At 44.6% G+C, this 288,358-nt stretch overlaps 2 protein-coding genes across 4 annotated transcripts; one reads left to right on the top strand and one right to left on the bottom strand.

The window, feature by feature from the left end:
• The first annotated feature begins 46,318 nt into the window (after window positions 1-46,318).
• Window positions 46,319-206,030, top strand: LOC137675731 (mitogen-activated protein kinase kinase kinase 1-like). Its single transcript, XM_068421921.1, has 24 exons — window positions 46,319-46,437; window positions 47,910-48,054; window positions 48,298-48,873; window positions 51,479-51,687; window positions 65,652-66,311; window positions 170,811-170,961; window positions 179,760-179,966; window positions 181,273-181,473; window positions 182,353-182,469; window positions 183,022-183,170; window positions 185,615-185,736; window positions 186,471-186,552; window positions 186,684-186,861; window positions 187,650-187,940; window positions 189,183-189,304; window positions 190,603-190,694; window positions 190,952-191,141; window positions 191,466-192,738; window positions 193,794-193,946; window positions 195,227-195,389; window positions 197,975-198,106; window positions 199,061-199,203; window positions 199,689-199,820; window positions 205,408-206,030. The coding sequence occupies exons 1-24, from the start codon at window positions 46,319-46,321 to the stop codon at window positions 205,555-205,557; spliced, it is 5,757 nt and encodes a 1,918-aa protein (XP_068278022.1). The 3' UTR covers window positions 205,558-206,030.
• Window positions 206,031-236,574: 30,544 nt separating this feature from the next.
• On the bottom strand, window positions 236,575-268,853 carry LOC137675700 (mesoderm induction early response protein 3-like). 3 transcript variants are annotated; one of them, XM_068421890.1, is made up of 13 exons: window positions 268,661-268,853; window positions 267,914-267,938; window positions 267,088-267,236; window positions 258,270-258,404; window positions 256,622-256,742; window positions 254,471-254,556; window positions 254,196-254,268; window positions 247,205-247,356; window positions 246,666-246,747; window positions 243,011-243,102; window positions 240,804-240,931; window positions 240,473-240,618; window positions 236,575-240,343 (listed from the first exon to the last, which is right to left on the bottom strand). In XM_068421890.1, the coding sequence occupies exons 1-13, from the start codon at window positions 268,667-268,669 to the stop codon at window positions 239,886-239,888; spliced, it is 1,656 nt and encodes a 551-aa protein (XP_068277991.1). In that variant the 5' UTR covers window positions 268,670-268,853; the 3' UTR covers window positions 236,575-239,885. The 3 variants fall into 3 exon arrangements, with proteins under 3 accessions (XP_068277991.1, XP_068277990.1, XP_068277992.1); XM_068421889.1 differs by having other exon boundaries at window positions 243,011-243,105; XM_068421891.1 differs by lacking the exon at window positions 268,661-268,853 and adding an exon at window positions 268,444-268,492 and having other exon boundaries at window positions 243,011-243,105.
• Between the last annotated feature and the right edge of the window lie 19,505 nt (window positions 268,854-288,358).

The following is a 288,358-nucleotide window of genomic DNA, read 5'->3' on the forward strand; positions in this document are numbered from 1 at the left end:
TAAGAATAGTGAAAAGATGAGTTGTGATGTTCTTTGATATCTAGACTCTCATATAGTAGTGTGTATACTACCCCAAATCTTTCAAAATCTGAGAGAGAAGCTTCTGGTGGACATGCATAGTGCTCTATAGAAGGATATATCTGACCATTGAGTTGAGACTGAAGATTCCCAAAAGCAAAGTTGAGTTTTAAAAATCTGGGGGGATTTTTGGAAATGTGGAAAAGAACAGGGACTCTACTAGTCAGGGAGAGAAGAGGTCTATCTACTGATTAATGATGCAGTGAATGGCAATCTATCTACTCTATTAAAATCTAATTGGTAAGATAAAATAATAAGGGATTAACCTGAACTATGAAGCTGTTTTAATATATGAAGATAAAAGTACCTTTTCTTAGTGTTTAAGGAGTTTAATTTTGTCTCGGGATAGGCAAATGCCTACTGCTCATGTGTATTGGGTTTGCGTGGCAAGGTTGGGGGTGGGGGGGCACTACAGGGGTGGTTTCTGAGAGAAGCTGCTAGAAGCTTCCCCTTATGTGCGACAGAGCCAGTGCCAGCAGGCTCCAAGACGGACCTGCCGCTGGCCAAGGTTGAGCCAATCAGCGATGGTGGTAGCACCTCTGTGATAACATATTTAAGAAGGGGGGGGGGAAACTGCACAACAGCAATTGCAGCCGGGAGAGAGGAGTGAGAATATGTGAGAGAAACAACTATGCAGACACCAAGGTCAGTGAAGAAGGAGGAGGAGGAGGTGCTGCAGGCCCCAGAGCAGAGATTCCCTTGCAGTCCATGGTGAAGACCATGGTGAGGCAGACTGTCCCCCTGCAGCCCATGGAGGTTAATGGTGGAGCAGATATCCACCTGCAGCCCATGGAGGACCCCACACCAGAGCAGGTGGATGCACCCTGAAGGAGGCTGTGACACCATGGGAAGCCCATGCTGGAGCAGGCTCCTGGCAGGACCTGTGGATCTGTGGAGAGAGCCCATGCAGGTTTGCTGGCAGGACTTGTGACCCTGTGGGGGACCCATGCTGGAACAGTCTATTCCTGAAGGACTGCACCCCATGGAAAGGACCCATGCTGGAGCAGTTCATGAAGAACTGCAGCCCATGGGAAGGACTCACGTTGGAGAAGTTCATGGAGAACTGTCTCCTGTGGGAGGGACCCCACGCTGGAGCAGGGGAAGAGTGTGAGGAGTCCTCCCCCTGAGGAGGAAGGAGCAGCAGAGATGACATGTGATGAAATGACCACAACCCACATTCCCTGTCCCCCTGTGCTGCTCGGGTGGAGGAGGTAGAGAAAATCAGGAGTGAAGTTAAGCCCGGGAAGAAGGGAGGGGTGGGGGGAAGGTGTTTTTTTTAAATATTTGTTTTTATTTCTCATTACCCTACTCTGATTTGATTGGTAATAAATTACATTAATTTTCCCCAAGTCAAGTCTGTTTTGCCCGTGACGGTAATTGGTGAATGATCTCTCCATGTCCTTATCTCGACCCATGAGCCTTTCATTATATTTTCTCTCCTCTGTCCAGATGAGGAGGGGGAGTGATAGAGCAGCTTTGATGGGCACCTGGCATCCAGCCAGGGTCAACCCACCACATCATGTCTAGATCATTTGGCTTTGGAGATTGTTTCATTTAGATGGTAGCTCGGGACACTGTGATTAAATGGCTTTGGAAACACCATTCTCATAGATTGTCACTAGCACACAAGCAATAAAGCAGTGTTGGACCTACTATGATTGCTGGAGGGAATAACTTATATTTAAGAGCTTAGGAAAAACATGATGTGGACTTTTCTAAAAAGGTGGGTATAATAAAGATTTGGCTGTTTGGACGTAAAAGATCCCATAACTATTTTTAAGACCTGTGGGCACCTTGCCATCATTACAGCAAAAAGCTATTTGATTTGCTATGGTGCCAGAAAACTTACAGTCTTGGCATAAAGGGATCACATGATGAACTAGGCACTAATGTTGCTGCTGAGTTTTCTTATTCTCTCTGACAGCTGTGAGGGCCTTGGCAGAGTGTGCCCGCTGGATTCAAGAGGAATAGCACTGCCACCACTGCTAGCCATCATGAATGAAACCATACAGACAGTATTACTAGAGGGGCAGGGTGGGATGAACAGAAATAAAAAGGAGGGAGAGAATGTGTCAGGCAGGATGCCATTGGTGATCGGGTGATAAAAAGTCTCCTGGAGGGCAGGGACTAGTCCCTGGCCAGAGGGGAGAGGGGGAGTCAGCTGTGACTGGGTGTGTCCCAGGGCGGGAGAGGCCGCAGCTGTTTGCAGCTCATTGGGGAGGGCGCTGACTCCCTCCCAGTGCACAAGGCGAGGAAGGTGCCAAGGAGCTGTAAACCAGGGGTGGCACCAACAGGTATTTCCCAGTTCAGTGAAAGAACAATGGTATCTACCCAGTGGAAGAAGACCAAAATGGATGTGGGAACCCAGAGAGAGCTCCCACGGAAGGAGGCGATGGTGCAGGTCGCAGGCTGCAGGGAATGCTACACCGTCTCTGTGGTGTCAGGGGGCTGTGTGCACTGTGAGCAAGTAAATGATCTGCTCGGCCGAGCGGCACAGCTGCAAAGCCAGGTTGAAAGGCTTCAAGCCGAAGTAGAAAGGCTTAGGAGCATTCGGGAGGCTGAAATGGAGATAGACTGGTGGAGCCAGGCTCTGCCCTCCCTGCAACAAAAATGGGAGCACCTGCCGGAGAGCTCCCAGAATCAAGGGACCCCTGTACTCTGCCCCTCTCAGGTGGAAAACAATAACCTAGAGGAGAGGAGTGAGTGGAGGCAAGTCTATGGCTGTGGCAAAAGGCGAGTGCCCTCCTTGCCTACCTTGCCTCCACAGGTGCCTCTGAGCAATAGATATGAAGCCCTAGTGGAATACAGCTGGTCCAATGGGGATGTGGTGGAGAGGCAACCTATATCAGAGGTCCCACCACAGTCAGAAAAACCTGACAGGTGTATAGCTACCTCCTCCACAAGGAAGAAGAGAAGAGTTTTAGTGGTTGGAGACTCCTTCCTAAAGGGATCTGAGGGCCCAATATGCAGAGCTGACCCCCATCACAGGGAGGTCTGCAGCCTGCCTGGAGCCTGAATCAGAGATATCACCAGGAAACTCCCCAACCTGGTGAAGGCCACAGACTACTACCCCCTGCTGATCTTCCAGACAGGTGGGGAAGAAGCTGCATCCTGTAGTCTGAGGGGGATGAAGAAAGACTACAAGGCCCTAGGACGGTTGGTGAAAGAGTCTGGGGCACAAGTTGTTTTCTCCTCCCTCCTTCCATTTTCAGGTGATGACATGGGATGGAATAGTAGGATTCTCTCTATTAATGCCTGGCTACGAGACTGGTGCTACAGGCAGGGCTTTGGGTTCTTTGATAATGGCTGGTTTTATAAGACAACAGGTGTGACAGTAATACATGGGAAAGGTTTATGTCGCAGGGGCAAAAGGGTTCTGGGACAGGAATTAGCAGGGCTCATTCGGAGAGCTTTAAACTAGATTCGAAGGGGGATGGGGTAGTAGCTGGGCTTGCACCACTGGGGCAACGCTCTAGTGTTGAGGTAGACCAGGAGGCCTCCCATCCCCCTGGGGTGAAATCGGTGTACTCAGCTCGCTCCCTGAAGTGCCTGTACACCAATGCACGCAGCATGGGGAATAAACAGGAGGAGTTAGAAATCCGTGTTCGGTTGGGGGCTATGATCTAGTGGCAATTACAGAGACTTGGTGGGACGCCTCACATGACTGGAATGTGGTCATGGATGGCTATGTCCTGTTCAGGAAAGACAGGCCGCTAAGAAGAGGTGGTGGAGTTGCTCTTTATGTGAGTGAGCAGCTAGAATGTATTGAGTTCTGTCCAGGGGCGGATCAGGAGCGAGTTGAGAGTTTGTGGGTGCGAATTAAGGGGCAGGCTGGCAGGGGTGATACTGTTGTGGGTGTCTATTACAGGCCACCAGATCAGGATGAGGAGGATGATGAGGCCTTCTACAGGCAGTTGAGAGCAGTCTCGCAATTACAGGGCCTGGTTGTCATGGGGGATTTCAACTACCCTGATATTTGCTGGGAGGCCTACTCAGCCAGCCATCCTCAGTCCAGGAGGTTCCTCCAGTGCATTGATGATAACTTTCTGATGCAAATGGTGGATGAGCCAACTAGGAGAGGAGCGCTGCTGGATCTTATCCTCACTAACAAGGAGGGTCTGGTTGAAGAGGTGAAGGTTGAGGGCAGCCTTGGTTGTAGTGACCATGAGATGGTAGAGTTCAGGATCTCATGTGGCAGGAACAGAATAGCTAGCAGAATCGCAACCCTGGACTTCAGGAGGGCCAACTTTGGCCTTTTCAAGCAATTGCTAGGGGAAATCCCATGGGACAGGGTACTAGAAGGTAAGGGGGCCCAAGATAGTTGGTTAGCATTCAAGGAATGCTTCTTCCGAGCTCAAGACCAGAGCATCCCAACAAGTAGGAAGTCAAGGAAGGGTACCAGGAGACCTGCATGGTTAAACAGGGAACTGCTGGGCAAACTCAAGTGGAAGAAGAGGGTGTACAGATCATGGAAGGAGGGGCTGGCCACTTGGGAGGAATATAAGTCTGTTGTCAGAGGATGTAGGGAGGCAACTAGGAAAGCTAAGGCCTCCTTGGAATTAAACCTTGCAAGAGAGGTCAAGGACAACAGAAAGGGCTTCTTCAAATACATTGCAGGTAAAGCCAACACTAGAGGCAATGTAGGCCCACTGATGAATGAGGTGGGGGCCCTGGAGACAGAGGATAAAAAGAAGGCGGAGTTACTGAATGCCTTCTTTGCCTCTGTCTATACTGTTGGAGGCTGTCCTGAGGAGCCCCGGACCCCTGAGGCCTCAGAAGAAGTCGGGATAGAGGAGGAATCTGTCTTGGTAGATGAGGGCTGGGTCAGGGACCAATTAAGCAACCTGGACGTCCATAAATCCATGGGCCCTGATGGGATGCACCCGCGGGTGCTGAGGGAGCTGGCGGAAGTCATTGCTAGGCCACTCTCCATCATCTTTGCTAAGTCGTGGGCAACGGGAGAGGTGCCTGAGGACTGGAGGAAAGCGAATGTCACTCCAGTCTTCAAAAAGGGCAAGAAGGAGGACCCGGGTAACTGTAGACCGGTCAGCCTCACCTCCATCCCCGGAAAGGTGATGGAACAACTTGTCCTTGGTGCTGTCTCTAGGCACATCAAGGATAGGGGGATCATTAGGGGCGCTCAGCATGGCTTCACCAAGGGGAAGTCATGCTCAACCAACTTGATAGCCTTTTATGAGGATGTTACCCGGTGGATAGATGATGGTAAAGCTGTGGATGTGGTCTATCTCGATTTCAGTAAAGTGTTTGACACGGTCTCCCACCGCATCCTTGCAGCTAAACTGGGGAAGTGTGGTCTGGATGATCGGGTAGTGAGGTGGATTGTGAACTGGCTGAAGGAAAGAAGCCAGAGAGTGGTGGTCAATGGGACAGAGTCCAGTTGGAGGCCTGTGTCTAGCGGAGTCCCTCAAGGGTCGGTACTGGGACCAGTTCTATTCAATATATTCATTAATGACTTGGATGAGGGATTAGAGTGCACTGTCAGCAAGTTCGCTGATGACACAAAACTGGGAGGAGTGGCTGACACAACGGAAGGCTGCGCAGCCATTCAGAGAGACCTGGACAGGCTGGAGAGTTGGGCGGGGAGAAATTTAATGAAATATAACAAGGGCAAGTGTAGAGTCCTGCATCTGGGCAAGAACAACCCCATGTACCAGTACAAGTTGGGGGCAGACCTGTTGGAGAGCAGCGTAGGGGAAAGGGACCTGAGGGTCCTAGTGGACAACAGGATGACCATGAGCCAGCAGTGTGCCCTTGTGGCCAAGAAGGCCAATGGCATCCTGGGCTGTATTAGAAGGGGTGTGGTCAGCAGGTCAAGAGAGGTTCTCCTCCCCCTCTACTCTGCCCTGGTGAGGCCGCACCTGGAATATTGTGTCCAGTTCTGGGCCCCTCAGTTCAAGAAGGACAGGGAACTGCTAGAGAGAGTCCAGCGCAGAGCCACAAAGATGATTAAGGGAGTGGAACATCTCCCTTATGAGGAGAGTCTGAGGGAGCTGGGTCTCTTTAGCTTGGAGGAGACTGAGGGGTGACCTCATTAATGTTTATAAATATGTAAAGGGCAAGTGTCATGAGGATGGAGCCAGGCTCTTCTCAGTGACATCCCTTGACAGGACAAGGGGCAATGGGTGCAAGCTGGAACACAGGAGGTTCCACTTAAATATGAGGAAAAACTTCTTTACGGTGAGGGTGACCGAACACTGGAACAGGCTGCCCAGAGAGGTTGTGGAGTCTGCTTCTCTGGAGACATTCAAAACCCGCCTGGACGCGTTCCTGTGTGATATGGTCTAGGCAATCCTGCTCCGGCAGGGGGATTGGACTAGATGATCTTTCAAGGTCCCTTCCAATCCCTAACATTCTGTGATTCTGTGATTACTGCACCCAGAAATGATTATTCAGATATGCACTGGTTCTGAAGAAAGCAAGGGTACTCTTTGGAGGGTGTTCTTGCCAGTTCCTTGCTCATCTGGTGATTATTTAGGGAGGCAGTTATCCAGAGGTAGCTGTCAAACTGTGTCCCTCTTGTCTGCTCCTTTTCTACAGGATCCTCATACAGCTTGTATGGTATGCGCTGAATATACCCATCACGTGAGACTGTTGGTTCACAGCCCACAGCTATGCTGAGACACACCAACAAGACTTGGCCTCGTTTTTGTGTTTGGTGATGTTTGGATGTTTATGTTGTTGTCATGTTAATGTCCTCTAGTAACTGCAGTTTATTGTTGGCACTGCATGATTCTGCTGCTGGCAGAAGAAGGATGACAGAGCAGCAGGGAGAGGAAAAGAATAACTGCAGGGTCCTCTGTGGTGGGAGTGAGAAAGTGGTCCTTCTTCCATCCTGACTCTTCACGGTCCCTTTCAGTAAGTTGCTATATTGTCCTTAGAGACAAAAATAAGAGTGAAACTCTTGCATCTGTTCCCTTGTAATTTGGAAATCTATAGCTTCCAGTGGAGAAAAACTTCCACAGTTTACTAACATCTGCGCTTATTCCCCATGCCTTTGTCTCACAGAACAGAAGGAATAATAAGCACCTATGCTGAAAGAGACATAACAACCAGTGGTAGAGCAGTAAAGGAAAACTAAGCTATTGGTAGTCTCCTGAGTCTGAAATGGTACAGTTGCTTTATCCTGGAGAGGGAACCGATAGTGGTGCTTACAATATACATAACTGCTGATCTGGGTGAGAGTTATGTTGTCAAATTAGTAGTCTGGAAGAATATAAGAAAAAGAGCTGAAGGCTGCAATAATTTTGGTAGCTCTTTCCAAGTGATGTACAAGAGGCTTAAGAGGTCTTGCTCACTTCATTACTGTACTTCTTTTGAGCAAGGGATTACCTAGAAACTCAATAATATTAAATCCCTCAGCCTTTTGTCAGGCCTAAGGTAGGTAAATATATTTGTTACCCTGTTACAGTTGGGAAAAATTGAGCCACAAAAGGCTAATGACTTATTCAAGGTCAGAAAAAATCCTCTGTAGCACAGCCAGGAAGAATATCCGAATTAGATGGCAAATTATTGATATTTTTAAAACTATCTGAGGTCACAAATTGAACTGATTTTAGTAGTTAATGCAAGACGTACAAATTAGTGACAAAAAAAGTCAAGGCAGCAGAAAGACTTATGCTGTAAAAGGACTGCAATCTAGCTTGCTGATTTCTCTGATCCTTGCCTATCTTTCATACTTAAATTGCAAACTCTTTGGGAACAGATCACCTTTTTACTTTGGACCATATGGTGGATAGACCAGTTCATGAACAGATGCTACAGGAAGAAAATTGATAACTGATGAATGTGACTAGACGGTACAGGGCTGTTAAAAGAAATATCAGTATTAGTTCTTAAAGAGAACTGTGATTATGTGCTTTAGCAGAAAAAGGAGTCTTTACATACAGCTCTTTTCTTATATAATGTGTCTGACACCTAGGACAAGACGTAATCTTGATTTGTGAATCCAAAATACATTTTTTTAACAGGAGTTCAGTTCTGTGTGAACCAAAATGTGAGGGAAGAAATCTTTAAACACATTTTCCATGGAAATCAATGCTGAAATTAATAGGTAAACCAGTAAGAAAAATACTTAAATAACAGTAAGACTAGACATTACCAGTGTCTGAACTAAACCCAGACACTTCCCTGTAACAGATTCTGGTTTTACCTGGCTTTGTCTCTCCTGAAAAGTGATATAGGATCCTGATTATCTGAGGTAGAATTCACAGAATCACAGAATCAACCAGGTTGGAAGAGACCTCTGGGATCATCAAGTCCAACTGTTGCCCTGACACCACCATGTCAACTAGACCATGGCACTAAGTGCCATGTCCAGTCTTTTCTTCAATGCCTCCAGAGATGGTGACTCCACCACCTCCCTGGGCAGCCCGTTCCAATGTCTAATGACCCTTTCTGAGAAGAAATGCTTCCTAATGTCCAACCTGAACCTCCCCTGGTGAAGCTTGAGGCCACGTTCTCTTGTCCTATCGCTAGTTGCCCGGGAGAAGAGGCCAACTCCCACTTCACTACAACCTCCCTTCAGGTAGTTGTAGACTGCAATAAGGTCACCTCGGAGCCTCCTCTTCTCCAGGCTAAACAACCCCAGCTCCCTCAGCCGTTCCTCGTAGGACAGACCCTCCAGACCCTTCACCAGCTTTGTTGCCCTCCTCTGGACTCGCTCCAACACCTCAACATCTTTCTTGAAGTGCAGGGCCCAGAAATGGACACAGTATTCAAGGTGCGGCCTCACCAGTGTCGAGTACAGAGGGACAATCACTTCCCTAGACCGGCTGGCTACACTATTCCTAATAGAGGCCAGGATGCCATTGGCCTTCTTGGCCACCTGGGCACACTGCTGGCTCATGTTTAGCCAGCTGTCCATCAGCACCCCCAGGTCTCTTTCTGCCAGGCTGCTTTCTAACCACTCTTCCCCCAGGCTTCTAAAAGACACACCTATTATGCTACGAAGTAAGAACTGAGCAGCAGCAAGATGGCAAAGCATTTCTACAGGCAAGAGATACCAGCAGATTCTCAGCAGGTCCTAGGAAACAAGAATGAAAAGGACCTCAGACTCTGTGTCCTCATTTAGTTGCTTGACTTCTCCATTACACAGAGGAGTAAACAGGAAAGGATCCTGGCTTAGGAGCAGGTTTGCTTTCCCTTTCTCACAATGGAAAGAATGAATGGAAGATCAAGGTGGGGATAAGTCTTTCTACACAGAAGAATAAGGCAGGGAGAATCTAGTTTGTATACAGTATTAAAGCATTTTTTGCATGTTTAGTCAAGACCAGAAGCTATGGACTGTGTGTGCTGGTTTTGGCTGGGACAGAGTTAATTTTCTTCATAGTAGCTAGTATGGGGCTATGTCACGGTTTAAAGCTGGGCCGGCTATTAAACCTGTGGCAGATGCTCTCTGTTATCCCCCCTCCCCCCACCAAAGGGAAAGGGAAAAGGGAGAGAGACTTCCGGGTTGGAAAGTTAAAAGTGTTTTAATAAACTATAATAATGAAAAAGAGTATAATAATAATAATAGAAATAATCAAATATATACAAATATATATACAAAACCAAGATCGAGCTCCCCTGAAGTCAGCCACGTCACCACCGGCACTGCAGGGCAGGCTCCGGGAAGGCCCAGGCTGGGCCTAGCGACGGTCGAGAGCTGGATTCAGGAATGCACGGATCGGGATCGGGGGCAGCAGGAAAACAGACGGAGTCCTCCTTGGACACCGGCCATAGCAGAAGGGGCGAGACCCTCGTGATCCCCCCGCTTTATACTGAGAATGACGTGTATGGGATGGAATACCTTCGTTGGTCAATTTTGGGTCACCTGTCCTGTCCGCTCCTCCCTGCAGCTGCGACCCCCCTTCGTCTCTTCACTCATAAGCAGTGAGGAATTGAGCAGTGACCTTGGTTTCTCTAAGAAGGCAAGAGCCTTTCTGCACAACATCCCTACCGGTGCCTCAGTGATAACTACAAACTTCGAGCGTTATCAGTCCTGGAAGCAGACACTGTCTGCAAAACATGCAGTTAGTTTCAGAAAGTGCAGTTACTTAGAGGAGACTTAGCTGAAAGTAAAAAATCACTGAAAGGAAAATTGGCCTGGTTTAGGCCAAACCAGGACATTCCACCCCTTATTCCATACCATTCATGTCATACCCAGATCACCACTACCTTTTCATTTTAAAATATATACAGATAACATTAGTTTATGATTCATCTCTATACAAAAAAAAAAGTTCATCAAGTTCATTTAGTTCAGGATTGTGGGTTTCCATCTGGCTAGGAGTCTCCCAGGGTAGGAGAGATGGTATGAGCTTTGTCACAGTTCGTGCCCACGGGTTGCAGGTTAAAGATGTCAGTCTTGAGGAGGTTACTGGATGCCACTTGCAGCTAGCTCCATTCCCATCACCACTGTCTTAACCTGAAAGACACTTATGAACACTGTTAGTATTATGCAGCAATTAACATCATGCACTTCAGAATTAAATATTCTCACCCAAGATCAGATCACCTTCAGGGACACATCAGACTCCACCATCCTGCAGCATCACCCACCAAGTACATCCAGGTCCTTGAGCAAAAGCAATCCCACAAATGGGTTTGCATTTGCCCATAGCAGGAAGAACCCAGACAGTTTTTCCCAACAGATTCCTTTCATGCACCACAGGGACTTTATCCCCTTCTACTGTATGTAAAAGATCTGACTGAGCAGGGCCAGCTCGGTTGATAGATCCCCTGGTGTTAACTAGCCAGGTAGCTTGTGCCAAATGCTTATCCCAGTTTTTAAAGGTTCCACCCCCCATTGCTTTTAGGGTAGTTTTTAACAGCCCATTATACCGTTCAACTTTCCCAGATGCTGGTGCATGATAGGGGATGTGATATACCCATTCGATGCCATGCTCTTTGGCCCAGTTATCTATGAGACTGTTTTTGAAATGAGTCCCATTCTCCGACTCAGTTCTCTCTGGTGTGCCGTGTCGCCACAAGATTTGCTTTTCAAGGCCCAGAATAGTGTTCCGGGCAGTGGCATGGGGCACAGAGTATTTTTCCAGCCATCCGGTGGTCGCCTCCACCATGGTAAGCACATAACGTTTACCCTGGAGGGTTTGAGGGAGTGTGATGTAGTCAATTTGCCAGGCCTCCCCATATTTATATTTCAACCACCGCCCCCCATACCACAAAGGTTTTAACCGTTTGGCTTGCTTAATTGTGGCGCATGTTTCACAGTCATGGATAACTTGTGCAATAGAGTCCATAGTTAAGTCCACCCCTCGGTCACAAGCCCATCTGTATGTTGCATCTCTCCCTTGATGACCTGAAGTGTCATGAGCCCACCGAGCTAAAAATAGTTCACCTTTATGTTCCCAGTCCAAATCTATTTGGAATACTTTAGCAGCCTGATCCACTTGTTGGTTGTTTTGATGTTCCTCAGTTGCCCGCCTTTTAGGTACGTGAGCATCTACGTGACGTGCCTTCACGACTAGTTTATCTAGCTGAGCAGCAATATCTTGCCACAATTCAGCAGCCCAAATAGGTTTACCTTTGTGCTGCCAGTTGCTTCGCTTCCACTGCTTTAACCACCCCCACAAGGCATTTGCTACCATCCATGAGTCAGTATAAAGATACAGCCTTGGCCACTTTTCTCGTTCAGCAATGTCTAAAGCCAGCTGGATGGCTTTTACCTCTGCGAATTGACTTGATTCACCTTGTCCTTCTGTGGCTTCTGTGACTCGTCGTATAGGACTCCATACAGCAGCTTTCCACTTCCGATGCTTTCCTACAAGACAGCAGGATCCATCGGTGAACAGGACATACTGCTTCTCATCCTCTGGTAGTTCATTATATGGTGGGGCTTCTTCAGCACGTGTCACCTCCTTTTCTGGTGGCATTCCGAAGTCTTTGCCTTCTGGCCAGTCCATGATCACTTCTAAGATTCCTGGGCGATTAGGGTTTCCTATTAGAGCCCTCTGTGTAATTAATGCAATCCATTTACTCCAGGTAGCATCAGTTGCATGATGAGTAGTAGGAACCTTACCCTTGAACATTCAGCCTAGTACTGGTAATCGGGGTGCCAGGAGAAGCTGTGCTTCAGTACCAATTACCTCTGAAGCAGCTCTAACTCCTTCATATGCTGCCAGTATCTCTTTTTCAGTTGGGGTGTAATTGGCCTCGGAGCCCTTGTATCCTCGACTCCAAAATCCTAGGGGTCGACCTCAAGTCTCCCCTGGTACTTTCTGCCAGAGGCTCCAGGTAGGACCATTGTCCCCAGCTGCGGTGTAGAGCACATTTTTAACATCTTGTCCCATACGGACTGGTCCAAGGGCTACTGCATGCACAATCTCTTGTTTAATCTGTTCAAAAGCCTGTCGTTGTTCAGGGCCCCACTGAAAGTCATTATTCTTTCTGGTCACTTGATAAAGAGGGCGTACAATCTGGCTTTAATCTGGAATATGCATTCTCCAGAAACCCACAATGCCTAAGAAGGCTTGTGTTTCCTTTTTGTTAGTTGGTGCGGACATAGCTGTTATTTTGTTGATCACCTCTATCGGGATCTGGCGACGCCCATCTTGCCATTTAATCCCTAAAAACTGGATCTCCCGGGCAGGTCCCTTGACCTTGCCTCTTTTTATGGCAAAACCAGCTTTCAGAAGAATTTGGATGATTTTCTCCCCTTTGTCAAAAACTTTTGCTGCTGTATCACCCCACACAATGATGTCATCAATGTATTGCAAATGTTCTGGAGCTCCACCCATTTCTAGTGCAGTCTGGATCAGTCCATGGCAAATAGTAGGACTGTGTTTCCACCCCTGGGGCAGTCGATTCCAGGTATACTGGATACCTCTCCAGGTAAAAGCAAACTGTGGCCTGCACTTTGGTGCCAAGGGAATAGAGAAAAATGCATTAGCAATGTCTATGGTGGCGTACCACTTGGCTGCCTTTGACTCCAGTTCGTATTGAATTTCTAGCATGTCTGGCACAGCAGCACTCAGAGGTGGCGTAACTTCATTTAGGCCACGATAGTCCACAGTTAATCTCCATTCTCCATTAGACTTTTGCACTGGCCATATAGGCCTATTAAAGGGTGAGCGAGTCTTGCTAATCACTCCTTGATTTTCTAATTGTCTAATCAGTTTATGAATGGGGATCAGGGAGTCTCGATTGGTACGATATTGTCGTCGGTGCACCGTGGCAGTAGCAACTGGCACCTGTTGTTCTTCAACCTTCAGCAACCCCACAACAGAAGGATCCTCTGAGAGGCCAGGCAAGGTAGACAGCTGTTTAATGTCCTCAGTCTCTACAGCTGCTACACCAAAGGCCCATCTATATCCTTTTGGGTCCTTAAAATACCTTCTCTTAAGGTAGTCTATGCCAAGGATGCATGGAGCATCTGGACCAATCACAATGGGGTGCTTTTTCCATTCATTTTTCAGTTAGGCTTACTTCGGCCTCCAATACAGATAACTCTTGAGATCCCCCTGTTACTCCTGAAATACTGATAGATTCTGTCCCTTTATGATTCGATGGCATGAGGGTGCACTGTGCACCAGTGTCTACCTTGGCTCGATACCTTTGTGGTTCTAATGTGCCAGGCCATCGAATCCACACAGTCCAATAAATTTGGTTGTCCCTCTCCTCCACCTGGCTGGAGGTAGGGCCCCCCTAATTAAAGAATGGATTCGTGCTGCTCACGGAGATTGGACCTTCATTTCCCCTTTTTACATTTGGGAAATAGGGATCTGAGGCCCATCTACCGTGACTGGAGTCCTGCTCACTGGTAACTGGAGTAGCCATCCTCCTAGGAAAATTCTCTCTGGTATTTCTTTTAGCTTGCAACTCACGTACTCGTGCCTGTAGGGTACTGGTAGGTTGTCCATGCCATCTGCTCATGTCCTCCCCATAATCACGCAGGGCAAACCACAGGATACCTCGTGACGTGTTCCGTTTCCTTTGAGCCAGTCCTGTAGGAGGGCGTTTCCTCCTAAAGGCTGCAACGCGCGCCTGTGTAGGTAGAGATTTAAGTTTATTCTCTATCCTGGACAGTTTGTCTGACAGTTGTTTAAATGAGTCCTTGTCTTCCTTAGTCACTTTTCCCACAGCCGAGACACGGGCCTGCAGTGGGGAAGAAATACTATCTTCATACTGTCGCATACAGTTAGCCATTTTGCCCACACTAGGTCGTGCCATAGCATCTTCTCCCCAGACTAATATTGACAATGTGTGGGTATATGTCGGTGGAGCACTCCTCACAACCTTCCGGAACATGGATCGGTTGCATTCCACTTCATCAGGATTTACAGGATCTACAATGTCCCGTGGGTGTCTATAAATGATCTCTTGCACAGCTAGTTCTCTAAGGTAGTTAATACCTTTTTCTATAGTGATCCAGTTGCTTAGGTGGCTCATAACATCATCTTTATAGGGATACCTGCTCTTTACAGCTGACAAGAGTCGCCTCCAGAGACTGATAGTGTTTGACCTTCTTGGAAACATCTTATCAATACCACCGTCTCTGGACAGGGATCCCAGCTGTCTGGCTTCTCTACCATCCAATTCTATGCTATCTGCCCCATTATCCCAGCATCGGAGCAACCAGGTAATAATTGGCTCACCGTCATAACGACTAAATTCTTTCCTTATACTTCGCAGTTCTTTCAGGGATAAGGAGTGGTAGGTTATCTCTACGTCCGAGTCCTCCTGTGATTGTTCTGCTTTAGAAGGACCTTTCTTGTGTGATGGGTCTGCTTTAAAAAGACAACCAAGGAAACCCCCATCTGTGTCAGGCCCTGACTCTGACTGAGAAGGGCCCTCACCTGGGTCCTGTGCTGGCTCTGCCTTAGAAGCCTCTGAGTCATCATTCTTCTCTTCACAAGCTGATTTCTTTCGGTGTTTTCTCCTGGTTACAGGGGCAGCATAATACCTACCGCTGTTGCTGCACTGACATCTAATCACATACCACACCAGAAACACATTCAGGACACACACAAATAAAAGCACGCCCTGTTCGAATTTTGCAGGGATCAGCTTGGCAAAAAAGGAGCAGATACTATCAAAATCAGTTAAAAGATGCCCGGTGTGCGCAGCTACCGATTCGCGATTAAAGCTGCCCATCATTGTATCATAGAGATAAGAGATCGGAATAATAACTGCCCAGTTTATCATGACATAAATCAGTATCAAAACCCATACCAAAACGACACATTTCGACCAGCACGCCCTGTTAAACCATATGTAAGCACTAACACACAGGGCATACGGCAAGTAAGGTATTATTACACTTAACTCCCAAACAAGCTTTATAAAGAAAAGAGGTAACACAAGGCTCACAAATAACATTATCATCTTAGCTATCTGTTTTAATTTCCAACCCCTCGTAAATCTCAAAGGAAGAAATCTGATACTCTCTTGGCTGAGCTCTCCGGGTCTCCTCCCACTGGAGCTGGGATTCGGCTTATCAGAGCAACCTGTCAGAGCTTCTCTCGAGCCCCACGTTGGGCGCCAATAAATCTGTCACGGTTTAAAGCTGGGCCGGCTATTAAACCTGTGGCAGATGCTCTCTGTTATCCCCCCTCCCCCCACCCCAAAGGGAAAGGGAAAAGGGAGAGAGGCTTCCGGGTTGGAAAGTTAAAACAGTTTTAATAAACTATAATAATGAAAAAAGAGTATAATAACAATAATAGAAATAATCAAATATATACAAATATATATATACAAAACCAAGATCGAGCTCCCCTGAAGTCAGCCACGTCACCACCGGCACTGCAGGGCAGGCTCCGGGAAGGCCCAGGCTGGGCCTAGCGACGGTCGAGAGCTGGATTCAGGGATGCACGGATCGGGATCGGGGGCAGCAGGAAAACAGACGGAGTCCTCCTTGGACACCGGCCATAGCAGAAAGAGAGCGAGACCCTTGTGATCCCCCCGCTTTATACTGAGAATGACGTGTATGGGATGGAATACCTTCGTTGGTCAATTTTGGGTCACCTGTCCTGTCCGCTCCCCCCTGCAGCTGCGACCCCCCTTCAGCTCTTCACTCATAAGCAGTGAGGAATTGAGCAGTGACCTTGGTTTCTCTAAGAATAAGTACAGCAAGAGCCTTTCTGCACAACATCCCTACCGGTGCCTCAGTGATAACTACAAACTTCGAGCGTTATCAGTCCTGGAAGCAGACACTGTCTGCAAAACATGCAGTTAGTTTCAGAAAGTGCAGTTACTTAGAGGAGACTTAGCTGAAAGTAAAAATCACTGAAAGGAAAATTGGCCTGGTTTAGGCCAAACCAGGACAGGTTATGTTTTAGATTTATGCTGAGGACAGTGTTGATAATGCAGAGATGTTTTAGTTACTGCTCAGCAGTGATGACACAGAGTCAAGGCCTTTTCTGCTTCTCACACCACCCCACCAGTAAGTAGGTTGGGGGTGCACAAGAAGTTGGGAGGGGACACAGCCGAGACAGCTGACCCCAACTGACCAAGGGAATATTCCATACCATATAACATCATGCTCAGCAATAAAAAGCTGAAAGCAGAAGAAGGAAGGGGGGGACGTTCAGAGTTATGGTGTTTTGTCTTCCCAAGTAACCATTAAATGTGATGGAGCCCTGCTTTCCTGGATGATGATATCTATGTTATATATTCAGAGGCATGACAGATTCCTAACTCTAGCATATTGAAAATTGTTGGTTGTTCGTGACATGATTCTTGCCCGGCAACATCATGGAGCAGATCCTCCTGGAAACTATACTAAGGCACACGGAAAATAAGGAGGTGATTGGTGACAGACAACATGGCTTCACTAAGGGCAAATCATGCCTGACAAATTTGGTGGCCTTCTACGATGGGGTTACAGCACTGGTGGATAAGAGAAGAGCAACTGACATCACCTACCCGGGCTTGTGTAAAGCATTTGACACTGTCCCACATGACATCCTTGTCTCTAAATTGGAGAGACACGGACTTGACGGATGGACCACTCGGTGGATAGAGAATTGGCTGGATTGTCACACTCAAAGAGTTGCAGTCAATGGCTCGATGTCCAAGTGGACACCAGTGACAAATGACGTTCCTCAGGGGTCAGCATTGGGACTGGTGCTGTTTAACATCTTTGTTGGCAACATGGACAGTGGGATTGAGTGTGCCCTCAGCAAGTTTGCCGACGACACCAAGCTGTGCGGTGTGGTTGACACGCTGGAGGGAAGGGATGCCATTCACAGGGACCTTGACAGGCTTGAGAGCTGGGCCCATGCAACCTGCATGAAGTTCAACAAGGCCAAGTGCAAGGTCCTGCACATGGGTCAGGGCAATCCCAAGCACAAATACAGGCTGGGCAGAGAATGGATTGAGAGCAGCCCTGAGGAGAAGGACTTTGGGGTGATGGTTGATGAGAAGCTCAACATGAGCCGGCAATGTGCACTTGCAGCCCAGAAAGCCAACCGTATCCTGGCCTGCATCAAAAGCAGCATGGCCAGCAGGTCGAGGAAGGTGATTCTGCCCCTCTACTCTGCTCTCATGAGACCCCACCTGGAATACTGCGTCCAGCTCTGTGGCCCCCAACATAAGAAGGACATGGAGCTGTTTGAATGAGTCCAGAGGAGGGCCATGAAGATGATCGGAGGGCTGGAGCACCTCTTCTATGAGGACAGGCTGAGAGAGTTGGGGCTGTTCAGCCTGGAGAAGAGAAGGCTCTGGGGAGACCTTCCAGCACCTGAAGGGGGCCTACAGGAACGCTGGAGAGGGACTTTTTACAAGGGCATGTAGTGATAGGGCAAGGAGTAACAGTTTTAAACTGAAAGAAGGTAGATTTAAATTAAATATTAGTAAGAAATTCTTTACTGCGAGGGTGGTGAGACACTGGAACAGGTTGCCCAGAGAAGCTGTGGATGCCCCCTCCCTGGCAGCATTTAAGGCCAGGTTGCCTGGGGATTTGAGCAACCTGGTGTAGTAGAAAGGTGTCCCTAGCCCATTGCAGGGTGGTTGGAACTAGATGATCTTTAAGGTTCCTTCCAACCTAAACCATTCTACAATTCTATGACACTGTTAGAGGTTTTGTGCAACAAGGAAGCTCCTTGTCTTGTAAAAACTTAGTGTGTTCCCAAACAGAACATTCTTTGTATATAACAGTTGATGTTCCAGATGTTGCACAATGCTAATTTAAAGCCAAAGGCTTCTATTTCATAACAAACCCTTGATGCCACTACTTATGACTTAGGGAAAACATGCTCACTGAAAACTGCTAAAATTCTCATGCTACCCTCCAGGGCTGTATTTTAAATTGGCCCATTGGAACTCAGCAGTTTTATAGACTGAGAACAAATACATGCAAGAGAACTCGGTATCTTTCTGAGTTTTCAGTAAGTTTTATGCTTCTTACAATTAGGCCAACTCATACTGATTAAGTACAAAAGGATTTTTAAGAGCAGATCACAAGAAAACACAAACATCAGTCAGCATGTTCAATTAATTATTTCAGAGTTTAGTACTTCTAGTAGAGTGTCTACTATAGAGTGTCTCTATTGTTCATAAATCAGTGTTGCATACAGGCATTGCATTACCTAGTGCTCTGGAGTGAGCCATGGCAGGTGTTTTCTCATTTGCTGCTGGGCTCCCCTGGTCAAGGCACAGTGGAGAAACATCCATTTGAAACAACAGGCTGAATATAAGGATCATAAGCAAAATATAATTTATTAGTTGGATTTCAGCCAATAATCAGGGTAAATAGTCCTTATAAGGCATGACCTGTATTCTTAATGACTAAATAGTGAGGTTTTTCCACTTTCCATTTTATCCAAAAAGTAACTCAACACCTTGATAGCACTGGCCTTACTCAAACAGTAAAGTCATGCCTTAACAGGGTGTTTCTGTTTAGCCTACACCCAGGGCTAAACAACAACCATTTGTTCTATCACTCAATGACTCCTCCCCAGCCAAGAAAGGGAATAGGGAAAAGTAGGGAAGACTCATGGGTTGAAATTTAAACAGATTTAATAAACTAAGAAAACCACTATCAATACTAATACAAAACCCACAAAGTTATACTCAGCCTAAATAGCAGTGGCGAGATCCTCCAGGGATAGCAACTACTGAGAATAAGTGAGAGAAAAAGAGAATACAGCAGAGCAAGAGAGCAAAGAGCCAGGACCATCCCTACCAAACTTTCCAATTTATAGTGAATGTGACACTTATGGTATAGAATACACCTGTGGGAAAGCCTGGGTCAGCTGCCCTGGCTTTCACTCCTCATAGCTTAAGCACCTGGCTAACTCAAAACTGCTAACGGCCTTGATCACCATGGAAACCTGGCCACGAACTAAAACAAAATGTAATCTATCCCAGGGAAACCAGGACAGGATTCCACCCCTTATTCCATATAATTACATCACACCCATGTCACTACTATTTTTCCCCTGTCGCTCGCTCTCTATATATAAATATATCTATAGATGTATATACACACACAGAGATATCATTCCCTTAGTCTATGGGCCATCTCTAAAAAGTTCATTGAATTCATTTAGTCCAAAACCGTGGGTTCCATCTGTCATCGTAGTCTCTCATGGCAGGAAAAAATGATGTGGGATTCACTCAGTCAGCAGATCGGAACCAGGCCTCAATACAGTGTGATGGACTGGTGAAGTTAGGCACAGCAGGATGATGTGCTGCATCTGGAGCTCACATCTGATGTATCTGGTGCAGCCCATGTTCATGGTCTGTGGTGATTCTTACTGTAATAAATAACTAGGGAAATGATGACAAGCAGTATCATGTAACAACATCATATAGTTCAAGTTATTGGCTATTCTCACCCAAAATCAAATCACCTTAAGGTACACATCTAGCCTCCCCATCCTCCTGCATCATCCACCAGGTGCACCCAGGTCCTTGAGCAAAAGCAATCCCATGAATGGGTTTGCTTTTGCTCGAAGCAGGAGTAATCCAAACTGATTTCCCCAAGATATTTCTTGCGTGCACCACAGGGACTTTATCCCCCTCTACAGTACGTAAAAGTTCTGATTGAGCACGGCCGGCTCGCCTGACAGATCCCCTGGTATTAACTAACCAGGTGGCTTTTGCTAAGTATTCATCCCAGTTTTTGAATGTCCCAGCACCCATCACTTCCAGGGTAGTCTTTAATAGTCCATTGCATCATTCAACTTTCCCAGCAGCTGGTACATGATAGGGGATGTGATATAATGAATCAATACCATGCTCTTTAGCCCAGGTGCCTATGAGGCTATTTCAGAAATGAGCCCCATTGTCTGACTCAATCCTCTCTGGAGTACCATGTCACCAGAAAATTTGCTTTTCAAGGCCCACAACAGTGTTATGGGCAGTGGCATGAGGCACGGGGTATGTTTCCAACCAGCTGGTACTTGCTTCCACCATTGTGAGGACATAGCACTTGCCTTGCCGGGTTCGTGGAAGTGAGATGCAATGCATTTGCCAGACCTCCCCATACTTATATTTCAGCCATCATCCACCATACCACAGGGGGTTTAGTCATTTGGCTTCTTAATTGCAGCACAAGTTTCACATTCATGGATGACCTGTGCAACAGAGTCTATGGTCAAATCCACCCCTCGGTCACAGGCACATCTATATGTGGCATCTCTGCCTTGATGGCCTGATGTATTATGGGCCCACCGAGCTAAAAATAATTCACCTTTATGCTGCCAGTCCAGATCTACTTAAGCCACTTTGATCTTAGCAGCTTGATCCACCTGCTGGTTGTTCTGATGTTCCTCAGTGGCTCTGCTCCTGGGTACATGAGCATCTACGTGACATACCTTCACAACCAGCTTCTCTAATCAGGCAGCAATATCCTGCCTTAATTCTGCTGCCCAGGTGGGCTTGCCTCTGTGCTGCCAGTTGTTTTTCTTCCAGTGCTTCAGCCATCCCCACAGGGCATTTGCCACCATCCATGAGTCAGAGTACAGATAAAGTACAGGCCATTTTTCTCACTCAGCAATATCTGGAGCCAGCTAGATGGCTTTTACTTCTGCAAACTGGCTCGACCCACCTTCTCCCTCAGCCCCTTCTGCCACTCATCATGTAGGACTCCACACAGCAGCTCTTCACTTTCACTACTTGCCTACAATGCGGCAAGATCCATCGGTGAACAAGGCATGATGCTTCTCACTGTCTGATAGTCTATTGTATGGTGGGACCTCTTCAGCGTGCATCACCTCCTCCTCTGGCCACATTCCAAAATCTTTGCCTTCCGGCCAGTCCATGATCACTTCCAAAACCCCTGGGCAATTAAGGTTCCCTATTCGAGCCCGCTGAGTATTAAATGCAACCCACTTACTCCACGTAGAATCAGTTGCATGATGTGTAGAGGGGGTCTGCCCTTTAAACATCCAGTTCAACACTGGCAATCGGGGCACCAGGAGGAGCTGTGCCTCAGTACCAATTACTTCTGAGGCAGCTCTAACTCCTTCATAGGCTGCCAGTATCTCTTTTTCAGTTGGAGTATAATGGTCCTCTGATCCTCTGTATCCCCGGCTCCAAGACCCTAGGGGTTGACCTCAAGTCTCCCCTGGTGCCTTTTGCCAGAGGCTCCAGGTAGGACCATTCTCCCCAGCTGCTCTGTAGAGCACATTTTTTACATCTTGGCCTGTCCAGACTGGCCTAAGGGCTACTGCATGGACTATCTCTTGTCTAATTTGTTCAAAAGCTTCTTGTTGCTCAAGGCCCCATTTAAAATTCGTATTACTCTGAGTCACTTCATAGAGAGGGCTCACAGTCTGACTGTAATGGGGAATATGCCTCCTCCAGAAGCCTACTACACCTAAGAAAGCTTGTGTCTCCTTTCTGTTAGTCAGTGGAGACATGGCTGTTTTGTTAATCACATCCATTGGGATCTGACAGTGGCCATCTTGCCACTTGATTCCTAAAAACTTAATCTTTTTGCAGGTCCCTTGACCTTACCACATTTGATGGCTGTCCTGGTTTCATTGGGATTTGGTTTCAGTTTGTGGCCAGCCATGGTGATCAAGGCCCTTAGCAGTTAAATGGAGGGCAGCTGACCCACAGGTGTATTCTATATCATTAACATCAAGTTTACTACAAAAGAGAGGGCTTGCTAGAAAAAGGTGGGGCTGTTTTTGCTCCCCCCTCCCCCCAAATCTTCCTCATTTCCAATGATTGTGATTCCTAGAACAACTTGCTGGTGCTCTCTAGATAAGTATAGTTTTGTCTCTTTTGTGTTGTCATTTATATCAATTTCTTCATTTCATTAAATCTGTTTAACTTCAACCTACAAGTCTCTTTTATTTTCCCAATTCCCTTCCTCATTTGGGGAAGGGACATTGGGTGATAGAAAAACTGTTTATTGTTTAGCCCTGGGTGCAGGCTAAATGAGGACAATGGCAAAACCAGCTTCTAGAAGGATTTGAATTACTTTTTCCCCCTTTCTCAAAAACTACTTCTGCTGTATCACCCCATACAATGATGTCATCAATGTATTGTAGGTGTTCTAGAGCTCCACTCTTCTCCAGTGCAGTCTGGATCAATCCATAGCATAGGACTATGTTTCCACTTCTGGGGCAGTTAATTCCAGGTGTACTAGATGCCCCCTCCAGGTGAAAGCAAACATTACTTCCACCCTGCTGCCAAAGGAATAGAGAAAAACACATTAGCAGTATCAGTTGTGGCATACCACATGGCTGCCTTGGACTTCCATTCATAATGAAGTTATATCATTTCTGGCACAGCTGCACTCAGCAGTGGCATGACTTGATTCAGACCACAGTAGTCCACAGTTAATCTCCACTTCCTCTTAGACTTTCACACTGGCCATATGGTGAGGGATTGGCCTGGGCTGCTGGTGGCCCTGACCTTGAAGGAATTTAGCAAGAAAACAGGATGTGAGAAAAACAAGATATGGAGTGACATTCCAGCTGCCAACTATGGACTCGTGGCCGGCGCGTGATGGCCAATCAGCGGTTGTGGTCGGGCGCGTGAACAGCGAGTGCAACCAATCATAAAGCTAACCAGCTAGAGGAGGGAAGATATAAAAAATGGAGTAAAATAAACACAGGTGCTCTTTTTGCTTTTGCTCTTGCTTTGCTGCCTGCTTGAAACTATCCTTCTGTCTCCTGTTTTTATTTGATTGCCGTGACAAATATAACAACAAATGGTGCCCCGTGTGAGGCACGACCGGGGTGTGTGAGGAACAACCGGAGCATTTAGAGGTGCTAATTGACCACGGACGACGAGCGGTGACGGCGGTGCCCAACGTAGCTGAGACAGGTGGGACTGAGCCTGAGGTCTGGACCACTGTAACAGTCACCTGGAGAGGTGAGCCGTTGGGGAGTAATTAACATAGGTGCTAAAATTTCAGCCAAGGAAAAATCCATAATAACGATACTGATAAGCATACTTGAAAGGAGGGGCATCAAATATGAGGAGAATGCCCTGAGAACATTGCTGGTATGGTGTAAAAAGAATAATTTGCCAGCTACAGCGCAGACTGCTTTTGAAGTTAGTACGTGGCAAAGCGCTGGAAAGTCTCTCTTTGAGGCTGCCTCAAGGGGGGACAAGATCGCTACTGCGTCGTTGACGATGTGGAGATTAGTTTTAGACTCACTGGAGCAAATGAAGGCGGACAGAGAAGCAAAGGTGGCGGCTGAGGCGGCTACAGCTCCTTTCACAGTGACTTCGCCCTCCGCGCCGCCAGAGCCCCCCCCCACCACCGTCCTCCGCGCCACCAGAGTTCCCCCCCACACCTCCCTCCGTGCCACCAGAGCCCCCCCACAGCCCAGAGAACAGCAGCGGAACATTGATCCTTCTACCGTCCTGTTACCCGAATCTGAGGCTGAGCCACCCTTAACAGACCTTTCTGAAGAGGTGGAAGCGGGACATAATTGCTGCAGAGCCCGAGGGTCGGGAAAGTCAGGCGGTAGCGTGGAGGAGTTATTCACGCTGCAGCCAGTCCAGGTTACTGTGTCTGGCCCGGACCCGGCCAGGTTCTGGAGAAAATTAAGAGAGCACGCACTTGCGGACGGTGATTTCGGGGCCGCGGCTGCTATGGGTGGCGGGGTATTGGCTTGCCCGGTATATCGAGGGGACGGAAGCGGCCCACCCGAATAGGAGCCATTCAGTTCGGGAGTGATTTGCCTTAGACAAACAAATACAAAACAGGGCTGCTAAAGCAGCGTTGTTACAGTTAGCGAAGGACAATGCAAACGAGGACTGCAGGAAAGTTATTGCAGGGATGGCAAATCGTAACCCCACCTTAACCGAACTAATGGATGCTTGCGGGAAAGTAGGAACCACCACATTTCAGATGGAGCATTTAGCAAAAACATTTGCGGCACCAGTTAAAGTAGTTCATCATTGTTATACATGCGGGCAAGAAGGTCACTTTAGGAAAAATTGCCCTAAGAAGTCGAAGCTGAGTGGGAGAGATAACTCTGTTTTGATGTGTCATCGCTGTGGGAAGCTAGGGCATTTTGTGAAGCAGTGCAGGTCTAAGTATAATGCTCAAGGTCAGCTGATAACAAGCAGCTGCAGAGTGCAGAGAAACTGGAGAAAGAATGCGGGGGGGAACCGCGTGCTGACACAAATGAATCTTCCCAAACAGTTCCAGGCCTATGCAGTCCACTCGCAGCCCGAACCGCAGGGAGTGCTTGACTGGATGTTACCACAGCAACTGCAATCACAATAGAGAATAGCAGAGTGCATAAGGTACCAATGAATGCCGTGGGACCCATTGGAAACGGGTTAAGTGCACTATTACTCGGATGTTCTAGTGTAACCTTGCAAGGTCTATTTGTTTTACCAGGAGTTATTGATGCAGACTATACATTTTGGTTATTGATCTGAAAGATTGTTTTTTTCACCATTCCTTTACATGAAACTGACAAATGCTAATTTGCTTTTTCAATACCTAGTAGGAACAACATGGCGCCTTGTCAACGATATCAGTGGACGGTATTACCGCAAGGCATGAAAAACAGTCCCACAATATGTCAATGGTATGTAGCAAAGGCGTTGACACCAGTACGGGAGCAATTTCCACAGGTATACTGTTATCATTACATGGACGATATTCTTGTGTCAGCTGCAGATAAAGCAGAACTTCAGCAAGTATGTCCAGTTCTGCGGCAATCATTGGCCACTTTCGGGCTGTGTATAGCACTGGATAAGGTTCAGCAGCAGGCCCCCTGGAAGTACTTGGGAGTTAAGGTCTTGGATCAGACAGTTGAGCCACAATCCATCCAATTCCGAGTAAACGTAAAAACCCTGAATGATGTGCAGAAATTATTGGGGATCATCAATTGGGTAAGGCCATACTTGGGCCTCCCGACTGCTCAATTGAAGCCGCTCTTTGACCTGTTGAAAGGAGACACTGATTTGATGTCTCCCTGATCATTGACAGTGGAAGCCACCTTGGCTTTAGAGGAAGTGGCCAATGGTATGCAACAGAAAAAGGTACATCGTGTGGATTTAGAGACGCCAGTAAGTTTATATGTAGCCATTGCCAACTATCATCCCATGGGATTACTGGGCCAGTGGAATGAGCGTTGGCAGGATCCGCTACACGTTCTAGAGTGGCTGTTTTTATCCGTTCAACCACGAAAAACAGTGAGCACTCAGATTGAGCTGGTATCGAAAATAATCACGAAAGGACGCACACGATGCGTTCAACTCACGGGCCGAGACCCCGGTCGACTGATAATTCCCATTGAAAGCGATTATGTAAGCTGGTGTATGGCAAACAGTTTACCATTTCAATTGGCCCTGGAAGGATTTGAAGGGCAGGTATCTTATCATCTTCCCAGTCACAAATTACTACAAGCTCATTCAGAGGTACAAGTGATTCAAAAGCCACTGGCAGCGGATAGCCCAGTACAAGGCCCCATGGTCTTTACTGACGGCTCTGGAAAATCGGGAAAAGCAGTAGTTACCTGGTATGACGGAAGGCAATGGCAGGAATTGGTGCATTTAGTACAGGGATCACCTCAATTGGTTGAACTTAGTGCTGCCATTGTTGCTTTTCAAACATTTTCGCATTGTGCTGTAAACATTGTTACGGACTCTGCTTATGTAGCAGACATTGCGCAGTGTGTTGATCGTGCGCTACTCAAAGAGGCAAACTCAGAACAATTATTTTCGTTGCTAAAAATGCTATGGACTGTAGTGAACTGACGTATGCATAGGTATTATATCTTGCATATTCGCAGACACACCGGTCTGCCAGGATTCATATGTGAAGGGAACGCGCGTGCCAACGCTCTCGCAGCCCCCGCTTGGACCACTCCAGTGCCAGACCTAGTTCGTCAAGCGTTTCTGTCTCACCAGTTTTTTCACCAAGGGGCTCGGGCGTTAGTCCATCAATTCAAGATCTCTTTTGCAGACGTGAAATCTATCACCGCCGCTTGTCCGGAGCGTCAACGCCTAGGACCCGGACTGGTGTTTCCACGCGGGGTTAACCCGCGCGGCTGCCAAGCCTTGGACCTGTGGCAAACGGACATAACACATATTCCCTCTTTTGGTCACCTACAATATGTTCACGTCTCTGGGGATACTTTTTCTAAGGTCGTGTGGGCATCGGCCCATGCCGGCGAGAAAGCAATCGACGCCATCTCACATCTTCGGCAAGCCTGGGCTGCCCTTGGGATTCCGAAACGTATTAAGACGGACAACGGGCCAGCGTATGTATCTGCACGCATGGCCCGATTTCTCGCCTCCTGGGGGGTGGAACATGTTACTGGCATTCCTCATTCCCCGACCGGCCAGGCCATTGTGGAACGAGTGCACCACACTCTGAAGCAACTTCTCGAAAAACAAAAAGGGGGAATGAGCTCTGAGACCCCACATGCTCGCCTATGGAAGGCTGTGTACACATTGAATCATTTAACTGTGCCAACTGGGAAAGAGCGTCCTGTAATTATCTCTCATTTTTTGTCTTTGCAGGGAGGCGATCCTCTTGTCAGGGCAAAGGTTTTAGCATGAGACCTGCAAACGGGAAAGTGGACAGGCCTGTGGGATTTAATTACCCCGGGGACGTGGGTATGCTTGTGTCTCCACAGATGCAGGGCCGCGGTGGTTTCCCACCAGCTGTGTTAAGCCTGCTTTGGATCCTGGAGCTGACAAGAGGACATCAACCGATAGTCCTTCCGCCGACACCTTGGGAGGGGAGTCACAACGTTTGGGTGACTCTGATGCGGAGCCTGAACCAGACGCAGTTTTGTGCCTCCTTAGCTCAGCCTGAACAACCCTTTCATACATGTCTAGTGGGGGTCCCCTTAAACGGATCTGAAAGCAAAAATTACCAAAGGGTTTATTCCTAATTTGTGGGGATAGGGCTTGGCCAGGGCTGCCCAGTAAGAAGGTGGGAGGTCCGTGTACCATAGGCAAATTAAGTCTACTAATGCCTACGCAAAAAGTCATAATAACCTTACTAACCTACATAAGGCCAGGCAAAAAAGAAAGAAGTGTCACTACCATAGGGATAGAATGTAACGATGCTGCCCAAGGGTTGACGCAACTGCGAAATTCAGCTTGCTAGATTGCAAAAAGAGCTAACCAAATTTCTAGAGTTTTAGAAGCTTTAGCCAACGATGTAGATAGTATTCGACATGCTACCTTGCAAAATAGAGCTGCTATAGACTTTTTATTATTAGCACATGATCATGGGTCATGGGTTCTTAGATGACTGGCTGGGTCACCTAGGATTTGGGGGATGGCTGACAGGATTGATAAACATGGGACTTAAGAGATTGTTTGTAGTTTGTATCATCATGCTCATGTTACCATGTTTGTTTTCTTGTTTGCAAAGGGCCCTGCAACGGATGATAAACACGGCCTTTTTGGTTGAAAAACAAAAAGGGGGAATTGAGGGATTGGACTGGGCTGCTGGTGGCCCTGACCTTGAAGGAATTTAGCAAGAAAACAGGATGTGAGAAAAACAAGATACGGAGTGATATTCCAGCTGCCAACTATGGACTCGTGGCCGGCACGTGATGGCCAATCAGCGGTTGTGGTCGGGCGCGTGAACAGCGAGCGCAACCAATCATAAAGCTAGCCAGCTAGAGGAGGGAAGATATAAAAAATGGAGTAAAATAAACATGGGCACTCTTTTTGCTTTTGCTCTTGCTTTGCTGCCTGCTTGAAACTATCCTTCTGTCTCCTGTTTTTATTTGACCGCCGTGACAAATGTAACGACAATATGGGACTGTTGAAGGGTTGAGCAAGTCTTGCTGATTACTCCCTGGCTCTCCAGTTGACAGATCAGCTTACGGATGGGAATCAGGGAATCTCTATTAGTACAATATTGTCACCAGTGTACCACTGTAGTAGCCATGTGCGAGCAGCGGAGGAACAACACGCAGACAACTCATTATAAGTGATAAAGCATGCGTCACTTCATTAGCCCAGACAGCATCTATTTATACAGTGGATTTTAATGATGCCTACTAGTCAACTATTGATTGGCTGAAGCTCTACAAGTTACTTTTGCATATCCCTCCTACTTGCGGTTAGCCAGCTGTGCTTCTTTCTCATTCTCACGGCTCTCACTCCCCCTTTAGTTAGTTGTTTACGATCCCTGTCAAGGTCTCAGTATCCTTGCCGTTCTGCTATCATCAACATGAATTGCAGTTTCGGCCAGGGCCTGAGGCCTAGTCTTGCTCGCCTCAGAATCTGCTCTGCTCGTACAGTTGTTCCAATGAGCCATGACCTTTGTCATGCAGCCAATCCCCAACAATTCCCCCTTTTTCTTTTTGTACGAGCAGGGCTTGATTCATTATGCGATCTAAACCCTTACGAAGGCAAGAGAATAAGCAAGAGAATAGCATGATTATTACAAGTATTACAATAATAACAAGTATAATACTTTGGAGCAAGCTTTTTAGCCATCCGGATAGCCCAAGCCAATTTGTCAGACTTTCGAGACCAAAAAATCCTTTATCCTCCCTAATACGGTCAGTATGATCCATCAGCCTTTTTCTTTGTTTATGGATGGATTGGGATTGATCTTCGAGGTCCATGCAACAGAGCCCTTCAAAGTCCTCACAGCCATGACCATGGGCCAAAAGTAAGAAGTCTATGGCCATACGATTTTGTAGTACAGCATGTTGTGTACGTGAGAGATCATTAGCCATTTCTCCCAATATTCTACTAGTCATATTTGCTTGTTTCACTACCCAACAAGAAAGTGCCTCCAGGTTTTTATGGGCCCGGGCTGCTGCGAGTCCTGGGATGAATAGGGAGGAAAAGAATACCTCCCCTTTGCTCCACAACTTTACCTCATCATCACAGGTATTGTCAAGTTGTTGTGTGAGGTCCCTTCTCCATCTGGTTGGCTGTCCTCTTTTTGGATGATGATGGGGTAAAGCTAGGCTTAATTGGCCAATTGTGCATGGACCCCCAGTAGGTCGGGAAGGAATACCATTCCAAGCTCTATCGCCACAAATGAGAAACAACCCGGGTGGTAGATGTCTTGGATATGTGGTACCTGGGTTGGGATCGGTTTTATCTCTTGTTACCTGGTTACACCATCTTGCCCAATCTGATTCCTTTCCTGTTGGGTAGACAGGGGTTTCTATGGTAGCATAGCATTGTAAATTATGTCCTTCATTGCAAGGTCTTTTAGAGGCATTTAGGAAAAAACAAAAGGAAGCATTTAGTGAATCTATAAGTTCAATTTCTTGAGGCTCTGGACCTATGGGAAGACGATCATCCCAGAAATCATATTGTCCGAGCCACCGACTCATGTTTTTTGCTTGTGCATGGTAATAGCTGGTTCTACTTCTGTTTGATCCTGGTCTCCAAAGTTTCTCATAATCTAGCAATGTCTTATTTAACATGTCCCAATCAGAGTCGTTTAACGGTACCCCAACCAGACAAGTAATAAAGGGGACGCTGGGGAATGCTAAGCTAGCGCAAAAAGTGGTGGTACTAAGCTCTCTACTTAGGGTTACCCAGACATTTTGCTTAGGATCAAAAGCAGTCCTTGGGATAAAACAGTTTGTTAACGTTATCATGTTCATTAATATGATCACACCAACGTAGCAACTAATCCATTTGTTCCGCCGTTGAAGAAGCGGTCTGATGGCGGCCTGGTGTGGAAGGCTGATCGTTGTTGACGGCAGGAGCAGCCTTGGTCCATCGCGATGGTACCCATTGTGGTCCTGTGGGAGTGATGACACACATATATCCTTTGCCAATGTATCTAACTTCCGCAGGCCCTTTCCATTCCCCTGTGCTTAAGTCTCTATAATAAACTTGCATTTGCATTGAGGTTTGTTTAGTATTGCCCGAATGTAACCTTACAGGTGGGGATTCTTCATCCCCAAATATACACAGAAAATTCATGACAAACAATGTCTTGGAAACTCTTTCTTGAACATCTTTGATCTCTTGAAATTTGTATAAATATCTTTTTAACGTTTGATTTGCCCTTTCAACAATGGCCTGTCCTGTTGGTGAATGGGGAATACCCGTGATATGCGTAACTCCCCACCTCTGACAGAACTTTCTCATTTTTTCACTAGTGTAAGCAGGTCCATTGTCTGTTTTTAATTTTTGAGGGACTCCCATTACTGCGAAACAGCTTGTTAGATGGCGTATTACATGGAGAGCTTTTTCCCCTGCCTGAGGTGTGGCCCATACAAATCTACTAAAGGTATCTATTGTTACATGTATATATTTAAGCCGTCCGAACTCGGGAACATGCGTAACATCCATTTGCCATAGTTCGCATGGTCCTAGGCCCCTAGGGTTGACTCCCATGCCAAGTCCCGGGCCGTGGTGACTACACTCTGGACATGCTCGCACTATTCCCTTTGCTTCATCCATAGTGATGTCGAACTGTTTGTGTAGCCCTTTAGCATTTTGGTGAAAAATGCTATGTGTTTCTCGTGCTTTGATGAAGTCGTTCAGAGGTACCGCAACGGTCACCAACTGATCTGCTCTGTGATTTCCTTCGCCCAGGCCCTCCGTCCACATGTGACTCCTAATGTGGATGACTGCATACGGATGTTTTCTTTGTATCAATGCCGATTGTAATTGGCGGAGGAGTTCATGTAGACGGGGGTTTTTAATGTCCTTGAGTCTGGCATCTTCAATCCTTTGTAAGATTCCCGCAACATAAAGTGAGTCCGTAACGATGTTGATCTTTTGATCGTGCCACTGAAGAATGGCCCAGACTACCGCGGCTAGCTCCAATGTCTGGAGGGAGTCTCCTGGTGCTGCTGGCAAAAGATGGTGCCGCCATACTCCGTTGTCTAGCCAGGTAGCAGCTGCTCTTCGAGACTTTTTTCCTGCATCAGTGAACACTGTGACTGCATCAGGTAAGGGGACCTCGCTTCTTTTGGATGGCATAATCCAATTGTTTTGACTAATCCAGTGTAGTACAGGTGATTTGATAGAGTCCACTACTATATCATTCGCTGTTGACAACAAACTAACTTGAAGCTCTTCTGATTGTTGGATACACCATTCCAGCATATCTCTTTTTATTGGTAATCTGATAATTCCTGGTTCAGCTCCAGTGATCTGTAATGTACGCATTCTCCCTTTCTTGACCAGTTCAGCTAAATTTTCCAACTTTTGTTGTATGGTCTTGTGTGGTTGTAACTTTGTATACAACCATTCCAACACCCGAATCTTCTCCCCCGTTTTCTTTTTGCACTGGGTCAGTGCACCGATAAGTTGAGAGGGACCATTGAGAATGGTTAGGTCAACAGGAATGTCCGGGTTGCGCCGGTCGACCCATCGCTGGGTGATTTGTGTTGATATGTGTTGGATCATTTGTTTTTGCTGGGGAGTGAGATGTACAGGGCTGGTTGGATCCACGCCCTGAAGCGGAGGACGCAATATGTCTAAGTGTTCATTGGGAATTCCAACAACTGGTCGCAGCCACTGTAAGTCGCCCATTAGTTTCTGAGCGTCATTGAGGGTGTGAATGTCAGTCTTTATTTCCAGTTTCTGGGGTCGAATTTGGGAGTCGGTGATTTGCCAGCCCAGATATTTCCAGGGGGCTGTCCTTTGGACTTTTTCTGGAGCGATGACTAGCCCCTCACGTTTCAGGGTTTGTGCTAAGAAAGTTTCTTGTCGTTCAGTGAACGGATCTTCTTGTGCTATTAAAATGTCGTCCATGTAATGATATATTATTGCTTCTGGCCAGGTTAGGCGAACTGGGTTAAGTGCATTGTCCACAAAAAGTTGACAGAGGGTAGGGCTGTTCTTCATACCCTGGGGAAGTACAGTCCACTCAAACCGTTGAGCAGGTGCTTCTCTATTAATTGATGGTAAAGTAAATGCAAATCTTTGAGTGTCCGCCGGGTGTAGTTGAATTGTAAAGAAGCAGTCTTTTAAATCTACTATCAGCAAATGCCATTGTTCGGGGAGCATCGCCGGATTTGGTAGTCCTGGTTGTAAAGCTCCCATCGCTTGCATTTGTGCGTTCACCGCCCGTAAGTCATGTAGGAGCCTGAATTTACCCGATTTCTTTTTGATCACAAAGACGGGTGTGTTCCATGGACTTGTAGATAATTTCAGATGACCCTGTTGTAACTGTTCTTGTACCAGTTGATGAGCAGCTTTCAGACTTTCCTTTTTCAACGGCCACTGCTCGATCCATATTGGAGAATCAGTCAGCCAACACAACGGGATCGGGAAAGTCCATGCCGCAGTGACCGTCGCTAAAAATGTGTTTCAGTGGCGAGAATAATTCCTAACTGATCTAATACGTCACGGCCAATTAGTCCAAAAACTCCTTGTGGCAGGGTCATCACAGTAATATGGGTTGACGCAGTTCGGCCATCCAGTACGACGGAAACACGGTTGGTGCTGCGCGAAACGGATGAGGAGCCCCCTACTCCTTCTACTCCTCTGGCCATGGGTGACAATGGCCAATGTCGGGGCCAACAGTCTTTTGCTACAATGGTGAGATCAGCTCCAGTATCTAGAAGTGCGTTCAATGTGATTTGTTCTCCCCCGTTGCACAGTGTTACCGATGTCACCGGTCGGCGGTTCATGGCCATTGTTAACATGGCTATGTCTCCTGTTGATCCAAAGCCGGCCGTTTCTCTTGCTCTTAGGGATAAAGGTTCCATGCCTCTCGTCAATTGAGGAATGGGTACTAGTTGTGCAATTTTGCTTCCGGCTGGAATGTGCATGGGAGGAAAGATTGTCTGTACCACTATAGATATTGTACCTGTAAAATCCGCATCGATAAGTCCGGGTAAAATGAAAAGTCCTTTTAGTCCGCTTGAGGATCGTCCGAGCAGTAATGCCCCACACGGCTTGCCATTGATCATTACAGGTCCGATCACAGTTGTCTCGATTCTTTGTGGTTGTTGGTCTATCAAGGTGCAGGCTACTGCTGTTGCCAAGTCCAACCCGAGGCTCCCTGTTGTGGCTGGACGCAGGAGTCGCGCAGGAATGGGTTGGAGTTGGGATTCGGTAGTTGATGTTGTGGTGCTGATGGCATGCCACTCAGTTGAGCGGGGGCTGCAATTGTTGTCGTAGCGCGGCGGCCCTTCGCGCTTGTCCGTCCGTTTCCCGCTTTACGGCAAGCTCGGGTATTGTGATTGTTCATGTTACAGTTCTCACACCAGACTTGTCGCCTAAGGTGTCCCTCTTGCCCGCATCGGAAGCACTTACTTCCGTGTTGTGTTGAAGGTCGGGGCCGCGTCTCAGGCTGCTTTAAAGGTGCAAGGGCTGCAAAAGCTTGTTGTTGTGCCTGAATGAGGTCCCTCCCTAGGTCTCGCACCGCTTCAACTAACATAGCTTGTGGACCCACTGGCACCCTACTCATACGTTCTAGCATCTGCTCTGTGGAAGCGTCACCCGGTAGAGTTAGTAGAATAGATTTGGTAGGGGAGTTAGTATTTTCCATAACACATTGTCTGAGCAACGCTGCTTTCATCCATTCAGGAGTGTCAGAAAGATCTATTGCTGAGGTCACTCTATCAACAAAGTTTGCAAACGACTCATCTCTGCCCTGTTTTAAAGCCATATATGAGGGAGAAGGGGGGGCAGTTTTGACTGCGGTGATAGCTAAGCGCGCAGTCCGCATAGCTTCCAGGCAAACGGCCGGGCCCAGTTGCATTTGCATGTCGATTGTTGCAAATGGGCCAGCCCCCATTAATTGTTCCATGGTAAGTCCATAAAGACTATCCTGCTCGTTTCGGGGTTGGTTGACCGAAACCTCACAAAATCGCTGCCAATGTGCCTGCCACAGAAGCTGTTGCAATTGAGTCATAATCATCCTAATAATACATTTAATGTCCTCTTGGCACAAGATCGTCCCGCCCCAAATATAATTCAACAATTGTTTTGTTGGTTCGCCATGAAGGCCTGTGTCATTCACAGTCGTTCTCAACTGTGATAGCAATTTCCAGTCAAGTGAATTATGCTGGCCTTCCAAGTAACCGTCTGGCCCGGCCTCAAACCGTACCGGGAAGGCAAGGTTGGAGGAAAGGTCATCCGCTATATCAAATTGTTCATTTTCTATAGCTTGTCTAATAATTTTTCTCCAATTGACGGGGGCCACCCCGGGACGATTACCGGGACCAGGGTTAATGAGGGGGGGTAAGCGGGATGCTGCACCGGCGTTGTGATCGGGAACCGGAGGCCAATCTTCATTATTTTCTTTTGGGTTACTCCCTTTGTTATCGTGGCTTCCCTCCAAATTCTCCTCCTCAGGTGGAGGAGGAGCAGAGGGTTCCGTATCACATACGCCGGTACATGGGGGGATGGGAGGCGGATCTGCGCCTTGTAATGTAGAGCGGACTGGAATTCGACCTCCCGTGGGAGGCACCGGGATGTGCTCTGTCCCGAAAGTTAGAAGCCCCGCCGCAGTTTCCGCACCCCCCAGCCGCTCGGTGGCTAACGCAGCAAAATTCTTTTCTAGCTTATACCGTTTAATATTGTTGATTATCTCCCTCCATGGTTTCATTAGCTTCTTTGCGTTCTTATCATCATCGATAACCATATCCCATAAAACATCTCCCAATTTTCGCCATTCCTCCACCTCGAAAAGGGAATCGGGTTTATGGAAACACCCTTTAACCCTGCCTAACGCGACTAACCCAGATAATTGTTTGATACAATCTACCCCCCGCTTCTCTAAAAAGCGTTGTAATAATTCTAGGGCTACCTCGAGATCCATGTTGCCGGCACTCTTTTCTGACTCCTTGGTTAAGGTACTTTACTCGTCGTGTAGCACAGTCCTTGTAGCGCAGTCCTTTGATGCAGCCTTTCCAGTAGCCCTCACAGACGGCGAACCCCTTTTGGACGGTTCAGGCTCCGCTGGTCGACACGCCGCAGGAATCAGCGTTCGGTCGATCTTCGCCCCCCGGTCGCTGCTACCGGTGCTTCTCTGTGTCCGCTGCTCCGTATCAGAAAGTCCCTTCAGGTCCCTGTTCGGGCGCCATTTGCGAGCAGCGGAGGAACAACACGCAGACAACTCATTATGAGTGATAAAGCATGCGTCACTTCATTAGCCCAGACAGCATCTATTTATACAGTGGATTTTAATGATGCCTACTAGTCAACTATTGATTGGCTGAAGCTCTACAAGTTACTTTTGCATATCCCTCCTACTTGCGGTTAGCCAGCTGTGCTTCTTTCTCATTCTCACGGCTCTCACTCCCCCTTTAGTTAGTTGTTTACGATCCCTGTCAAGGTCTCAGTATCCTTGCCGTTCTGCTATCATCAACATGAATTGCAGTTTCGGCCAGGGCCTGAGGCCTAGTCTTGCTCGCCTCAGAATCTGCTCTGCTCGTACAGTTGTTCCAATGAGCCATGACCTTTGTCATGCAGCCAATCCCCAACAGCCATGGGCACCTTTTGCTCCTTGATGCTCAGCAGCCCCACAATAGAAAGTTCCTCTGATAGACCAGGCAGGGTACACAGCTGTTTAATTTCTTCCATCTGCACAGCTGCTACACCAAACACCCACCAGTACCTCCTTGGGTCCTTGAAATAACTTCTCCAGAGGTAACTTATGCCAAGAATGCACGGGGCATCTTGGCCAGTCACAAAAGGTTGTTTTTGCCACTCAGTCCCAGTCAGACTCACTTCAGCTTAGAATCATACAGTGGTTTGGGTTGGAAGGGACCTTAAAGATCATCTAGTTCCAAGCCCCCTGCCATGGGCAGGGATACCTTTCCACTAGACCAGGTTGCTCAAAGCCCCATCCATCTTGGCCTTAAACACTACCAGGGAGGGGGCATCCACAACTTCTCTGGGCAACCTGTTCCACTGTCTCACCACACTCACAATAAAGAATTTCTTCCTAATATCTAATCTAAATCTACCCTCTTTCAGTTTAAAAAGATTAGCCCTCATCCTATCGCTACATGCCCTTGTAAAAAGTCCCTCTCCAGCTTTCCTGTAGGCCTCCTCCAGGTACTGGAAGGCTGCTATGAGGTCTCCTCAGAGCCTTCTCTTCTCCAGGCTGAACAGCCCCAACTCTCTCAGCCTCTCTTCATAGGAGAGATGCTCCAGCCCTCTGATCATCTTTGTGGCCCTCCTCTGGACTCGTTCCAACAGCTCCACGTCCTTCTTATGTTGGGGGCCACAGAGCTGGATGCAGTATTCCAGGTGTGGTCTCACGAGAGCAGAGTAGAGGGGCAGAATCACCTCCCTCGACCTGCTGGCCATGCTGCTTTTGATGCAGCCCAGGATACAGTTGACCTTCTGGGCTGCAAGCGCACATTGCCGGCTCATGTTGAGCTTCTCATCAACCATCACCCCCAAGTCCTTCGCCTCAGGGCTGCTCTCAATCCATTCTCCGCCCAGCCTGTATTTGTGCTTGGGATTTCCCCGACCCACATGCAGGACCTTGCACTTGGCCTTGTTCAACTTCATGCAGTTCGCACGGGCCCACCTCCCAAGCCTGTCAAGGTCCCTGTGGATGGCATCCCTTCCATCCAGTGTGTTGACTGCACCACGCAGCTTGGTGTTGTTGGCAAACTTGCTGAGGGCGCACTCAATCCCACTGTCCATGTCTCCGACAAAGATGTTGAAGAGCACCGGTCCCAATAGTGACCCCTGAGGAACGCCACTTGTCACTGGTGTCCACTTGGCCATCGAGATGTTGACTGTAACTCTGAGTGCGACCATCCAGCCAATTCCTTATCCACGGAGTGGTCCATCTGTCAAGTCCAGCTTCCACTACAGTCAGCTCTTGGGTTCCCCCTATCACTCCAGAAATACAAGTAGATTCTGTCCCTTTATAGTTTGATGGCATTAGTTTGCATTGTGCACCAGTGTCCACTAGAGCCTTATACCCCTGTGGTTCTGATGTGCCAGGCCATCGAATCCACACAGTCCAAAAAACACAGTTGTCCCTCTCCTCCACCTGGCTGGAAGCAAGGCCCCTCTAATTCCGAGAATAGTGTCTGTTATTGACATCTCTGTTTGAGAGGCCTGACAATATGAGCATAGTAGTGGAAACATCCCAAGGGCATCCAAAATTCTCAAAAGCTGTTACAATTAGCCTTGAGGGAAAAGGAAAGCACACTTCATCCACTCCCATTCCACAGAAATAAGAAATGTGCACAATTACAAAAGAAGTTATAATACAGTAAACAACCACCAAACAACATAAAGCAAGACCTATAACTCCATGCCCAGAAGCAATAAACTGCACAAAACCAGTAACAGACAGCAGCAAAGCTACAAATTTGATTAGCTGCTCCAAAAACAACTCTAAAAACAAACACCCAGGGACCATCCTACCCCCACCAACATAATGAATGCTCATAACAAATCCAGATAAATTTGTTAAGACATCAACCCTTTAAGGCTCTCAGATTAAAAGGCTATGTTTCTCTGGAGTGAGCTATTTAAATTGGGCACCAAATAAACTGTCTCCATTTAGCCCACACCCAGGGCTAAACAATAACCAGCTGTTCTATCACCCAATGTCCCCTCACCAGCTGAGAAGAGGAATTGGGCAAAAGAAGGAAACTCATGGGTTAAAATGGAAACAGATTTAATAAACTAAGTGTCTTCATTTAGCCCACACCGGGGGCTAAACAATAACAGTTTTTCTCTCACCCAATATCCCTTCCCCAACCAAGGAAGGAAATTAGGAAAAAGAGAAAAACTCATAGGTTAAAATTAAACAGATTTAATAAAGTAAAGAAATCAGTATCAGAGATAACACAAAAACATACAAAAAGTATATTTAGCTACAAAGTTGCAGCAGGTTGTTCCAAGAATACCAATCATTAGCAATGAGAAAAAGGGAGGCTAGAAAAAAAGGACAACAAAAACAGCCCCACCTCTCCCTAACAAGCCCTCCCTTTTATAGGGAGCTTGATGTTAAGGATATAGAATACACCTGTGGGCCAGCTGCCCTGCATTTAACTGCTAATGGCCCTGATCACCATGGCTGGCCACAAACTGAAACAAAATCCCAATGAAACCAGGACAGTAAGAAAACCAATATCAATACTAATACAAAACCCATAAAGTTATATTCAGCCTATATAGTGGTGGTGAGACCCTCCAGAGATAGCAACTATTGAGAAGACAGAAGAAAATAACAAGAAGAGAGCAAAGAGGCAGGACCATCCCTACCAAACTTTCCAATTTATAGTGAATGTGACACTTATGGTATAGAATACACCTGTGGGACAGCCTGGGTCAGCTGCCCTGGCTTTCACTCCTCATAGCTTAAGCACTTGGCTAACTCAAAACTGCTAATGGCCTTGATCACCATGGAAACCTGCATACCATGGCTGACCATGAACTAAAACAAAATGTAACAGAAAATTGATTCTATGATTCTATCCCAGCAAAACCAGGACACAGCACTTGTCCGCGCTTAATTATGTCTTACACTGGTGCCTTCCGCTGTCCCTGGATTTCATGTTTTGCCCTGTTCTTAGCTGCTTTCCAGAAACCATTTCGCCTCAACGCACATGCACGTTCCTCAGCACTCCATTGCCACTCTGACATTTTGCCTGGAATTTCACAAGTTTCCCTCTCCTTTAAGCCTTGTTGAAGCCTTGGCACTCTGGGAGAGGTGTCCCCTAGGACTCTGTCAGACTGAAAGGATGTGTATGCACTCTTATTTTCTAGATTTAGTTTTATTAGAGACCCAGTCGCTGGGTGGAATTCTCTGGTGTTTGATTTTACAGTTGTTTTTGGGATGGCTAATCAAATTTGTGGCTTTGCCGCTGTTTGTTACTGGTTTTGTGCGGTTTATCGCTTCTGGGCATGGACTTAGAGGTATCGCTCTGCTATGTTGCATGGCATTAGTTTATGGTATTATACATTCTTTTGGAACTGTGCCCATTTCTGATTTCTATGGAATGGGAGTGGGTGACATGTACTTTCTTTTTCCCTCGAGGCTGATTTCAATGGCTTTTGAGAATTTTGAATACCTGTGGGATGTTTCAACCACCATGCTCATATTGTCAGGCCTTTTGAACATCTTTCAGTTCTTGCTCTTGCTTAGAGGGAAACATTGGTATAGAGATGGATGCAGCACAGCTGCTGCAAACACTGTTCTATAAGCAGCTGGGTGAAGCTGCACAATCAGTTGCCCTTGTTCTCATGGGGGACTTGAACTTACCGGATATCTGCTGGAAATACAATACAGTGGAGAGGAAACAGTCTCAGATGTTCCTGGAGTGTGTGGGAGATAACTTCCTGACACAGCTAGTGAGTGAGCCACCTAGGGAAGGTGCCCCGCTGGACCTCTTGTTTGCGAACAGAGAGGGACTTGTGGGTGATGTGATGGTTGGAGGCCATCTTGGGCATAGTGATCATGAAATGGTAGAGTTTTCGCTTCTTGGAGAAGTAAGGAAGGGCTCATCAGAATTGCTACCTTTGACTTCCAGAGGGCAGACTTTGGCCTGTTTAGGAGCCTGGTTGACAGAGTCCCTTGGGAGGCAGTCCTGAAGGGCAAAGGAGTCCAGAAAGGCTGGACACTCTTCAATAATGAAATCTTAAAGGTGCAGGAGCAGGCCGTCCCCATGTGCCGAAAGACAAGCCATCGGGGAAGAAGACCAGCCTGACTGAACAGAGAGATTTGGCTGGAACTCAGGAAAAAAAGGAGAGTTTACAAGCTTTGGAAGAAGGGGCAGGTGACTCAGGAGGACTACAAAGATGTTGTGAGGCTATGCAGGGAGCAAATTTGAAGGGCCAAAGCCCAGCTAGAACTTAATCTGGCCACTGCTGTAAAAGGAAATAAAAAATGTTTCTATAAATACATTAGCCACAAGAGGAGGGCCAAGGAGAATCTCCATCCTTTACTGGATGCGAGAGGAAACGTGGTGACAAAGGATGAGGAAAAGGCTGAGGTGCTCAATGCCTTCTTTGCCTCAGTCTTTAGTAGCAAGACGAGTTGTTCTCTGGGTACCCAGCCTCGTGAGCTGGAAGACAGGGACGGGGAGCAGAATGAAGCCCCCATAATCCAAGGGGAAATGGTTAGAGACCTGCTATACCACTTAGACACACACAAGTCTATGGGGCTGGATGGGATACACCCAAGGGTACTGAGAGAGCTGGCGGAAGTGCTCACCAAGCCACTTACCATCATTTGTCAGCAGTCCTGGCTAACTGGGGAGGTCTCAGTCGACTGGAGGTTAGCAAATGTGATGCCCATCTACAAGAAGGGCTGGAAGGAGGATCCGGGGAACTACAGGCCTATCAGTCTGACCTCGGTGCCAGGGAAAGTTATGGAGCAGATCATCTTGAGTGCTATCATGGGGCATGTACAGGATAACCAGGCGATAAGGCCCAGTCAGCATGGGTTTATGAAAGGCAGATCCTACTTGACTAACCTGATCTCCTTCTATGACAAGGTGACCCGCTTACTGGATGAGGGAAAGGCTGTGGATGTTGTCTACCTAGACTTCAGTAAAGCCTTTGACACAGTCTCCCACAGCATTCTCCTGCAGAAACTGGCTGCTCATGGCTTGGATGGGTGTACTCTTCACTGGGTAAAAAAACTGGCTGGATGGCCGAGCCCAAAGAGTTGTTGTGAATGGAGTTAAATCCAGTTGGTGGCCGGTGATCAGTGGTGTCCCCCAGGGCTCAGTACTGGGACCAGTTCTCTTTAATATCTTTATCAATGATCTGGACGAGGGGATCGAGTGACCCTCAGTAAGTTCGCAGACGATATCAAATTGGGCGGGAGTGTTGATCTGCTTGAGGGTAGGAAGGCTCTGCAGAGGGATCCGGACAGGCTGGATCAATGGCCGGAGGCCGATTGTATGAGGTTCAACAAGGCCAAGTGTCGGATCCTGCACCTGGGGCACAACAACCCCATGTACCGCTATGGGCTTGGGGAAGAGTGGCTGGAAAGCTGCCTGGTGGAAAAGGACCTGGGGGTGTTGATCGATGGCCGGCTGAATATGAGCCAGCAGTGTGCCCAGGTGGCCAAGAAGGCCAACAGCATCCTGGCTTGTATCAGAAATAGTGTGGCCAGCAGGACTAGGGAATTGATCGTCCCTCTGCACTCAGCACTGGTGAGGCCGCACCTGGAATACTGTGTTCAGTTTTGGGCCCCTTACTACAAGACAGACATTGAGGTGCTGGAGCAAGTCCAAAGAAGGTCACTCATTCCCATTCCATAGAAATCAGAAATGGGCAATAATGTCTCCCCTGAGCCTCCTTTTCTCCTGGCTAAACTACCCCAGTTACCTCAGCCGCTCCTCATAAGACTTGTTCTCCAGACCCTTCAACAGCTTCGTTGCCCTTCTTTGGACTTGCTCCAGCACCTCAATGTCTGTCTTGTAGTAAGGGGCCCAAAACTGAACACAGTATTCCAGGTGCGGCCTCACCAGTGCTGAGTGCAGAGGGACGATCAATTCCCTAGTCCTGCTGGCCACACTATTTCTGATACAAGCCAGGATGCTGTTGGCCTTCTTGGCCACCTGGGCACACTGCTGGCTCATATTCAGCCGGCCATCGATCAACACCCCCAGGTCCTTTTCCACCAGGCAGCTTTCCAGCCACTCTTCCCCAAGCCCATAGCGGTACATGGGGTTGTTGTGCCCCAGGTGCAGGATCCGACACTTGGCCTTGTTGAACCTCATACAATCGGCCTCCGGCCATTGATCCAGCCTGTCCGGATCCCTCTGCAGAGCCTTCCTACCCTCAAGCAGATCAACACTCCCGCCCAATTTGATATCGTCTGCGAACTTACTGAGGGTCACTCGATCCCCTCGTCCAGATCATTGATAAAGATATTAAAGAGAACTGGTCCCAGTACTGAGCCCTGGGGGACACCACTGATCACCGGCCACCAACTGGATTTAACTCCATTCACAACAACTCTTTGGGCTCGGCCATCCAGCCAGTTTTTTTACCCAGTGAAGAGTACACCCATCCAAGCCATGAGCAGCCAGTTTCTGCAGGAGAATGCTGTGGGAGACTGTGTCAAAGGCTTTACTGAAGTCTAGGTAGACAACATCCACAGCCTTTCCCTCATCCAGTAAGCGGGTCACCTTGTCATAGAAGGAGATCAGGTTAGTCAAGTAGGATCTGCCTTTCATAAACCCATGCTGACTGGGCCTTATCGCCTGGTTATCCTGTACATGCCCCATGATAGCACTCAAGATGATCTGCTCCATAACTTTCCCTGGCACCGAGGTCAGACTGATAGGCCTGTAGTTCCCCGGATCCTCCTTCCAGCCCTTCTTGTAGATGGGCATCACATTTGCTAACCTCCAGTCGACTGAGACCTCCCCAGTTAGCCAGGACTGCTGACAAATGATGGTAAGTGGCTTGGTGAGCACTTCCGCCAGCTCTCTCAGTACCCTTGGGTGTATCCCATCCAGCCCCATAGACTTGTGTGTGTCTAAGTGGTATAGCAGGTCTCTAACCATTTCCCCTTGGATTATGGGGGCTTCATTCTGCTCCCCGTCCCTGTCTTCCAGCTCACGAGGCTGGGTACCCAGAGAACAACTCGTCTTGCTACTAAAGACTGAGGCAAAGAAGGCATTGAGCACCTCAGCCTTTTCCTCATCCTTTGTCACCACGTTTCCTCTCGCATCCAGTAAAGGATGGAGATTCTCCTTGGCCCTCCTCTTGTGGCTAATGTATTTATAGAAACATTTTTTATTTCCTTTTACAGCAGTGGCCAGATTAAGTTCTAGCTGGGCTTTGGCCCTTCAAATTTGCTCCCTGCATAGCCTCACAACATCTTTGTAGTCCTCCTGAGTCACCTGCCCCTTCTTCCAAAGCTTGTAAACTCTCCTTTTTTTCCTGAGTTCCAGCCAAATCTCTCTGTTCAGTCAGGCTGGTCTTCTTCCCCGATGGCTTGTCTTTCGGCACATGGGGACGGCCTGCTCCTGCACCTTTAAGATTTCATTATTGAAGAGTGTCCAGCCTTTCTGGACTCCTTTGCCCTTCAGGACTGCCTCCCAAGGGACTCTGTCAACCAGGCTCCTAAACAGGCCAAAGTCTGCCCTCTGGAAGTCAAAGGTAGCAATTCTGATGAGCCCTTCCTTACTTCTCCAAGAAGCGAAAACTCTACCATTTCATGATCACTATGCCCAAGATGGCCTCCAACCATCACATCACCCACAAGTCCCTCTCTGTTCGCAAACAAGAGGTCCAGCGGGGCACCTTCCCTAGGTGGCTCACTCACTAGCTGTGTCAGGAAGTTATCTCCCACACACTCCAGGAACATCTGAGACTGTTTCCTCTCCACTGTATTGTATTTCCAGCAGATATCCGGTAAGTTCAAGTCCCCCATGAGAACAAGGGCAACTGATTGTGCAGCTTCACCCAGCTGCTTATAGAACAGTGTTTGCAGCAGCTGTGCTGCATCCATCTCTATACCAATGTTTCCCTCTAAGCAAGAGCAAGAACTGAAAGATGTTCAAAAGGCCTGACAATATGAGCATGGTGGTTGAAACATCCCACAGGTATTCAAAATTCTCAAAAGCCATTGAAATCAGCCTCGAGGGAAAAAGAAAGTACATGTCACCCACTCCCATTCCATAGAAATCAGAAATGGGCACAGTTCCAAAAGAATGTATAATACCATAAACTAATGCCATGCAACATAGCAGAGCGATACCTCTAAGTCCATGCCCAGAAGCGATAAACCGCACAAAACCAGTAACAAACAGCGGCAAAGCCACAAATTTGATTAGCCACCCCAAAAACAACTGTAAAATCAAACACCAGAGAATTCCACCCAGCGACTGGGTCTCTAATAAAACTAAATCTAGAAAATAAGAGTGCATACACATCCTTTCAGTCTGACAGAGTCCTAGGGGACACCTCTCCCAGAGTGCCAAGGCTTCAACAAGGCTTAAAGGAGAGGGAAACTTGTGAAATTCCAGGCAAAATGTCAGAGTGGCAATGGAGTGCTGAGGAACGTGCATGTGCGTTGAGGCGAAATGGTTTCTGGAAAGCAGCTAAGAACAGGGCAAAACATGAAATCCAGGGACAGCGGAAGGCACCAGTGTAAGACATAATTAAGCGCGGACAAGTGCTGTGTCCTGGTTTTGCTGGGATAGAATCATAGAATCAATTTTCTGTTACATTTTGTTTTAGTTCATGGTCAGCCATGGTATGCAGGTTTCCATGGTGATCAAGGCCATTAGCAGTTTTGAGTTAGCCAAGTGCTTAAGCTATGAGGAGTGAAAGCCAGGGCAGCTGACCCAGGCTGTCCCACAGGTGTATTCTATACCATAAGTGTCACATTCACTATAAATTGGAAAGTTTGGTAGGGATGGTCCTGCCTCTTTGCTCTCTTCTTGTTATTTTCTTCTGTCTTCTCAATAGTTGCTATCTCTGGAGGGTCTCACCACCACTATATAGGCTGAATATAACTTTATGGGTTTTGTATTAGTATTGATATTGGTTTTCTTACTGTCCTGGTTTCATTGGGATTTTGTTTCAGTTTGTGGCCAGCCATGGTGATCAGGGCCATTAGCAGTTAAATGCAGGGCAGCTGGCCCACAGGTGTATTCTATATCCTTAACATCAAGCTCCCTATAAAAGGGAGGGCTTGTTAGGGAGAGGTGGGGCTGTTTTTGTTGTCCTTTTTTTCTAGCCTCCCTTTTTCTCATTGCTAATGATTGGTATTCTTGGAACAACCTGCTGCAACTTTGTAGCTAAATATACTTTTTGTATGTTTTTGTGTTATCTCTGATACTGATTTCTTTACTTTATTAAATCTGTTTAATTTTAACCTATGAGTTTTTCTCTTTTTCCTAATTTCCTTCCTTGGTTGGGGAAGGGATATTGGGTGAGAGAAAAACTGTTATTGTTTAGCCCCCGGTGTGGGCTAAATGAAGACACTTAGTTTATTAAATCTGTTTCCATTTTAACCCATGAGTTTCCTTCTTTTGCCCAATTCCTCTTCTCAGCTGGTGAGGGGACATTGGGTGATAGAACAGCTGGTTATTGTTTAGCCCTGGGTGTGGGCTAAATGGAGACAGTTTATTTGGTGCCCAATTTAAATAGCTCACTCCAGAGAAACATAGCCTTTTAATCTGAGAGCCTTAAAGGGTTGATGTCTTAACAAATTTATCTGGATTTGTTATGAGCATTCATTATGTTGGTGGGGGTAGGATGGTCCCTGGGTGTTTGTTTTTAGAGTTGTTTTTGGAGCAGCTAATCAAATTTGTAGCTTTGCTGCTGTCTGTTACTGGTTTTGTGCAGTTTATTGCTTCTGGGCATGGAGTTATAGGTCTTGCTTTATGTTGTTTGGTGGTTGTTTACTGTATTATAACTTCTTTTGTAATTGTGCACATTTCTTATTTCTGTGGAATGGGAGTGGATGAAGTGTGCTTTCCTTTTCCCTCAAGGCTAATTGTAACAGCTTTTGAGAATTTTGGATGCCCTTGGGATGTTTCCACTACTATGCTCATATTGTCAGGCCTCTCAAACAGAGATGTCAATAACAGACACTATTCTCGGAATTAGAGGGGCCTTGCTTCCAGCCAGGTGGAGGAGAGGGACAACTGTGTTTTTTGGACTGTGTGGATTCGATGGCCTGGCACATCAGAACCACAGGGGTATAAGGCTCTAGTGGACACTGGTGCACAATGCAAACTAATGCCATCAAACTATAAAGGGACAGAATCTACTTGTATTTCTGGAGTGATAGGGGGAACCCAAGAGCTGACTGTAGTGGAAGCTGGACTTGACAGATGGACCACTCCGTGGATAAGGAATTGGCTGGATGGTCGCACTCAGAGTTACAGTCAACATCTCGATGGCCAAGTGGACACCAGTGACAAGTGGCGTTCCTCAGGGGTCACTATTGGGACCGGTGCTCTTCAACATCTTTGTCGGAGACATGGACAGTGGGATTGAGTGCGCCCTCAGCAAGTTTGCCAACAACACCAAGCTGCGTGGTGCAGTCAACACACTGGATGGAAGGGATGCCATCCACAGGGACCTTGACAGGCTTGGGAGGTGGGCCCGTGCGAACTGCATGAAGTTGAACAAGGCCAAGTGCAAGGTCCTGCATGTGGGTCGGGGAAATCCCAAGCACAAATACAGGCTGGGCGGAGAATGGATTGAGAGCAGCCCTGAGGCGAAGGACTTGGGGGTGATGGTTGATGAGAAGCTCAACATGAGCCGGCAATGTGCGCTTGCAGCCCAGAAGGTCAACTGTATCCTGGGCTGCATCAAAAGCAGCATGGCCAGCAGGTCGAGGGAGGTGATTCTGCCCCTCTACTCTGCTCTCGTGAGACCACACCTGGAATACTGCATCCAGCTCTGTGGCCCCCAACATAAGAAGGACGTGGAGCTGTTGGAACGAGTCCAGAGGAGGGCCACAAAGATGATCAGAGGGCTGGAGCATCTCTCCTATGAAGAGAGGCTGAGAGAGTTGGGGCTGTTCAGCCTGGAGAAGAGAAGGCTCTGAGGAGACCTCATAGCAGCCTTCCAGTACCTGGAGGAGGCCTACAGGAAAGCTGGAGAGGGACTTTTTACAAGGGCATGTAGCGATAGGATGAGGGCTAATCTTTTTAAACTGAAAGAGGGTAGATTTAGATTAGATATTAGGAAGAAATTCTTTATTGTGAGTGTGGTGAGACAGTGGAACAGGTTGCCCAGAGAAGTTGTGGATGCCCCCTCCCTGGTAGTGTTTAAGGCCAAGATGGATGGGGCTTTGAGCAACCTGGTCTAGTGGAAAGGTATCCCTGCCCATGGCAGGGGGCTTGGAACTAGATGATCTTTAAGGTCCCTTCCAACCCAAACCACTGTATGATTCTAAGCTGAAGTGAGTCTGACTGGGACTGAGTGGCAAAAACAACCTTTTGTGACTGGCCAAGATGCCCCGTGCATTCTTGGCATAAGTTACCTCTGGAGAAGTTATTTCAAGGACCCAAGGAGGTACTGGTGGGTGTTTGGTGTAGCAGCTGTGCAGATGGAAGAAATTAAACAGCTGTGTACCCTGCCTGGTCTATCAGAGGAACTTTCTATTGTGGGGCTGCTGAGCATCAAGGAGCAAAAGGTGCCCATGGCTGTTGGGGATTGGCTGCATGACAAAGGTCATGGCTCATTGGAACAACTGTACGAGCAGAGCAGATTCTGAGGCGAGCAAGACTAGGCCTCAGGCCCTGGCCGAAACTGCAATTCATGTTGATGATAGCAGAACGGCAAGGATACTGAGACCTTGACAGGGATCGTAAACAACTAACTAAAGGGGGAGTGAGAGCCGTGAGAATGAGAAAGAAGCACAGCTGGCTAACCGCAAGTAGGAGGGATATGCAAAAGTAACTTGTAGAGCTTCAGCCAATCAATAGTTGACTAGTAGGCATCATTAAAATCCACTGTATAAATAGATGCTGTCTGGGCTAATGAAGTGACGCATGCTTTATCACTCATAATGAGTTGTCTGCGTGTTGTTCCTCCGCTGCTCGCAAATGGCGCCCGAACAGGGACCTGAAGGGACTTTCTGATACGGAGCAGCGGACACAGAGAAGCACCGGTAGCAGCGACCGGGGGGCGAAGATCGACCGAACGCTGATTCCTGCGGCGTGTCGACCAGCGGAGCCTGAACCGTCCAAAAGGGGTTCGCCGTCTGTGAGGGCTACTGGAAAGGCTGCATCAAAGGACTGCGCTACAAGGACTGTGCTACACGACGAGTAAAGTACCTTAACCAAGGAGTCAGAAAAGAGTGCCGGCAACATGGATCTCGAGGTAGCCCTAGAATTATTACAACGCTTTTTAGAGAAGCGGGGGGTAGATTGTATCAAACAATTATCTGGGTTAGTCGCGTTAGGCAGGGTTAAAGGGTGTTTCCATAAACCCGATTCCCTTTTCGAGGTGGAGGAATGGCGAAAATTGGGAGATGTTTTATGGGATATGGTTATCGATGATGATAAGAACGCAAAGAAGCTAATGAAACCATGGAGGGAGATAATCAACAATATTAAACGGTATAAGCTAGAAAAGAATTTTGCTGCGTTAGCCACCGAGCGGCTGGGGGGTGCGGAAACTGCGGCGGGGCTTCTAACTTTCGGGACAGAGCACATCCCGGTGCCTCCCACGGGAGGTCGAATTCCAGTCCGCTCTACATTACAAGGCGCAGATCCGCCTCCCATCCCCCCATGTACCGGCGTATGTGATACGGAACCCTCTGCTCCTCCTCCACCTGAGGAGGAGAATTTGGAGGGAAGCCACGATAACAAAGGGAGTAACCCAAAAGAAAATAATGAAGATTGGCCTCCGGTTCCCGATCACAACGCCGGTGCAGCATCCCGCTTACCCCCCCTCATTAACCCTGGTCCCGGTAATCGTCCCGGGGTGGCCCCCGTCAATTGGAGAAAAATTATTAGACAAGCTATAGAAAATGAACAATTTGATATAGCGGATGACCTTTCCTCCAACCTTGCCTTCCCGGTACGGTTTGAGGCCGGGCCAGACGGTTACTTGGAAGGCCAGCATAATTCACTTGACTGGAAATTGCTATCACAGTTGAGAACGACTGTGAATGACACAGGCCTTCATGGCGAACCAACAAAACAATTGTTGAATTATATTTGGGGCGGGACGATCTTGTGCCAAGAGGACATTAAATGTATTATTAGGATGATTATGACTCAATTGCAACAGCTTCTGTGGCAGGCACATTGGCAGCGATTTTGTGAGGTTTCGGTCAACCAACCCCGAAACGAGCAGGATAGTCTTTATGGACTTACCATGGAACAATTAATGGGGGCTGGCCCATTTGCAACAATCGACATGCAAATGCAACTGGGCCCGGCCGTTTGCCTGGAAGCTATGCGGACTGCGCGCTTAGCTATCACCGCAGTCAAAACTGCCCCCCCTTCTCCCTCATATATGGCTTTAAAACAGGGCAGAGATGAGTCGTTTGCAAACTTTGTTGATAGAGTGACCTCAGCAATAGATCTTTCTGACACTCCTGAATGGATGAAAGCAGCGTTGCTCAGACAATGTGTTATGGAAAATACTAACTCCCCTACCAAATCTATTCTACTAACTCTACCGGGTGACGCTTCCACAGAGCAGATGCTAGAACGTATGAGTAGGGTGCCAGTGGGTCCACAAGCTATGTTAGTTGAAGCGGTGCGAGACCTAGGGAGGGACCTCATTCAGGCACAACAACAAGCTTTTGCAGCCCTTGCACCTTTAAAGCAGCCTGAGACGCGGCCCCGACCTTCAACACAACACGGAAGTAAGTGCTTCCGATGCGGGCAAGAGGGACACCTTAGGCGACAAGTCTGGTGTGAGAACTGTAACATGAACAATCACAATACCCGAGCTTGCCGTAAAGCGGGAAACGGACGGACAAGCGCGAAGGGCCGCCGCGCTACGACAACAATTGCAGCCCCCGCTCAACTGAGTGGCATGCCATCAGCACCACAACATCAACTACCGAATCCCAACTCCAACCCATTCCTGCGCGACTCCTGCGTCCAGCCACAACAGGGAGCCTCGGGTTGGACTTGGCAACAGCAGTAGCCTGCACCTTGATAGACCAACAACCACAAAGAATCGAGACAACTGTGATCGGACCTGTAATGATCAATGGCAAGCCGTGTGGGGCATTACTGCTCGGACGATCCTCAAGCGGACTAAAAGGACTTTTCATTTTACCCGGACTTATCGATGCGGATTTTACAGGTACAATATCTATAGTGGTACAGACAATCTTTCCTCCCATGCACATTCCAGCCGGAAGCAAAATTGCACAACTAGTACCCATTCCTCAATTGACGAGAGGCATGGAACCTTTATCCCTAAGAGCAAGAGAAACGGCCGGCTTTGGATCAACAGGAGACATAGCCATGTTAACAATGGCCATGAACCGCCGACCGGTGACATCGGTAACACTGTGCAACGGGGGAGAACAAATCACATTGAACGCACTTCTAGATACTGGAGCTGATCTCACCATTGTAGCAAAAGACTGTTGGCCCCGACATTGGCCATTGTCACCCATGGCCAGAGGAGTAGAAGGAGTAGGGGGCTCCTCATCCGTTTCGCGCAGCACCAACCGTGTTTCCGTCGTACTGGATGGCCGAACTGCGTCAACCCATATTACTGTGATGACCCTGCCACAAGGAGTTTTTGGACTAATTGGCCGTGACGTATTAGATCAGTTAGGAATTATTCTCGCCACTGAAACACATTTTTAGCGACGGTCACTGCGGCATGGACTTTCCCGATCCCGTTGTGTTGGCTGACTGATTCTCCAATATGGATCGAGCAGTGGCCGTTGAAAAAGGAAAGTCTGAAAGCTGCTCATCAACTGGTACAAGAACAGTTACAACAGGGTCATCTGAAATTATCTACAAGTCCATGGAACACACCCGTCTTTGTGATCAAAAAGAAATCGGGTAAATTCAGGCTCCTACATGACTTACGGGCGGTGAACGCACAAATGCAAGCGATGGGAGCTTTACAACCAGGACTACCAAATCCGGCGATGCTCCCCGAACAATGGCATTTGCTGATAGTAGATTTAAAAGACTGCTTCTTTACAATTCAACTACACCCGGCGGACACTCAAAGATTTGCATTTACTTTACCATCAATTAATAGAGAAGCACCTGCTCAACGGTTTGAGTGGACTGTACTTCCCCAGGGTATGAAGAACAGCCCTACCCTCTGTCAACTTTTTGTGGACAATGCACTTAACCCAGTTCGCCTAACCTGGCCAGAAGCAATAATATATCATTACATGGACGACATTTTAATAGCACAAGAAGATCCGTTCACTGAACGACAAGAAACTTTCTTAGCACAAACCCTGAAACGTGAGGGGCTAGTCATCGCTCCAGAAAAAGTCCAAAGGACAGCCCCCTGGAAATATCTGGGCTGGCAAATCACCGACTCCCAAATTCGACCCCAGAAACTGGAAATAAAGACTGACATTCACACCCTCAATGACGCTCAGAAACTAATGGGCGACTTACAGTGGCTGCGACCAGTTGTTGGAATTCCCAATGAACACTTAGACATATTGCGTCCTCCGCTTCAGGGCGTGGATCCAACCAGCCCTGTACATCTCACTCCCCAGCAAAAACAAATGATCCAACACATATCAACACAAATCACCCAGCGATGGGTCGACCGGCGCAACCCGGACATTCCTGTTGACCTAACCATTCTCAATGGTCCCTCTCAACTTATCGGTGCACTGACCCAGTGCAAAAAGAAAACGGGGGAGAAGATTCGGGTGTTGGAATGGTTGTATACAAAGTTACAACCACACAAGACCATACAACAAAAGTTGGAAAATTTAGCTGAACTGGTCAAGAAAGGGAGAATGCGTACATTACAGATCACTGGAGCTGAACCAGGAATTATCAGATTACCAATAAAAAGAGATATGCTGGAATGGTGTATCCAACAATCAGAAGAGCTTCAAGTTAGTTTGTTGTCAACAGCGAATGATATAGTAGTGGACTCTATCAAATCACCTGTACTACACTGGATTAGTCAAAACAATTGGATTATGCCATCCAAAAGAAGCGAGGTCCCCTTACCTGATGCAGTCACAGTGTTCACTGATGCAGGAAAAAAGTCTCGAAGAGCAGCTGCTACCTGGCTAGACAACGGAGTATGGCGGCACCATCTTTTGCCAGCAGCACCAGGAGACTCCCTCCAGACATTGGAGCTAGCCGCGGTAGTCTGGGCCATTCTTCAGTGGCACGATCAAAAGATCAACATCGTTACGGACTCACTTTATGTTGCGGGAATCTTACAAAGGATTGAAGATGCCAGACTCAAGGACATTAAAAACCCCCGTCTACATGAACTCCTCCGCCAATTACAATCGGCATTGATACAAAGAAAACATCCGTATGCAGTCATCCACATTAGGAGTCACATGTGGACGGAGGGCCTGGGCGAAGGAAATCACAGAGCAGATCAGTTGGTGACCGTTGCGGTACCTCTGAACGACTTCATCAAAGCACGAGAAACACATAGCATTTTTCACCAAAATGCTAAAGGGCTACACAAACAGTTCGACATCACTATGGATGAAGCAAAGGGAATAGTGCGAGCATGTCCAGAGTGTAGTCACCACGGCCCGGGACTTGGCATGGGAGTCAACCCTAGGGGCCTAGGACCATGCGAACTATGGCAAATGGATGTTACGCATGTTCCCGAGTTCGGACGGCTTAAATATATACATGTAACAATAGATACCTTTAGTAGATTTGTATGGGCCACACCTCAGGCAGGGGAAAAAGCTCTCCATGTAATACGCCATCTAACAAGCTGTTTCGCAGTAATGGGAGTCCCTCAAAAATTAAAAACAGACAATGGACCTGCTTACACTAGTGAAAAAATGAGAAAGTTCTGTCAGAGGTGGGGAGTTACGCATATCACGGGTATTCCCCATTCACCAACAGGACAGGCCATTGTTGAAAGGGCAAATCAAACGTTAAAAAGATATTTATACAAATTTCAAGAGATCAAAGATGTTCAAGAAAGAGTTTCCAAGACATTGTTTGTCATGAATTTTCTGTGTATATTTGGGGATGAAGAATCCCCACCTGTAAGGTTACATTCGGGCAATACTAAACAAACCTCAATGCAAATGCAAGTTTATTATAGAGACTTAAGCACAGGGGAATGGAAAGGGCCTGCGGAAGTTAGATACATTGGCAAAGGATATATGTGTGTCATCACTCCCACAGGACCACAATGGGTACCATCGCGATGGACCAAGGCTGCTCCTGCCGTCAACAACGATCAGCCTTCCACACCAGGCCGCCATCAGACCGCTTCTTCAACGGCGGAACAAATGGATTAGTTGCTACGTTGGTGTGATCATATTAATGAACATGATAACGTTAACAAACTGTTTTATCCCAAGGACTGCTTTTGATCCTAAGCAAAATGTCTGGGTAACCCTAAGTAGAGAGCTTAGTACCACCACTTTTTGCGCTAGCTTAGCATTCCCCAGCGTCCCCTTTATTACTTGTCTGGTTGGGGTACCGTTAAACGACTCTGATTGGGACATGTTAAATAAGACATTGCTAGATTATGAGAAACTTTGGAGACCAGGATCAAACAGAAGTAGAACCAGCTATTACCATGCACAAGCAAAAAACATGAGTCGGTGGCTCGGACAATATGATTTCTGGGATGATCGTCTTCCCATAGGTCCAGAGCCTCAAGAAATTGAACTTATAGATTCACTAAATGCTTCCTTTTGTTTTTTCCTAAATGCCTCTAAAAGACCTTGCAATGAAGGACATAATTTACAATGCTATGCTACCATAGAAACCCCTGTCTACCCAACAGGAAAGGAATCAGATTGGGCAAGATGGTGTAACCAGGTAACAAGAGATAAAACCGATCCCAACCCAGGTACCACATATCCAAGACATCTACCACCCGGGTTGTTTCTCATTTGTGGCGATAGAGCTTGGAATGGTATTCCTTCCCGACCTACTGGGGGTCCATGCACAATTGGCCAATTAAGCCTAGCTTTACCCCATCATCATCCAAAAAGAGGACAGCCAACCAGATGGAGAAGGGACCTCACACAACAACTTGACAATACCTGTGATGATGAGGTAAAGTTGTGGAGCAAAGGGGAGGTATTCTTTTCCTCCCTATTCATCCCAGGACTCGCAGCAGCCCGGGCCCATAAAAACCTGGAGGCACTTTCTTGTTGGGTAGTGAAACAAGCAAATATGACTAGTAGAATATTGGGAGAAATGGCTAATGATCTCTCACGTACACAACATGCTGTACTACAAAATCGTATGGCCATAGACTTCTTACTTTTGGCCCATGGTCATGGCTGTGAGGACTTTGAAGGGCTCTGTTGCATGGACCTCGAAGATCAATCCCAATCCATCCATAAACAAAGAAAAAGGCTGATGGATCATACTGACCGTATTAGGGAGGATAAAGGATTTTTTGGTCTCGAAAGTCTGACAAATTGGCTTGGGCTATCCGGATGGCTAAAAAGCTTGCTCCAAAGTATTATACTTGTTATTATTGTAATACTTGTAATAATCATGCTATTCTCTTGCTTATTCTCTTGCCTTCGTAAGGGTTTAGATCGCATAATGAATCAAGCCCTGCTCGTACAAAAAGAAAAAGGGGGAATTGTTGGGGATTGGCTGCATGACAAAGGTCATGGCTCATTGGAACAACTGTACGAGCAGAGCAGATTCTGAGGCGAGCAAGACTAGGCCTCAGGCCCTGGCCGAAACTGCAATTCATGTTGATGATAGCAGAACGGCAAGGATACTGAGACCTTGACAGGGATCGTAAACAACTAACTAAAGGGGGAGTGAGAGCCGTGAGAATGAGAAAGAAGCACAGCTGGCTAACCGCAAGTAGGAGGGATATGCAAAAGTAACTTGTAGAGCTTCAGCCAATCAATAGTTGACTAGTAGGCATCATTAAAATCCACTGTATAAATAGATGCTGTCTGGGCTAATGAAGTGACGCATGCTTTATCACTTATAATGAGTTGTCTGCGTGTTGTTCCTCCGCTGCTCGCACATGGCTACTACAGTGGTACACTGGTGACAATATTGTACTAATAGAGATTCCCTGATTCCCATCCGTAAGCTGATCTGTCAACTGGAGAGCCAGGGAGTAATCAGCAAGACTTGCTCAACCCTTCAACAGTCCCATATTGTCGTTACATTTGTCACGGCGGTCAAATAAAAACAGGAGACAGAAGGATAGTTTCAAGCAGGCAGCAAAGCAAGAGCAAAAGCAAAAAGAGTGCCCATGTTTATTTTACTCCATTTTTTATATCTTCCCTCCTCTAGCTGGCTAGCTTTATGATTGGTTGCGCTCGCTGTTCACGCGCCCGACCACAACCGCTGATTGGCCATCACGTGCCGGCCACGAGTCCATAGTTGGCAGCTGGAATATCACTCCGTATCTTGTTTTTCTCACATCCTGTTTTCTTGCTAAATTCCTTCAAGGTCAGGGCCACCAGCAGCCCAGTCCAATCCCTCAATTCCCCCTTTTTGTTTTTCAACCAAAAAGGCCGTGTTTATCATCCGTTGCAGGGCCCTTTGCAAACAAGAAAACAAACATGGTAACATGAGCATGATGATACAAACTACAAACAATCTCTTAAGTCCCATGTTTATCAATCCTGTCAGCCATCCCCCAAATCCTAGGTGACCCAGCCAGTCATCTAAGAACCCATGACCCATGATCATGTGCTAATAATAAAAAGTCTATAGCAGCTCTATTTTGCAAGGTAGCATGTCGAATACTATCTACATCGTTGGCTAAAGCTTCTAAAACTCTAGAAATTTGGTTAGCTCTTTTTGCAATCTAGCAAGCTGAATTTCGCAGTTGCGTCAACCCTTGGGCAGCATCGTTACATTCTATCCCTATGGTAGTGACACTTCTTTCTTTTTTGCCTGGCCTTATGTAGGTTAGTAAGGTTATTATGACTTTTTGCGTAGGCATTAGTAGACTTAATTTGCCTATGGTACACGGACCTCCCACCTTCTTACTGGGCAGCCCTGGCCAAGCCCTATCCCCACAAATTAGGAATAAACCCTTTGGTAATTTTTGCTTTCAGATCCGTTTAAGGGGACCCCCACTAGACATGTATGAAAGGGTTGTTCAGGCTGAGCTAAGGAGGCACAAAACTGCGTCTGGTTCAGGCTCCGCATCAGAGTCACCCAAACGTTGTGACTCCCCTCCCAAGGTGTCGGCGGAAGGACTATCGGTTGATGTCCTCTTGTCAGCTCCAGGATCCAAAGCAGGCTTAACACAGCTGGTGGGAAACCACCGCGGCCCTGCATCTGTGGAGACACAAGCATACCCACGTCCCCGGGGTAATTAAATCCCACAGGCCTGTCCACTTTCCCGTTTGCAGGTCTCATGCTAAAACCTTTGCCCTGACAAGAGGATCGCCTCCCTGCAAAGACAAAAAATGAGAGATAATTACAGGACGCTCTTTCCCAGTTGGCACAGTTAAATGATTCAATGTGTACACAGCCTTCCATAGGCGAGCATGTGGGGTCTCAGAGCTCATTCCCCCTTTTTGTTTTTCGAGAAGTTGCTTCAGAGTGTGGTGCACTCGTTCCACAATGGCCTGGCCGGTCGGGGAATGAGGAATGCCAGTAACATGTTCCACCCCCCAGGAGGCGAGAAATCGGGCCATGCGTGCAGATACATACGCTGGCCCGTTGTCCGTCTTAATACGTTTCGGAATCCCAAGGGCAGCCCAGGCTTGCCGAAGATGTGAGATGGCGTCGATTGCTTTCTCGCCGGCATGGGCCGATGCCCACACGACCTTAGAAAAAGTATCCCCAGAGACGTGAACATATTGTAGGTGACCAAAAGAGGGAATATGTGTTATGTCCGTTTGCCACAGGTCCAAGGCTTGGCAGCCGCGCGGGTTAACCCCGCGTGGAAACACCAGTCCGGGTCCTAGGCGTTGACGCTCCGGACAAGCGGCGGTGATAGATTTCACGTCTGCAAAAGAGATCTTGAATTGATGGACTAACGCCCGAGCCCCTTGGTGAAAAAACTGGTGAGACAGAAACGCTTGACGAACTAGGTCTGGCACTGGAGTGGTCCAAGCGGGGGCTGCGAGAGCGTTGGCACGCGCGTTCCCTTCACATATGAATCCTGGCAGACCGGTGTGTCTGCGAATATGCAAGATATAATACCTATGCATACGTCAGTTCACTACAGTCCATAGCATTTTTAGCAACGAAAATAATTGTTCTGAGTTTGCCTCTTTGAGTAGCGCACGATCAACACACTGCGCAATGTCTGCTACATAAGCAGAGTCCGTAACAATGTTTACAGCACAATGCGAAAATGTTTGAAAAGCAACAATGGCAGCACTAAGTTCAACCAATTGAGGTGATCCCTGTACTAAATGCACCAATTCCTGCCATTGCCTTCCGTCATACCAGGTAACTACTGCTTTTCCCGATTTTCCAGAGCCGTCAGTAAAGACCATGGGGCCTTGTACTGGGCTATCCGCTGCCAGTGGCTTTGAATCACTTGTACCTCTGAATGAGCTTGTAGTAATTTGTGACTGGGAAGATGATAAGATACCTGCCCTTCAAATCCTTCCAGGGCCAATTGAAATGGTAAACTGTTTGCCATACACCAGCTTACATAATCGCTTTCAATGGGAATTATCAGTCGACCGGGGTCTCGGCCCGTGAGTTGAACGCATCGTGTGCGTCCTTTCGTGATTATTTTCGATACCAGCTCAATCTGAGTGCTCACTGTTTTTCGTGGTTGAACGGATAAAAACAGCCACTCTAGAACGTGTAGCGGATCCTGCCAACGCTCATTCCACTGGCCCAGTAATCCCATGGGATGATAGTTGGCAATGGCTACATATAAACTTACTGGCGTCTCTAAATCCACACGATGTACCTTTTTCTGTTGCATACCATTGGCCACTTCCTCTAAAGCCAAGGTGGCTTCCACTGTCAATGATCAGGGAGACATCAAATCAGTGTCTCCTTTCAACAGGTCAAAGAGCGGCTTCAATTGAGCAGTCGGGAGGCCCAAGTATGGCCTTACCCAATTGATGATCCCCAATAATTTCTGCACATCATTCAGGGTTTTTACGTTTACTCGGAATTGGATGGATTGTGGCTCAACTGTCTGATCCAAGACCTTAACTCCCAAGTACTTCCAGGGGGCCTGCTGCTGAACCTTATCCAGTGCTATACACAGCCCGAAAGTGGCCAATGATTGCCGCAGAACTGGACATACTTGCTGAAGTTCTGCTTTATCTGCAGCTGACACAAGAATATCGTCCATGTAATGATAACAGTATACCTGTGGAAATTGCTCCCGTACTGGTGTCAACGCCTTTGCTACATACCATTGACATATTGTGGGACTGTTTTTCATGCCTTGCGGTAATACCGTCCACTGATATCGTTGACAAGGCGCCATGTTGTTCCTACTAGGTATTGAAAAAGCAAATTAGCATTTGTCAGTTTCATGTAAAGGAATGGTGAAAAAAACAATCTTTCAGATCAATAACCAAAATGTATAGTCTGCATCAATAACTCCTGGTAAAACAAATAGACCTTGCAAGGTTACACTAGAACATCCGAGTAATAGTGCACTTAACCCGTTTCCAATGGGTCCCACGGCATTCATTGGTACCTTATGCACTCTGCTATTCTCTATTGTGATTGCAGTTGCTGTGGTAACATCCAGTCAAGCACTCCCTGCGGTTCGGGCTGCGAGTGGACTGCATAGGCCTGGAACTGTTTGGGAAGATTCATTTGTGTCAGCACGCGGTTCCCCCCCGCATTCTTTCTCCAGTTTCTCTGCACTCTGCAGCTGCTTGTTATCAGCTGACCTTGAGCATTATACTTAGACCTGCACTGCTTCACAAAATGCCCTAGCTTCCCACAGCGATGACACATCAAAACAGAGTTATCTCTCCCACTCAGCTTCGACTTCTTAGGGCAATTTTTCCTAAAGTGACCTTCTTGCCCGCATGTATAACAATGATGAACTACTTTAACTGGTGCCGCAAATGTTTTTGCTAAATGCTCCATCTGAAATGTGGTGGTTCCTACTTTCCCGCAAGCATCCATTAGTTCGGTTAAGGTGGGGTTACGATTTGCCATCCCTGCAATAACTTTCCTGCAGTCCTCGTTTGCATTGTCCTTCGCTAACTGTAACAACGCTGCTTTAGCAGCCCTGTTTTGTATTTGTTTGTCTAAGGCAAATCACTCCCGAACTGAATGGCTCCTATTCGGGTGGGCCGCTTCCGTCCCCTCGATATACCGGGCAAGCCAATACCCCGCCACCCATAGCAGCCGCGGCCCCGAAATCACCGTCCGCAAGTGCGTGCTCTCTTAATTTTCTCCAGAACCTGGCCGGGTCCGGGCCAGACACAGTAACCTGGACTGGCTGCAGCGTGAATAACTCCTCCACGCTACCGCCTGACTTTCCCGACCCTCGGGCTCTGCAGCAATTATGTCCCGCTTCCACCTCTTCAGAAAGGTCTGTTAAGGGTGGCTCAGCCTCAGATTCGGGTAACAGGACGGTAGAAGGATCAATGTTCCGCTGCTGTTCCCTGGGCGGTGGGGGCGGGGGGAAGCTCTGGCGGCGCGGAGGGCAAAGTCACTGTGAAAGGAGCTGTAGCCGCCTCAGCCACCACCTTTGCCTCTCTGTCCGCCTTCATTTGCTCCAGTGAGTCTATAACTAATCTCCACGTTGTCAACGACGCAGTGGCGATCTTGTCCCCCCTTGAGGCAGCCTCAAAGAGAGACGTTCCAGCGCTTTGCCACGTACTAACTTTGAAAGCAGTCTGCGCCATAGCTGGCAAATTATTATTGTTTTTACACCATATCAATAGTCTCCGGAGCAAATGCTCATCATATTTTACCCCTTTCTTTGAGAGGATATGTAGGAGAAGCCTTACTATCGCACTTTCTTCTTTAGAGATATTTTGGCCCATCTCCTTTCCCCCAGCTGCTCACCTCACTGGGTGTCCCGTTGCAACATACGTTCCTTATTCTGTGGGTCGTCCTCCACCCCACCCCAGTCTCAGTCCCGCTGAGCCATTCTCCAGCTGGTGTATCTCCTTCTGGGCTGTTCCCCGAACTTGCCGTCGATTTACCGTTAAATCAGTATCACGTTGGGGTCACCATCTGAGGAGAAGAAACACAACTCCACACAATCCAATGTGAATCAAAGTGAAGACGCTTTATTGAGCATAGGCTGTCCCTTTTATACATTTGTACTTTCCCTGGCTGCAAGCATGTGCATTGCTATTTGTTAACATTACTGTCCATGCTTCAAGCACACTCTTCTTTGATGTGTTGATTGGTTACTGCTCTGCCACTGGTCCTTTCTTGATTGGCTCCACCAGTTCCTGTTTCTTCTCCTCCATGTCCGGCTCCCCTCGGCTACTCCCTCAGTTCTTGTTTGCTCAACTGCTGTTTTTCCTCATTTCTTCTCTCCAAGGTCAGCTTATTGACACTAACTACATGACTCTTGTCATGCAGCTAGGCCCTCACTCCATACTCTCATACTTCTGGCTCATCACATGACCATTCTCCTCCAGAAACACCTCTACACACCATAATGCTGTCAAACTATAAAGGGACAGAATCAATTTGTATCTCTGGCGTGACAGGGGTCTCCCAAGAGCTGATTGTATTGGAAGCTGAAGTGAGTTTGACTGCGACTGAGTGGCAGATGCACCCTATTGTGACTGGCCCAGATGCCCCATGCATTCTTGGTATAGATTACCTTAGAAAAGGGTATTTCAAGGACCTGAGAGGGTACTGGTGGGCGTTTGGTGTAGCGGCTGTGGAGACTGAGGAAATTAAACAGTTGTCTACCCTTCCTGGTCCATCAGAGGACCCTTCTATTGTGGGGCTGCTGAGGGTCGAGGAGCAAAAGGTGCCCATCGCTACTACAACGGTCCACAGGCGACAATATTGTACTAATGGAGAGTCCCTGATCACCGTCCATGAGCTGATCTGTCAATTGGAGAGCCAGGGAGAGATCAGCAAAACATGCTCCCCCTTCAACAGTCCCATATGGCCAATGTGAAAGTTTAATGGGGAATGCAGACTAACTGTGGACTATTGTGGCCTAAATGAAGTCACACCACCGCTGAGTGCTGCTGTACCGGACACGTTAGAATTCCATATTGAACCGGAGTCAAAGGCAGCCAAGTGGTATGCCATGACTGATATTGCAAATACATTTTTATCCATTCCTTTGGGAGCATAGTGTAGGCAACAGTTTGCTTTTACCTGGAGGGGCATCCAGTACACCTGAATCAATTGCCACAGGGGTGGAAACATAGCCCCACAATTTGCCATGGACTGGTCCAGACTGCACTGGAGAAGGGTGCAGCTCTGGAACACCTGCAGTACATTGATGACATCATTGTATGGGGTAACACAGCAGAAGTTTTTTGAGAAAGGGAAAAAAGTAATTCAAATCCTTCTAGAAGCTGGTTTTGCCATCAAATGAGGTAAGATCAAGGGACCTGCAAAAGAGATCCAGTTTTTAGGAATCAAGTGGCAAGATGGCCGTCGTCAGATCCCAATGGACATGGTTAACAAAATAACAGCCATGTCTCCGCCAACTAACCAAAAGGAGACACAAGCTTTCCTAGGCATAGTAGGCTTCTGGAGGATGCACATTCCCCATTACAGTCAGATTGCGAGCCCTCTCTATGAAGTGGCTCGGAAGAATGTTTTTAAATGGGGCCCTGAGCAACAACAGGCTTTTGAGCAAATTAAACAAGAAATATTTCATGCAGTGGCCCTTGGATCAGACCGGACGGGAACAGAAGTAAAGAACGTCCTCTATACCGCAGCCGGGCGGAATGTCCCTACCTGGTGCCTCTGGTAAAAGGCACCAGGGGAGACTCGAGGTCGACCCCTGGGGTTTTGGAGTCGGGGATACAGAGGATCAGAGCACTTTTATACTCCAACTGAAAAAGAGATACTGGCAGCCTATGAAGGAGTTGGAGCTGCCTCAGAAGTAATTGGTACTGAGGCACAGCTCCTCCTGGCACCCTGTTTGCCAGTGTTGAACTGGATGTTTAAAGGGAAGACCTCCTCTGCACATCATGCAACTGATGCTTCGTGGAGTAAGTAGGTTGCATTTAATACTCAGCGGGCTCGAATAGGGAACCTTAATTGCCCAGGGGTTTTGGAAGTGATCATGGACTGGCCGGAAGGCAAAGATTTTGGAATGTGGCCAGAGGAGGAGGTGATGTGCACTGAAGAGGCCCCACCATATAATAAACTATCAGAAAATGAGAAGCATCATGCCTTGTTCACCGATGGATCTTGCCGTATTGTAGGCAAGCAGCGAAAGTGGAAAGCTGCTGTGTGGAGTCCTATTTGACGAGTGGCAGAAGCGGCTGAGGGAGGTGAGTCGAGTCAGTTTGCAGAAGTAAAAGCCATCCAGCTGTCTCTAGATATTGCTGAGTGAGAAAAATGGCCTGTACTTTACCTGTACACTGACTCGTGGATGGTAGCAAATGCCCTGTGGGGATGGCTGAAGCACTGGAAGAAAAACAATGGCAACACAGAGGCAAACGCATCTGGGCAGCTGACTTGTGGCAGGATATTGCTGCCCAAGTATAGAAGCTGGTTGTGAAGGTACATTATGTAGATGCCCACTTACCAAAGAACAGAGCCACTGAGGAACAACAAGCAGCAGGTGGATCAAGCTGCTAAGGTTCAAGTGTCTCAAGTAGACCTGGACTGGCAGCATAAAGGTGAATTATTTTTAGCTTGGTGGGCCCGTAATACATCAAGGCAGAGATACCACGTATAGATGGGCTCGTGACCGAGAGGTGGATTTGACCATGGACACTATCGCACAGGTCATCCACGAATGTGAAACTTGTGCTGCAATTAAACAAGCCAAATGACTAAACCCCCTGTGGTATGGAGGACAATGGCTCAAATATAAGTATGGGGAGGCCTGGGAGATTGATTCATCTCGCTTCCATGAACCCGCCAAGGCAAGCGCCATGTGCTCACAACGGTGGAAGCAAGTACTGGCTGGTTGGAAACATACCCCATGCCTCATGCCACCGCCTGTAACACTATTATGGGCCTTGAAAAGCAAATTTTGTGGTGACATGGCACTCTGGAAAGAATCGAGTCAGACAATGGGACTCATTTCTGAAACAGCCTCATAGACACCTGGGCTAAAGAGCATGGTATTGAATGGATATATCACATCCCCTACCATGCACCCACCGCCAGGAAAGTGGAACGATGTAATAGACTGTTGAAGATGACAATGAAAGCAATGGGTGATGGGGCATTCAAAAACCGGGATGAATACTTAGAAAAAGCTACCTGGTTAGTTAATACCAGGGGATCTGTCAATTGGGCTGGTCCTGCTCAATCCGAACTGTTGCACACTGTAGAGGGGGATAAAGTCCCTGTGGTGCACGCAAGAAATATGTTGGGGAAAAAAAACTCCTGCCTCGAGCAAAGGGAAACCCACTAGTGGAATTGCTTTTGCTCAAGGACCTGGGTGCACGGGGTGGATGATGCAGGAGGATGGGGAGGTTAGATGTGTACCCCAAGGAGATTTGATTCTGAGTGAAAATAGCCAATAACTTGAACTATATGATGCTAAGTGTCATTTATTACAGTAAGAATCACCTCAGACCCTGAACGTGGGCTGCACCAGATATGCCAGCTGCAAGTTCCAAATGCAATACATCATCCTGCTGTGCCCAACTTCACCAGTCCATCACACCATATTGAGGCCTGGTCCCGATCTGCTCACTGAGTGAATCCCACACCAATGTTTTTCCTGCCCTGAGAGACTATCATGAGAAATGGAACCCATGGTTTTGGACTAAATTAGTTCAATGGACTTCTTGGAGAGAGAGCCCATAGACTAAAGAGAATGATATCTGTATGTATATATGTTGAGAGATGAGGAAAATAGTAGTGACTTGACGTAAATGATATAGAATAAGGGGTGGTATCCTGTCCTGGCTTCATGGGATAAAATTTATAGAATCAAGTTTCTGTTACATTTTGTTTCAGTTTGTGGCCAGCCATGGTGATCAAGGCCATTAGCAGTTAAATCCAGGGCAGCTGACCCAGGCTGGCCCACAGGTGTATTCTATATTATTAACATCAGGTTCACTATAAAAGGGAGGGCTTGCTGGGGAGGGGTGGGTGTCTTTTTTTATTTTTTTTTGTTTGTTTTGTTTGTTTGTCTGTCTGTTCCTCCCCTTCTTCTCTTCCCCTCTCCTCCTTTCCCTTTTTCTTCTTCTCAGTGATTGCTATCCTTGGAGCAACTTGTCCTATGTCTCTGTGTTTTGTATTACTATTGATATTGTGGGGTTTTTTTGTTATTGTTGTTTTTTGTTGTGTGGGGGTGTGGTTGTTTTGTGGTTTTTTTTTGGTGTTTTTTTTTTTTTTTTTTAGTAAATCTGTTTAAATTTAACCTATGAGTCTTCCTTGTTTTTTCCATTTCCTTTCTTGGTTGGGGAAGGGACATTGGGTGAGAGAACAACTGCTTATTGTTTAGCCCTGGGTGTGGGCTAAACAAAGACATTCTGTTAGGAGGTACTTCTCATCCAGCTAGCGCTTCAGATCAAAGCAGGGATCCCAGCAAAGTGACAATACTAAAAATCATTGTCAAGATGCTTAACTGAAGTTACACTTGGGGATACATATCTAATTCTGAGGAATAAGCTTAAGATATTCAGCTAAAGAAAAGTGCTTTGAACTGTGTGACTTCTACTGTATCCAAAATCACACCAACCTGAAAACAACCTGCTATGCATAGTGACACTCAGGTTTTTCTTTCCTTATCTCAGATTAAATCAGCATTCAAAGAGGTAGACTTCTTTAACAGCAGCAAAACAGCACCTCTCTGACAACAACGTATGCCTTTCTGTTCTTGCAAAATTTTAAGTCCCTTCTCCACAGCTTGGAGGTTGAAAGCATAACCACCCAAGTGTGGTTGAGCAGAAATCTAGACCAAGAGTAAATTTTAATTGGACCTCCCCAAGGTTCTGGTCACCTGATGTCTCCTGCCTGCCTTCTCTCTCCCAGTCTCTTGGGAAACAGCTGTAGCAGTAGGTATATGTGGCAGGCTATAATCTAAACTAGATGTGCATACATACACACACATGGAAAGGGGTGTACTCTGACAAGACGTTAATGCTTCTAAGTAGTTACAGACATAGAAAAGTATCAGAGGACAGGTGATGTGGCACCTGCCAAGTGAGGGCAACTCAGAGAAGGATGTGCATTGAATTTCGTACTAATCCCAGAGACGAATGAGCAGGTAAGCTTGGGCACAGCAGCAATTTCCCCGCAGCTTGCTGCAGCACAGGAAGGCACCGCAGGCATTTTGCTCCTTCCTCGCCTCTTGGCTGGCTCCCGGGGAGGACGTCACCTGGGGAAGTTTTGGGAGTGCTAGGGAGAGGGAGCGCACATACAGGGTCTTGCAAGCTAGGGCGCGGCACCACTAGGAGCTGGCCCGAGTTTCGGGAAGGGCTTCCCCGCGCTACCCCACAGCGCGGACTCCTCATAGGGTGGTGGCTGGCCCGTTCCACGCCTCAAGGCCCCCGGAATACCCACCTCTCTCTTGCACATAGGAAGTGCCACGTAGGGGCTGGGACACCCTCCCTATCCAGCACCTTCGCCAGGTCCTAGGCATAGCTTGACCCGTCCGTCCGTGGGCAGCCAGACCCTGCCCCTGACGAGCGAGCGCGACGCCAACACCTGCGCGAGGGCGGGTGGGGTGGCCGCCTGTAGGTGTAGCGGCCCGCGGCAGCGCCCCACCCCGCGCCGTCTGCTGCTACCAATCCGCGCCCGCCTCCCACCCCCTCCCTACGCCGTTTCCGTAGTGGGTGGGAGTGTTAGCTTCCCCCGAGCTTTAAGAGCCCTATGTGACTCGTTGGAGAAAATGGCGGCGGTGGGGAATCGCAGTTCGTCGTCGGGATTATCTTCGGGTAGCAGTACGGAGACGGCCGCTGCTAGGAGTCTGAAGGGTGGTGCGGGCGCAGCGAGTGTCGTTGAGAGTGGTGGGGGGCTCCTGCGGGAGGCGGGCGGCAGCGGCTGCCAGGAGCAGCGCTCTGACTGGAGACGGAAGCAGCCGCGCAAAGTGCGGAGTGGGGAGCTGGACCGGTTGCCTGAGACGTCCCTCTTTGCCGCTGCCTTCTCGTCCTCCTCCTCTTTGCCGGAGCCTCCCGAGACGTTGCTGCTCCACTATCTGCCTGGGCCGCGCTCCAGCCCCGCCAGCCCAGCTGCCTCCCACAGCCGCTGCGCCGAGTTCATAGAACCGCTGCTGGCGGGGACCGACCCCACCGTGGAGCGGAGGATGGAGCCGTCCACCCTCGCGTGGTGAGGGGGGGGGGAGGCAGTGGAGGCGGCGGGGCTGTTCCCGCGGGGAGAGCGCGGGCGCCCCGTTCCCCCGCCTGGCCGGGAGCAGGTGCGGGGGTGGCGGGAGCCGCCCATGGAGTGTAGGGCTGGGGGTGGCGGTCAGCCCTCGCCTTCCCTTGGGGCGTGGAGCACCTGGTGCGTGCTTGAGGGAATGGCTGCCCCGCGGGCCGCCCGCAGCTGTCGGCGGGGTTGCGCGGGGCCCAGCAGCCGGCGCCGGAGGAGCGAGTCGGGGCGGCGCGTCCCTGTGCCGTGGGCGATTAGCTGTGCGGGAGGTGAGCCGTGTGTGGGGGTGCTTACGTGCTTAACTTCTGCTGGAGTCCCAAAAGGCTTTGAAGTTTGCGTTTGTGGTAGTGGCGGGGACTGGGGTCGGGTGTGTCAGCCTTTGGATCTCGGTTGCGAGTGAAGCTCGTTAACTCTTCTGTAGCTCTTTCGCCTCGGTGCCAGAGTAGGGCGCGAGGGTGCGGCGTGGTTCAAGCGGCAGCTGTGCTTCTGCTTTGGGTGCTTACCTGACCACTTTCTGCACTTTCCTAGCAGTTTGCTGCGCAAAATTGAGTGTTTTTTTTTTTTTCCTTAAAAAAAAAAAAAAGGACTTCTCTGAAGTCTAATTCTAACTTGCAGCATCGTGGTATTGTGGAACTGATTTCTTTAATTCTTAGTAAGGGTGAGGGGGAAGGCTTTCAGACATAAATGTCCCTTTTTTAGAAAGTAATTTTGTAGTGGTTCAGTCTAGGTGATACATTTGAGTGGTTTCATTTAGTGCCCTTGTGTTTGTAGTCCTTGTTTGCCTTCCATGTGTTTTATTTGATAAGTCCAGTTTCTTGAGGTTTTATAGAACTGCCCATACTATGCCTATTTGGTAGAAGTATTTAAGGTGAAAGTGAGCATGTCCATGGTGAAGCAGTTTAAGTACTTGAGAGCACACTTCAGCTTTAATATGCACTTGCTAGGTCTAACTGGTATATGTGTTGGAAGGCACTGCAGTTGTGATGATGTAATTTTGATGTGAAGTTGATAATTTCATATGGATTTCTTGTAAGGTTTTATATAATATGGACTGTGTAGTTTAAGGACTTAGTATTAACATTAAAAGACCTATTTTAGTGCTGCCTTACAGTTTGGCTAATTATTTAAACCTCATAAGAAATCTAGTTCCAGTTTGAACAGATGGCTTGTGTATTCTTTTTAGTTGTAGCAGTTAAACTTCAAGGATATTTTTTTTAAAGGTTGACTTATCTTGGGACTACTGTAATAAAAACTAGTTTCTAGGCCAATATCCTGTTTATATGAATTTTCAGCAATTCTGATGCATTTTGGTATATTTCTAGGACAATGTAAAAATACTTGATATGGTGTAGTTCTAACATATAAGAAATGCTTCTGTACTTAAGATTTCCCACTAACCCTTCTTTTTTGGGGGGGGGGGGGGGAAATCATGTATGAATTTTAGCAAGTGTCTTGGGCTTTTTTTGACTCTTAGCACCATCTTTGTCTCTTGAGTCAGGAGTTTTATGTACTGTATCTCATAATACAATTGTATCCAGTTTCACAGAATCACAGAATGTTAGGGATTGGAAGGGACCTTGAAAGATCATCTAGTCCAATCCTCCTGCCGGAGCAGGATTACCTAGACCATATCACACAGGAACGCGTCCAGGCGGGTTTTGAATGTCTCCAGAGAAGGAGACTCCACAACCTCTCTGGGCAGCCTGTTCCAGTGTTCAGTTACCCTCACCGTAAAGAAGTTTTTCCTCATATTTAAGTGGAACCTCCTGTGTTCCAACTTGCACCCATTGCCCCTTGTCCTGTCAAGGGATGTCACTGAGAAGAGCCTGGCTCCATCCTCATGACACTTGCCCTTTACATATTTATAAACATTAATGAGGTCACCCCTCAGTCTCCTCTTCTCTAAGCTAAAGAGACCCAGCTCCCTCAGCCTCTCCTCATAAGGGAGATGTTCCACCCCCTTAATCATCTTTGTGGCTCTGCGCTGGACTCTCTCTAGCAGTTCCCTGTCCTTCTTGAACTGAGGGGCCCAGAACTGGACACAATATTCCAGATGCGGCCTCACCAGGGCAGAGTAGAGGGGGAGAACCTCTCTTGACCTGCTAACCACACCCCTTCTAATACAGCCCAGGATGCCATTGGCCTTCTTGGCCACAAGGGCACACTGCTGGCTCATGGACATCCTGCTGTCCACTAGGACCCCCAGGTCCCTTTCCCCTACGCTGCTCTCCAACAGGTCTGTCCCCAACTTGTACTGGTACATGGGGTTGTTCTTGCCCAGATGCAGGACTCTACACTTGCCCTTGTTATATTTCATTAAATTTCTCCCCGCCCAACTCTCCAGCCTGTCCAGGTCTCTGAATGGCTGTGCAGCCTTCCGGTGTGTCAGCCACTCCTCCCAGTTTGGTTTCATGGCTTTCTAGGAAAATAATCAGTGTTGGAACACGTTTAAAACAACTCGGAGTCTCCTGGTGATAGTAAGTGGGAGTTAGGCTTGATATTAGAGGTTTGGGAAGGTCAATATATGTTGCATTGATGCTGAAAAATTGAGTCCATCCTTGCTAGTCAGTCCCATAGCAGCAATGATAGAGCAGCTGTGGATTTTTTTTCCTTTCACATGGACAGTTTTGCTTACTTTTAAGTGCCTGCATTTGGACAAGTCAGTGTTTTGAATGTGTATGAGTTAAAACCTTTCTCCCTAAATGTGCTCTCGCATTTGACTAGGGATGTTAACACATCATAGAAAATGCTAAATGTCAAGTGCTTTTTTCTTTGGTATTTTAGTGAGATAGTCTACTTTTCAACTGTATTCACAATAAATTTAAATACGTGGCAGCATTAATAGCGATTTTTTTCAGAATTATCCTATAAATGCTCATGTAGAGTATATCCATAATTCTGTATGTCTTGTTACCAGTAAATAGATGTTAGACGAAGTACTACTTTGTCAGGCCATATAAAGAATTTAAAACATCTGTCTGCCCTTATTGTAATATTAACTTGCTGTAGCTGAAGGAGGGAGATTAATTTGTATGTGAGTAGCAGCTAGTGTATTACACATTAAATTTGTATATGTATGCAGCTGTTGCCCAGACATTTAAGAGGCGAACTGAAGGGCATAAACAAAATAATATATAATGTGGAGGTTTTCTGTTCTGTTTTTAAATACAGTAGTTGTACCTTCCTGTAAGGATATACTTTTTGTTAAACGATACTGTGCTTGTTCCAAAGTCCTCCTATCAGTCTCTGGTATTACAGTCACTTTCTTTTTAAATAGATTTTCTGTTTATGCTGGAAGACCTGCATGAGCCTCAGAATGAAGCTGAGAAGGAAAACTGACTCTGCTGTTAAGTCCTAAATGTAAATATTACTTTTTTCTTTAATCTCTCAAGCATTCTGCTTGTCAGGGCAGTAGAACAAATTTTTTCACTAAAAGCTGTGAATGCTATAAGCTATCTTTTTATATCACTGTAAGAGGAGGAGGGAGTTGTTTTACTAGGAAATGCAGCTTCAAGATAAAGCACTTCAGACCTTTTATCCCATGTCTATACTGACAGTATATTCATTTGGTTTATAGAAAAAGATCCTAACAGTGAGTTCAGTGATAACTGTAGTATCATTTCTTGTAACTTGAGTTATAACTTCTGTTTTGGGGCAAATCCACGTAGGCAAAATGCACCTCCTTCTCTGCGACCTTAACAATGTTCTCTTAAATGGCTTGAATGTTTTAAGTGATGTTTATTTGTCTCTGAAATTGGTGTAGGTGACTTATTACATCCCCAAGTACAGGATTAGTTATACTGCCATAACCCTGTTTTTATAAAAATTAAGAGGGAAATGCTGCAATTGGTTTCCTCTGCATACAGTAACTGTGTACTGTGTGATTTGGGTGAAAACTAAGTGTTTGAATTTGAAAATGCATGTGCTAGCTATGGCAGACTTGTCAGTTCAGGTGCGAGACAACCTTTGTAGATATTTATGCTGTATTTTCTGCAATTGCTGTTTGCATTGAGACCAAAGACACACTGAAACTGAAGTTTTGATTATATCTACTATTAAAAGCTTATCAGTTTGAGCTCTGCTTATCAATTTGTAGCACCTTTGGTGACTTTCAGAGGAGGGCATGAATGTATTAACAGAGCACTGGACTGGGCAGTGGAGTGGGAACAGAGGGAGAGCAAGTACAGTGAAAGCACAGCGTGGCCAAGGTTTGTGCTTTTTTTTTTTTCTTTACTGAAATGATAATGTTCTCTGTTCATGTTGTCAGAATGTAGCTAAGGTAAACAATATAGCTTATTTACCTTGGCGAAGAATAGCTAAGGTAAAATATAATTGTATGTGTTTTAACTGAGTCCATAATGCTGGATATTTTTTTACTGTCTGTTTAAATAGGCCACCAAATTTTCTGCTTCCGGTTTAAGCTGAATACTACTGTGAGAGAAGTTTCACCTCCTACCTCTTCTGTGCTCTGTGGCTTGAGAGTGTTCTTGGAAGAGGGTCACCATCTACCATGTCTGATTTTTATTACTATTAGTTATTGCAAGTGGTAGGGTTCTGCTTAAATGGTTTGATTTGGTATGGCAGTTTATTTGTTTCTATGCGAAGTAAATGGATTGTAACTAATCTGGAGCTTTCTGTCTCATTGGATTTAGTGATACTAAAAGTTCAGTCTTCACTGTCGTTCAGTGGAATCTAGGTACTTCTCTGTGTGATACCTGTGTGTAGACATGTGCAATTGTGTCTTGCCCAAAGCTCAAACATGTAGAGTACAAGATACAGAAGGAAAAACTGATCTTCAAAAGTATGATGGATTTGAACTTCATGAGATCTTTTACTGTGCTAATGCATTTGTTATTGTTTGAAGTTGGAGTAAAGGTAATGGTGCAGCTGTGCAAAAGTTTATCCCAGGGCAGGAGAGGATGAGGTGGGAGTTGAAACAAGCAGCTGGGGGTGGGGTGACTGTGGGAATGCTTCTGTTGGCTTTTGCTGGCTTCCAGTATTGATGAAATGTGGCTTAATTTATATTTTATATAAGCTTATCTGTTGCAATGTAACTGTTCTTTAAACAAACTTGTAAAGATAGTTTTTAGCAGCAGGGGTGATAAGAGAATGGATCTGGTTTGAGTTCTGGAGTTTCTAATGCTAATCTCTGTTCTTAGTAGATTCTCTGTGAAGACCCAAGGGTTGTCTTATTTTACTTTTTATCTGCTCTCAACTCTAGAATTACAGTTCATTCTTTTGCTCGAGGCAAAGTGGACAGAAAGCCTTTAAGAGGGCTTCATTACTTGTCTCTAGGTGACTAGGACTTAACATGGTTAAGTGAAAAGTTGCTTTCTGTTGTTTCCCTCCCTTTTTATCCTTACCTGGAGGCTGAGCATGTTGCCTGTAGGACACTTGTGATTTCCTGTCTCACCACCCTGCAGAACTGGAGAATCCTGCTTGGTGCTGAATAGTCTTGATTATTTTTTCATATAAGTTTGTGGGTTTGGGTGTGTGTGTGGGTGTTTTGGGGTATTTTTGCTTGTTTTTTTGGAAGATCAGCTTTGTTGGATCTTGACTGAAAAATGTCCTGAAAAAAAAAAGGCAGCTCTATTTACTTAATACTTAAGAATCATTTGAAATTGGGAATTGTTTACCTTCTGTCTGGAAACTGATGAAACACTTTTCAAATTGTCTTAAAAGCTGACACAGCCATCACTCCCTCTTAATTTTGCTCAGAAATGTGCAATTTTTTGATAGTGCTCAGCATCTGATCGCTAAAGATTTGAAAGTGTTTGTAAAAAAGTGGTGTTTTTCTTCAAACTTAAAATTTGTCATTGAACATTCTGGTTTCTCTGCTATGAGATGAAACTGGAATTCAAGTCAGTCTACCCTTGTTTCACGCTGTCTCAGTGTATTTCTTTTGTATCCTTGAAGTGTAAACTATTCTCATAATTCATTGAAATCTTGCATATAATACTGCTTGTTCTTATCTCTCTTGTCCTAATATTCTGATTTGTAGTGGAATGGCTACTAATATACCTACTACACCAGGTGATTTCACTTCTTCCCTAGTATTTCTTATCAGTAGACTTCAGAGTATTTATTGCTGATACTCCATCTCCTTGTAACTTAACCAGGGTTACTGTGGAAGGTGGGCATAGAGTGCTGGAGAAATGGGTTCTGTCTGCTAGACCATGCTGACATCTGACCACATCTGACTTTTTTTTTTTTCCTGAGCTCTTTTCCATTCTCCTATTGAGCATCCTGTCATCTTGCTTTAGAGCAAACTGAAATGAGTCTTTGCTCAGTTGTCAGCAATGATGATCAGGTCCTTTTGTGAGCTAGTAGTTAACCCTCAAAGGTGTGCAACTAATATTCCTCGTTTTGACCCATAGATATGCATTTAATTTCACTAGTAATTTCTGTCAAATACCCTCTTAAGCTCTGAGGATTTTTGTTATGACCATCATGCTTGTATCTTCAGAATTGTTCCTTTCAGATGCTGAAAGGGCTTGGTGTTGAAAGAAAAAAAAAATCTAATTTGTGATAAAAATAATTTGAGAAACAGTTTTGTTTTTTAAACAAATGAGTGTTACCTCCCATTCTACTACCAATAAATGCCTGCAGAATTTTATTTTGGTAATCCTTTGTATTCTTTAAAAGGGAAGCGTCAAAGCTTAGTGGATAATAGGCTCTCCCCATTACCTTCAGGTAATATTTACCTGTTCTGTATCTAAAGAGGCATACAAAATTCAAATACCTGAAATGTGTGGTGAAACTTGCAGTGACCTCCAGTTTGCAGTTCATGTAGAATTTATTGACCTTGTCAGGTGAATGTACTCTAGCAGGCAAGTGTTTGTCTACTGTCATGGTTAAGACAATATACTAATTGCTTTGATTTATGACAGTACTCTAATTTCTGGTTTCTGAATACATGCTTTGAAAATTCATGTGTAGTCAGTGACAGTTTTCTCAGTTAATATTTTACATGTTTTTACCTTCTTTCATCTTTTTAGACCATGGAGTTGCCAGGTATGATACTAATATTAGTTGCATTTTTTTCTCTTGTTGCAAGTTAAACTTTACCACCACATATGGGAATATTTAAGATGCTGATTACATAAAATACACATGAAACTTTTGTTTTTTCAGTGAAGTAAATATCTCTATATATGTCTAGCCTATGACTAAAAGATGTGTTTGCTTAATGTAAGAAAATATTGCAGTTGTGATTAGCATGGAAGCTCACTGAAACACTGCTAAAATTCGAAAAGGATCTCCCATATTAAGGATCTATATTGCTTATTAATTTTCTTGGATTATTTATATAAATAAAACATAGGTGATGGTTCCTATAGCTGTGTGAAATGCATTGTCAGGAAATTCAAACTTGAAATGCATATGTGAGCAGCTGGTTCTTAAACAGTGGGGCTGAATGCAGTTTCGTTTAAAACTACATTAATATGCATAAGTTTATTGTTAAAAAGATATTTCAATGTCTGCATATAGTTCTGGAAAAATAGCTCTTCTGTACAGAACAGACATGAATTTGTTGTCTTCTACCTGTAAGTTCTCCTTTTATTTGTAATTAACAGTTCAATACAGTAGGTTTTCTGTGCTCTGAAGGCACATCAGATGCCCCAGTCAGTAGGAATCATAGAAACATAGAATGGCTTGGGTTGGAAGAGACTTTAAAGATTATCTAGTTCCAACCCCCCTGCCACAGGCAGGGACACCTTTCCACTAGACCAGGTTGCTCAAAGCCCCATCCAACCTGGCCTTAAACACTGCCAGGGAGGGGGTATCCGCAACTTCTCTGGGCAACCTGTTCCAGTGTCTCACCACCCTCACAGTAAAGAATTTCTTACTAATATCTAATGTAAATCTACCCTCTTTCAGTTTAAAACCATTCCCCCCTCATCCTATCACTATATGCCCTTTAAAAAGTCCCTCTCCCGCTTTCCTGTATTCCCCTTTCAGGTACTGGAAGGCTGCTGGAAGGTCTCCCCGGAGCCTTCTCTTCTTCAGGCTGAACAGTCCCAACTCTCTCAGCCTGTCCTTAGAGGAGAGGTGCTCCAGCCCTCTGATCATCTTCGTGGCCCTCCTCTGGACTCATTCCAACAGCTCCATGTCCTCCTTATGTTGAGGGCCCCGGAGTTGGATGCAGTACGCCAGGTGGGGTCTCACGAGAGCAGAGTAGAGGGGCAGAATCACCTCCCTCGACCTGCTGGCCGTGCTGCTTTTGATGCAGCCCAGGATACAGTTGGCCTTCTGGGCTGCAAGCGCACATTGCCGGCTCATGTTGAGCTTCTCGTCAACCAACACCCCCAAGTCCTTCTCCTCAGGGCTGCTCTCAATCCATTCTCTACCCAGCCTGTATTTGTGCTTGGGATTGCCCTGACCCACGTGCAGGACCTTGCATTTGGCCTTGTTGAAATTCATGTGGCCCAGCTCTCAAGCTTGTCAAGGTCCCTCTGGATGGCATCCCTTCCCTCCAGTGTGTCGACCACACCACACAGCTTGGTGCTGTTGGCAAACTTGCTAAGGGCGCACTCAATCCCACTGTCCATGTCACCGACAAAGATGTTGAAGAGCGCCGGTCCCAATACTGACCCCTGAGGAATGACACTCGTCACTGGTGTCCACTTGGCCATGGAGCCATTGACTGTAACTCTTTGAGTGCGACAATCCAGCCAATTCCTTGTCCACCGAGTGGTCCATCCATCAAGTCCATGTCTCTCCAATTTAGAGACAAGGATGTCGTGAGGGACAGTGTCAAATGCTTTGCACAAGTCCAGGTAGATGATATCAGTTGCTCTTCCCCTATCCACCAGCACTGTAACCCCATCGTAGAAGGCCAGCAAATTTGTCAGGCATGATTTGCCCTTAGTGAAGCCATGTTGGCTGTCACCAATCACCTCCTTGATTTCCATGTGCCTCAGTATAGTTTCCAGGAGGATCTGCTCCATGATCTTGACAGGCACCAAGGTGAGACTGACTGGCCTGTAGTTCCCTGGGCCTTCCTTTTTTCCCTTTTTGAAAATGGGGGTTATGTTTCCCCCTTTCCAGTCAGTGGGGACTTCATTAGACTGCCATGACTTTTCAAATATGATGGATAGCAGCTTAGCAACTTCATCTGCCAGTTCCCTCAGGACCTGTGGATGCACCTCATTAGGTCCCACGGACTTGTGTACCTTCAGGTTCCTTAGATGGTCTCAAACCTGATCTTCTCCTACAGTGGGTGGTTCTTCATCCTTCCAGTCCCTGCCTTTGCCTGCTGCGACTTGGGTGGTGAGGCTTGAGCACTTGCTGGTGAAAACTGAGGGGGGGAAAAAAAGTCATTGAGTATCTCAGCCTTCTCCATATCCCAGGTAACCAGGTCTCCTGTTTCCTTCTGGAGAGGGCCCACATTTTCCCCAGTCTTCCTTTTATTTCTGACATACCTATAGAAGCTTTTCTTGTCCTTGACATCCCTGGCCAGATTTAATTCTATCAGGGCTTTAGCTTTCCTAACCTGGTCCCTGGCTGTGTGGACAATTTCCCTGTATTCCTCCCAGGCTGCCTGCCCTTGCTTCCATCCTCTGTAGGTTTCCTTCTTGTGCCTGAGTTTATCCAGGAGCTCCTTGTTCATCCATGCAGGCCTCCTGGCATTTTTGCCTGCCTTCCTCTTTGTTGGGATGCATTGCTCCTGAGTGTCCTGGTTTCATTGGGATTTGGTTTCAGTTTGTGGCCAGCCATGGTGATCAAGGCCCTCAGCAGTTAAATCCAGGGCAGCTGACCCTGGCTGGCCCACAGGTGTATTCTATATCATTGACATCAAGCTCACTATAAAAGAGAGGGTCTGCTTGGAAGAGGTGGGGGGCTATTCCTGGTCTTCTTGCCTCTCCTCCCTTCTCCCTCTTCCTCATTATGATTCCTGGAGCAGCTTGCCAGTGATTTGTGGATGAGTATATTTCTGTCTGTTTTGTGTTGTCATTTATATTGATTTTCTTCATTTCATTAAATCTGTTTAACTTCAACCAACATGTTTCCCTCCTTTTCCCAGTTCCCTTCTGTCATAGTTTAAAGCTGGGCCAGCTACTATGCAGCAATTAACATCATACAGTTCAGAATTAAGTATTCTCACCCAGGATTGGATCACCTTTAGGGACACATCGGACTTCACCATCCTGCAGCATCACCCACCAAGTACATCCAGGTCCTTGAGCAAAAGCAATCCCACAAATGGGTTTACCTTTCCCCATAGCAGGAAGAACCCAGGCAGTTTTTCCCAATAGATTCCTTTCATGCACCACAGGGACTTTATCCCCTTCTACTGTATGTAAAAGGTCTGACTGAGCAGGGCCAGCTGGATTGATAGATCCCCTGGAGTTAACTAACCAGGTAGCTTGTGCCAAATGCTTATCCCAGTTTTTAAAGGTTCCACCCCCCATTGCTTTCAGGGTAGTTTTTAACAGCCCATTATACCGTTCAATTTTCCCAGAGGCTGGTGTATGATATGGGATGTGATATACCCATTCGATGCCATGCTCTTTGGCCCAGTTGTCTATGAGACTGTTTTTGAAATAAGTCCCATTGTCCGACTCAATTCTCTCTGGTGTGCCATGTCGCCACAAGATTTGCTTTTTGAGGCCCAGAATAGTGTTCTGGGCAGTGGCATGGGGCACAGAGTATGTTTCCAACCATCCAGTGGTCGCCTCCACCATGGTAAGCACATAACGTTTACCCTGGAGGGTTTGAGGGAGTGTGATGTAGTCAATTTGCCAGGCCTCCCCATATTTATATTTCAACCACCGCCCCCCATACCACAAAGGTTTTAACCGTTTGGCTTGCTTAATTGCGGCGCATGTTTCACAGTCGTGGATAACCTGTGCAATAGAGTCCACAGTTAAGTCCACCCCTCGGTCACGAGCCCATCTGTATGTTGCATCTCTCCCTTGATGACCTGAAGTGTCATGAGCCCACTGAGCTAAAAATAGTTCACCTTTATGTTCCCAGTCCAAATCTATTTGGAATACTTTAGCAGCCTGATCCACTTGTTGGTTGTTTTGATGTTCCTCAGTTGCCTGACTTTTAGGTACGTGAGCATCTACGTGACGTACCTTCACGAGTAGTTTCTCTAGCTGAGCAGCAATATCTTGCCCCAACTCCGCAGCCCAAACGGCTTTACCTTTGCGCTGCCAGTTGCTTCGCTTCCACTGCTTTAACCACCCCCACAAGGCATTTGCTACCATTCATGAGTCAGTATAAAGATACAGCCTTGGCCACTTTTCTCGTTCAGCAATGTCTAAAGCCAGCTGGATGGCTTTTACCTCTGCGAATTGACTTGATTCACCTTGTCCTTCTGTGGCTTCTGTGATTCGTCGTATAGGACTCCATACAGCAGCTTTCCACTTCCGATGCTTTCCTACAAGACGGCAGGATCCATCGGTGAACAGGACATACTGCTTCTCATCCTCTGGTAGTTCATTATATGGTGGGGCTTCTTCAGCACGTGTCACCTCCTTTTCTGGTGGCATTCCGAAGTCTTTGCCTTCTGGCCAGTCCATGATCACTTCTAAGATTCCTGGGCGATTAGGGTTTCCTATTCGAGCCCTCTGTGTAATTAATGCAATCCATTTACTCCATGTAGCATCAGCTGCATGATGGGTAGTAGGAACCTTACCCTTGAACATCCAGCCTAGTACTGGTAATCGGGGTGCCAGGAGAAGCTGTGCTTCAGTACCGATTACCTCTGAGGCAGCTCTAACTCCTTCATATGCTGCCAGTATCTCTTTTTCAGTTGGGGTGTAATTGGCCTCAGAGCCCTTGTATCCTCGACTCCAAAATCCTAGGGGTCGACCTCGAGTCTCCCCTGGTACTTTCTGCCAGAGGCTCCAGGTAGGACCATTGTCCCCGGCTGTGGTATAGAGCACATTAATATCATCTTGTCCTATACGGACTGGTCCAAGGGCTACTGCATGCACAATCTCTTGTTTAATCTGTTCAAAAGCCTGTCGTTGTTCATGGCCCCACTGAAAATCATTTTCTTTCTGGTCACTTGATAAAGAGGGCGTACAATCTGGCTGTAATCTGGAATATGCATTCTCCAGAAACCCACAATGCCTAAGAAGGCTTGTGTTTCCTTTTTGTTAGTTGGTGGGGACATAGCTGTTATCTTGTTGATCACCTCTATCGGGATCTGGTGATGCTCATCTTGCCATTTAATCCCTAAAAACTGTATCTCCCGGGCAGGTCCCTTGACCTTACCTCTTTTTATGGCAAAACCAGCTTTCAGAAGAATTTGGATTATTTTCTTCCCTTTGTCAAAAACTTCTGCTGCTGTATCACCCCATACAATGATGTCATCAATGTATTGCAAATGTTCTGGAGCTCCACCCTTTTCTAGTGCAGTCTGGATCAGTCCATGGCAAATAGTAGGACTGTGTTTCCACCCCTGGGGCAGTCGATTCCAGGTATACTGGATACCCCTCCAGGTAAAAGCAAACTGCGGCCTGCACTTTGGTGCCAAAGGAATAGAGAAAAATGCATTAGCAATGTCTATGGTGGCATACCACTTGGCTGCCTTTGACTCCAGTTCGTATTGAAGTTCTAGCATGTCTGGCACAGTAGCACTCAGCGGTGGCATAACTTCATTTGGGCCACGATAGTCCACAGTTAATCTCCATTCTCCATTAGACTTTCGCACTGGCCATATAGGCCTATTAAAGGGTGAGCGAGTCTTGCTAATCACTCCTTGATTTTCCAATTGTCTAATTAGTTTATGAATGGGGATCAGGGAGTCTCGATTGGTACGATATTGTCGTCGGTGCACCGTGGTAGTAGCAATTGGCACCTGTTGTTCTTCAACTTTCAGCAACCCCACAACAGAAGGATCCTCTGAGAGGCCAGGCAAGGTAGACAGCTGTTTAATGTCCTCAGTCTCCACAGCTGCTATACCAAAGGCCCATCTATATCCTTTTGGGTCCTTGAAATACCCTCTCTTAAGGTAGTCTATGCCAAGGATGCACGGAGCATCTGGGCCAGTCACAATGGGGTGCTTTTTCCATTCATTTTCAGTTAGGCTCACTTCAGCCTCCAATACAGATAACACTTGAGATCCCCCTGTCACTCCTGAAATACTGATAGATTCTGTCTGTCACGGTTTAAAGCTGGGCTGGCGATTAAACCTGCGGCAGATGCCCTCTGTTATCCCCCCCCCTCCCCCCAGAGGGAAAGGGAAAGGGAAAAGGGAGAGAGACTTCTGGGTTGGAAAATTAAAACAGTTTTAATAAACTATAATAATGAAAAAAAAGTATAATAATAATAATAGAAATAATCAAATATATACAAATATATATACAAAACCAAGATTGAGCTCCCCTGAAGTCAGCCACGTCACCACCGGCACTGCAGGGCAGGCTCCGGGAAGGCCCAGCCTGGGCCTAGCGATGGTCGAGAGCTGGATTCAGGAACGCACGGATCGGGATCGGGGGCAGCAGGAAAACAGACGGAGTCCTCCCTGGACACCGGCCATAGCAGAAAGAGAGCGAGACCCTCGTGATCCCCCCGCTTTATACCGAGAATGACGTGTATGGGATGGAATACCCTCGTTGGTCAATTTTGGGTCACCTGCCCTGTCCGCTCCCCTCTGCAGCTGCGACCCCCCTTCGGCTCTTCACTCGTAAGCAGTGAGGAATTCAGCAGTGACCTTGGTTTCTCTAAGAATAAGTACAGCAAGAGCCTTTCTGCACAACATCCCTACCGGTGCCTCAGTGATAACTACAAACTTTGAGCGTTATCAGTCCTGGAAGCAGACACTGTCTGCAAAAACATGCAGTTAGTTAGAGGAGACTTAGCTGAAAGTAAAAATCACTGAAAGGAAAATCGGCCTGGTTTAGGCCAAACCAGGACACTGTCCCTTTATGATTCGATGGCATGAGGGTGCACTGTGCGCCAGTGTCTACCAGGGCTCGATAGCTTTGTGGTTTTAATGTGCCAGGCCATCGAATCGACACAGTCCAATAAACTCGGTTGTCACTCTCCTCCACCTGGCTGGAGGCAGGGCCCCCCTAATTAAGAAATGGATTTGTGCTGCTCACAGGGATTGGACCTTCATTTCCCCTTTTCACATTTGGGAAATAGGGATCTGAGGCCCATCTACCGTGACTGGAGTCCTGCTCACTGGTAACTGGAGCAGCCATCCTCCTAAGAAAATTCTCTCTGCTATTTCTGTTAGCTTGCAACTCACGTGCTCGTGCCTGTAGGGTACTGATAGGTTGTCCATGCCATCTGCTCATGTCCTCCCCATAACCACTCAGGGCAAACCACAGGATACCTCGTGACGTGCTCTGTTTCCTTTGAGCCGGTCCTGTAGGAGGGTGTTTTCTCCTAACAGCTGCAACGCAGGCCTGTGTAGGTAGAGAGTCAAGTTTATTCTCTATCCTGGACAGTTTGTCTGACAGTTGTCTAAATGAGTCCTTGTCTTCCTTAGTCAGTTTTTCCACAGCCGAGATGCGTGCCTGCAGTGGGGAAGAAATGATATCTTCATGCTGTCGCATACAGTTAGCCATTTTAACCACACTAGGTCGTGCCATAGCATCTTCTCTCTATACTAATATTGACAATGTATGGGTATATGTCGGTGGAGCATTCTTCACAACCTTCCGGAACATGGATCGGTTGCATTCCACTTCATCAGGATTTACAGGATCTACAATGTCCCGTGGGTGTCTATAAATGATCTCTTGCACAGCTAGTTCTCTAAGGTAGTTAATACCTTTTTCTATAGTGGTCCATTTGCTTAGGTGGCTCAGAACATCATCTTTATAGGGATACCTGCTCTTTACAGCTGACAAGAGTCGCCTCCAGAGACTGATAGTGTTTGACTTTTTTGCAAGCATCTTATCAATATCACCGTCTCTGGACAGGGATCCCAACTGTCTGGCTTCTCTACCATCCAAGTCCGTGCTATCCGCCCCATTATCCCAGCATCGGAGCAACCAGGTAATAATTGGCTCACCGTCATAACGACTGAAGTGTTTCCTTATATTTCGCAGGTCCTTCAGAGATAAGGAGTGGCAGGTTATTGCTATGTCCGAGTCCTCCTTCTGTGATAGTTCTGCTTTAGGAGGACCTTTCTTGTGTGCTGGGTCTGCTTTAAAAAGATGATCAAGTAAACCCCCATCTGTGTCAGGTCCTGACTCTGCCTGAGAAGGGCCCTAACCTGGGTCATGTGATGGCTCTGCCTTAGAAGGCTCTGAGTCATCATCCCTCTTCACTAGCTGATTTCTTTTGGTGTTTCTTCCTGGTTACAGGGGCAGTTGGTACACATTGGGTAGATGCTGGGGTTTGAGTGGATTTAGTGGCTGTAGCGGCAGCATAACACCTACTGCTGTCCCTGAACCGACATTTAGTCTTATACCACATCAGAAACTTTAACACATTCAGGACAACTGAAAATGAAAACATGCCCCATCTGAATTTTGCAGAATCTAGTGGAATCATCTTGGCAAAAAAAGGGGAAGGTACTAATATAATCAGCTAAAGGGCGCCTGGAGTGCGTAGATGAAGTTGCTGCTACCAATTTGCTATTAAAGCTGCCCATCGTTGTGTCATAGAGATAAGAGAATGGAATAGTAACTGCCCAGTTTCCCACAACATAAACATGTAACAAACCCCATAGCAAAATGAAACGTTTCGAGCAGCGCCCACTGTTAGACCACATGTAAACATTCATAAGAAGCAATAATACGCTGCATGTGGCAGGTAAGGCAGCATTGCAATGCTCAGCTGTGAAAGAAACTCTATAAAAAGACGAGATAACACAGTGTTCAAAAATGACATTACCATCTTAGCTATCTGTTTTAATTTCCAACCCTTCGTAAATCTCAAAGGAAGAAATCTGATACTCTCTCAGCTGAGCTCTCCAGGTCTCTTCCTGCCGGAGCTGGGATTCAAATTATCAGAGCAACATGTCGGAGCTGCTCTTGAACTCCAGGTTGGGTGCCAATAAATCTGTCATGGTTTAAAGCTGGGCTGGCTATTAAACCTGTGGCAGGTGCTTTCTGTTAACCCTACCCCTCCCCCCCCCTGCACCTGAAGGGAAAGGGAAAAGGGAGAGAGACTTCTGGGTTGGAAAGTTAAAACAGTTTTAATAAACTATAATAATGAAAAAGAGTATAATAATAACATTGGAATAATCAAATATATACAAATATATATACAAAACCAAGATCGAGCTCCCCCTATCTTGGCCACGTCACCACCGGCACTGCAGGGCAGGCTCCGGGAAGGCCCAGACTGGGCCCAGTGACGGTTGAGAGCTGGATTCAGGAATGCACAGACTGGAATCGGGGGAAGCAGGAAAACGGACAGAGTCCTCTTTGGACACCGGCCATAGCAGAAAGAGAGCGAGACCCTCGTGATCCCCCCGCTTTATACTGAGAATGACGTGTATGGGATGGAATACCTTTGTTGGTCAATTTTGGGTCGCCTGCCCTGTCTGCTTCTCCCTGCAGCTGCGACCCCCCCTTCGGCTCTTCACTCGTAAGCAGTGAGGAATTTAGCAGTGACCTTGGTTTCTCTAAGTCTAAGTACAGCAAGAGCCTTTCTGCATAACATCCCTACCAATGCCTCAGTGATAACTACAAACTTCAAGCGTTATCAGTCCTAGAAGCAGACACTGTCTGCAAAACATGCAATTACTTTCAGAAAGTGCAGTTACTTAGAGGAGACTTAGCTGAAAGTAAAAATCACTGAAAGGAAAATTGGCCTGGTTTAGGCCAAACCAGGCCACCTTCCTCATTGCGGGAAGGGACATTGGGTGAGAGAAAAACTGCTATTTTTTAGCCCCAGATGTGGGCTAAACAAAGACAGTTTATTTGGTGCCCAATGTAAATAGATCACCTGGGAGAACCATAGACTTTTGATCTAAGAGTCTTGGATGGTTGAAGTTTTCAGATTTGACTGTTTTTGGTACAAACATTAATCATGCTGGTGTTGGTAGCAGGGCCACTGGGTGGAATTCTCTGGTGTTTGGTTTTACAGTCACTTTTGGGATGGCTAATAAAATGTGTGGTTTTGCTGTTGTTTGTTACTGGTTTTCTGTGGTTTGTCACTTCTGGGCATGGCCTTAAAGGTATCACTCTGCTATGTGGTTTGGCATTGGTTTGTGGTATTATAAATTAGTTTGGAACTGGAGCCATTTCTGATTTCGATGGAATGGAATGGCTGACCTGTATGTTCTTTTTCCCTCGAAGCTGATCTTACTGGCTTTTGAGAATTTTGAATACCCGTGGAATGTTTCAACCACCATGCTCATATTGTCAGGCCTTTTGAATGTTTTTCAATTCTTGCTCTCACTTCAACATTGTTATAGGGGTGGATACAGCACAGCTGCTGCTACCACCGTAACACACTCCACAGCTGCCACGGCACCCACTACTGGAATAGCAGATACTCAGACCCTGCCAGTCCCTACAGCAGGCACCCTGGCTACCCCAGAGGCTATTCAGATCTCTGCACTGGGTACTGTGATTACTCAACTCCAGGAAGCACTTGCTGCGATGACCCAGACCTTGGCAACAAGGGCTGCAGCTAATCAGCCCCTAGTGATGGGTGATGCGGCCAACCTAGGGACTCAAGCAGTGCTGGTATCAGTCACCCCTGTACAGAAGATGAATACTACAAAAAGAGCAGGTCATGATGGCCTACCAGGGACATCACAGGAGGATGAGCCAGAGGTAACCACTTGATCCCTATCCCTGAGTGAGCTGTGAGACATAGGTAGAGATTACAGCCATCATGACGGTGAGCAACTTGTTACTTGGCTGCTCCTCTGCTGGGATAATGGAGCCGATGCTCTCAAGTTAGATGGTAGTGAAGTCAAGCAGTTGGGACCAATGGCTAGAGAAGTGGGTATTGATAGGGGTTTTGGAAGTGGTGCAGAGCCCCTCCCTCTCTGGCGACGATTCCTGAAAAGCGTGAAGAACAGGTATCTCTTTAGGGATGATGTCATATACCACGCAGGCAAGTGGACAACCATTGAGAGAGGTGTTAAGAGTCTCAGGGGAATAGCTGTGCGGGAGCTGATTTTTACTGACCTGGATGACCAGCAGACATCAGTAGATCCAGATGCAGAGTTACCCAACCCATGTGGTTCAAGTGGGTACAGACCACACCACTGTCATATGGCAACTCATTAGCATTATTTAGCTGGGTAGATGCACCAAAGGTGGGTGTCATAGATAATCGGATGCGGCAATATGCAGACACTCTCTTTTCCTCCACACGGGCCAGCGTCTCAGCTGTGGAAAAACAGACTGAGAAATCCACAGAACTGCTCGGTGAAGTGTTGGAAAAAATGTCCCAGATGGAGGACAGACCCTGCTCCCTACCTGCACCGAAGAATGTCTCAGCCATCAGGAGACAGCATTCCCCTGCAAGACCTACTTGAGAGAGACTGTACGCATCATGAGGTGCCCTGTGGTTTTTCCTGCGTGACCATGGAGAAGACATGAGGAAATGGGATGAAAAACCAACCTCGGCTTTACGGACACGCGTACATGAATTAGAAGGTGAACCGACTAGGAATGGGGCTTCTTCCAGGAAATTTGTTGCTCCAGTTTCCCATGGGAAGCTCTCCAGACAGCGTAGATGGTCTTCAGATCCCTATTTACCAGATGTGAATAATGGGGATCGGATCTACGTGAGCTGCTCGAACAGAGATGTTGATAATGAACACTATGTTCAGGATTAGAGGGGCCCTGCCTCCACCCAGGTGGAGGAGAGGGACCAACCGTGTTCTTTGGACTGTGTGAGTTCGATGGCCTGGCACATCAGAGATGTAGCAGTATAAGGCTCTAGTGGACACTGGTGCACAGTGCACCATAATACCATCAAACTATAAAGAGACAGAATCGATTTCGATCTCTGGCGTGACAGGGGGCTCCCAAGAGCTGACTGTACTGGAAGCTGAAGTGAGTCTGACTGGGACTGAGTGGCAGATGTACCCTACTGTGACTGGCACAGATGCTCCATGCCTTCTTGGTATATATTACCTGAGGAGAGGGTATTTCAAGGACCTGAGGGAGTACTGGTGGGCATTTGGTGTAGCAGCTGTGGAGATGGAAGAAATTAGACAGCTCTCTCCCCTGCCTGGTCTGTCAGAGGACTCTTCTATTGTGGGTCTGCTGAGGGTCGAGGAGCAAAAGGTGCCTATTGCTACTAGAATGGTCCACCGACGACAATATCGGACTAACAGAGTCTCACTGATCCCCATCCATGAGCTGATCCGTCAACTGGAGAGCCAAGGTGTGATCAGCAAAACGCGCTCCCATTTCAACAGTCCCATATGGCCAGTGTGAAGTCCAATGGGGAATGGATACTGTGGACTATCGTGGCCTGAATGAAGTCACACCACCGCTGAGTGCTGCTGTACCGGACGTGTTAGAACTCCTTTACGAACTGGAGTCAAAGGCAGCCAAGTGGTATGCCACGATAGACATCTCAAATGTGTTTTTCTTCGTTCCTTTGGCAGCAGAGTGTAGGCAACAGTTTGCTTTCACCTGGAGGGGCATCCAGTACATGTGGAATCGACTGCCCCAGGGGCGGAAACATAGCCCCACCATTTGCCATGTACTGGTCCAGACTGCACTGGAGAAGGGTGGAGCTCTGGAACACCTGCAGTGTATTGATGACATCATTATATGGGGTGATACAGAAGGAGAAGTTTTTGAGAAAGGGGAAAAAGTCATTCAAATCCTTCTGGAAGCTGGTTTTGCCATCAAACATGGAAAGGTCAAGGGACCTGCAAAAGACATCCAGTTTTTAGGGATCAAGTGGCAAGATGGCTGTTGTCAGATCCCAATGGATGTGATCAACAAAATAACAGCCATGTCTGTGCCAACTAACAAAAAAGGAAACACAAGCTTTCCTAGGCGTAGTAGGCTTCTGGAGGAGGCACATTCCTCATTACAGTCAGATTTTGAGCCCTCTCTATGAAAAAACTCGAAAGAAGAATGACTTTAAATGGGGCCCTGAGCAGCAACAAGCTTTTGAGCAAATTAAACGAGGGACAGTCCATGCAGTGGCCCTTGGACCAGTCTGGATGGGACCAAAAGTAAAGAACGTCCTCCATACCGCAGCCGGGGAGAAGAGTCCTACCTGGAGCCTCTGACAAAAGGCACTGTGGGAGACTTGAGGTTGACCACTGGGGTTTTGGAGTCGGGGATACAGAGGATCAGAGGACCATTATACTCCAACAGAAAAAGAGATATTGGCAGCCTATGAAGGAGTTCAAGCTGCCTCAGAAGTAATTGGTACTGAGGTGCAGTTCCTCCTGGGAGATTGCCAGTGTTGAACTGGATGTTTAAAGGGCAGACCCCCTCTGCACATCATGCAACTGATGCTATGTGGAGTAAGTGGTTTGCACTGATTACTCAGTGGGCCCAAATAGGGAACCTCAATTGCCCAGAAATTCTGGAAGTAACGATGGACCGGCTGGAAGGCAAAGATTTTGGAATGTTGCCAGAGGAGGAGGTGATGCGTGCTGAAGAGGCCCCACCATACAATAGACTATCAGAGAATGAGAAGCATCATGCCTTGTTCACTGATGGATCTTGCCGCATTGTAGGCAAGCAGTGAAAGTGGAAAGGTGTTGTGTGGAGTCCTACATGATGAGTGGCAGAAGCGGCTGAGAGAAAAGGTGAGTCGAGTCAGTTTGCAGAAGTAAAAGCCATCCAGCTGTCTCTAGATTTTGCTGTGTGAGAAAAATGGCCAGTAATCTACCTGTACACTGACTCGTGGATGGTAGCAAATGCCCTGTGGGGATGGCTGAAGCACTGGAAGAAAAACAATGGCAGCACAGAGGCAAACCCATGTGGGCAGCCGAATTGTGGCAGGATATTGCTGCCTGATTAGAGAAGCTGGTTGTGAAGGGGCATCACGTAGATGCTCACATCCCCAAGAGTCGAGCCACTGAGGAACATCAGAACAACCAGCAGGTGGATCAAGCTGCTAAGATCAAAGTGTCTCAAGTAGACCTGGACTGGCAGCATAAAGGTGAATTATTTTTAGCTTGGTGGGCCCATAATATATCAGTCCATCAAGGCAGAAATGCCACATACAGATGGGCCTGTGACCGAGGGGTGGATTTGACCATGGACACCATCGCACAGGTCATCCACGACTGTGAAACTTGTGCTGCAATTAAACAAGCCAGACGGCTGGAACCCCTGTGCTATGGAGGGTGATGGCTGAAATACAAGTATGGAGAGGCCTGGCAAGTTGATTACATCTTGCTTCCACGAACCTGACAAGGCAAGTGCTATGTGCTCATGATGGTGGAAGCAAGTACCGGCTGGTTGGAAACATACCCTGTGCCTCATGCCACTGCCCCTAACACTATTGTGGGCCTTGGAAAGCAGATTTTTTGGTGACATGGCACTCCGGAAGGAATAGAGTCAGACAGTGGGGCTCATTTCTGAAATGAAATTCAGAAATTTCTGCCCCTGATCCCAATCTGTGCGTTCCTGAATCCAGCTCTCGAATGTCGCTAGGCCCAGCCTGGGCCTTCCCGGAGCCTGCCCTGCAGTGCCGGTGGTGACGTGGCTGACTTCAGGGGAGCTCGATCTTGGTTTTGTATATATATTTGCATATATTTGATTATTTCTATTATTATTATTATACTCTTTTTCATTATTATAGTTTATTAAAACTATTTTAACTTTCCAACCCGCAAGTCTCTCTCCCTTTTCCCTTTTCCTTTGGTGGGGGGGGGGAATAACAGAGAGCATCTGCCACAGGTTTAATAGCCGGCCCAGCTTTAAACTGTGACAAGCCTCATAGACACCTGGGCTAAAGAGCATGGTATTGAATGCATATATCACATCCCCTACCATGCACCAGCTGCCAGGAAAGTAGAACAATGTAATGGACTGTTGAAGATGACACTGAAAGCAATGGGTGATGGGGCTTTCAAAAAATGGGATGAATACTTAGCAAAGGCCACCTGGTTAGTTAATACCAGGGGATCTATCAACTGGGCTGGTCCTGCTCAATCCAAACTGTTGTGCACTGTAGAGGGGGATAAAGTCCCTGTGGTTCATGCAAGAAATATGTTGGGGGAAACAGTTTGGATTCCTCCTGCCTCGAGCAAAGGCAAGCCCATGTGTGTAATTGCTTTTGCTCAGGGACTTGGGTGAACCTGGTGGATGATGCAGGAGGATGGGGAAGTTAAATGTGTACCCCAAGGAGATTTAATTCTGGGTGAGAATAGCCCATAACTGTATGATGCAAAGTGTCATTTATTATAGTAAGAATTACCCCAGACCCTGAATGTGGGCTGCAGCAGATACATGCACTGCAAGATCAAGATGCAATACACAGTCTTGCTGTGCCCAACTTCAACAGTCCATAACACTGTATTGAGGCCTGGTTCCGAGCTGCTAACTGAGTGGATCCCACACTCTTTTTTCCTGCCCTCATATTATTTTTAATATGAGAAGTGGAACCCATGGATTTGGACTGAATTGATTCAATGGGCTTCTTGGAAAGATGGCCCATGGACTGGAGAGAGTATCTGTGTGGATGTGTATGTATGTTGAGGGATGGGGAAAATAGTAGTGACTTGATCTAAATTATATAGAATAAGGGGTGGAATCCTGTCCTGGTTTCACTGGGATTTGGTTTCAGTTTGTGGCCAGCCATGGTGATCAAGGCCCTCAGCAGTTAAATCCAGGGCAGCTGACCCTGGCTGGCCCACAGGTGTATTCTATATCATTGACATCAAGCTCACTATAAAAGAGAGGGTCTGCTGGGAAGAGGTGGGGGGCTATTCCTGGTCTTCTTGCCTCTCCTCCCTTCTCCCTCTTCCTCATTATGATTCCTGGAGCAGCTTGCCAGTGATCTGTGGATAAGTATACTTTTATCTGTTTTGTGTTGTTATTTATATTGATTTCTTCATTTCCTTAAATCTGGTTAACTTCATCCTACAAGTTTCCCTCTCCTTTTCCCAATTCCCTTCCTCATTTGGGGAAGGGACATTGGGTGAGAGAAAAAACTGCTATTTTTTAGCCCCAGGTATGGGCTAAACAAAGACACTGAGCTTGGAGGAGGTAATCCTTGAATACTAACCAGCTTTCTTGAGCCCCTCAGGCTTTATCCCAAGGGACTCTCCCAAGCAGGTCCCTCAAGAGGCCAAAGTCTGCTCTCCTGAAGTCCAGGGTAGTGAGCTTGCTGCGTGCCTGCCTTGCTGCCCTATGGATCTTGAACTCCACCATTTCCTGGTTACTGCAGCCAAGGTTGCCCTTCAGTTTCATCTCCCTCACCAGCCCCTCCTTTTTAATGAGAATAAGGTCCAGCATGGCTCCTCTATCACTTGGAGAAGGAAGTTGTCATCCACGCATTCCAGGAACCTCCTGGTTGCTTGTGCCCAGCTGTGTTGTCCTTCCAACAGATATCGGGGTGGTTGAAATCCCCCATGAGGACCAGGGCCTGTGAACCTGAGACTACATCCATCTGTCTGTAGAGGGCCTCATCTGCTTGGTCTTCCTGATCAGGTGGCCTGTAGCAGACCCCCACTATAATGTTTCCAGTTCCCTTTAATCCTGACCCATAAGCTCTCTGGAGGCTCCTCTTCCATCCCCAGGCAGAGCTCCATGCACTTGAACTGGTCATTGACATAGAGGGCAACACCCCCTCCTTTTCTCCCCTGCCTGTCCTTCCTAAAAAGCCTGTATCCTTCCCTTCCAACGCTCCTGTCATAGGAGCCATCCCACCAAGTCTCTGTGATGCCAATAAGGTCATAGCCTTGCAGGCACACGCATGTCTCTAGCTCCTCTTGTTTGTTCCCCATGCTCTGTGTGTTTGCATAGAGGCCTTTCAGTTGGGCACCCAATGAAGCTGACTTACTGGCTGAAATTCCTTTCTGCTGCTCTTCTGGCACTCTCCTGCTGACCTGCCATCCTTCTCTAGTCTCTGGGCACCTATTGCTGGCCCTGGCATCGGACTGGCTGAATTGGGATGGTCTGAGATTCCCCTCCCCCGGAAACTCTGGTTTAAAGCCCTCTTCACCAGCTTGGCCAGCCTATGACCCAAGATGGTCTTCCCCTTCTCTGTCAGATGGACCCCATCAGCCCCCAGTAGACCAGGTTTCTCAAAGTGAGTCCCATGGTCTAAGTAGCTGAACCCCTGGCTGTGGCACCAGTCCTGTAGCCGTGTGTTGATTTGCCTAATTCGACTGTCCCTTTTAGTCCCCTTCCCTTTGACCGGGAGCATTGATGAGAAAACTACCTGGACCCCAGAGTCCTTTACTGCTGCTCCCAGGGCTCTGTAGTCCTCCTTGATATGCCTTGGACTGCTCTTGGCTGTATCACTGGTGCCCATGTCAAGCAGTAGCAGTGGGTAATAGTCCATGGGCTCTACTAGGCTCGGTAGTCTCTCTGTGACATCCTTGATGCGAGCCCCTGGTAAGGAGCACACCTCTAGAAAGTGCATCAGGTCGGCAGATGGGTGCCTCTGTGCCTCTCAGTAGAGAGTCGCCTACCACTATCACCCGTTGCTTTTTCTTGGTAGCACTGGTCTTTATATGGGGAGCACACTGGGCTGCCTTACTGAGCTCCAGCATCTCTCCTGATGCGATGGGTGTTTCCTCCTCAGACTGCAGAGGACTGAAGTGGTTCTGCAAGGGCACCTCAGGCTTTGGGGGAAGTCTCTTCCTCCTGCTGGTTCTTGCCTTTGCAACTTTACTTTCTTCTGCAGTTTTATCCCCCTTTCCTTCTGAGTTTGGCGGGGGGGGGGGGGGGGTTCATCTGTTTAGCCATGGACTGTGGGGCCACTGCAGGCTGCGCTTGGACCCCGTTGTCCAACTCCTTCTCAGCCTCCCTGATGTCACACAGTCTCCTCACTGTCTCCTGCAGCTCAGCCACCTGCTGTAGGAGGTCCTCCACCTGGGCATCTCTATTGTAGGCAGGTCTGCTGCCCATCCCTGCCCCGGGAGAAAGATCAAGGCACTTCCTGCAGCCTGAGGTCTGCACTCCAGCCTCTCCCTTCAGCAGCTCTATCTGGGTGGAGGCATAGGCATTATTTATTATCAGTCCTGGCTAACCAGGGAGGTCCCAGATGACTGGAGGCTGGCCAATGTGACACCCATCCACAAGCAGGGCTGGAAGGAGGATCCTGGGAACTACAGGCCTGTCAGCCTGACCTCGGTGCCTGGCAAGGTCATGGAACAGATCATCTTGAGTGCGATTACACAGCACCTAGAGGAAAACCAGGGGATCAGGCCTAGTCAGCATGGGTTTAGGAAAGGCAGGTCCTGCCTGACCAACCTGATCTCTTTTTATGACCAGGTGACCCGTCTAGTGGATGAGGCAAAGGCTGTGGATGTAGTATACTTGGACTTCAGCAAAGGCTTTGATACTGTCTCCCACGGCATTCTCCTGGATAAGCTGGCAGCCCACGGCTTGGACGGGTGCACTCTGCTGGGTTCAGAACTGGCTGGATGGCTGGTCCCAGAGAGTGCTGGTGGATGGTACTGCATCCAGTTGGTGTCCGGTCACTAGTGGCTTCCCCCAGGGCTCAGCACTGGGCCCAGTCCTGTTTAATATCTTTATTGATGATCTGGATGAGGGTATCGAGTGCACCCTCAGTAAATTCGTGGACGACACTAAGTTGGGTGGGAGTGTTGATCTGCCTGAGTGTAGGAAGGCTCTGCAGAGGGATCTGGACAGGTTAGATAGATGGACTGAGACCAATGGCAACAAGGCCAAGTGCCGGGTCCTACACTTTGACCATAACAACCCCATACAGCACTACAGGCTGGGGGAAGAGTGGTTGGAAAGCGGCCTGGTGGAAAAGGACCTGGGAGTACTGGTGGACAGCTGGCTGAACATGAGCCAGCAGTGTGCCCAGGTGGCCAAGAAGGCCAACAGCATCCTGGCTTGTATCAGAAATAGTGTGGCTAGCAGGACTAGGGAAGTGATTGTCCCCCTCTACTCGGCACTGGTGAGGCCGCACCTCGAGTACTGTGTCCAGTTCTGGGCCCCTCACTTCAAGAAAGACATTGAGGTGCTGGAGTGAGTCCAGAGGAGGGCAACAAAGCTGGTGAAGGGTCTCGAGTGTATGTCCTATGAGGAGTGGCTGGGGGAACTGGGATTGTTTAGCCTGGAGAAAAGGAGGCTGAGGGGAGACCTTATCACTCTACAACTACCTGAAAAGAGGTTGTAGTGGGGTGGGGGTCAGCCTCTTCTCCCAGGCAACTAGCAACAGGACTAGAGGACATAGCCTCAAGCTGTGCCAGGGGAGGTTCAGGTTAGATATTAGGAAAAATTTCTTCACTGAAAGGGTTATTAGGCATTGTAATAGGCTACCCAGGGAGGTGCTGGAGTCATCATCCCTGGAGGTGTTTAAAGACTAGATGTGGCACTTAGTGCCATGGTCTAGTTGACACAGTGGTGTTAGGTCAAAGGTTGGACTCGATGATCCCAGAGGTGTCTTCCAGCCTAGTTGATTCTGTGATCGGTCACTGCTGGGGTCGATGGTGCAGATCCCCGAGCCAGAGCTGCAGCCCTTGCTCTCAGGCGAGTGCCCACCATTGTGCCTTGAGGGTCAGGTAGGGTGTCTGCGCTTGCCCTGTGCTGCCCTACCTGCGTGCACTTCCGCGTCGTGCTCCTGGTCGCTGGTGCTCCCTAGGCTGCCGTTTGTAGGAGGGGCCACGGTTGCTCTGGCAATGCCCCTGCCTTGTCAGCAACTCTCTTCAAGAGGTTGCCAGCTCCTGGCGGGTCTCTCTGCTGCCCTCGCGTTTCCTTACCTTAGGAAAAGCCCTTGTGCACCAAGAAGGAAGCACAGGGGCACTTTGGTTTCTATTAGGCTTTCAGTCATAAGCGTGGAAACTAGTTCTTCCATATTGTTAAGCAAACACAGCCACACTCTTCGCTGCCTGCCCTGCAGTTGTGGCTGCTGGCTTCTGGCAAGGTCACTGTAACAAGCAGAGCTAGCTTTCTCTTTGAGACTCCAAGGTTAGGGCCAGGATCTCCTGCACTGGTACCTTCTGCTCCACACAGGCTTGTTCACAGCTTCTTCCAACATCTTCCTAAAAATAACTGAGTTTCAGTTTCTTCCTCTGACAAGAATTTGCTCTGAGTTGCAACTACATGTTTCTTATCCTTGCCAGAGGCTCTTGAGAGGAAGAGCAGGGGTATGTCTGGAAGAGGTCTTGAAGACATGCAGATTGTTCTCTGTATTTGTTTTAAGCCAGTGTTACAGGAAGAGGGAGGAGGAGTTTCCCCACCCCACCCCCTGCCTTGTGTGCAAGGCGGCATGAAATTAAACTCTTTAAGCGGAGAGCATGCAGATAGTCTTTGGGGTTGTCATTTTAGGAGTGCATTGTGCCAAACTAATATAGAAAAGATTGGATGACTGATCTATTTGGTTTCTCTCACTGTGAAGATTGATATGCAGACTGACACTCAAACTACCTTTTTCTTGTGGGAAGAAGGCAAATAATCCCCATCAGGGAACTGAGTAATAAAATATTTTGGATTAAACTAAGATGACTTCCATCTGTGCAAAGTAGGAAGGTGCTTTCATGTAAAGATGTGTTAAGTACTGTAAACTGACATATACTGATACTCTCAGCAAGCTGAGTGAGGAGAGGACTGGCAAAGTATTTGGTTTAGGTGATGATATGGGGCAATCTAGAATTGTTGCAGCGGGTTACAGTGGTGTAATGCCTGGCCATTGCTTTTGACTTCTGCTGTGGGTCAGCATGCCTCCATTCGAAATGGTTACTGTTGTCACTCATTTTGGCTTTATTGTTGGTAGTGAAGGATTCGATTCTTAAAAAGAAAGCTTTTTCCTTGTGTAGGTACTTCAAAGGCAGATGGGCCCAAATGACTCTTGGGAAAACGTGGGGGGAAAGGGTTAGAAAGCAGCAGATCAGTAGAATAAATATGAACGGTTTCCTTTTATCTGGGATGCACATTTCAGCCCAAAAGAATTTCTCAGGCCAAGCTTTTTTTCTATCTGAGATAAGAGAAGTCAAGGCTTGCAGACTGCAGTCTGAAACTCTTCTACAACGGAAGTTGGACTTGCCTTTTTGAAGGAAAAAAAAATATTGCTGGAAGGCTTTGAGCTGAAAGCTGCACTATGAGGTTTCCATGAGAGAGGTCTTGACATCTCATTCAAATGTTGTCTGTACCAAATGCATCTGTGTCAGTAGCTTTCCTTGGCTGTTGCTCTTGGGATACTCTATATAATGTAAGTTTACTAATAACATCACAAACCTTTATGAAAACTCTGGCATTTTTCAGGAAGGTACTGTCTTTAATATCACTAGAGAAAATAGGGGAAAGATTTGGTTAAACTAATGAAGCTGTTTAATGTTCATCTTTCTAAACTCATTTGGAGTATACTTGGTCTTGAAATATTTGATAAATTTGAAGTATAGATTAGCTCTTTAGAAAGTTATGCATACATATGGTAAAGAGGAACAGTGCTACTGTAGCTTCAGTTTTGTCTTTTAAGCATGTGGTTAAGTTCCAGCATGTTCAGGTACAATGGTAAACCATCTTGTCCTGGTAAATATGCTGAAGCATATAATTCCCCTTAGTACCTCAGCAGAAAATTAGTATGCTCTACTGTTTGCTTGTTCTGACCTGCTCTGAGCTGCATGTTTGTGGCAGTATTTTACAGTTCTGCCACTAGTGAGAATCCACAGCGAAGCCAAGTGGGGAAGGACAATGGCTTTGGTATTTTGAAATCAGCTATGTTATTACATTCTTATGTCTTTAAAATTGACTGCAAATGGGAATAGAGATCCAGTGCTAGGGCAGGCCACTGTAGACTCTGGGAATCAAGACTGCAAGGGAGAGTGCAGCTAGAACTTTTAGGCTTTTGGCTTCCTTTCAGCCTACAGGTTGGACTGCTGAAGAGCTAGCAAGGGGAACTAGTAGGAAATCTGCCAGCTTCTACTGTGTAGACAAAGTTCCATAGGAGCTTCATCAAAATGGGTCTCTGACTTTTTCTGAATTGACATAATTAAAAAAATTTTTTTTTTTTTCTAGGCAGCAGCTTAGCTGTATGCATAAGTAGTTCCATTGTCTTTAACAATACTTACATATGCATAAATATTTGAGACCTAGATAGCTGGGACCTAAACAAAAATACAGGTTTTAATCTTGTGAGTGAGCCTCTAGTAAAACCCTTATGCAATGGTGGAGCCTCATAGACTTTATTGGTATTCTTTTGAGCAAGCGTTCACTTCTTGTGTATCTATCCAATTTGTGGTATTGGTGTCTTAGGCTGAGATGAAGCAGGTTTTCTCACTGAGTAGGTGAAACTTCTCTGATCTGGGTTTCATTCAAAACCTGAATCCCAATTCAGAGGAAAATCAGGACACTAATTACCACTATGTCCACCTTGGAGTTACATGTGACTGTTGTAGGGTTCTGACTGAAGCTTCTCTGCTCATCAACTCTATCAAGCTACTGGCAGCAGGGCGATGCTAGCATGAAGCCTGTTGTGCTTGCAATGACTAGGTAAGTGCTGTGCATCTTGCGGCCCTCAGCTACATAAAAACCTGGTATGGGGCTCATAAGATTAGTGAGGCAGACCATCTCTGATGCTTCAAGCAGGAGGTGCCTATAGAGCTTGGGGAAAAGAAGGATGCAAGACTTGGTAGTGTAGCATGTGTTATAAACTGCAGGACCTACTGGGTCTAACAGGATCTCCACATATAAATACGTGTTTAAATTTATGTATATTTAGCACTCTTAGGTTGCTTCTGCCTAGACCATGTTGATAGTATTTTGGTACATGCTGATTTGTGAAATATCTAAAAAGAGTGAGTTTGTCATGATTAAAACCCTGATTCAAAAGATATAACAGTAAAAGTTGTCAAAAGTAAGAATATGATTTTTTTTTATTCTTTCTTTAATAAGCCTAGGACCTTTTTAAGTATAAATGGCTATACTTAAGGAGCCATAAGTTTTTTTTTGAAAAAAAAAAAAAAAAAAAATACTGTTTGCTTGTTCTGGCTTATTGGGAAATAATTCAGCTCTGTTTCAATTAATGCTTGTAAGGGAAAGACTACTGAACAAATTAACCTTTTCCCGTTACCATTGGTACAAAATGTACACAAAGTTTCTCTGGTCTTGGAGCCAAAAGGTCTATACATCTCCCTAATTTGCACAACTAGTAAGTAGGTAAATTGGCTTGGAACAAAGCCAAAAATAGATGGAGGACTGATTTATGCAATTGCTGCATTTTCAGATCTGTGGAACATTGTCATCTGTGCAAAAGAGCTCTACTAGTTATACTAGTTGGGACCAGCTGTGCTCTGTCTCACCTCTGTGGGGAGAACATAGCTTGTGTTATGGGAGTTGGTACCTTAAGAAGGACAGGCTCTTTTTTTGCTATTAAGTATTTTCAATAAAACTTTGGGAGAGAAGACACAGTTGCCTCTGGATTTCAAAACACTTTCTTATGCAGCAGAGCTGATGACAAATTCATGATTTGGTGAAGGCACAGAGCAGGCCTATGGATTTTGCCCTAAAGAAATTTTTAAAACTTTTTTCTTGAAACCACAAAAAATTAGTGGGCAAGCATAAATGCAGTTGATGTTTTCATTGTAGTTATGATAATTGGCCAAAGTTTTTGGCATTTGTCAGTAACAGTCTATCCAATCTTTCAGGTTTCTTTACAATCAGTTTCAGAAAACAAAAAAAGATTATGTAGCACTTGCTCTTTTTTCCCCTATAAGCTCACTTTAGAGAATCAACATCTCGCTTTCTCTCCTGAAGGTCCAATGTCTGTTGCATTTCTGAACCTTATTGTGTGCTAAGGTCTGCATTTTGATACCTAAAAGGAAACAGGAAATGAGGCAATGTGGGTTTAGCACTGTTACTACCTTTCCATGTTCAAATAAATGGCATGTTTTTATAACTGGGAGGGGAAAAAGCTGGCTCTCATGAGGGAAGTGGTTAATGTAGCTAGTTCTTACCATGGCAACTTTTGGTAAGGATTTGTTGGGTTACTGTATACTTATTTGCAGTCACTAAAATAATCTATAATTACATGAGTTGAAAAGTTTAACTCTTTCAGTTTAACTGTGTTAGTCCTTAAGAAGCTGTGAATGGGCAGTCAGTAGAAGTATTGAGAGTTGTGCTATTCCATAGTCATACAGCACCTTGCTTCTAACTTTGTGTAGATGTGTGGCTAGCTGGCTAATGCTTAGCCCAGACATATTAAGTAAGTAGATGGGAAGGCTGTCTTGTGAAAGTGTTGACTTTTCATATCTGCAGTGGTCAAATACCATTTGGGTCCTATATCTGAATGTTTGCATATTATGTGTTGTTAGAAATATGACTGAAGCTGACTATGCAAGCACCTTTAGTTTTCCAGGATAGAATTATGTGACAGTGTGTTCTTTACTTGTCCTGTGCACTCCGGACTGAAGTCAGCATTGTTCAGATTCCATTTCAAAGGTGCATCTTCCATGCAGATGTCGGAAGGACTTGGGGCTCAGTCACCATAGTCACAGATTCTGCATCCTATTGCCTGTAAGTTTGATGTCACCCATTGACTTAATTGCTACACTAGTCTTCACCTTCTAGTTCATAGCCAGGCAGCTTCCAGTACCTAGTATAAGGTTAACCTGTTGAGAAAAGTATTTCCATAAACAGTACATTAGTAAGACACAATGGCATGACTTGTTTCATACACTGACTTTTTCCACCTATAGTTCTACCAGTGTTTCCTGGAAACTAGTTTTTAATTCTGGTCTCTTATATATGTGACGTGCTTTTCAAATCACTATGAAACTACTTTACACACCTGTTTAAAGAAGTGAGACTGCTTTCTCAGTTACAAGTTATTCTTCAATTTTTGAGAGGCTGTTACTGTGATACAAGTCTTTATGGTAAGAAGTAAAATGAGTCTAAGCCATCTTTAATGATAACAAATGTTTGCTTAATCTTTAAATATTTTATTAACTTAGAAACTTGTCTGTGTGTTAAAAGTAAATGCTTTTTACATCCTTTTTTTAGACACTTATCTGAAGGTCTTTCAGAATAGCATGCTTTTCCTTGACCTTAAAATCCGCATATTTCAAATGCGTTTCAGTGACAGTAGTTAAACTTTTAAGACATTCTGATCATGCATTGATTTGACATAAGATTTCTCTTGTAATCTCTTAATATGTGGCAATGCCATTAAACTAAAGCACCTTCCAGAGTTTAAGAGGTGTGGATTTTTCCACTTTTTTTTATTCTTTCAAAATAGAACTTCTGTTCTGTAGCAAAGTAGGGAAAATGAAATTGGATTATGAATTTGTAATAATCAGACAAATTATGGAATAGACTTCTTAAGTTGTGTTAACACAAGTTGTTTCTAACTCTAAGACTGAAAGTCCATTCAGAAGATTCAGTTACTCAAATTTCTTTCAAATTGCAATTAATAGTTTTGAATTTTTCTTGTTTGTATTTATGTGTTTTCTGAAAATGAATACATCTTCTGTTCTTTTTTTTTTTTTTTTTCCCCCCCCTCTGTGCCCTCTGATTAGATTTGCTTATGCAGAAGATGAAGGTTGGATTTTAAATACAGCTGAAATATAGAATTAGTCACTTAAACACTTTCCAACTTTAGGCTTCACATTTAACAGCTTTGGGAGGCTTGACACTTTAGAAAACCAAATTGTTTCTATGGATACTTTCATATGAATTGGGAAGCTTTTGTAATGTGAAGGCAGGGAGGGGAACAATCCAGAACAGCAGCCACGGGTTGTCTTTCACCTTATCCAGAAATGTAGCGCCCTCTTTTTTTTTTCTGAAGCTGGCAATGGGAACAAACTTACTGAAGACTATGTTTATCAGCCAGTTTGCTCAAAGTGATGTGGTTTATCCTGGCTTTTTTAGGATTGATTGCGTAACATAAAATATTATTTGCATTATTACTTTGAAGTTGGAAGTGGTTAAGAATCTTCCAAGAATAATACCAAAATCTTACTTTTCTCAAAATACATAAATTGCTTAAAATGCTTGTTGTTAAATGTTTTTGAAGAGAGGCTAGCTGGCTTTTACTCACCAATTTGAAAACCAATAAGGTGTTTTAAGGTCATCACTTCAGTGGGTCAGAATTTGTTATTGCATTAAGATATGAGATGATTTTGAACAGAAATACAACAGTTAACATAAGTTTAACCTTCCTTAGATCACTGAAATAAAATGAACTGGAAAAGCTCCCAAAACCTAAGACACACTTTGAAAGCACAGATTCGCTTGGTGCCTTTCTTACTTTAGGACATCATGGGGTTCAAAACCACTGGAGAATCTTCATGAGAAACTGTTAATAAATTCAAGTAAAAACTTCCTGCAGGAATGTATGCATTATTTTCAGAAATTCCTGTTAAAACTGTAGGACAAAGAGTATCTCAATTGGTGAATTTAGTGTTGTGAAGTGGCTGAGGAACTCACTTCTAGCTTAGTCCCAAAGTGAAATGGCAAAACTTGCAAATGATCAGGCTTTTCAACTTTTTGCAAGAGAAAATGGTTTCTCAGCCAGTCTCAAAACTCGTAGTTAGTGTTGGTAGGGATTTGTTTCTGACAGTGGGATGTGGAGAGGAAGAAACAGGTCTTGGCTTTGCTGAAACTCTGGAGCTGGTTCAGCATTGTCATTTTGGCCTATTCTTCTGGGTTTACCTTTGTTGTACACATGTGTTTCAAGTATTTTCATTGTTCTTCACAGCAGTACACAGTAGAGTAAAAGTTAAGGAAAAAATATTTCTGTAATTGGGATCTGTACTGGATTTTTTTGGGAGGAGGGTTTCTGTTTTTAGCTTTTTTCCCCAAAAGCACAGACCCCTCAATGAATGCTAAATTAAATAAATAATGCTGTTCTTGCAAGACAAACCATAATTAAATCTTATTTTCTGAATATAAGCAAAATTAACTGAAAATTTCCTTGAAATAAATGAGGCCACTAGCTGCAAAATTATATAGATGGGTTTCAAACAGAAGGTTTAAAAACAAAGTGCGTATTCTTTCTTAATTCTTCCTTAATTGCACCCATGTCTAGGTCTAATGCTTTAATTTAAAAACCTTTAAATTCATAAAATATTTTTGAATAGTGTCTACTACCAAGCAGGTACTACAGAGTACTTAGTTTTATTATTTTCTTAAACTTTTAAAATCAGAGAAATTGTGGAATTATGGAGTTTGCTTTCATTCTTAACTTGCACATTGGTATGAAACTTTCCATCAGATAGCCATTTACATTACATTTCATAGCTGTCATGGTTTAAAGCTGGGCCGGCTATTAAACTGGTGGCAGATGCTCTCTATTAACTCTCCTCCCCCCACCAGAAGGGGAAGGGAAAAGGGAAGAGAGACTTACGGGTTAGAAGGTTAAAACAGTTTTAATAAACTATAATAATGAAAAAGAGTATAATAATAATAATGGAAATAATCAAATATATACAAAACCAAAATCGAGCTCCCCCGATGTTGGTCATGTCACCACTGGCACTGCAGGGCAGGCTCCGGGAAGGCCCAGGCTGGGCCCAGCGATGAACGGGAACTGGATTCAGGGATGCATGGATCGGGATCGGGGGTAGCAGGAAAACAGAGTCCTCTTTGGACACCAGCCATACCAGAAGGGAGAAGAAGGCCTGAGAAGCAGAAGCGGCCGAGAAGAAGTGACCCTTGTGATCCCCCTGCTTTATACTGAGAATGACGTGTATGGGATGGAATACCCTCGTTGGTCAATTTTGGGTCACCTGCCCTGTCCGCTCCCCCCTGCAGCTGCAACCCCCCTTCGGCTCTTCACTCGTAAGCAGTGAGGGATTTAGCAGTGACCTTGGTTTCTCTAAGAATAAGTACAGCAAGAGCCTTACTGCACAACATCCCTACCGCTTCCTCAGTGATAACTACAAACTTCGAGTGTTATCAGCCTTAGAAGCAGACACTATCTGCAAAACATGCAGTCAGTTTCAGAAAGTGCAGTTACTTAGAAGCAGCTTAGCTGAAAGGAAAAATCACTGAAAGGAAAATTGGTCTGTTTTAGGCCAAACCAGGACAATACCTGAGTTAGAAAGGTGTCCTAGATATACTGGCATAAAAACACACAGGATTTGCTATGAAGTGAGAAATCTGGAAGCTGCTTTTAAAGAGTAATGGTTTAAAAAAGTGGGACACAAATATAGGTTATAATTTAAACCTATTCCACAGATTCAACCTAGTATTTCCTCTTTTTTTTTTTAATCTGAGAAGAATATTGGAATAATTATGATAGTATGGCATAATTGCCCATATCAAGAATTACTTCACAAAAATGCCTAAATAGTCTTGAAGTATCATTGTCGTGGCTGATTTTCAGCACTTCCTGGAAAAGCAGTGCTTCAGTCTCCTGTCTCAATTTATTTCATTTCCTTATTAATAAGCAAGGAGTTTACCAGCAAATTTGGGCACATACCTCTGGCACAAGTGACAGTTATGAGATATTTCAATAATCTGAATATGATTTCTTTTAACCTAATGTAATGTTAGCTAGAAAGCTTGGGAATGCTTTCATGGAATTAAGTGCAAGAAAAGAATATGTAGGTTGTGTTGGGGGGGAGGAGAGAGCCAGGCCGGGTGCTGGACTGATTTCTTTTAATTTTCTCTGATATTGTTTCAAGACTCTCTTGTTTGCATCTTTGACGCAATCTGGAAAATTGTTTGTTTGCGTGCTTGGATAGAATTGCTTGATTGATTTGTGGGGCTGCCATTAATACCGGTGTAGCTCTAATGTCTTTTCATCTGATTGCAAGTTAACAGTGTATTTTACACTAGAAGCCTTGCTTGTAATGATAAAATCAATTTGTGAAGCACTGAAGGGATATACAGTGGAATATCATCTTGTTTCCTTTTAATTGTACTAACTGGTGAACATACAAAACTAGAAAAAGATTCAAACAAGGATAACACTTCCTCCCCCCACCCCACCACCACCACCCCAGACACTAGTGGCACTTGTACATTGTGTTAAATTAGACATAAAAACTTTTGCTTATTGTTCTCATACAGTTGAATTCTACTGCCCTTCATAAGGGAGAAACACTACAGGTATTTTGAGTAAACTAAAATAAACCTCCAGATAACTAACTTGCTTCACATGTTGATCATAATTTTTGTTGGCAACACTTTCATGCATGGGCTAGATTTCATGCTGTGCTTGCTTCTCAGTAAGAACATTGCTTTTAAATTAATGCTGTTACATAGATGTGAACACCTCTCTTTGCTTATTGGGTCCTGAATTGAGGAGAGAGTATGGTATGCTGTCTTATGGATAAAGGATATCCATATCCTATGGATATATAAGTAGTTTACTCTGTGTAATGCCCTGTGAAACTGGAGCTGGTAAGTTGCAAATGGAACAGCCAGCTGCTACTTACATAGTAACATCTCCCAAATTAGCTAATGTCATTTTACTGTATCACTTTCAACTAGATGTATTATACGTAAATGACACAAGATTTTTTTTTTTGTTGTAAAGAGGATAATTTTATAAGAGAAATATTTTACAGTTCACAAAACACAAATAACTTTCCCTAAAAAAGGCACATCTGAGTTTGCTCCTAGATGAACTTTTAAAACTACTGCTGTAAAAGTCTTCTGAGATGATAAATTGCAGGCAACAAGTGCCTTGTACTTTTTTTAGCTTACCTCATGCAGCTGAATCTTTAGCTGATGGTGAGTTTGCTGTGGACTTGATGCAGTGACCAAATGCTTACTGCAAAGAACCGTCCCAGCGAATGTATTTGGCAGTTCAAGGAAACAAAGTACTGATCTCTGCTAGATGCTTCCTGTTGTGTTCTTAATGGCTCTGTTGTAGTAAATTGTTTATTACTTGAGTCATCTAAGGAGAAGCTGGAATGCTACAGATCATATGGTATAGTAATATTCAGTTCTGTGCTGATCGTATCTATTAAGTTTATTTAAATATTATGTACTTTAAATTGAGTCAACTGTGTATTGTGCTATGCATAACAATTCAGTGCAAAAGTAATGTAAGACCATTTGTTGTGCACGCATTTCCCTTCTTATAATTGTTTTAACGAACAGCTGTATTTCTACATTGTCCAAACCAACCACTTTGGTTTTTTGAATGTAACTATCTGTAGAAAAGGAATTGCTTCATAAAACGTGCTCAGACATTAGGACAGCACTTGAAAATAACTTCTGTTTTCCAGATTTCTGCCTCCCATGAACTGAGCTTCACAGATTTTGCACACTATGCAGGAAAGAGAAGGATTTTTTTTTTTTTTCTCAGCTAGATAAGAGAAACTGAATGCATGCAGCTGACTTCTGCAAAATGGTTTTTCATTCCCCACTTCTGCAAGGGAAAAGGAGTCCTTGTGAAGCCTTCTTTAACTTCCATTAGTAACTATCTTTGTCTTCATGCAGTCTGTGTTATGGCATATACAACTTTCATATGTGTATTGAAATTTCTCTTTTTTGTATTTATTTTGGATAAAGCATGAGAATGCATCTTTTGTGACCAACGTCTAGTCCTGTTCTGTTTAGGCCTTTGGAAGAGATTGCCTTTTTGTTGTTGATGCCTTCAGGAGTTTGGGGTGGTTTTTTTGGTTTTGTTTATCTTTAATTTTGCTGTCAGCTTTCATTTATATTTGAGGTACCATTTTCAGCATGCTAACGAAACACTCTCAACATCTAGGTACAGTAATCTTTTTCTGTCTGCCTGTTAAATGTTGCGAAACTGATTTAGTCATTTTGATAGTTTTGCACAGCAGGAAGTTAGATTTCTCACACTTTGTCAGAAACTTCAATGTCTACAGCAGGAAGAACTGCGGAGATACCCAAGAATGTGTTCCAAGATACAAACACACAGTATTTGTGTTTTAGCCTCACAGTTTGTGAGGAACTGGTTTAAGTGAAGTGTCTTGAAAAACACAGAACTCTTTTTTTCTCTTTTTTTATAGTTTGTAATAGTTGATAATCATCTTCTGATTTGTTTAGGTATGACTTAAGTCTTTTTTTTTTTTTAACAAGCCATGGTGTAATCAGACCTTATTTCTAAGAATTCATTGCTAGTATAGTTACACCAGAGAAAACATTCATGAAATTAAACTTGTCTTCCTTCCTCTGCTCTTCTGGACTGTATGTATGTGATAACACTGACAGATCTGTTTGTTGAGTGTCTGCTTGCATGGACAGCTGCTTTGAGAGTTTTAACATAAACCATAGCTACACAGGTTCTCCTTGAAGTGAAGTAGGTAATTTGGAATTTTTCATCTGCCAATTTGAGTGAAACGTATTCCTTGAATACATAAAGTATTTAATGGCAGTATCAAATGTCCTAACCTTAAGTGGTATTCCTCTGCTTCCTCATCCACCTCCCCTACCTAAAGAGGGGGGGGAGTTTTAAGGAAAACTAAGGTAGTAGGTTACATATATTGCTAGGAAATGCTATTTGTATAACTCATGGTAATATATATTGGAGTCTGTAGCTCTCTGCATTGGGAGAATTATTTGGGTTTTCTAGTTTAAATGCAGTTGTATATAATGGTATTTCTGGTGTAAGATTGAACATTGAAACAGTGGGATTTCTTGTATCAGTCTTCCTGTGTATTAATGCTGATAGTGTGACATGTAATCAAGGACGTGCAATGTCCTCTACCTAGAGTGATCAAAGACCTTAAGATAAATGTATTCATAGCAAAAATAAGGAAAGCAAAGCCTGTACTTTGTGGACCAATTAGTTCTCAATACTCGAGAGGGTACCTGAGTAACCTCCTTCTTTCTGACTTATCTATAGGAGCAGAGTTGATGATTACAACTTTTTTTAAATTGCCTCAGGGTTTTAAAAAGAAAGGGGGGGAGATCAAGGTGTGTGTCTTTATGGGGATTCTATTTTAAGTTACTGTATTCCCAGGCCTTCAAGTTTTGTTTTCTGTCTGTGGGTTTTGTTCCCTGACCTTCATTTGTACACAAAGGTGTCATATAAACTGGAATAAACAATGTGCATTTACCTCTAACACATATCTAATATACCTTTCTGTTTTACCATTAATTTCAGCTAACCATCATCTTTGCTTTTTTCTAGTATTGTGGTGTGCTAAGTAAACTATCTTTTTCTCTTCCTGAGGTCAGCTCAACTTCTTTTAAACATCTTGGGTCACTTCATGTGACATGCCTTTGGTTTTTTAGAGTGCAGTCTACATACAAACCAGAAGGTGAAAGTTTACAGCAGATCAAAAATCGATTGGGCAAATTCACACAGAGGCATCCTCCTCTGATTCCTCCCTGAAGCCATGCATTGCTAGTGCATGTGGGAAAGAATTTGGGGAAGGAGTTGCTAGGAAGTTATTCCTATAGTTTTACCACAGCATCCACAGGTAGTTGCTGTTCAACATAGGATACTGGGCTAGGTAGACTTTTGGTTTGATCTTATAAAGATGCTCTCATGGGAGATCCTGTGGAGTCACAGACTCTGCAGCTGGGAGCCTTGTGAATGCACAGCAGCTACAGTTGCCTGTAAGCTTTATTCTTATGTTTTCCTTCAAGCCATGTTACCATGCTTCCTTTCTGTCCTGAGAACACAGCATTTTCTTCCTACCATAAATAGGAAACAAAAGTAGTATTTATTTTTGGGGAGTAACATCTTGAAAAGAAAAATAAAGTAGTATTAATTGCTTTCAGAGTGTGAAGTCTTCTAATACATCTAATCTCATGGCTGCAGGTCATAACCCTGCTGTCTTGCTGAGTAGATTCAGGTTAAAGGAAAACAAACTTTAGATTTTTGGATCTGTAATTCCTACTTCTGCAGCTTCATTTTAATAATAATTTTTTCATCGTATGGAACCATATTCTCTGGTAAGTTAAATTCCGTTGTTGTATTTGGGGCGTCTTCTCTACTAGAATGTACCTGTATCACAGTGCATGTGTACCATGTGGAAACAGAAGACCTAACTATTATGTCTTAAAAGACTGACTGAAGCTTGTTCATCAGAAATGCTAATCCTGTCTGTTTTCCTGGGAAATTGTTGTGGGACCATGTTATGAATTGGAGTAGAGAGCAAATCCAGTTGAACAGTTTTCCACTGTCTCCTCTCCAACTTCACGTTTCAACTTCAAGTGTGCGTTTGTTGTGGAGTTTTTCTGTTGTTTTTTTGTTTGTGTTTTCTTAAGTGAGATCCACATCAGTGGGAAGGTATAGAAATGAATAATTGAGGCGGGGAGTAGGAACTGCTTAAATCGATATTGCTGCTGGGAAGATGTGTCCTGGTTTTATCTGGAATAGAGTTAATTTTCTTCCTAGTAGCTGGTATAGTGCTGTGTTTTGGATTTAGTACCAGAACAATGTTGATAACACACTAATGTTTTAGTTGTTGCTAAGTAGTGCTTACGCTAGTCAAGGACTTTTCAGCTTCTCATGCCCTACCAGTGAGAAGCTGGGAGGGGGCACACCCAGGACAGCTGACCCAAACTGGCCAAAGGCATATTCCATACCATATGATGTCATGCTCAGTATATAAACTGCAGGGAGTTGACTGGGGGGCACGGAGGCTCGGGAACTAGCTGGGCATCAGTCAGTGGGTGGTGAGCAGTTGTGCTGTGCACCACTTGTTCTGTATATTCTTTTATCATTCTTATTATTACTCTCTTCTGTCCTGGTTTTGTGGGGATAAAACTTATAGAATCAATTTTCTGTTACATTTTGTTTCAGGTTGTGGCCAGCTGTGGTATGGTGATCAAGGCCATTAGCAGTAAGCCAGGGCAGCTGACCCAGGCTGGCCCACAGGTGTATTCTATAACACTAATGTCAGGTTCACTATAAATGGGAAAGCTTGGTGGGGATGGGGGGGTTCTTTGCTCTGCTCTCATCTCTTCTCAATGGTAACTATCCCTGGAGGGACTTGCCACCACTCTATGAGCTAAGTATAACTTTGTGTCTTTTGTTTTAGTATTGATATTGTTTTTACTTATTTTTATTAAATCTGTTTAAATTTTAACCCATGAGTCTCCTTCCTTTTCCCAATTCTCTTTCTCAGCTGGGGAGGGGTCTTGGGTGATAGAACAACTCATTATTGTTTAGCCCTGGGTGCGGGCTAAACAAAGACAGTTGGTGCCCAAGGTAAATAGCTCACCTGGGAGAACTGTAGACTTTTGATCCAAGAGTCTTAGAGGGTTGAAGTTTTCACAGATTTGACTGCTTTTGTTACGAGCATTCATTATGTTGGTGTGGGTAGCATGGTCACTGGGTGGAATTCTCTGGTGTATGTTTTTAGACTTGCTTTTGGGGTGGCTAATCAAACTTGTGGCTTTGCTGCTGTTTGTTACTGGTTTTGTGCAGTTTATCACTTCTGGGCATGGACTTAGAGGTATTGCTCTGCTATGTTGTTTGGCATTAGTTTATGGTATTATAACTTCTTCTGTAAGTGAGCCCATTTCAGATTTCTATGGAATAGGAGTGGGTGACATGTACTCTCATTTTCCCTCGAGGCTGATCTCTGTCAGTGTTCGTGAGAGGGCACGGAGACACTGCACGCAGACCAATATGATCATTAAGCAGATCTCGTTTATTTACGTATCTGAGGGTACATTTATACTATTCTATTTTTGTACACACTCTGTGTACATGTCATTTCTATTATGATTGGTTAGTATGCTTTGTTCACACGCCTCTATATTAGTTCTGATTGCCTTATGCTAAAAAGTTATATCTTGCAGGTGCAGCATTCTTTCTTATTTTTCAACTTCCCTATATCTTATTTTTCTCATAGCCAAGGTCCTCAACTTCCCTCATAGCTTGTTGGTCTCGTAGCCAAGGCCCTTGTTCTGTATTATGATTGGTCAGTTCATCACCACCCCATTACCACCCCCTGGACATGCCTGGACATAGCTCGTTCAGTACCTCGTTCCCACCATTGTCCTGTGGGAACCCCACAAATCCCCCTTTTTGTTTTTGAACGAGCTATGTCCTGTCTCGTCCCTTTTTGTCTGTTTTTTACTTAAACCTGATTCCCTGTGTCTCGCAGAGCCCGGTCAAAGAATCCCAGCCTTGGTTACCCATAAATCCTGCTTTTTGTTTTTGAACGAGCCAGGTCTGATGGAACATTTTCAGCAACGCCTGCTTGATACAACTCATCATACATCCCATTATTAGCAAGACAATTATTACAACAACCAACACAGTCATTCCTTGTACTAGCAAGTCCTGTATCCATCCTGTGATGCCAATAGACTGTAGACAGTCCAGGAAAGGTGATGTTGATATGGTAAGTTTGCGCATGTTATCCTTCAGTTGACGAAGATGTTGGTGAACAGAAACAGAATGATCTGAAAGATTCATGCAACACATTCCTTCCACATCCTCACATCCATGCCCTTGAGCTAAAAGCAAAAAATCAATTGCAGCCCTATTTTGCAATACTGCATGTCTAATGCTATCAACATCAGTAGCTAAAGTTGAAAGTATCTCAGAAGTTAGATTTAATTGCTTCGCTGTCCAGCACCCTAATGTTTTTGTTAGTTGTAATGCTTTTGCAATTCCTACTGGCGCAAACAAAGCAGCAATAAAATTAGTAGGTTTGTTCCAGAACCGTACATGATCATCGCATTCTGGTCCTAGCGGTAATACCGCACGCTTTTTTTTGAGAGGCCATGTAATTCCATAATGTTTTGTTTAGCAATTCTCCCACTGAAGGTCGAAACAAGGTAAGTTTCCCTAGGTAACATGGACCTCCAATTGGCCTACTAGGAATCCCTGGCCAGGCTCGATCACCACAAATTAAAAACAAGCCTCCTGGTAACTTCCGGCCTAGCATGTTGTTTCCCTTCGTGTCAGAATATCGACACCCTAATGGACAAAAGTCATTTTCCCTTATTCCTGTATACAATTCATTTTTTGGAGATACATCTTGTACAGCATATAGTAGTGTATTGTCGTTAATGAGGGCGTGATCAGTTGCTTTGTCACTTTTAAACATAACTGCCCCATAGGTAGGTCCTAAGGCACCTAACAAATCTAGCTCCTGTGGTTCTATCATAGTGTGATTAAGTGACATGATTATCTGTCCCTGCCACCATGCAGTATAGTTGACACCTGGATTCATGGAATTTGCACATTGACTAGCTGTTGTTGTGCTCATTGTGGCAAGGGCAGGGTTTTGTATGTAACCTTGAAAACTGATTGGATCGAAAACAGGAACTCCTATCAGGCAAGTACGAAAAGGATCTCCAGGGGTTGCCATGGACAAGCAAAATGATTCTTGTCCGGTCGCATTTGCGATGGTAACCCAGATATTTTGTCTGATATCTATCACTGCCTGCCCAATGGTTGTGGTACATAAGACCATTGCGATTGCTGTCGCTCCCAATCCTCGGGAGAAACTTCCCATGATCGTGGTATGTTAATTTGTTCCCCACACTGTACCTTCACCACACTGCCTGCCAATATAATTTGCTGCTCCAGCACACGTCTTTGTAATGAACTAGCTATTTCAGCTATATGAATTTGCTGACAGTCACCAATTCTATTTGCCACATTAAGTGCTGGAATATCAAATCTCCTAAGTAAGTTAGCCTCTCTCCCTAATAATTGAATTGCCTGTCTCGCTAGCGAACTTTCTGTTACCCACTGTCTTACACACGGTACACACCTGACATGTCTCCACCACGGCTCAGATTGTCGAATAACCCGCCACTTACTTTCCCCACATACGTTACAGTTTTTTAGAAACCATGGTTCGCAACAATGTCCATGTCCATCACAACCACGTGCCAATTCTTCTTCTACTTCAGCTGTTGCATGTAAAGGTGGTAATGACGTAAAAGGATCCTCAAGGTGGCTTATCGATGGCGTCGCAATCCCCAGAGTCTTTAGGTACGGAGCCAAGATCCTCAGTGCTCGGTGCTGCTCTCTCTGTCGGATCTCCGGATCTGGGTTCCACCTCCACATATGGTTTAATACACTTGATCGGAAACCATCGTACTCTTGTGCCTGTAGAGACAGAAGCATAACCTCGACCCATTAGTAACAGTTCCCCTGGTCCCAACCACTCATTAGTACCTGGTTCCCTATACCACACTTTGCCTTTGTTTTTCACATAGCTTGCTCCCTGTCGAACTGCCTCCCAGTGTATTACAATTGGGGGTCGCTCCTTATCTCCTGCTAAAGTTAAATGGTTAAGTACATAAACAGCTTTTGCAAGTCTCTCAGAAGGTTCAGTCACCTCTCCCCCTTTTTGTTTTTGCAGAAGCTGTTTCAATGTACTATGAGCATGTTCCACAATCGCCTGACCCGTAGGCGAATGAGGAATCCCAGTGACATGTGTAATACCCCATAGTTGACAAAACTGATGAAAACTCTGTGAACAGTATGCTGGTCCATTATCAGTCTTAAGTTGTTGTGGAACCCCAAGACTTGCAAAGCAAGCAAGTAAATGTCGTTTGACATGACGACCTGTTTCCCCAGTTTGTGCTGTTGCCCATATTACATGTGAAAAGGTATCAACAGATACATGAACATATTTGAGCCTTCCAAATTCTGCAATGTGAGTAACATCCATTTGCCACAGTTGCAACGCACACAACCCTCGAGGATTTACCCCTATTCCAATTCCCATGCCAATTTTCTGACAACTAGGACAAGCACTAACTAATTCGCGTGCTTGTGCCATGGTGAGCTGAAATTGTTTCGCTAGCATTTGCGCTGATTGATGAAAGAATTGATGGGATAGGTGTACTTGTTCAAATAAATTTAGTGATATTTGCGTATAGGACACAAGTGTGTCTACTTTATTATTGCCAATGCTCAAACCTTGATCAAATTGATGACTACGAATGTGAGTAACAAAATAAGGTACCTCTCTGAGGTTTATTGGCTGATGCACTGTAGCAAAATGGTGTAAAGTCGCATATTTTTCACTGGTCGTATAAAAGCTCTTTCAATTCGATTTACAATGCCTGCTGCATAAAGAGAGTCTGTTACAATATTTACAGGTAAGTCCTTCCATTTTATAAAGACCTGGTAGATTGCAAAAAGTTCAAGTGTCTGCAATGAGTCCTCAGTTTGTCCTGAGAATTTGCAATGTTTCCATTGTCCATCCTCTTGTCAGGTAATAACTGCTGAATGTGATCGCTTTCCTGCATCAGTAAAAACAGTTAGTCCAGTCACAGGTATCTCTGATCTTATAGGTTTTTCTTCCCAATCCTGTTTGCAAATAAACTGTAGCTTTTTATCTTTTGGTAAATGCGTTAACAATTGTCCAGTAAAGTCCTGTAAGGCTATTTGAAAAATAGTTGACTGATTTGTTAACCACTGTAGATATTCCTTCTTGATAGGTAAATAGATAACATCTGAGTCTAGTCCAGTAATGTCTGTAATTCTTTTACGCACTTTGACAAGCAATTGTGCTATTGCTTCCACTCTGGTACAAATTGTTGTTTTAGGATGAAAAGGTGGAAAAACCCATTCAATAATTTTGAGAGTTGGTTTTAACTGAACTATTAATGCTTTCAAATGCTTATTTTCCATTGATGTATTGGCTATAATTGCTGAGAGTGGCTCATTCTCTGTAATGCGAGCCACGTCCTGTACCGCCACCTTGTGTGCAATTTTATCTAGAGCTGCTTGTTGGTCTGCAGTGAGTGTACGGCTCACAGTGACATCAGGGTTTTGACCAAGCAATGACATTAATGGTGCAATATCATCATTTGTAATGCCGCAAGTATTACGAACCCACTGCAATTCTCCTAACAATTTCTGAGCATCAGCCAATGTGGATATATCAACTTTCAGGGAGATTTTTTGAGGTCGAATGGTTTGCTTAGTTACCTCCCAGCCTAAGTACCTCCAAGGCTCTGATCTTTGTATTTTTTCAGGGGCAATTTTCAGTCCTCGCTGTTCTAGCATTTTTTCTAACAATGGTAACACAAATTCCACCTTTAAATCCTGTCCAGCAATCAGAATATCATCCATATAATGATAAATCAAGATTAGGAAACTTTTGACGAAAAGGTTGTAAGGCCCATGCAACATATAATTGACATAATGTAGGAGAATTTTTCATACCCTGAGGTAAGACTATCCACTCATACCTTTTAGCAGGTTCCTGCTTGTTAATACTCGGAACTGTGAACGCAAATTTGGCACAATCTCTGTCATGTAAAAATATCGTGAAAAAACAATCTTTTAGATCAATTACTAAAATTTGCCACCCTTCTGGAATCATGGTAGGAGTGGGTAGTCCAGGTTGTAATGCTCCCATATCTTCCATAACATCGTTTATGGCCCGCAAATCATGAAGCAATCGCCATTTGCCTGATTTTTTCGGAATCGTGAAAATTGGAGTATTGTAAGGGCTTGTGGACGGTCTGATATGACCTGCTTCTAGCTGTTCTTGGACTAACAATTCAATCTGTTCCAGCCTGTCTGATCTAAGCGGCCACTGATCCACCCATACCGGTGTTTCTGATTTCCATTTTAAAGGTAGGACAGGCCCTTTTTCAGTGACCGCTCCTAAAAAGGCGTTATCAATCGTGCACCTAATTGTGTTAAGACATCTCGTCCCACAAGCGATACTGGCACTTTCATGACATAGGGTCTAACATTTACACAGGCTCCGTCTGCAAATTGCAGCTGTACCGGTTGTTGACTCATCATTGGCAAAGTACAGCCTCCAACTCCTGCTATCGTTACTGGAGCCGCTTGCACAGGCCAAGCAGACGGCCAGTGTTGCTGTGCAATGATCGTAACATCGGCTCCTGTATCGATTAGCATAGAGATCTGTCTTTCTTCCCCATTCTGATTCCGCAATGTTACTCTTTCACGCGGTTGGTTTCTAGTGATGTCAATAGCAAGATTAACCAATGCTTGTCCCGTCGATCCGAAACAACCCTCCCCCCTGTCTTTTTTTTCTGTGTTCGGAACACAGCCCTTAAAGGGAACTAACTGAGCAATCTTTTGGCCCTTCGGAATAAATACAGGTGGGGATAGGGTGTATACCACAGCACATATTTGACCTGTATAATCTGCATCAATAACCCCTGGCAGTACAATTATTCCCTGCTTGGAAATAGATGATTGCCCAAGAAGTAACGCACTCAAACCACGTCCTAAAGGTCCTTTCGTGTTAGTTTCAACTACAGTTACTTGTTTGTCTGTTAAGTATATGTCTAATTTTGTTTCCACATCCACTCCGGCACTTCCTCTTGTGGCTGCGGAGTGGCGGTCCAAGCACCCTGACTTGTTGTCTGCGCACGCGGGTGCAGCGCGCTCAGCCGGGAGTTTCCCTGTAATCGTTTACACTCTGCCGTATAGTGATTTGATCTTCGGCAGCTAACACACCACCTCCTTAATTCTTTTTTGCAATCTTTTCTAAAATGCCCTGTCTGTCCGCAGTTGAAACATTTTTTATCTTTGTCCTTCACTCGCAGCAGAGGTCTCACTGCTGCTCTGACTGCAGCTGCCATAACTTGAGCCTGTTCCATTCCTAATATTCTTTCTACTGCTTCCAGCATAGCCGCCACCCCCGCACCTCTCGGTAAATGTGCCAATGCTTTTCTAGTTGTCTCATTAGCATTATCAAAAGCAAGAACATCCAGTAACTTGTCTCTAGTACTTTCATCTAAATCAGGCGTGCTTCGCAAAGCTGCATACAGACGATCTATAAATTTACCATATGGTTCTCCTATCTGTTGAAAAACTCTGGTATATGCTTGTTGAACACCTTCACTAGGAACTGATATTAATGCTTGAAATGCACTGTCTTGAGCTGCCGCTAATGCCTCAACATGAAACTGCGCTTGCCACTGTACAGTTGAAAAAGGACCCTCTCCTAACAGCATTTGTGCCGTGATGTTAAAGAGAGGATCATCCCGACCCCTAGGTGTATTAGCTATTCTATGACAAGCGCTATTCCAGGCATTAAGAAAATGTAGTACTTGAGAAGGAGACAGCAGCACGGACATTAGTTGTCAAATGTCATTTGCCGTGAAAAGGTTAGTTGCAAAAATATGTTTAAGCAAGGCCTGTGTATACTGAGAGCCCAAGCCATTTGTCTGTATAGACTGGCGTGTTTCTTTTATAATTTTCCAATCTAACGGTTGCCAAATATTCTTTCCCTCAGGACCCGCACCCACAATCACCGGATATGCTTGTGGAATTATAACTCCTTCTAATAACGCGTCTCGAATGATCCCTTTCCATTTCACTCCTTCCCCCCCCCCCTCCCCTGTATACGTGGGCGGACGCTGACTCTCTCCCTCACCTCCCACATTACCAGATGGACGCAAACCTCCCCCCCCGCCCTGATCTAAAGGCAGAGTAGGGAATTGCAAAGGAGGTTGAGGTGGCCCTAATACTTGTCCCGAACGCAGAGGAAGGGGGTTGGGGGAGACATAGTCACGTGTCCCGAGGCGTTGGCTGAACGGTGCTGCTGCAATTCCGTCTTTAATTCTTCCAGTCGTCTACCAAGCTCTGTCATGTCAATTTCGTGTTCATTTCGTGATGGTAACGGTCCTTTAAGTCCTTGTGACTCTGGTACTGCTGACTCCGTAAATGGTGACTTTAACAGTGGTCGTTTAGTGCCGGAATGTAAACTTTGTTCAACAGACTCAGGAAACGGCGAATCTGGTAAAGGTGGATACGAAGCAGGTTTACCCTCCTTCTTGTCCTCCTTCTCAGCGTCATCTGTAGAGAGATCAATGAGAGGAGGAGGGGGTTTTGGCCAATTCTCCTGTTCAGCGTCTGAATCAATTAGTCCAAATAGAGTTCGTGTTTTAGGGCGCACTACCGGTTCTGATGGATCAGTATGTCACACTACCGTTTTTGATGGATCTCTATCTATTTTACTCGCTCCCCGCTCCTCAGCTTTTTTCGGAGCCGTCCGTACTGACGGCGATAAAGGAGCTGCCACCGGTACAGCCACCGGGGCCGTGGGAGGTGTTGGTCCTGCAAACAGTGAGGGGGTAGTAGACGTCTGTGGTCCTAAAGCCATAAAAGCTGTATGTGTGACTTCTCTCTCTGCTTTTATTCCTTTTAACGCTTCGCTAACCAGCCTCCATGTAGCAGACAATTTAAAGGCTTCCTTATCACCACTTGACACCGCATTCCAGAGAGAGTCACCAATCTTCTCCCATAAAGGCACTTCAAAGACATCATTAAAGGTTGTAAAATGTCCTTTATCTTTTGCCCAGAACAGTAACTGCTTTAACGCAGCTTCGTCATATTTAATTCCTCTCTCAGAGAGTATATGTTGGAGGAGTTTCACCACTGCCACTTCTGTCTTGGTCAGGGTAGACCCCATTCTTCCCCCAGCTTCCTGGGAAGCCCTACCCAGGTTTTCCTTTGCTAGCAAGACTCGGGCTTACCGCATCCGTTCCTGCCAGTGCGAACCGCATCCGTTTCTGTTGTCCGGTGCGAAAATCCAGTGCCGGGGCAGCACTCTACAGCTGGCTTCCTCTCATCCCCCTTTCGGTCTGCTGTCCGCTGCTTCTCCGCAGTCTCCGGGCCGAAGAGTCCCTGTTCGGGCGCCACTTGTCAGTGTTCGCGAGACGGCACGGAGACACTGCACGCAGACCACTATGATCATTAAGCAGATCTTGTTTATTTAAGTATCTGAGGGTACATTTATACTATTCTATTTTTGTACACACTCTGTGTACATGTCATTTCTATTATGATTGGTTAGTATGCTTTGTTCACACGCCTCTATATTAGTTCTGATTGCCTTATGCTAAAAAGTTATATCTTGCAGGTGCAGCATTCTTTCTTATTTTTCAACTTCCCCATATCTTATTTTTCTCATAGCCAAGGTCCTCAACTTCCCCCATAGCTTGTTGGTCTCATAGCCAAGGCCCTTGTTCTGTATTATGATTGGTCAGTTCATCACCACCCCATTACCACCCCCTGGACATGCCTGGACATAGATCGTTCAGTACCTCATTCCCACCATTGTCCTGTGGGAACCGCACAATCTCAATGGCTTTTGTGAATTTTGAATAACCTTGGGATGTTTCAACCACCATGCTCATATGGTTAGGACTTCTAAATGTCTTTCAGTTCTTGCACTTGCTTAGAGTAAAACATCAGTATAGGGGTGGATACAGCACAGCTGCTGCAACCACTGTAATGGGCCCCACAGCAGCCCCAGCCCACATAACAGGCATCACTGATACTCAGACCCTGCCAGTCCCTACAACAGGCATCCTGGCTACCCCAGAGGCTATTCAGATTTCTGCTCTGGGCACTGTGATTACTTAACTCTAGGCAGCACTTGCTGTGATTACCCAGACCTTGGCAACAAGGGCTGCAGCTAATCAGCCCCCAGTGATGGGTGATGCAGCTAACCTAGGGACTCAATCAATGCTAGTATCAATTGCCCCTGTACAGAAAAGGAAGTACACAGAAAGAGCAGGTTTTAATGGCCTACCAGGGACATCACAGGAGGACGAGCCAGAGGTAACCACTCAATCCCTATCCCTGAGTGAGCTGTGAGATACAGGTAAAGATTACAGCTGTCATGAAGGCAAGCAACTTGTTACTTGGCTGCTCCACTGCTGGGATAACGGAGCTGACAGTTTTGAGTTAGTGAAGCCAAGCAGCTGGGACCAATGGCTAGAGAAGTGGGTATTGATAGGAGTCTTGCAAGTGGTGCAGATCCCCTCACTCTCTGGTGGTGACTCCTGCTAAGCATAAGGAACGGGTATCCCTTTAGGGATGATGTCATATACCACCCAGGCAAGTGGACAACCATTGAGAGAGGTGTTAAGCATCTGAAGGAAATAGCTGTGCGGGAGCTGATTTTTGCTGACCTGGATGACCCACAGACACCACTAGATCCAGATGTACTCAGTTACTGGAACCATGTGGTGCAAGTAGGTACTGAGCTCACCACCACTGTATGCCAAGACATTAACATTTTTAAGTTGGGCAGTTGCCGAGACACCAACGGTGGGCGACATAGATAATCGGATGCAGGAATATGCAGACAATCTCTTTTCTTCCTCGTGGGCCAGGGTTTCAGCTGTAGAAAAACTGTCTGACAAATCCAGAGAACTGCTTGGTGAGATGACATCATTGTATGGGGTGATACAGCAGGAGAAGTTTTTGAGAAAGGAGAAAAAGTCATTCAAATCCTTCTAGAAGCTGGTTTTGCCATCAAATGCAGTAAGGTCAAGGGACCTGCAAAAGAGATCCACTTTTTAGGGATCAAGTGGCAAGATGGCCATTGTCAGATCCCACTGGATGTGATCAACAAAATAACAGCCATGTCTCTGCCAATGAACAAAAAGGAGACACAGGCTTTCCTAGGTGTAGTAGGCTTCTGGAGGATGCAAGTTCCCCATTACAGTCAGATTGTGAGCCCTCTCTATGAAGTAACTTGAAAGAAGAATGACTTTAAATGGGGCCCTGAGGAACAACAGGCTTTTGAGCAAATTAAACAAGAGATAGTTCATGCAGTGGCCCTTGGACCTGTCCATACGGGACCAGATGTAAAGAACGTCCTCTATGCCACAGCTGGGGAGAATGGTCCTACCTGGAGCCTCTGGCAAAAGGCACTGGGGACTTGAGGTTAACCCCTAAGTTTTTGGAGCTGGGGATACAGAGGATCAGAGGACCATTATACTCCAACTGAAAAAGAGATACTGGCAGCTTATGAAGGAGTTGGAGCTGCCTCAGAAGCAATTGGTACTGAGGCACAGCTCCTCCTGGCAGCCAGATTGCCAGTGTTGAACTGGATGTTTAAAGGACAGACCCCCTCCACACATCATGCAACTGATGCTACATGGAGTAAGTGGGTTGCATTGAATACTCAGCAGGCTTGAACCTCGGTTGTCTGGGAATTTTGGAAGTAATCATGGACTGGCCAAAAGGCAAAGATTGTGGAACGTTGTCAGAGGAGGAGGTCATGCGTGCTGAAGAGGCCCCACCATACAATAGACTATCAGACAATGAGAAGCATCATGCCTTGTTCACTGATGGATCTTGTCATATTGTAGGCAAACAGCAAAGGTGGAAAGGTGTTGTGTGGAGTCCGACATGACAAGTGGCAAAAGCAGCTGAGGGAGAAGGTGAGTTGGGTCAGTTTGCAGAAGTAAAAGCCATCCAGCTGGCTCTAGATATTGCTGTGTGAGAAAAATGGCCAGTACTTTTTTTGTACACTGACTCATGGATGGTATCAAATGCCCTGTGGATTTGAGGATTTGAATGACCTTTTTCCCCTTTCTCAAAAACTTATCCTACTGTATCACCCCATACAACGTTGTCATCAATGTATTGCAGGTGTTTTGGAGTTCCACCCTTCTCCAGTGCAGTCTGGACCAGTACATGGCAAATGGTGGGGCTATGTTTCCACCCCTGGGACAATTGATTCCACATGTACTGGATGCCCCTCCAGGTGAAAGCAAACTGTTGCCTACACTCTGCTGTCAAAGGAATAGAGAAAAATGCATTTGCAATGTCAGTCATGACATACCACTTTGCTGCCTTTGACTCTAGTTCATAATGGAGTTCTAACATGTTCGGTACAGCAGCAGTCAGCAGTGGTGTGACTTCATTCAGGCCACGATAGTCCATAATCAGTCTTCACTCCCCATTAGACTTTTGCACTGGCCATATAGGACTGTTGAAGGGTGAGTGCATATTGTTGATCTCCTTGGTTCTCCAGTTGACAGATCAGCTCATGGATGGGGATCAGTGAATCTGATATTGTTGCCGGTGGACCGCTGTAGTAGCAATGGGTACCTTTTGCTCCTCAACCCTCAGCAGCCCCACAATAGAAGGGTCCTCTGATAGACTGGGCAGGGTAGACAGCTGGTTAATTTCCTCTGTCTCCATGGCCAATACACCAAATGCCCACCAGTACCCCCTTGGGTCCTTGAAATACCTCTTCTCAGGTAATCTATAACAAGAATGCATGGGGCATCTGCCACTCAGTCCCAGTCAGACTCACTTCACCTTCCAATACAGTCAGCTCTTGGGAGGCCCCTGTCACACCAGAGAGAGAAATCGATTCTGTCCCTTTATAGTTTGACAGCATTATGGTGCATTGTGCACCAGTGTCCACTAGAGCCCTATACTGCTGTATTTCTGATGTGCCAGGCCATTGAACCCACACAGTCCAAAAACCACAGTTGTCCCTATCCTCCACCTGGCTGGAGGCAGGGCCCCTCTAATTCTGAACATAGTGTCCATTATTGACATCTTGGTTTGAGCAGCTCACGTAGATTTGATCCCCATTATTCACATCTAGTAAATAGGGATCCACAGAATCACAGAATCAATCAGGTTGGAAGAGACCTCAGGGATCATCGAGTCCAACCGTTGCCCTTACACCACCCTGTCAACTAGACCATGGCACTAAGTGCCATGTCCAGTCTTTTCTTAAACACATCCAGAGATGGTGACTCCACCACCTCCCTGGGCAGCCCGTTCCAATGTCTAATAACCCTTTCTGAAAAGAAATTCTTCCTGATGTCCAACCTGAACCTCCCCTGGCGAAGCTTGAGGCTGTGTCCTCTTGTCCTATTGCTAGTTGCCCGGGAGAAGAGGCCAACTCCCACTTCACTACAACCTCCCTTCAGGTAGTTGTAGACTGCAATAAGGTCACCTCGGAGCCTCCTCTTCTCCAGGCTAAACAACCCCAGCTCCCTCAGCCGTTCCTCATAGGTCAGACCCTTCACCAGCTTGGTCGCCCTCCTCTGGACTCGCTCCAACACCTCAACATCTTTCTTGAAGTGCGGGGCCCAGAACTGGACACAGTACTCAAGATGCGGCCTCACCAGTGCCGAGTAGAGAGGGACGATCACTTCCCTAGACCGGCTGGCTACACTATTCCTAATAGAGGCCAGGATGCCATTGGCCTTCTTGGCCACCTGGGCACACTGCTGGCTCATGTTTAGCCGGCTGTCGATCAGCACCCCCAGGTCTCTTTCCGCTGGGCCGCTTTCTAACCACTCTTCCCCCAGCCTGTAGAGCTGCATGGGGTTGTTGTGGCCGAAGTGTAAGACCCGGCACTTGTTCTTGTTGAACCTCATGCCTTTGGTCTCGGCCGATCTATCTAACCTGTCCAAATCCCTCTGTAGGGCCTTCCTACCCTCCAGCAGATCGACACTGCCACCCAGCTTGGTGTCATCTGCAAATTTACTGAGGGTGCACTCAATCCCTACATCTAGATCATCTATAAAGATATTGAACAGCACTGGCCCCAGAACTGAGCCCTGGAGAACACCGCTAGTGACCGGCCGCCAGCTGAACTTTGCCCCATTCACCACCACTCTCTGGGCTCGGCCATCCAGCCAGTTTTTAACCCATTTAAGAGTCCACCCATCCAAGCCCCGGGCAGCCAGTTTGTCCAGGGGGATGCTGTGGGAGACAGTGTCGAATGCCTTACTGAAGTCTAGATAGACTACATCCATAGCCCTGCCCTCATCTACTAAGCGGGTCACTTTGTCATAGAAGGAGACCAGGTTGGTCGAGCAGGACCTGCCTTTCGTGAATCCATGTTGGCTGGCCCCGATGATCCAAAGCCCATCTACGCTGTCTGGAGAGCTTCCCATCGGAAACTGGAGCAACAGATTTCCTGGAAGAAGCCCCATTCCTAGTCGGTTCACCTTGCAACTCATGTATGTGTGTCTGTAAAGCCTAGGTAGGTTTTCCATCCCATTTCCTCATATCTTCATGGTCATGCATGAAAAACCACAGGGTGCCTTGTGATGTGTACTGTCTCTCCTCAGCAGGTCTTACAGGGGAATGCTGTCTCCTGATGGCTGAGATGTTCTTCGGTACAGGTGGGTAGCATGGGGTCTGTCCTCCATCTGGGACAATTTTTCCAACACTTTACCAAGCTGTTCTCTGGATTTGTCAGTTTTTCCACAGCTGAGACCCTGGTCCATGGGGAGGAAGAGAGGTTGTCTGCATATTGCTGCATCCGATTATCTATGTCGCCCACTGTTGGTGCATCGACATCTGCCCAGCTAAATAATGCTAATGAGTTGCCATATGACGGTGGCGCGGTCTGTACCCACTTGCGCCACATGGGTCCAGTAACTTTGAGTGCATCCGGATCTAGTGGTGTCTGCGGGTCACCCAGATCAGCAAAAATCAGCTCCCGCACAGCTATTTCTCCGAGATTCTTAACTCCTCTCTCAATGGTTGTCCACTTGCCTGCGTGGTATATGACATCATCCCTAAAGAGATACCTGTTCTTCACGCTTTTCAGGAGTCGTCGCCAGAGAGGGAGGGGCTCTGCACCACTTGCAAGACCCCTATCAATACCCACTTCTCTAGCCATTGGTCCCAGCTGCTTGGCTTCTCTACCATCTAACTTGAGACCATCAGCTCCGTTATCCCCGCAGCAGAGCAGCCAAGTAACAAGTTGCTTGCCTTCATGACAGCTGTAATCTTTACCTGTATCTCGCAGCTCACTGAGGGATAGGGATCAAGTGGTTACCTCTGGCTTGTCCTCCTTTGATGTCCCTAGTCAGCCATCATTACCTGCTCTTTTTGAGACTTTCGTCTTCTGTACAGGGGTGACGGATATTGGCTCTGGTTGAGTCCCTAGGGTTAGCCACATCACCCATCAGTGGGGGCTGATTAGCTGCAGCCCTTGTTGCCAAAGTCTGGGTAATCACAGCAAGTGCTGCCTGGAGTTAAGTAATCACAGTACCCAGTGCAGTTATCTGAATAGCCTCTGTGGTAGTCAGAGTGCCTGCTGTAGCAACTGGCAGGGTCTGAGTATCTGTGATTCCAGTCTTGGGTGCTGGGGCAGCTGCGGTGTCTGTCATAGGGGCTGGGGCTGCTGTGGGACCTATTACAGTGGTTGTAGCAGCTGTGTTGTATCCACCCCTATATAGATGTTGTACTCTGTAAGAACAGTAAAGTGTTCATATTTATTTACTTTTTCTGCCGTGGCTTCTTTTAAGGATATTAATTTACTTTCATAACGAATTGTGACATCTACAGCATATGCCTCTTTTTCCTTGACAAATATTATATTGCGTTTAAATAATTCCCCTTTTTCATCTCTCGGTAATGGTTCTTGAAATGCAAGCCAATCTTTCTTTTTCGCCTCTCCAATTAATAAATCACATATTTGGTTATGTCTTTTACTTCTGGCATCTTGGACTGCTGGGCAGTAGCCAATTATAGGTGCACTTTTTTCATTTTCTGCCTGACAATGTCGGCAGGATTTAATTTGAGATTCTCGCCTGCCCCTTGAAAGAAACTTTCTTGTAGGATATACATTTGCCCTTAGTTGTAATGCCGTGAGGAGCTTTCCGTGAGGAATGCCCCTATAATTTTCTATCCAATTGTTACTGATTTTATCCCTTTCAAAGTTGGAGATACCATGGCCCTGGGATTGTAGCTTGATCCAGTTACTAAATTCTTGTTTTTGCCAATTGCATGGTCTTGGGTACATCGTTTTAGGTGTAGGTAGTTCCCATTCTGATAATTCTTCCTCCATGCCATTTTCGGTCTGCAGCATCGTACTTGTTCCGGGGTCCCGTATTGATGGTGTTTTCTCTTTGTCTCCTCCAGCTGTTATCCATAGCTGGTTAAAGTGTCTCAAATAGACCTGGACTGGCAACATAAAGGTCAATTATTTTTAGTTCGGTGGGCCCATACCCAGTAAGGCCATCAAGGCAGAGATGTGACAGGCCAGTCACCGAGGGGAGCTGCTCCGGAGCCGGCCCGTCCCACAGCGGAGCGGCAGATCTCGGCGCACAGGGGCTTTTCCCGAGGTAAGGAAACGCCAGGGCAGCGGCGAGAGCCGCCCGGAGCCGGCAGCTCTCGCGGAGAGTCACTGACCAGGCAGGGGCGTTGCAGAGCAACCGCGGCCCCTCCTACAAAAGGCGGCCTTGGGGGCGCCAGCGACCAGAGCGGGCAAACAGAGCGTGGTGCGGTAGTTTGTGCTGAAGGGTGCGCAGGGAGGGCGCAGATACCCTACTTGACCCTCAAGGCAGGATGGTGGGCACTCACCTGAAGGCGAGGGCTGCAGATCCGGCTCGGGGGTCTGCACCATCGACCCCAGCCGTGACTAATGCCTCCACCCAGACAGAGCTGCTGAAGGGAGAGGCTGCAGTGCAGACCTCGGGCTGCAGGAAGTGCCTTGGTCTTTTGCCTGGGGCAGGGATGGGCAGCAGCAGACCTGACTGGACAAGGTGTGCCCAGGTGGAGGACCTCCTGCAGCAGGTGGCTGAGCTGCAGGAGGCAGTGAGGAGGCTGTGTGACATCAAGGAGGTGGAGAAGGAGTTGGATAATGGGATCCAAGCGCAGTCTACAGTGGCCCCGCAGTCCATAGCCAAACAGCCAACCCCCCCCCAGCAGCACACTCAGAAGGAAGGGGGGATAAAACTGCAGAAGAATGGAGGGTTGTAAAGGCAAGAACCAGCAGGAGGAAGAGACTTCCCCCAAAGCCTGAGGTGCCCTTGCAGAACTGCTTCAGTCCTCTGCAGTCTGAGGAGGAAAGACCCGCTGCATCAGGAGAGATGCTGGAGCCCAGTAAGGCAGCCCGGTGTGCCCCCCGTATAATGACCAGTGCTACCAAGAAAAAGCAGTGGGTGATAGTGGTAGGCGACTCTCTACTGAGAGGCACAGAGGCACCCATCTGCCGACCTGATGCACTCTCTAGATGTGTGCTCCTTACCGGGGGCTCGCATCAGGGATGTCACAGAGAGACTACCGAGCCTAGTAGAGCCCATGGACTATTACCCGCTGCTGCTGTTTGACATGGGCACCAGTGATACAGCCAAGAGCAGTCCGAGGCATATCAAGGAGGACTACAGAGCCCTGGGAGCAGCAGTAAAGGACTCTGGGGTCCAGGTAGTTTTCTCATCAATGCTCCCGGTCAAAGGGAAGGGGACTAAAAGGGACAGTCGAATTAGGCAAATCAACACACGGCTACAGGACTGGTGCCGCAGCCAGGGGTTCAGCTACTTAGACCATGGGACTCACTTTGAGAAACCTGGTCTTCTGGCAGCCGAGGGGTTCCATCTGTCACAGAAGGGGAAGAGCATCTTGGGTCATAGGCTGGGCAAGCTGGTGAAGAGGGCTTTAAACTAGAGTTGCCAGGGGAGGGGAATCTCAGTCCATCTCAATTCAGCCAGTCTGATGCCAGGGCCAGCAATAGGTGCCCAGAGACTGGAGAAGGATGGCAGGTCAGCAGGAGAGCACCAGAAGAGCAGCAGAAAGGAATTTCAGCCAGTAAGGCAGATTCGTCGGGGGCCCAAATGAAATGCCTCTATGCAAATGCAGGGAGCACGGGGAACAAACAAGAGGAGCTAGAGAGGTGCGCATACCTGCAAGGCTACGAACTTATTGGCATCACAGAGACATGGTGGGATGACTCTGATAACTGGAGCATTGGAATAGAAGGATACAGGCTTTTTAGGAAGGACAGGCAGAGGAGATGAGGAGGGGGTGTCGCCCTCTATGTCAATGACCAGCTAGAGTGCATGGAGCTCTGCCTGGGGATGGAGGAGGAGCCGACGGAGAGCTTATGTCTCAGGATTAAAGGGAGGGCAGGGACGGGAGACATTATAGTGGGGGTCTGCTACAGGCCACCCGACCAGGAAGACCGAGCGGATGAGGCCCTCTACTGACAGATAGGTGTAGCCTCAGGTTCACAGGCCCTGGTCCTCATGGGGGACTTCAACCACCCCCATATCTGTTGGAAGGACAACACAGCTGGGCACAAGCAATCCAGGAGGTTCCTGGAATGCGTGGATGACAACTTCCTTCTCCAAGTGATAGAGGAGCCAACAAGGAGAGGAGCCGTGCTGGACCTTGTTCTCACCAACAAGGAGGGGCTGGTGGGGGATGTGAAGCTCAAGGGCAGCCTGGGCTGGTAGAGTTCAAGATCCATAGGTGTCACGGTTTAAAGCTGGGCTGGCGATTAAACCTGCAGCAGACGCTCTCTGTTAACCCTCCCCCCCCCCACCCGAAGGGAAAGGGAAAGGGAAAAGGGAGAGAGACTTACGGGTTGGAAAGTTAAAACAGTTTTAATAAACCTATAATAATGAAAAAGAGTATAATAATAATATTGGAATAATGAAATATATACAAATATGTATACAAAACCAAGATCGAGCTCCCCCGATGTCGGCAACGTCACCACCAGCACTGCAGGGCAGGCTCCGGGAAGGCCCAGGCTGGGCCTAGCGACGGTCGAGAGCTGGATTCAGGGATGCAGATCAGAATCGGGGGCAGCAGGAAAACAGTCGGAGTCCTCCTTGGACACTGGCCATAGCAGAAAGAGCAAGAGCGAGCCAGAGAGCGAGACCCTCGTGATCCCCCCGCTTTATACCGAGAATGACGTGTATGGGATGGAATACCCTCGTTGGTCAATTTTGGGTCACCTGCCCTGTCTGCTCCCCCCTGCAGCTGCGACCCCCCTTTGGCTTTTCACTTGTAAGCAGTGAGGAATTCAGCGGTGACCTTGGTTTCTCTAAGAAAAAGTACAGCAAGAGCCTTACTGCACAACATCCCTACCGGTGCCTCAGCGATAACTACAAACTTCGAGCGTTATCAGTCCTGGAAGCAGACACTGTCTGCAAAAACATGCAGTTAGTTTCAGAAAGTGCAGTTATTTAGAGGAGACTTAGCTGAAAGTAAAAATCACTGAAAGGAAAATCGGCCTGGTTTAGGCCAAACCAGGACATTCCACCCCTTATTCCATACCATTCACGTCATACTCAGATCACCACTAACTTTTCATTTTAAAATATATACAGATAACATTAGTTTATGATTCATCTCTATACAGAAAAAAAAAAGTTTATCAAGTTCATTTAGTTCAGGATTGTGGGTTTCCATCTGGCTAGGAGTCTCTCAGGGCAGGAGACATGGTATGAGTTTTGTCACGGTTCATGCCCACGGGTTGCAGGTTAAAGATGTCACTCTCGAGGAGGTTACTGGACGCCACTTGCAGCTAGCTCTATTCCCATCACCACTGCTTCAACCTGAAAGACACTTATGAACACTGTTAGTATTATGCAGCAATTAACATCATACAGTTCAGAATTAAGTATTCTCACCCAAGATCAGATCACCTTCAGGGACACATCGGACTCCACCATCCTGCAGCATCACCCACCAAGTACATCCAGGTCCTTGAGCAAAAGCAATCCCATGAACGGGTTTACCTTTGCCCGTAGCAGGAAGAACCCAGACAGTTTTTCCCAACAGATTCCTTTCATGCACCACAGGGACTTTATCCCCTTCTACTGTATGTAAAAGATCTGACTGAGCAGGGCCAGCTCGGTTGATAGATCCTCTGGTGTTAACTAGCCAGGTAGCTTGTGCCAAATACTTATCCCAGTTTTTAAAGGTTCCACCCCCCATTGCTTTTAGGGTAGTTTTTAACAGCCCATTATACCGTTCAATTTTCCCAGATGCTGGTGCATGATAGGGGATATGATATACCCACTCGATGCCATGTTCTTTGGCCCAGTTATCTATGAGACTGTTTTTGAAATGAGTCCCATTGTCCGACTCAATTCTCTCTGGCGTGCCATGTTGCCACAAGATTTGCTTTTTGAGGCCCAGAATAGTGTTCCTGGCAGTGGCATGGGGCACAGAGTATGTTTCCAGCCATCCGGTAGTCGCCTCCACCATGGTAAGCACATAGCGTTTACCCTGGCGGGTTTGAGGGAGTGTGATGTAGTCAATTTGCCAGGCCTCCCCATATTTATATTTCAACCACCGCCCCCCATACCACAAAGGTTTTAACCGTTTGGCTTGCTTAATTGTGGCGCATGTTTCACAATCATGGATAACCTGTGCAATAGAGTCCATAGTTAAGTCCACCCCTCGGTCACGAGCCCATCTGTATGTTGCATCTCTTCCTTGATGACCTGAAGTGTCATGAGCCCACCGAGCTAAAAATAGTTCACCTTTATGTTCCCAGTCCAAATCTATTTGGAATACTTTAGCAGCCTGATCTGCTTGTTGGTTGTTTCGATGTTCCTCAGTTGCCCGACTTTTAGGTACGTGAGCATCTACATGACGTACCTTCACGACTAGTTTCTCTAGCCGAGTAGCAATATCTTGCCACAGTTCAACAGCCCAAATAGGTTTACCTTTACGCTGCCAGTTGCTTCGCTTCCACTGCTTTAACCACCCCCACAAGGCATTTGCTACCATCCATGAGTCAGTATAAAGATACAGCCTTGGCCACCTTTCTCGTTCAGCAATGTCTAAAGCCAGCTGGATGGCTTTTACCTCTGCGAATTGACTTGATTCACCTTGTCCTTCTGTGGCTTCTGTGATTCGTCGTATAGGACTCCATACAGCAGCTTTCCACTTCCGATGCTTTCCTACAAGACGGCAGGATCCATCGGTGAACAGGGCATACTGCTTCTCATCCTCTGGTAGTTCATTATATGGTGGGGCTTCTTCAGCACGTGTCACCTCCTTTTCTGGTGGCATTCCGAAGTCTTTGCCTTCTGGCCAGTCCATGATCACTTCTAAGATTCCTGGGCGATTAGGGTTTCCTATTCGAGCCCTCTGTGTAATTAATGCAATCCATTTACTCCATGTAGCATCAGTTGCATGATGGGTAGTAGGAACCTTACCCTTGAACATCCAGCCTAGTACTGGTAATCGAGGTGCCAGGAGAAGCTGTGCCTCAGTACCAATTACCTCTGAAGCAGCTCTAACTCCTTCATATGCTGCCAGTATCTCTTTTTCAGTTGGGGTGTAATTGGCCTCGGAACCCTTGTATCCTCGACTCCAAAATCCTAGGGGTCGACCTCGAGTCTCCCCTGGCACTTTCTGCCAGAGGCTCCAGGTAGGACCATTGTCCCCAGCTGAGGTGTAGAGCACATTTTTAACATCTTGTCCCATACGGACTGGTCCAAGGGCTACTGCATGCACAATCTCTTGTTTAATCTGTTCAAAAGCCTGTCGTTGTTCAGGGCCCCACTGAAAATCATTCTTCTTTCTGGTCACTTGATAAAGAGGGCGTACAATCTGGCTGTAATCTGGAATATGCATTCTCCAGAAACCCACAACACCTAAGAAGGCTTGTGTTTCCTTTTTGTTAGTTGGTGGGGACATAGCTGTTATTTTGTTGATCACCTCTATCGGGATCTGGCGACGCCCATCTTGCCATTTAATCCCTAAAAACTGGATCTTCCGGGCAGGTCCCTTGACCTTACCTCTTTTTATGGCAAAACCAGCTTTCAGAAGAATTTGGATTATTTTCTCCCCTTTGTCAAAAACTTCTGCTGCTGTATCACCCCATACAATGATGTCATCAATGTATTGCAAATGTTCTGGAGCTCCACCCTTTTCTAGTGCAGTCTGGATCAGTCCATGGCAAATAGTAGGACTGTGTTTCCACCCCTGGGGCAGTCGATTCCAGGTGTACTGGATACCTCTCCAGGTAAAAGCAAACTGTGGCCTGCACTTTGGTGCCAAAGGAATAGAGAAAAATGCATTAGCAATGTCTATGGTGGCGTACCACTTGGCTGCCTTTGACTCCAGTTCGTATTGAAGTTCTAGCATGTCTGGCACGGCAGCACTCAGCGGTGGCGTAACTTCATTTAGGCCACGATAGTCCACAGTTAATCTCCATTCTCCATCAGACTTTCGCACTGGCCATATAGGACTATTAAAGGGTGAGCGAGTCTTACTAATCACTCCTTGATTTTCTAATTGTCTAATCAGTTTATGAATGGGGATCAGGGAGTCTCGATTGGTGCGATATTGTCGTCGGTGCACCGTGGTAGTAGCAATTGGCACCTGTTGTTCTTCAACCTTCAGCAACCCCACAACAGAAGGATCCTCTGAGAGGCCAGGCAAGGTAGACAGCTGTCTAATGTCCTCAGTCTCTACAGCTGCTACACCAAAGGCCCATCTATACCCTTTTGGGTCCTTAAAATACCCTCTCTTGAGGTAGTCTATGCCAAGGATGCATGGAGCATCTGGGCCAGTCACAATGGGGTGCTTTTTCCATTCATTTTTAGTTAGGCTCACTTCGGCCTCCAATACAGATAACACTTGAGATCCTCCTGTTACTCCTGAAATACTGATAGGTTCTGCCCCTTTATGATCCGATGGCATTAGGGTGCACTGTGCACCAGTGTCTACCAAGGCTCGATACCTTTGTGGTTTTGATGTGCCAGGCCATCGAATCCACACAGTCCAATAAACTCTGTTGTCCCTTTCCTCCACCTGGCTGGAGGCAGGGCCCCCCTAATCAAGAAATGGATTTGTGCTGCTCACAGGGATTGGACCTTCATTTCTCCTATTCACACTTTGGAAAAAGGAATTTGAGGCCCATCTACCCTGACTGGGGTCCTGCTCACTGGTAACTGGAGCAGCCATCCTCCTAGAAAAATTCTCTCTGGTATTTCTTTTAGCTTGCAACTCACGTACTCGTGCCTGTAGGGTACTGGTAGGTTGTCCATGCCATCTGTTCATGTCCTCCCCATAACCACGCAGGGCAAACCACAGGATACCTCGTGATGTGTTCCGTTTCCTTTGAGCTGGTCCTGTAGGAGGGCGTTTTCTCTTAACAGCTGCAACGCGGGCCTGTGTAGGTAGAGAGTCAAGTTTATTCTCGATCATGGACAGTTTGTCTGACAGTTGTTTAAATGAGTCCTTGTTTTCCTTAGTCAGTTTTTCCACAGCCGAGACACGGGCCTGCAGTGGGGAAGAAATACTATCTTCATACTGTCGCATACAGTTAGCCATTTCGCCCACACTAGGTCGTGCCATAGCATCTTCTCCCCAGACTAATATTGACAATGTATGGGTGTATGTCGGTGGAGCATTCTTCACAACCTTCCGGAACATGGATCGGTTGCATTCCACTTCATCAGGATCTACAGGATCTACAATGTCCCGTGGGTGTCTATAAATGATCTCTTGCACAGCTAGTTGTCTAAGGTAGTTAATACCTTTTTCTATAGTGGTCCATTTGCTCAGGTGGCTCAGAACATCATCTTTATAGGGATACCTGCTCTTTACAGCTGACAAGAGTCGCCTCCAGAGACTGATAGTGTTTGACTTTCTTGCGAGCGCCTTATCAATACCACCATCTCTGGACAGGGATCCCAACTGTCTGGCTTCTCTGCCATCTAATTGCATGCTATCTGCCCCATTATCCCAGCATCGGAGCAGCCAGGTAATAATTGGCTCACCATCATAACGGCTGAAATCTTTCCTTATATTTCTCAGGTCCTTCAGGGATAAGGAGTGGTAGGTTATCTCTACATCCGAGTCCTCCTCCTGTGATAGTTCTGCTTTAGAACGACCTTTCTTCTGTGATGGGTCTGCTTTAAAATGACGATCAAGGGAACCCCCATCTGTGTCAGGCCCTGACTCTGCCTGAGAAGGGCCCTCACCTGGGTCATGTGATGGCTCTGCCTTAGAAGGCTCTGAGTCATCATCCTCCTCTTCACGAGCTGATTTCTTTTGGTATTTCTTCCTGGTTACAGGAGCAATTGGTACAGATTCGATAGATGCTGGGGTCTGAGTAGATGCAGTGGCTGTCGTGGGAGTGCTGAGACTCGTTAGAGTCTGAGTAGCTGCAGTGGCCATCTTGGGGGGTGTAGCAGCTGCGGTGCGAGCTGTAGCGGCAGCACACGCTGTAGGATCTGAGGTGGCTGCACAACACCTACAACTGTCCCTGCACCGATATTTAATCTTATCCCACATCAGAAACACATTCAGGACAACCGAAAATAAAAACATGCCACCTAGACAGCACCATCCGAATTTCACAAAATCTAGAGGAATCAGCTTGGCAGAAAAGGAGAAGGTACTATTTCCCAAAGTAAAATTGGAAGTGTAATCATTAACACAATCAGCTAAAGGACGCCCGGAGTCTGCAGATAAAATCGTTGCTACCGCGGTCAGAATAGTAACAGCCCAGTTTATCACGACATAAATCAGTATGAAACGCCATAACAAAACAATGCACATTGACCAGTGCCCAGCAGTGATAAACTGCACATAAACAGTAACAAACAGTGCACACGGCAAGTAAGGTATCATTACACTTAACTCTGTAAAAGGCTTTATAAACAGATGAGATAACACAGCATTCAAAAATGACATCAGCATCTTTGCTATCTGTTTTAATTTCCAACCCCTCGTAAATCTCAAAGGAAGAAATCTGATACTCTCTCAGCTGAGCTCTCCGGGTTTCCTCCTGCTGGAGCTGGGATTCGACTTATCAGAGCAACCTGTTGGAGCTTCTCTCGAGCCCCACGTTGGGCGCCAATAAATCTGTCACGGTTTAAAGCTGGGCTGGCGATTAAACCTGCAGCAGACGCTCTCTGTTAACCCTCCCCCCCCCCACCCGAAGGGAAAGGGAAAGGGAAAAGGGAGAGAGACTTACGGGTTGGAAAGTTAAAACAGTTTTAATAAACCTATAATAATGAAAAAGAGTATAATAATAATATTGGAATAATGAAATATATACAAATATGTATACAAAACCAAGATCGAGCTCCCCCGATGTCGGCAACATCACCACCAGCACTGCAGGGCAGGCTCCGGGAAGGCCCAGGCTGGGCCTAGCGACGGTCGAGAGCTGGATTCAGGGATGCAGATCAGAATCGGGGGCAGCAGGAAAACAGTCGGAGTCCTCCTTGGACACTGGCCATAGCAGAAAGAGCAAGAGCGAGCCAGAGAGCGAGACCCTCGTGATCCCCCCACTTTATACCGAGAATGACGTGTATGGGATGGAATACCCTCGTTGGTCAATTTTGGGTCACCTGCCCTGTCTGCTCCCCCCTGCAGCTGCGACCCCCCTTCGGCTTTTCACTTGTAAGCAGTGAGGAATTCAGCGGTGACCTTGGTTTCTCTAAGAAAAAGTACAGCAAGAGCCTTACTGCACAACATCCCTACCGGTGCCTCAGCGATAACTACAAACTTCGAGCGTTATCAGTCCTGGAAGCAGACACTGTCTGCAAAAACATGCAGTTAGTTTCAGAAAGTGCAGTTATTTAGAGGAGACTTAGCTGAAAGTAAAAATCACTGAAAGGAAAATCGGCCTGGTTTAGGCCAAACCAGGACAATAGGGCAGCAAGGAGGGCGTGCAGCAAGCTCACCACCCTGGCGTTCAGGAGAGCTGACTTTGTCCTCTTCAGCGACCTGCTTGGTAGAGTCCCTTGGGATAAAGCCCTGGAAGGAAGAGGGGCCCAAAAAAGCTGGTTAGTTTTCAAGGACCACCTCCTCCAGGCTCAGGAGCAATGCATCCCAACAAAGAGGAAGGCAGGCAAAAACGCCAGGAGGCCTGCATGGATGAACAAGGAGCCCCTGGATAAACTCAGGCACAAAAAGGAAGCCTATAGAGGGTGGAAGCAAGGGCAGGCAGCCTGGGAGGAATACAGGGAAATTGTCCGAGCAGCCAGGGTCCAGGTTAGGAAAGCTAAAGCCCTGATAGAATTAAATCTGGCCAGGGATGTCAAGGACAACAAGAAATGCTTCTATAGGTATATCAGAGATAAAAGGAAGACTGGGGAAAATCTGGGCCCTCTCCGGAAGGAAACAGGAGACCTGGTTACCCGGGATACGGAGAAGGCTGAGATACTCAATGACTTCTCTGCCTTAATCTTCACCGGCAAGTGCTCAAGCCTCACCACTCAAGTCAAAGAAGGCAAAGGCAGGGACTGGAAGGATGAAGAACCGCCCACTGTAGGAGAAGATCAGGTTCGAGACCATCTAAAGAACCTGAAGGTGCACAAGTCCATGGGACCTGATGAGGTGCATCCACGGGTCCTGAGGGAACTGGCAGATGAAGTTGCTAAGCTGCTATCCATCATATTTGAAAAGTCATGGCAGTCTAATGAAGTCCCCACTGACTGGAAAGGGGGAAACATAACCCCCATCTTCAAAAAGGGAAAAAAGGAAGACCCGGGGAACTACAGGCCAGTCAGTCTCACCTTGGTGCCTGTCAAGATCATGGAGAAGATCCTCCTGGAAACTATACTGAGGCACATGGAAATCAAGGAGGTGATTGGTGACAGCCAACATGGCTTCACTAAGGGCAAATCGTACCTGACAAATTTGGTGGCCGCCTACGATGGGGTTACAGCACTGGTGGATAGGGGAAGAGTGACTGATGTCATCTACCTGGACTTGTGCAAAACATTTGACACTGTCCCACATGACATCCTTGTCTCTAAATTGGAGAGACATGGACTTGATGGATGGCCCACTCGGTGGATAAGGAATTGGCTGGATGGTCGCACTCAAAGAGTTATGGTCAACGGCTCGATGTCCAAGTGGAGACCAGTGACGAGTGGCGTTCCTCAGGGATCGGTATTGGGACCGGTCCTGTTTAACATCTTTGTCGGCAACATGGACAGTGGGATTGAGTGTGCCCTCAGCAAGTTTGCCGACGACACCAAGCTGTGTGGTGCGTTCGACACGCTAGAGGGAATGGATGTCATCCAGAGGGACCTTGGCAGGCTTGAGAGGTGGGCCTGTGCGAACCGCATGAAGTTCAACAAGGCCAAGTGCAAGGTCCTGCATGTGGGTCGGGGCAATCCCAAGCACAAATACAGGCTGGGCAGAGAATGGGTTGAGAGCAGCCCTGAGGAGAAGGACTTGGGGGTGTTGGTTGACGAGAAGCTCAACATGAGCCAGCAGTGTGCGCTTGCAGCCCAGAAGGCCAACCGTATCCTGGGCTGCATCAAAAGAAGCATGGCCAGCAGGTTGAGGAAGGTGATTCTGCCCCTCTGCTCCACTCTCGTGAGACCACACCTGCATCCAGCTCTGGGGCCCCCAACATAAGAAGGACATGGAGCTGTTGGGGTGAGTCCAGAGGAGGGCCATGAAGATGATCAGAGGGCTGGAGCACCTCTCCTATGAAGAGAGGCTGAGAGCATTGGGGCTGTTCAGCCTGGAGAAGAGAAGGCTCCGGGGAGACCTCATAGCAGCCTTCCAGTACCTGAAGGGGGCCTACAGGAAAGTTGTAGAGGGACTTTTTACAAGGGCATGTAGTGATAGGATGAGGAGTAATGGTTTTAAACTGAAAGAGGGTAGATTTAGATTAGATATTAGGAAGAAATGGAGACACTGGAACAGGTTGTCCAGAGAAGTTGTGGCTGTCCCCTCCCTGGCAGTTTTTAAAGCCAGATTGGATGAGGCTTTGAGCAACCTGGTCTAGTGGAAAGGTGTCCCTGCCTGTGGCAGGGGTGTTGGAACTAGATGATCTTTAAGGTCCCTTCCAACCCAAACCATTCTATGATTCTATGACATATAGATGGGCCCGTGACCAAGGGGTGGATTTGACCTTGGACACTATCGCACAGATCATCCATGAATGGGAAACATACACTGCAGTTAAACAAACCAAATGACTGTGGTATAGAGGATGATGGCTAAAATATAAGCATGGGGAGGCCTGGCAAGTTCATTACGTCTCACTTCCACAAACCCGGCAAGGCAAGTGCTATGTGCTCACAATGGTGGAAGCAAATACCGGCTGGTTGGAAACATACACAGTACACTATTATGGGCCTTGAAAAGCAGATTTTGTGGCGACATGGCACTCTGGAAAGAATCGAGTCAGACAGTGGGACTCATTTCCAAAATAGCCTCATAGACACCTGGGCTAAAGAGCATGGTATTGAATGGATATATCACGTCCCCTACCGTGCACTAGTTGCCGGGAAAGTTGAATGATGCAATGGACTATTAAAGACTACACTGAAAGCGATGGGTGCTGGGACATTCAAAAACTGGGATGAACACTTAGCAAAGGCCACCTGGTTAGTTAATACCAGGGTATCTGTCAGTCAGGCTGGCCCTGCTCAATCCGAGCTGTTGCGCACTGTTGAAGAGGGATAAAGTCCCTGTTGTTCATGCAAGAAATATTTTGGGGAAATCAGTTTGGATTACTCCTGCCTTGAGCAAAGGCAAACCCACTTGTGGGATTGCTTTTGCTCAAGGACCTGGGTGCACCTGGTGGATGATGCAGGAGGGTGGGGAAGTTAAATGTGTACCCCAAGGAGATTTAATTCTGGGCAAAATTAGCCAATAACTTGAACTGTATGATGCTAATTGTTATAGGATACTGCTTGTTATCATTTCCCTAGTTATTTATCACAGTAAGAATCACCCCAGACTGTGAACATGGGCTGCACCAGATACACCAGCTGCGAGCTCCAGATGCACAACACATCATTTTGCTGTGCCCAACTTCACCAGTCCATCACACTGTATTGAGACCTGGTCCCGATCTGCTGACTGAGTGAATCCAATATGTTTTTTTTTGTCCCCTGAGGGCCTATTATGAGAAACGGAATGCACGGATTTGGACTAAATTAATTCAGTGGCCCTCTTAGAGAGATAGCCCATAGACTAAGGGAATGATATCTGTGTGTAAATATGTGTGTATATATATATGTCAAGAGATGGCAAAAATAGTAGTGACTTGGGCATGACATAAATGTTATAGAATAAGGGGTGGAATTTTGTCCTGGTTTTGCGGGGATAAAATTTATACAATCACTTTTCTGTTACATTTTGTTTCAGTTTGTGGCCAGTCATGGTGATCAAGGCCATTAGCAGTTAAATCCAGGGCAGCTGACCCAGGCTGGCCCACAGCTGTATTTTATAACATTAACATCATGTTCACTATAAATGGGAAAGCTTGGTGTAGATAGTGGGGGTTCTTTGCTTTGTCGTCTTCTTCCTCTTTATCTTTGTTCTCTCTTCTCAACTGTTGTGATCCCTGGAGGGACTTGCCACCACTCTATGGGCTGAGTATGATTTTGTGTCTTTTGTATTAGTGTTTATATTGGTTTCCTTATTTTATTAAATCTGTTTAAATTTCAACCCACAAGTCTCCCTCTTTTTCCTATTTTCCTTTCTTAGCTGGGGAGGGGAGATTGGGTAATAGAACAACTGCTTATTGTTTAGCCCTGGGTGTGGGCTAAACCAAGGCATCTTCCTTTTCTTTTCTATTAAACTGTGTTTATCTCAATGTCACGGTTTAAAGCTGGGCCAGCTATTAACCAGGTGGCAGATGCTCTCTGTTAACCCTCTCCCCCCCCCCCCCGCAAGGGAAAGGGAAAGGGAAAAGGGAGAGAGACTTATGGGTTGGAAAATTATAACAGTTTTAATAAACTATAATAATGAAAAAGAATATAATAACAATAATAATAGAAATAACCAAATATATACAAATATGTACAAAACCAAGATCAAGAGCTTGGAAATCCTCCTCAGGCAGAGTTGCTCCCCCCAGCACAAGCAGAGGGGAAAATGCAGTAGCTCCCCCCAGCACAGGCAGAGGGCAAAATGCAATAGCTCTCCCTGCCATCACACCTGCAGGCTTTTAACTGGAAAATTGGCAAAGCTGGTACCAATCAGTGGGAGACAGGAGGGCCCCTCCCTCCTGGGCCCCACCTCCAGGAGGCAGTGGGTTAGTGATAAATAGGAAAGTGAGAATGACATGTATGGGATGGAATACCTTGTTGGTCAATCTTGGGTCACCTGCCCTGTCTGCTTCTCCCTGCAGCTGCGACCCCCCCTTTGGCTCTTCACTCATAAGCAGTGAGGAATTTAGCAGTGACCTTGGTTTCTCTAAGACTAATTGGCCTGGTTTGGGCCAAACCAGGACATTCCACCCCTTATTCCATACCATTCACATCATACTCAGATCACCACTACCTTTTCATTTTCAAATATATATACACATATCACTAGTTTATGATTCATCTCTATACAAAAAGTTCATTAAGTTCATTTGGTTCAGGATTGTGGGTTTCCATCTGGCTAGCAGTCTCTCAGCAGTCTCTCTGGCTAGCAGTCTCTCTTTCGTCATGGTTCGTGCCCACGGGTTGCAGGTTAAAGATGTCAGACTCAAGGAGGTTACTGGACGCCACTTGATGAAGCTAGCTCCGGTCTCATCACCACTGTCTTAACCTGAAAGACACTTATGCAGCAACAACATACAGTTCAGAATTAAGTAGTCTCACCCATAATCAGATCACCTTCAGGGACACATCGGACTTCACCATCTTGCAACATCACCCACCAAGTACATCCAGGTCCCTGAGCAAAAGCAATCCCACGAATGGGTTTACCTTTGCCCGTTACAGGAAGAATCCAGACAGTTTTTCCCAATAGATTCCTTTCATGCACCACCGGGACTTTATCTCCTTCTACTGTATGTAGAAGGTCTGACTGAGCAGGGCCAGCTCGATTGATAGATCCCCTGGTGTTAACTAACCAGGTAGCTTGTGCCAGATGCTTATCCCAGTTTTTAAAGGTTCCACCCCCCATTGCTTTCAGGGTAGTTTTTAACAGCCCATTATACCGTTCAATTTTCCCAGAGGCTGGTGCATGATAGGGGATGTGATATACCCATTCAATGCCATGCTCTTTGGCCCAGTTGTCTATGAGACTGTTTTTGAAATGAGTCCCATTGTCCGACTCAATTCTTTCTGGCGTGCCGTGTCGCCACAAGATTTGCTTTTCGAGGCCCAGAATAGTGTTCCGGGCAGTGGCATGGGGCACAGAGTATGTTTCCAACCATCCGGTGGTCGCCTCCACCATGGTAAGCACATAACGTTTACCCTGGCGGGTTTGAGGGAGTGTGATGTAGTCAATTTGCCAGGCCTCCCCATATTTATATTTCAACCACCGCCCCCCATACCACAAAGGTTTTAACCGTTTGGCTTGCTTAATTGCGGCGCATGTTTCACAATCATGGATAACCTGTGCAATAGAGTCCATGGTTAAGTCCACCCCTCGGTCACAAGCCCATCTGTATGTTGCGTCTCTCCCTTGATGACCTGAAGTGTCATGAGCCCACCGAGCTAAAAATAGTTCACCTTTGTGTTCCCAGTCCAAATCTATTTGGAACACTTTAGCAGCTTGATCTGCTTGTTGGTTGTTTAGATGTTCCTCAGTTGCCCGACTTTTAGGTACGTGAGCATCTACATGACGTACCTTCACGACTAGTTTCTCTAGCCGAGCAGCAATATCTTGCCACAATTCAGCAGTCCAAATAGGTTTCCCTTTGCGCTGCCAGTTGCTTTGCTTCCACTGCTTTAACCACCCCCACAAGGCATTTGCCACCATCCATGAGTCAGTATAAAGATACAGCCTTGGCCACTTTTCTCGTTTAGCAATGTCTAAAGCCAGCTGGATGGCTTTTACCTCTGCAAATTGACTTGATTCACCTTGTCCTTCTGTGGCTTCTGTGACTCGTCGTATGGGACTCCATACAGCAGCTTTCCACTTCCGATGCTTTCCTACAAGACGGCAGGATCCATCGGTGAACAGGGCATACTGCTTCTCATCCTCTGGTAGTTCATTATACGGTGGGGCTTCTTCAGCACGTGTCACCTCCTTTTCTGGTGGCATTCCGAAGTCTTTGCCTTCTGGCCAGTCCATGATCACTTCTAAGATTCCTGGGCGATTAGGGTTTCCTATTTGAGCCCTCTGTGTAATTAATACAATCCATTTACTCCATGTAGCATCAGTTGCATGATGGGTAGTGGGAACCTTACCTTTGAACATCCAGCCTAGTACTGGTAATCGAGGTGCCAGGAGAAGTTGTGCTTCAGTACCAATTACCTCTGAAGCAGCTCTAACTCCTTCATATGCTGCCAGTATCTCTTTTTCAGTTGGGGTGTAATTGGCCTTGGAGCCCTTGTATCCTCTACTCCAAAATCCTAGGGGTCGACCTCGAGTCTCCCCTGGTACTTTCTGCCAGAGGCTCCAGGTAGGACCATTGTCCCCAGCTGAGGTGTAGAGCACATTTTTAACATCTTGTCCCGTACGGACTGGTCCAAGGGCTACTGCATGCACAATCTCTTGTTTAATCTGTTCAAAAGCCTGTCGTTGTTCAGGGCCCCACTGAAAATCATTCTTCTTTCTGGTCACCTGATAAAGAGGGCGTACAATCTGGCTGTAATCTGGAATATGCATTCTCCAGAAACCCACAACACCTAAGAAGGCTTGTGTTTCCTTTTTGTTAGTTGGTGGGGACATAGCTGTTATTTTGTTGATCACCTCTATCGGGATCTGGCGACGCCCATCTTGCCATTTAATCCCTAAAAACTGGATCTCCCGGGCAGGTCCCTTGACCTTGCCTCTTTTTATGGCAAAACCAGCTTGCAGAAGAATTTGGATTATTTTCTCCCCTTTGTCAAAAACTTCTGCTGCTGTATCACCCCATACAATGATGTCATCAGTGTATTGCAAATGTTCTGGAGCTCCACCCTTTTCTAGTGCAGTCTGGATCAGTCCATGGCAAATAGTAGGACTGTGTTTCCACCCCTGGGGCAGTTGATTCCAGGTATACTGGATACCTCTCCAGGTAAAAGCAAACTGCGGCCTGCACTTTGGTGCCAAGGGAATAGAGAAAAATGCATTAGCAATGTCTATGGTGGCGTACCACTTGGCTGCCTTTGACTCCAGTTCGTATTGAAGTTCTAGCATGTCTGGCACAGCAGCACTCAGCGGTGGCGTAACTTCATTTAGGCCACGATAGTCCACAGTTAATCTCCATTCTCCATCAGACTTTCGCACTGGCCATATAGGACTATTAAAGGGTGAGCGAGTCTTGCCAATCACTCCTTGATTTTCTAATTGTCTAATCAGTTTATGAATGGGGATCAGGGAGTCTTGATTGGTACGATATTGTCGTCGGTGCACTGTGGTAGTAGCAATTGGTACCTGTTGTTCTTCAACCTTCAGCAACCCCACAACAGAAGGATCTTCTGAGAGGCCAGGCAAGGTAGACAGCTGTTTAATGTCCTCAGTCTCTACAGCTGCTATACCAAAGGCCCATCTATACCCTTTTGGGTCCTTGAAATACCCTCTCTTGAGGTAGTCTATGCCAAGGATGCACGGAGCATCTGGGCCAGTCACAATGGGGTGCTTTTTCCATTCATTTTTAGTTAGGCTCACTTCGGCCTCCAATACAGATAACACTTGAGATCCTCCTGTTACTCCTGAAATACTGATAGGTTCTGCCCCTTTATGATCCGATGGCATTAGGGTGCACTGTGCACCAGTGTCTACCAGGGCTCGATACCTTTGTGGTTTTAATGTGCCAGGCCATCGAATCCACACAGTCCAATAAACTCGGTTGTCCCTCTCCTCCACCTGGCTGGAGGCAGGGCCCCCCTAATTAAGAAATGGATTCGTGCTGCTCACAGGGACTGGACCTTCATTTCTCCTATTCACACTTGGGAAAAAGTGATTTGAGGCCCATCTCCCCTGACTGGGGTCCTGCTCACTGGTAACTGGAGCAGCCATCCTCCTAGGAAAATTCTCTCTGGTATTTCTTTTAGCTTGCAACTCACGTACTCGTGCCTGTAGGGTACTGGTAGGTTGTCCATGCCATCTGCTCATGTCCTCCCCATAACCACGCAGGGCAAACCACAGGATACCTCGTGATGTGTTCCTTTTCTTTTGAGCTGGTCCTGTAGGAGAATGTTTTCTCTTAACAGCTGCAACGCGCGCCTGTGCAGGTAGAGAGTCAAGTTTATTCTCGATCATGGACAGTTTGTCTGACAGTTGTTTAAATGAGTCCTTGTTCTCCTTAGTCAGTTTTTCCACAGCCGAGATGCGTGCCTGCAGTGGGGAAGAAATACTATCTTCATACTGTCGCATACAGTTAGCCATTTCGCCCACACTAGGTCGTGCCATAGCATCTTCTCCCCATACTAATATTGACAATGTATGGGTATATGTCGGTGGAGCATTCTTCACAACCTTCTGGAACATGGATCTGTTGCATTCCACTTCATCAGGATCTACAGGATCTACAATGTCCCGTGGGTGTCTATAAATGATCTCTTGCACAGCCAGTTCTCTAAGGTAGTTTATACCTTTTTCTATAGTGGTCCATTTGCTTAGGTGGCTCATAATATCATCTTTATAGGGATACCTGCTCTTTACAGCTGACAAGAGTCGCCTCCAGAGACTGACAGTGTTTGACTTTCTTGCGAGCGCTTTATCAATACCACCATCTCTGGACAGGGATCCCAACTGTCTGGCTTCTCTGCCATCTAATTGCATGCTGTCTGCCCCATTATCCCAGCATCGGAGCAACCAGGTAATAATAGGTTCACCGTCATAACGGCTGAAGTCTTTCCTTATATTTCTCAGGTCCTTCAGGGATAAGGAGTGGTAGGTTATCTCTACGTCCGAGTCCTCTTGTGATAGTTCTGCTTTAGAAGGGCCTTTATTCTGTGATGGGTCTGTTTTAAAAGGACGATTGAGGAAACCCCCATCTGTGTCAGGCCCTGACTCTGCCTGAGAAGGGCCCTCACCTGGGTCATATGATGGCTCTGCCTTAGAAGGCTCCGAGTCATCATCCTTCTCTTCACGAGCTGATTTCTTTTGGTATTTCTTCCTGGTTACAGGAGCAATTGGTACAGATTCGATAGATGCTGGAGTCTGAGTAGATGCAGTGGCTGTCGTGGGAGTGCTGAGAGTCTGAGTAGCTGCAGTGGCCATCTTGGGGGGTGTAGCAGCTGTGGTATAGGCTGCCGAGGTGTTAGTGGGTTTAGTGGCTGTAGTGGCAGTACACACTGTAGGGTCTGAGGTGGCTGCATGACACCTACAACTGTCCCTGCACCGATATTTAATCTTATTCCACATCAGAAACACATTCAGGACAACCAAAAATAAAAACATGCCACCTAGACAGCACCATCCTAATTTCACAAAATATAGTGGAATCAGTTTGGCAGAAAAGGAGAAGGTACTATTTCCCGAAGTAAAACTGGAAGTGTAATCATTAACAGAATCAGCTAAAGGATGCCTGGAGCGTGCAGATGAAGTCGCTGCTACTGATTCACGATTAAAGCTGCCCATCATTGTGTCATAGAGATAAGAGAACGGAATATTAACTGCCCAGTTTATCACAGCATAAATCAGTATCAAACCCCATACCAAAACAATACATTTCGACCAACACCCACTGCTAAACTGCATGTAAACATTCATAAGAAGCAAGCAATAACACAGTGCCCACGGCAGGTAAGGCATCATTGCAATACTCAATTGTGAAAGAAACTCCATAAAAAGATGAGATAACACAGCATTCAAAAATGACATCCCCATCTTCACTATCTGTTTTAACTTTCCAACCCCTCCTAAATCTCAAAGGAAGAAATCTGATATTTTCTCAGCTGAGCTCTCCAGGCCTCCTCCCACCAGAGCCAGGATTCAACTTATCAGAGCAACCTGTTGGAGCTTCTCTCTTGCCCCACGTTGGGCACCAATAAGTCTGTCACTGTTTAAAGCTGGGCCAGCTATTAACCAGGTAGCAGATGCTCTCTGTTAACCCTCTCCCCCCCCCCCCCCCCCCCCCGCAAGGGAAAGGGAAAGGGAAAAGGGAGAGAGACTTATGGGTTGGAAAGTTAAAACAGTTTTAATAAACTATAATAATGAAAAAGAATATAATAACAATAATAATAGAAATAACCAAATATATACAAATATGTACAAAACCAAGATCACGAGCTTAGAAATCCTCCTCAGGCAGAGTTGCTCCCCCCAGCACAAGCAGAGGGGAAAATGCAGTAGCTCCCCCCAGCACAGGCAGAGGGCAAAATGCAATAGCTCTCCCTGCCATCACACCTGCAGGCTTTTAACTGGAAAATTGGCAAAGCTGGTACCAATCAGTGGGAGACAGGAGGGCCCCTCCCTCCTGGGCCCCACCTCCAGGAGGCAGTGGGTTAGTGATAAATAGGAAAGTGAGAATGACGTGTGTGGGATGGAATACCTTGTTGGTTAATCTTGGGTCACCTGCCCTGTCTGCTTCTCCCTGCAGCTGCGACCCCCCCTTTGGCTCTTCACTCGTAAGCAGTGAGGAATTTAGCAGTGACCTTGGTTTCTCTAAGACTAATTGGCCTGGTTTGGGCCAAACCAGGACACTCAACCCCTGAGTTTTATCTTTTTTTCTGATTCTTTCCACCATCCCACTAGGGGAGACGAGTGAGCGAATGGCTATGTGGTTGTTTTAGCTGCCTGCTGGGTTAAACCACAACAAGATGGTATATGGAACTGTTTCAATAGGTTACCTACTCAAGTTAGGATAGCTTCTGGTTCCTTCTTCCTCTGTAGTGGTATATGTAGCTGTTTATTCAGAGTCTGGGTGTTTAAATTACCTAATGTGTTTCTGTGCTTGTTATCACTGTAGTTCTAATGGTAGTACTTGCATTTGCTGATAGAATACTCTTAGATCAAGATTCTACTTGAATATAAATATTTTATGGACTCTTTGCTGTTTGTTTTGGGTTTTTTTGTTTTGGTTTTTTTTAAATATTCAGTATACTCTTTTTGTGGGTAAAAGCATCTTAATCTATAAAACTTTTAAGCATTTATGGCTGAGATTTAGATCTATAACCAAACTAAAAAACTTAAATTACCCACAGTAACAGTAACTTTGCTTTTCCTTAATGGATGCAGAATGGCAGATATGGCAGTAGTGAGAGATAAAATTTGGATACTTTGCTTAAATGGGTTTGCATTCAAATGAATACTCTGAAAAATTGTTTTAAATTTTTTTTTTATTCTTCATATAAACTTTTGAAAGCTGCTTAGTAAAGAAACAAAAACCTTGCAATGTTTCCTCTTTGTGTTTTTCCATGGAATAGTCTCTGAACTTCCCATTTTACAAATGTTATATATGACCTTCAGTTTGATAGCATTTTCTGCGATTCAGTTCAGCTTCTTTTAAAGATTACACTATAATGTTAAAATAACTTAATGTTTCTGTCATATACTGCTAGTAGATTGGAAGCTTTTAGAACTTTATTTCAGCCTTCTGTGAGCTGAGTAGCAGTATTTATATTTCTAAAGTAGTGTATGTTACTACAAATTAAAAGCTTAAGTACATTTTTATAAGTGGGAGATGAATGCAGCAAAGTCTAACTAAAATCTCAGGAATATGCTGAGGATTATAAGAAAAAATGGTATATTTTTGTTAAGGAGTAGTCTGTATACTTGCTGTCCTGTAGTCAACTTCCTTGCTTTATTACAGACTTATTTGGTGGTTATGGAATTTTTTAAAATTGTTTTCTAACTACAGTGATTTTTTTTTTTTTTTTTTTTTAAGTTACCTCACTAAATAGTCCACTCCTCATCAGATGAGATTGCTGCACTTAATTTCTCTTTATATTCTGGATTTTAAAGAAGCTGAAATAGGAGTTATTGAAACCATAACCATTTTTAGCCATATGCTTGCAGAAGTCTTGAATGCCTCTTCCTGCCATTTTTATTTTTTGTCATGGTAGCTTGTTGTTATCTTACAAAAATAAACATTTGTAATAGTAGCTGCCATTGTTAGAATGGGTGTAGTTGTTGTATGCCTGGCCTATGGCTAGACTAGTTCAGACATCACCGAAAGGTTCCTGCTTGTTGCACAGGGAGACAACACAGAGCACTTTGTATAGTGTGCGAGGGTGTTATATGTGTGAGAGTTACTGAAGATCCTAAGTCTGGGTCTTTATGGTGAGAGCACAGTTCACCTGTGACTTTCTGCTGATGGAAAATATGCTGTCCACTACAATAAGTGGGTGAAGGAGTCTAATACATTGCTATAGGGTGGTGTTTCTTCACCTAGCAGTTACTCAAAATAGGCTCGCAAGGAATTTTTTACTTTATTTCTGCACCCTAGGAAAGCTTTTTATGCCAGAGCCAGAAATATATGTGGAAATGTTTAGTCCCCTTTGGCTTTTGGAGCTAAGCTCAGAGCATGCACGAGTCTTTGCAGGACAAGAAGACATTTTGAATGGGTCTCTGAGTGTCAGTGAGCAAGACGGACATCTCTTCAGCAAGGTTTAGTGCTTATTTAATACATCTTATCATTCAATTCTTAAATCATAAGAAATCAAATTAATAATATTAATTGCCGGTATAACTCAGACTGATAAATATATGGACAAGCTTACATGAAAAGAGAAGAAAAAACAAATTGGAGCATAAGCTTAAAGACTAATACCAAATAACAAAACCAGATACAAACAAGACACACAAATAAGAAAATAAATTGGGACGATTAGCATACCGGGGTCCTGCTTCATGACTTCTAAATGCTACTTCAGTAAAACTAGTAGATGACAATAATTTGTTATAATTGTCAGCAGTGTACACTAAGAAACAAACATAATCCTGGTAAGAAATATGGGTAAAGATCAGGGGGAAAGCTAACAAGGGAGATATCCTGGTGGGAGTCTGTTATAGACCACCCAACCAGGAGGAAAAGGCAGATGAAGCATTCTGTAAGCGGCTGGGGGAAGTCTCACGATCACTAGCACTTGTCCTCGTAGGTGACTTCAACTTACCAGATGTTTGCTGGGAATACAACACAGTAGAGAGAAAACAGTCCAGGAGGTTCCTGGAGTGTGTGGAAGATAACTTCCTGTTGCAGCTGGTAAGTGAGCCCACCAGGAGAGGTGCCCCGCTAGACCTGCTGTTTACAAACAGAGAAGGACTGGTGGCAGATGTGGAGGTTGGAGGCCGTCTTGGGCATAGCGATCACGAAATGATAGAGTTTTTGATTCTTGGTGAGGTAAGGAAAGGGGTCAGCAAAACCGCTACCTTGGATTTCCGGAGGGTGGACTTTGGCCTGTTCAGGACGCTGGTTGAGAGAGTCCCTTGGGAGACAGTCCTGAAGGGCAAAGGAGTTCAGGAAGGCTGGACATTCTTCAAGGAGGTAATCTTAAAGGCACAGGAGCAGGCTATCCCAATGTGCTGTAAGATGAGCCATCAGGGAAGAAGACTGGCCTGGCTGAACAGAGAGCTTTGACTAGAACTCAGGAATAAGAAGAGAGTTTACCACCTTTGGAAGAAAGGACAGGTAACTCAGGAAGAGTACAAGGATGCTGTCAGGGCGTGCAGAGAGAAAATTAGAAAGGCGAAAGCCCAGCTAGAACTCACTCTGGCCACTGTTGTAAAAGATAACAAAAAATGTTTTTACAAATACATTAACAACAAAAGATGGACCAAGAAGAATCTCCACCTTTTACTGGATGTGGGGGGAAACATTGTCACCAAGGATGAGGAAAAGGCAGAGATACTTAATGCCTTCTTTGCCTCAGTCTTTAAGTCAGACCAGTTATCCTCAGGGCACCCAGCTCCCTGAGCTGGATGACCGGAATGGGGAACAGAATAATGCCCCATCATCCAGGAGGAAGCAGTTAGTGACCTGCTGCTCCACCTAGACATCAACAAGTCTATGGAGCAGGATGGGATCCACCTGAGGGTACTGAGGGAGCTGGTGGATAAGCTTGCCAAGCTGCTCTCCATCATTTACCAGCAGTCCTGGCTAACTGGGGAGGTCCCAGATGACTGGAGGCTGGCCAATGTGATGCCCATCTACAAGAAGGTCTGGAACACAAGTCTTATGAGGAGCGGCTGAAGGAACTAGGGTTGTTTAGTTTGCAGAAGAGGAGGCTGAGGGAAGACCTTATCGCCCTCTACAACTACCTCATAGGAGGTTGTGGTGAGGTGGGGGTTGGTCTTTTCTCCCAGGTAACCAGCGATAGGATGAGAGGAAATGGCCTCAAGTTACGCCAGGGGAGGTTCAGGCTGGATCTTAGGAAGAATTTCTTCACTGAAAGAGTCATTAGGCATTGGAACAGGCTGCCTAGGGAGGTGGTGGAGTCGCCATCCCTGGAGGCGTTCAAAAAACGTCTAGATGTGGCGCTTCAGGACATGGTTTAGCAGGCATGGTGGCATTGGGTCGATGGTTGGACTTGATGATCTTTTAGGTCTTTTCCAACCTTAACAATTCTATGATTCTGTAATCCTGGTAAGAAATATGATTTTTACCATGGAAACATGGTATTAAAATCATTCTTCAGAAAAGAACAAGAACAAACCTGTTAAACATCTTTCTGTGTCTCTGGTCTCCTTCTGTAAGGCCACAGACTGTTGGGTTTTATAACTTTTTAAATTTAGCTTTAAATCTTTTAAAGACTTATTTGTTTTGAAAAGAGTAAGTTTGTTTCTCCATTTTCATTACATACCATTTGCTGCCTAACCAATTGTCTCTGTTTAGCCTGCACCCAGGGCTAAACAATAGCCAGTTGTTCTATCACCCAATGACCCTTCCCCAGCTGAGAAAAGGAATTGGGAAAAGGAAGAAGACTCGTGGGTTGAAATGGGAACAGATTTCATAAAATAAGAAAACCAATATTAATACTAATGCTAATATAAAATACACAGAGTTATACTCAGCCCATATAATGGTCACAAGCTGCGCACTCCCAGTAGTGAATGCTGGATGTCAAACACTGCGAGCACCACAGCTCCAGCAGAAGCGCGATGGTTGCAACAGAGTAGGCCTCGGGAGCAGAAAGATGGGTGAGACCCTCCAGGGGTGGGCGACCATTGAGGAGAGAGGGCTATCCCCAACAAAATTTCCAATTTATAGTGAACGCAATGTTTATGCCATAGAATACACCTGTTGCCAGGGCAGCTGACTCAGGCTGGCCTTTTGTTCCTCCTAGCTTAAGCACTTGGCTAACTCAAAACTGCTAATGGCCTTGATCACTATGGAAACCTGCATACCATGGCTGGCCACAAACTAAACCAAAGTGTCTTATCAAATTTGTTCCCACTGTATCAGGTGCTGCAGTCTTCTCAAAAGTGCAGCTTTTCTGAACAGAAAATTGATTCTATCCCAGCGAAACGATGGGATGCACCTTTCCCAGAAAGGGAAATGGGTATTTGCTCAGGAGCTAGCAGGGATGATTGACAGGGCTTTAAACTAGATTGGAAGGGGGAATGGGGCAACACCAGGCCAGTCAGTGACAAGACATGGGATAGCACTACACAGTTCAAAGAGCTGAGTGCTAGTGAAATTCTTCAAACTGCTCCAAGAGATGATGGGCACAACAAACAGCATTTGAAGTGTTTCTACACAGATGCACGCAGTATGAGGAACAAGCAAGAGGAGCTAGAAACACTGGCCCGATCCCAGGGATACGATATTATTGGCATAAGCGAAACCTGATGGAACGAGTCCTGTGACTGGTGTGCCATGATGGATGGTTACAGACTCTTCAGGAGGGATAGGCAGGGCAGGAGAGGCGGGGGGGATGGCACGGTATGTAGTGGAGGGGCTGGAATGTATGGAGCTTACAGTCGGCAATGGCACAGTTGAGAGCCTCTGGGTAAGGATTAAAGGACAGACAAATAAAGCGGATGTTGTTGTGGGAGTCTACTATAGGCCACCCAGCCAGGATGATGATGCAGATGAGTTATTCTTTAAGGAACTAAGGGATGCATCTAAGTCATCTGCCCTTGTCCTTATGGGGGACTTCAATTTCCAGATGTTATTTGGGAATCCCACACAGCTGGTAAAAACAGGTCCAGAAGATTTCTAAACCATCTGGACGATAACTTCTTGGTTCAGGTGCTAAGGGAACAGACCAGGAAAGGGGCCTTCCTCGATCTGTTGCTTGTTAACAGATAGGGTCTTGTGGGTGAAGTGGGGATTGGTGGCTGCCTTGGCCATAGAGACCATGAAGCTGTCAAGTTTAAAATTTATGGTAACAGGAGGAAGACTGCCAGCAAGACCTCTACTCTGGATATGAGGAGAGCAGACTTCAGGCTGCTCAGGGAACTACTTAATAAGGTTCCCTGGGAAAAAGCTTTTGAAGGGGCCAGGGTCCATCAGTGCTGGTCACTTTTTAAGTACCACCTCCTAAGAGCACAGGAACAAGCAATTCCAAAATGTCAGAAGTCAAGCAGATGAGGCAGAAGGCTGGCCTGGCTGAGCAGGGATCTTCTTCTTGAACTATGGCAAAAGAAGAAAGTGTACAACTGCTGGAAGCAGGGTCAGACGACATGGGAGGATTACAGAGATGCTGTTTGCCACTGTAGGGAGGAAATTCGTGCGGCCAAAGCTCAATTAGAGTTGAAGCTGGCCAGCACTGTGAAGGACAATAAAAAGGGCTTTTTTAAATATATTGGTAGCAAAAGGCAGGCTAGAAATAACATTGGCCCGTTACTCAACGAGCATGGTCACCTCACATACAGGGACATAGATAAAGCGGAGATGTTTAATGCTTTATTCGCCTCAGTTTTCAGCACTGATGATGGGTGCTAGGACCCCCAGAGCCCTGTGCCTGAGATCCATGACTGTGAGAATGATACACTCCCAATCAACCCTGAACTTGTGTGGGATTTGCTGCTCCAGCTGGATCCCTAGAAGTCAATGGGGCCCGACGGGATTCATCCAAGGGTACTTAAAGAACTGGCTGATGTCATAGCGAGACCTCTCTCAATGATTTTTCAACGCTCTTGGGAATCTGGAGAGGTCCCAGTTGACTGGAAGTTGGCAAACATTGTCTCACTCTTCAAGAAGGGCAACAGGGATGACCCCGGTAACTACAGGCCTGTTAGTCTCACCTCGGTGCCTGGCAAAATTATGGAGAAAATTATTCTGGGAGTTATTGAAACACACCTAAAAGACAATGCAGTCATTGGTCCCAGCCAGCACAGGCTCATGAGGGGAAAGTCCTGTTTGACAAACTTGATTTCTTTCTATGACAAGGTTACCCACCTAGTTGACCAAGGGAAGTCAGTCGATGTAATCTTTTTGGATTTCGGTAAAGCTTTCGATACTGTCTCTCACAGTATCCTCCTGGGCAAAATGTCCAGCATACAGCTAGATAAACACATAATGCAATGGGTGAACAATTGGCTGATGGGTAGGGCTCAAAGAGTTATAGTAAATGGGGCTACATCAGGCTGGCAACCAGTCGCTAGTGGGGTTCCTCAAGGATCCATCTTGGGGCCAGTGCTCTTCAATATCTTCATTAATGATTTGGACGCAGGACTTGAAGGACTACTTTCCAAATTCGCTGATGACACAAAATTGGGAGGAGCTGTTGACACCCCCGAGGGCAAAGAGACCCTGCAGAAAGACCTAGATAAATTAGAAAGGTGGGCGATCACCAACTGCATGAAGTTTAACAAGGGAAAGTGCTGGATTTTGCACCTGGGACATGGCAACCCTAGATGTACATACAGACTGGGGAACGAGAGGCTGGAGAGCAGCCCTGTGGAAAGGGATCTGGGGGTTCTGGTCAACAGCAAGTTGAACATGAGCCAACAGTGTGCCCTGGCAGCCAAGAGGGCCAACCATGTCCTGGGGTGCATCAAGCATAGTATTGCTAGCCGGTCGAGGGAGGTGATTGTCCCACTCTACTCCGCACGGGTGCGGCCTCACCTTGAGTACTGCATGCAGTTTTGGGCACCACAGTATAAAAAGGATATGAAGATACTAGAGAGTGGCCAGAAGAGAGCCACAAAGATGGTGAAGGGTTTAGAGGGGAATCCGTACAAGGAGTGGCTGAAGTCACTAGGTCTGTTCAGCTTGGAGAAGAGTGAGGGGAGACCTCATTGCGGTCTACAACTTCCTCACAAGGGGAAGCGGAGGAGTAGGCGCTGACCTCTTCACCCTGGTGACCAGTGACAGAACTCGAGGGAATGGCAGGAAGATATGCCAGGGGAGGTTTAGGTTGGATATTAGGAAAAGGTTCTTCACCCAGAGGGTGGTGGAGCACTGGACCAGGCTCCCCAGGGAAGCAGTCATGGCGCCAAGCCTGACAGCATTCAAGAAGCATTTGGACAATGCCCTCAGACACATGGTATGAATTCTGGGGTTGTCCTACGCTGGGGCAGGAGTTGGACTCGATGATCCTTGTGGGTCCCTTCCAACTCAGGACATTCTATGATTCTATGAAACCAGGACAGTATTCCACCCCTTATTCTATATCATTTATGTCATGTCCAAGTCACTACTATTTTCCCTGTCTCTCAACATATATATATATATATACACACACACACACACACACAGAGAGAGAGATATCATTCCCTTAGTCTATGGGCTATGTCTTTCAAAAAAAAAAAAATCATTAAATTCATTTAGTCTAAAACCATGGCTTCTATCTGTCAGAATAGTCTCTCAGGGCAGGAAAAAATGGTGTGGGATTCACTCAGGTGGCAGATTGGGGCCAGGCCTCAAGACAGTGTGACATATGGATGAAGTTGGGCACAGCAGGATGATGTGTTGTGCATCTGGAGCTTGCAGCTGGTGTATCTGGTGCGGTCCATGTGGTGATTCTTACTGTAATAAATAACTAGAGAAATGATTTCAAGCAGTATCATCTAACAATTAGCATCATACAGTTCAAGTTATTGGCTATTCTCACCCAAAATCAAATCTCCTTGGGGTACACATTTAACTTCCCCATCCTCCTGCATCATCCACCGGGTGCACCCAGGTCCTTGAGCAAAAGCAATCCCATGAATGGGTTTGCCTTTGCTTGAGACAGGAGTAATCCAAACTGTTTTCCCCAACATATTCCTTATGTACTCCACAAGGACTTTATCCCCCTGTACAGTGCATAACAGTTCTGATTGACAGATCCCCTGGTGTTAACTAACCAGGTGGCTTTTGCTAAGTGTTCATCCCAGTTTTTGAATGTCCCATCACCCATTGCTTTCAGTGTCATCTTCAACAGTCCATTACATTGTTCCACTTTCCCGGCAGCTGGTGCATGGTAGGGGATGTGATATATCCATTCAATACCATGCTCTTTAGCCCAGGTGTCTATGAGGCTGTTTCAGAAATGAGTCCCATTGTCTGACTCGATTCTTTCCAGAGTGCCATGTCGCCACAAAATCTGCTTCTCAAGGCCCATAGTAGTGTTCCGGGCGGTGGCATGGGATACATTTCCAATCAGCCAGTGCTTACTTCCACCATTGTGAGCACATGGCGCTTACCTTGGTGAGTTTGTGGAAGTGAGATGTAGTTAATTTGCCAGACCTCCCCATACTTACATTTTAGCCATCGTTCTCCATACCACAGTGGTTTTAGTCATTTGGCTTGTTTAATTGCAGCATGTTTCACATTTATGGATGACCTATTGTCACCATTTAAGGCTGGGTGGGCAGTTAAGCGGACAACAGACGCTCTCTATTAAACTTCTTCCTCCCCAGAGGGGAAAAGGAAAAGAGAAAAGGGATAAAGACATATGGGTTGGAAAGTTAAAACAGTTTTAATAAACAATAACAAGGAAAAGAAAGAGCATAATAAATAATGAACTATATACAAAACTGGTGCTGAGCTCCCACCAATGACGTCACCGCTGATGCTGCAGTGCAGGTGCTGGGGCGTCCCAAACCATACGTGGCAGCAGGTGGGAAGCGCATTCAGGAGCACGGGCAGAGTCCTCCCAGGATGTTGGGCACAGGGGAAGAGAGCATGACCCTTGTGGTCCCTCAGCTTTTAACTCAGTATATCACGTGGGTGGGATGGAATACCCCGTTGGTCAGGTTTGGGTCACCTGTCCTGTCCACCCCTCCCTGCAGGTGTGACACTTTACAGTCACAGAATCACAGAATCAACCAGGTTGGAAGAGACCTCTGGGATCATCGAGTCCAACCGTTGCCCTGACACCACCATGTCAACTAGACCATGGCACTAAGTGTCTTTTCTTAAACACATCCAGAGATGGTGACACCACCACCTCCCTGGGCGCCCTGTTCCAATGTCTAATGACCCTTTCTGAAAAGAAATGCTTCCTAATGTCTAACCTGAACCTCCCCTGGCAAAGCTTGAGGCTATGTCCTCTTGTCCTATCGCTAGTTGCCTGGGAGAAGAGGCTGACTCCCACTCTGCTACAACCTGCCTTCAGGTAGTTGTAGACTGCAATAAGGTCACATCTGAGCCTCCTCTTCTCCAGGCTAAACAACCCCAGCTCCCTCAGCCGTTCCTCGTAGGTCATACCCTCCAGACCCTTCACCAGCTTGGTTGCCCTCCTCTGGACTCGCTCCAACACCTCAACATCTTTCTTGAAGTGCGGGGCCCAGAAATGGACACAGTACTCAAGGTGCGGCCTCACCAGTGCCGAGTACAGAGGGATGATAACTTCCCTAGACCGGCTGGCTACACTATTCCTAATAGAGGCCAGGATGCCATTGGCCTTCTTGGCCACCTGGGCACACTGCTGGCTCATGTTTAGCCAGCTGTCGATCAGCACCCCCAGGTCTCTTTCCACCGGGCTGCTTTCTAACCACTCTTCCCCCAGCCTGTAGCGCTGCATGGGGTTGTTGTGGCCGAAGTGTAAGACCCGGCACTTGTTCTCTTGTTGAACCTCATGCCTTTGGTCTCGGCCCATCTATCTAACCTGTCCAGATCCCTCTGTAGGGCCTTCCTACCCTCCAGCAGATCGACACTCCCACCCAGCTTGGTGTCATCTGCAAATTTACTGAGGGTGCACTCAATCCCTACGTCTAGATCATCTATAAAGATATTGAACAGCACCGGCCCCAGAACTGAGCCCTGGAGAACACCGCTAGTGACCGGCCGCCAGCTGAACTTTGCCCCATTCACCACCACTCTCTGGGCTCGGCCATCCAGCCAGTTTTTAACCCATTTAAGAGTCCACCCATCCAAGCCCCGGGCAGCCAGTTTGTCTAGGAGGATGCTGTGGGAGACAGTGTCGAATGCCTTACTGAAGTCTAGATAGACTATATCCACAGCCCTGCCTCATCTGCTGAGCAGGTCACTTGGTCATAGAAGAAGATCAGGTTGATCAAGCAGGACCTGCCTTTTATGAATCCATGTTGGCTGGCCCCGATGCCCCGACTGTCTGGCATGTGCCGTGTAATGGCACTCAGGATGATCTGTTCCATCACCTTGCCTGGCACCGAGGTCAGGCTGACAGGCCTATAGTTCCCTGGATCGTCCTTCCGACCCTTCTTGTAGATGGGCATTACATTTGCTAATTTCCAGTCAGCTGGAACTTCTCCAGTTAACCAGGACTGCCGGTAGATAATAGAGAGTGGTTTGGCAAGTTCATTTGCCAGTTCCTTCATTACTCTGGGGTGAATCCCATCTGGGCCCATAGCCTTGTGGGTGTCCAATTGGCACAGCAGGTCACTAACCATCTCCTCCTGCATTACGGGGGCTTCACACAGTCCCTTCCTTTGTGGAACAAAGAGACCTAACAGGGACCCTAGTTCCCACAGCAACAAGCCAGTGTATTTAACTTCAGAAAGTACAGTCACTTAAAAGAAACTTAACTGAAAAGTCTGTCCTAGTCCAAACCAGGACACCAGTGCAATAGTGTCCATGGTCAAATCTACCCCTTGGTCACGAGCCCATCTATATGTCATATCTCTTCCTTGATGGCCTGACGTGGTATGGGCCCACCGAGCTAAACATAATTCACCTTTTCGTTGCCAGTCCAGGTCTACTTGAGACACTTTAACCTTAGCAGCTTCATCCATCTGCTGGTTGCTTTGATGTTCCTCAGTGGCTCTGCTCTTGGGTACGTGGGCATCTATGTGACATACCTTCACAACCAGCTTCTCTAATCGGGTAGCAATATCCTGCCACAATTTGGCTGCCCAGATGTGTTTGCCTCTGCGCTGCCAGTTGTTTTTCTTTCATTGCTTCAGCCATCCCCACAGAGCATTTGCTACCATCCATGGATCAGTGTACAGATAAAGTACTGGCCATTTTTCTCGCTCAACAATATCTAGAGCCAGCTGGATAGCTTTTACTTCTGCAAACTGACTCGACTCACCTTTTCTCTCAGCCCCTTCTGCCACTCGTCCACACAACACCTTTCCGCTTTCGCTGTTTGCCTACAATATAACAAGATCCATCAATGAGCAAGGCATGTTGCTTCTCATTTTCTGATAGTTTATTATATAGTGGGACCTCTTCAGTGTGCATCACCTCCTCCTCTGGTGACATTCCAGAATCTTTGCCTTCCGGCCAGTCCATGATTACTTCCAGAGTTCCTGGGCGATTGAGGTTCCCTGTTCAAGCCCACTGAGTATTCAATGCAACCCACTTATTCCACGTGGCATCAGTTGCATGAGATGTGGAGGGGGTCTTTCCTTTAAACATCCAGTTCAACACTGGCAACCAGGGCGCCAGGAGGAGCTGTGTCTCAGTGCCAATTACTGCTGAGGCAGCTCGAACTCCTTCATAGGCTGCCAGTATCTCTTTTTCTGTTGGAGTATAACAGTTCTCTGATCCTCTGTATCCCCAACTCCAAAACCTTAGGGGTCGACCTCGAGTCTCCCCCAGTGCCTTTTGCCAGAGGCTCCAGGTAGGGACATTCTCCCCAGCTGTGGTGTAGAGCACTTTTTTTACATCTTAGAATCATAGAATGGTTTGGGTTGGAAGGGACCTTAAAGATCATCTAGTTCCAACACCCCTGCCACAGGCAGGGACACCTTTCCACTAGACCAGGTTGCTCAAAGCCTCATCCAATCTGGCTTTAAAAACTGCCAGGGAGGGGACAGCCACAACTTCTCTGGACAACCTGTTCCAGTGTCTCCATTTCTTCCTAATATCTAATCTAAATCTACCCTCTTTCAGTTTAAAACCATTACTCCTCATCCTATCACTACATGCCCTTGTAAAAAGTCCCTCTACAACTTTCCTGTAGGCCCCCTTCAGGTACTGGAAGGCTGCTATGAGGTCTCCCCGGAGCCTTCTCTTCTCCAGGCTGAACAGCCCCAATGCTCTCAGCCTCTCTTCATAGGAGAGGTGCTCCAGCCCTCTGATCATCTTCATGGCCCTCCTCTGGACTCACCCCAACAGCTCCATGTCCTTCTTATGTTGGGGGCCCCAGAGCTGGATGCAGGTGTGGTCTCACGAGAGTGGAGCAGAGGGGCAGAATCACCTTCCTCAACCTGCTGGCCATGCTTCTTTTGATGCAGCCCAGGATACGGTTGGCCTTCTGGGCTGCAAGCGCACACTGCTGGCTCATGTTGAGCTTCTCGTCAACCAACACCCCCAAGTCCTTCTCCTCAGGGCTGCTCTCAACCCATTCTCTGCCCAGCCTGTATTTGTGCTTGGGATTGCCCCGACCCACATGCAGGACCTTGCACTTGGCCTTGTTGAACTTCATGCGGTTCGCACAGGCCCACCTCTCAAGCCTGCCAAGGTCCCTCTGGATGACATCCATTCCCTCTAGCGTGTCGAACGCACCACACAGCTTGGTGTCGTCGGCAAACTTGCTGAGGGCACACTCAATCCCACTGTCCATGTTGCCGACAAAGATGTTAAACAGGACCGGTCCCAATACCGATCCCTGAGGAACGCCACTCGTCACTGGTCTCCACTTGGACATCGAGCCGTTGACCATAACTCTTTGAGTGCGACCATCCAGCCAATTCCTTATCCACCGAGTGGGCCATCCATCAAGTCCATGTCTCTCCAATTTAGAGACAAGGATGTCATGTGGGACAGTGTCAAATGTTTTGCACAAGTCCAGGTAGATGACATCAGTCACTCTTCCCCTATCCACCAGTGCTGTAACCCCATCGTAGGCGGCCACCAAATTTGTCAGGTACGATTTGCCCTTAGTGAAGCCATGTTGGCTGTCACCAATCACCTCCTTGATTTCCATGTGCCTCAGTATAGTTTCCAGGAGGATCTTCTCCATGATCTTGACAGGCACCAAGGTGAGACTGACTGGCCTGTAGTTCCCCGGGTCTTCCTTTTTTCCCTTTTTGAAGATGGGGGTTATGTTTCCCCTTTTCCAGTCAGTGGGGACTCCACCAGACTGCCACGACTTCTCAAAAACGATGGATAGCGGCTTAGCAACTTCATCCGCCAGTTCCCTCAGGACCCGTGGATGCACCTCATCAGGTCTCATGGACTTGTGCACCTTCAGGTTCTTTAGATGGTCTCGAACCTGATCTTCTCCTACAGTGGGCGGTTCTTCATCCTTCCAGTCCCTGCCTTTGCCTTCTTTGACTTGAGTGGTGAGGCTTGAGCACTTGCCGGTGAAGATTAAGGCAGAGAAGTCATTGAGTATCTCAGCCTTCTCCGTATCCCGGGTAACCAGGTCTCCTGTTTCCTTCCGGAGAGGGCCCAGATTTTCCCCAGTCTTCCTTTTATCTCTGATATACCTATAGAAGCATTTCTTGTTGTCCTTGACATCCCTGGCCAGATTTAATTCTATCAGGGCTTTAGCTTTCCTAACCTGGACCCTGGCTGCTTGGACAATTTCCCTGTATTCCTCCCAGGCTGCCTGCCCTTGCTTCCACCCTCTATAGGCTTCCTTTTTGTGCCTGAGTTTATCCAGGGGCTCCTTGTTCATCCATGCAGGCCTCCTGGCGTTTTTGCCTGCCTTCCACTTTGTTGGGATGCATTGCTCCTGAGCCTGGAGGAGGTGGTCCTTGAAAACTAACCAGCTTTTTTGGGCCCCTCTTCCTTCCAGGGCTTTATCCCAAGGGACTCTACCAAGCAGGTCGCTGAAGAGGACAAAGTCAGCTCTCCTGAACGCCAGGGTGGTGAGCTTGCTGCACGCCCTCCTTGCTGCCCTATGGATCTTGAACTCTACCAGCCCAGGCTGCCCTTGAGCTTCACATCCCCCACCAGCCCCTCCTTGTTGGTGAGAACAAGGTCCAGCACGGCTCCTCTCCTTGTTGGCTCCTCTATCACTTGGAGAAGGAAGTTGTCATCCACGCATTCCAGGAACCTCCTGGATTGCTTGTGCCCAGCTGTGTTGTCCTTCCAACAGATATGGGGGTGGTTGAAGTCCCCCATGAGGACCAGGGCCTGTGAACCTGAGGCTACACCTATCTGTCAGTAGAGGGCCTCATCCGCTCGGTCTTCCTGGTCGGGTGGCCTGTAGCAGACCCCCACTATAATGTCTCCCGTCCCTGCCCTCCCTTTAATCCTGAGACATAAGCTCTCCGTCGGCTCCTCCTCCATCCCCAGGCAGAGCTCCATGCACTCTAGCTGGTCATTGACATAGAGGGCGACACCCCCTCCTCATCTCCTCTGCCTGTCCTTCCTAAAAAGCCTGTATCCTTCTATTCCAATGCTCCAGTTATCAGAGTCATCCCACCATGTCTCTGTGATGCCAATAAGTTCGTAGCCTTGCAGGTATGCGCACCTCTCTAGCTCCTCTTGTTTGTTCCCCGTGCTCCCTGCATTTGCATAGAGGCATTTCATTTGGGCCCCCGACGAATCTGCCTTACTGGCTGAAATTCCTTTCTGCTGCTCTTCTGGTGCTCTCCTGCTGACCTGCCATCCTTCTCCAGTCTCTGGGCACCTATTGCTGGCCCTGGCATCAGACTGGCTGAATTGAGATGGACTGAGATTCCCCTCCCCTGGCAACTCTAGTTTAAAGCCCTCTTCACCAGCTTGCCCAGCCTATGACCCAAGATGCTCTTCCCCTTCTGTGACAGATGGAACCCCTCGGCTGCCAGAAGACCAGGTTTCTCAAAGTGAGTCCCATGGTCTAAGTAGCTGAACCCCTGGCTGCGGCACCAGTCCTGTAGCCGTGTGTTGATTTGCCTAATTCGACTGTCCCTTTTAGTCCCCTTCCCTTTGACCGGGAGCATTGATGAGAAAACTACCTGGACCCCAGAGTCCTTTACTGCTGCTCCCAGGGCTCTGTAGTCCTCCTTGATATGCCTCGGACTGCTCTTGGCTGTATCACTGGTGCCCATGTCAAACAGCAGCAGCGGGTAATAGTCCATGGGCTCTACTAGGCTCGGTAGTCTCTCTGTGACATCCCTGATGCGAGCCCCCGGTAAGGAGCACACATCTAGAGAGTGCATCAGGTCGGCAGATGGGTGCCTCTGTGCCTCTCAGTAGAGAGTCGCCTACCACTATCACCCACTGCTTTTTCTTGGTAGCACTGGTCATTATACGGGGGGCACACCGGGCTGCCTTACTGGGCTCCAGCATCTCTCCTGATGCAGCGGGTCTTTCCTCCTCAGACTGCAGAGGACTGAAGCAGTTCTGCAAGGGCACCTCAGGCTTTGGGGGAAGTCTCTTCCTCCTGCTGGTTCTTGCCTTTACAACCCTCCATTCTTCTGCAGTTTTATCCCCCCTTCCTTCTGAGTGTGCTGCTGGGGGGGGGTTGGCTGTTTGGCTATGGACTGCGGGGCCACTGTAGACTGCGCTTGGATCCCATTATCCAACTCCTTCTCCACCTCCTTGATGTCACACAGCCTCCTCACTGCCTCCTGCAGCTCAGCCACCTGCTGCAGGAGGTCCTCCACCTGGGCACACCTTGTCCAGTCAGGTCTGCTGCTGCCCATCCCTGCCCCAGGCAAAAGACCAAGGCACTTCCTGCAGCCCGAGGTCTGCACTGCAGCCTCTCCCTTCAGCAGCTCTGTCTGGGTGGAGGCATTAGTCACGGCTGGGGTCGATGGTGCAGACCCCCGAGCCGGATCTGCAGCCCTCGCCTTCAGGTGAGTGCCCACCATCCTGCCTTGAGGGTCAAGTAGGGTATCTGCGCCCTCCCTGCGCACCCTTCAGCACAAACTACCGCACCACGCTCTGTTTGCCCGCTCTGGTCGCTGGCGCCCCCAAGGCCGCCTTTTGTAGGAGGGGCCGCGGTTGCTCTGCAACGCCCCTGCCTGGTCAGTGACTCTCCGCGAGAGCTGCCGGCTCCGGGCGGCTCTCGCCGCTGCCCTGGCGTTTCCTTACCTCGGGAAAAGCCCCTGTGCGCCGAGATCTGCCGCTCCGCTGTGGGACGGGCCGGCTCCGGAGCAGCTCCCCTCGGTGACTGGCCTGTCCGGACTGGCCCAGGGGCTACTGCATGAACTATCTCTTGTTTAATTTGTTCAAAGGCCTGTTGTTGCTCAGGGCCCCATTTAAATTTTGTCTTCTTCCGAATCACTTCATAGAGAGGACTCACAATCTGACTGTAATCTGTAATTCTGCATCCTCCAGAAACCCACTGTACCTAAGAAAACTCGTACTCCTTTTTGTTAGTTGGTGGAGACATGGCTGTTATTTTGTTAATCACGTCCATTTAGGATCTGATGACTCCCATCTTGCCACTTGATTTCTAAAAAGTGAATCTCCTGTGCAGGTCCCTTGACCTTACCTCGTTTGATGGCAAAATGGGATTCGAATTATGTTCTCTCCTTTCTCAAAAACTTCTTTTGCTGTGTTACCCCATATGATGATGTCATCAGTCTGTTGCAGGTGTTCCAGAGCTCCACCCTTTTCCAGTGCAGTCTGGACCAGTCCATGGCAAATGGTAGGATTGTGTTTCCACCCCTGGGGCAGTCAATTCCAGGTGTACTGGATGCCCCTCCAGGTCAAAGCAAACTGTGGCCTGTATTCTGCTGCAAAAGGAATAGAGAAAAACACATTAGCGTTATCAATCATGGCATACCACTTGGCTGCCTTGGACTCCAGTTCGTAATGAAGTCCTAACGTGTCTGGTACGGCAGCGCTCAGCCATAGCATGACTTCATTCAGGCCACGATAGTCTACTGTTAATCTATTCCCCATTAGACTTTTGCACTGGCCATACGGGAGTGTTGAAGGGTGAGTGAGTCTTGCTGATCACTCCTTGGCTCTCCAGTTGATGGATCAGCACATGGATGGGGATCAGGGAGTCTCTATTAGTATGATACTGTCACTGTTGGACTGTTGTAGTAGTGATGGGCCCCTTTTGCTCCTTCACCCTCAGCAGCCCCACAATAGAAGGGTCCTCTGATAGACCGGGCAAGGTAGACAGCTGTCTAATTTCCTCAGTCTCCACAGCCGCTACACCAAATGCCCACTGGTACCCCCTCGAGTCCTTGAAATGCCCTCTCCAGAGGTAATCTATGCCAAGAATGCACAGGGCATCCGGGCCAGTCACAATAGGGTGCATCTGCCACTCAGTCCCAGTCAGACTCACTTCAGCTTCCAATACAGTCAGCTCTTGGGATCCTTCTGTCACTCCAGAAATACAAATTGATTCTATCTCTTTATAGTTTGACAGCATTATGGTGCATTGTGCACCAGTGTCCACTAGAGCCTTATACTCTTGTGGGTCTGATGTGCCAGGCCATCAAATCCATACAGTCCAATAAACACAGTTGTCCCTCTCCTCCACCTGGCTGAAGGCAGGGCCCCTCTAATCCCAAACATAGTGTCTGTTATCAACATCTGGGTTTGAGAAGCTTGTATGGATTCGACCCCCATCCCCATTATTCACATCTGGTATATAGGGATCTGAAGCCCATCTACGCTGTCTGGAGAGCTTTCCATTGGAAACTGGAGCAGCAATTTTCCTGGAAGAACCCCCTTTTGTAATTGTCTTACCTTGCAACTCACATACGTGTGCCTGTAAAGCCGAGATAGGTTTTTCCATCCCATTTTCTCATGTCTTCTCCATGGTCATGCAGGAAAAACCACAGGGTGCCTTGTGATGTATACCGTCCCTCCTGAGCAGGTCTTGCAGGGGAATGCTGTCTCCTAATGGCTGAGACATTCGTCAGTACAGGTAGGCAGTGGGGCCTATCCTCCATCTGGGACAATTTTTCCAACGCCTTACCAAGCAGTTCTGCTGATTTGTCAGACATTTTTTCCACAGCTGAGATCCTGGCCCATGGGGAGGAAGAGAGGTTGTCTGCATATTGCTGCATCCGATTATCTATGTCACCCACTGTTGGTGCCTTGACATCTTTCCAGCTAAATAATGCTAATGTGTTGGCATGCGATGGTGCCGCACTCAGTACCCACTTCTGCCACATGGGTCCAGTAACTCTGAGTGCATCTGGATCTAGTGGTGTCTGCGGGTCATCCAGGTCAGCAAAAATCAGCTCCCGCACAGCTATTTCCCTCAGATTCTTAACACCTCTCTCAATGGTTGTCCACTTGCCTGGGTGGTATATGACATCATCCCTGAAGGGATACCTGTTCCTCATGCTTAGCAGGAGTCGCTTCCAGAGAGTGAGGGGATGTGCGTCTGTTGCAAGTCATCTGTCAATACCCACTTCTCTAGCCCTTGGTCGCAGCTGCTTGGCTTCTCTACCATCTAACTCAAAACCATCGGCTCCATTATCCCAGCAGCAGAGCAGCCAAATAACAAGCTGCTCGCCTTCATGACGGCTGTAATGTCTATGTATATCTCGCAGCTCACTCAGGGATAGGGATCAAGTGGTTACCTCTGGCTCATCCCCCCTGTGATGTCCCTGGTAGGCCATCACAACCTGCTCTTTTTGAGATTTTCGTCTTCTGTACAGGGGCAACTGATACTGGCACTGGTTGAATCCCTAGGTTAGCTGTGCCACCCATCGCTGGGGACTGAATAGCTGCAGCCCTTGTTGCCAAAGGCTGGGTAATTGCAGCGAGTATCACCTGGAGTTGAGTAATCTCAGTACCTAGTGCAGAAATTTGATTAGTCTCTGGGGTAGCCGCGGTGCCTGCCATAGGGGCTGGCAGGGTCTGGGTATCTGCAATGCCAATCATGTGGTCCGGGGCAGCTATGGTGCCTGGTGTAGGGGCTGGGGCAGCTGCAGGGCCCTTTACAGTGGTTGTGGCAGCTGTGCTGTATCCACCCCTATACTGATGGTTTATTCTAAGCAAGACTAAGAGCTAAAGGACATTCAAAAGGCCTGACAATATGAGCATGGTGGTGGAAGCATCCCAAGGGTATTCAACATTCTCAAAAACTGTTGAAATTAGCCTCCAGAGATAAGGAAAGCACCAAAAAGATGTCTTCCCCTCAGCCTGATCGCACGTAAAGAAACAAAAGGTATAATTAGCAACAAAGTCCACTAGCCGACTCCTGGAGTATTCAAAGGAATCTGCCGCTGCTGTTTTGCTTGGAGCTTTGCCTGCTAGCATTCCATAGAAATCAGAAATCAGCGCAATTATAGAAGAATTTATACCATAAACAAACAACATAGTAAAGCAATATCTGTAACCCCACACCCAGAAGTGATAATCTGCAAAAAAACAGTAACGGACGGTGGTAAAGCCACCCACAGTTCCAAAAGAAACTCTGAAAAGAAATCCCAGAGATTTCTGCCCAAAGACTGTGTTGCCCACACCAACGTAATGCATGCTCGTAACGAATGCAGTCAAATCTGTGAAAACTTCAACCCTCTGAGCCTCTCAGATTAAAAATCTGTGGTTCTCCCGGGTAAGCCCCACATTGGGTGCAAAATTAACTGTCTCTGTTTAGCTCGCATCCAGGGCTAAACAATAACTAGTTGTTCTATCACCCAATGACCCTTCCCCAGCTGAGAAAGGGAATTGGGAAAAGAAAGGAGACTTGTGGGTTGAAATGGAAACAGATTTAATAAAATAAGAAAACCAATATCAATACTAATGCTAATATAAAATACACAGAGTTATACTCAGCCCATATATTGGTCGCGAGCTGCGCACTCCCAGCAATGAATGCTGGATGTCAAACACTGCGAGCACCACAGCTCCAGCAGAAGCGCGATGGTCACAATAACCGGGAGAGCACGCCTCGGGAGCAGAATGACAGGCAAGACCCTCCAGGGATGGTGACCACTGAGAAGAGAGAGTCTGTCCCCAGCAAACTTTCTAATTCATAGCGATCATGACACTTATGGTATAGAATACTTCCGTTGGCCAGCCTGGGTCAGCTTCCCTGGCTTTTGCTCCTTCTAGCTTAAGCACTTGGCTAACTCAAAACTGCTAATGGCCTTGATCACTATGGAAACCCGCATACCATGGCTGGCCGCGAGCTCAACCAAAGTGTCTTATCAACTTTGTTCCTACCATATCGGGTGCTGCAGTCTTCTCAAAAGTGCAGCTTTTCTGAATAGAAAGTTGATTCTATCCCAGCGAAACAAGGACACCAGTCATTAAGACTTAAAAATTTTAGACTGTTATGTTTCTTTTCTAGAAATAACATATTTATAAGCCTTTATTTTCTTATTTGCTTTATGTGGTTTATTTTTATGATCTTCTTTTGCTGAGAGAACTTTAAAATTTTCTTTATAGCAGCAATCTTGGAACATTTGATATCTGCTGATAATTTGCAGTTTTGAACAGTGCCAGAACAGTCTAAATTCCCATTCTTGTTTATAACTTTTCAAGAAATTATTTAATAGGTTGTAGCTTTGGAAAAATCTAATCCTGTCCAAGTTACTTGTTTATATGCTAATCCCTTTCTCTAATACCTATGCTTGTGATCCTATAACCTGGTGTAGATGAAATAATCATAGTTGACTGTCAGCGAGCACTTATATTGCTGTCTTTTTCTTTTTAACGACATTACTGCAGTTCTTGGAGTAATGCCTAGTAGTATGTCACACCGGATGGGGGCAGGACATGCTTTTTCTCTTCAGTTACCCCAATGTGAACTGGGCATACTGGATTCTGTTCTCTGTTGGGATACTGAAGTTTGTCATACAGTAATAAACTTACTGAATCTTTTGTAAGCTGTGTTATCACACTTCAGATGTATATCAGTCCAAATACATAGAATTATGAAAAGAATTAAGCTGTACAATTATTAGTGGTTTTGGGTCTCCATGTATCAATATAAATTATTATTTACTTCTGTAATTTCTAGAATTTTTGCTCAGTAATAGAATAAACTTTTATAGAGATAAAATACCAGACTCTCTCTGCGAACCTTTTAGTATGAAAGTAAAGAGTTTGAGAGATCATGTAATGAACTGCTATTTTTAAATCTTGAAAATACCACAGTATGTGTATACCTTGATGTATCTGAGTTGGTACTGGGAGACTAAATAACAGCAGGAAGCATTAGAGAGACCTAGGAGCTTTTGTAATATTTGCTTCAGATGTCTGATAGCTTTCTTAGGAAGCATACAGAAGAGAGAAGCCCATTTCATTAGCTTTGTGGCAAGCATCTGTTGCAAATAGAGGCTGATATTTCTTGGCTTGTTTTGTAGGAGGACTCCTTTTCAGTGGCTGCTGAATAGTGCCACAATCTCAAAGTATGACTAGGTGGCTTCAGAGCAAGCAATCCAACCAATTTTTTTACATATTTTAAGTAGGTAGATTTGACTTCATAGGAGCTAGAAAATCCAGGCAGGTAATTTACCTCTAGCTTTAGACATCCATCTTTGAAGATCTGTGTCTTCATCACTGAGGGGATGATCCTTCTTGACCAGGGCCTGTGAGGTTCCACTGAAGGTGATGGCTCAGTCTGTGGAGTTAGTGCTTCGATTGTGAATGTTGTCCTGTTAGCAGTGAAATGTTCCCTTTGACAAATGTGTCTTTTGACCTGTCAGTCTTCCAGAGATATGCTCGATTGTCATGGTATTTGAGACCAAATTACTTTATAGGGAGAGAAGACAAGGGATGTATAAAACTGAGCAAATAACAATTACTACTAAACTAGTAGAAGTGTAGGCTCAGTAGCTTTGGGTTTAGAGCCAAATAACAGAAAGGTTTTTCTTCCATGTTTTCACATTCTAAATGGATTTATTACCCTTTTATAGAAAAATGCTGGAAGAAATAGGATATGCTTTAGCTTTTAAAACTACTTTGTAAAGATGCAGTGGCTGTCACCTGATGGTGGTTTCCAGCAGGGGCGCTTGCACTGCAGCCTGGGATCCCCAGAGCAGTGGAGGTTCCGCAGAAACCTGCTGGGTGTTATATTTCTGTTTCATTATACCTGAGCACCACTTATGCTTTTTCTGTAGTTTTGTAACATGTAAATGTATTTATAATTTATAAGTATGTTTCAAAATATATGTGGAAGATATAAGTTTATTTGAGGTAAATTGAAAGGTGTTTCTGATGCAAAATGCTTGTTAGTGATTCATCTAAATGACATAAAGTGGCAGGTTTTTAATGTGAGTGAAAGGCAAACAGTGGGTGTAGAGTACCACTCGCTACGTACTTCTTGTGAACTTCAGTGGGAAGCGTATTGGCCAAATGAAGAGAGTCTACGTTATTCTCAAGGGAAGATGATGAAGAGCTATTGGAGAAGCTGAGGCAGCTAGAAAAAAAGAAATAAGATTTATTGTTTTCCCTTTTGTATTTGTTAGCTATGCTAACAGAAGAACAGAACTTAATTTCACACTTATAACATTTGACTAAAATCCCTGTAACTATTTTGGGAAGCTAGATTCATTAGTCTCTATGAAGTAGTGTGTTCAGTGCTGTCTTTAAGTGGCAGTTGCTGCCATTTAGTATCAGGTTGAGAAAGTTCCTGGTTAAGTTTTTCATTTTAATGAAATGTGCTATACCTGATCTTTTGCTTTGTTAGGATGGACACAAATGGTTAGATGCCAGCAGTAGTGGGTCAGGAAGAGAAGGAATGGGAAACTGGCAGGAGGACAGACCATGCCTTGCCCATCTTGATCTGATTTTTTTACTGATTTTGATATTATTAAAAATACTTAATGGCAAAAGAGAAACTGCGAGCACTACTGGAACTGTTAGTGGCAAGAAGTTATCTAAAACGCTAATAGCTGACATTCTCAATTCAGGGAATGGCTCTCTTGTCCCTGCTCCCCACACTGAGCGCTGCTCCTAGCATGCCTCCAGGTCAGCTGATTAGCCTAGCGTTCTCGGGACCTGTTGAGGGTTGGGTTGCAAGTAGCTGGGTGCCCATATTCTTAATTCTTACTTAAGGTCCCCAAAATGAGCTCTGTACATCCCATCTAAGCTCGCCCCCAGTACTGATTGTCACCATATATGGTATTTGCACTGAGCAGAATATATAATTTCTCCCATATTTGTTCCTTCTAATTCAGTGCTTTTCCATCAAACCCTGGGCTCTTCTCACAACCTGTTGTTGTTATGCATTGATTGTTTTGATAGAGCTGCTGTGTGACTGCTTTTGTTCATGAACGTTTTCTGTGGTCACCCATGGTTTGACTGCTGCTGGTATGCAAGTTACCTTTGCTAACTTACTTCAGTTAAATGTTTAAAAAAAAAATATTCAGCAGCTAGTAACTTTTTACCTCGCTACGATTATGTATTTGTGGATATGGCAGATAGAGCTTTCCTTTTCTTGGTGAATTGACTCTTTCCTATTTTAGAACTTGCCTTTTTCCTGTTTTCCTACTGCTAATAAAATCTGGTCCGGTGTGGCTATTGGATAAAGCTGTTTGCCCAAATAAGATAGCAGAGAAGCAAAGACATCTAACTGTTTCTAAACATTGAGAAGCACAAGAAAATGGATTTGGAGCTCCTATTCAGCTTTCATATACTGTTATTTGCCCTTTGTAAGCAAAATACTTTCAGAGAATTAGTATTAAATTCACTGAACCATTCAGAAGTAAAACTTGTTTATTTCACAATAGTTTGCTTAAATAACATGTGTATTGCATACCTTGTGTTAAAATATTGAATCATTGATCCATAGAGAACCAGTTGTTAATAATATGACTGATCAATTACTGTTTGCAAGTCTTCAAAATTAAGACACAGAAACAAAGGACAAAGTTTTGCCTTCTGTATTGAACAAGATGTTGCATAAGGCCAGGTTGGATGGGGCTTTGAGCAACCTGGTCTAGTGGAAAGGTGTCCCTGCCCGTGGCAGGGGGGTTGGAACTAGATGGTCTTTAAGGTCCCTTCCAACCCAAACCATTCTATGATTCTATGATTAGACAGTTTCCATGCAGTACATTAATTCTAGTGTATTTAGGTTTATAGTTCATGAAGCAAATAATTCAAAGTGAACAATGCAATTATTAATGTGCAGACCACTAAGTTTATTCATTAAAAACCAATAGTCATCACACTATTGAGCTTGCTCAATACTTTAGAATTACAATTTGGATCCATTTCTTCAGAATTTCTCGACTAATAATACGGGAGCTGATGTCTGATGGTTTAAAACTAATAATAAAAAGAATTTAAAAGATTCTTAATGCTGCCTTTTTTTTTTTGTAGGGAGGAAGTTTAAAAGTTAAATTGTATCTGGAAAAAAGCCTTGTATCCTTTTTGCTTGATTCATGAAAAGCTGAAACATTTAAGAGCAAAATCCTTGCTTCCTGATGAAGCAGAAGGGCAGGATGTTGAGAAATGTCAAGCTCCCTGGTCCAAGCTAGCACATTCTCTGAGATTTATTTTTGGCCTGCTCCTTAGCTGTGTTATTGCTGTTCAAATAAAGTACCACATGGCAGTCACTTAAGAACATTGTTACCTTGACTCAGGAATAGCTTTTGCTGTATGAAGATCAGGATCAAAGCAGGATCAAGTCCTCAGTGGAGTACACTCTGGGTTTATTTTTTTTTTATGCTGAGATACAGTGATATGGGGACTGGCAACCCATCTGTTGTCATGTAGGCAAACTTCAACTTGACTAGAATAGATGAGGGGTTTTGCTTTAGATTAAAAAATAAACAAAACCTGTAGGTTTAGGCTACAAAATGAGGATGTCCTGCAGTATGCAGGAAACTTTGTGCATTCACAGGAAAAATATTTTTTCCACAGATCCAACAGTATAAGAATATTTAGTAAGCTATAGTTTTAGCCAAGCTTGAGTTAAAATAGGAAGGTTTTTTGAACACTTCAGAAACTGTGTTCTATAAAAATACACACAATAATTAAATTCTGCAAAAAGATAACTGGCTTACTGAGCAAAAGCTTTCAGACTCAGTTGGTCTTTCCCACCTGCGTGGAGGAAAAGCACGAGAGTTCTTTGTGCAGGCAAGAGTAGATCACTTTAGCTGTCACATGAGAGGAAGATAGTTGCTTCTGTTTTTAAGAGAACAAGTACAGATTGTGAAGCCTCCACTGTCATGTTGCATTGTTCATGAATTCAAGTCCAAGGGCCTCTAAAAGACCTTTTTTTATATATCAGTTGGGAAGTTAATCATGCTTATATGAACAAATGAAATACTGTGTCATTCTTTCACTGCTGGGATAGTATTTTGTCTTGTATACAAAGTATTCATGCAACTGAGATGGTTCATGCCAAGAATAACTAATATATAAACCAGAGTAACTCTATATTTTTAACTTGCACCTATATTATTTTGGAGCTGTACTGTTCTTATGCAGACGAAGATTTTTGTCTTTGAACTGGTTTTTTTTGACTGAGGAAAAAATGTAAAATCAACCCTTTTTAGACAATAGGGGGTTTTTCCCCCTATTTTAAGCTTTTAGGCACGTTCTCCATTTGGACTTTACCTGCTGCTTTAATGTTTTTGTTTTTCGTGAAGAATCGCTAGTTTTTGTCTCTTTCTAGAAAGCAATAGTATGAAATTCATTGTTGGGACAAAAATAACTTGTCACTTGCATTAGTTTTGAAGTTAAGCAAGCATTAATGCTTAACCTCTGAAAAAACATTCATCTTAGGTGGATTGTTTTTCTATTTATAAACATTTAAGTCTTTAATTGCTAGACACAGTTCTGAGTGTCTAAATTTGGTTATTAACAGTAGGTTTAGATGTTGCTTGAAAGAAAATTAATTTTGTTTACAATATCCATCTGCTTATTACATTTCAGCACTGAACAGGAAGAGTTATTTCCTGTCTCAGAATACTTTGTTTCCTTTGTTTCTACAATGAGAGAAAAAAAATAACGACTACTCCTTCTGACCAGTGAAAATTTCTCATTTTTCTAAGTAGGGATTTACGATAAATGAATTTTAGTAATACATTGCTGATTGATAGGCATTGTAATTCTGACATCTTATTGCAGTGAATGTTGTAGGGAATATGTTGTAGGTCATACAGTACATAAATGTAGTTTTAAATGCATAGCTAAATGTTTTAGAAGTTGAAGACTGCATGCATGAAAGCAGTGGATGTAAATATGTAACTGCTTCTTATTGTAACTAAATTATTATATAGCCTTATCTTCCACTTTAAGTTGTGATATTATTTTTGAAACAAAATTTTATTCTGAGAGTTGTCTTAATCAAGCTTGCTTATTTTTAAAGACGACTAACTTCAAGAAGATGGAAGGCGATCATGTACTGCTGCTTAAGAATGTGGTTTAGAAGATAGTTCAACAGAATCAGGAAATCTTCTAGACTGATCATATTTGGTTTTCAGTGTCTGACAGTATTTTTTGCTGGTTTGTAGTTGCCAGCAATCACAGGCAACTACTTTATTGTAGGTCAAAAAAGCACAAGCCCAGATGGATTATGCTTTCATTTTACAGATACGAACTTGCTGTGAGTTTTGCTATAATTATAGCTGACTTGAAGTGCTTTTGAGTCATCAGTCACTCAGAAAGCAATTCTCAAGGACAATAGCCTTACTTTCATTATTTCTGTGTCTAGTTTAAACATACTGTATATTAGTTTACAAGTTCTCTTTTTTTGAGTAAGAGTTTATGTATAGGAAGAGGTACTACATACATAGTTTTGTGCTTGTGCATCTTATGAAGATGGAAACTTTTCACCATTAATTTATATTTATTTTATATATTGTTTTAAAATAGAGATTGCAAGCTTTGAATTGCCAATGCATGCATGAACCATCACAACACTTGTGAAACTTTTGGCGAATGACATGACATACAGGGTAATTTTTGTATTGGTTTAATATTTGCCAAGACATTCCTCTTTATTGGGTGTCCAATGTTACAAGCAATACACACATTTTAAAGTAATACCCCTCAAAACAGGTATGCTGTGAACTGCAGACTAGCAAATTAGTTGTAACTCTTGAAAGGCTTGCTGCAGTCAGTTGGAAGTAATAAGTAATGTTTTAGTAACTGCATTGTAAGGAGAGGGAGAACAGGATGGCACAAAGCTTAAGAATGCTATAGTATTATACCTTAACTAAAATAATTGTATCTATGACTATAATATTTTTTTTTCTTTGCTGTAGTCGTGACATGGAGAATAGAGAAACCCTCAGGGGGTTGCAGAAGATGGATGACCGCCCAGAAGAGCGTATGATCAGGGAGAAACTCAAGGCAACGTGTATGCCAGCCTGGAAGCATGAATGGTTGGAAAGAAGAAGCAGGAGAGGCCCTGTGGTAAGTGGCACAGAAGTAAGGGCAATATCTGTGACAACTATTACAAATAAAAATCCCACAAATTTCTTTCTTTTAGAAACCTCTTTATCATTAACAATTTGCAGACTCTTAATTGTGACCCTCTCGTTCATTTTTTTTTTAAATGAGCTGTTTAACAGGAAATTGTGGCTGACTTTCTGAAGTGTACGCATTTATTAAGCTTTATTTTAAAAAAAAAGCATATTGCTGTGCTGCTGATTGTGTAGTATAAAATACTGCTGTGGCAACACTGCCCTCTAATGTCAACAGCAAAAGTAGCTCTTGTTCATTAGATAAAAACTTGCGTTTTGAGTGTAAAACTGCACTGTAGTGCTTTGTACTCCCTTCATTCTTTAGGATTTCGTGACTTCGCATTTCCTTAGTTCGAAAATGTTAAATTAAAGTTTTCTTTATGTTTAACGTGTGTGGATTTTTTTGCTAGATGAATATAAAAACTGCAAGCTTATTAGAACCAGAAAAATCAAATCTGAAACTCCTTCACATAAGTCTCAACTCTGCTAAAATTTGGATGCCAGAGTATTCCTATTAGCCTTTTTGGGTAATGCTTTTGTATAAATGGCTCAGAAGTAATTTTAAGAAATTTCAGATCAAACTGAAAACTTGTTAAACACAGTTACAATTCTAACACTAGCATATACAATATAATGCTGGTTAGTTAATAGCAATTAGTTAAGTATAAATGTAGTTGCATTGGTCAATGTGACTCCTGTGTAACACTTGATGGGAGTGCTAATTTAAAGCTAAGATCATCTGATGCAGTAAACAAGTGTTTGGGGGCAGCTTTTCTAGAACGGAAATAAGGGTTATGTTGGTAGCTTTCTGTCATAAGAACATTGAAAATACTTAAGTGCACCAAAAAAGCAATACCTCGAATAACACAAAACAGCTCTTAATTGAAAAAATTTTTAAATGCATCTTGGTTACTGCATAGCTTGAAATTCTGGTTCCCTGCTCAGCCCACTTCCCTTGAGGTTTCTGTTTTTTTAATACAACTTTTGATGCTCCAGATTCTCAATTACTACCATTTTACATTTAAACTTTTTCAAGCACTAGCGACTGATAACTGTAACTTGTCCATAGGCACGTGAATTTGCATTCTGACCTTCCAAGAAAGGAAAAAAGCATTACAGTAATCAGTAGGAAGAATAAAAAAACCTGCATTGCTTTTCATACTTTTCCTTTATGCTGTTCATTTTCATAATCAGATAGCAATATATTTTAAAACAGCAACAACAACAAAGGTTTCTGAAAAGTTCAGGTTTGCAAGAAGTATACATTCAATATGGTGACTTCTTAAAGTAAAACAAGCAGTGCTTGGATCAATGCTGTAATCGCAGGTCTTTCCTCTCTTGGGCAGTGCCTAAACTGCTAGGCTACAACCTCCTCATTGTCCTCTTCTCCCTGTAGCCTGCTGAAACTGAAATGCATTTCTGGATAGTGAAACAGCTTCAACTGGATGAGTTAAAAGGATGCTTCAGTTTAAAATAGCCTTTGACCTTGTGGACGCAGTCCAAGTCATCAGGTAGAAAGGCACTGAGGCTGGATGTCTCTTCCTCTTCATACCCTGAGCAGGGAAAGCCCCTTCCATTTTTTTTTTTCCTAAATCAGACACCTCTGCAACTTTCTAGGAGAGGTCTGCTCCGTTAATCTGAAGTGTTACTTGGAGCTTCCCTCTGGCTTTGAGTCTGTTGCCGCTTGTCTGCAGCAAGCTCCGTTCTGTTGCTGGCTGGCCTGAGGCTATCCGCACCCCAGGGCCATTGAGCACTGACACCAATGTGAGGATGCAACAAATGGCGTTTATTTAACTGCGCAACAGCCTTATATAGTCGTCTTGTCCCGTACGAACTCGCACGATAATGACACATCCTGCTCCTTTCGCCACGCCTACCTTCCGTTACAGCCCGAGATTTTCCGGTCGCCGTACCCTAATCTACCTACATTTCCCCCTCCCCATGCTTCAAGTCATGCAAAGTAAAGCGTATCGCTGATTCTGGAGCCTTGCGTCAAAGCGTAAGCGTAGCTGGCGGATACAACATCCCGAGCCCAGGTTCTCCAGTAAGATTCCCCTGCAACTCCTGAGATGCAAAGCAAAAGCAAGCTAATCATAAGTGCATTGTTTAAAGCTTTTGTTTCACTCAGCAACGGCCGCCGTTCCTCATCTTTCTTGGCGCCCCGCCGCTTTACCAGACTCTCTGTACTGTCATGACTCCTCACGTCTGAAGGTCGAGGCTGGTGCTGTTTCGGCTTCCCCCACAGGTACTCCTGCAAAACATAAAGCTCGGACAGCGTACATATTACTTCGGGTTAGGATTTTGTTTTAAATCAGGGCGCAAACAGCGTGTAGGGACCCACTGTATAACATCATCCCGTTTGATGGCGGCATACCCCCTCCCGTGATGTAGCAGCTCCCAACCTGTTTCCCGCTCCGCTGTCCCAGGGAACCGAACCTTGACTGGGGGGCCCACTTCTGGCACCCCTGGACCCCAATGTCGCTCAATTGGGGCACGCTCTTGGTCTCCCCGGGCAAAATGATTTAACGAATAAAGAGCGCGATGTAAAGTGTGAGATTGGTAGTTGACAGGAATTACATCTGGGAATCCTTCCCCCTCCCCAAGAATCTTAATTCTGTGTTTTTGTTTCTTACTTAAACCTGGTTCCCTGTGTCTTGCAGAGCCCGGTCAGAGAATCCCAGCCTTGGTTACCCATAAATCCTGCTCTCTGTTGTTGAGCCACAAAGGTTGTATTGACCATTCGTTGCACAGTTTTCTGCAAACATGCAAACAAACAGGGTAACACAAGTAGGATAATGCCTATTATAAACATTCCCATAAGCAGACTCTATCTACAAAACATGCAGTTTACTTCAGAACATACTGTTATTCTCTGTTATTCTAGCTGAAAGGAAAACTACTGACAGGAAAGCTGATTCTGTTTAAAGGTAACACAGATCAGGCCTTTTAGAGCCTACTCTGAGGCCTACTCTTGCTAAACCGTTGCTAAACCATCCAGTATCAATTTCCCCCTTTGGAAGTAGTTAGATTTATTATCTCACTACTTCCATATACTGTTCTCAATGATTGCCTCAACACAACCCACGCAGATCCCTATGATAATTATAATTACAACTATATAAACTATTCCCTCTAATAATGTGGCTAACCATCCTTTTAGAAACAATCCACCGTACTCCTGCGCCTGTAGAGACAGAAACATAACCTCGACCCATTAGTAACAGTTCCCCTGGTCCCAACCACTCGTTAGTACCTGGTTCCCTATACCACACTTTGCCTTTGTTTTGCACATAGCTTGCTCCCTGTCGAACTGCCTCCCAATGTATTACAATTGGGGGTCGCTCCTTATCTCCTGCTAAAGTTAAATGGTTAAGTACATAAACAGCTTTTGCAAGTCTCTCAGAAGGTTCAGTTTCCTCTCCCCCTTTTTGTTTTTGCAGAAGCTGTTTCAATGTACTATGAGCACGTTCCACAATCGCCTGACCCGTAGGCAAATGAGGAATCCCAGTGACATGTGTAATATCCCATAGTTGACAAAATTGACAAAAAATCTGTGAACAGTATGCTGGTCCATTATCAGTCTTAAGTTGTTGTGGAACCCCAAGACTTGCAAAGCAAGCAAGTAAATGTCATTTGACATGACGACCTGTTTCCCCAGTTTGTGTTGTTGCCCATATTACATGTGAAAACGTATCAACAGATACATGAACATATTTGAGCCTTCCAAATTCTGCAATGTGAGTAACATCCATTTGCCACAGTTACAACGCACTCAATCCTCGAGGATTTACCCCTATTCCAATTCCCATGCCAATTTTCTGACAACTAGGACAAGCACTAACTAATTCACGTGCTTGTGCCATGGTGAGGTGAAATTGTTTCGCTAACATTTTCGCTGATTGATGAAAGAATTGATGGGATAGGTGTATTTGTTCAAATAAATTTGGTGATATTTGCGTATAGGATACAAGTGTGTCTGCTTTATTATTTCCAATGCTCAAATCTTGATCAAATTGATGACTACGAATGTGGGTGACAAAATAAGGTATCTCTCTGAGGTTTATTGCTTGATGCAACTGTAGCAAAATAGTGTAAAGTCACATATTTCTTATTGGTCCATTTTACAAAAACCTGATATATCGCAAAAAATTCAAGTGTCTGCAATGAGTCCTCAGTTTGTCCTGAGAATTTACAATGTTTCTATTGTCCATCCTCTTGCCAGGTAATAACTGCTGAATGTGATCGCTTTCCTGCATCAGTAAAAACAGTTAGTCCAGTCATAGGTATCTCTGATCTGATAGGTTTTTCTTCCCAATCCTCTTTGCAAATAAACTGTAGCTTTTTATCTTTTGGCAAACGTGTTAACAATTGTCCAGTAAAGTCCTGTAAGGCCATTTGAAAAAGAGTTGACTGATTTGTTAACCACTGTAGATATTCCTTTCTGATAGGTAAATAGATAGCATCTGAGTCTAGTCCGGTAATGTCTGTAACCCTTTTATGCACTTTGACAAGCAATTGTGCTATTGCTTCCACTCTGGTACAAATTGTTGTTTTAGGATGAAAAACCAAAGAGTCCACTCGAGCATTGCCTTCTGCAATAAACCCAGGCAAATTAGTATGATTTCTTACATGTAAAACATAAAACAATGCAGTTCGGATTTGAATTTCTTGCCACAGAGCTCGCAGCAATTCAAAAACACACTGATTACATATATGCTCTATAACAGATCTATCCAATTGCTTTATAATGCCAGCTACATATGCTGAATCAGCAATCAAATTAAAGGGAATGGGAAAATTCTGAAATATTTTTAATACAGCTCGTAATTCTACCACCTGAGGTGAACCCTTTTGTTGTATTACCATAGATTCCCACTTGCCATCAGAATACCAGACAAGGCCCGCCTTGCCTCTGTTCCCAGATCCATCCGTAAAAATGGTAGTTCCATCCACAGGAGTGTCTGCGCACCACACTCCTGTGGCAATTGGAAGTTCCGCACTCAATTTTATAACAGGATGGGAGGGCAAGTGGTAAACAACCTGTCCCGAGAAATTCTCCATAGCTGTTTGCAAAGCAAAGCTATTAGCCATACACCACTCAAAATATTGAGCTGCAAAATAGGAACGGTTAGTGATGCAGGGATCTCTGTCCACAAGCTCCCGACATCGCATCCGTCCTTTGATGAATAATCTGTGCCAATAGCTCTGTAACGAATCTGATCATTCTGAATTCCATTGACCACTTATTGCATACGGAATTTGCCTATCAAACAAAGTGATAATTTGTATTTCCTGATTCAAATCAATACGATGTACAAATTTGGAATGTAGCCTGCTTTCTATTTCTGTAATCAGTTGCTGTATCTCTGAAGTAGTGTGTCGTGGCGCTGTTAAAGTTGTGTCCCCTGCTAACAATTGGAATAGAGACTGCAGTTGTGACAACGTAAGCCCCAAGTACGACCGCAGCCATAACTTGAGCCTTATGTTCCACAGTACCCACTTTTGCACATGCCTTTATCATAGCATTCAAATCTGTTTTTCCAGGTAAAGCTTCAATGATCTTTTGACAATCAGCATTAGCATTATCCCTGTTTGCCACAGGTCCAAGGCTTGGCAGCCACGCAGGTTAACCCCGTGTGGAAACACCAGTCCTGCGCTCCCTGCGGTTTGGGCTGCGAGTTAACTGCATAGGCCTGGAACTGGTTGGGAAGATTCATTTGTGTCAGCATACGGTTCCCCCCCCGCGTTCTTTCTCCAGTTTCCCTGTATTCTGCAGCTGGTTGTTATCAGCTGACCTTGAGCATTATACTGAGACCTGCACAGCTTCACAAAATGCCCTAGCTTCCCACAGCAATGACACATCAAAACAGAGTTATCTCTCCCACTCAGCTTCAACTTCTTAAGGCAGTTTTTCTTAAAGTGACCTTCCTGTTCGCATGTATAACAACGATGAACTACCTTAATTGCCGCCGCAAAAGTTTTTGCTAAATGCTCCATCTGAAATGTGGTGGTTCCTACTTTCTCACAAGCATCCATTAGCTCAGTTAAGGTGGCATTACTATTTGCCATCCCTGCAACAACTTTTCTGCAGTCCTCACCTGTGTTGTCTTTCGCTAACCATAGTGGTAATGCTTCTTTTACAATTTTCCAATCTAACAGTTGCCAAATATTTCTTCCCTCAGGACCCGCACCCACAATCACCGGATATGCCCGTGGAATCACAACTCCTTCTAATAACACATCTCGAATGACCCCTTTCCATTTCGCTCCTCCCTCACCTCCCCCCCCTTCCCCTGTATACGCGGGCGGAAGCTGACCCTCTCCCTCACCTCCCACATTACCAGATGGACGCAAACCTCCCCCCCCGCCCTGATCTAAAGGTGGAGTAGGGAGTTGTAAAGGAGGTTGAGGTGGCCCTAGTACTTGTCTCGAACACAGAGGGGGGTTTTTGGGGGAGACATAGTCACGTGCCCCGAGGCGTTGGCTGAACGGTGCTGCTGCAATTCCGTCTTTAATTCTTCCAGTCGTCTACCAAGCTCTGTCATGTCAAGTTCATGTCCATTTCGTGATGGTAACAGTCCTTTAAGTCCTTGTGACTCTGGTACTGCTGACTCTGTAAATGGCGAATCCGGTAAAGGTGGGTATAAAGCATGTTTACCCTCCTTCTTGTCCTCCTGCTCAGCCTCATCCGTAGAAAGATCAATGAGAGGGAGGGGGTTTCGGAGGGGGTTTCTGCCAAGTCTCCTGTTCAGCATCTGAATCAATTAGTTCAAATTGAGTTCGTGTTTTAGGGCGCACTACCGGTTCTGATGGATCTGTATCTATTTTTCTCACTCCCCGCTCCTCAGCTTTTTTCGGAGCCGTCCGTACCCACGGTGATAAAGGAGCTGCCACCGGTACAGCCACCGGGGCCGTGGGAGGTGTTGGTCCCGCAAACAGTGAGGGGGTAGTAGGCGCCTGTGGTCCTAAAGCCATAAAAGCTGTATGTGTGACTTCTCTCTCTGCTTTTATTCCTTTTAACGCTTCACTAACCAGCCTCCATGTAGCAGACGATTTAAAGGCTTCCTTATTACCACTTGACACCGCATTCCAGAGAGAGTCACCAATCTTCTCCCATAAAGGCACTTCAAAGACATCATTAAAGGTTGTAAAATGTCCTTTATCTTTTGCCCAAAACAGTAACTGCTTTAACGCAGCTTCGTCATATTTAATTCCTCTCTCAGAGAGTATATGTTGGAGGAGTTTCACCACTGTCACTTCTGTCTTGGTCAGGGTAGACCCCATGTAAACACGTCCGAGCCGCATCCCATGTCGCCCAGTCCTCCCGCGCAGTCCGTAGCAGCCACAAGATAACTCCCCATGTTTTTAATTCTTTGGCAGAACCCGCTGCCATAGCTCGCTCAGCGAGCTGCATCGAGCACCGCTCCCAGGTATTCGGCTGTAAACAATCAGCCGGTCCTGCCACCGCCCCCCCCTTTAACGAGACGGTCCACACACTGGGCTACGTCTTTCGATTTCACAGAAATCTTAAATTCCCCGCCCAGTAACGAAATCACCTTTATCAAGGTTTCCATGGTTCGCGAACCCACTCCGACCGCCTGCGGTCCGCCAGCCCAGCAATCACGTCGGGGTCACCACTTGTTGCCGCTTGTCTGCAGCAAGCTCTGTTCGGTTGCTGGCTGGCCTGAGGCTATCCGCACCCCAGGGCCATTGAGCACTGACACCAATGTGAGGATGCAACAAATGGCGTTTATTTAACTGCGCAACAGCCTTATATAGTCGTCTTGTCCGGTACGAACTCGCACGATAATGACACATCCTGCTCCTTTCGCCACGCCTACCTTCCGTTACAGCCCGAGATTTTCCGGTCGCCGTACCCTAATCTACCTACAGAGTCAAGCCTCTAAGACATGGAGAAATGTAGAACTAAAACTGACTCTGCCTGCTGTGACTGCTTTTAATTCGATTCCATGGGACCTTGCTCTTCTCATGCATTATGTAGGTCTGAGGGGCAGGCAGCTGAAAGTTGTCTTGAAATATTCCATATCTCAGTGTCAAAATTCAGTGTTTATGCGACAAAGCACTGTATTAGAAGTGTATGTGCTCACTCTTCTTGAGCACACGTGTCTGTTCAGGTAGTGCAGAACTGTGCACAGTGCTCAGATACCAGATGTGGTGTAGCTGGTTTACTTGTATTGCAGGCAGAAAAGCTGGCTGTGGTTCTTATAGGGCACAGCACACCTTAATTTTGCTATATTGCCTCCAGGTTTAAAGTAATTTTACTTTGCAGCAAGCGTTCATATTGTGCTATAGAAATAGCAATCCTAGTATTTATCAACTGATACTTACCATAACAGATAGATTCAAGGTTATAGCTCTTAAATAAGCAGACAATGCCTATAGAAAAAAAAAAATTCTTTTGGCTCCTACTATCCAAATGGGAGAATTGCTGTCCTCTGAGATACCATGAATGACAACTACAGAAGCACTTTGAGAATCAAATCAGTTGCTGCCACAACTCTAACATAAGTGGCAGGAAAAAAGGTTCTTGCTTTTGTGTTGTGTATAGATTAACAAGATAGCCCCTATTAGATGTTAGTATTAGAACCTGGGGAATAGGTAAACTTTGGATGTCTAAATAACGGCTTAATTATTATAATGCTAGCAAACCAAATTTTGATGGATTTGTTTTGCTTTAATGTAAAATGATCAATTCATAATTCTAACACATGGTTTAATTCCTGCAAGGTGGTGAAACCTATCCCTGGGAAAGGAGATGGATTGGAAATGAACAAACTCTCTCTAGAGCCTCGGGCTGAAGGACAAAGCACTGCTGCTTCACCTACACAGAAAGGAAGACGTAGTCCTTCTCCTAGTAGCTCTTCTTCATCATCCTCTAGGACAGTTAAATCTGAAACACCAAGTGTTAGGAGAAAAAGGGGTTCTCCGGTGCCTGTAAGTTGCAAGCTGTGATGTAATTTTTAATTTGGCTATATTCTGCAATCTTTTGCTTAGAGAGGCAATTGGTATCTAATCCTTCCTGGGTAGGCAAGATGCTGATATAAAGGGGTTATGACAGGGTATCACTTGAGTGAGATATGCAGAGCATATCTCACATTACATTTCTCTTATGTGTGGAATTTTGTTCTCTGCTCTTAGGTGTGTGTTTTCTTCTTAATTCAGTCCTGCTTTCAATTTTTATTTATAGGAAATAAATTAAGAAATATAGGTACTCAGTTGTGAAGACATGTATGTTCTCTTAGCTTGATTTGCATGAAGAGGTGCCAGGAGTTTGGGGTTTTTTGTTTTGTTTTGTTTTGTTTTTTCCCCCCTGCAGTTTTGCATGTCAGTTCTCCAGGCAGGTATATTCCCTTGGGGATAGTATTGTTGACTGGATTAAGATTCCTGCAGAAAAGTGTTACTGGTATGCTATTTGTGATCCTCTGTTCAAGAACTGATTGTTATGTATAGATTAGAGAAGATTTCAGTATGTGCATTGTTAGAAGACTAGAATCTCTACCATTACATTTGAGAAGATCTGGAATAGAATGTTTTGAGCAATAGTAACTGGCTTCATTAAAGAAGATCAAGAATATAATGTTTTGAGCAATAGTATGTAGCAGGTTGGTTTGTTATAAAAATACTCATCCACAGTTAAGCTTTAGTTGATTTGCCTACAACTTTACAGTGCAATTAGAGTAAGAATAAGATCTAATTGCTTTTATTGTCCCATTGTTCTCTAAACAAGGTTTCCAAAATCAATTAAAATAGGCACTGCCATTCCTCTGAACTAGGGACAAATATCACAAATTACAGTGCTGTAGCACAGCTTCTTTCCTCTTGACAAAAGAAATTGAAATGTGAACCCCACACACACCCCCAATTTCACCTTTGATCTGTTTTTACTCGATTGTTTTTCTTTTTATCCTTTCTCCTTTTCTTTGGAAACCATTTGGAATTTCTTAAACTTTTATTCTTCATTGACCATATATTCCCTTCTGTAAACTGTAGTCATAGGATTTCTTCATTTATGAAATATATTAGCATTATAACCTTGGCTACAGAAATTTTGGCTACAGCTCTCTTCTGCCCTTGAGTTCAGGGCATGGAACAAAATTAATCATTTTAAATTCATATAGTCTAAGCAGATTATAGTTTCTTCAGGTTTTGGGGACTCTTATTCTACCTAATTTGGGGAAAAAAATATATAGTTAAACTTACTATTGTCCTGGAAATGCTCATGATGGAACTGCTTATGTAGTTTCAGAGTGGACGAATAACACCACCACGACGAGCCCCATCTCCAGATGGCTCCTCTCCATACAGCCCTGAGGAAAGAAATCGTCGTGTCAACAAAGTTATGCGAGCCAGGCTGTACCTGCTTCAGCAGATAGGACCCAACTCTTTCTTAATTGGAGGAGACAGCCCTGATAATAAATACAGAGTGTTTATTGGGCCTCAGGTAGAGAACGTTTTTGTGTTGTCTGTAGCTTTTATTAATTTATAGTTAATCTTGGAAAACTGTACAAAACCAAATTAGATCAAGTTAGTCGCCAACCCTTGCTAATGCTTCTATAAAGTAATGTTTAAAAGATGTAATCTGTGCTCATGTAATATAATGATAAGCTTGTATTTTTTCAAATATGTAGCAAGTATTAGTTTTGTCTAGAGTTTATCTTTAAAAAAACAGACTCTGGGAAGTAATTACTAATGTTCTGTATATTTCTCATTCCTAGAAGTAGCTCCTAATTATATATCTTAAGCATTTTTGGCTATAATTTGGCCACTTCATTTTCCTAGTTTCTCACTCCGAAACACTATATTTCCTCTATTCATGGGATATGTAAATGACAAGCATGTAACACATTTCCTTTAATGGTGTGATAATTTCATTAATACCCATAGTGAGGTTCTTTTCAGAGACTTGCGTAGTACTGCTGTGATGCTGTGTTAGGGAACATTTAGGTTTTTGAGTAAACAGAAGAATCTCATTTAAGTTTGATTGCTGTCATGTTATGGGTATGTGATGATTGTATGCATAAATTCATTCTAGTATGAAGCGTAGCAATAGATTCAGCTGATTTTAAAAAATAAAAAAGGGGGAAAAAAAAGTCAAGAGAAAACTGGTGTTATAATTGTCTACTTTTCCATACATATTCCTGAATAATGTTCTGTAAGGCCACGCAAGAAGATATTTATGTCTATATATGAAATATTTTGCATTAACTACTATTTTTTTAAAGAGGGGGGGACACGACACTAGTATATGTCTCCATGATGCATTTAATGATCTATGTAATTATCAATTCAGTAGAGCCCTAGCATATACTTTTCTTTTCAGACTTGTAGCTGTGGCCGTGGGATGTTTTGTATTCATCTGCTGTTTGTTATGTTGCGAGTCTTCCAGCTTGAACCCTCAGACCCAATGCTCTGGAGAAAGACACTGAAGAACTTTGAGGTAATAGATTTCTAATAGATCTAATGGCAGATCTAAAATACACTCCAGGTAAAAGTCTTTAGGGCATTATCTTAAAAATGCTGAGAACTGCTGCATTTCAAAGCAACAAGAATATATGTCTTTAATTATATCTTTAATTTGGGTTCAAGAGCTATGCAAGTAGAAAAAAAAATATCTGCAAATAAAAGGCATAACTAAAAGAATTAGTACAGAGCTGTAGTTTAGTGAGTGATTCAAATCTTGGATTTTCTACTCAAATCTGTATATCTGTCTCACTAAATAGCTGAAAGGTAAACAGAACAAGGATCTTCAGAAGTAATTGTGTGTATGCTTAAAGCTGTTATTTTTAATAAGCAAATAGGTTTTTGTTGTAAAGTTTCTTGTGATCTATTTATTAGTAAGACTTCTGAAATTCCTGCCGCTGCTACTGCTAATGCATTATTGTGAAGGTGAATAGATCTTTCTTAGCAGTAGTTAAGCTTCAGTAATATTACCTTTAAATACAAGCTATTCATAGCATAAATATGACTTGCTATTTTTTTCTGATGTTAGGTTGAGAGTTTGTTCCAGAAATATTATAGTAGGCGTAGCTCGAGGATCAAAGCTCCATCTCGCAACACCATCCAGAAGTTTGTCTCACGCATGTCAAATTCTCATACATTGTCATCATCTAGTACTTCTACATCTAGTTCAGAAAACAGGTTAGTATTTTTAAAGGAATTAAAAGCTTTATTCTGTAATTTTTGAGGTTTAGAATCACATACATTCTTTTTGTTCAAAACTACTTTCATTTCAAGCCATGTTAAGTCTCTGTATTTGCAAACAATCAAGAGTCAAGCATACATTAGTCACAGTCATACCAAGTGGGCATATTTGCTTTCCACCTTCTGTTTGAAAAATGTTAAGTAGAGTTATAAAAAGAATTTGTTTCCCAGATTCATGGAGTCAAAACAACTCTGGAAATGTAAGTGATCATCTGCAAGACTGAAGCATACATTAACTTTGGAAACCTGTTTATTTGTGTGCATTTGTTCAAATACAGCACTTGTGCAAATGTTGACAAATGAAGAAACAGGATTTCATTTTTTTTCCTCTTATCCTAATAACTTTGTACTACTTTAGAGAAATGCTTGTGTCTGTGACAATATAATGAAAAATTTCTGGGTAAATGTACTGTGTGTAAACATATATAATAAATATGTGGTTTATATATCTCTATATATTTAAGCATATATTTTAAAAAACACTTAATGCAAAATGAGTGATTAAACTATTTTAAGGGAGTTATTAAGCTATTATGATTTTTATAGTTTATACCATATTAAAGGATGCCTTATTTTTCAATTTTAAGTGATGTTTGATTCTTTGATAGATTTTTTTCTGACTTCTACTTGAGTGCTTTTGCTTGTTCTTTTCCTTTATTTTTAAAAGATATCGGTTAACTTTTTAAACAAGTGATATGTGCATGCGTGCGTTAGTGGACTGAGTGAACTAGACATCCTGTAGAGAGATAAAACCACAGAAGGCAGACAAAACTGAGGCTTTCTTTTGTGTAAAGTGAAACTTAAGGAGTACCTTGATATGTTACTTTGTGATAATAAGCATATTTTTAGATTAATATATTCAGACAGGTTTATAATTCTGATAGACAGATTGTGACCTTAATTTCCCATAGTCTTTTAATTATTTTTCCAAATTGTCAAATTGTGTCATTGTAAATAAATTACATAAGTAGTTCCAGAGTATATTATGTATTTAACTGGTTGGTTTATTTGGCAAGCCAGTTACTTCCATTATATACCTTGCGTAGGAAGATTTTTTTTTTTTAAATAGGAATGGCTTCATTGGACTGTGAACTTTGCTACATTAGTTCCCATTTTTGACAGGATGAAAGATTCTTTCAGTTGTTTGCCAGTACACCTGATGAGTAGTTCCCAGCATTACTGGTTCAATGAGATAAGTTGTCATTCTGTGTAAGTCTAATCTTGTATGATATAAGTATTGGAGAACACTGAGCATCAGATTCATTTGAGATAAAAGTTTACTTGGTTCTGATAATTACTGTGACTTGCAGTTATTTTTGAAGAATTAGTAATAAACCAAAAATAAGTTTTAAATTAATACTTGTGTTTCTATGCATGTTGTGGAACTGAATTTTTCACTGTAAGCTTATTTTTGTGGATTTTTCAAGGACAAAGAAAATTAGTGTCAACCATTTGCAGGAAAATAGAAGTGAATATATATGTATAGAAACAATGTATATGCAAATTATTTTTGTTTTAAAAATATACTGTTGATGAACAAATCCAGGGTTCCTGCAAACTTTTAGACACACACCAACTATAACTTAAATTTTTACTATGAATAGTAAGAGTTTTGCACATTTAAACAATATTATAGAAGATTAAATCTGTGTTTTTCATTACATGTTGTTTAAGTTTAGGATAATTTTTTGGTAAAATCTCTGGTTATATCCATTTAAAAATTAAGGTGGGGATAAATAAAATGGAAGCAACATGTAAAACAGGGGAAATGGTGTTTTTTTAAAATCTACATGTGATATGTCGATATATTAGTGTTCATGTGAATCTATTACATCTGTTTCTCAGTGGCAGAAAATTCTTGAGTGGCTGTTATCTTCTGTTAATTTTTTGAGTTTTACATATGTTCATCAAATAGTATTTACAGTTTTCTGTGATGGGCTAAAGACTATCTTGTGACTCAATACTCTGAAAGGAGTGTGGAAAAAAAATGTATGTAGCTTTCAAAATCTAAAAATTTCTTAGTTTTTCAAAACCAAAGGATAAGTAAAAAAGCAAAGATTGGTTTGTTTGAAGAAGCCTGGAGGGGGGGGAAGTGCTCAGGGCTGGGCCTTTCAATCTCTAAGTGGTATCTGACCTAGTTTGAAACGATGTCATGCATTTTGTGATGTTTCCTTTCATTTCAACAAAGTGTTGTCTGTACTCAGTGCTTCTAAAAATTTGGTTGCTCGCTTATTCAGACCAAGGTTTAGGAGAATGATTCATGAATAGCATATAGTTATTCAGAAGTGACTGTTCCAAATCAGAAGTTAATCTTTTTCACTGTTAAAGCCTGTTCTGAATTCTGATATGCCATTTTTACAATCACAAATATTTTTTTATAGTATGAAGGATGAAGAAGAACAGATGTGCCCCATTTGTTTGTTAGGCATGCTGGATGAAGAGAGTCTAACTGTGTGTGAAGATGGCTGCAGGAACAAATTACACCACCACTGCATGTCAATATGTATGTTGTCATCTTTGTCTCATTAAGTTCTGGTGACTCTAAATATGCAAAAGTATTATAACTTAGTGTGTGTGTTGTAGGGTTTTTTGTTTGTTTTAAAAGTTAAACAGAAACCTGCTCTTAAGTGATGACTGTAGCTCTTTGAGAGTTTGGTGTCATTCAGGTACTACTGATATGCCTTATTTATCAGTTATCAAATTACAACTTCACTTGTGAATGCTTTGAGAAAGAAGTTAACTGCAGGGCTAGAGGTTTGAGCCTCTTACCTGAGTGAGAAGATCATGTCCAATTAGAGCAAGGTTAGGAACAGACTTTTACCCCTCTGTGACTTGTCATTAGAATGCATGAAAGTCATCTACTAGGATTATATAGTGAATTATGGAGTATGTTTTTATATACTGCATTCAATAAAGTATATAAATAGTTTGCTTTAACAAATAAAATTCCATCTCCCATGTTTTAATACTTTTGAAAAAATATTGCTTTTTTGAGGCACAAAAAGGACTCCATTTCAATTCATAAATTTTAATACTAATTGTAGTGCTAAGCTGAAGTGCTTCTGCATGCAAAAATGTTTAAATGCACATATTTATCAGGCTTCTGCACATGGCTCAGTTCAGAAGTGTTTATCCTGAAACTGACATTCTCCAGTAAAAATTAAAAATAATAATGCCATCCTCTGGTTTTATGCACTGTAAAACTGAAATACGTGTTATCCTGTTGCTGTGTTCCAGGGGCAGAAGAATGCAGAAGAAACAGAGAGCCACTTATATGTCCTCTTTGTAGATCTAAATGGAGATCTCATGATTTCTATAGGTAAGGATTCAGTCTGAGTATAACAAACTATCTGTTTCTGGATCCTTAGTTGATGTTCCTAAATGTGCTAAAGTATTTACTTTGGTAAATGTTTGATTTGTTAATCCACATTACTTTTTGTTAATCTGTAGTCATGAATTGCCAAGCCCTGTGGATTCTTCTGTTCTCCATGTGGTTCATCAACAAATTCAGCAGCAATCTACAGTTGGATCACAGAGAAGAACCCAAGATAGCAATTTTAACCTTGCTCATTATGGGGTCCAGCAGATCCCTTCTGCCTATAAAGGTTTAGCTGAGCCATGGATTCAGGTAATTTTACTTTGTAAAGGAAGCTTAAAATGTAAAAACTGATATTTTTTAACTTTTTTGCTAATTTGTCAAATCAACAGTTCAAAAATTTATTATGAATCCCGTCAGCTTTATTGTTGATTATTATTGGAAAGAATTATATTTAACTTGCATCAGAAGAAAAGTTTTTCCAGTCTTGTTTTCACTGAGGTTTTCAGTTTGGAACTTCATCTCAGTCCTCATATTAAAGGTGCATGTAATAAAATGTAGTATTTTTAATTCTAATTTTGGTTGTGCAAGTGTCACATAAATACAAAGTTACTGTTACCCAAGTTGGGTTGCAGGAGCCGAATGACCTAAATAACCTCTAGAGTCTAGAGGTGAGTTCAACTGAACAGGGATCACATACTTAAAAGAAGAATGAGAGAACTTGTATTGCCTATATGTCTGCTGTAACTTTTGTCTGGTATAGCCGGACCTTGGCTTCAGGGTTGTTTATATCAGTGTCTAGAAATGAACTCCATACTGAATAATTAAAATTCAGAGTGAATGAAACCATCCATACAGTCATTCCTCCACTTCTCTCAGCAGAGTTTTTGGAGAACCAATGACTTATCATTTATGATGTTTCATTTCTATCACAGAATCTTTTTTTAAGACACTACCTTCTGGCACATTTTTGCTGTCAGGCTTCTTAAGGTGATCTTTCACCAGAAACATTTCTTTGCTCTTTTTGATTGCTGCTCTTAAGTACTTAAGTTGCAGTATTATTCCATTTGACTCCTGTAATGTTGCTTTTTCCTTGGCAGGCATTTGGAATGGAGTTAGTTGGCTGCTTGTTTTCTCGAAACTGGAATATACGAGAGATGGCACTTAGGTGTCTTTCCCATGATGTTAGTGGTGCTCTATTACTGGCTAATGGTGAAAGCACTGGAAATTCTGGAAGTAGCAATGGAAACAACACAAGTGCTGGAGCTTTGGGAGCAGTTAGTGGGTCATCTCAGACCAGTATCTCAGGAGATGTGGTGGTAGAATCCTGCTGCAGTGTGCTGTCCATGGTCTGTGCCGACCCTGTCTACAAAGTGTATGTTGCTGCTTTAGTAAGTAGCTGTTTACTCATATTCTAGTAATTTCCAAGTGACTTCATTTTTGAAAGGGAGGAGATATATGAAGTCAGGAATCCTAATTGTTGTTAAGCACCACTGATGACTTGACTTTTAACCATCATCTGAAAGCAATTGAACAAAATCCTCAGCAAGAATGAAATGGCATGACTCCACTGGTTAAATATAAGGAAATGATTGCTACAGTGCTAAGTATTAACAGTACTTGTATGACCTGGACAGGCTAGAGAGCTGGGCAGAGAGGAACTTAATGAAGTTCAACAAAGGCAAGTGTAGGGTCCTGCACCTTGGGAGGAATAACCCCATGCACCAGTACAGGCTGGGGGTTGACCTGCTGGAAAGCAGCTCTGCAGAGAAAGACCTGGGAGTTCTGGTGGACAAGTTCACCATGAGCCAACAATGTGCCCTTGTGGCCAAGAAGGCCAATGGTATCCTGGGGTGCATTAGGAAGAGTGTGGCCAGCAGGTCAAGGGAAGTTATCCTCCCCCTCTACACTGCCCTAGTGAGGCCACACCTGGAGTACTGTGTCCAGTTCTGGGCCCCCCAGTTCAAGAAAGATAAGGAACTACTGGAGAGAGTCCAGCGGAGGGCTATGAAGATGATTAGAGGACTGGAGCATCTCTCTTATGAGGAGAGGCTGAGGGAGCTGGGTCTGTTTAGCCTGGAGAAGAGAAGACTAAGAGGGGATCTTATCAACGCTTAGAAATACCTTAGGGGCGGGTGTCAAGAGAATGGGGCCAGACTCTTCTCAGTGGTACCCAGCAACAGGACAAGGGGCAATGGGCACAAACTGAAACATGGGAAGTTCCATCTGAATATGAGGAGAAACTTCTTTACTTTGAGGGTGATAGAGCACTGGAACAGGCTGCCCAGGGAGGGTGGGGAGTCTCCTTCTCTGGAGATATTCAAAACTTGCCTGGACGTGACCCCGTGCAACATTCTCTAGGTGAACCTGCTTTGGCAGGGGGTTGGACTAGATGATCTCCAGAGGTCCCTTCCAACCCTTACCATTCTGTGATTCTGTGACCAGATTCTTTCCAATCTCAAAGAATACATGACTAATTCTAACAGTGAATATATAGTAAACTGTTTCTCCTTTGAACATTTCACTGATATTTTGAATGCAATTTATATAGAACTATTTACAACTCTTAAAAAATCAAATAAATTTGTGTAGCTAATTTGATTTCATATGTATTGTTTTTTCCTTTCTCTTAGAGAACCTTAAGAGCCATGCTGGTATATACTCCTTGTCATACTTTAGCAGAGAGGACTAACCTACAGCGACTTCTCAAGCCAGTTGTAGAGACAATTTTAGTTAAATGTGCAGATGCCAACAGGTATGGTGTCTCATGAACTTCAAATTAATTTTGGATTGTTACTGAAATGTCTTGAAGCTTCATTTATTGCTATTTTATATGGAACTAGGAGACAATTTATAGGTGGCGGTGAAATAAAATGTGTGGATCATACATATAAATGTTTTTGTTAAAGCCTAGTTGCTACCAACCAACTTCTATCTTGAAAGATGTAGGTTTTGAAGGCACCTGATTATATTTTTCCAGCACTTACAGATCTTAGATGATGCTTTGTTTGCATAAGGCCTTTTTTCCCCTTAAAATAAAGGAAGATATGTTGGGTGCAGTCATCAACCATCCCCTCCATCTGAGTTGATATTGCTTTGGTCTAATTCTCATGATTCCCCTTTAAGCAGTCAGCAAGTACCAATCACCAAATTTTGTATCTTTATGTATGTTTCCTACTTCAACAAAAGCTGTTGTACATCTATGTCGTGAAGTGTTAACATAACACAGCTACTTTTTACTTCATAGTGTAATGTTAGGAGATGGCTATTCTGAGTGAATGCATTTGGCAGTTCTGGCTTGAGTAGGCCTTGTCTTCCTCTCCTAAGCTACCCCATCTGCTCTGCCAGACCAACCATTTCTTCAGCTGTACTGTAAACTAGATGCAGAAGTCCAACAGATTGATTTTTTTTTTTTATATTTTTTTTTTAGGTTTATTGTCTCTTTCAGTTTAGTTCCTAAGCAGCATTGCTTCTGAAACTGCAACTAGAGATGCACTAGCAATAGTTTAGCAATAGAAAATCTAAAATTAAAGGTATAAGTGAAATAGAACTGTTCCTTGTGGTGCTGGATTCCTGGATTTGGCCTGTTTGTGCAAAAGGATGAGATCCTAATATGCAGTTGAATTAATTTCTTTTAATAAAGAGATTATTTCCTGTGTGATATGGTCTAGGTAATCCTGCTCCGGCAGGGGGATTGGACTAGATGATCTTTCGAGGTCCCTTCCAATCCCTAACATTCTGTGATTCTGTGATTCTGTGATTATTGCCTGAAAGTCTCAAAGAATTTGAGAAATGGGGAAGCTGATTTCTATTTGGGTTTTTTATTTCTTAGTGATAGACATTACATTTCTGGAAGTGTCCTTGTAAAAAATGTCACAACTATTGGTAGCTTACGAATAGAGGATTATGAAAGTGTATTGGAATAAATTGATGTGAAATAATTTTCCAAGCACAATTCCAAGCTAACGATTATTGAAATGTAATGATTAAAATGTTTTTTCTTGAAAGCATCTGCTAAAAGTTGATTGTTTTTTTTGTTTTAATTTCTTATAGTCGAACAAGTCAACTTTCCGTCTCAACACTATTGGAGATGTGTAAAGGCCAAGCGGGAGAGCTAGCAGTTGGGAGAGAAATACTTAAACCTGGTAATAATAGCTCTTCATATATAATTGAATTATAATTACAAGCAAATATACTGAAGTGTTCTAAATTTAATACAGGATTTATCCTGTATTTGCCAGCATGGCAAAGAGAACAGTGTTGATCTAATCAGTTTGGGAGGGAGGGTGGTGTTAATTTGGGCACACATTGTGTATTTCTGTATGATATAGTTCTGATCTTTATTTATATCAGAATTTAGTTGTGAACATATCTAATCCTTATTTTATCAACTTTTTTATAGGGTCTGTTGGTATTGGCGGTGTTGATTATGTCTTAAACTGTATTCTCGGAACCCAAACCGAGTCTAACAACTGGCAAGCGCTACTGGGGCGACTTTGTCTAATAGACAGACTTCTGTTGGAATTTCCTGGTGAATTTTATCCCCACATTGTCTGTGGAGATGTTTTACAGGCTGATACTGTAGTAGACAGGTACTTACACTATGTGACTATTACTCTTTGTAGTTGAATGTGTTGTTGGTGATTTCTTCAAAAATTGGTTCTTTTAGTTCCTGTAAACAAATAGTGTATATTTATATGCAAAAGTGCACCTACTTTACAGAGTAAATGGTTGCCTTTTTTTTTTAACTTCTGACCTGTGAAACAATTCTGAAGCACCAGTGCAGCAATAAGTCTCCTTTCTACTGCAGAACTGACAGCTAAATAGATTATCTTGAAATTACTTTCTTGGTACTAGTTAACTAGAGCATATCAGTTTATAAGACCCTTCTTTTTTTTTTCTTTTTTAACTTTCAGGTATAAGAAACTTCTCTCCCTCTTAAATTTTGCCTTGCAGTCAATTGACAATTCCCACTCAATGGTTGGAAAACTATCACGGAGAGTATTTTTGAGTGCAGCAAGAATGGTGGCAAGAGTGCCCCATGTTTTTGTAAAGCTGTTAGAAATGTTGAGTGTGACGAGCTCAACTCATTACGCAAGGATGCGTCGACGTCTGATGGCAATAGCAGATGAGATGGAAATTGCAGATGCCATCCAGCTAGGCATGGAAGAAATGCACTCTGGGGAATGTCAACATGAAGACTTTTTGCAGCTACTTGTACCAGATAACTCTTCAGAAGCTACAGAAAGTAATACTCCTAACAATACTGTCCAGTTATCAAGGAAAAGTGAGAAAAGTTTAAGTGATAATAAACTGAGTGCCACTCCAGAGGACACTTCTGAAACGCTGGCTGACCTTGCTGTGGGACTTCCCGTTTCATCAGTAACCACTGAGCAACCAAAGCCAGCCGTTCAAACAAAAGGAAAAACCCCCAGTCAGTGTTTGAACTCTTCTCCCTCATCCAGTCATTCTCAGTCACTATTCCCAATGCTTCTGTCTCCTTCAAACCCATCTGTACTAGCTGGCACTGTAACAGATATCTCTAAACTCAGACCTCAGGGATTTGTTCTCTGCAAAATCCTCTCACCTTCTCCTCAAACACAGCGGAAACTTTCTCTCCAATTTCAGAGAAAGTGTTCTGAAAATAAAGAACCAGAGAAACTTTCTCCAGTTTTTACCCAAGCCAGACCATTGCCATCCAGTCACATACACAGGCCCAAGCCATCACGACCCACCCCAAGTGATGTGAACAAGCAGGGAGGAACCTCAAAAAACAGTATGACACTTGACCTGAATGATATTTTGCAGTATGATGGCAATAGTAGTAGCAGTGCGGTTATACCAAGTGAAGAGACAGTGTTCATGCCAGTAGATAAGAAATGTCAATTGGATGTTAATGCAGAGCTCAGTTCCAGTATTGAGGACCTTCTCGAGGCCTCCATGCCAACAAGTGATGACACAGTTACATTCAAGTCTGAAGTTGCAGTTCTTTCTCCTGAGCAGGCAGAAAATGATGATACTTACAAAGATGATGTAAATCATAATCAAAAATGCAAGGAAAAGATGGAAGCTGAAGAAGAGGAAGCTTTAGCTATTGCTATGGCAATGTCAGCATCTCAAGATGCTCTGCCAATAATTCCCCAACTACAGGTCGAAAATGGTGAAGATATCATAATCATTCATCAGGATGTAAGTATACATATGGTAATTTAGCATAAGTCTCAACTGAGGATCACTGAATTTATAAAGCAGTGCTGTTGTATTTCCAAAGTTATATAAAACACAAAGGGACTCAATACCCTCTCCTAGAAGTTGGAGTATAAACAGTCTACCAGTTGAGGGTGCTAACAGAATCCTTCTATGGTTATTAACAAGTTGAGAGACAGTATTTGGAAGAGCGACATGTCATATACCAACCTTTAAAATGGCAAAGAAGAAAGTGTAAAAGCAGGGAAACAGGAAATGAGAACAAAGTTTTTAAGCAGGAGTAGAACTGTACTGGGTCTTAATGCTGATTTACTTTGAAGGCAATTATACAAAACCAAATTAGTTTCTGAAAGAAAAGGCAGATAGAGTAGGAAGACATCTTGTTGTCAGCACATCCTGAGAGAGAAGATGTGAGATACTTTAGAAATCAGAAAAAAAGATGTTTGCAAATAGACAAAAGCATAAGAAATAAGAATAGAGAAAGAAAGGAGTATTTTATAAAAGTTCACAAAATGTTTGAGTGTATTGACTTGAGAGTAAGACAGGTGCTGGAAGCTTGTGAGGCTGCATGCCTAGGAAAGGTAACGGACTTAGTAGAGTTACTGGAAAGAGGAATGAAATGTTGGGTTTTGTGATCCTTTGCATGAGGTAACAACATGTGAAGCATAAAATGACAGGAATAAATTAAGTAGAAAACATGATTTTGTTTGTGTTTACTATAGGTGCTGACTAAAACCTTGACTAGACATGAGATCAGGAATAGAAAAAAGTCTTGCTCCTATTTGTGTCCTTGCATCTTGCCTTTCACCTTCAGGTAGTAACAGAGGAGGCTCTCTGTTCTTACATACAGTAGGAATATGTGGATTAAGGAATACACTGGTGTTCTGATCTCAACTGAAACATGTATAACGTGCAGTACAAATAACTGTAAGGGAGAGGAGAGGCATATAGACTTGGATATTTCATAACCTTCCAGAACGTCTACATTTTAGATGCATGTTAGTAAACATGGGATTGATTTGGAATTTAATTTGCAGACACCAGAAACCCTGCCTGGACATACCAAAGCAAAACACCATTACAGAGAAGATGCAGAATGGCTTAAAGGTCAGCAAATTGGTCTTGGAGCTTTCTCTTCCTGTTACCAAGCTCAAGATGTAGGAACAGGGACATTAATGGCTGTAAAACAGGTAAATGCTTCACTTTCTTGAATACATTGTGCTTGTTCTTCAATATTTCTTTGAAATATTAAATATAAAAGCTCTCTGCTTTCACAGACGACTTCTGTTCCCTGTTTCCTCTTCTCCCTGTTGTGTGTACTCACATGATACATAATATGCCCCTTTTCTTTCCTAGTTCTTCAAATGCATTTTTGTTTTTATCAAGTTCACAAATCAGTGACAGAGATAGGAATGGAGTCCAGGTCTCTTGATTCCAAATTAATTCTCTATTTGAAAGATAGCTATTAAAAGTAATTTCCCCTTGTCAAGATTTTTTTCCTAAAACAGTTTAAGCAGAGGAAATGTAGTTTAATGCTTGTTTCCTCCAATCCAACAGCCAACTCTGAGGCAAGTATTTTTAATAGTTAAGTTATTAGATACAAAAATGTGACTGAGAAAAGAGGCCCAAATGCACGTGCTTCACTCAAGATTTTGGAAGGTTCTAGACATAAGTAAATCTTCCACACTTAATGTGCCCTAGGTCTGAATCAGTGATACCAACATAGAGGGAATCTTAGTCCTAACATTTTCTTATTAATTCTAGAATGAACTTATATCTATGGCATTGAGCAGTTTCAAAACATTTAATCAGGGAAAGAATATCTGTCATCGGGTATTTCTCCTTTGAAACTCTCTTGCTTGTGAAAGAGTAGGACTGTCCATGTGGTCCTTGAGGCTACTCCCAGAGAGATGATGCTGATTCTGAGGCCCAGGGGAAATTCTCTGCAGCATACTATTATTTCAGATTTAGTATGGATCAGAGCTGGGGTTGGCTCCAGTTCCATTGCTGGACTTCTGATTGGCTTTTTTTTTTTACCCATTGACTTTCTGGGATAAGAGGTTTAGTTAAGAAATGGGTAGTATGGTTAAACTGGTAAAAAATCTTACAAACAACATCACTGTCAGAATCCTGTTTCAGGCCTTATCTTTCTTCCTTTTCTTCATAAAAAAAAATATTAAAAAAAAATTCCTATTTTAAGCAGATCAGAGTGAAGAGGGAAGTTTCCCCATGCCACACTTGGAGAGATTTTTGTTGGTATTTCTCCAGAAGTTCACTCTTAATTTTCTATTACTGTCTCGCATGGAAATATACGAACTCAGCTGAAGGGACTTGAGATAAAAGAATACTTGCTATTTCTAGATGGTGAAAAGGGACAGAAAACCATCCATTCTTGTTACTGTACTGAAGGGGGATGGTTACAGGACTGGTAATTATGTAAGGTAAATCTGAATACCATATTCCAAAACAGGTGACGTATGTCAGGAACACATCATCTGAGCAAGAAGAGGTAGTTGAAGCCCTGAGAGAAGAAATAAGGATGATGAGTCATCTGAACCATCCTAATATTATTCGAATGTTGGGTGCTACATGTGAGAAGAGTAACTATAACCTCTTTATTGAATGGATGGCAGGTAAACAACTGCATGCCAAAGAAAATGAAAGTATCAGTTGAGTCTTGAACTATGTAGTTTCATACTGCAAAATATTCCATGCATCGCTTCAGTTTGCAAACTTATATTTTTATTGCTGTTGGTAACCAGTATAAAGGTTTACGTACAGAACAGTTTAAGCTGTATTCTTACTGGCATCCTTTTTTTGAATTGGAATTTTCCATACCTAATCTGTCATACAATTAAAGTAATTGGAAGCCCTGAACAAAAATTCTACTACTACCACCTCACTTTCTGAATTTAAATGAGGAGTTATGTATTGGGTTTGCGTGGCAAGGTTTTGGGGGGGGGGGGGGGGCGCAAGGGTGGCTTCTGTGAGAAACTGCTAGAAGCTTCCCCTATGTGCGACAGAGCCAGTGCCAGCAGTCTCCAAGACGGACCTGCCGCTGGCCAAGGTTGAGCCAATCAGCAATGGTGGTAGCACCTCTGTGATAACATATTTAAGAAGGGGAAAAAAACCTGCTGCAGAACAGCAGCCAGAAGAGAGGAGTGAGAATATGTGAGAGAAACAACTATGCAGACACCAAAGTCAGTGAAGAAGGAGAGGGAGGAGGTGCTCCAGGCACCAGAGCAGAGATTCCCCTGCAGCCCATGGTGAGACAGGCTGTCCCCCTGCAGCCCATGGAGGTTAACGGTGGAGCAGATATCTACCTGCAACCCGTGGAGGACCCTATCTCGGAGCAGGTGGATGCGCCCTGAAGGAGACTCTGAATCCCATGGGAAGCCTGCACTGGAGCAGGCTCCTGGCAGGACCTGTGACCTCGCAGAGAAAGAAGCCCACTCTGGAGCAGATTTGCTGGCAGGACTTGTGACCCTGTTGGGGACCCATGCTGGAGCAGTTCATGAAGAGCTGGACCCCATAGGAAGGACTCACATTGGAGAAGTTCGTGGAGGACTGTGTCTCGTGGGAGGGACCCCACGCTGGAGCAGGGGAAGAGTTTGAGGAGGAAGGAGCGGCAGAGACAATGTGTGATGAACTGACCGCAATCCCTATTCCCTGTCCCCCTGTGCTGCTTGGGGGGAGGAGGTAGAGAATTCGGGAGTGAAGTTGATCCTGGGAAGAAGGGAGGGGTGTGGGGGGAAGATGTTTTAAGATTTGTTTTTATTTCTCATTAATCCTGTTCTGATTTGATTGGCGATAAATTAAATTAATTTCCCCGAGTCGAGTCTGTTTTGCCCATGATGGTAATTGGTGAGTGATCTCTCCCTGTCCTTATCTCAACTCACGAGCCTTTCATTATATTTTCTCTCCCCTGTCCAGCTGAGGAGGGGGAGTGACAGAGTGGCTTGGAGGGCACCTGGCGTCCAGCCAAGGTCAACCCATCACAAGTTAGAAACTTTGAGACACAGACGCTTCAGTTGGAAATATATAAAACTTGCATTTTCAGTGTACCTGTGTAATTATAAATTATTATTAAAAATAACTTTGCTAGAAAGTTTGGAATGCCTATCACTTGGTTTTTGTCCCATGCATTTTCATAAAATTTATGTGAGGTGACATGTAAAGGCATTTGATAAGTAAATTTCTAATAATAGGGAGTAAGCAGGATGCTTTGGGAAAAACATGTTCAAATCTTAAATATATGAAGTGGTAATTTTAGTAATAAATAGTGAAATCTCTTCATTATTGTACAGAGCGAGTACAAGAAAGTTTATATCCTTTTTTAAGAAGGAGCTTTATTAATTTTATGAATCAGATTATATGTTGTTGCCGTCCAGTTACCGAGACTAGATTTGGTGTTTTATACATCCTTGTTTCTTATAAAAGAAAACATTGCACCTTAACTTACGTTCTTTGGCAGAAACCACTTAGCAATACCAAAGTGCTAACAAGCAAAGCCCAAGTACGTGTTATTACAAGCAATAGTGCAGAAAATATTTTCTCAAAATTAAGGGTGTTTAACTCTTAAGTATAATTTTTCTGAAATAGCATTATTTAGATAATGAAATGTCAGGAATTGTCTTTACCGCGTTCAAGCCCAAATTATATTAGAATACTTTGAGAGGCACAATGGAAATCCAAAATCTTGAGGATCTAGATACTTTTGGAAAACAGAGGAAGATACTGCTTTTCCTTGCTTGTATACTTGCTTCTATATATTGGTACTTAGAAAATAACAAAAGTAAATTAAGATCCTCAGAGGGAACACTTGCTGGAGGCTGCACATATCTATTGCCCCAAAGAAAGCTAGTGTTCTACTACTTGAAAACTTTAGTGCAAAATGTAGATATAAATATATGTAGTTTTTTATCAGCAACAGTACTTTGTACACTAAGGGATTTGTACATTCTTTTAAGGACAGATGAAAATATTAGGAAGCATAAAGACTTGTGTCTTTGTAATGTGTACAGTTCCAGGTAAAAAGTAATTAAGTAACCAAGTATATTACTTTTTGCCTATGGAACTTTTAATGTTTGGGGAGGGGGTAGAAATCTAGTTATAAATTAGGAATATCAATACCAAGTTCCAATTTTAGGAGGCAGTGCTGCATTCTACTAATACAAAATATAAGTGTTGATAAATTGCATTTTTTTTTATCTTCTAGGGGGTTCAGTTGCTCATTTGTTAAGTAAATATGGAGCCTTCAAAGAATCTGTTATTATTAATTACACAGATCAACTCTTACATGGCCTTTCTTACCTCCATGAGAATCAGATAATCCATAGAGATGTTAAAGGTGAGAATTATTTAGTATGTCTTTTAAAAAGGAATATTCAGAAAGCAGCACCTATTTTGGCATCTCAAGAGTGTTATTTCTATTAGGTTTGTCTGATCATACTTAAGAACCTTTAATTACTGAAATTAATCAGAACATCCATAGTATGCTTGGGGATACTTGCTACCTGTGCCAATGTTTTAGAAAAATTTTTTGAATTTGTTCAAATAAAATATGAAGCTGCCATATAGCTTTAACGATTGTTAGTTAAATTAATGTAAATACCCTGAAATGATAGTAAAATCTGTGAATAAGCCAAAATAAAGGTCATGTTTCTCATGTGTAGGAATATTATGAGTTTTCTTCCTTCATCCTAATTGAACATCAACACAGTTGTACTGTTTGATGAAGAAAATGTGGACTTTATTGGGAAATACCAGTCTTACTAAACTTCTCCCTATAATGTCACTATAGCTGTCCATAAACTGGAGAGATATCCAGATAAGTAGAAACATAGCGATGGCAAATATTTGCCTTTTAATATTTCTCCTTAAAATAGGAAAACTTTCAATAGCTCTGTAATTCTCTTCAAGACAACTCAGAGTTGCTTAATGATGAAATAAGTTTAAATTTCACAGGGAGCTGCAGGCAATGATAACCTACAGGATTTTAGGTCACCATTTTCTTTCATTATTCCATCTCCAGGTATTGTTTCAGAATCCTGCCTTTGCCCTACTTTGAGAGTTTGATTGCTTCTCTAAATCTCTCGAACAGCCTCAAGCTGTGTGCAGTATCATTCAGGCATAACAGAAAAGTGACATTATTAGACTTTGTCCTTGATTTTTAGATCTCCTTGATATTGTGGATGGGGACCATCAACCTATTTATAGCTTTGAAACAGAGGAAGAGTGTCTGTTCATCCTTTTGCCTTTAATAAAAAGCCAACTAGCAGTATTTTTATTATGCTGTTCACAGGTGCCAATTTGCTAATTGACAGCACAGGTCATAGATTAAGAATTGCTGATTTTGGAGCTGCAGCCAGGTTGGCATCAAAAGGAACTGGTGCTGGGGAGTTTCAGGGACAGTTGTTGGGAACTATTGCATTTATGGCACCAGAGGTAAGAAAACAGTTTTGGAAGTTACTTCTATAAGTTTGTACTCTTTAAGCTAATTCATACAGCCAAATAATAGAAAATTGCTGTAAATGCTTCAAATGTGTTTTAAATGTACTTGTTCTTCAAATGTGTTTTAAATATACTTGTTTAAAAAAATAGGAATGATTCCAACATGGCGATAATGACATTTCTTTCTTGCTGTCAAAGTTGTTCTAAGTAGTTTGTTACAAGATACATAATAAGTATTCTTATTAAAGCTCAAATGACCATTTGGTCAAAAGCTAACTATTGCAAGATACTTTGCTTTGCCCCTTGATCAGGCATTTTATTTACTAGCTCTCTACAGCGTTTATGGCATTTACATCATTGATCACTCTCTCAACCTGAAATGTTAATCAGAATGCACTTGACTGATGATTTTTTTTTAATCTAAATTACTTAGAGTTAAGAGACTTTGAAGTGGATAATCTGAGCTTTGATCTGTCCAGGTTCTGAGAGGTCAGCAATATGGTAGGAGCTGTGATGTGTGGAGCGTTGGCTGTGTTGTTATAGAAATGGCTTGTGCTAAACCTCCCTGGAATGCAGAGAAACACTCCAATCATCTTGCTCTGATATTTAAGGTGAGGTACTTTGTTGCTACAAAAGACACTGACTAATTTCATATACAGCAATGTGAATTTTAGAAAAGTATACAAGTAGTAGGGTTTGTTGCAATGGCTCTTCTTTATGTTGGAGCTGTTAGTACAAAATCAATATTTTGTCTTCCTGAGTGTCGGGAAGACAGGAATCTAGGTGAAAGACCCTCTACGGGGCTACGTAAACAGAAGCAACCAAGTAAGAGGTTTGCAACCAGCTCCAAAAAGGAGAAAAGAAAAGTAATTGTTATAGGCGACTCCCTGCTAAGGGGAACGGAGGGCCCCATATGCAGGCCAGACCCAACTCACAGGGAAGTCTGCTGCCTCCCTGGGGCTCGGGTAAAGGATGTTGCCAGGAGGATTCCTCAACTGGTGAGGCCCTCTGACTACTACCCACTATTAGTATTCCAGGTGGGTAGGGATGAGATTGAAGAGAGAAGTCCCAGGGCTATCAAAAGGGACTTCAGGGCCCTGGGGTGTTTGGTAAAGGGGGTAGGTGCGCAGGTGATATTCTCTTCAATTCCTTCGGTGTTTGGTGAAAATAGGGAAAAGACTATAAAAGTACAACAGATTAATATGTGGCTAAGAGACTGGTGCCGTAGGTGGGATTTTGGGTTTGATGACCACAGGGCGGCTTTCATGGCACCAGGCCTGCTTATGCCGGATGGGGAACAGCTGAATCAGAAGGGGAAAAGGGTTATGGCCCAGAAGTTGGCAGGGCTGATCAAGAGGTCTTTAAACTAGGTTCGATGGGGGAGGGGGATAAGACCAGGGCAGCCACAAATGAACCTAGGGGTTCACGACAGGCCTGCATTGGGGGCAAGGCCGCTAGCCCAGCTGAAGTGTGTTTACACCAATGCACGCAGTATGGGCAACAAACAGGAAGAGCTAGAAGCCACTGTACAGCAGGAAGGTTATGATGTGGTTGCCATCGCAGAAACGTGGTGGGATGACTCTCATGACTGGAGTGCAGCTATGGATGGCTATAGGCTCTTTAAGAGGGACAGGCGAAGCAGGAGAGGCGGTGGGGTAGCGCTGTATGTTAGGGAGTGCTTGGACTGTGTTGATCGACAGCCGGCTAAACATGAGCCAGCAGTGTGCCCAGGTGGCCAAGAAGGCCAATGGCATCCTGGCCTCTATTAGGAATAGTGTAGCCAGCCGGTCTAGGGAAGTGATCGTCCCTCTGTACTCGGCACTGGTGAGGCTGCATCTTGAGTACTGTGTCCATTTCTGGGCCCCGCACTTCAAGAAAGATGTTGAGGTGTTGGAGCGAGTCCAGAGGAGGGCGACCAAGCTGGTGAAGGGTCTGGAGGGTCTGTCCTACGAGGAACGGCTGAGGGAGCTGGGGTTGTTTAGCCTGGAGAAGAGGAGGCTCCGAGGTGACCTTATTGCAGTCTACAACTACCTGAAGGGAGGTTGTAGTGAAGTGGGAGTCGGCCTCTTCTCCCAGGCAACTAGCGATAGGACAAGAGGACACAGCCTCAAGCTTCGCCAGGGGAGGCTCAGGTTGGACATTAGGAAGAATTTCTTTTCAGAAAGGGTTATTAGACATTGGAATGGGCTGCCCAGGGAGGTGGTGGAGTCACCATCTCTGGATGTGTTTAAGAAAAGACTGGACATGGCACTTAGTGCCATGGTCTAGTTGACAGGGTGGTGTAGGGGCAGCGGTTGGACTTGATGATCCCAGAGGTCTCTTCCAACCTGGTTAATTCTGTGATTCTGTGATTCTGTGAAATTGAGGAAGATGGTGAGGATGACAAGGTTGAATGTTTATGGGTGAAGATCAGGGGGAAGGTCGGCAGGGCGGACATTACGGTGGGAGTCTGTTATAGACCACCCAAGCAGGATGAGCAGGCGGACGAGGCGTTTTACAAGCGGCTGTCAGAAGCCGCCCGGTCGCCGGCCCTTGTACTCGTGGGCGACTTCAACTTGCCGGATGTCTGCTGGAAATACAACATGGCAGAGAGGAAGCAATCTAGGAGATTCCTCGAATGTGTGGAGGACAACTTCCTCATGCAAGTGGTAAATGAACCCACTAGAGGAGGGGCCCTGCTTGACCTGTTGTTTGTGAACAGAGAAGGACTAGTGGGAGATGTGAGGGTCGGTGGCCATCTTGGGAATAGCGACCACGAAATGTTAGAGTTTTCGATAGTGGGGGAAGTAAGGAGGGGCAAGAGTAGAACTTCTGCCTTAGATTTCCGGCTAGCTGACTTTAGCCTGTTTAAGAGGCTGGTGGACCGAGTCCCTTGGGAGTCGGTCCTGAAGGGCAAAGGAGTCCAGGAAGGCTGGACATGCTTCAAAAGGGAATTGCTAAATATTCAGGAGCAGGCTGTCCCAGTCTGTAGGAAGACAAGCCGTCGGGGGAAAAAGACCAGCCTGGTTAAACAGGGAACTTAGGCTAGAACTTAAGGAAAAAAAGAGAACCTATTTGCTCTGGAAGAAGGGTCGGGTAACTTGGGAGGTCTATAGGGACGTGGCCAGGTCGTGTAGGGAGAAGATTAGAAGGGCCAAGGCTCAATTAGAGCTTGATTTGGCTGCTACAGTCAAAGATAACAAAAAAAGCTTTTACAAATACATCAACAGCAAAAGGAGGGTCAAGGAGAGCCTCCACCACTTGCTGAATGAGGAGGGTAGTGTAGTGTCAAGGGATGAGGAAAAGGCAGAGGTGCTCAATGCCTTCTGTGCCTCGGTCTTTAATGTCAAGACCGGTTGTCCTCAGGAGACTCGGCCCCCAGAGCCTGAAGTTAGGGACGGGGGGCTGTGTGAACCTCCCATAATCCAGGAGGAGACAGTTAGTGACCTGCTGTGCCAGTTGGACACCCACAAGGCTATGGGCCCGGATGGGATTCACCCCAGAGTAATGAAGGAACTGGCAAACGAACTTGCCAAACCACTCTCTATTATCTACCGGCAGTCCTGGTTAACTGGAGAAGTTCCAGCTGACTGGAAATTAGCAAATGTAACGCCCATCTACAAGAAGGGTCGGAAGGACGATCCAGGGAACTATAGGCCTGTCAGCCTGACCTCGGTGCCAGGCAAGGTGATGGAACAGATCATCCTGAGTGCCATTACACGGCACATGCAGGACAATCGGGGCATTGGGGCCAGCCAACATGGATTCATGAAAGGCAGGTCCTGCTTGACCAACCTGGTCTCCTTCTATGACCAAGTGACCCGCTTAGTAGATGAGGGCAGGGCTGTGGATGTAGTCTATCTAGACTTCAGTAAGGCATTCGACACTGTCTCCCACAGCATCCTCCTAGACAAACTGGCTGCCCGGGGCTTGGATGGGTGGACTCTTCAATGGGTTAAAAACTGGCTGGATGGCCGAGCCCAGAGAGTGGTGGTGAATGGGGCAAAGTTCAGCTGGCGGCTGGTCACTAGTGGTGTTCCCCAGGGCTCAGTTCTGGGGCCGGTGCTGTTCAATATCTTTATAGATGATCTAGACGTAGGGATTGAGTGCACCCTCAGCAAATTTGCAGATGACACCAAGCTGGGTGGGAGTGTCGATCTGCTGGAGGGTAGGAAGGCCCTGCAGAGGGATCTGGACAGGTTAGATAGATGGGCCGAGACCAACGGCATGAGGTTCAACAAGAACAAGTGCCAGGTCTTACACTTCGGCCACAACAACCCCATGCAGCTCTACAGGCTGGGGGAAGAGTGGTTAGAAAGCGGCCTGGCAGAAAGAGACCTGGGGGTGCTGATGGACAGCCGGCTAAACATGAGCCAGCAGTGTGCCCAGGTGGCCAAGAAGGCCAATGGCATCCTGGCCTCTATTAGGAATAGTGTAGCCAGCCGGTCTAGGGAAGTGATCGTCCCTCTGTACTCGGCACTGGTGAGGCCGCACCTTGAGTACTGTGTCCATTTCTGGGCCCCGCACTTCAAGAAAGATGTTGAGGTGTTGGAGCGAGTCCAGAGGAGGGCAACAAAGCTGGTGAAGGGTCTGGAGGGTCTGTCCTACGAGGAACGGCTGAGGGAGCTGGGGTTGTTTAGCCTGGAGAAGAGGAGGCTCCGAGGTGACCTTATTGCAGTCTACAACTACCTGAAGGGAGGTTGTAGTGAAGTGGGAGTTGGCCTCTTCTCCCAGGCAACTAGCGATAGGACAAGAGGACACAGCCTCAAGCTTCGCCAGGGGAGGTTCAGGTTGGACATTAGGAAGAATTTCTTTTCAGAAAGGGTTATTAGACATTGGAATGGGCTGCCCAGGGAGGTGGTGGAGTCACCATCTCTGGATGTGTTTAAGAAAAGACTGGACATGGCACTTAGTGCCATGGTCTAGTTGACAGGGTGGTGTCAGGGCAACGGTTGGACTCGATGATCCCAGAGATCTCTTCCAACCTGGTTGATTCTGTGATTCTGTGAATATTGATACCAACATAATAATCATACTTGCTTTTTTTAAAAAAAAGGCTACCAAGACAATAATATGCAGAAAAACTCTGTTCTAAGACATAAATACATAATGTAACAGGCTAAAAAAATTGGGAATAGAGTTATCTTGACTCTAGGCAGAAGATTGGTATTTGAACTCTTTCTTCATAATCCTGTAAAATATGGGAGCAAAAGAAGTTTTTCTACCATAAAACATTTATGTGTGTATTCATATTTCATAGTGTGGAACGTCCTTTGGTAAAAACCTGGTGTTCCGTGTTCAGATTTTGCTGAAAGATATTTACCATTATGCCACACTATATATGAATATTATCCCTCCCTCTTCTAGGTCATCTATTTTGGCATTCATGTTTCTTACTAAAATCAATTAGGTATATTTAATTCTAAAAATCTAATTGAACTGTAGGCATGAATGAAGAAAATACTGCCACAAGTGAAGGAAGTGATTAGCATCTTCACTAGCATGAGTGAAGAAAGTGTTTCCACAAAACAGAACTAGCACAGTGATATTCAAATGTTCTAATTAAGTATAAATCACTTATGATAAGAGATGTAATTGTCTTGGTTCTATGTGAATCTTGTGGTGCCACCCTAGTGTTCTCCATCTTGCTTAATTTGATCTAGAGTAGATCAAAATTAATTTGGTTGGGAGTGATCTGCTTCTATCTGAGAAAGACTGCCCTTTGGGATGGTAGCAGAAATACAGTAAGACAATGCAAGAGAGCATACCGAGCTTAATATATCATAATGTAACATTGCTCAGCATAATATATCTCAATGTTTGCTTACACTATGCCAGTTAACAGTGATGGCAAGTATTAGACTAAAGAATACCCCTAAGTGTGGCATAAGAGCTTTTCTTATGACCTGCTTAGCAGATGGTTACTGCAGAATCTTGCTGTAACAGGAAAATTTAGACAAAAGTGCAAGGAGAGAGGCAGACTGTGAAAAGCAATAGAGTATATGTTATTGGGGAAAGAAGCATCTTTATGAACTTAAGACCCATTTATAAAATGGAAGCAGTAATGTAATCCTCAAACTGCAGTAAGAAATATGCTAAGTGGATAAAAGCTCATAATATAACTAGTCAGCTGAAAAAGATTAGCTTGTTAAAGGTTTTTGGGGTAGAAGTGGCTTAAGAATTACTGACTTCTAAAAAAGTTTATTTCCTTTTGTTCAGATTGCTAGTGCAACTACTGCTCCATCAATCCCTTCACATCTGTCTCCTGGTTTGAGAGATGTGACTCTTCGGTGTTTAGAACTTCAACCTCAGGACAGACCCCCATCAAGGGAGCTGCTGAAACACCCAGTATTCCGTACTACATGGTAGCTACTTATATGTAAGGCTGATATACTGAAGAAGATGCTACTGAATATACGATAACTGTCTTGCAGTGCAGTTCAGTTAACCACAGCAGCTTGTATTATTCTGCTGGCCTTAATGATAGATACATCAAGGACACAAGGACAGTGAAGGACCCTACCTAAGTATGGGATTGACAAATCAAGATCTTTACCTAAGCTCAGTATGCAACATTTCACAACTTGTGCAGAGACTTGTAAACTGTGCCTTTTCAAACATCTGTCTCTATGTGAACACAAAAGCATTTTTCCTTAAATCTGCATGACCATTTACCAATAAGTGATTTTTATTTTATTTGGAGCACTTTTTCAGCAATATTAGCAGCTGAGGGGCTGCTAATATAGCAATCACTGTTCCATTTCACATCATGTAGATGTAAGCAGAGGGTTCTGCAATTAGTCAGTTTTCAGCACTGGTTAAAAGGAAGTTCTGTATCTGTCTCTTTTCATTATACAAAGTTCTCTGAGTAACAAATCCAAACATTGATGGATACTTTAAAAAAACATTTTGACTTCCTTAAAGTAAGAGCAGGCAGTTGTGGTTCACTGTGCATTTACTGCTGGTCATGTAATTTATTTTGAAATTAAAGTTTGTTTTCATTGTATTTTTAACTTTCAGGGAAAGGTGATCTTTTAAAATAGTCTTTAGAAAAAGATGCAAACTGTGTCATGGAACATCTTGCTGACACAAGAGTTTTAAAAACAAATTTGCTGGAAATCTGGAATAAAATAAAATGCCACCTTCAAGTCAGTGTTTCAGCCTCTGATAGTATAGGTTATTAAAAAAATATATATTTTGCATAAAACAACTTAGACTGAATCATGCTAAAAGTTGAGCCTTCTTTTCATATAGCAATTCCTTCTGGCAAATCGTGTAGAGAAGTTTCATATCAAAGGCCCCAAATCCAGCTCACATTAAAGTTTATGGGAGACTTTGTCCTGTACTTCAGTGGGAGCAGGTGCCACCTATGAGCAAATCTCATTCTTTGTGTAACAAAACTGAGGTCACATTCTCCACTGATAACAAGTTTTACTTGCTGTTTTCCTTCTGCTGTACATCATCTATTTACTGTAGCCATTAGTGATAATTTAATTTGAAAATGTTAAAAATATTACCATAAGAAAGGTATTTATTTTAACAAGAAACAAACTTGGACTTGAAAAACAAGGTTAAGTAAAACGTGAAGTAAAGCTTCACCTGTAGTGCAAAACTTTTCTTTTTAGCAGGTGTGTTTTTAAAATTATTTTAAAGACAGGTTTTTTAGATTCTGATGCATGTAATGCCGAAGGAAAATGACAGCTTTTCGTTTGCCTTTTTAAGAGAGGGGATCTTTTTAAATCAAATACTCATTGTGTTTAACCAATTTTGAAAAAAAAAAAAAAAATTACTGTTCATGTTTTAACTCTTCAGAAGCCAATTGAATTGTTGGACTGAAATAGAATTGGTTATTTTCAAAGAGGATAAACTAAATAAGCTATAGTACATTAAAAATGTACAATACAAATTGGAAATAAAGCATCTTAAGTAAGTTTACAGGGATGATAGTGCTCATACTAATAAAAAGCAGTGTCATTAGTTGTGAATGTGTTTCTTTTGGAAATTTCACATTCCTTTGTTTTGAAAGATTGGCAGACTTTGAAGAGTTAAAAAGATAATACCGAAATGTGAAGTTTGGTAGTTCTGTTTTTTACTTTTTTTGACCACTTTAGAATTTCTCATTCTAAGAAGATTGTTTCCAATTCTTTCTTATGTGCAAGCTTTAAAGGATGCCCTCTTGCCAATTCATGTACTGGAAGATCAGTTGTCAGATTAATACTGTTTCTAGCAGAAATGTAAACTGTATAAACTGATGAACCTCAGCTAATCAGTATTACTTTGTAGATCACCATGCCTACCACATTTCAAACTCAAACTGCCTCTAGGTGTCCAAATGTATTTGTTTGAGTTTGTGTTTCCCTCAGCTTGCTGGTAATTGTGGTGTTTTTAAAATGCAGATGTGATGCAATATTCTTATTTTCTTTTGATCAAAGCTGGACTGAAAATTGTATTGTGTAATGATTTTTTTGTGTTCTTAATGTTATTTGGTACTCAAGTTGTAAATAACGTCTACTGCTGTTTATTCCAGTTTCTACTACCTCAGGTGTCCTATAGAGTTTCTTCTACCAAAGTTCACTTTCACAATGAAATTATATTTGCTATGTGACGGATTCCTAAGACTTCCAAGGCTTAAGGGGTAACTTCTATTAGCACCTTACTGTGCAAGCAAATTTTACAGAAATCTCTGGGTTAAGAAATTTGGCTTCATTGTATCCTTTGTGATTTTAAATATATCAAGATATTTTAACTAAGTTTTTACCCCATTGAACCAATTTTATATAGTATAATTTGTACCTATTTTGGTGTTTTTTCTTTATAGTAAATAAAAGTTTTTGAACAAATTTTGTCCTTTGCTTATTTTAATGTAAATATATTCAATTTAATGATGTGAATAAAATTTCTGGTACACTTCACTGTTTATACACAATTTCATATGCAACACTTGATATAGTAAGACTTTGTTTCTAATATTAAATGACATACGAATATTGGCTGATATATGTATATCTTTGGTATATCAATGAAGAATGTTTAGATAAAGGGCAGCAACAAACACTAACTATTTTTTAATTGATAATAAAAGTAGGAACTGCTCTGTATCTATGAACCTCATTTTGCTTATGCCCTTAGATCTACCATTAAATATCTAAATTTCGCATTACTACAGAAATGTAACTATTCATTGCCAAGTCAAGCGAGTTGATTTGGTTAGATCAGTTCTGGAGCCATTGAGGTGTATCTTGGAAGTTAATCTGCTATTTTATGGTTTTCAGTTAAATGATTCTGTTGCTTCTGATTTAAGTAGCAAACATAAATCTTTCCTTGTTCAGGCAATCTGAATGTGTATTGCAAAACTAGAGCTTGTTTCAGTTGCTTGTCTTTCTCCTGATTTTTTTTTTGATATTTTAAAAATTAATTGATTTTCGGATAGTTGAAAATTAAGTTCAAGTGTTCTATAGCCTCTTTGGTGACTACAAATTCTACATTTTGAAGGATCAGTCTTTATATTCTCCATTACTTATGTGATTTTTCTGCAAAAAGAGATGAACATATTAATTCACCTGCAAAACTTGGCAGCAGCAATATTTGGTTAAATTCTAATATCTGATTTTTAAAATCAGAAAAATATATTAACTGAAATGTCAAGGAGAACATATGATGAGGGTTAAATAAAAGATAAATTGGGTGTAAGGTATTTTTCCTTCATTTGATTTACTATAAAACTGAATTTTACAGTACTGTGTGGTAGTTATAATGTTGCAGTCTCCTTTTTAGGAACAAGGGATGGCAGAGATCACCTGTCTCCAGCAGCTGGCAGTAAATGTCAAAGACACCTACTTATGGAACCAAATGTCTTCATTTGCAAAGGGCATATTCAGTTCTTCCACAGGCAAATAGTAAGTTATGCCCATTTTGGTTTCTCTGGTGGGAATAATATTATGTTGTGTTCTACGTGACTGTCATAGGTTGAAGTCTGACGGTGTTTCATCTTTGCAAGTTCTCATTGAAAGGCAATGATTGCTTTCAGAGCATGTTGAAATGTCATGAGGATCATGTATTTCCTCTTCATCATCTGAGTGGGTAAACTCATGCATGGCTGTTCTGCCCTGACTGTGCCCACCTCCTGAGACACTATTTTCCTTACTAACTTTTCTCTCATTGCTTAGTGTTCCTTGCTGAGCTGAATCACAAATGTGACAGTCTTGCTTTTAAGAGCTACGATATACATATACTGTGGCAAACATGCATGTTGTTTTCTCATTAAGGCACACAGCTGCTGAAATTCAGAATTTCAGTTGTGAATTCCATGTCATTGCCAAGAAAGTCCAGAAGATGTCAGGAAAGCACTTTGAGCCAGCCAAAGGCTGAGGCTTACCCTGATGTACTGTGCCATTTCCTTTTATTTCTCTCAGTTATTTCAGTTTGCAGTATATCATTGCTCAGTTCCTGTTCTTGGAAAAATGTGCAAGACCAACAATAGAATTAAAGTGAATATAGAGTAAATCAAGAGTCAATTTATAACTATTTGCAAGGCTCTGAGACGGGAAGTGAATTCTTCTGGTTGTTTCATTGCTTTGGTAGGTATGGCTCAAAATCCCAAACTCCTGGCAAGTGTTCAGGTCCAGACTTAGGAGTTAAGCTGTGACAGTGACTTGAGGTTTGCTTTCTCTATTCACCTGAAAACCAATTCCCAAACACTAGCTGCTTATGATTATTTTTTAAGCTGGTTTCCTAAGAAAGATATATGCTGTCATGTTCTGTCTTCTTTTCCCAATAACTTTTGACTTCATTGGCAGATTTTAACTAAAATTGCAGATCAGGAGCAGCATTAAAGATACAAGTTTTATGAAAGTTAGGTACCTAAGCAGAGAAGGGAGACTGAGACAGAACAGTGACCAAGGAGATCATAAGATTACTCTTATCTTGATATCTCGTAACAGGTTCTAAACTTATGATGTGTAAAGAATAATTTGGGGGCCTTTGTCAGAATAAAGTACCTTGCTCATAAGAACACCAAGTAAGGCTTGGATGTAGTCCAGGTTGCGTTAGCACTCTAGTCAAGGTTTATGAACAATGTCATATCACTTTTTTAAATCTCATTCTATGAAGTTGATTGATAAATGTTTTTGTTATCACCCTCCCCAAATGTTACTCCATTTGCATATGGGCTGATTTATGTAAACTTACACCTAGGTGCCAACACATCATGTAGTTAGTTAATTTTTGAAGATCAATTGCTGAATGATTGTTTTCTTTGCTAGATTTTTTTGGTTCATTTTACAGATAATTGATGGTAGAATGTGGCACCAAAAGAGTTTTTGCCCCCATCCAACACACACTTGAGTCCTAAATGCTCATGATTTGTAAATATATTCCTTTTGTTAGGTTTGTTGTAAATCATGTAGACTGCTTCACATCAGTAAGTAGGCTGTATGTTTCAAGCTGCAGTTGCTTATGATGCTACAGAGTATAACTCATGTCTCTTTGTCATCAGGGCCAAATACTATTCAAAAGTGGACAGAAATGTTAACAGGTTTCAGCTCTGGGCTATTGATCTACTCCTATGAAGTGGATCATCTGAGGCGCTAACAGTCTTCAGTGTCAGTAGCCGCAGGCACGGTATAATTTTGGAAAGGTGAGCTGATGAGAGTGTTTGGATTGCTCCTGAATGTAGGATTGTCAAGGAGGTGGGGTTCAACTGCTTCTTCTAGCTCATTTTTTTTAACTTGTTTTGGTATCAGATCTTGCCTTTTTTGATTGTTTAATAAAACACAGAAGGGGCATGTAACATCTTTTAGATAGATGTGTGTGTGTGTATTTACATATATAAATATGCACCCATGGGATACAAGTTTTCTTTTCCAGTGCCTGCAACTCTCCCTTTTTGATGCAAATATATGACTTTATATGTAGCATCCTATGGTTAACTAGCTCTTCATATGCTGTCAGCTGTTGAAGAACAGTGTCCCAACTGCACTTGAGTCCAGTTTCATCGATGAACAACTCCATGTTTGCATTAAAAAGCTTATCATGGTCCTTGTGAGCTGCCTTCTCTCATTAGCTGGGTGAAAGCTGCTCCCTGCCCAGCTCTTAAGTTGTGCAAGACAAGTCAATCCATCCATATTTCCCTGGGCATCCTTCCCTGGCTCTAGGGAGTGATGAGATTATGCCTCAGATGCATGGTGGACAGGGAGTGAGGAAGCCCTCTCAGTCAGTCAGTTCAGTGCTCTGATGGGCTGACTTGTACTTTGTTCTACTTGTGGCAGGTGCCACCTGCCCTGATAAAGACCGGGGCTTTCCGACCCTTGAAACAGCGGCCACTGATTATTTTTGTGCCCTTACTTTTTGCGCCTTTACAGTGATTGTTGTCACATACACAGTTGCCGGAAGACGGGGCCTTCAGACAATAAGAACTGATGTGGCCATATATGAACCTGAGGTTTACTAATGTTTGTCAGAGTGCTAAACAATTTTGATTAGAATAAATCTCATTTTGAGTTTATCACCTGTCTAATTTGACTTTGTAACTTCCACAACATTTACCTGCCTCATCTATTTTGTGAGCCTCCGCGACACTACTTTATTTAAATACCTATGTCAATTTTAATTAAAAAAAAAAAAAAATTTAAAAAGAAAAATGGATTGCAATTCTGCCTTCATGCATGTTAAGTGCACAGTAACATTACATTAAGTAAAGTTGATAGCTGCTACTTAAAAATGTACTTTTTTTATCTATCCTTCTAAGTGACGTGATCTCATGCATGGGATACTGCTTGTTATTACAGCCCTCGGGCCCTGGGTTTTGGCCACTCGAAACCCAGGGCCCCGCCTGATCTTGGAGTCCCCATGGGCTGCTCGCCCTGCACGCCCCAACAGCCAATGGCAGCTCTGCACACAAATAAGGCCACGCATCCAGAGCAGGGATTAGCTGGGCAGAGAGAGAGAGAGAGCGCTTGCGTTGCCCAGGACCACCCTGAGGGCGAAGCTTGCCTGGCACCATGCTGTGTGCCCTGCGGCAGCGCTGGGGCACCTACACGCCCCTCCGATATGTTCCCGAAAGTTCCCAAGACAAAATTATCTCTGATGAAGATGTCCTTGAAACACTACTGAAAATATTTAAAGCTCTGTTCATAAATTATTTCAGTAGACAAATGTATATCTTGGCCTTACTTCTAGAAATTAGATGTAAATATCTGGAATTACTAACTGTTGAGCGGAAGTGATCAAAAGTAAATTCATATAACTATCAGAATCAACATGTGTTTAGTCCAGAGGAAGTTCTGTTTAATACCCTAGGGTTCAGTATTACTCGAGACCGAAGTTCCCTGCTGTCTGCTGGAACTGGAATCTTTGTTACGAAAGATTTTGTACCAAAAGGGATGGTTGTATCTTCACAGAATCATACAATGGTTTCGGTTGGAAGGGACCTTAAAGATCATCTAGTTCTAATGCCCCCCCCCGCCATGGGCAGGGACACCTTTCCACTAGACCAGGTTGCTCAAAGCCTCATACAATCTGGCCTTGAACACTGCCAGGGAGGGGGCATCCACAGCTTCTCTGGGCAACCTGTTCCACTGTCTCACCACCCTCACAGTATAGAAATTCTTCTTAAGATCTAATCTAAATCTACCTTCTTTCAGTTTAAAACCGTTACCCCTCGTCCTATCACTACATGCCCTTGTAAAAAGTCCCTCTCCAGCTTTCCTGTAGGCCTCCTTCAGGTACTGGAAGGCTGCTAGAAGGTCTCCCCAGAGCCTTCTCTTCTCCAGGCTGAACAAGCCCAACTCTCTCAGCCTCTCTTCATAGGAGAGGTGCTCCAGCCCTCTGATCATCTTCGTGGCCCTCCTCTGGACTCACTCCAACAGCTCCATGTCCTTCTTATGTTGGGGGCCCCAGAGCTGGAAGCAGTACTCCAGGTGTGGTCTCACGAGAGTGGAGTAGAGGGGCAGAATCCCCTCCCTCGACCTGCTGGCCACGCTTCTTTTGATGCAGCCCAGGATACGATTGGCCTTCTGGGCTGCAAGCGCACATTGCTGGCTCATGTTGAGCTTCTCATCAACCATCACCCCCAAGTCCTTCTCCTCAGGGCTGCTCTCACTCCATTCTCCGCCCAGCCTGTATTTGTGCTTGGGATTGGCCCAACCCACATGCAGGACCTTGCACTTGGCCTTGTTGAACTTCATGCGGTTCGCACAGGCCCAGCTCTCAAGCCTGCCAAGGTCCCTCTGGATGACATCCATTCCCTCTAGCGTGTCGAACGCACCACACAGCTTGGTGTCGTCGGCAAACTTGCTGAGGGCACACTCAATCCCACTGTCCATGTTGCCGACAAAGATGTTAAACAGGACCGGTCCCAATACCGATCCCTGAGGAACGCCACTCGTCACTGGTCTCCACTTGGACATCGAGCCGTTGACCATAACTCTTTGAGTGCGACCATCCAGCCAATTCCTTATCCACCGAGTGGGCCATCCATCAAGTCCATGTCTCTCCAATTTAGAGACAAGGATGTCATGTGGGACAGTGTCAAATGTTTTGCACAAGTCCAGGTAGATGACATCAGTCACTCTTCCCCTATCCACCAGTGCTGTAACCCCATCGTAGGCGGCCACCAAATTTGTCAGGTACGATTTGCCCTTAGTGAAGCCATGTTGGCTGTCACCAATCACCTCCTTGATTTCCATGTGCCTCAGTATAGTTTCCAGGAGGATCTGCTCCATGATCTTGCCAGGCACAGAGGTGAGACTGACTGGCCTGTAGTTCCCCGGGTCTTCCTTTTTTCCCTTCTTGAAGATGGGGGTTATGTTTCCCCTTTTCCAGTCAGTGGGGACTTCATCAGACTGCCATGACTTCTCAAAAACGATGGATAGCGGCTTAGCAACTTCATCCGACAGTTTCCTCAGGACCCGTGGATGCACCTCATCAGGTCCCATGGACTTGTGCACCTTCAGGTTCTTTAGATGGTCTCGAACCTGATCTTCTCCTACAGTGGGTGGTTCTTCATCCTTCCAGTCCCTGCCTCTGCCTTCTTTGACTTGGGTGGTGAGGCTTGAGCACTTGCCGGTGAAGTCCAAGGCAAAAAAGTCATTGAGTACCTCAGCCTTCTCCATTTCTCGGGTAACCAGGTCTCCTGTTTCACTCCAGAGAGGGCCCACATTTTCCCTAGTCTTCCTTTTATCACTGACATGCCTATAGAAGCATTTCTTGTTGTCCTTGACATCCCTGGCCAGATTTAATTCTATCAGGGCTTTAGCTTTCCTAACCTGATCCCTGGCTGCTCAGACAATTTCCTTATATTCCTCCCAGGCTACCTTCCCTTACTTCCACCCTCTGTAGGCTTCCTTTTTGTGCCTGAGTTTATCCAGGAGCTCCTTGTTCATCCATGCAGGTCTCCTGGCGTTTTTGCCTGCCTTCCTCTTTGTTGGGATGCATTGCTCCTGAGCCTGGAGGAGGTGGTCCTTGAATACTAACCAGCTTTCTTTGGCCCCTCTTCCCTCCAGGGCTTTATCCCAAGGGACTCTACCAAGCAGGTCACTGAAGAGGCCAAAGTCTGCTCTCCTGAAGTCCAGGGTAGTGAGCTGGCTGCGTGCCCTCCTTGCTACCCTATGGATCTTGAACTCCACCATTTCATGGTCACTGCAGCCAAGGCTGCTCTTGAGCTTCACGACCCCACCAACCCCTCCTTGTTGGTGAGAACAAGGTCCTGCATGGCTCCTCTCCTTGTTGGCTCCTCTATCACTTGGAGAAGGAAGCTGTCATCCACGCATTCCAGGAACCTTCTGGATTGCTTGTGCCCAGCTGTGTTGTCCTTCCAACAGATATCGGGGTGGTTGAAGTCTCCCATGAGGACCAGGGCCTGTGAACCTGAGGCTACATCTGTCTGTAGAGGGCCTCATCCGTTCAGTCTTCCGAGTCAGGTGGCCTGTAGTAGTCCCCCACTATAATGTCTCCTGTCCCTGCCCTCCCTTTGATCCTGACCCATAAGCTCTTCATTGACTCCTCCTCCATCCCCAGGCGGAGCTCCATGCACTCGAACTGGTTATTGACATAGAGCACTACACCCCCTCCTCGTCTCTCCTGCCTGTCCTTCCTAAAATGCCTGTATCCCTCCATTCCAATGCTCCAGTCATCAGAGCCATCCCACCACGTCTCCGCGATGCCAATAAGGTCATAGCCTTGCAGGTATGCGTACATCTCTAGTTCCTCTTGTTTGTTCCCCATGTGTCGTTATATTTGTCACGGCGGTCAAATAAAGACAGGAGACACAAGGATAGTTCCAAGCAGACAGCAAAGCAAAAAGCAAAAGCAAAAGCAAAAAGTGGCCGCGTTTATTTTGCTCCATTTTTTATATCTTCCCCCCTCTAGCTGGCTAGCTTTATGATTGGTTGCACTCGCTGTTCACGCGCCCGACCACAACTGCTGATTGGCCGTCACGCACCTGCCATGAGTCCATGGTTGGCAGCTGGAATATCACTCCGCATCCTGTTTTTCTCACATCCTGTTTTCTTGCTAAATTCCTCTTCACTCTCAGGTTTAACCGTTTCAAGGACATAGCTCCATTCCTTCAAGCTCAGGGCCGCCAGCAGCCCAGTCCAATCACTCACCCATGCTCCGTGCATTTGCGTAGAGACATTTCATTTGGGCCCCCAACGAATATTTCATTACATATCCTGGTAATGAAATGTTCTTATTTCTGGTTAAGTTATATGTGATTTCTAACCATCTAATTATAGAATGCCAAAATTCTACACTAATTTTTTTCTATGTGTTTTATTTCTGTCATTCCTTAACAAAATCATAAATTAGGTGAATGAGAATATTTCTGTATAAACTGACTAGAGTTATTTTGGAAATAAGCAAAGCAATATTTGCAGGGAGGGGGGTAATTTTGTTTCTAAAAACAACCTTTCCATACTGAATGTCTGATATCTCAGCTGCTAGAAAAGTTGTTCCAGATTCTTTAAACCCAAATGCATGGGAGCATTTTCAAGCAGGTGAGCAATCCTTTGGGGTTTCTGTTTTGGATAAGGATCTAAAAAATGGGATTTTGAGGTCTCCACACAGATCAGCAGACAAGGCTATTAATTTTTTCAAAGCACAAAAGTACAAATTGGAGAATGAAAACAAACCCTTTACTTAGTGGAACTCTCTTCCAATAAAGCATGTTTGGAAAATCAGCACTTCTCTGTTCTTCCTTCTCATTTCTTGAAACTGTATTTGCCTACATTTCTTAAAAAGATTTGTAATTCTGTCAGCATGGCCAAGCTAGGACAGATCTGTTGAAATGCTTTGGATTTGTTTCTGTTTCATCTCTCAACAGAATCATCCCCTGCATGTGGTCTCTAGCTTATGCTGGTGGTACGGGATTGGGACCAGTCCAAGAATTGGGCAGCAGAGCATGTTTTGCCTGCTGAAGCAGGAGTATCTGGCTATTACCATTGACTGGTAAACTGAGCGATTGCCAAGTGAAAATCACAGGGAACGAGCCTGCAACTTTGCATTTTGCTTCAAATTTCAGGCACATACTAAATGTGAATGTAGGTTCATTCAGAGGGTCATCTAGCAGCTCATCTGGCAAAACAAGAGGATGAGCTGTTGAAATGCATGCTGGTTTTAGGGGTATGAAGGAAACTGCAGGGCTGCTGGCTGGGGAAGGGACCCTGTGGAGAGAGCAGGTCAGTGCTCTCCTGCCTGTTGTTTGGCAGTCAGTGTAGCCTGCTGGCAGGCCCTTCACCTAGCTCCTTGCGAGACTAATGAAAGTTTTATGCAGAGGGTTGCTGAAGATGTAGTGAGTGTGAAGGATGCAGGACTGCAATATCATGAAAAATCACAAGCTAGTCTGCTGTCACTTGTCTGCTTGAAACCCAGGGCAGGTTAAATCCTGCCCACAGATCTGGGGAATGTTTTGCTGAAATTATTTGTCTTTTCTTCTTGGTTTGGTGTTTTCCCCCTCTTGTACCAAGCAAAACCCCTGATCAGGGTGGTGGAGGGGGAGGTGTTTCAGGTTCTTTGCTGTCTCTGTGTGCTTTTCAAAGAGTCCTGACACAATAGTAACAAAGCAGCTGAATATCTTCATCTCTGTTTTCCTGAACAAGCATCACTTCATGTTTTCCTCTCTAAGGCAGGCCAGTTGACTGTGATGTTTTATCTACCTCTCACATGGGTACTGGACACAGACCTTCCGTTTAATGTTTTCCTTCAATGGCTTCTCTCTTTGGAATATCTCAGCTCATATAGATTTTTTTGCATCATACAATGATGTGTCTAAAAGCTTGTAGGTTTACAAGTGTTAATGTCATGAACTGAGAGAAGAGTTCTTCTACCCCCTCTGTCTCCTTTGAGTTTCTGTGTGGAGGGGACTGAATGATATCGTAAATGCATTCTGACAGTTAACTTATTTTCTTCTGAAATAATCATATCTAACAAGGAGGGTCTGGTTGAAGCAGTGAAGGTTGAGGGCAGCCTTGGTTGTAGTGATCATGAGATGGTAGAGTTCAGGATCTCATGTGGCAGGAACAGAATAGCTAGCAGAATCACAACCCTGGACTTCAGGAGGGCCAACTTTGGCCTTTTCAAGCAATTGCTAGGGGAAATCCCATGGGACAGGGTACTAGAAGGTAAGGGGGCCCAAGATAGTTGGTTAGCATTCAAGGACTGCTTCTTCCGAGCTCAAGATCAGAGCATCCCAGCAGGTAGGAAGTCAAGGAAGGGTACCAGGAGACCTGCATGGTTAAACAGGGAACTGCTGGGCAAACTCAAGTGGAAGAAGAGAGTGTACAGATCATGGAAGGAGGGGCTGGCCACTTGGGAGGAATATAAGTCTGTTGTCAGAGGATGTAGGGAGGCAACTAGGAAAGCTAAGGCCTCCTTGGAATTAAACCTTGCAACCTTCAAATACATTGCAGATAAACTAACACTAGAGGCAATGTAGGCCCACTGATGAATGAGGTGGGTGTCCTGGAGACAGAGGATAAAAAGAAGGTAGAGTTACTGTATGCCTTCTTTGCCTCTGTCTATACTGCTGGAGGCTGTCCTGAGGAGCCCCGGACCCCTGAGGCCCCAGAGGAAGTCAGGATAGAGAAGGAGTCTTATGGGTGGACTTTTCAATGGGTTAAAAACTGGCTGGATGGCCGAGCCTAGAGAGTGGTGGTGAATGGGGCAAAGTCCGACTGGCAGCCAGTCACTAGCGGTGTTCCCCAGGGCTCAGTTCTGGGGCCGGTGCTGTTCAATATCTTTATAGATGACCTAGACGTAGGGATTGAGTGCACCCTCAGCAAATTTGCAGATGACACCAAGCTGGGTGGGAGTGTCGATCTGCTGGAGGGTAGGAAGGCCCTACAGAGGGATCTGGACAGGTTAGATAGATGGGCAGAGACCAACGGCATGAGGTTCAACAAGAACAAGTGCCGGGTCTTACACTTCGGCCACAACAACCCCATGCAGCGCTACAGGCTGGGGGAAGAGTGGTTAGAAAGCGGCCCGGTGGAAAGAGACCTGGGGGTGCTGATCGACAGCCGGCTAAACATGAGCCAGCAGTGTGCCCAGGTGGCCAAGAAGGCCAATGGCATCCTGGCCTCTATTAGGAATAGTGTAGCCAGCCGGTCTAGGGAAGTGATCGTCCCTCTGTACTCAGCACTGGTGAGGCCGCACCTTGAGTACTGTGTCCATTTCTGGGCCCCGCACTTCAAGAAAGATGTTGAGGTGTTGGAGCGAGTCCAGAGGAGGGCAACCAAGCTGGTGAAGGGTCTGGAGGGTCTGACCTATGAGGAACGGTTGAGGGAGCTGGGGTTGTTTAGCCTGGAGAAGAGGAGGCTCAGAGGTGACCTTATTGCAGCCTACACCTACCTGAAGGGAGGTTGTAGTGAAGTGGGTGTCAGTCTCTTCTCCCAGGCAACTAGCGATAGGACAAGAGGACATAGCCTCAAGCTTCGCCAGGGGAGGTTCATTTTGGACATTAGGAAGCATTTCTTCTCAGAAAGGGTCATTAGACATTGGAACAGGGTGCCCAGGGAGGTGGTGGAGTCACCATCTCTGGATGTGTTTAAGAAAAGACTGGACATGGTACTTAGTGCCATGGTCTAGTTGACATGGTGGTGTCAGGGCAATGGTTGGACTCGATGATCCCAGAGGTCTCTTACAACCTGGTTGATTCTGTGATTCTGTGATTCTGTGATTCTGAGTCTGTCTTGGTTGATGAGGGCTGGGTCAGGGACCAATTAAGCAATCTGGATGTCTATAAATCCATGGGCCCTGATGGGATGCACCTGCAGGTGCTGAGGGAGCTGGCAGAAGTCATTGCTAGGACATTCTCCATCATCTTTGCTAAGTCATGGGCAACGGAAGAGGTGCCTGAGGACTGGAGGAAAGCTAATATCACTCCAGTCTTCAAAAAGGGCAAGAAGGAGGACCCGGGTAACTATAGACCGGTCAGCCTCACCTCCATCCCTGGAAAGGTAATGGAACAACTTATCCTTGGTGCTCTCTCTAGGCATATCAAGGATACGAGGATCATTAAAGGCAGTCAACATGGCTTCACCAAGGGGAAGTCATGCTTAACCAACTTGATAGCCTTTTATGAGGGCATAACCCAGTAGATAGATGATGGTAAAGCTGTGGATGTGGTCTATCTTGATTTCAGTAAAGCATCTGACACAGTCTCCCACAGCATCCTCACAGCTAAACTGAGGAAGTGTGTGTGGTCTGGATGATCGGGCAGTGAGGTGGATTGTGAACTGGCTGAAGGAAAGAAGCCAGAGAGTGGTGGTCAATGGGACAGAGTCCAGTTGGAGGCCTGCGTCTAGCAGAGTCCTGCAAGGGTCGGTACTGGGACCAGTACTATATTCAATATATTCATTAATGACTTGGATGAGGGATTAGAGTGCGCTGTCAGCAAGTTCGCTGATGACACAAAACTGGGAGGAGTGGCTGACACACCAGAAGGCTGTGCTGCCATTCAGAGAGACATGTAGGCTGGAGAGTTGGGCGGGGAGAAATTTAATGAAATATAACAAGGGCAAGTGTAGAGTCCTGCATCTGGGCGAGAACAACCCCATGTACTAGTACAAGTTGGGGACAGACCTGTTGGAGAGCAGCGTAGGGGAAAGGGACCTGGGGGTCCTAGTGGACAGCAGGATGACCATGAGCCAGCAATGTGCCCTTGTGGCCAAGAAGGCCAATGGCATCCTGGGGTGTATTAGAAGGGGTATGGTTAGCAGGTCAAGAGAGGTTCTCCTCCCCCTCTACTCTGCCCTGGTGAGGCCGCATCTGGAATATTGTGTCCAGTTCTGGGCCCCTCAGTTCAAGAAGGACAGGGAACTGCTAGAGAGAGTCCAGCGCAGAGCCACAAAGATGATTAAGGGAGTGGAACATCTCCCTTATGAGGAGAGGCTGAGGGAGCTGGGTCTCTTTAGCTTAGAGAAGAGGAGACTGAGGGGTGACCTCATTAATGTTTATAAATATGTAAAGGGCAAGTGTCATGAGGATGGAGCCAGGCTCTTCTCAGTGACATCCCTTGACAGGACAAGGGGCAATGGGTGCAAGCTGGAGCACAGGAGGTTCCACATAAATATGAGGAAAAGCTTCTTTACAGTGAGGGTAACTGAACACTGGAACAGGCTGCCCAGAGAGGTGGTGGAGGCTCCTTCTCTGGAGACATTCAAAACCGGCCTGGATGCGTTCCTGTGTGACATGATCTAGGTAATCCTGCTCCTGGACTAGATGATCTTTCGAGGTCCCTTCCAATCCCTAACATTCTGTGATTCTGTGATATCTGTCTTGCAACAGATACAGTATACAGAAAGCATGAGCCCATCTTTTTCCAGTCCCTTGGCAATCCCTTTATTTTTAGGTACATAGATGGCATCCTTATTGATGGGACCGATAAAGGACTATCAACATCAGTGTACAGGTAAGCCAGCAAAAGAAATAGGGGAATGTCACTCAACTGATATTTAAAACAGTGGTACTAATAGTCTCATTTCCCTGTTGTCCTACCCTAAATTGAGTTATATTTGAATATCATCCACCTATGTGTATCTCATACTGTAATAGAAACAGTACAAGGGTAAGAGCTGCTGGATGCAATCTGTTATGTACTTCTGTCTCCATCTGTAACGCCAATGAGATGTGTTTTGATGTACAGAGACTGTTTCCTGTAAAGAAAATAGTTTTGATAGGAGCAGGATCTAGCATAACACTTTTGAAATGCTTCTGAGCTGTTATTCAAATCTGCTTAGTGAATGAAAAACAACAAAAAAAAAACAAAACAAAACAAAAGCCTCCATATGTACTTGCTAATACCAAAAGGGTGAATCTGGTAACTCTGGCTCTGGTCTACAGATGAGCAGCACTTAAGAAGGGAGCAGTAACCCTTAATAGTAAGCATGAGGCTGACATGAACTGGACTGTTTTAGCTTACCTTAAAATATAATTTGTAGCAATTTCTGTGTTTAAATATGACATGAAAAGAAAATAAAATTAATAACAAGCAAAATTATCTAAAATAATACCTAATTTGAATACTAATACCTACTAATACCAGATTTGAATTCTGGGAATGAGTTTGAAGTTGATATTGTAATGAGCCTTTACATCGTTAGAGGTGAACAAGATGTATTGACACTTCTGTAATGGTAAAGTTTGATGTTGATTTCTGGAATTGTACATGGTGATTTTGTACGGGTTCTTCCACTGGAGTCTGAAAGACACCATACGCTGGCGGGAGGTTTAAATGTACTTTTTAAAGTATCATCAAGGTCTTGGCGTTGTCATCCATGTTGTCCATTTCCTTCCGCCTCAGTGTTGTCCTGTTGCCCAGGTAGGTTGGACAGCTGTAACTTTACCCAGATACTGTGGCCATTTCTACAGGAGGAAGTACAGATCACCTGTTAAGTGAAGGCACAGTGATTCACATTAATGCTGTTGGTCATTTCAGGTCTTGCAGCAGGAGAGATCAACTTGGCCCATTTCAAACAAGCGATGTGAGCTGGCTCACAGCTGCCCTTCAAAACCCGCTGGCGGTGGGACAGTATGTCAACAGCTGCTCACGTGGTAAGTTGACAGGTAAATTTTCCAGGCTTGAGTTTGTCTTTATGGATATAAATTATTTTGGAGGTGACAACAGAGAATCAGATACTGATCTTGGAGGGTAAAACTGCTGTTTAAAACAAGATAGGTTCTTATGGGATAAAGAGTTTCTGAGGCCTTTTGTGACAGCTAGGTGTTAGAATCCTTCAGCACAGCAATGCTTCAAATATCCTTGTGCTTTTCTCACTGATTCCCCAGATGTCTCCCTACTGGTATGTAGAATGAAAGGCACACATCCCAAAATGTGAGACTAGGGGAAAGGATATCTAGCAAAGGACCACTGGACTGAGGCAGTACACAGAATTGCAGATAGAGTTCCCCAATATGGTTCCAGCAGGCTTCATGAGAAAACCATACACACAGTGACATGTACAATAAGACTCTATCACTGCTCAGTTTGGACTATAATACTTTTTTAGACTTCCTTAAGTTTGTATGCAAAATCTAAGAAACTGTTGGTATGATATAGCTGTTGGACATGGAGAGGAACTATTTATTTGTTCTTCCTCACAATATGTGTTGGTCTTAAGGTTTGGGGGAATAAGTAACTCATGGGAATGGTTGTGAGATACAGAAAGTTCAATTGCTACCATACCTAGCCTCTAAGTGGCTCTCAGAGCCTGCATTACACTAAAGATATCCTGCCTCCAAGTAGCATCCAGAAAGGTTGCTTGGAGTAGCGAACCAGGTATTGACTGGCACAGAGACAAAGCTCTGTCCCATGAAACTGTTTCTTCCAGGTCCAGTGTCTATGTAAAGAAAATTCCCTTCTTCCTGCTGGACAGATGGTGATTTTTCTTCCTGGTTGTATTTATGACACATCTTGCCACCATGAAAATTTTTTTTCAAGTGTTGTTTTTTTTTTTTTTTTTTTAACTGTACAAGCAAATGTACATTAGCAATGTTTAACAATGCTCTAAGTTATCCCTGGTGCCATGTAAATTGTGCCCCTTCATATACATGTTGCTAATCAGGTCACCCTGATTAATGCAAGGATGAATTAAAGCTCCTATAGTTGGCTGTGTATCTCTTGTGTAAATTCAAAATAGGACTTCAGAGGAGTGTAGTAGCTCCCAACAGAGGCATGGTTTTCAGGCTTGATGAAGCATCTGGTCCTTTTGCAGCAGTACATTTAATATTTTTACACATCTCTAAACCCTATCTAAGAATTTCTCAGTATCAGACTTGTGGGTTTTTTTCTTATTTCTAGAAAAAGCAGCCAATGTGTTATCAGGAGTTTGATGTGCTGGGATATTTTTCGGTAGAAGTAAAACAGTATTTACCAAACATCGTCTACAACCGTAACATAGAGAGGTTAGCAGTGAATCAAAGAGCTCATAGATTTGTATGATACAAAGCATACTGTATGTGTAAAAAAAGACAAACATGGTTGAAGAAGAATATTACTCCATATGAAGATGAGTTACACAAAAGTGTGTACCTGTGTAGAAGAGTTAGATTTTTGATTAGACCAATTTTAAGTGATTTACAAGACCATTTATTTTTGTTCCTTTTTCCATGTCTTCACAAATGAGATCAGCATAGCTCTGAAGATGCAGTTTTTACAACCAGTGGTTACACTACAGTGTAGTAGTTTTGTTTGGAAATGTGGGAAAAGTGCCAATTAGATGAATATTTACAAGGAGCTGTCTGCGAGTGAGTGTCCTGTACCAGTATGTCGTCAAAAATAACTTTGAAGCTGTGAGAAAGTAAGTTGTAATGTTGGTCCTGAAATTAACACAGCAAAGAAATTGCACTTCTGGTCCAGTTGCTACCTTCAGGGACCAAATTAATCCTCTTCATCTAGAGGATCTATAAGGATTTTAGAGCAGATAATCTAGACTTGTAAAGTAATTCTGTATCTATTTTAAAACTCTGAAATTTGGTTGGAGAGAGTTATGGTGCATATTGGAAAAATGGCTTTTCTGATTAACCTTAGACTTTGTTGAGGCAAGCTTGAAGATGTGCTTGTAAACTGCAGATAAATAAATAAATGCTAATAAAAGAAGAGGTAAGTGAACTGTCAGGAAGCCTGGATGCTGTACACCCAAGGTGTGTAGTGCTTGTCACTCTGAGACATCAAGCAAGGAGAAGAACTTTTTTCTAATTACTGAATTAATAGATTCAAGACAGAAGACCTCTATGTCATTAAAATACTTATTGTGTGCATACTTCAAGCTTCATGAGCATTTTTACACAATGGAGGGCTGTAGCTTTACCATTTAGAAAGCAAGCTGCAGGCTTGTATTTCCCTGAAAATACTCCACATTTGATGCAGAGGTGAAGGTTTAACTGTTTACATCATTAGGTTCTCAGCTATCTACTGTTATTGATATTATTGTTTATTGGTGTTCAGCTGTCCATACAATATGTCATAAAATAAAAACATAAGTTCTGGACATGTCATAAAATAAAAACATAAGTTCTGAGCCAGTCGGCAGCAGCAGCAGCAGCGACAGCAGCGGCAGTGGCGGCAGCGACTGAGGTGAGTGCGGGGCGAGGGTGAGATTGGGCTGTAGCGGCGGTTTCTGTGCTCTGGCCCCCCTGCCGAGCAGCAGCCCCGAGACCCGGAAGTTCCCGGCAACGAATCAGGAGAGGAGGGGGCGTAGCACCACACCCTGTGATCGGGTGATAAAGAGCCTCTGGGAGGACAGGGACTAGTCCCTACCCAGAGGGTAGAGGGGGAGTCAGCAGTGACTGTGTGTGTCCCAGGGCGGGGGAGGTCACAGCCATTTGCAGCTCGTTGGGGAGGGCGCTGACTCTCTCCCAGTGCACAAGGAGAGGAAGGTGCCAAGGAGCTGTGAATCTTCTGCTGTCATTCGGCAGCAGCGGTGGCAGCGATAGCGACTGAGGTGAGTGTGGGCAAGGGTGAGATTGGGCTGTACTGAGCGGGTTCCGTATTCAGGGCCACACGAGCAGCAGCCCCCGAGTCCCGTCCCAGGAGAGGAGGGAGCGTAGCCGGAGGCACCGTGGGAGATTTGAAGGGCCCCCTGGGGAGCGCGAGCGACCCGGAGCGTGGTGAACAGGAGCGCGCAAACAGGGGCGTGGCAGTTTACGCAGCAGTTCGCGCAGGCAGGGTGAGCAGAGTAGGCGGGCAGGCAGGTATGGTTTCCACTCGGCGGGGCCCTAAGTCCCTTGCGGGTGCCAGAAAAGACATGGCAACCCAAACGGACCTGCCGCGGAAGCATGCGGAGGTGCAGGCGGCAGGCTGCAGGGAGTGCCAGAGCCTGGCCCTGGCACTTGAGGGTAACGGAGACCTCACCTGTGTGAGGTACGAACAGGTCGATGACCTGATCTCCTTGGTGGCCCAACTCAAGGAGGAGGTGGAAAGGTTAAGGAGTGCAAGAGCATCCCAGGAAGAGGATGGTGAGCAGTGCTGTTCCCTGCCTGTCCTGGGGAAAACGGACGGGCCTAATGCTCCCTGGGTAGTGGAGGATCCTCTTCCTCCTCCACAAGGAGCAGGAGGAGACCTAGGGGATGGGGGGGAATGGAGGCAGGTCCCTGCTCGGGGTGGCAGGCGAATCCCATCCCGACCTTCCTCCCCTCCCCACGTCCCCCTGCAGAATAGGTATGAGGCGCTGGAGCCTGAGCGTCTTCCTGAGTGTCAGGAAGACACGAATCTAGGTGAAAGACCCTCTACGGGGCTACGTAAACAGAAGCAACCAAGTAAGAGGTTTGCAACCAGCTCCAAAAAGGAGAAAAGAAAAGTAATTGTTATAGGCGACTCCCTGCTAAGGGGAACAGAGGGCCCCATATGCAGGCCAGACCCGACTCACAGGGAAGTCTGCTGCCTCCCAGGGGCACGGGTAAAGGATGTTGCCAGGAGGATTCCTCAACTGGTGAGGCCCTCTGACTACTACCCACTATTAGTATTCCAGGTGGGTGGGGATGAGATTGAAGAGAGAAGTCCCAGGGCTATCAAAAGGGACTTCAGGGCACTGGGGCGTTTGGTGAAGGGGGTAGGTGCGCAGGTGATATTCTCTTCAATTCCTTCGGTGTTTGGTGAAAATAGGGAAAAGACTATAAAAGTACAACAGATTAATATGTGGCTAAGAGACTGGTGCCGTAGGTGGGATTTTGGGTTTGTTGACCACGGGGCGACTTTCATGGCACCGGGCCTGCTTATGCCGGCTGGGGAACAGCTGAATCAGAAGGGGAAAAGGGTTATGGCCCAGAAGTTGGCAGGGCTGGTTAAGAGATCTTTAAACTAGGTTCGATGGGGGAGGGGGATAAGACCAGGGCAGCCACAAATGAACCTAGGGGTTCACGACAGGCCTGCATCGGGGGCAAGGCCGCTAACCCAGCTGAAGTGTGTTTACACCAATGCACGCAGTATGGGCAACAAACAGGAAGAGCTAGAAGCCACTATACAGCAGGAAGGTTATGATGTGGTTGCCATCACAGAAACGTGGTGGGATGACTCTCATGACTGGAGTGCTGCTATGGATGGCTATAAGATCTTTAAGAGGGACAGGCAAAGCAGGAGAGGCGGTGGGGTAGCGCTGTATGTTAGGGAGTGCTTGGACTGTGTCGAAATTGAGGAAGATGGTGAGGATGATGAGGTTGAATGCCTATGGGTAAAGATCAGGGGGAAGGTCGGCAGGGTGGACATTACGGTGGGAGTCTGTTATAGACCACCCAACCAGGATGAGCAGGTGGACGAGGCACTTTACAAGCGGCTGTCGGAAGCTGCCCAGTCGCCGGCCCTTGTACTCGTGGGCGACTTCAACTTGCCGGATGTCTGCTGGAAATACAACATGGCAGAGAGGAAGCAATCTAGGAGATTCCTCGAATGTGTGGAGGACAACTTCCTCATGCAAGTGGTAAATGAACCCACTAGAGGAGGGGCCCTGCTTGACCTGTTGTTTGTGAACAGAGAAGGACTAGTGGGAGATGTGAGGGTCAGTGGCCGTCTTGGGAGTAGCGACCATGAAATGTTAGAGTTTTCGATAGTGGGGGAAGTAAGGAGGGGCAAGAGCAGAACTTCTGCCTTAGATTTCCGGCTAGCTGACTTTAGCCTGTTTAAGAGGCTGGTGGACCGAGTCCCTTGGGAATCGGTCCTGAAGGGCAAAGGAGTCCAGGAAGGCTGGACATGCTTCAAAAGGGAATTGCTAAATATTCAGGAGCAGGCTGTCCCAGTCTGTAGGAAGACAAGCCGCCGGGGGAAAAAGACCAGCCTGGTTAAACAGAGAACTTAGGCTAGAACTTAAGGAAAAAAGAGAACTTATTTGCTCTGGAAGAAGAGTCGGGTAACTTGGGAGGTCTATAGGGACGTGGATAGGTCACGTAGGGAGAAGATTAGAAGGGCCAAAGCTCAATTAGAGCTTGATTTGGCTGCTACAGTCAAAGATAACAAAAAAAGCTTTTACAAATACATCAACAGCAAAAGGAGGGTCAAGGAGAGCCTCCACCACTTGCTGAATGAGGAGGGTAGTGTAGCGTCAGGGGATGAGGAAAAGGCAGAGGTGCTCAATGCCTTCTTTGCCTCGGTCTTTAATGTCAAGACCGGTTGTCCTCAGGAGACTCGGCCCCCAGAGCCTGAAATTAGGGACGGGGGGCTGTGTGAACCTCCCATAATCCAGGAGGAGACGGTTAGTGACCTGCTGTGCCAGTTGGACACCCACAAGGCTATGGGCCCGGATGGGATTCACCCCAGAGTAATGAAGGAACTGGCAAATGAACTTGCCAAACCACTCTTTATTACCTACCGGCAGTCCTGGTTAACTGGAGAAGTTCCAGCTGACTGGAAATTAGCAAACGTAACGCCCATCTACAAGAAGGGTCGGAAGGACGATCCAGGGAACTATAGGCCTGTCAGCCTGACCTCGGTGCCAGGCAAGGTGATGGAACAGATCATCCTGAGTGCCATTACACGGCACATGCAGGACAATCGGGGCATCGGGACCAGCCAACATGGATTCATGAAAGGCAGGTCCTGCTTGACCAACCTGGTCTCCTTCTATGACAAAGTGACCTGCTTAGTAGATGAGGGCAGGGCTGTGGATGTAGTCTATCTAGACTTCAGTAAGGCATTCGACACTGTCTCCCACAGCATCCTCCTAGACAAACTGGCTGCCCGGGGCTTGGATGGGTGGACTCTTCAATGGGTTAAAAACTGGCTGGATGGCCGAGCCCAGAGAGGGGTGGTGAATGGGGCAAAGTTCAGCTGGCAGCCGGTCACTAGTGGTGTTCCCCAGGGCTCAGTTCTGGGGCCGGTGCTGTTCAATATCTTTATAGATGACCTAGACGTAGGGATTGAGTGCACCCTCAGTAAATTTGCAGATGACACCAAGCTGGGTGGGAGTGTCGATCTGCTGGAGGGTAGGAAGGCCCTGCAGAGGGATCTGGACAGGTTAGATAGATGGGCCGAGACCAACGGCATGAGGTTCAACAAGAACAAGTGCCGGGTCTTACACTTCGGCCACAACAACCCCATGCAGCGCTACAGGCTGGGGGAAGAGTGGTTAGAAAGCGGCCCAGCGGAAAGAGACCTGGGGGTGCTGATCGACAGATGGCTAAACATGAGCCAGCAGTGTGCCCAGGTGGCCAAGAAGGCCAATGGCATCCTGGCCTCTATTAGGAATAGTGTAGCCAGCCGGTCTAGGGAAGTGATCGTCCCTCTGTACTCGGCACTGGTGAGGCCGCACCTTGAGTACTGTGTCCAGTTCTGGGCCCTGCACTTCAAGAAAGATGTTGAGGTGTTGGAGCGAGTCCAGAGGAGGGCGACCAAGCTGGTGAAGGGTCTGGAGGGTCTGACCTACGAGGAACGGCTGAGGGAGCTGGGGTTGTTTAGTCTGGAGAAGAGGAGGCTCAGAGGTGACCTTATTGCAGTCTACAACTACCTGAAGGGAGGTTGTAGTGAAGTGGGAGTTGGCCTCTTCTCCCAGGCAACTAGCGATAGGACAAGAGGACATAGCCTCAAGCTTCGCCAGGGGAGGTTCAGGTTGGACATCAGGAAGAATTTCTTTTCAGAAAGGGTCATTAGACATTGGAACGGGCTGCCCAGGGAGGTGGTAGAGTCACCATCTCTGGATGTGTTTATGAAAAGACTGGACATGGCACTTAGTGCCATGGTCTAGTTGACATGGTGGTGTAGGGGCAGCGGTTGGACCCGATGATCCCTGAGGTCTCTTCCAACCTGGTTGATTCTGTGATTTCATCTTCTAGTTGGCACAGTTGTCTATAACTGCGGCTCAGTTTTAATATTTTGCCATTTCACTTCTCATGCTTACAATGGACACAATTTGTAAAAATTACTTCCCTCTTGTGAAGTATTCGTTAGCTGATCCTCAGTAGTTTACAGTAATTACTAGTTCTTGTTCTGGTTTTCTTGGAGTTGGCTCCATTCTCTTTGTTGTCTGCTTCCTTTTAGAAAGTATTTCAGTGTAGCCAGTTGTCCAAATCTCTTATGAACCCTTTTGGACAGTGCTAACATGCACTTCTGATATGCCTGCATGATGCGCTGTTGTCAAGAGGCCAACTTCAGCCACTTGCTTTAGCTATGCCTGTCTTGGGGTAGCAGGAAAGATATCTTGAGACCCTGTCCAACCCTAGTTTTAGTGGTTCAGTGAAGTTTTCCTGTCATGTGGCAACTTTCATAGCTTTTATTCTCAAAGAGAGAATTTCACGTTGCAGCTTAGCTGGAGGAAATAATGCCAACAAAGCGTGCTGTATATTTTTTTTAATGAGTTACTGGAATAAACAGAGCCAGCCATTCCCATGTTAATTCTTGCTGCTGTCTGCAAACTGCCTTCAGAAAGTAAACAAGCGACAGCTTGTCAGTCTTTGGGTCTGGCTAAACAGCTTTCTTGGGAAAGAAAAATCAGCCCAGTATTTTACTGCAAAAGTCTGAGCAAGCCTCTCAATGAATTTGTGGTTGGCATAAGCTCATGAGAAAGAAGGAGCCGGGAAAAGGTGTGCTCTGACAAATCTGGTAGTGATTGCGACAGCCAAGGTGCTCTGCTTATCTGCAGAATCATCTAGTCTCCTTTTCAGAATTCAAAGCTTTTTGGTGTTATTTGGTCTCCTTCCAAGACTGAACCTTGTCTTTCATATTCATCTGGAAGGTCTTCTCAGATTTAAGATTTAACCAACAGAGCTATGAGACAGTGGCATGAGGCTCAGCATGGGTTGTACAAGCTTTATGAAGATGCTGGGGACAACTTTTAGTGGCAGTCCTTGTTGTGTCTTCACTGTGGTAACAGATCAGAGCAGGCAGTGATCTCCAGTCTACTGAAGAGAATGCTCCTCCTCCATCACTCTGAGGATCCCGTCTCTCCTGAGCTGGGCCTTTTCCCCATCTCTCTCTGAGAGGAGGTTATTGGGTATCTCTTGAGCTCTGAAGAGGAGGCTGGTTGTCAGGGTGCCTGCAGTGTTGCTTAGGGGCAGGGTTTATGGGTAAGTAGGGAATATTAGTCATCATGCCAGAAAAGGCAGGTGCTGTTCATGTGTCTCCAGGCTGAGATGCTGTCATGCAAGGGCATAGATTGCTTCAGCTGTCTCCTTATACACTTTTTAATAATTATTAAATGACTGGATCTGAAAGTATATTCCTGTCTGACAACTGTGGAAATTAGGTTTACAACTCATTTATTGAGAATGGTTTGCTTTACAGCACTTGCTTCCTCCTGGATGTGCATGTTGCACAGTAGTGGAGGATTGCATTACTGAAGTGCAGGCTGCATATCACCAACAGGACACGTGGGACTGGTTTCTCCTTGCTGAAATACTGAAACCTGGCAGCAGCAATTGATTTTTTTTTTTTGTCTTATGGTAACTATAGAAAGCTAAAAACTGGTAGGAGGAGGAGGTGCAGTCAGGTGGTACTTCTGAGCAAGCAGCAGCACAATATGGTAACTGAGCAGGAGAGAGGAAAATGGAAGAGTGGAAATAATGGTCCCAGTAAAGTGCTACAGCCTATGGAAATGGCTTCAGGTATATCAGACTTTTCCTTGTTGTCTTTAGATTCCTGTTTCTTTGTTAAAGCTGAAAGTCATTTTAATTCATAGAATCATAGAATCATAGAATCGTTTTGGTTGGAAAGGACCTTTAAGATCATCGAGTCCAACCGTTAACTGGAACACTGCTTGCAACTGGCCGCCAACTGGATTTAACTCCATTGATGACAGCTCTTTGGGCCCGGCCATCCAGCCATTTTTTTTTTTTTTTTACCCAGCAAAGCACATGCCCATCCAAGCCATGAGCAACCAGTTTCTCCAGGAGAATGCTGTGGGAGATGGTGTCAAAATTCCCTGTGTGTCCATTCCTTACCACCAGACACCACCAGTACCTAAGAGGAGGACACATTCTGATATTATTTCAGATGTAATGTGCAATCATCTGATTAATATCCCAGTAAAATTCCCCATACAATCTACTTATTGTTTGTTAATAATAATAACTTATTCATTACAATAAGTACAATCTCTCTCTTGAAAGATGATTTGACTGGGTAATTTTCATTGGAATTCCCTAAAAATAGGGACTTCATTGGCTAACTCTACCTCTATATGCCTGTACACTTAGAGGTAGAAGAGGGAAAGGAAAATCAAACTAAAATGTAAGGTAGTTTCAACTTATAGAGCTACTTCTTATAGGCCAGGCCTGTAAAGTCCTTCTGCCAGATGCAGACTTATAGTCTGCACATGTTAAAATATTGTACTAAGTTGGGAGATAATTTGTATGTTTAAATCTGTTGCCAGCTGTGATGCACTGGCTTGGATCCTCAGTGAGGATCACCAACATAAGAGCAAAACCAGGAGTGTGTGGGGAAAGGGGAAAGGCTCACTACTGCATGGAGAGTTTTAGGCTTATTTTGTCTGGATTTGTCCAAACTCACTCCTCACCCCTGTGGTACATGCCCTGGCAGTCCTGGTGCTGCCAGTGAGGGAGTCCCCTGATTGCAGGCACTGCTCAAATGCAGCTTGCCAACTTGTAGGGGTGTGAGAGACTGAGAAGTGTAGCAAGTTGGGCCAAATCCATGTGCCTCCTCAGCAGGAGGATGGAGCCTTTGGAAACTGTGAGGGCCTGCTGTTGCTGTTCAGATGGTGAAATCAGATTTTTGGAATAAATGAGATGATTGCATCAAGAGACACCCAGCTGCTCTCACCAGGCTCTTCTGAAGAAAAATTGGACTGGAAGGCTCTGACTTTTGACAACAGCTCAAAAGGCGAAGCTGGTGGTAACAGTCGATTGTAATTCTCCAGGAGGTTGTTAACTGGAATCCCTGTTGATTTGGGATGGCAGGAAAACAGAGGTGCTTGAAGGATCAAGAAATGAGCTAAAAAAACTTTGCAGGGGTGCTGCAGATTCCCCAAAAAAACTGAGAGATGAGCCGCAGTAGGAGAGTGACGTGTTTGCTTGGGGAAAGAGCTGCAAGGGGTCATCAGCACAAGCATTAGAAACTCACTTTTAAAAAAGCCATTGCTAATCAAGCTACTGAAGTCAGTGAAGGGAGCAGCAGTATGACTGTCCTGCACCAAAAGGTTTGGAACAGGTGAGTCTGAGGACTGCTTGGTTGGCTTGCTGAGAATGAGGCACAGGGTGCATCATGTCTGAAAAGGCACCCCAGTTCCCAGAAGAGCTCATCCCCCCCTCCCCCGCCATCATGGAGAGGCAGAGAAGCCAAGAAGCTTGCACAAGGTTATGTGTTTGCAGTTTCTGTAACTCCCTTTGCAGCTTGCTTAGATACAGGGATAAAATGATTGTTGGCAAAGTGAGGAGAACAGGGATCAGTGTGCAAGTTAAGAGAAGCAGTTTAGTTAAACACTGACATCAGATGAATTTCCGACAGAAAGGATGGTCGTTTAAAGCAAGGCAGAGCAGTACCTCTCTCCCTGACAATACCTCAGGGAGTTGGGAAGATGAGATGCCACTGGGAGAGCCAGAGCAGATAAGTACAGATCAGCCTAGTACTAGGACTATTTAATTGGGGCTGCAGAATGGTGGTGGGATTTTTGCTTGCTGATGCACAACCATGAGTATGATTTAGAGTAGCTGGACAGCTTTCCTGGCTTGCGCACTTGTGTTTGAAATCACTGTCCACATGAGAGTCCACCATGAAGGACTGGGCTGGCGGCGGGGGGGGTGATTGGTGGCAGCTCAGAGGCAGCCATCTTCCTGCAAGGATTTGTTCTCTGAGCCATTTTATCTGTCACCGCTGCATGTGGCCATGGAGAGTGTGATCACAGCAAATGTCTCCCTGCTGCAGCGCTTCAGATTTGGAAGGACTGAGAATGAGTTTGTCAGGCACTGAAAAAAATAATCTGTTAAACTACTGAGGGGTGTGTATATATATATATATATATGTGTGTGTGTGTGTATACATGAATATATTCACATATGTATGTATATTCATGTGTGTATATATTCATATACGTACACAGGTGTGTTTCTATATAAATATACATATATCTAACTGGGACTTGTGTAGCAGCTACCATTCCCCATGCAACTCCCATGGCACTCTGATAGGAGGAGAGGGGGAAGGTGTGAGTGTGTGTAAATGCTGCTGCTCATCCTTCCCTCCTCCCTTGTTCTCAAAGCCATCATTCCTTCCTGGCCACTGCTCATCAGACCCTACTGTGAGCTGATCTGACTTGCTAAACTTGGTAACAACAACAAAACCCTGAGGCTTTCTCACTTGTTTTGTTTTCTGCTATTGCAGTGAGTTGAAACAGCTCATAGAGGGGTCAGAGCAAGCCAGCCAACAGGAAGCCTATAGTTGGTGACTGTAAGTTGCTAATTTGACTCACTGGATTTTGTGAAGCCATGCTTTAAGATGCTTTCATTTGGCATATAAAGGTGATGCTGTACTTACCCAACAGCTCCTTGTTGCCTATCAGGTAGCTCTGCTCCCTGGCTGCACGTTCCTTCCCTGTGCTAGTTCTGGAGCTCACCTGATGACACAGATAGCAGAGTCAATAACTGCACCAAAAGGAAGTGATGTTCTTCTGCCAAGTTAATGAATTGAGTTAAATCTGTTTGCATAGCAGGCAGATGTGCGCCAGCACTAAGGTGCAAAGGAGAGGGTGGAGAGAAGCAGCCACACTGCAGGGCAGGAAGAGGCCCATAAATTCAGCATAGCACAAAAACAGCAGGAGAGCATGTTTTTGCTGCGGCATCCTGGCCTTCTCCCATATTGGAAGGGCAAGATTTGCTAGAAGCGCTAAATTACTTTTCCCTGCAGCAAGGGAAGAAAAATCCAAGAACTAGTAAAAAGTGTTTTAGTAAACTAGTCGCTAGGATTTGTGTTTCTTAGTCTTTGCCACCTTGCATTTTGTGGACCTTTTTTATGCACCAAATAGTCAAGCACTATAAAGATTTCAGGGACTGCTTATCTTTTTAGTGGCAGAAGTTGATGTGCCCTGAGATTACTTTAATGGAAATATAAGTAGCTAAAGTAACTACTGAGTTGGGGGGGGGGAGTTTACATACATACTCAATACACAAAACCCATTTTTATGACTCCAGCATTGCATGGCTAGCAATTAGTTGTGTCAAAACAAGAAAGGACTAGATGGGGTTGGTCATTATGATTTGTTTTGTCTAAAAACATTTATCTTTATGCTAAACAACTGGAAAAAGGGAGGTGTAGCTTGTCACCAAAGATTTTTGGATAGATATTTTGTTTTGCACCTTGTATCAACTGTCATTAAAGATGCTTACCTTGCATCTCTTCATCTTAGCTCCTGGAGAAAGGGAAGCAAAGCGCATTTAAATTACTTGGCAAATTACTGATTTTGCTGTTCAGATTTATATCAGCTTGCACTTCTAACTAAAAAAATAACTCTTCTTTCCCTGAAGCATTATTATGCCAGCCATTACAAAAACAAGCATGCTGGGCCTAGGAAACCATAGCACTAAATAATTCTGGCCTTTGACAGAAGTGTAAGATCTTAGGAATAATACAGTGCTTTTTCAGGGTCCAAGATTAGTGTTCATTTTCTTGAGGGAAATGGGAAAAAAAAAAATTAAGACAAAAACCATTTCAAATAGTCTAATTTAACCTGACATGGATTTAAGGGTTTGTGCAAGTTTTCTTACACAAGAGAACAGGAATGTATTCCCCACAGTTTACCATGTAGTTTGAATACTGGGTTATACTGCTGTGATGTGTTAATCTAGAGCTGCGTTTAAGTCCCATCTAAGATTTTGCTATGCTTAAGCCATAATGTTTTAGCTTTTGAGGGAAATTATTACTTACTACTTTACCTGCATCCCTGCATGTTACTTTTTCACTCTTCCCTTTCATAGAATCATTTAGGTTGGAAAAGAACCTTAAGATCAAGTCCAACCGCAAACCTAACACTGCCAAGTCCACCACTAAACCATGTCCCTAATCGCCACATCTACTCGTCTTTTAAATACCTCCAGGGATGGTGACGCCACCACTTCCCTGGGCAGCCTGTTCCAATGTTTGACAACCCTTTGGTGCAGAAATTTTTCCTAATATCCAATCTAAACCTCCCCTAGCACAACTTGAGGATGTTTCCTCTCATCCTATCACTTCTTACTTGGGAGAAGAGACCAACACCCACCTGGCTACAGCCTTCTTTCAGGTAGTTGTAGAGAGCAATAAGGTCTCCCCTCAGCTTCCTTTTCTCCAGACTAAACAACCCCAGCTGCTCCTCATAAGACTTGTTCTCTAGACCCTTCACCAGCTTCGTTGCCTTTCTTTGGACTCGCTCCAGCACCTCAATGTCTGTCTTGTAGTGAGGGGCCCAAAACTGAACACAGTATTTGAGGTGCAGCCTCACCAGTGCCGAGTAGAGGGGGACAATCACTTCCCTATTCCTGCTGGCCACACTATTTCTGACACAAGCCAGGATGCTGTTGGCTGCCTTGGCCACCTGGGCACACTGCTGGCTCATATTCAGCCAGCCATCGATTAACACCCCCAGGTCCTTTTCCACCAGGCAGCTTTCCAGCCCCTCTTCCCCAAGCTTGTAGCAGTGCATGGGGTTGTTGTGACCCAAGTGCAGGACCTGACACTTAGCCTTGTTGAACCTCATACAGTTGGCCTTGGCCCATCGATCCCCTCATCCAGATCACTGATAAAGATATTAAAAAGAGAACTGGCCCCAATACTGAGCCCTTTTCCCAGCTGCTTAATGTTCATCTGTAACATCGGGCAGAGTGGTAGTGTGCACTTGAGCAGTACCCAGAGTATCTTAAAGTGTGTTCAGAGTTATTGCTAAATAATTCTGAAAAGGAACTAGTAAACATAATGCAGATGCATGAAAAGCTTTACAAGTAAAGAAAGGTTTCCAGACATTTATTTCTGGAATTATACACTGGGTATTAAAGTACAACAAATACAAAATAATGCTTAAAAAAAATATCAGTGTTTATGTACAAATATTAAAACCAATGCAACAATAGCGACTTCTTGAACATCTGATATTAAAAACATGTTCTGATTGTCACTAAATTTATTGTTATGCACAGGGTACTTAGTTTGAACTGAAAATAACTGAAATCTCTGTTTTAAAAGGACTATAACCATACCTACTGCATTTTACAATTGATAGTATTTTTCTTCTTCCAATGAAAAATAGGAATAAAAAAATAGTAACCTTGTCATTATTTTATAACTTACTGTATTTAGTTTCCCCATCTGTAGACAATGTGCTTGTAGTGCTGGGCAAATAGTGTCCCTGTTGGTCAGTTTATCCATTAGTTTACATTCGAAGTTGAAATATTCACCTAAAGACTTTGGTTAAATTAAGTAGTATCAGTATGTTCTACTTGATCTGAAGTTTTCATACATTTTTGACCCCCAGTTTTTAAAATTAAAAACAGGAAACAAGTGCACAATTCATTGACCTAATACTACACAATTTAATATCCTTCAAGTAAATTCAGCAGTTTGACCATGACAAGAAGAAAACTAAACATTTAAAAACCTAGCATGAGAAGGGGACATATGACTAACCAAAGTAAAAGTATTGCTATAATCACAGCACCAAGTTACACTTCTAAATGAATCAGCTATCCTCTTCAGATTCCTTGTACATAAAAAGGATACATTTACCAATACTGCAATTGCCCATTATGGATTTTTGGTTTGTTTGTATGAAGAAAAAGTATGGCAGAGGATAAAGAATTCATCACAGTTTGTTATAAGAATTGTGCTTCACCAAAGAACCAAGGCAATATAATTTCTTCATATGGTTGCAATTCAGTTATCTTCATGCTGACTTTCAAAACACAATTCTTTTAATAAACAGTAACAAGTTCTCCATTTTAAATGTTTAAACTGAGAGAAAAATAATTCAGTCCAGCTTCTAAAACAAAAATTCAATAAATAGCTATTTTACATGGATAAAGTCATAGTGGTACAAATTTATGAATGTCACATCAAGCATGCACAAAAATGTTACTATACACAGAAGTAGTCAGAAAATATTGAAATAGATACCTAAAAAGATATGAAGAATTTACATATTTACAAAATCTTGCAAATTATTGCCTCGTTTTAACAAGGAATTAAAAGTAAATTATACCAGCTAGCTAGCCAACGGGCTAAATAAGATCAGCTTTAAAAAAATCTATTAGACTAGCTGGAATTCATTTTTCTCTCATCATTTTCTAAATTTTGGTCAAAAGTCTTTATTAAATAACTAAAGTGTCCATTCAACTTGCTGACACCCAAATCTTAGACATCTCTGTCTACATTAAGAGCCCAGCAATGCATAGATAAATTGAATATATTACTGCATCAACTAATGAGAATGGGCATGTTCATTTAAGTGCAACTGGTATAAGCATTCAGTCAACTTTGTATAATTATTTTTATACAGACCAGCCACTCACTGTAAACCCATCAACTTGAATGTATAACAATGAAGGATTATGGCCAGTAATTTACAAAATTACATAAAATGTGTTGATTCATAAACAGAAGAAACAAGGTACACAGTTCAGCACAAAACACAGCAACAAGAAGCTGGCGGCTTGGCTAAAAATGTCAGAGTATAACACGGGGCCAAGGCTACCCATTATTTACTGTGTACTTACTAGAATTACATATTTCAGATGTATAAGTTAAGAACTGATTACAAAATTATCTTTACTTTTGTCCACTGTGCTAAACTAATTTGTTTTATTATGGTAAATGTGCTATTGCATAAATGCTTCAAAGCAATCTTCATTACAATGCTGTAAAGAAAACTCCATACGCTGCATCCAAAACTCAGGATGTCAATGCAGTTCACAGTATGCATAATAAATACCCTCTTCCCTTTCAAATATTAAAGTCACTACTTTCTAATTACTCAGCATAACCTTGAAGCAACTATTACAAATATCAACAATGCAAGCTTAATCACTTCAATAATGAAAACAAGTTAGGGGCAATTAAATTTGTAATACAAACAGTGCAAAGAAAAAGTATGGAGGGAAAGGGGTAATCCTACCGAAGTAATGTTCTCCTGCAAGAATTAGAACAAACATTTGCAAGACAAACTTTGTGGATGGCTAAATTGCACTCAAAGTTCAAAATAAAAAATTTACTGAAGTTAAATAGTTGCTTTTATGGGAAACATTTTTGCTCATCCTTTCCTACTTGACCAAGGTAGTGAAGTGCAATTTTTGAGCCAATGACTTGCCAAAACAAATAAATGCAATCCACAGTGAAGAAAAACTTTCAAATACGTACTTCAAGGTTCTACTACTTCTATATAAACTACATAGTCCCTCAAAACTGTAACACTTTGAACTGCAGTGCTCCAAACAATTTGTCTTTCAAAATGTAGACTGTTTGTTTAGTGGTAAATCCTAAGTTGTGCAGACTGTAGCTTTATACAACATCAGCTGCTTTAGGAAAGTTAAGTTATACAGGTGCATTAATCTTCAAAGTTGTGGACAAAACCCATCCAAATACAATAGCCTAAAATGCATCTGTTTAAGCCAGTAAGTTTAAAGTACGCAGATACCTCTGGCAGCATAATTACTTCTGTGTAAGGTAGCCATAGCCTATAATTTTGCAACAGCATCCAAGTATAGGTCTTCATACTTTACTCATGTTAAGTCCCTTGTGCTAGCTTCCACCAAGATGAACTTGCTGTTTTTTAAACTGAAGTGCTCTAGTTTAGTATCACATAAGAGAGGGTTCCATTTAAAAAAAAAATCCTTGCATGTTTGTGCAGTTTAACTTAAAGAAACCCCTCCCTGCCTTTATAAGAAATAAAATAATAAAATAAAATGCTACATTGAGCAGGGATCAGGATCGGTACCTGTAAATATTGTTATTACACTGCATCCATTACGGCAAAAGTAACTTAGACTAAAAAGCCACTCCAATCCTTTCAGAACTTCTGTGCTGGTTTTGAAATGGTGGCCTTTGTCTACAGGCTTTAAAAAAAACTGAAGCAGAGCTTAAAGCTGCACCACAGAGTTCTCTTAGTCCCAAACTCTACCGAACATTTCCACATTTATGGACTGAAAAGAGAGATTACTCTTGATAAATCAAGATATAGTTCTATACATAAAAAGACATCACTGATGTCATAAAGTTCAAACTTCCAGTGAAAGACTAAGCAAACCTGATAGCTCCCATCAAGTTTACTACTACTGCATAAAGTACCCACTGTTTGTTTAGTTTTCCACAGTCATTCTGAGTGAAGGGCAGTATGCTGGTGAAGAGCATGGGTGTTGATAAAACCATTTGTCTCATTTGCAGATAGAGTGCTGAAGTCAGCCACTGAAACAGCCATTTTGGCACTGGTAATATGGTGTGTGTGGTTTTCGAAGTCCACACCAAGGTTATTTACAGAGACATCATTCATGAAAGATTCTGGGACAGCAATTCCCATTTTCAATCTCTTTGCAGGTCTTTCTGTCTCCTCACTGCACATGTTAATTTGGTTTAGCTCTGAATGATAAAAGCCAGTCTCAAATAAATTAAAACAATCACTTTCACCATTGTTAGGCAAGTTAAGCAATTCTTCTGTTCCAACAGGCACATGATTAACTGGTGCTCGGGGTAAGATGTCCATAGAAGGAAAGGCATTATCCAGGCAGTTCACATCTGAAGTGTGGCAGACTGTAGCTACACTGTTTGTCAATGCTGGAAAAAAGATGAACACAAAATGTAAGTGAAATAGTTGTTTATATAGTTACAACAAAAAGGTTTTTTTGTTTTTTTGGTTGGGTTTTTTTTTTTTTGGTTTGGGTTTTTTTCCCCCCCTTGATTTACCTGTCAACTCATTGGCAGTGATAGAGTTCAGAATGCTTAACTGTTGATCAGGAATGGTTTCTGTTCGAGTATTAGATGTTAAGGCTGAAGAATGTACTGCTCCACCAAGGGCTTCTGCTTCATCTACCAAACGATCCATGTAGTCCCTTAAAGAATATGGCATTCATAATGGGTTATTTAACAAGAAAAAAAGGCCTAAAAATGATGATGGATTTAATTTCAGTTGCCATAGCCACTGCAGCATTACACTGCAATGACTGGAAGAAAAAAAAATAATCTTCTACATTTACATTTTACAACAGAAAACATATTCCAAGAACGTTTTACTTACGTAACTCCTGGATGATGGTTATATCTCTTCTTTCCAAATCTTGTTTGCTGAGCAAAGTAATCATAACGTTCTGACTTTTTCCACATGTAATAAAAAGCCACACACTCAGCAACTGTTCTGGTTCTTACCTAAAAGGCGGCAAAAAGAATTGACAAGATTAATGCAAAGAATTATGTTTTTTCATCTCCCCAGTCCCCGTATTCCTGCAATATTATTAGTTTTACTGTTCTAGTATCTGGAACAAACCAATTAAATCAGGAGACTTGAAAGAGATCTACAATTTCAAGTTTCTTTATAGAGAGAGTGGTCAAACACTGGAACAGGCTTCCTAGAGAGGTGGCCGATGCCTCAAGCCTGTCAGTGTTTAATAGGCATTTGGACAATGCCCTTGCTAACATGCTTTAACTTTTGGTCAGCCCTGAAATGGTCAGGCAGTTGGACTAGATGATCGTTGTAGGTCCCTTCCAACTGAAATATTCTATTCTAAATAAGTATTGCATCTGTTCTATTGTATGCATTGTTGTTCTTTGGGTTTTTTTTTTTAAACTAGACTGAAACTGTACCTACATCTGAAGCATTTCAGTTCATAACCTATATAACAATTTTTTAAACTATAAGACAGACTCTCTCAAGATGGAAAAAGCTGAGCAAATCAACGACCTAAGAGAAGAGAGGCAGAAAAGACTTTGGGTACTTAGACAAATTCTGGTCCATAGTGACAGATAGATCAACTCACATGCTTTGCTGCATGTTGGAAAAAATATTTTAAAATTATTTCTTTGTATCTCTGGTGAATTACTGTTTATTGATAAGGTCCATTTAAAATTTGAACCACCCAAATATTCATCATAGGACAGGTTAAGCCAAGGGTTGAGCAGGACTAGCTGACTGTTGTTGAACAGCAACCACAACCCCATAAAGTTTACCTGAAATACAACAAAAACACCAGTCTCCTAAAGAAAAAACTTGTCGTGGTTTAACCTCAGCCAGCAACTAAACGCCACACAGCCGCTTGCTCACTCCCCCCCCAGTGGGATGAGGAAGAATCAGAAGGGTAAAAGAGAAAACTCGTGGGTTGAGATAAAGACAGTTTAATAATTAAAAAGAAATAATTAAAACAATTTGTAAGGAAAAGGGAAAAAAACCCAAACCAAAATAATAATAATAATAAAAATTTAAATTATTTTTTTAAAAAAAAAGATGTAAATAAAACACAAGAAAAAACAAGCAATGCAAAAGAAAACAATTGCTCGCCACCAACCTACCAATGCCCAGCCAGTCCCCAAGCAACAGGAGCCCCCACCAACCTTCGCCCCCCAGTTTTATTGCTGAGCATAACATCATATGGTATGGAATATCCCTTTGGTCAATTGGGGTCAAGTGTCCCAGCTGTGTCCCCTCCCAACTTCTTGTGCACCTCCAACCTACTCATTGGCAGGGTAGTCTGAGGAACAGAAAGGCCTTGACTCTGTGTAAGCACTGATCAGCAATAACAAACATCCCTGTGTTATCAACACTGTTTCCAGCACAAATCCAAAACATAGCCCCTTACCAGCTACTATGAAGAAATTTAACTGTATCCCAGCCATAACCAGTATAAAACCTCAAGGTGGTATCAAAACATACATGAGATGTACAGAAAGTTTGGAAACATCCATATTGTCAACTGTACCAAATGATACGTATATTCGACCAAAAAAAAAAAAAAAATCCAATTCCTATTCTTCAGGCACAGAGGAGACAATCAGAAGCAATCCAGATCAAGATTAGAAGTCCTTTGCTGGCCAGAAACCAGAGTACTGATGGATGACTACACTTTCTGAAAACACAAAGAGCTAAGCCTGTTTCTGTAGAATTGCACCTTCCTGGTGACAAAAATAAAGATGCATTTTCCCCTCCCACAGCCATGGTATGAAAATACTATACTTCTAGGAGAGGTAGACATTTAAACTAAATTAGAATATAAATGCATAAATGGAAGTAATGTCAACATAAGTCGATTTCAGAGATAATATATTGACTCATCTTGCAACGCCTAGCTTTTCCAATGACATCGGAGGTAAAATTAGCACAAAAATTCCAAGCTGGTTTTAATATGTTGGTTCTTATTTCACTCTTCTGCATGGCTTCTGAAAACTGAATTGCTTTTACAAATTTTCAGCAATGTATCATCTACCAATTCTTCCATTTAACTGTAAAATACTAACCTTGTTTTTCTGTATGAGATGAAAGTCTTTCCCATAAATCAGAAGTGCATGTTCAAAGCTTCTGCATTCTTCTTCTGTCCATGCTGTCACCTCTTCTAGACAATTGCAAAAGTAGCATGATAAACTTATTTTCACTCACTAACCTTTTCGAGAATTAAATATTTGCGTTGCCAATGCATGAATATCCAAACACACTCTAAAAACCCCAATAGTTCAGTTAGACCCATGTTCTTTCCTCTACTGTACAGATATCCTACCTGAAATCTAACGTTCTTATTTATAAACTCATAAAAGTCTGATTTTTAAAATCTTTTATCCTAGAGGACAAAGTACTCGATTTATTAATTCTTAAGAAGTTTGTCATCAAAAAAACAAGATTTGATAACATCACTGAGATATCAGTGAGATTATTTTTCTGAATATTTCTTCTTGCATCAGATACAAAGAACAGCAGCTGTTGAAAAAAAAAGGCCATGAAGGAACAATCTTTTTTTTTTTTTTTAAGATAAAACAGAATTTTAGTTTTACAAATTAAACAAAACAAAAAAGAAATCGCTAAAAAAGAATAAAGGTTTTAAACCAAAGTAACTCAAACTATTTAAGTAGGTCAGTTTTGTCTCAAGTATTGTTACTTCTCTGCCTTGATTATGGGGATTTATGTCTATATATGTAAGGAAGGAATCCACTCTGTGATGGTTCCCCAGGCAACCTGGTCTGCATTCTCAGATGTTCGGCACCAAGGGAGCTTCATGAGCTAACTCTCAATCAATCAATCAGGTTGGAAGAGACCTCTGGGATCATCGAGTCCAACCATTGCCCTGACACCACCATGTCAACTAGACCATGGCACTAAGTGCCATGTCCAGTCTTTTCTTAAACACATCCAGAGATGGTGACTCCACCACCTCCCTGGGAAGCCCGTTCCAATGTCTAATAACCCTTTCTGAAAAGAAATTCTTCCTAATGTCCAAACTGAACCTAATTCTTCCTAATGTCCAACCTGGCGAAGCTTGAGGCTATGTCCTCTTGTCCTATCGCTAGTTGCCTGGGAGAAGAGGCCAACTCCCACTCCACTACAACCTCCCTTCAGGTAGTTGTAGACTGCAATAAGGTCACCTCGGAGCCTCCTCTTCTCCAGGCTAAACAACCCCAGCTCCCTCAGCCATTCCTCATAGGTCATACCCTCCAGACCCTTCACCAGCTTTGTTGCCCTCCTCTGGACTCGCTCCAACACCTCAACATCTTTCTTGAAGTGCGGGGCCCAGAACTGGACACAGTACTCAAGGTGCGGCCTCACCAGTGCTGAGTACAGAGGGACGATCACTTCCCTAGACCGGCTGGCTACACTATTCCTAATAGAGGCCAGGATGCCATTGGCCTTCGTGGCCACCTGGGCACACTGCTGGCTCATGTTTAGCTGGCTGTCGATCAGCACCCCCAGGTCTCTTTCCGCCGGGCCGCTTTCTAACCACTCTTCCCCCAGCCTGTAGAGCTGCATGGGGTTGTTGTGGCCGAAGTGTAAGACCCGGCACTTGTTCTTGTTGAACCTCATGCCGTTGGTCTCGGCCCATCTATCTAACCTGTCCAGACCCCTCTGTAGGGCCTTCCTACCCTCCAGCAGATCGACACTCCCACCCAGCTTGGTGTCATCTGCAAATTTACTGAGGGTGCACTCAATCCCTACGTCTAGATCATCTATAAAGATATTGAACAGCACCGGCTCTGAGAGAACGGAGGGTGGAACGGTGTGGAGATAAACGTGGCCAGGCTCTGTGTAAACGAGGCAGGTACAGGAAGTCAATGGTACCTCAGAATCACAGAATCAACTAGGTTGGAAGAGACTTCTGGGATCATGGAGTTCAACCTTTGACCTAACACCACTGTGTCAACTAGTGCCATGTTCTAAGTGCCACATCCAGTCTTTTCTTAAACACCTCCAGGGATGGTGACTCCACCACCTCCCTGAGTAGCCCATTCCAATACCTAATAACCCTTTCTGTAAAGAAATTTTTCCTAATGTCTAACCTGAACCTCCCCTGGCACAGCTGGAGGCTATGTCCTCTAGTCCTGTTGCTAGTTGCCTGGGAGAAGAGGCCAACCCCCACCCCGCTACAACCTCCTTTCAGGTAGTTGTCGAGAGCAATAAGGTCTCCCCTCAGCCTCCTTTTCTCCAGGCTAAACAATCCCATTATATAACAAAGGAAGGATATTTCAGGCATCTTACATTCATAATGGTGATCTGTTCAGTTATCATTTAAAGCCAATGGGGAAAAAAAAAGAACTACCAACAAACACATTTCAAAACATTTCTGGAAGCAGATGCTGGATCTAAGACCTTTCTGCTCCCAGATGAAGGTGATAATCATTCCACTACAAGGCCATTTTCTTTCTTTCTCACCCCATTAATTTTGCACTCCTTACTACAGAGTTCCCAAGCTTCAAAGAGAAGAGAAGATACCCAGTAAAGTCTCACTGTTAAATTATCTTGGGAGATGGGGATTTTTAACTCATCTTGAGAATAGCAGTGAACTTCAGTGGGTAGAGTAGATCATAGCACAATGGTTACTCTAAGAGACAGGCACTAACAGTATTATCATCCTTTACCATTTTTAATGAGGGTATAAATCCCATCTGACTTGGGGTGGGGGAGTGAGTACTAGTCCTTAGGACAGAATTTGGGGCTCTGACCCACAAATGGGCAGAGGTATTTTTCAATCCCAAAACAAGAATCTAAATCCTAGAGAGGTGTAGGGTTTAGGATACAGCCCTGCAACTGATACTTCCTTACTGTTTAGCTCTACACAATCTCTTCTTGTACAAGAGCTTTCTGAAGCACTGCTCTGATATTCCTTATTGTTCCCTTCAGCTTTACCTTAGATACTTAGTTTTCACAGAGCCTAACTTGTAAACACTCAAATTTCCTTTGGATCCAGTTCTGAGAAGGGAATATCTTCCAGAATACCAATTTATACCAGGGCTCATAGTCCATTTCTGCTTTATGCAACACATATGTTAAAATACAGGACAAAGAACCATCTTTGCTAAATGATAAACACTGATTCTTATTTAAGGGAGTAATGAAGTTAGGGACAAACAAGATGGAAGCTCATTTTCCACTGTAAATTTGAGCAAACCTCTCCACGCTCTACCAAAGACCTATAGAACTATACAGTAGAACCAATTTAGGGTTGACATAGCACAATGTTAGCGCAGTGATGAAGAGAGTGGGGCTCACTTACATAGCCAGCTATGTTCTCCTGATTCTGCTATAAATGTCATCAGATTATTATTGATCATGATCTCAAAAAGGTACTGTAATGTGGGTGAGAACTGCCTAATGGGAGCAAAATCACGACTCCCCCCCCATCCTTCTCCTCAGTCTGTGCCATTCTTAAAACATCAATGGAGGAAAGAAGGGAAGAAAAGGTGTAAAAGCTGATCCTGCAACCTTTATACAAGTTGCAAACTTCTCTAGCAGAAATTTCCATCTAGCCAACAGTCAGATTATACCTAATCTGTACTAAAGACATCATGGAAAGGGATGGGCTCGTCAATCTGAATCTTACTCAAGGTTTTTCTACACAACTTTTTTTTTTTATTCCTTTTTTTTTCCTCCAAACACACATTTTCTTAAAAAGCAGGTACTCTCTCTTACCCTGAGATGCCTTTCCATTTGAGTAGTATCTCTCAATTGCTTCTTTAACATTATGGCTACTTTTGAGAAGTTCATATAGCGCCTATAAAATAGAAGTCATCTTTAGAAAGAGTCAAAGTTTGCAAATATCCAATCTAAACTTCTGAAACTAGCCTTTCAGTGAGCATATCTAATGTAAAAAAAGAGGATTTATCTTTATACAGGATGAAAATTTTAAAATAACAACCAAAAGCAAAACCACCCAAAAGTTGAGGCAAGGTTTAATTAAGCAAATGCAAAACATATGCAATTATTAGAAAAGCTGGATTTGTCAACAGTATGACAATCAGAAACATCACAAATCACAACACTGCCAACACTCAAATACTTGTAATTTTAAGCATGTGCTTAAAATTACAAATAAGATCCTGACCCCAATAACATCTAACTAAAAAAAAAAGAAATTGAATATTGCTGCCTTTATAATACAAGGCAGAGAAAGAGAACACATATTAATTACAAAGCAATGTGTCACAAATGGAACAGGATATAAAACATACTTGTTCATTGTCCCGTGTATGTAGTCCTTCAGGAATTCTGCCAATCATGTTTTCATTTCCTGTTCTTAAGGAGGTTTCAAAAAGGTATTCTTTAACTTTACTTTCTGAGATCACATCAGGTTTCCAAAGTAAATGGTCTTCATTTTCATAGGCTGTTAAAACAGAAATCCATTAATGCCAGGAGTAACATTTTTAAGGTTGTAACATAAAAAACTATTTCACAAAGAACAGGAATACAGAAGTAATCAAATCAAGCACCGTCATGCCACTTTTAATTTGCAGCTCACTTTTTTTTCCCCCCAAAAAAGCCTCAGTTAAGAGACAGACTCTGCAGAGTCTGAAGAGATTCAGGTTCCATGAGGATGAGATAAGGGACTGAACTCTTGAGACAGAGTCTTTACAGAGGAGCAGCTTGTTGACAGCTAGATGACTCAAGTTAAATTATGCATGTGTCCTGGTTTCTGTTCATCATCTTCATATAAACAAACTAGCAAAACCGATGAGTTTTATTCATCTGTTTTCAACAAATAAGCTATAGTTTACAGTAAAAGAGTGCAGGATATTACTTTAATATTTCAAATATTACATGTCAAAAAAAAAAGAGGCAGCAGCTAACTGGTCATTTTCAACTAAAATTTGCAAAAAAATTACTTAACAGAATGGAAATCTAGGACTCAATGTGGTAATTGAGTCGGCAGCAGCGGCAGCGACTGAGGTGAGTGCGGGGCGAGATCGGGCTGTACCGGGCGGGTTCTGTGCTCAGGGCCACCCGAGCAGCAGCCCTGAGTCCCGTCTGGACCTGGAAGTTCCTGGCAACGAATCAAGAGAGGAGGGGGCAGAGCCGGAGGCACTGCGGGAGATCTGAAGGGCCCCTGGGGAGCACGAGCGACCCGGACCGCGGCAGTTCGCGCAGGCAGGGCGAGCAGGGTAGGCGGGCAGGCAGGTATGGTGTCCACTCGGTGGGGCCCTAAGTCCTCTGCGAGTGCCAGAAAGGACATGGCAACCCAAACGGACCTGCCGCGGAAGCATGCGGAAGTGCAGGTGTCAGGCTGCAGGGAGTGCCAGAGCCTGGCCCTGGCACTCGAGGGTAACGGAGACCTCACCTGTGTGAGGTGCGAACAGGTCGACGACCTGATCTCCTTGGTGGCCCAACTCAAGGAGAAGGTGGAAAGGTTAAGGAGTACAAGAGCATCCCAGGAAGAGGTTGGCGGGCAGTGCTGTTCCCTGCCTGTCCTGGGGAAAACGGACGGGCCTAATGCTCCCCGGGTAGTGGAGGATCCTCTTCCTCCTCCACAAGGAGCAGGAGAAGACCTAGGGGATGGGGGGGAATGGAGGCAGGTCCCTGCTCGGGGTGGCAGGCGAATCCCATCCCGACCTTCCTCCCCTCCCCACGTCCCCCTGCAGAATAGGTATGAGGTGCTGGAGCCTAAGCGTCTTCCTGAGTGTCAGGAAGACAAAAATCTAGGTGAAAGACCTTCTACGGGGCTACGTAAACAGAAGCAACCGAGTAAGAGGGTTGCAACCAGCTCCAAAAAGGAGAAAAGAAAAGTAATTGTTATAGGCGACTCCCTGCTAAGGGGAATGGAGGGCCCCATATGCAGGCCAGACCCAACTCACAGGGAAGTCTGCTGCCTCCCTGGGGCACGGGTAAGGGATGTTGCCAGGAGGATTCCTCAACTGGTGAGGCCCTCTGACTACTACCCACTATTAGTATTCCAGGTGGGTAGGGATGAGATTGAAGAGAGAAGTCCCAGGGCTATCAAAAGGGACTTCAGGGCACTGGGGCGTTTGGTGAAGGGGGTAAGTGCGCAGGTGATATTCTCTTCAATTCCTTCAGTGTTTGGTGAAAATAGGGAAAAGACTATGAAAGTACAACAGATTAATATGTGGCTAAGAGACTGGTGCCGTAGGTGGGATTTTGGGTTTGATGACCACAGGGCGGCTTTCATGGCACCGGGCCTGCTTATGCCGGATGGGGAACAGCTGAATCAGAAGGGGAAAAGGGTTATGGCCCAGAAGTTGGCAGGGCTGGTTAAGAGGTCTTTAAACTAGGTTTGATGGGGGAGGGGGATAAGACCAGGGCAGCCACAAATGAACCTAGGGGTTCACGACAGGCCTGCGTCGGGGGCAAGGCCGCTAACCCAGCTGAAGTGTGTTTACACCAATGCACGCAGTATGGGCAACAAACAGGAAGAGCTAGAAGCCACTGTACAGCAGGAAGGTTATGATGTGGTTGCCATCACAGAAACGTGGTGGGATGACTCTCATGACTGGAGTGCAGCTATGGATGGCTATAAGCCCTTTAAGAGGGACAGGCGAAACAGGAGAGGCGGTGGGGTAGCGCTGTATGTTAGGGAGTGCTTGGACTGTGTTGAAATTGAGGAAGATGGCGAGGATGACAAGGTTGAATGTTTATGGGTGAAGATCAGGGGGAAGGTCGGCAGGGCGGACATTACGGTGGGAGTCTGTTATAGACCACCCAACCAGGATGAGAAGGCGGACGAGGCGTTTTACAAGCGGCTGTCAGAAGCCGCCCGGTCGCCGGCCATTGTACTCGTGGGCGACTTCAACTTGCCGGATGTCTGCTGGAAATACAACATGGCAGAGAGGAAGCAATCTAGGAGATTCCTCGAATGCGTGGAAGACAACTTCCTCATGCAAGCGGTAAATGAACCCACTAGAGGAGGGGCCCTGCTTGACCTGTTGTTTGTGAACAGAGAAGGACTAGTGGGAGATGTGAGGGTCGGTGGCCGTCTTGGGAATAGCGACCACGAAATGTTAAGAGTTTTCGATAGTGGGGGAAGTAAGGAGGGGCAAGAGCAGAACTTCTGCCTTAGATTTCTGCCGGGCAGACTTTAGCCTGTTTAAGACGTTGGTGGACAGAGTCCCTTGGGAGTCGGTCCTGAAGGGCAAAGGAGTCCAGGAAGGCTGGACATGCTTCAAAAGGGAATTGCTAAATATTCAGGAGCAGGCTGTCCCGGTGTGTAGGAAGACAAGCCGCCGGGGGAAAAAGACTGGCCCGGTTAAACAGAGAACTTAGGCTAGAACTTAAGGAAAAAGAGAGAGCCTACTTGCTCTGGAAGAAGAGTCGGGTAACTTGGGAGGTCTATAGGGACATGGCCAGGTCACGTAGGGAGAAGATTAGAAGGGCCAAAGCTCAATTAGAGCTTGATTTGGCTGCTACAGTCAAAGATAACAAAAAAAGCTTTTACAAATACATCAACAGCAAAAGGAGGGTCAAGGAGAGCCTCCACCACTTGCTGAATGAGGAGGGTAGTGTAGCGTCAGGGGATGAGGAAAAGGCAGAGGTGCTCAATGCCTTCTTTGCCTCGGTCTTTAATGTCAAGACCGGTTGTCCTCAGGAGACTCGGCCCCCAGAGCCTGAAGTTAGGGACGGGGGGCTGTGTGAACCTCCCATAATCCAGGAGGAGACGGTTAGTGACCTGCTGTGCCAGTTGGACACCCACAAGGCTATGGGCCCGGATGGGATTCACCCCAGAGTAATGAAGGAACTGGCAAACGAACTTGCCAAACCACTCTCTATTATCTACCGGCAGTCCTGGTTAACTGGAGAAGTTCCAGCTGACTGGAAATTAGCAAATGTAATGCCCATCTACAAGAAGGGTCGGAAGGATGATCCAGGGAACTATAGGCCTGTCAGCCTGACCTCGGTGCCAGGCAAGGTGATGGAACAGATCATCCTGAGTGCCATTACACGGCACATGCAGGACAATCGGGGCATCAGGGCCAGCCAACATGGATTCATGAAAGGCAGGTCCTGCTTGACCAACCTGGTCTCCTTCTATGACAAAGTGACCCGCTTAGTAGATGAGGGCAGGGCTGTGGATGTAGTCTATCTAGACTTCAGTAAGGCATTCGACACTGTCTCCCACAGCATCCTCCTAGACAAACTGGCTGCCCGGGGCTTGGATGGGTGGACTCTTCAATGGGTTAAAAACTGGCTGGATGGCCGAGCCTAGAGAGTGGTGGTGAATGGGGCAAAGTCCGACTGGCAGCCAGTCACTAGTGGTGTTCCCCAGGGCTCAGTTCTGGGGCCGGTGCTGTTCAATATCTTTATAGATGACCTAGACGTAGGGATTGAGTGCACCCTCAGCAAATTTGCAGATGACACCAAGCTGGGTGGGAGTGTCGATCTGCTGGAGGGTAGGAAGGCCCTACAGAGGGATCTGGACAGGTTAGATAGATGGGCCGAGACCAACTGCATGAGGTCCAACAAGAACAAGTGCCGGGTCTTACACTTTGGCCACAACAACCCCATGCAGCTCTACAGGCTGGGGGAAGAGTGGTTAGAAAGCGGCCCAGCGGAAAGAGACCTGGGGGTGCTGATCGACAGCCAGCTAAACATGAGCCAGCAGTGTGCCCAGGTGGCCAAGAAGGCCAATGGCATCCTGGCCTCTATTAGGAATAGTGTAGCCAGCCGGTCTAGGGAAGTGATCGTCCCTCTGTACTCGGCACTGGTGAGGCCGCACCTTGAGTACTGTGTCCAGTTCTGGGCCCCGCACTTCAAGAAAGATGTTGAGGTGTTGGAGCGAGTCCAGAGGAGGGCGACCAAGCTGGTGAAGGGTCTGACCTACGAGGAACGGCTAAGGGAGCTGGGGTTGTTTAGCCTGGAGAAGAGGAGGCTCCGAGGTGACCTTATTGCAGTCTACAACTACCTGAAGGGAGGTTGTAGTGAAGTGGGAGTTGGCCTCTTCTCCCAGGCAACTAGCGATAGGACAAGAGGACATAGCCTCAAGCTTCGCCAGGGGAGGCTCAGGTTGGACATTAGGAAGAATTTCTTTTCAGAAAGGGTTATTAGACATTGGAATGGGCTGCCCAGGGAGGTGGTGGAATCACCATCTCTGGATGTGTTTAAGAAAAGACTGGACATGGCACTTAGTGCCATGATCTAGTTGACAGGGTGGTGTCAGGGCAACGGTTGGACTCGATGATCCCTGAGGTCTCTTCCAACCTGGTTGATTCTGTGATTCTGTGATTTCTTTTTCTGTTCACTAACAACCAAATGCTGTTAACAACTTGTACATTCCATATTTTACAAGCAATCAGGATATATAGTCCTCCTTCACAGTATACTGAAATCATGTATGTACCTCTTAAGTAGCTTATTTGAAAGACAATATATTGGAAATATTCAAGAGTTGGCCTGAACCTTTATCTGCGCACACATTTAAATTCTAGATTAAACTATAAATCTTTTACTCTGATCAATAGATGTGATTAACATTACACATAATGCTTCATTTATTCTCTTGGCAATACAAAATTAGAGTTATTAAATTCAAACACACACAAACATAATAGCAGTTACAGCAGAAGAGATGAAGAAGATTTTAAAATCTCTCATAAAACTGCAGGAAAGAATATTAAGCTAAGGTGAGGAATAAAATTACATCTCCTTTGAAAGTTCTGTTATGGCTTAAGAACATGGAAAGCTTTCAAAAAGATGTGTTCCAAGTGTAAGGTTTATAGAAGAACAGAACTCTCTTCTAGCACAATACCGGTAGCTGGTACTACATAGCAGAAATATAAGCCCCTGTTTGCCATCACAAGCTCTTCAGGGAGTACAGAAGAGGCTTTCACAGAATCCTCCACCCATACAGCCAGGTCCAACCTCTCCAAGCACTGCTGATGCTCAGCTTCAACCTCGATTATCAACTAAGACAACCCAGCACTTCTGGATGGAATACGTGCCTGATATTCTCAAGAGTAGTTCCTCAGGCTCTCCCATCTGGGAGCTACCTCTTTGCTCTTGGCCATGCTAGTGGATAATACTCTCAACTGGTTCTCTCTAGCACCAGCTCATTCCAGAGAAAGTTGTCAGATTAACACCTTCCTGATTATCCTCTGGTTATTGGCCCTTCTCTAGTTCTCGGCAAAGGGGAAGCCAAGATGTGTAAATAGTAAAAGGATTATCCAGATAAATTCGGTTCTTACTCCTCCATTTCTTACAACCAGTAAGCATCATGCTTGAGTCTTAGAAAATAGGAAACTTCCCTAGGTCTCTTAAGCAACTCAAGAGATGTTCACTTGATAATGCTTCTTCCAGCTCCATCCATACTAAACATTATTCTTCTCTATTGCAAAGGATCATTCTTCAAAAAGCAGTTGGCAATGGTGAAAAGACTTTATATACTTCACTAGAATGATATTCCCATGAAATGTTACAGTTTGAACACAAGTAACTTACCAAAGAAAAAACAGAATGCCCTTCATTTATTAACATATCCCCCAAACTGTTCCTTAATTTCACAGCTGTTCCACCCATGAGCAAATTTCTTTCAATATTTGCTTTTTGAATTCCACAGCTATATGCGCTATACTTTTCTCATAGTGAAGCTTTCTAAAGATACCAAATGACACTATTAAATAAGTTATTTTTTCTACTCTAGCACAATTGCAGTTTTTAACCTAAATTTGCACAGAAATAACATCATACTTAAAACATCATATTTTTTAAAAGACAAGGTGTATCAGGACCTACATCATCTACTCATGCTATGGAAATTTAAAGTAGTTTATTGCTTTGTTTTTTATATCCATTTTGAAACCCACACTGTTGTGCTTGCCAAAAAACAAGCAAAGAAAAATACTGTTTTGAAGATCTTCAATGTAAACTAAGTTACATGCTCATAGCCCAGTTATGATACTCTGATGAAAACATTTCCTTCTTGACCCACAGTTTGTTGCCTCCTAATATTACTAGATACTTCAGAATTAACACTGTAATCCACCCTCCTATGTCTTCTTGAGAATCTCCTCTCAAAGTTGTAGAATCACATTTTTGAGATATAATTATATGGTTGTGTTACTTCAGTTGACTAGGGTGGTTTTGTTTGTTTTTTTTTCTTTTTAATGTCTCTCAGACTTTAACTAAGCCATTGAATTTATCTTATAAATTTAAATAACATTTTTTCCATCAACTGCTATGTATAAACATAAGATAAAAAGTAAAACAGTCAGAAAAACTTACCCTTTTCATTATCACTGTATCTGCCAAGGTAAGGTGGAATTTCAGCCTGATACTGTGAACCAACCATTATTTCCTGAAGATGTAACAAAAAAATCACAAGAGAAAGGTATTAGCTTAATATTTTGTGTATGGAAGCATTACAAATTCCATTAATGTGGCATTTTGCAGAGAATCCCAGAATGAATGTACTATTTCAGATATGTACTATAAAACAATGCATTTTTCTTAATAGTAAAGTTTTTCTTAACTTTTTTTTTAAAGATATAAGTTATTACCTTTCTCAAATCTTCAGATGAATTACCATTGTCTGCCTCTACATCTTCACCATCTGATTCCTTATCTCCATCACACGTAGTGTTTGCTTCAGACACAAAGAAGTTTGGTTTTAGCTAGGAAGAATTTTCAGTTCAAACACAGAACTACAAGATATCCTTTACTTTTGAAAGGAGCCCCTGCTTTTATTCTGGGAGACACTCATCATGAGTCTGTTGATCTACATTTCTATCAAACTAGCATGAAGTCAAAAAGCACTGGTACTTGTATATTGCAGAACTGAAACATTTATCATCACTGCAACTGAGACAATCTACTATATTTCTAACAGTCAAAAGGAAATGAAATAATTTTTCTTCATCAATTTTCTTCAATAAAGGCTTATACCTTATAGAAAAGGTATGAGAAAAACAGAAAACTTCCAGGGCTATGACTTCGCCCCAGGTTAATCACAAAGAAAGTAAAGTTGTAAGGCAAGTCTTTATTACCTACTAAAGCTTTTAATCGGAAGTTTTAATGGGCATTCAAAACATTCCTTTAAACAAGGCTGCCTCATATATAGTATATATATAGTAGATATACACAAAACAGAATAAGCTGTGGTACTGGGTTCTGAAGTAATTCTATTTTTTATTTTATCCCCAGCAGAATGGAATCTACAGTTCTGATAAGATTAAAGCTATTTTGTATTCTCAATTTTCAGTAACAACATGCTCATAAATAGGGTTGCAATTTTAGCTTCAACACATCTAAACAGAATCATCAACATCAGAGACAATATCCAAGACTGTATGGACTGAGGCTCCTCTTCTGTAATCATTACTACAATCACCAGTCTATCTTTTTGCTGTTAGAAGTAGCAGGCAAGAATCTAACATGAACAACAATATGCCTGGATAATAATATGCAATTATTTTTTCCAATTAATCCAAATTTAATAAAATAGCCCATGTGTCAGACATGTTTATCTTAAAATTGAATGTTATCTTAGAGAAATGGACAGGGATCAGAAAAAAAGATGAAACTGTCAACAGCACATAAAACTGACATTTCCTTCCCTGAAATGGCGGATATTCAATTTTAAGATGCCCAACCAAAAGTTCTAATAGAGAAAGAGTAACATTCTGATAGAAAACCATGATAGCTGAAAGCAAAGATGACTGTTTCTCAGTCCTGAGTAAGATGAGGGGCTAATAATTTTTTCCATAAAGCTGTCACACTTTCAGTGTCATATTCATTAACAGTTCACAAGGAATGTTTAAGTGCCAGCAAGGTTGGGGTTTGCTTAACTAAAAAAGGGCATTATAATTTTTAAGGTTTTTGTATCTCTCTCAATACAAATGTCTTACATTACACAATCAGCAGCATGCAAAGGGCTACAATTGCTGATGTCAGAGACAACACATCCCCTTTATCATCCCCCTTCTCTAGAGGGATGAAATCCCCCAGAAATAGCTCAAGATACTTGCCAAATTAAAACTGTGATTAAAATCCTCCACATTGCCTATTGCAGTTCATTTGTTTACTGGTGTACTAGAGTTGGAGCAATAAGGAATCTCTCGTCCAGGTTGGATAACTGAACCACTGGTTCTCGGATCTTTCCCATAATAGCTCCATGGGTAGTGAAATTTTGGTGGTCATGGGTTCATAGGCCCCATCCCATATAAAATCACTTTGGCTCATGAAGTCCTATGGAAAACTGTTGAATGTGCGAAGGGAAATAATTACAAAGAAATCACGCCCCAGTTCATATCCACAGGCTGAATGGAAGAGTCACTGGCTTAAAAGCAGCAGCAAAAATTTTAGTAGAGAAACACTAATTTAAAAGAATGGGTTACATATTCATGTCATTCAGTAACGTATTGAAAAAAATCACGGAGTGTTCCTCAACACATTAACTATTAATTATGAAAAGTTACTGTATTTGTAGAAAAAATAATTGTACTTGTGCTTTGAGCACAGTACTAAATATAGGTCTTTTAGGTAATCAATAATACCAACCAAAGACAACATTCATGTACAACATCCTGCAAAGCACTGTTTCTCAATTCCCAGTAAAGTCAGCACTACTCTGCAATTTTGATATTTTAAGCTAGGAAGCTATATATAATGCTAAGACTTTTTGAGTACTATTATAAAATTAGGTTTCTTACATCTTAATGGCCGAGGAAAGAAGTCAGTAGCCTCATGTGAAGTAACTGATGGTGTCAAATCATCAGCAGAGGACTGTGTTTCTTCATCATCACCTGACAAGAGGTCTTTAGCTATTTCTTCCTGTATCATTAAAATAAAAAAAAAAGCACAACTCAGACTAACTATTAAGTATAGACTGGTGAACATTTAGATTCAGCAAATTGTAAGTCCCATTAATTAAAATGAATTATTTTACCATAAGTAATTTTAGCAGACTGTCCTCTCAATTAAAAAGCTAGTTCACTCCTCCTAAATCTCAGAATATAACCATTCATTTCAGAGTTGAACACAGGGGTTCATTTCCCCTTTGTCTTCTATTAAAATAAATGCACAAGTAGTAACCTCTGCAAGCATCAAAACTCAGATGTTCCTCCAACTGCTTCCAATGAAAAATGCCAGTGGAAGTCTTTAGAATTCTGTCATTCTTTGCATCACAGATATACTAAAGCTTTAACAGGCTGTCACCCCTTAAACTCTGGGGAAAAATAAAACCAAAACAGCCAGGCACTTTTGTAGACTTTTACTGAGAAGAGTTACAGATAACAGACAACCCGTTATCTTCCCAAATCACACAAAAAATTGATGTTTCTGTAGGTTAAAAAAAAAAAAAAAAAAAAAAAGGAAGAAAAAGAAAGAAAAAGCACACTTCCTCCAGTAGCAGACATGTTTGAACACCTCTGTATAGAGATCAGGGAGGAAAAGAACTGTATTAGACAACAAGCCAACTGCATTTCTGTAGCCTCAACGCAATCGTGACTCCTAATGAGAATCGGATGTGCAGAGCCATCATTATACCCTACTTTCTGTGGAGTTTATTATTTCATACTTACTACCTACAGATTTTATAATACAAACTACTAGCTGATATGTGCCTTATAGCCAAAAATCAGATTAAAGTCTCAGAATTCAAAGTTAGCCTGCGAATCACAAAAAATGAAGTTTCATGTTTTTATATTCAACAATGCAACACATATAGTCATTGCACATGAAACAATCTCTCTCTCTCACCCTTTGAAGTTGAGACCTTTCCATATTATATACATTTGAAAGAAGCATTCCAAAGCATTCAGGGGTGCATTTTCAAGTTATCCACAAAGGTTTGAAACATGACATGTATGCTGGAAGCCAGAATTATTATTTCTGGACATTGCATACATTAAAATAAAATACAGATCTTTTCAGAAAAATCCCACTTCTATTTAAAAAAAAAAAAAAAAAAAAGGAAATCTATTTAAAGTTCTCTGGATATGTTTTAGAAGAACTATTAACTTATTCATTTCTCATTTGTAGTAATATAGTGCCAATAAAGTTGCTATGCATGTGTAAGTGTGATAATTATAATTAGATTCAGATCCTCAATATCCTCAAAAAAGAATGAATCCAGAGTAGAATCACAGAATCATTTAGGTTGGAAAAGACCTTTAAGATCGAGTCCAACCATAAACCTAACACTGCCAAGTCCACCACCAGTACAGTAACTCTTAATTGTATATTGAAATTGACAAAGATATGTATTTTGTAACATCAAGTGATAGTGAAATATAATTTAAGGTCACCTGGATTTCTGCTTTTAAACCATAATACAGGGGGAAAATAGTTCTGACTTACTTTATCTAGAGTCATATCTGGAAGTTCATCTGTCAGTTCACTTGGAGAGCTATCTGCACTGGAACCGGCCATAACTGGAATCGCGGGTTCATAGCCATAGAATGCCAGTAAGTCTTCCAATGGCATGTTTCCTTCCTAATATAATAAGATTTACAAACATTTCAACATATTGCCAAATACTTGTAAACAGTTCAGGCCTAAAAGGATAAGACATATTTTGAAAAACAAAAGTAAAAAACAAACAAAAAAGCTTAACGGAAAGCAGGAATCTTGATTAAAGATCTAAAATATTTTCAGGCACAGGACTGAATTCATAACCATGTCTCTTAGCATATAATCAAGTCCCATCAAGCTACTGAAGAAAACCATTTACTGGATGAAACCAGAGTAATTATTAAAAATTTGCTCCTTATCTGATTCATACTGTAGAACATGATTTGCCTATATTTCTTCAAGACAGAAGATATACTACAAAAACTAACAATTCCCCTACAAGAAAGAAATGCAGAAAAACTTGAAGACTTTAGTCTTATATAGTTACAGCTGCAAGTGTGCAAAACACCACAAAAGTAAACCAATATAGCAACTTTTTATCCCTCCTTTCCATCTCCTGCACAATATATTTTATAATGACTGTTAAGAAGGTGTCATGGTTTAACCCCGGACAGCAACTAAGCACCACACAGCCACTTGCTCACTCCCCTCTGGTGGGATGGAGGGGAGAATCGGAAGGGTAAAACTGAGAAAGACACTCGTGGGTTGAGATAAAAACAGTTTAATAATTAAAAAGAGATAATAAAAAAAATTTGTAAGGAAAAGAGGGGGGAAAAAAAACCCCACAACAAACCAAAACAGAGAGAGAAAATTAAAACCCTAGACAGACAAGTGATGCAAAACAAAACAATTGCTCACCACCAACCAATCGATACCCAGCCAGTCCCAGAGCAGCAGCCCCCCCATCAACCTCCCCTTCAGCTTTTATTGCTGAGCATGATGTCAGATGATATGGAATATCCCTTTGGTCAGTTGGGGTCAGCTGTCCCAGCTGTGTCCCCTCCCAACTTCTTGTGCACCTCCAACCTACTCACTGGTGGAGCAGTGTGAGAAGCAAAAAAGGCCTTGACATTGTGGAAGCACTGCTCAGCAGTAACTAAAACATCAGTGTGTTATCAACACTATTTTCAGCACAAATCCAAAAAATATCCCCATACTAGCTACTATGAAAAAAATTAACTATCCCAGTCAAAACCAGTACATTCTCCAACCCTTATTCCATACCATTTACGTCATGTTCAGGTCCCACCCTATCGCAATACATCCTCATTAACCACCCCTTCCCCCCGTAAAATGTCTGTAAAAGGTCCATAAATATCTATTAAACGTTCATCGAGTTAATTTGGTCCGTGACTTTGGGCTTTATCTGTTATGGTATTCACTCAGGACAGGAGAGGTGGTATGTTGCGTGGAGTTACTGGGCACCAAAGTCAGCTCAAGTTGGGTCACTGCTGCACTCGGGCTGCTTCTTGTGAGATTCGTCCTTCATTGGTTCAGGTGGTTTCTGCTGTAATACTTCCTATAACATGCAACTCAAATAATGGGTTACAACAATTTAAAGGTATATCCATTACAATATCCATGCCGGTCCCTTTCGACTAGGCTATAAAGTTTTAACATTGCAGTGAATTCCTCCTCTTGCCTCTAGCTTGGCTAGCAGCAAGAGGTTCCTGCTATAATACCTTTGACATATGGCAGCCACAGCGGTGGCGACATACAGCATCATGTAACGCTGCCATCATACAACTCAAATAATGGATTATTTTCACCAGGGATTAAATCACCTTGAGGTACACATTGGACTTCCCCATCACCCACCAAGCGCACCCAGGTCTTTGAGCAAAAACAATCCCACAAATAGGTTTGCCCTTTCCTGATGAAGGAATAACCCAGACTGTTTTTTTTCCCCAGCCAGTTCCTTACATGTACTACGGGGACCTGATCTCCTTCCACAGTGTGCAGGGGTTTTGATTGGGCAGGGCCAGGTCAACTGGCAGATCCTCTAGTGTTAACTAGCCAAGTGGCTTCTGCTAAATGTGTATCCCAATGCTTGAATGTCCCACCACCCATTGCTCTCAGTGTAGTCTTTAAACAGTCCATTGCATCATTAATTTTTCCCCGGAGGCTGGTGCATGATAGGGGATGTGATACACCCAGTCAGTGCCATGCTCCTTGGCCCAGGTGTTTATGAGGTTGTTTCAGAAATGAGTCCCGTTGTCTGGTTCAATTCTTTCAGGGGTGCCAGGTTGCCATAAAACTTGCTTTCCAAGGCCCAAGATAGTATTCCAAGCAGTGGCATGGGTCACAGGGTATGTTTCCAACCATCTAGTAGTCGCTTCCACCATTGTAAGCACATGGTGTTTGCCATGGCAGGTTCGTGGCAGTGTGATATAATCAATCTGCCAGACTTCCCCATACTGATATTTCAGCCATCGTCCTTTATACCAAAAAGGCTTTAGCCACTTGGCTTGTTTGATTATGGCACATGTTTTACATTCATGGATAACCTGCGCAATGGCATCAATAGTCAAGTCCACCCCTCGATCACAAGCCCATCTGTATGTTGCATCCCTTCCTAAATGTCCTGATGTGTCATGGGCCCATCAAGCTATAAAATAGTTCACCCTTATGTTCCTAGTCCAGACCTACCTGAGCCACTTCAATTCTAGCAGCCTGGTCCACCTGCTCATTGTTTCGATGTTCTTCAGTGGCACAACTCTTGGGTATGCGAGCATCTACGTGACGTCCTTTTACAACCAGGTTCTCCACCCAAGCAGCAATATCTTGCCACAATTCAACAGCCCAGATGGGTTTACCTCTGCGCTGCCAGTTGGTCTGCTTCCATTGCTGTAGGCACCCCCACAGAGCATTTGCCACCATCCAGGAGTCAGTATAAAGTACTGGCCATTTTTCTTGTTCAGCAATATCTAAAGCCAGCTGGATGGCTTTCACTTCTGCAAACTGTCTCAATTCACCTTTTCCTTTAGCCGCTTCTGCAACTTGTCATGTAGGACTCCATACAGCAGCTTTCCACCTCTAATGTTTTCCTACAATATGACAGGATCCATCTGTAAACAGGGCATATTGCTTTTCATTTCCTGGTAATTTGTTATACAGAGGGGTCTCTTCAGCACAAGTCACCTCCTCTGGCGACACTCCGAAATTTCGACCAGTTCATGATCGCTTCCAGTATTCCTGGGCGGTGGGGGTTTCCCAGTCGAGCCCATTGTGTTATCAGTGCAACCCACTTACTCCATGTAGCATCAGTTGCATCATCTGTGGAGGGGACCCTCCCTTTGAACATCCAGCCCAGCACAGGCAATCGAGGTGCCAAAAGGAGCTGTGCTTCAGTACCAACTATTTCTGAAGTGGCTCCAATTCCTTCATATGCTGCTAATATTTCTTTTTCAGTTGGGGTGTAATGGGCTTCAGATCCTCTATATCCCTGGCTCCAAGACCCTAGAGGTCAACCTCAAGTCTCCCCTGGTGCTTTCTGACAGAGGGTCCAGGTGGGGCCGTTATCCCTGGCTGAGGTGTAAAGCACATTTTTCACATCTTGTCCTGTCTGGACTGGCCCAAGTGCTACTGCACAAACTGTCTCCCATTTAATTTCTTCAAAGGCTTGCTGCTGCTCAGGGCTCCATTCAAAGTCATTCTTCTTCCGGGTCACTCGATAGAGAGGGCTTACGATCAGACTATAACCTGGAATACGCGTTCTCCAAAAACCCACAACGCCTAAGGAAGCTTGTGTTTCTTTTTTGTCAGTTGGTGGAGACATAGCTGTTATTTTACCGATCACATCCATTGGGATATGACAATGCCCATCTTGCCATTTTATTCCTAAAAACTATTTCCTGTGCAGGTCCTTTGACCTTACTTTGTTTTATGGCAAAACCAGCTTTCAAAAGAATCTAGATTATTCTTCTCCCCTTCTCAAACACTTCCTCTGCTGCCCCAATGATGTCATCAATATACTGCAGCTGTTCAGTAGCTTCACCTTGTTCCAGCACAGTCTGTATCAATCCATGACAAATGGTAGGGCTGTGTTTCCACCCCTGGGGCAGTCGATTCCTAGTGTACTGGATCCCCCTCCACATGAAAGCAAACTGTGGCCTGTACTCTGCTGCCAAAGGGATTGAGAAAGACATGTTACTGATATCAATTGTTGCATACCATTTGGTGGCCTTTGACTCCAGTTCATATTGGAATTCTAGCATGTCTGGTATGGCAGCACCCAGCAGCAACGTGACTTTGTTCAGGCCTTGATAGTCCACTGTTAGACTCCATTCTCCATTAGATTTTTGCACTGGCCATATGGGACCATTAAAGGGTGAATGAGTCTTACTCATTACTCCTTGACTCTCCAATCGCCAGATCAACTTATGGATGGGAACCAGGGACTCTCGATTGGTGTGATATTGTTGCTGGTGCACTGTCATGGTAGCAATTGGCACCTGCTGTTCTTTAACCCGCAGCAACCCCACAACAGAAGGATCCTCTGAGAGACCAGGCAAGCTAGACAGCTGCTTAATCTTCTCCGTACTCAAGGCAGCTATGCCAAAAGCCCACCAGTACCCTTTTGGGTCCTTGAAATACCCTCTCCTGAGGTAGTCTATGCCAAGGATACATGGACCCTCCAGACCAGTCACAATAGGATGCTTTTGCCACTCGTTCCCAGTTAGGCTTACCTCAGCCTCCAACACAGACAGTTCCTGGGATCCTCCTGTCACTCCAGAAATACAGACTGATTCTGCCCCTTTGTAATCTAATGGTATTAGAGTACACTGTGCACCAGTGTCCACTGGAGCTTTATACTCCTGTGGGGCTGATGTGCCAGGCCATCAAACCCACAGAGTCCAGTAAACCCAGTTGTCCCTTTCCTCTGCCTGGCCAAAGGCAGGGCCCCTCCATTCCTGGTCAGAGTCTTCATTACTTGATTTCTGTAACTGCAAACCAGAAGTCCCTTCATCAGGGTCAAAAGTACAATCGGCCCTTCTACTCTGCCCAACAGATACTGGAGCAGTAATTGTCCTGGATGGATGCTTTTTGGCTGCTGTTTTTCCTTGCAGTTCCTGTACCAGAGCTTCTAGTCTCCAGGTAGGTTAACCATCCCACTTCCTCATGTCCTGCCCCGGTCATGCAGAAAGAACCACAGGGTTGCACATGGTGTGCGCCACCGGTACCCTCTCCCTTGAACAGAAAAAGGCTGACTCTTAATAGCTGAGACCTTGGTTGGAGTGCATGAGGAAGACCTATCTTTCTTGGATTGCTGGGACAATTTTTGGGTCAGTTTCTCCACAGCCGAGACGCAGGCCCATAGGGAAGAAGTGAGATTATCTTCATATTCTCGAAGTTGGCTGGCCAATCCATCCATAGTTGGTGCCTCTGTGTCTGTCCAGCTCATTATCACCAGGGTGTTGGCATATGACGTCAGTCCATTTCGTATAAACTTTCGCCACATGGACCACGTGCACTGGATTTCATCTGGGTCTTTGGATACCTGGCTGTCATCCAGGTTGTTACAGATCACCTCCACCACCAATGGATGTCCATTTGCTTTGGGAATTTGCAAGTTCTTCCTTGAAGGGATACCTGTCCTTCACACTCGACAGGAATCACCACCAAAGACTGAGGACTCCTGCCCTTTTTCCAATCCCTTTGTCAACAGCCTTATCCCTAGCAAGGGATCACAACTGCCAGGCTTCCTTACCCTCTAATTCCTGACTATTGGCCCCAATATCCCAGCATCGGAGTAACCAGCTGAGAATTTGCTTGCCTCGTTGACTGCTAAAATCTTTTCATATATCTCACAGCTCACTTAGGGATAGGGATTGGGTGGTTTCTGTCTCATTTATGATTTCAGTCCCTTCCTCCTCCTGTTCTTGTGACTGCTCTGCTGCAGAACAGGCTGCCTCTTCTGATTCTCTCTCCTGCTCCCGCTTAGGGGAAGCTTCTTCACCTCTTACTAAACGAGTTGACTTCTGCTTCCATTGTTTCTTTTTAGTTATAGAGGTGACTGATATAGCTGAAGGCTGGGTCTCTGGTTTAGCCATAGTGTATGTTGGTATGTTTTCAGATCCAGAGACCCTCTCTTCTCCTCGAGGGTGCTGAACAGTATTGAGGAGTGTTTGGTAGGTGCAGGCCAGGCCCCAGCACAGTGCAATAAGTTGTGCCTCTTTGGAATAACCAGGGCTTCCCCCTCCCCCCCAAAATTCTATCACTTCATCAGGACACTGCACTTGTTCGGGAGTGAAGTTCCAGACCATCAAAGGTGAGAAGCTTTCTAGATACCTGCCCATATTCTCCCACATGCCTTGCCACCCATAACCACACTGCCACGGGGCCTGGGTCATATTCCTAAATTGCTTGTTAACCTTAGAAAAAGCCAAAATGACATTCCCAAGAAATACCAATAGAAGTATTTTGACTACCCAAGGATGTTCAAGATACTGAAGAATTATTGTAATGAGGGAGAAAATATCACGGAAGAAGGCGGTGAAGGTACCATTCTGTATTTCCTCCACAAAAAACCTCTCAGAGGAAGTAGTATAATTGTTAATTGTCTCCATGCAATGGTACCTGAAGTAAGTAATGGCTTCAGTACAGAGCCCGAATACCAGATGAAGCTCAAGGCCAGTGCTTTAATAATAAATCTCCCAGGCAAAACATCACTAAGCACTACAGAGCACAGCAAACTGTAAAAGCCAAAACTAATCTTTAACATGTACAGCAAAAAAAGGAGCATGGTACAGATCACATAAACTAATATTGAGAACAGATAAATCAATATTGTGACCAGCAACTGTTAACAGATATAAATCCCTTCTAATGCGCTCTGGTCAATCTGTCGTTATCTCAAACCCTTTGTGCCCCATGTTGGGCATCAAAAAGGACTGTTGTGGCTTAACCCTGGCCAGCAACTAAACACCACACAGCCGCTCGCTCACTCCTCCCCCCCTCCTGGTGGGATGGGGGGGAGAATCGGAAGGGTAAAAGTGAGAAAGAAACTTGTGGGTTGAGATAAAAACAGTTTAATAATTTAAAAGAAATAATAATTTTTAAAAAATTGTAAGAGAGAGGAAAAAAAAAGAGAGAGAGGAAGTAAACCCCAATAAAGACAAGCGATGCAAATGAAAACAATTGCTCACCACCAACCGATGCCCAGCCAGTCCCCAAGCAGCAGGGCAGTGTGAGAAGCAGAAAAGGCCTTGACACTGTGGAAGCACTGCTCAGCAGTAACTAAAACATCAGTGTGTTATCAACACTATTTTCAGCACAAATCCAAAGCATAGCCCCATACAAGCTACTATGAAGAAATTTAACTCTATCCCAGACAAAACCAGTACATAAGGTAATAGGAGAAAGATAGCTAATGATACAGAAGCAAAAATCAAGAGAAAGGCTTGGTTTATAACTTGTTTTTTCCAACAGCTTTTGATCAAATGATTTTACTAAATATCATCATACTTGCACCCTAACACAATGAATAAAACAACAAACCGTGGAGATTTTTCTTTAGTTACCAGATTCAAGTCATCAAAGAACTAGAAACATTTTCCAATATTTATACCTTTAAAAGTTATATTACCTTTAAAAATTTCTTGTTGAACTCATACACTGATTAAATTACTTGTTTTCTTTAGAACTAAGGTCTTAGTCCTGCAAATACTTTTCACAATGGGTAAATGTAAACTCACGTCCAAGTCTTTCCAGGACTGGGACATAAAGTAATAAAGTGTTTAAGATGAGTGGCTCTCAGTTCTTTCTCCTTCTATTATAGGAGCAATAAGATCATTTTGTGGAGTAACAACTCCATTTTAACCACCAGACTTGGCAAGCTGCTTCGGTATTATAATTGCAAGTTCATAATCAGAAAAAATGTAATTGTAAAGGTAGCAGGACAAAAAATCAAAACAGGAGTATAAACACTGTCAACTCTACATTTAGAAAATTTGGTTTTACATGGACTACAAAAACACAGCCTCATATTTAATGCTAAAAATTACACTTTCCTGGAACTCTGTTGACCAAAATCTGCAGTTATGCTGAGTGGTGTAAGTGGGTCACTGAATGGTAATGCAAGCAGCATCAGTTTGTGGATGTTCAGCATTCAACAGGCGTTTAAAACAGGTGATGCACTGCCACAAATGAACAAGAGGTGTAAATAGGGAAAACATGTAATTAGAGAGTGTAAAAAGAAATAGGAAAAGCCAAGGAGCACGCTGTTCATTTTGTACACCCACCAAATGCCAAACTGATGAAATTGAGACACAGAACTACAATTTATGTAGCAAATGAATGTGATCCATCATGTCTAAAACAGGACTGTGTTTCCAGATAGGAAAAACAAAATCTGACCAACAGAATGAAACACAGCTAGCTGTCACTTAATAGTATGCAAAATGTACAATTTCAACTTATTTCCAATTTATAAAACTTAGAAGTGATAAGTGATATTAGATGATAGGACTCTAAAACCTGCTTCAGTAATTTCTCTTCCAAAGCGAAAAGATTACTAAACGAAAAAGAAGCAGCTGAACTTAACATAACACTAATAACTTTGAGAAGCCAAGTTCAGCCTTTTTGTGAGAATGCACTGGTATATCCTAACCAAACCTGATTTTCTTTTTTTAAAACAAACTGCAAAGGGAATTTTGCAGGAAACTGCATTATACAATACAAACTAAAGAACAGGTTGAGCGTTCTTTTCACTAAAAAAGGTACAACACATATGGACATTTAGGAGAGAGCAAGTCACTCTTACCTTTTCTAAATCTTCAATTTCAGAGCTGAAATTTTTGTTTTCTTCCATCATTTCCTCCTCCTCTTCAAGAGTTCGCTCATCATCATAATCATGTACCAGCATTTCAGCAGAAGGGTCGAAGTCATGATCCTCAGATGATAAAGAGCCAACTATCAAAAAAACCTAATTTGAGTAATTTTTTTCTATACCAACATATGAAATTACATTACAGAAAAAAAAATAAGGTTGCATGAATTTTTACATACATGGTCAGAACTCTCAATGGAATAACTGGAACAAATTCCTAACTACCTGACAAATTCAGCTATTTTAGCTGGCCTTCCCTTTTTATACTTGTAAGCAATAGGTGCAGTAGTTTTCTCTCTTGCAGTATAGAGTACTTGGGAGAAATATCTAAACTACTGAAACAGTTTCAAAGTACAACCCCAAATTAATATTTTACTGAATAAAAGATTGTTCAAAATATCCTCAAAATCATCATTAAGGTATAAAGTCCACATCACAAGATTTCAGATGCTGCAATTATAGACAACAGCAACAAGAGAAGCGGTCTCTCTCCAGGCTACATGGCTTTACTAAGATGATGACTTAAAAGTGCTACAAAACTTTGTTTTCCAAGCAGCCAATTACTAACTGCGACTAGAGTTAAAGGAAGAACTCCACAGCGCACATCTTCTCTTAAAAATCAGGCGGGCGGTTAGTTACATGAACGTGAAGCGTTAGAAAGCTACGAGGGAACAGGGGGTAACTTTGGGAAGGAGCAGGAAGGAGAGCAGCATGCGGGCAGCAGGCTAGGTGCCGGGGCAGGAGGTGGGCGAGGACGAACCTGGGCTCGAACTCCCAAAGGAAGCCTGCAGGGAGAGGAGAGAGCGAGGTGAGACGCGGGCTCCCTCCAGCCCAGCAGCAGGTAGTGGGTTTCCATTTCACGTCCCCCACCCCCGGAGCTGCCCCCTTCCCGCCGCCCCGCGCTCCCCACCGGCCTCGCCCCCGGCCTGCTCGCCCCTCTATCCCGTTCACCCTCTCCTATCAGTCCTTCCCTCGCTCCCTCCCCGCCTGCCGCTCTCCTTTTCTCCTCCCCTGGCAGAAGCCCCCCAGGAGCCGCGCCCGGCCCGGCGCTCCCGCTCCCTCTGGCCCCAGCGGGCCATGACAGAGGCAGGCAGCGGCGGAAGGAGCCGGACCAGCCGCCTCTTCCCCGCTCCCAGCCCAGGGCTTGCTCCTCCCGCCGAGCGTTTCTCCATCGCCCGCGCTGCGGCGGCACCGCCGCCGGCCCGTCCCGCGCGCCCCGGGGCCCGGTGCGGCGGCCGCGCCCCCCTCCGCGCCCGGCTGCGGCTGGTCGGCCGCCCGCGGGCTGCGAACCTGGCGCCCGCGCTGCGCGGCACCCGCCGTGCGGCCTAGTCGCGCAGGCTCCCACTGTCCCAGCACTGCCGGCCGCCTCACCGGCCACCCCGCACCACCGAGCCGCCCCGGAAGCGCCTTACAGGGATGGCGAGGCGGGCGCGGGGGGCCTGCCGGCGGCAGGGCCCCGCGGGGAGCCGGCCGAACCCCAACGCCCCAGCCCACTTTCCCCGCTCACCTCCGCCATATTGAGACGATCGGTCTGAGCAACAGCACTGCGCCGAGTGCCCGGATGGGGCCGCTAAGCCAATGGCAGCCGCCGAGCTCTAGCCGGAGCCGGCCAGGGAGAGAGCGGAGGGGCCGGCGGGACCGAGCCGGGGCGGAGGAGGCAGTCAGGACCCCACCTCCAGCGGCGCCGCGGCCTCCCGGCCCTGCCCCGCCCGGAGAGGGCGCTAAGCGTCCGCCGTGGAGCCCAGGCCTGAGGGGCGCGGCCCCGCCCACCGCCCTCTCCCCACCCGGGGAAGCCTTGGCCAACAGAGGCTGCCCGTCCCGGGGCGAGGCGAGCGGAAGTCGCTGGGACCCTTGCTGTGCTGCCTCAGGGGCCCTGAGGCCGGCTGGAGCCCAAGTAACTCGGACACCCCCCGGCTTCGGTGCCACACCGCGCCCATCTGGATCAGCTTGTCTGTGACTGCCACGACTTGCAGTCCTGTCCCGGGGCCGGGAATACTGTGTGGAAATGTTACCCCACGACCGAGTGGTACCCGGTTGTGTGACCTGCTCTTCGCTCCATATTTAGCCCCTTCCTAGGTGCTGGTGTGGAGGAGGGCTAGGAGTTATGCTAACACCTTACATCCTAAGTGTCTGAAGCAGGAAACAAAATGTCAAAGCCTTCAAACCTTGCTGTTGTTGATAGCCTGCTGTGGGTTAAACAGAGAAAGTGAAATTTACTTTGCAGTGGATATTGTATCTAAAAGTTGAAGCGTTTTATGTACAAAGTAATATCTATTCCAATTTTTTAGTGGTATTTTTTGTGCTGGTACACAGAAAGTGGGAATCTGGCTGTTTTCAGCTTGATCCCAGGGTATAAAGACTCATGCTTTTAACTTTGGAATTACACGTTTCTGCTTCTGGCCAAAGTAGCATCTGCCATACTTGCTATATCAAATATTGATCTGCTGGAGGGGTGGTGTGCATCACAGTGACACTCAGTTGCAATAGTGCCCCAGACTTGTGTCCCATCCTGAGAATTCAGGAGGCTAAAGGCTGTATCCTGAAGTGAACAGTTTCTTTGGATGCGTCCTAAATTGGGTTTGCAGACAGTGCAGAGATCCCAAGATAGTTTAGGTACTTAAGTAATGGAGCTCTATACTGTTTAATTTATTCTGCTGGGACCTGTTGCTCTGAGAAACGGAGTAAATTAACTTGTGTCACATGCTGCACTGCTGAGTCTAGTCTACTTCCAATATATAAACTGTTCGTGTACCTCCAAAGTACACAGCAGCCTAAGATGTAGACATACCTGCTCTTGATGTACCTAGGGGTAAGATGTTCACAACATAAAAATCCCAAGACTTTTGCAGAAACACATTTTTTAGGAAAGTTGTCACAGTCACAAGCAGCTCCAGCAGTACCTCATCCTCTGATCCTTGATCTGTCTTTGCCTTTCTCCAAAGTTGTATACACAGATTAGGGAGTTATCAGGTAAAAAATGATCAGCGACAGACGGGCTATATCAGAGCACGCCACATGTACTCAAAAATTAAGGAAGATTTAATACTTTCCACCTTTGACTGATCTGAAATGCCATTATAACCCACTAATGCTCCTTAGCATTTTTCAGTTTTGTTCTCTCCAGATAGAGCAAACCCAGTTCCTATCCCAGTTCCCTTAAAGCCTCAGCTCTGGTAAGGCAAAATAGCTTCCCATGAACACAGAATGTATAACACATACACAGACCTGTTCATCTAATCGACATAATAGCACAGAAAGTGCAGCAGGAAGAATCTCCAATTCAGGGAAGTACATATTTGCTACTATACACATTTTCTCAATAGGAATTCTCCCCTATTTGGATGCAATTAGCTATTTCCTAACTTCTGAAGTAGTTTACTTCACAGTCTTTCAACTGTTTAATGTGATTAAGTTTTTCAACTGTGTGCAATTTTACAGATAAATCTTCTGCTGTTAATTTGCCACTTAAAAACTTTTATCAGATTTAGATCAAAGGGGAGTTTTTTAATTATAATTCAGACCACTTTGATAAAATAATATGAACTCATAGCTCTACCACAGCAGGTCATTAGGTGTATTCCAGAGCTGTCATATAAGTTGCAGCAAGGATTCTGGAAAAACTACAGTGCTCAGAGTTGTAGTGGACAGGGGCTGCAAGACAGGAGAGGAAAAAATAAAGTAAAACTTACTAGTTCTAAAGCATATCAGTGATAAAAATGAGCGTTTTCTTTTCTTATATTTTCCTGAGATTCAGTTTTGCACTTGGAAATTGCAGCTATACAGAAAAACTTACAAATATTTCAGACTCCAATTCCTACAAAAAAAAAAAAAGTTGGTAAAAAACTGGATCCTGAAGATTTGAAAAGGACTGCTATGATCCTGTGTCTGAGTTGGGGCTGGATTTTGATAGCAATCTCTATAGTGCAATTATGTTCTATGCTGTTACAACACTGTCACTGTTTAAGGCTGGGAAGGCAGTTAAACGGACGACAGACACTCTCTATTAACCTTCTCCTTCCCCAGAGGGGAAAAGGAAAAGAGGAAAGGGAGAGACTTACGGGTTGGAAAGTTAAAACAGTTTTAATAAACAGTAACAAGGAAAAGAAAGAGTATAATAAATAATGAACTATATACAAAACCGCTACTGAGCTACCCCCGATGACGACCACGTCACCACTGACACTGCAGGGCAGGTGCTGGGCAGTCCGAAACCACAGGGGGCAGCAGGTGGGAACCGGGTTCAGGAGTGAAGGCAGGAGCACGGGTAGGGTCCTCCCAGCATGCCAGCCATAGGGGAAGAGAGCATGACCCTCGTGGTCCCCTAGCTTTTAACTGAGTACATCACGTGGGTGGGATGGAATACCCTGTTGGTCAGGTTTGGGTCACCTGTCCTGTCCGCCCCTCCCAGCAGGTGCAGCATTCTACTATGGTCCCTTCCTCTGTAGGACAAAAAGACCCAACAGGGACCCTAGTTCCCACGGCAACAGGCGTGTGTGGTCAACTTCAGAAAAGTAGTCACTTAAAAGAAACTTAACTGAAAATTCCGTCCTAGTCCAAACCAGGACATTCCACCCCTTATTTCATACCATCTACGTTATACTCAGTTCACCACTGCTCTTTCTATTTCTAAACATATATATATAGGTATCAGTAGTCTGTGATTGTGGGTATCCATCTGGCATAGCAGTCTCCCAGGGCAGGAGAGATGGTATGAAATCTGTTATGGTTTGTGCCCACGGGTTGCGAGTTAAAGATGTCAACCTCAAGAAGGTTACTGGACGCCACTTGAAGCTAGCTCCGGTCTCATCACCACTGCGCTAACCTGAAAGATACTTCTTGAACGCTGTTAATGTTATGCAGTGATTAACATCATACAGTTCTAAAATGAGCATTCTAACCCAGTTAGGTCCCCCTGAGGCACACATCGGACTTCACCATCCTCCAGCATCACCCACCAAGTACATCCAGGCCCTTGGGCAAAAGCAATCCCATGAATGGGTTTGCCTTTGCCCGAAGCAGGAAAAACCCAGACAGTTTTTCCCAACAGGCACCTTTCATGCACCACAGGGACTTTATCCCTGTCTACTGTATGCAAAAGTCCTGACTGAGCAGGGCCAGCTCGATTGATAAACCCCCTGGAGTTAACTAGCCAGGTAGCTTGTGCTAAGTGCTTATCCCAATTTTTAAAAGGTTCCACCCCCCCATTGCTTTCAGGGTAGTTTTTAATAACCCATTGTACCATTCAATTTTACCAGCAGCTGGTGCATGATAGGGGATATGATATACCCACTCGATGCCATGCTCTTTGGCCCAGTTGTCTATGAGACTGTTTTTGAAATGAGTCCCATTGTCTGACTCAATTCTCTCTGGCGTGCCGTGTCGACACAAGATTTTCCTTTCAAGGACCAGGATAGTGTTCAGGGCAGTGGCATGGGGCACAGGATATGTTTCAAGCCATCCGGTGGTTGCTTCCACCACGGTAAGCAAATGGTGTTTGCCCTGGTGGCTTTGAGGGAGTGTGATGTAGTCAATTTGCCAGGCCTACCCATATTTATATTTCAACCACCGCCCCCCATACCACAAAGATTTTAACTATTTCGCTTGTTTGATTGTGGCGCATGTTTCACAGTCATAGATAACCTGCGCAATAGCGTCCATGGTTAAGTCCACCCCTCGGTCACGAGCCCATCTGTATGTTGCATCTCTCCCTTGATGACCTGAAGTGTCATGGGTCCATCGAGCTAGAAACAATTCACCTTTATGTTCCCAGTCCAAATCTATTTGGAACACTTTAGCAGCCTGATCCACTTGTTGGTTGTTGAGATGTTCCTCAGTGGCCTGACTTTTTGGTACGTGGGCATCCACATGACACACTTTCACAATTAGTCTTTCTAGCTGGGCAGCAATATCTTGCCACAACTCCGCAGCCCAAACGGCTTTACCTTTGCGCTGCCATTTGCTCTGCTTCCACTGCTTTAGCCACCCCCACAAGGCATTTGCCACCATCCATGAGTCAGTATAGAGATACAGCCTTGGCCACTTTTCTCACTTGGTGATGTCCAAAGCCAGCTGGATGGCTTTTACCTCTGCAAACTGATTCAATTCACCTTGTCCTTCAGTGGCTTCTGAGACTTGTCTTGTAGGACTCCACACTGCAGCTTTCCACTCCTATGCTTTCCTAACAAGACAGCAGGATCCATCGGTGAACAGGGCATACTGTTTCTCATCCTCTGGTAGTTCATTATATGGTGGGGCTTCTTCAGCAGGTGTCACCTCCTCTTCTGGTGGCAGTCCAAAGTCTGCATTCTGGCCAGTCCATGATCACCTCTAAGATTCCTGGGTGATTGGGGTTTCCTATTCTAGCCTGCAGTGTAGTTAATCGTCCTGGTTTCATTAGGATTTGGTTTCAGTTTGTGGCCAGCCATGGTGATCAAGGCCCTCAGCAGTTAAATCTGGGGCAGCTGACCCTGGCTGGCCCACAGGTGTATTCTATATCATTGACATCAAGCTCACTATAAAAGAGAGGGTCTGGTAGGAAGAGGTGGGTGTTTTTCTTGCTCTATTTTTTTCTTTCTGTTTCTTGTTGTGATTCCTAAAGCAACTTGTCAGTGATCTGTGGATAAGTATACTTTTGTCTGGTTTGTGTTGTCATTTATATTGATTTTCTTAATTTCATTAAATCTGGTTAACTTCATCCTACAAGTTTCCCTCTCCTTTTCCCAATTCCCTTCCTCATTTGGGGAAGGGACATTGGGTGAGAGGAAAACGGCTATTGTTTAGCCCTGGGTGTGGGTTATGTGGGGTTCCCACGGGACAATGGTGGGAATGAGGTACTGAACGAGCTATGTCCAGGCATGTCCAGGGGGTGGTAATGGGGGGGGTAATGAACTAGCCAATCATAATAAAGAACAAGGATTTTGGCTATGAGAAAAATAAGATATGGGGAAGTTGAAAAATAAGAAAGAATGCTGCACCTGCAAGATATAACTTTTTAGCATAAGCCAATCAGAACTAATATAGAGGTGTGTGAACAAAGCATACTAACCAATCATAATAGAAATGACATGTACACAGAGTGTGTACAAAAACAGAATAGTATAAATGTACCCTCAATAGAATAGTATAAAGGTACCCTCAGATACATAAATAAATGAGATCTGCTTAATGATCATATTGGTCTGCGTGTGGTGTCTCCGTGCCCTCTCGTGAACACAGATAAGTGGCGCCCGGAACAGGGACTCTTCGGCCCGGAGACTGCGGAGAAGCAGCGGACAGCGGACCGAAAGGGGGATGAGAGGAAGCCAGCTGTAGAGTGCTGCCCCGGCACTGGATTTTCGCACCGGCAGGAACGGATGCAGTAAGCCTGAGTTTTGCTAGCAAAGGAAAACCTGGGTAGGGCTTCCCAGGCAGCTGGGGGAGGAGATGGGGTCTACCCTGACCAAGACAGAAGTGGCAGTGGTGAAACTCCTCCAACATATACTCTCTGAGAGAGGAATTAAATATGACGAAGCTGCGTTAAAGCAGTTACTGTTTTGGGCAAAAGATAAAGGACATTTTACAACCTTTAATGATGTCTTTGAAGTGCCTTTATGGGAGAAGATTGGTGACTCTCTCTGGAATGCGGTGTCAAATGGTGATAAGGAAGCCTTTAAATTGTCTGCTACATGGAAGCTGGTTAGTGAAGCGTTAAAGGGAATAAAAGCAGAGAGAGAAGTCACACATACAGCTTTTATGGCTTTAGGACCGCAGACGTCTACTACCCCCTCACTGTTTGCGGGACCAACACCTCCCACGGCCCCGGTGGCTGTACTGGTGGCAGCTCCTTTATCGCCGTCGGTACGGACGGCTCTGAAGAAAGCTGAGGAGCGGGGAGCAAGTAAAATAGATACAGATCCATCAGGACTGATAGTGCGCCCTAAAACACGAACTCGATTTGGACTAATTGATTCAGATGCTGAACAGGAGATTTGGCCGAAACCCCCTCCCTCTCATTGATCTCTCTATGGATGAGGCTGAGCAGGAGGACAAGAAGGAGAGTAAAACTGTTTCATATCCACCTTTACAGGATTCGCTGTTTTTTGAGTCTGTTGAACAAAGTTTACATTCCGGCGCTAAACAACCACCGTTAAAGTCTCCAGTTACGGAGTCAGCAGTACCAGAGTCACAAGGACTTAAAGGACTGTTACCATCACGAAATGGACACGAACTTGACATGACAGAGCTTGGTAGACGACTGGAAGAATTAAAGACGGAATTGCAGCAGCACCGTTCAGCCAACGCCTCGGGACACGTGACTATGTCTCCCCAAAACCCCCCTCTGTGTTCGGGACAAGTTTTAGGGCCATCTCAACCTCCTTTACAACTCCCTACTCCACCTTTAGATCAGGGCGGGGGGGGAGGTCTGCGTCCATCTGGTAATGTGGGAGGTGAGGGAGAGAATCAGCGTCCGTCCGCGTATACGGGGGAGGGGGGGGAGGAGTGAAATGGAAAGGGATCATTCGAGATGCGTCGAGATGCGTTATTAGAAGGAGTTATAATTCCACAAGCATATCCGGTGATTGTGGGTGCGGGTCCTGAGGGAAGAAATATTTGACAACTGTTAGATTGGAAAATTGTAAAAGAAGCATTACACTATACTTAGCGAAAGACAACACAGGTGAGGACTGCAGAAAAGTTGTTGCAGGGATGGCAAATCGTAATGCCACCTTAACTGAGCTAATGGATGCTTGTGAGAAAGTAGGAACCACCACATTTCAGATGGAGCATTTAGCAAAAACTTTTGCGGCGGCAATTAAGGTAGTTCTTCGTTGTTATACATGCGAACAGGAAGGTCACTTTAAGAAAAACTGCCTTAAGAAGTCGAAGCTGAGTGGGAGAGATAACTCTGTTTTGATGTGTCATTGCTGTGGGAAGCTAGGGCATCTTGTGAAGCTGTGCAGGTCTAAGTATAATGCTCAAGGTCAGCTGATAACAACCAGCTGCAGAGTACAGGGAAACTGGAGAAAGAACGCGGGGGGGGAACCGTATGCTGACACAAATGAATCTTCCCAACCAGTTCCAGGCCTAAGCAGTTAACTCGCAGCCCAAACCGCAGGGAGCGCAGGACTGGTGTTTCCACGCGGGGTTAACCTGCGTGGCTGCCAAGCCTTGGACCTGTGGCAAACAGGGATAATGCTAATGCTGATTGTCAAAAGATCATTGAAGCTTTACCTGGAAAAACAGATTTGAATGCTATGATAAAGGCATGTGCAAAAGTGGGTACTGTGGAACATAAGGCTCAAGTTATGGCTGCGGCCGTACTTGGGGCTTACGTTGTCACAATTGCAGTCTCTATTCCAATTGTTAGCAGGGGACACAAAATTAACAACACCATGACAGACTACTGCAGAGGTACAGCAACTGATTACAGAAGTAGAAAGCAGGCTACATTCCAAATTTGTACATCGTATTGATTTGAATCAGGAAATACAAATTATCACTTTGTTTGATAGGCAAATTCCGTATGCAATAATTGGTCAATGGAATTCAGAATGATCAGATTCGTTACAGAGCTATTGGCACAGATTATTCATCAAAGGACGGATGCGATGTCGGGAGCTTGTGGCCAGAGATCCTGCATCACTAACTGTTCCTATTGCAGCTCAATATTTTGAGTGGTGTATGGCTAATAGCTTTGCTTTACAAACAGCTATGGAGAAATTCTTGGGACAGGTTGTTGAGTGTGGAACTTCCAATTGCCACGGGAGTGTGGTGTACAGACACTCCCGTGGATGGAATTACCATTTTTACAGATGGATCTGGGAACACAGGCAAGGCGGGCCTTGTCTGGTATTCTGATGGCAAGTGGGAATCTATGGTAGTACAAAAAAAGGGTTCACCTCAGGTGATAGAATTACGAGCTGTATTAGAAGTATTTCAGAATTTTCCCATTCCCTTTAATTTGGTTACTGATTCAGCATATGTACCTGGCATTGTAAAGCAATTGGATAGATCTGTTATAGAGCATACATGTAATCAGTGTGTTTTTGAATTGCTGCGAGCTCTGCGACAAGAAATTCAAATCTGAACTGCATTGTTTTATGTTTTACATGTAAGAAATCATACTAATTTGCCTGGGTTTATTGCAGAAGGCAATGCTTGACCAGACTAGACATTACTGGACTAGACTCAGATGCTATCTATTTACCTATCAAGAAGGAATATCTACAGTGGTTAACAAATCAGTCAACTATATTTCAAGCGGCCTTACAGGACTTTACTGGACAATTGTTAATGCATTTGCCAAGAGATAAAAATCTACAGTTTATTTGCAAACAGGATTGGGAGGAAAAACCTATCAGATCAGAGATACCTGTGACTGGACTAACTGTTTTTACTGATGCAGGAAAGCGATCACATTCAGCAGTTATTACCTGGCAAGAGGATGGACAATGGAAACATTACAAATTCTCAGGACAAACTGAGGATTCATTGCAGACACTTGAATTTTTTGCAATATACCAGGTCTTTGTAAAATGGAAGGATTTACCTGTAAATATTGTAACAGACTCTCTTTATACAACAGGCATTGTAAATCGAATTGAAAGAGCTTTTATACGACCAATAAGAAATATGCGACTTTACACCATTTTGCTACAGTTGCATCAAGCAATAAACCTCAGAGAGGTACCTTATTTTGTCACCCACATTCGTAGTCATCAATTTGATCAAGGTTTGAGCATTGGTAATAATAAAGCAGACACACTTGTGTCCTATACGCAAATATCACCAAATCTATTTGAACAAGCTCGTCTATCCCATCAATTCTTTAATCAATCAGCGAAAATGTTAGCAAAACAATTTCACCTCGCCATGGCACAAGCACGTGAATTAGTTAGTGCTTGTCCTAGTTGTCAGAAAATTGGCATGGGAATTGGAATAGGGGTAAATCCTTGAGGATTGAGTGCGTTGCAACTGTGGCAAATGGATGTTACTCATATTGCAGAATTTGGAAGGCTCAAATATGTTCATGTATCTGTTGATATGTTTTCACATGTAATATGGGCAACAACACAAACTGGGGAAACAGGTCGTCATGTCAAATGACATTTACTTGCTTGCTTTGCAAGTCTTGGGGTTCCACAACAACTTAAGACTGATAATGGACCAGCATATTGTTCACAGATTTTTCGTCAATTTTGTCAACTATGGGGTATTACACATGTCACTGGGATTCCTCATTCGCCTACGGGTCAGGCGATTGTGGAACGTGCTCATAGTACATTAAAACAGCTTCTGCAAAAAACAAAAAGGGGAGAGGTGACTGAACCTTCTGAGAGAGTTGCAAAAGCTGTTTATGTACTTAACCATTTAACTTTAGCAGGAGATAAGGAGTGACCCCCAATTGTAATACATTGGGAGGCAGTTTGACAGGGAGTAGCAGAAGACAGCAGGGCAATCAGGGATGCAGCAGAAAATAATTGGGTCAACAAAATCCTGCAAGAATTAGGTGGATTGTCTCTAAAAGGATGGTTAGCCACATAATTAGAGGGAATAGTTTATATAGTTGTGATTATAGTTATCATAGGGATCTTCGTGGGTTGTGTTGAGGCAATCATTGAGAACAGTATATGGAAGTAGTGAGATAATAAATCTAACTACTTCCAAAGGGGGAAATTGATACCGGATGGTTTAGCAACGGTTTAGCAAGAGTAGGCCTCAGAGTAGGCTCTAAAAGGCCTGCTCTGTGTTACCTTTATACAGAATCAGCTTTCCTGTCAGTAATTTTCCTTTCAGCTAGAATAATAGAGAATAACAGTATGTTCTGAAGTAAACTGCATGTTTTGTAGATAGAGTTTACTTATGGGAATGTTTATAATAGGCATTATCCTACTTGTGTTACCCTGTTTGTTTGCATGTTTGCAGAGAACTGTACAACGAATGGTCAATACAGCCTTTGTGGCTCAACAACAGAGAGCAGGATTTATGGGTAACCAAGGCTGGGATTCTCTGACCGGGCTCTGCGAGACACAGGGAACCAGGTTTAAATAAGAAACTAAGACAAAAAGGACGAGACAGGACACGGCTCGTTCAAAAACAAAAAGGGGGATTTGTGGGGTTCCCACGGGACAATGGTGGGAATGAGGTACTGAACGAGCTATGTCCAGGCATGTCCAGGGGGTGGTAATGGGGGGGTAATGAACTAGCCAATCATAATAAAGAACAAGGACTTTGGCTATGAGAAAAATAAGATATGGGGAAGTTGAAAAATAAGAAAGAATGCTGCACCTGCAAGATATAGCTTTTTAGCATAAGCCAATCAGAACTAATATAGAGGCGTGTGAACAAAGCATACTAACCAATCATAATAGAAATGACATGTACACAGAGTGTGTACAAAAACAGAATAGTATAAATGTACCCTCAATAGAATAGTATAAAGGTACCCTCAGATACGTAAATAAACGAGATCTGCTTAACGATCATATTGGTCTGCGTGCGGTGTCTCCGTGCCCTCTCGCGAACACTGATAGGTTAAATGAGGACATTAATGCAACCCATTTACTCCAGGTAGCATTGGTTGTGTGATGGGTAGTAGGGACCTTACCCTTGGACATCCAGCCCAGTACTGGTAATTGGGATAGCAGGAGGAGCTGTGCATCAGTGTCAATTACCTCTGAAGCAGCTTTAACTCCTTCATATGCTGCCAGTATTTCTTTTTCAGTTGGAGTGTAGTTGGCCTTGGAGCCCTTGTATCCTCGACTCCAGAATCCCAGGGGTCAATCTCCAGTTTCCCCTGGTGCTTTCTGCCAGAGGCTCCAGGTAGGACTACTGTCCCTGGCTGCAGCGTAGAGCATATTAACTTTTTCTCCTGTCTGGACTGGTCCAAGGGCTACTGCATGCACAATCTCCTGCTTAATCTGCTCAAAGGCCTGTAGTTGTTCAGGGCCCCATTGAAAATTGTTCTTCTTCTGGGTTAGTTGATAAAGAGGATGTACAATCTGGCTGTAATCTGGAATATGCATTTTCTAGAAGCCCACAATGCCTAAGGTGGCTTGTGTTTTCTTTTTGTCCATTGGTGGGGATATAGCTGTTATTTTATTGATCACCCCTATTGGGATCTGGGGATACCCATCTTGCCACTTAATTCCCAAAAACTGTATCTCTCATGCAGGTCCCTTGACCTTGCCTCTTTTGATAGCAAAACCAGCTCGCAGAAGAATCTGAATTATTTTCTCCCCTTTAGCAAAAACTTCTGCTGCTGTCACCCCACACGATGATATCATTGATATATTTCAAGTGTTCTGGAGCTCCACCCTTTTCTAGTGCAGTCTGGATCAGTCCATGAGAGATGGTAGGACTGTGTTTCCACCCCTGGGGCAATCTATTCCAAGTGTACTGGATACCCCTTCAGGTAAAAGCAAATTGTGGCCTACACTTTAGTGCCAAGGGAATAGAGAAAAATGCGTTAGCAATGTCTATGGTGGTGTACCACTTGTCTGCCCTTGACTCCAGTTCATAGTGACGTTCGAGCATGTCTGGTACGGCAGCACTTAGTGGTGGCATAACTTCATTTAGGCCCCGATAGTCAACTGTTAATCTCCATTCTCCATTAGGCTTCTGCACTGGCCATATAGGACTGTTAAAGGGTGAGTGAGTCTTGCTAATCACTCCTTGATTTTTCTAGCTGCTGAATCAGTGTTTGAATGGGGATCAGGGAGTCTTGGTTGGGGTGATAAGGTCATTGGTACACCATTGTGTTAGCAATTGGCACCTGCTGTTCCTCTACCTTCAGCAACCCCACAACAGAAGGATCCTCTGAGAGGCCAGGCAAGGTAGACAGCTGTGTAATGTTCTCAGTCTCTACAGCTGCTATACCAAAGGCTCATCTATATCCTTTCATCTCCTATAAAATGCCCTCTCTTGAGGTAGTCCATGCCAAGGATGCATGGAGCATCTGGGCCAGTCACAATGGGGTGCTTTTCCACTCATTACCAGTTAGGCTCACTTTGGCCTCCAATACAGATAACTCTTGAGATCCCCCTGTCACTCCAGAAATGCTGATGGATTTGGTCCCCATATGATTTGACGACATCAGGGTGCACTGTGCGCTGGTGTCTACCAGGACTTTGTACTCCCGTGGCTCTGACATGCCAGGCCATCAGATCCCCACTGTCCAGTAAACTTGGTTATCCCTCTCCTCAACCTGGCTGGAGGCAGGGCCCGTCTAATCCTGTTTCCTTGTGCCTGGTAGGGAGGGATTAGAATCCCATCTATTCTGCCTGGAGATCTGCCCACTAGAAACTGGAGCAGCCACCTTCCTGGAAGAACCCCCTCGTGTATTTGTTTTACCTTGCAAGTCCTGTACTCGTGCACGCAGAGCAGCAGTGGGTTTTCCATCCCATCTGCTCATGTCCTCACCATAGTCACATAGGTTATGCCACAGGTCACCTCAAGGTGTGTTCCATCTCTCTTGTGCTGGTCTTGTGGGAGGGCATCTTCTCTGGATGGCTGTGACATGGGTCCATGCAGGTGGCAAGTAGTATCTATTCTCCACCGCAGAGAACCTGTCAAACAATCTATTAAATAAATTCTCAGATTGCTTCGTCATTTTTTCTACAGTTGAGACACAAGCTTGTACAGGAGGGGAGAGACTGTCTTCATATTGTTGTATTTGGTTGGCCACATCACCCACAGTGTCTCTCCCTCTCTTCCCCAGACCAATACTGACAATGTGTGGGCATACGTTGATGAAGCAGTCTGCACCAACTTGCGCAACATAGGTCGGCTGCATGGTGTTTCATCAGGGTCTACAATTGTCTGTGGGTCACTATAGATCATCTCCTGCACAGCCAGTTCCCTCAGGTACTAGATACCTTTTTCCATGTTGGTCCATTTATTTGGGTGGCATACGATATCATCCTTAAAGGGATATCTGGTCTTTACAGCTGACAGGAGTCACCTCCAGAGGCTAAGGGTATTTGCCTTTTTCCCAAGTGCCTTATTGATACCAGACGGTTTAGTAAAAGTAGGCCTAAGAGCAGATCCTAAAAGGCCTACTCTGTGTAACTTTTAAACAGAATCAACTTTCCTTTCAGCTAAAATAACTGCACTTTCTGAAACTAACTGCATGTTTTGCAGGCAGTGTCTGCTTCTGGGACTGATAATGCTTAAAGTTATATCTATCACTGACTCTTGCTTGTGCTTATTCTTAGAGAATCCAAGGTCTCTGTTAAATTCCTCACTAATTACAAAGAAGGGCCAAAGATAAACAAGACTGCGAACAACATCTTTGTAGTGTCTTAAATGACTTGATTCATAGCTCTGATGCCAGGAGTAGAGATAAATCCTGTAAGAACCAGAACAGTATCTTCTCCTTGGGGCCACCTGCATGTGTCAGCAAAAAGGCCTCAACTACGTTTGCGCAGAAGCAGGGTCATACAGCAGACAGCATAACTATGGGGGGATTATGACCACCAGAGGCCACCCAAGACCCCTTCCCCAATTTAGTATGCATGCTCAAAGACATTACATAATGTATTAGCATATGCATAAGGTTTCTTGGAATAGGCAGGCTTTTCTTGAGAATTGTATGAATATTCATTTTTCTATAATGTATATAATGAATGTGCTTTTGTGCCTCGGTGGACATGTTAGGTGGAGCGATCCCCCGTGTCCCTCGGCCGAATAAAGTAATGCCTGCTCATTAATGCTAAAACCCAGCGTTAAGGAGTTTTTTTTCCCGATTTTGGTGACATTTTTGGCACCCCAGATGGGACAACGCTTCTGATGCTTGACGGATTCACGGGATCATGAGGACTCTGGCGCCACCAATATTTTTTGGGGGAGATCCTCTGATCCCCTGATCCAGTGAACTCAGAACAAGGCCCCTGGGATTTGTTAAGGCATTACTAAAATGCCCCATCCAGTAAGCCGGGAGATGCTCTCCCACAAGACCAGGTATTACAGGATATAAGGGGGGTCCGAACAGGGGCTTGATTGCACGCTACTACGGGGACGGACACTCAGCCTGCCAGCCAAGATAAAGGATAAAGGCTTGCTTGCCCCTGTAGTGCCAGCTGCTGGCGGTATTAGTTACTGTCGAGTTCTTGATTGTAATTTGTATGGGGTTTTTTTGTTTGATATTGTAGTGTTCGTGTGTGTAACTTGTTTCTTTTGTGCGTGTAACTTGTTTACTTTGTTTTAATATGGGGTCCAGTCAATTGTCTAAGGGGTCTGAGAGAGGTATTTTAAAGAGGTCACCTCTGGGATGTATATTAAAACACTGGAAAAATGTAGAAAGTGATTCCCTTACCAGAAAACAATTAATTGAATACTGTAACCATTGGTGGCCAAAGTACATTTTGGAGGATCAAGAAAAGTGGCCAAAGAATGGAACTTTAAAGTATAATACTATGTTACAATTAATCTTGTTTTGTCGGCGAGAGGGGAAATGGGATGAAGTGCCTTATGTCGATTTGTTCTTTTCATTGCAGAATCATCCAGAATGGCAGGATTGCGGTATAACACCAAGTGATCCTATTGTCTTAGCTTTAGAGAAGGATAAGGGAAAGAGGCCAAAAAGGTGGTGTGTGGCATGTAGTAGTGGAAAGCGCTGTATTAAATATGGGACATCAGAAGAGGCCGTGGATTTATTGGTGGCCCCAGGGTGGGGGAGACAGGAATTGCCAAGGCAGGAGAGGCTGGGGAGAGAAGGAGAAAATAATGTGAGTTCTGTGAGTTCTGCTGGAGAAGGAGGGTTTAGTCCTATAGCGGAGAGAACCAGGAGAGGGATAGAGCTTCGTAATGCGGAAAGGCTGGGGGCAGCACTGCAAGCAGTAGGGAACAATGGGCCAGTAACAAAGTTCCATTTTCAGTAACTGACTTGAGGTCATGGAAGGAATTAGCAGGGACATACAGAGAGGATTTGGAAAAAGTAGCAAAAATATTTGAAACCATAATCAGAACTCAAGATCCAGATTGGAATGATATACAGGTGCTGTTAGACACTTTGTTAACATTTGATGAAAAAAAGTATGGTAGTAGCTAAAGCAAGAGAAGAGGCTGAGAGGGTGTTTGCCCAAAATGCCCAACCGGAACTGTAAATGATCATTTTCCACCAGTGGATCCCCGCTGGGATTCCAACAGCCCAGCTCAGAGAGACTTACTAACCAGATATCAAAGATTAATAGTGTTTGGAATGAAGCATGCTACTCCAAAGGCTATTAATCTGTCCAAATTGTATCAGATAATTCAAGGAAAAGACGAGTCTCCCTCTGATTTTCATGAGCGATTAATGTCCGCAGTCCGGAGGTATACAAATTTAGATCCCGAGAGGGAAGGGGTTGCTCTGCAGTTAGCTACTTTGTTTGTAGGGCAGTCAGCCCCAGACATCCAAAGAAAACTTCAAAGATTGGAGGGGGAGGATTCGAGGAACCTTAACAAATTGCTGGAAGTGGCTTGTAAAGTATATAACAACAGGGAAGTAATCGAAAAGAATCGGGGAAAAAAGATTAATTACTGTACTCACAGGGCAAGGGACACGGAGAGGGGGTTACAACGGCTGGGGCCGGGACAGGACTGAAAGAGGTGGGTTCCAGCGCCAACCGCTGGATAGAGATCAGTGTGCTCTCTGCAAGCAGAAAGGACACTGGAAAAGGGAATGCCCACAATTAGGTCGGTGAGGACTTGGGGAAATGCCAAGGGAGGCTGCTAACATGATGATGTTAGATTCAGACTGAGGAGGACAGGGGGAAGAACCAAAACCCTCCCCAACAGAACACCTGGTTATAGTAAGGTTGGGGAATGAGAAAATAAAATTTTTAGTAGATACTTAAGCTATCTAGTCAGTATTGAATACATGCAAGGGTAATTTGAGTGATCAAAGCATGTCAATTATTGGTGCCACAGGGCAGAAAGAAGATCGGTCATTTTTCCAGCCTTTGAAGTTTAGAACGAGGAAAAGGGTGTTAACCCATCAATTTCTCCATATGCCAGATTGCCCTATGCTGCTATTAGGATGAGATATGCTAAGCAAATTGAATGCACAAATTACTTTTACAAAAGGAAAAATCCAAAACCATATCCCTGAAAATAAAGCTTTGGATACACAAGTTTTTATGTTACAGAAGGAAGCCGAGTTACAGGAGATACCAGAAGGAGTCAAAAATGCTGTGACACCTTTTGTATGGGCTTCAGGAATACCGGAACAATCCTGAGCAGCAGGACCGGTAATCATCCAGTTGAAATCAGATGCCGGACCGGTAAGACGGAAACAATAGAAACAGGAGCTTAGAGCATTTCTTGGGATGGCTAGATGGTGTCGCCTGTGGATAATGAATGGACTCATTGCCAAACCCTTATATGAGGCTGTACAAGGGGAAGGAAACCTTGTTTGGACCCAGGAGTGCAGAGATGCAGTTGCAAAATTAAAACAGACCTTAATGAGTGCTCCAGCTCTAGGCTTCCCAAACTTTAAAAAAAAAAAGGCAAAGCATTTGAACTGTTGACACCAGGGCAAAAAGCTAACTGTTTGTGCCCCATGCAGTTACAACCATTTTAGAACAAAAAGAAGGATGCTGGCTGTGACCAAGCCAGATGCTGAAATATCAAGCCATTCTTTTGGAACAAGAACTATGATCCTGAATCCAGCAACCTTTCTAACTACTAATCCAATAGAAAAGAATTAACATGACTGTTTGCAGGCAATGGAACAAACATACTCCAACAGAGACGTTTATCAGGGGAACAAAGTGAGGAAACAGTCCAGGAGACTTAGCAAATAAATAGACTTTTCCAAATCACCATGGCAAATGGGTACTGGTATCTCTTAGTAATGATAGATACTTTTCCAGGCTGGCCAGAAGCTTTCCCTTGTCGCAGCAACAAGGCAAAAGAAATTTGGCTAAAGTGTTAGCAGTAAAAGGGGATCTTACCCTAGGACTGAAAAAAAAAAAAAAAGGTTAGTCTTTTTGAAATTATATATAGTAAACCCTATTAGGTGACAGAAACAGAAGTTAATCCTGAGATCATAGGGAAACAATACCTGAAAGAATGTTATCTCTCTAGGAAAGGTTTTATCCTCTCTCCACAGGTACGTCACTGTGAGCTCACCACTATCCCTGGACGTGCCTGTGCATCAATACCAACCTGGAGACGGGGTGTACCTGAGGATGTGGTCAGACGAACCACTAAAGGAGAAATGGAAAGGACCTTTCCAGATTTTACTCACCACCTACACAGCTGTTAAGCTCGAAGGAGTCACTCCATGGATACATCACCAGAATGGACTGTCAAACAAGAGGGACCTTTACGTTTAAGATTAACTCAGGGATCACAAAGCTCTGGGTTATGTCTCTTGCAGTGATGTCAGGAAGTGCAGAAATTGATACAGACGGAGAAGCCAACACAGACATAGATGAGAACTTAATCCTAACTTTGATACAAGGGTTTGGTAGAATGTGCAGTCTTACTAGTGTTACAGCATGCATCCCAATTCCTCATTCGGCTCGTCAGCCTATCACAGAATCACAGAATGTTAGGGATTGGAAGGGACCTCGAAAGATCATCTAGTCCAATCCCCCTGCCGGAGCAGGATTACCTAGACCATATCACACAGGAACGCGTCCAGGCGGGTTTTGAATGTCTCCAGAGAAGGAGACTCCACAACCTCTCTGGGCAGCCTGTTCCAGTGTTCGGTCACCCTCACCGTAAAGAAGTTTTTCCTCATATTTATGTGGAACCTCCTGTGTTCCAGCTTGCACCTATTGCCCCTTGTCCTGTCAAGGGATGTCACTGAGAAGAGCCTGGCTCCATCCTCATGACACTTGCCCTTTACATATTTATAAACATTAATGAGGTCACCCCTCAGTCTCCTCTTCTCCAAGCTAAAGAGACCCAGCTCCCTCAGCCTCTCCTCATAAGGGAGATGTTCCACCCCCTTAATCATCTTCGTGGCTCTGCGCTGGACTCTCTCTAGCAGTTCCCTGTCCTTCTTGAACTGAGGGGCCCAGAACCGGACACAATATTCCAGATGCGGCCTCACCAGGGCAGAGTAGAGGGGGAGGAGAACCTCTCTTGACCTGCTAACCACACCCCTTCTAATACACCCCAGGATGCCATTGGCCTTCTTGGCCACAAGGGCACATTGCTGGCTCATGGTCATCCTGCTGTCCACTAGGACCCCCAGGTCCCTTTCCCCTACGCTGCTCTCCAACAGGTCTGTCCCCAACTTGTACTCATACATGAGTATATCCCCATATCCCCTGGGGAATCATACCAATGAATTCATCCTTATGGGAAACATATAACAACATCATGGAAGCCTTTAAACAGGCTAATGCTTCCTATTTAGAGCAAGAACTAGGTGGATTGTCTCTAAAAGGGTGGTTAGCAACATTGTTAAAGGGAAGAGTTTATGTAGTCATAATTATAGTTATTATACGGATGTGCAGAGGTAGTGTTAAGAGAATCATTGAGAAAAATATGTGGAAGTAGTGAGATAATAAATCTAACTACTTACAAGGGGGGGAATTGATACCAGACGGTTTAGTAAAAGTAGGCCTCCGAGCAGGCCCTAAAAGGCCTACTCTGTGTAACCTTTAGACAGAATCAACTTTCCTTTTATTTTTTTTCCTTTCAGCTAAAATAACTGCACTTTCTGACACTAACTGCATGTTTTGCAGACACTGTCTGCTTCTGGGACTAATAATGCTTAAAGTTATAGCTATCACTGACTCTTGCTTGTGCTTATTCTTAGAGAATCCAAGGTCTCTGTTAAATTCCTCACTAATTACAAAGAAGGGCCAAAGATAAACAAGACTGTGAACAACATCTTTGTAGTGTCTAAAATGACTTGATTCACAGCTTTGGTGCCAGGAGTAGAGATAAATCCTGTAAGAACCAGAACAGTATCTTCTCCTTGGAGCCACCTGCATGTGTCAACAAAAAGTCCTCAACCACGCTTGCGCAGAAGCAGGGTCATACAGCAGACAGCATAACTATGGGGGGATTATGACCACCAGAGCCCACCCAAGACCCCTTTCCCAGTTTAGTACGTATGCTCAAAGACATTACATAGTGTATTAGCATATGCATAAGGTTTCTTGGAATAGGCAGGCTTTTCTTGAGAATTGTATGAATATTCATTTTTCTATAATGTATATAATGAATGTGCTTTTGTGCCTTAGTGGACATGTTAGGTGGAGCTGTCACGGTTTAAAGCTGG

This window comes from Nyctibius grandis, chromosome W (genome assembly GCF_013368605.1).
Source record: "Nyctibius grandis isolate bNycGra1 chromosome W, bNycGra1.pri, whole genome shotgun sequence".
NCBI lineage: Eukaryota > Metazoa > Chordata > Aves > Nyctibiiformes > Nyctibiidae > Nyctibius > Nyctibius grandis.

Bases quoted from the DNA above. Each gene is read 5' to 3' on its own strand.
- LOC137675731 (XM_068421921.1), top strand. From the start codon at position 46,319: ATGGACAGTGGGATTGAGTGCGCCCTCAGCAAGTTTGCCAACAACACC. The intron at 186,553-186,683 runs GTAAGGATTCAG...GTTAATCTGTAG, and splicing joins AGATCTCATGATTTCTATAG to TCATGAATTGCCAAGCCCTG. The intron at 189,305-190,602 runs GTATGGTGTCTC...AATTTCTTATAG, and splicing joins AAATGTGCAGATGCCAACAG to TCGAACAAGTCAACTTTCCG.
- LOC137675700 (XM_068421889.1), bottom strand. The intron at 258,405-267,087 runs GTAAGAGTGACT...TTATTATATTAG, and splicing joins AAATTGAAGATTTAGAAAAG to GAAGGAAACATGCCATTGGA. The intron at 247,357-254,195 runs GTAAGTTTTTCT...CTGTTTTAACAG, and splicing joins ATACAGTGATAATGAAAAGG to CCTATGAAAATGAAGACCAT.